At 42.1% G+C, this 288,358-nt stretch overlaps 1 protein-coding gene across 3 annotated transcripts; it reads right to left on the reverse strand.

The window, feature by feature from the left end:
* Positions 1–28,639: 28,639 nt before the first annotated feature.
* GAREM1 (GRB2 associated regulator of MAPK1 subtype 1) lies at positions 28,640–242,453 on the reverse strand. 3 transcript variants are annotated; one of them, XM_056138160.1, is made up of 6 exons: positions 242,220–242,453; positions 158,314–158,454; positions 76,420–76,550; positions 52,459–53,631; positions 34,627–34,793; positions 28,640–33,137 (listed from the first exon to the last, which is right to left on the reverse strand). In XM_056138160.1, the coding sequence occupies exons 1-6, from the start codon at positions 242,338–242,340 to the stop codon at positions 32,237–32,239; spliced, it is 2,634 nt and encodes an 877-aa protein (XP_055994135.1). In that variant the 5' UTR covers positions 242,341–242,453; the 3' UTR covers positions 28,640–32,236. The 3 variants fall into 3 exon arrangements, with proteins under 3 accessions (XP_055994135.1, XP_055994134.1, XP_055994136.1); XM_056138159.1 differs by having other exon boundaries at positions 28,640–33,140; XM_056138161.1 differs by lacking the exon at positions 242,220–242,453 and having other exon boundaries at positions 28,640–33,140; positions 158,327–158,447.
* Positions 242,454–288,358: the final 45,905 nt, after the last annotated feature.

Consider the following 288,358-nt stretch of genomic DNA (forward strand, 5'->3'; position numbering starts at 1 on the left):
TGCAGATTTACCCAGGTTGTATGTGCAAGAGTTTATTTCTTTTATATTTATTTATTTATTTGCTTTTTGGGTCGCCTGGCGATGCACAGGGGTTACTCCTGGCTCTGCACTCAGGAGTTACTCCTGGCAGTGCTCAGGGGACCATATGGGATGCTGGGAATCGAACCCAGGTTGGCCACGTGCAAGGCAAATCCTGACCCGCTGTGCTATTTCTCCAGCCCCAGTTTATTTCTTTTAAAGGGAGAGAGACAAACATAGTATAATTGCACTCATCTGTGAGATATTTTTTTTTAAAAAAGTGTAATATGAGACCAATACTCACATACAGCAAAAAGAAGGGCTGGGAGGACTGGTCCATGAATGGTCCACTACTTGCCACAAGTACATGGTGGGGGGAGGAGCAGTTAGGATAGAGAAGGGACTTCTATGACAATGATAGTTGGAAATGATCACTCTGAACAAGAACTGAGTGATGAAACTAGGTAAAGGGCTACAGACGATAACCTCTCGTTACCTATATTGCAAACCATAATGCCCAGAGGGAAGAGAATGAGAGAGAGAGAGAGAGAGAGAGAGAGAGAGAGAGAGAGAGAGAGAGAGAGAGAGAGAGAGGCTGAGGAGGGCAGTGGTGGACAAAACTGGGAATATTGGTGATGGGAAATGTACACGGGTGAAGGGATGGGTATTGAAATATTGTATGACCGAAACCCAGGCAGAGCAAACTTGTGACTGTGTATCTCACGGTGATAAAATAGTTTATCAAATAAAAAATAAAATAGTTTATTTATTTTTATTGTTGAGTAAGTCTTTATGGCACCTTGATGTGTTTAATGATTCACTGGTTGAAGGACATTGTGTTTTGTGTTATTTCCAATCTTGGGCTGTTTTCAATGAACTTGCTAGAAACATTCACATACATATTTCTCTATGGACATGAGTCTTAGTTTCTCTGAGATATATGCACGGGATAATAGCTCTTTGGTCCTATGGTAGCAGCATGTGTACATTTTTATAGACAGGTCAAAATGATTTACAAAATGGTTATACTATCTTACATTCCCATCAGCAGTCTATGAGTGATCTACTTTTTCTTTATCTTTGCCAGCTTTTGATGTTATCACTTCCTTCATTAAAATGATTTATTTAGAGTAGTTATTTCAGACATTTTAGTAGTTATTTTTTTAGATAACTACTATTTTATCTTTATTTAGAGGAGTTTCAGATGCACAACAAATTGAGCAGAAAGTGATGATTTCTTTGATATCCCCTGTTCCTGTATGCACGCCTTTGTCCCACGGTTAACATCTTGCACCAGTAATAAATTTGTTATAAATGATGAACCTACTTTGACACATTAGCATCCAAAGTCCATAATTTACCTTGGGTTTTACTCTAGGTATTGTTCATTTTATGGTTTTGGCAAGTGTTCTGCAAAATACTTTCACAGCCCTCAAAGTCCCTTTGTATCTGCATCCACACCTTCTCTCCCCTTCCTCCCCATGCTGTAACCTCTGGAACCACAAGTCCTTTTACTTTTACTTTTTCCATAGACCTTAGCTTTTTATAGAATGCTACTTAGTTGAAATCATAGTATATAACCTTTACAGATTGGCTTCTTTCACTTGTCACTATTTTTAAAAAATCTTAGACGTTCTTATATTTCTTTTTTTTTCTTTCTTTTTTTCTTTTTGGGTCACATCCAGCGATGCACAGGGGTTACTCCTGGCTCTGCCCTCAGGAGTTACTCCTGGCGGTGCTCAGGGGACCACATGGGATGCTGGGAATTGAACCCGGGTCAGCCGTGTGCAAGCTAAACGCTCTACCTGCTGTGCTATCTCTCCAGCCCCTATTCTTATATTTCAATAATTTTAATTTACATTTCCCAAATGACTATAGGTTGTTTTTTTTGGGGGGGGGGCACACCCAGTGGTGCTCATGGCTGAATCCTGGCTCTGAGCTCAGGGATCACTCCTGGTGGGCTCCAGAGGCCATATGGGATGCCGGGGATAGAAATTTGGTTGGCCACATGCAAGGCAAACATCCTACTCGCTGTACTATGACTTTGGCCCCTATTTCCCGAATGACTGGGAATTTTTCTTTTGTGAGGGGCCCTACCTAGTACTGCTCTGGGCCTGCTCCTGGGTGAGAGCTTAGTGCTCAGGGGTCCATGTGGTGCCGGGGATGGAATCCAGGTCTCTTGCTTGCCAAGCATGTGCTCCATCAATGGAGCTCTCTCTCTTGGCCCCATATTTACTATTTTTGCCTTTTCTTTCTCTTTTTATTTTGGTGGGGGGCAGGGGTTTGGGCGTTAAGGCCACACCTGACAATACCAAACAAAGGTTACTTGCATCTTGGTGCCCAGGGGACCATGTTTGACTGATCTTTTTGTCGAATGTGTGTTTTGGAAGCATGTTTTTCCTACTCTAGTAGCTGGTCTTTACATTCTGTTAAACTGTACTGATTTTTAACTTTGAAAAAGTCCAGTTTATTAATTTTCCTTCCCAGCCGGGGTAGGGGAACATGTGGCCTGTGAATCATGTGCTTTGACCCTGAAACTTGCTAGCACAGACAGGAATGTTTCTTGTTGGCTGCCCGTGGCCCTCTGCCCAGACTATATCGCCCGCAAATGATGTTATAAATATCCAATGGTCCTTGGCAGAAAGAAGTTCCCTCTTCTGTATGGATTATGATTTTAGTGTCATTTAAGGATTCAGCCTAGCCCTTGAAAAGACAAATATGTATATTATTTGGGGAGAGGTTTGGGCCACACCTGGAGTGCCCAGGACACTTGCTCTCCATGATTCTCAGGAAATTGGTGTTGGAGATCGAATCCCCTCCTCCTGCGTGAATTTTTTTCTGCAGTCCATGTGATTTTTTTTATTTGTTTTTAGGCCAAACCCAGTGGTGCTCAGGAATTATTTCAGCTTTGTGTGAGTTTTTTGGGGGGGCGTCACTCTGTTGCATTTGGGGGACCAGGAGGTAGAAATCAGGTCTCCCCTGCCCTGCCATGCTAAGCACGTACTCCAGCTTGTTGAGCTATCTCTATGGCACCTCACAATTTTTTATTTTAATTTTTTTTGTCACACTCTGCTGTGCTCTGGGTTTACTCCCATTTCTGTGCTCACTCTCTGTAGTACTTGGAGATCATATATGGTTCTGGAGGTTAAACCAGTGCCAGCTACATGCAAAGCAAGTGCCTTAATCCCTGGACTATCTCTCCTGCTTATAAAAGTCTTTAAAGTTTTTTTTTAAATTTTTAAATGAGTGGTTTGTTAAAGCAACTTCACGTTTTTGTCCCTCACAATACACATTCACGGTGGTTTACAATAAGAACAGATTCTGGCTAAGTGTCCAAAAATGTGGCTCCAAGGGTTGGTACATGCTTTGCATTCTGGAGTCCTGGACACAGTCCTTTGAACATTACTGAGATAACCTCCAAACACTGAGCTGGGAGAAGCGTCTACCCTAACACAGCTGGGAGTGAACCCCCAAACAACCAACCAAACATCAATCCAAAAGTCTTGTTAAGAAAATTTAGTTCTAAATTTGTAACTGTGTATCTCATGGTGATTTAATTAAAAAGAGACGAAGAAAGGAAGGAAAGAAAAAAAGAACGAAAGAAAAAAAGAAAGAAAAAGAAAGGAAGGAAGGAAGGAAGGAAGGGAGGGAGGGAGGGAGGGAGGGAGGGAGGAAGCAAGGAAGGAAGGAAGGAAGGAAGGAAGGAAGGAAGGAAGGAAGGAAGGAAGGAAGAAAAGGAAAAAAGAAAGCTTAGTCTCTTGTTCATTGTTGATGGGTATGTCCTTTGGTTCAACACCTATGGAAAACAGTACGATGAATTCTCAAAAAGGTAAGAAAAAGCTGAGAGAGAGAGAGAGAGAGAGAGAGAGAGAGAGAGAGAGAGAGAGAGAGAGAGAGAGAGAGAGGAGGAGGATATGGAGCTGACATTGCATTGTAGCTGACCTTTCTTTGATTCCTGGCAAGTGTGATCCCTGAGTGCAAAGTCCTGCCTGGGGTGATCCCAAGTGTGGAGCTGGAACTAAGCCTTGAGTATAGTCAGTTCTGGCCCCAAAACAAATCACAATCACAATCACAAATCATCCTGTTATTCGTCGATTGCCTCGAGCAGGCCCCAGTAATGTCTCTTTCATCCTAGCCCTGAGATTATATTCAAGGCTCTTTAGGAGAATGAGACCCATCATTGTTACTGGTATTTGGCATATTGGGTACGCCACGGGGAGTTTGCCAGACTCTGCCCTGTGGGCAGGCTACATTCGATAGTCTGCAAACTTGTCCAGAGTAGGAATAAGATAATGAGATGTCATAATAAGATGTCGCACAGCCGCGCGGTTCTGGGAGCTGGTTTTTATAGTCTCTGAGTCTTGGCTGTTGATGGGATTACACGGCGGCAGGGGGCCAGTTGGTGGGTGTGACCCCCGCCTACTGGAATTTGGAGGATCTGAGTGGAGGATGCTCGGCCCCAATCCGAGTGGGCTTGGAGATCTCGGCCCCGGAACCCGCGTGGCTTTGTCCCTCTGCCAGTACCTTCATGTGTGCGGAGAGTGGTCTCAGCATGGTGGTGGCTGGTTCTGGAGGTCTTGGGCTGCGGGAGTCCTGGTCGGGGCGGGGAGGAAAGCTCAACCCGCTCCCCTCCAAGGGGCCCCTGTGAGGACAGCCAGGCGCGGGGGCAGGAGACTGCCCATCAACGGCCAAGACTCAGAGACTATAAAAATCAGCTCCCAGAAGAGAACAGTGCAAAAAATAACAGTAATAAAAAATAAAATAACAAACAAAATAATAATAGATAATATCCACGTCTACAAAAACTCACCCATTCTGAACAAATCACTTTGTTTATTTATTTTAGTTTGGGTGGCCACATCAGGAGTTACTCCTGGCTCTGCACTCAGGAATTACTCCTGATGGCACTTGGAGAACCTTATAATGGGATGCTGGGGATCAAACCCAGCTCAGTGATGTGTAAGACAAGTGCCCTATCCACTGTACTATTATGTAACCCCTGATTTGATAAATCACGTTAGATAAAAATGTCCCCTTTCTGGAAATGACTCAGTCATCAAAACCCTTAATGACAGAAAATTTGGCACATCCAAAAACATCTAAACTTCTTTCATACTGATCTCTGAAAAATCATCACATGTAATGAACATGAGTCAGGCAGTTCTGATGATGCATTAGCTGATAAGACAGTTTGTACTATCAACTGTGAACCACAAATACCTGCTTATCTGTAACCCTTAGCCATAAAAGATATCCTTCTCAGGGTGAAGTTCTTAGGTTCTATAGTTTGGTAATATTTTTTGAATTACTTATCATAAATTTCTCTGAAAGTACTTTAGTTAATATTGGAGTCACTATAAAAAAGGTAGTTAATTTTAGAAGAGAACTGAGTACCAAGGGCTGGAGATGTAGTTCAATGGTACAGTAATTGCATATGTGAGCCTGTGTTCAATCCCAGGCACAACAAAAACAAACAAACAAAAACAGGGGCCTAGGAGATATTACAGGGATGAAGACACTTGTCTGCATGCTGCTGACCCAGGCTCAACCCCCAGCACTGCAAAGGTCACCTGAGCACTGTCAGTACTCACTCCTGAGCACAGAGCCAGAAATAGCACCTGAGCATTTTTTTTTTAATAATGCAGGAATACTGGTGGGCTGGAGCAATAGCACAGTGGGTAGGGTTTGCACCCAGCCAACCTGGATTCGATTCCTCCCAGAGAGAGAGCTGGAGAGCCCGGCAAGCTACTGAGAGTATCTCGCCCACACGGCAAGGCCTGGCAAGCTACCCATGAGATATTCAATATGCCAAAAACAGTAACAACAATTCTCACAATGGAGACATTACTGGGCCCGCTCGAGCACATCAATGAACAATGGGAGGACAGTGCTACAGTGCTACAGGAATACTGGTATCTATTCAGTCATTGATTAAGCTGATTGAATTGGGCATGAATTCCACATTACTTTTTTTTTTCAGAATGTTAATTTTATTTTTTAATTTTATTATTTTTCTCCCTTTTTTATTTTATTTTAATTTTTTTTTCTTTTTGGGTCACACCCGGCAATGCACAGGGGTTACTCCTGACTCTGCACTCAGGAATTACCCCTGGCAGTGCTCAGGGGACCATATGGGATGCTGGGAATTGAACCCGGGTTGGCCGCGTGCAAGGCAAACGCCCTACCCGCTGTGCTATTGCTCCAGCCCCTCTCCCTTTTTTATTGATTCATGTTTTTTTTTGTAATTGAGATACAATTACAAATTGTAATTGAGATACAGTTACAAAGATACAATTACAAAGCTTTCATGTTTGAACTTCAGTCATACTTCAGTTATACAATTATCAAACACCCATCCCTTCACCAATACGCATTTTCCACCACCAAAATTCCCTGTATTTCCTCCCACCTTCCAACCCTGAGTGGCAGACAATTCCCCCCATATTCTCTCTCTACTTTGGTATAACCAAATATGTCAGTATTTTGACACCAGTCCCACCACCACTCAAACCTCCCAAAAAGGCAATGCTAGATGATTTGTTTTGTATTTCTTGTTATGGATAGAATACAATGTCCAGGAAATTCTGTGTTGTTCTCTTCTGGGAGCTTTAGTTTACAGTCTCTGGGTCTTGGCTGTTGATGAGATTACATGGTGTTGGGGGCAGTTTGTGGGTGTGACTGCCAAGCTACGGAAAAACTGGGGACCTGGGGGGAGGAGGCCCAGTCCTGATCCAAGCGGACTTGGAGATCTCAGTCATGGGTTCCTGCTTACCTCTGCACTACTGGCCCTAACTGCATCTTATGATCTCTTTCGAAATTTATGGGTCTCTGAAATAAGGCCAATAAATGAGCTTATATAGCTGAGTTGGAAGTGGTTTGTGTGTGTGTCTCCCACATACCTAACTTTTGGCCATTTGATTTCTTGGTAAACTTGGCCCCAAGTTGTTGGGGTCTCGCCAAAGGCACAGCAGCAATTTGGGGGTATCTGGAAGTCGGAAGGCACCATCAGGCTGCTGATGCACTCATTCCGCAGGTACAGGTTGACCTGCTGGTGGCATCACACCCCCTACTTGAGCATTTCAGGATGGAGCTCCAAGAAGGAAAAAAAAAAACCCAAACCAAAAAACGAATTACATTTTTCTCCTTAGAAGATACAACAGTCTTCCCCAACTTAATAATTTTCTATTTAATCTCCCTCTAATCTGTGCCTTCTAGTGCTTGCTGCTGCCTCTGTGCCCACTTTCCTCTTGGTTACTTGTGGGTCATTTGTAACATAGGAAGAGGGAAGGTTGGAAAACTGAAGAAGAGTGCTTTGAGAAATAGATGACTATTTTGTTGAGGTAATGCAGTGAGAGCCACTGGCTGGTGATAGTCAGAAGGTATGTACCAGCAAAGGCATATCGCATATATACTCCTCCCCTTAGGCTTCTACGATCTCTGGGCTAGTATAATGCTTACATGGGCATAAGCAAATTAACAGGGAGAAAAAAAAAACAGTTTTGTATGTATGAACTTGACTCTGTCACTGTCCTCCCGTTGTTCATCGATTTGCTCGAGTAGGCCCAGTAACGTCTCCATTGTGAGACTTCTTGTTACTGTGCTTGGCATATTGAATATTCTCGGTAGCTTGCCAGGCTCTCCGAGAGGGGCGGAGGAATCGAACCTGGTTCGGTCAGGCTGGCTGCATGCAAGGCAAACGCCTTACCGCTGGGCTAGGAGTGATAGCACAGTGGTAGGGCATTTGCCTTGCATGCGGCTGGCCGAACAAACCCGGGTTCTATTTCTCCACCCCTTTCAGAGAGCCCAGAACTTGACTCAATCCAGTTAAAATTTCACTCCAGCTGTATTACTTCACTCAACATTTTTGAAATCCTGGAGCTTGAGGCTGAATTTGTGACCATGTGACATCTCAAAATCTATATCACTGATAAACCAGGAGTAGCACACCACATTGGATGAGATGTAAAATAGAAGGCAACCGATCTCGGTTAACAAGACATAAACACACAAGGCTTAACCTGTCACAACATGTTAGAAATCTCTTTTACAAGGGCTTAAGGGCTCCATGGTGAGATACAAGAATCTTCACACACTTTCTTCTAAGGAAACATTTTATATTTTTTAACATTTTTAGTGAATTATTTATAATAAGCAATATAAAGTAAATTATTCAGGGCTTGTTATGGGAGCAGAATTGAGGGGTGGCCGGGAAAATTGGAAATAATGGTGGTGAGAAGGTGCAATGGTGGTGGGATTGGTGTTGGAATATTTAATGTAACAAATCATCATAAATAACTTTATTAAAAAATAAAATTAAAAATGAAAGAGAGTGACAAAGAGAAAATTCAAGGGCAAGGGGATAAAACTCAGCTTGATACGTCATGTTGAACTAAAGAATGAGAGAAGCCTGGGCTTCAATAGAGAGGGAATTCAAGGAACAATAAATCTGAAAAGCATGTGTCTGGCAATTAGATGTTTGCCCTGCCATATAGATAGGTTATTTCGATAGTGTTATCTGGGTGATAACTCTCTTTCTGGGCCAGGCCCTCTTTATAAGTTCTAGTTAATTAAGAGAGTGGTAAACGTTTTCCCTTGAGTCTGCTGGTCTTGATTGCTTTCAGTTTAAAATAATCCACGTGCCAAGGTGGTATATTTGGGGGCTATTCCAAGCCCCTTCCCCAGCCTAAAATTAGTCCACAAAAAGACTCCCAATTAAAAAGAATCTACTTAATGAGGCCACTTGCTTCACATGTGATCACTGGGTGTTCAGCTCCCAGCTGGTAAATGCTGGTTCTGAGGTTTCACCAGATCCTTGCGAGCCTCATTCTTCTTAACGTGGAGCCCAGGAGAGGAAAGGAAATAAAGTTGCCTTTAAGATAGTCCCTCCACTCTCAGCTGGCTATAAACTTCCCCCTAGAACTTCAAAGAAGTGGGAAGGAAACTCCCAAAACAAATGTGACCTTTTGGTGGAATGAATTGAAGTAGTGACAAGTTAGCGTTAACAAAAATATCTTGATTGACTTGCAAATTCTATGCTGGGAAAGCGGGACTCAAGCTTGCCTTGGGGAGGAAAGATTGGAGTCCCAAACATGGTTCCCTCCAGCAGTTCCTGCTGCTCCCAGATCTCTCGGTTCCCTGGGTTGGGTGCTAGCCTTGAGCTATTATTGCCAGCTCCTGGTCAGGTGCCACAGACAAGTGCCCTCTCAGGCCCGAAAGAGCTCTGTCCAGGCAGCCTATGTGTCTCCCATATGCTGTGGGAAAGAAATTTGATGCTGTGGCACAAGGTTAGGTACCATTTTTCTTTTTTGCTCTTTGAGTCACACCCTTTGATGCACAGGGGTTACTCCTGGCTCTGCACTCAGGAATTACTCCTGACGTTGCTGGAGGAAGGAGGGGAGGAAGACCATATGGGATGCTGGGAATAGAACCTGGGTGCAAGGCAAACGCCCTATCCACCCACGTACTAATTTCTAGCGACCCTTCAGGTCCCAGGTCGTGCTTGGTCTCACCTGGCTCACGTGCGCACCCTGGCGGCCCCCGAGGGAACCGAGAGTGGCTGTCGGGGCGTTTCTGAGGGTTTGGGGAAGGCCATGACTAATCATGGAATATGGAAGAGAACACAGTTTGCTGCAACGTGCATGGAATTCGAGAGAATCATGTTAAGTGAAATAAATCAGAAGGAGAAAGACAAATAGCGAATGGTCTCAACCGGCTGTGAAATACAAAAAATCAAATAAGATAATGAATAGACAGCACTAAACACTGACAAACTCTGGGCATTGGAATACAAAGTTGGTGCCAAACAGTGGGGGAGGGGAGAGAAGGGGAAGACCAGAATAGAAGAGGCTTAGGGACAGTGGTGGTGGTCGTGAGCATTTGGTTTGACTTTTGGTTTGGGGGCCACCACCCCAGCGACTCCCTACATTCATACTCAGGGGTTATTTGTGGTTCTGTACTCAGAGGGCCCCCTGGCAGTGCTTGGTGGGGGGGGGGACTATATATGGTGCCCAGGATTCAAGCAAGGGCCTAACTCTTGCACTATCTCTCTGATCTGTCAGAAAAGAATAAATGGACATAAATATATTATTCCCAGTTAAAAATTCTAAATAAAACAATCAGTGCCAACTAAATATAACTTGTAGGTTTATGTATTATTAATGCATTATCAGTGGAAGTTTAGAATAGAAAATAGAACCTAACTTTATAGTAACATAAAGGACAAAAGGACTCAATGTGAATTTATAAATATGTATATATTTACATAAAATCATTCTATCACATTTGAAACACTTTAGCAAGTAATGAAAATCAAAACATTATAGCTCTGTGTTAAAAAAAATAATAAATTGCCCAGGGAATTCTAGTCCATTGCTCATATATTATAAAATGCATATAGGACAAAACAGAAAAAATATGACAACTGGTAATTAATTGCACCCTCAGCTTACTTCTTTGCCTCCAGGTCTGAGTTTCTTTCAAACGCTTGGCTAAGTGGACTCAGGGCTTGCTAGCTCTTTCCCCTCTGCATGCTCACCTAGACGGAGCACACTGATGTGTTTCTAGGCCTTGTATCTGGCTACAGAGAGGTACTGTCTCAGGTTTGGGGTGCAGGCTTTAGTTGGGAGGTCTAAGTTGCTCCAGCACAGAGGGAGGGCCCAGGCTGTCTGGAGGGGGAGCAACTGCTGTGCTATTGGAATAGGCAAGAAGCTTCCTGCACCTCCCTCACCTTTGAGGCTGCCCCCTGGTGGCCTGGCCTGTGCCTGCAGCCAGGCAGGCTGGGGTTGGCTGTGTGAGCCTGCGGCGTCTCAGGTGAGGGTTTCTGCTTTTGCACTTCAGTCTTTCCCTTGGGCTTGCCTTCCTGTCCCAGAGGAAACAAAAGCAAACTCACTGAAGATGTGCAGGACTCAGAGTCCACCTTACTCCCAAGAAGCCTATATCAAAGTGTTTTGCAACTTCAAAAACTGTTAAATTCAGGCTAGAGAGTTAATGCAGAGTAGGCACTTGCCTTGCACAACTCCAACCCAGTTTTAAACTCTGGCCTGGCATATGGGATCCCGAACTCTGCCACGAGTGACCCCTGAGAACAGAGCCAGGAATAAGCCCTCAACACAGCCAGGTGTGACTCATCCTCCTCTCACCAAATTTAAAGAACTCTCTGGGGTAAGGAGAGCTAAGACTGGTAGTTTGTGGGATGTAATAATCATTCTCTGTAAGAAGCAACCCCCACCCCCTCTGCCCCTTTTGCATTTTTTAAAAATTTTTTGGGTCATACCTGGCCATGCACTCAGGAATTACTCCTGGTGGTGCTTGGGGGACTATATGGGATACTGGGAATAGAGCCCGGGTCAGCTGTGTGCAAGGCAAACACCCTACCCACTGTACTATCGTTCCAGTCCAGCATTCTTTTAACTGTGATTGGCCAAAGTGGAGTTTTCAGAACACCTTTATTTACACTGATAAGGACCCCAGGTCCCCGGTCTGATGGGACCGGACAGTGTAGTCTCCCTGGACATATAGCATCCTTTCTCTTTACAACTAAGCTAAAACACACACACCCATGACTTTCCTTGGCCATTTCTGGGTGTATGACACATGTTTGTTGTCTGTTCTTGACTGTGCATGCTTGCTCTTTTCCCTCATGTTTATGGATGAGTTTTTGAAAACCTCACTAGAAAATGTGTAAGCTGTCACTTCACTATCTCTGATGAACATGAAGCATTGACAGTGGCTCATTGTACTTCACTCAGTACTGCATTTCTTTTCTTTTCTTTTTATTTTTTTGGCTTTTTGGGCCTTTACCTTTGGTCACTCCTGGTTATGAACAAGGGTTACTCCTTGCTCTGCACTCAGGAATTACTCCTGGTGGTGCTCAGGGGACCATATGGGATGCTGGGAATCGAACCCGGGTCAGCCATGTGCAAGGCAAACGCCCTACCTGCTGTACTATCACTCCCGTCCCAGTACTGCATTTCTAATCCATCATGAAGTCTGATAACTTGTCCATTGGGGTGCACTCTCAGCTAGCAACTTGAATAACAATGATTGCTATTCAATCATTGATCTTGATTGGCCAATTCCACTAATTGCTCCAGTAGGTCTTTTTTCACAGGTGGGAATTGTCTAGGTGAGGCTTCAATTCCAACTTTCATGTCAATTTTCTTATAGGTTTCCTGGGAAGTTATTTTCAATATCTGCTACTGAAGCATATAATCTGTTTCATCTACCCATTTAGTCCTTTGTTCATTCATTCAACAAATAGTTTCAATTGAAGTTTTGGCTATGTAAGGCTATGTTGATTGTCTAATTTCACTGGCCTGCTTTTTTGGGGGGGCGTTCATGAGCAGTGCTCATGGCTTACTCATGGTTCTGCACTCAGGGCTCATTCTTGGTGGTCTTTGGGAGACCTTAGGAGCCCTTGGTAGAACCATCCATTGGTGATTGAACCTGCGTCTGCTGCGGCATACAGGCAGGTGTCCTGTTCACTGTACTGTCTTTCCAGACTTTCACTGGCCTGCGTGTGGGTCTTATGAAAATTCCTATGTATTTAATACCACATGCCAGGTGATGCAATGCTTTCGAGATTCAGGGAAAACATCCAGTACTCTTCCTCCTCAGATTTGTAATCTGTGTCACTTTCCCAATGGCCTTTACCTCCCCTTTTTTGGGCTACAGGCACACACAAAAAGACTTAGAAACATTTCATAAAGAAAAGAAGTAGATCTATAGAAATATGAGTCATTGCTATTTTTTAAAGAAAAAAATACAATCTAAAAATTTCATCTTTCTCCTTCTGTTCAAATCCAATTGTCCATCTGCACTGCGTTCCTCGCTTCCCTGTGGCTTACTTTGTACCTTTTCCCTGGGTTTATTAACACTTGTTTAGTTATCTGTCCTCTCAAATCAGCAGCCTCAACAGTCTAATTTACCAGCTAAATGGCTGCCTATTTATCTAGCTCTAATATAGGTTAATTTGAACAATCTGCTGTCCCCTGCTTATTTTATTTTAATTTTCAGCCTTCTGTGGACATTATCTCCTAAAGCAGCAGAGGATGTTTTGATTTCCGAGCTCGGTGCACAGATGCTCTTGTTCCCACTGAGGAGGGAGCCAGGACGAGCAGAAGTGCAGCAATTTGGGGGCTGGTGCTTCTGGCCCTAGATCCATGTGCTGTGCAGCGGGGCTGCTTCCTCTGACCTCATTTCCATTTTGAATATTGAGAGCACAAGTGAAGAGAGTCTTGGAAAATTTCAGATGTTTGCATAAGAGTGTTCTAGAACATATGGCAAGAAGCTAGGCTTCAGAACCCATGAGGCTCCTCTTCATTCTTACAGCTTTCCCCTTGGCTTTCCATCCGGCATCCCTCTCCTCCCAATACTTGTAATGGAGTAGACAAAATATTCCACTCAGTTTGTGGAAATGAATGGAATAAATTAGCACAATCAAAGCCATGGTGACAAATAACAACACATTTCAAAGAATAATTTTTTTTTTTTAGAAAGGAGCTTTAAAGCGGAGACAATGTCTCATTTAGATCATTATTATTAGCTAGTTAGGCTTAAATACTATTCAGGCTACATTTTTTACTTGCCAATCAAATATAATTGTGCCATTTTCCCTCTTCTCAGAATGATAGTCATTCTGTTTGACATAAAATGTTAGGAAATGAATAAAACATACAATTAAATTCTTAATCCTCATTAAATTTAAACCTTACACTTCCACAAAAGACCACTCTTCCCTATAATTCAGAATTCATTTCCTTACATAATTTATATCATTAAAAATTATATTATTATGAATTGACAGTTATGCAAACTTTGCTCCAGTTTCGTAATTTGACTAGGTTCTGACAATGACTCTTGTCTGTGCCACTGGGGTAGGTTGGGAAGGTTTATTTGAGGGTGTGCTGAGCATTCTCAGCTGTAAAATTTGCTTCCTGGTGGAACAGTACAAGGTACTAATTTAAACCGAATCAGTGGTGGAAGTTGGGAGCTGAGGGAGGAGGAAGGAGTGAAATACAAAGATTCAAGAAAGAGAATTTCCTCAAAATGGCTTTAAGACCAAGCTACTTTCTATTAGTTTATCACTCACCCCTTCAAAGATACCATTGTGATGTTCTGTGTGCCAGATTCTGTTCTAGGTTCAGCAACAGAGTATGCAACAAAAGTATTCAAGGAAAAAACCCACTGTATTTGGACACAAGTGAGAGAGAATTCCAGATAAGGCTGTTCTACTGGGGGCTGTGGAGATGGCTCTACAGGACCCATGTCCGTGCTTTGCACTGGGACCAGGTCACCTTCTATCCTACACTCAATGGTACCCCAGCAACATTGGGTGTGGACCCCACATTTACAAAGACAATAAATAAAAGTCTAAAAACTAGATGGGTGTTTATTGCAGGGGGCAGAGAGAAGATTTCTTCCTATGCCTCTGTCTGGCCTGGTTGAGCTAATCAGATCAATAAGAGAGAAAACTGTGCTAAATTACAAAGAAATGGAGGAGGCACATGGATGTAAATTCTAAAGTCAAAGGGACAAAATGAGTATGATTGTGTGTGTGTGTGTGTGTGTGTGTGTGTGTGTGTGTGTGGTGAGTTATAGGGTGTAAGAGGGGTCCGAAGCCTCAAAGAGAATGAAAGGGTCTTACATGATGAGGGTGAGTGCTTGCCTCCCACGTAGAGATATGTTTTTCTAAAGGAAAGGTTATTTTTAAAAAAAAATTTATTAGTGAAACACCATGAGGTACAGTTGTAGACTTACACATTTTTGTGCTTGGATTTCAGTTGTACAATGATTGAGTACCCATCCCTCCACTGGTACCCATTCCCCACCTCCAATACTCCCAGCATCCCTCCCACCCCCAACCTTCCATCCCACCCCACCACCCCTGTGGCAGGGCATTCCCTTTTGTTCTCTCTCTCCTTTTGGGTGCTGTGGTTTGCAAAAGAGGCATTGAGTGGCTATCATGCTCGGTCTATGGTCTATTTTCAGCATGCATCTCTCATCCTGGAAGGGTCCTCCCAACACCCTTTACTTGGTGCTCCTCTCTCTATCTGAGCTTCCTTCTCCCTCAGCATGTGCGGCTGGCCTCCAAGCCATGGAGTGAACCCATGGTACTTACCTTGGCTCTCCTTGGGTGTTAGTCTCCCAGTTTGTTACTTTATAATTTCCCAAATGAATTCAATCTTTCTATGTCTGTCTCTCTCTTTCTGACTCATTTTGCTTAGCATGATACTTAAGGAAAGGTTATTTTTTGGGAATTTTTTTTTTTTGCTTTTTGGGTCACACCCAGCAATGCACAGGGGTTAGTTCTGGCTCTGCACTCAGGAATCACTCCTGGCAGTGATCAGGGCACCATATGGGATGCTGGGAATCAAACCTGGGTGGGCTACATGCAAGGCAAGTGCCCTACCCGCTGTGCTATCACTCCAGACACCCCCAAAATTTTTAATTCCAAGTTATATCTTTTTTTTAGGTAGTTCAGATAATGACGTGATGCTCTTGTGACTCTGCTGGACTCAGGTCGACTCAGATCAGTTCCACATCACCCACAAAGTGCAAAGTGCAAAGAGATCCGTCTTAGCAAACCCTGTGTTGAACATCATGGAGAGTCCTTGCCTCACATTCTATTGGGGAAGTCTGGCTGAGTCTTGTGGTGGTGACAATCAAGTGGAAATCTGAATTAGTTACAGCCCTGAAGAAGGGGGATGCAGAGGAACCCTGGAAAACAGCAGGTCTCTAGGAATAATTTCTAGGAGTTCTGAAATGACTGTCAAAGCAGTATTGAAAGCAAAAATTGTAGCATTGGAACATCTCCACCATCCCTACCTGTGGGATATCTCCGTTTTCTGAATAACTCTCTACCTCCTACTCTCTCCATGGGGACTTTCTCAGCATCCTCAGAGACTCAGAGCTGAGAGCACATGGTGCTCTAAATTCTTTTCATTTTATCCCCTTATGTTTTCTTTTGTGAGTTTCTTCGGGATGAAATTTGTGTCTTTCTTTAGAACATTTTTTTAAATTATTTAAAAAAATTTTTTTAATTTATTTATTGAATTACTTTGAGAGCAGTTACAAAGTTTTTGGTTTAAGTCTCAGTCATACAATGATGAAACACCTGTCCCTTCACCAGTGCACATTTTCCACCACCAAAAACCCCAGAATACCCCCCATTCCACACTCTCCCCCTACCTGTGGGGCAGATGATTTCCACATTATTCTCTCTTTATTTTGATTACATTCAATATTTTGACACCAGACCCACCATTATTATTTGGGATTTTATCCCAACACTCAGATCTGCCAAAAAGTCAACATTAGACAATTTGTTTTCTATTGCTGATTATGAATAGCATATGATGATTTTGGAATTCTGGAGTTTTAATAATTAAATATGGAGGGATTTCTGCCAAAAGCCGCTGGGTTTCGAGATTTGTTTCTGAGTCTCTGGGATCATGGCTCTTAAGCAGCTCGATCAGTAGCCAGAGGGCTCGTTTATGGGTGGTAACTTGGAGTCTCCCTGGGACAATAGGGGGCAGGAAAGGGCCGGCTCCACCCCCAACCCATGAGGCCCAAGTGTCTCGTCACTGTGGGCCCCTACCTGGCTGTCCCTAGGCCTCTGGAAGATGGAGGCAACTGAGCCACCAGGGGAACAGGCCAAGGCACCAAACCTATTACCCACTGGGGTGGCCCGGTGCCAGAAACCTAATACGAAGTCCAGATGCATTTCTGCCAAAAGCCGCTGGGTTCCAAGATTTTTTTCTGAGTCTCTGGGATCATGGCCGTTAAGCAGCTTGATCAAGCAGTTTAAGCCAGAGGGCTCATTCAACTTTTTTTTTTAATTCTTAAAAAAATTGTTTGTTTATTTGGAATTTTGAGCTATACCTGGCAGCGTGTAGGGATTGCTCCTGGCTCTATGCTCAAGGATTACTTCTGGTGGGGGCTTGAGGGACTATATGTGGTGCCAGGAATTGAGCCTGTGTTGGCCACCTGCAAGTTAAGTGCCTTAGCTCCTTACTATCTATCCATTTCTTCCTTACAAAAAAGAAATAAAGGAAGGAAGAAAGAAAAGGAAGGAAGGAAGGAAGCAAGGAAGGAAGGAAGGGAGGAAGGAAAGGAGGGAGGAAGAAAGAAAGGGAGGAGGGGGCGGATATGAGGGAGGAATTAAGGAGGGAAGGGAGAGAGGAAGGAAGAAAGTGAGGAAGGAAGGAAGGAAGGAAGGAAAGATTGAAGGAAAGAATGAAGGAAGGAAGGAATGAAGGAAGGAAGGAAAGATTGAAGGAAAGAATGAAGGAAGGAAGGAATGAAGGAAGGAAGGAAAGATTGAAGGAAAGAATGAAGGAAGGAAGGAAGGAAGGAAGGAAGGAAGGAAGGACTGAAGGAAGGAATGAAGGAAGGGAGGGAGGAAGGAAGGAAAGATTGAAGGAAGGAAGGAATGAATGAAGGAAGGAAATATTGAAGGAAAGAATGAAGGAAGGAAGGAAGGAAGGAAAGATTGAAGGAAAGAATGAAGGAAGGAAGGAAGGAAGGAAGGAAGGAAAGATTGAAGGAAAGAAGGAAGGAAATATTGAAGGAAGGAAGGAAGGAAGGAGGGAAGAAAAGAAGGAAAGATTGAAGGAAGGAAGGAAGGAATGAAGGAAGGAAGGAAGGAAAGATTGAAGGAAGGAAGGAAGGAAAGATTGAAGGAAGGAATGAAGGAAAGATTGAAGGAAGGAAGGAAATATTGAAGGAAGGAAGGAAGGAAGGAAGGAAGGAAGGAAGGAAGGAAGGAAGGAAAGGAGGTCCAAATTTAGTGCAAATTCAAATGATGCACTTGAGTTACCCGTTTGGGGGTACCCAAGTTTGGGTCTGCATAACTGCAGTGGAATAAATTGACGTTTTTGAGACAAAATCCCTTCCCTGATAGTGTTCTTCGTTTTTTATTTTGTTTGTGGCTGGCCAACTTCTGCATGGAGTAATTTAGTGGATGAGGTTTGTTGAGTGTGTTTGCCTCATCTCCATAACTACACAGAAAGGCAGCTCCTGAGTGTCACGCATCTTTGTATTGCCCTGACTGCCTGGCATCAAGAGGGACAAAGTGGTAGGCAGAGCTTTGCCAACGGCAAGTTCTTGAATGAAAGCACCCAAAGCTTTGCTTAAATCCCACTTGGTTTTTGAGTGTTTGAGAGTAAATGGAAAGATGCGGAAGAAGGACCACTACAGGGCTTTGTAGATAATTGTTGGGGCTTTTCGGCTGTTTGCTGGACCTGGCGGGGAGGTTTGAATCAGACCTGGTGGTGCTCAGAAACTATTTCTGGCTCTGTGGTCAGTAGTGACCTCTAACAGTTCTTGGGGGGCCATGTGAGGTGTCAGGGACCTCACTGGTCTTGTCGCCAAGAATGGCAAACACCCTCCTCTACTATTTCTCTGGTCCCTGATTGTTGAATTTTTGAGTGGTTCAAAGTTTGAATTTAGGGCTACATAAAAGAGGGAAAGGAAGACGCTAAGCGGGGAACATGGAATAGGTCGCTGATGCACTGGCCATAGGCTATTTGTGGAAAAGGTCAAACGATGCTCTCAAGAATGAAACATGTTTCATTAAGAGGGAAGTACATTTTTGTACAAGAAAATGATGACACAGTAATTGTGCCAGTTTGGCTTTTTGTTTTCTTGCTAATATTACATCACCGAGTCACACAAGCGTGGTGAGGAGGGGACTATAAAAATAAGTTATCAATGCACTATTAACTCAGCGTGCTCTTACCTATTAATAAGACATTGATGTCTCCTCTTATGCGTGTCCCATCGAGAAGCACTTTCTCATTACCTCCAAGCAGCATACACCAAATGGCTTTTTTAATATACTCGTGCCTGTGGATGCTTGGTGCTAAAGACTTGTTTAAATGGTCAAAGATATCCTATTTAAGAAACAGGAAACACTTACATAGCACATTATCAACATTAGAATAGAATCTCATTATCCATTAGCTGGTATTTGTGCGATTTATAACTCACTTTAGATTGAGTTTTGCAGAATTTCATGATCTTTGCCACATCATCAGCTGAAAACGTAGGTGCTGTGTCTTTGCTCATCAGTTTGGTATTATTAGCTTGGATTATGGCCTCGTGTTTTCTAGACTGCAGAATCCTTTTAAGAGATGCTGCTAATTAACTATTAAATAAATGCTTGGATGAAGTTATCTTCATAACGGATAAGCTACTTGGAAATTGCTTTCAATAAAATGGAATGAGTTAAATTTCTTTCTATTTTTGTTAACCTTGGCCTGTCTCTCTCAATGGCAGATGGAGGACTATACAGTGTTTGGTGGTTTTTTAATTTTTTCAAAGACTTGGTCTCTCTTGGAAGTTTTGAAAGACGGAAGTGATAGAGATCCTTTCTGAAATGGCTGGTGGGAAATAAAATGCTTTAAGTGACTACTGACATTCTCTCTGCTTCAGGACAAATCCGGCACAATGCAGCTGGTTGTTCACTTAGGGAGAGAAAAGAAATTTAATAGAGGCAAATGTTTTAAGCCATAAAAAGTAAATCACATTATAATTTAGAGAGAATTTTATGCACAGTATGTTGCAGATTTTTTTTGAAAGCCCCATATTGAATGAAAAGAAAAACCAAAAATCTGAAAACACTGGGTACGCTGAATTTTTTAAGTCTATGACAGATTATTTCACTGAACTGAAAATTAAATGTAGCCTTTGTTTAAAAGTACAAAGATTTGTTAAATAGAGGAACAGAACTATCGCTAGACATTTAATTTTTTTACTCAATGTTTATCTCCCTTTCTAAAAATTCACTGCTTGAAGAAGACATTGTTTTTAAAGAGCATATTTAAGGGCTGGAAGAATGTATAGGGTGAGGTCAGAGCAACAGCACAGTGAGTGGGTGCTTGCCTTGCATGCGGCCAACCCAGGTTTTATCCTTGGTGTCTCATCTGGTGCCCTGGGAACTGCCAGGATTAATTGCTAAGTGATAGCTAGGAGTAACCCCTGAGCATTGCAGGTATGGGCCAAATACCCACCCCCTAAAAAATAGATAGTGTGGGTGGTGAATGGTAAGGCATTTGCCTTGTATGCAGCTGACCCTGGCAACATATGTCATCTCCCAACACTGCCAGGTGTGATCCCTGAGCACAGAGCCCTGAAAAAGCCCTGAGCACAGTGCCCACTCCCTGCCCCACCAAACCACCGAAGCAACCCTCCTCCACAACCTCCCCTCCACACACTCTCACTCTCATGTTTAAAGAGTTAATCTACCTCACCACTTCAACAAGATAAATATTTACTGAAAACAATCAGGGAACAGACAGTTGGAGAGGCAGGTCAGTCACTGCAAAGGACCAGGACAAAGATATGCGAAACGTGGGAACTTCCAGCGCCCTGGGCACGAGGACCTGAGACTTGCATGAGGAGCTGATTCACCTTGTGAGAAAGTCCCTTCTGGTTCACACAAGCCAACACATAGCTGCTACAAAATGCAATGCAGGCAGAGGCACCAGAGGGCAGAGATGATGAGTGAGAGATAAAGGGGGCTGTAACAATTAAGAAAGGAATTGATGAATTTATTTTTATTTAATTAACTTATTTTTCACTGAATCTCCGTGAGATGCAGTCACAAAGCTGATCATGGTCCGGTTTCAGTCATACAGTGTTCTAACACACACCCATCAGGGGGTATTTCCCACCACCAATGTCCCCAGCTTCCCTCCCCCCACCCTCCCTCCAGCCTGCCTTTATGGTAGGCACTTTCCTTCTCTGTCTCTATCTTTGTTTCTGTCTCTGTCTCTGTCTCCTTTTGGGCGTTATGCTTTGTAATACAGGCACTGAGAGGTTATACTGTTTGTTCCTTTATCCACTTTCAGCACACAGTTCTTATACACAGTGATCATTTCCAGTATCTTTGTCATGGTGGCCCCTTCCTTATCCCTATCCCTTCCCCCAGCACTTGAGGCAGGGTCTCAACCATCGACCAATCCTCCCGCCTCTTGTTTCTACTGTCCTTGGGTCTTTAGCCTCGTTAACCTCATGCTATACTGCTGAATTTCCTTCCACCCTCCAGCTCCCCCGTCACCCAGCCATGTCCAGCACTGCTGACAAAACATCTCGGCCGTTCCTGACGGGGAGGAAAGTCAATGCCAGCTCTTTCTTCCTGGTGAAAACGTTCATCATCATGTTGCCATGTTACATGCTAAGTAACCACCCCCAAACCTCCTCCCCTCTTTCTACTTATATGTCAAGTTTGTTCCCCTTTCTCCCACCGTTGGGCTAGCTTTCTGCATTCAAAGAAATGAAACTCTGGCTCTTGATTCTTAGAGGCGATTTTATTCCTTCAGTCCTGCTCTGCAGACTCAGTTAAAGCCTTTCAGAACGAAAGAAAATTAGGCAGGGATTGTTCTAGAAAGAGAGGTACATGACTCCTAGACCAGTTTCTGTTGAAGTCATTATTTGAAAAATGTTAAATTTTAAAAAAATATTTGTTTATTTTATGCGCTGGAGCGATAGCACAGCAGGTAGGTCGTTTGCATGTAGCCAACCTGGGTTCGATTCCTGCGTCTCTCTCGGAGAACCTGGCAAGCTACAGAGAGTATCCTGCCTGCACAGCAGAGCCTGGCAAGCTCCCCGTGGTGTATTCAATCTGCCAAACACAGTAACAACAAGTCTCACAATGGAGACGTTACTGGGCCTGCTCAAGCAAATTGATGAAAATGGGAGACAGTGCTACAGTGCTACATATTTTGCAACACCACCAATCTCATTATTTTATATATCTTGATCTTTAAGGAAGATGGTGTGCAAATATTTTCTCCCATATAGTAGCATGCCCTCCACTCCTCACCCCCGTGTTTTTTTTTTCTTAATGATGGCTTCTTTGGCTATACTGAAGCTTTGGTTGTTGGGGTCTGGCCAAAGGCACAGCAGCAATTTGGGGGTATCTTGAAGTCTGAAGGCACCATCAGGCTGCTGGTGCACTCGCCCCACAGGTACAGGTTGACCTGCTGGTAGCACCATAACCTCCTATTTTAAGCATTTTTAACACACAGAAAGAAGTCAATGTGTGACATGATAACCACTGTTAGATGCTGCTAATACAGTGACAATATTCAACATATAAATGTCTTGTGCACCTCACATTCACACATTGTTGTATATTAAATAATAATATACCCTGTAGCATTGTCGCCCTGTTGTTCATCGATTTACTAAAGTTGGCACCAGTAATGTCTCCATTGTGTGACTCATTGTTACTGTTTTTGGCATATCGAATATGCCATGGGGAGCTTGCCAGGCTCTGTCGTGTAAGCGGGATATGCTCGGTAGCTTGCCAGGCTCTCCGAGAGGGATGGAGGAATCGAACCCGGGTCAACCGCATGCAAGGCAAACGCCTTACCCATTATTAAATAATTATTATCTTAAACAATAAAGCACAGCGGTAGGGCGTTCGCCTTACAAGCGGCCAACATGGCCGACCTGAGTTCGATTCCTCTGCCCCTCTCGGATTGCCGGGCAAGCTACCGAGAGTATTTGATATGCCAAACACAGTAACAACAAAGTCTCCAATGGAGACGTTACTGGGCCTGCTCGAGCAAATCTTAAACAATATTTCAGTTAATATACAAGTGTAGTAGTGGGATAATCTACAACCCAGAATGTAGGTGCTGTGCTGGTATAACCTACCAAACACCACTGACTTCTGAATAAACTTCCTACACTCAAATCACACCCTGACATTGGGTGACTGTCTGCAGGGGACAAAGTCTACGGATGACAGACAGTCTCATCAAAAGCCAGTATTTTCAACATGGTAAGCACCTCCCCCCTCCCACGTCAATCAATCCAAGAAACCAGAAAGGGTAGAACAGGAGCTACTTCCACTCTATGAGTTCTTGGGAGAACTGACTAATAGATAACAAAGAGCACGTGCTTTACTTCCAACACATATTTCGGTCTGTTCTTGTACTTTCGGTTATCTGTGGAAGGTAAGTTAAATAACTCAACTTTTCAAGTAACAAGCTATCAATGATTAACTTATCATGGTAGTAATTTATAAGCAATACATTACTGGTGTCTCTACAGGTTAACTTTCCTTTCTACCAGTACAAAGAACTTCCACATCTTTTTGTCACTCAAGATGATCAATTTAGGAAAATCCAAAATGTTCCCCACAGAGTTCTGAACCTGTGGTGAAATCTAGAGAAAGAAAATTATAGAAAATGACCAGAGTCACACATTTATCTTTATGAAGACTAGAAAAAAAAAACACAGACATGATGACCATACAATTAGGTGGGCAATTTGAGTTGCAAAATGAAGCAGAGAAGGAAAAGTTGAGAACTCTTGAATGTAAGAATGGGGACTTCCCGGGCTGGAGCGATAGTACAGCAGGTAGGAGTTTGCCTTGCACATGACTGACCCGGTCTCAACTCCCAGCATCCCATATGGTCCCCCAAGCACCGCCAGGAGTAATTCCTGAATGCAGAGTCAGGAGTAACCCCTGAGCATAGCTTGATGTGATCCCCCCCAAAAAAGAAAAAGAATGGGGACTTCCATTCTGCAGATGAAATCCAAGATGATCCCACTGGGAGTAGATCAAAACTTCTAGCCAGGAACCTGACTTTGAGACTGAGTAATCCCAACAAAGAGCCGGGAGCACTCAGATGCCCTCTCAAAGGTGCATTCGCCTCACGGGTCAAACAACACTTTACTATTTAAACATTAGGAAATCAAACATCACACACCTGCACATCTGGCATAAATGTAGCTTTACCCTGATAAGAAACCAGAGGTGAGGGTCTGTGCGTGCAGGGTGGGGCCAACCCAAGGGCAGACAGGTGACCAGAAGGGCTGAGAGCTTACTATGGAAGAAAGTGTTTTATTGACCTGTGTTCCACCCTCAGAACATTTCCCACTAAACCCTTAATCAGAAATCACTGAAGTGTGATTTCTTTTTTAAGAGGTAAGCATGGGTAGTTGAGAACTTGAACTGGCATTTATTTTGTTTCAAGGTGGCAATCTGAAGGAAAATGGACACTATTGATGGTTTACTGATTTGTCTTCTCCTTAAAAGTGAAATGAGAAAGGAGAATTGTTAAAGCTGAATTTTCTTAATTCTGCTTTAGAGTAATAATATTTGAAATATTTTCTTTTGGGTTGAGGTTTTTGCTGCTCACAACCCCCTTCCCCCCCCAAAACGAAACGAAAAGAAAAAAGACACCACGAAACCACCAAGAGCTTCTGACTGGCACTACTCACTTTGGAAATTCCACAGACTAAAAAGCATGAAGGGACAAGGCATCTGACAGGTCAATTTTGTTTTTCGAAAAAGCCTTCTGCCTCCCCGCCCAGTGGAATCCAATTTAAGAAAAGATTCCCCTTTTCCAATTTGTTTAATTTTCAGAGCCCCTTATTACTGTTTATTCGTTCTTAAAATTTCAGGATTCTAGTGTCTACAGCTCACGAGCAAAATTGGGGAAAATGGCTGGTGAGGGGAGACACACTTCTATTATGACTGGCCTCAAAATTCTGCTCTGCTAATCCTTGACTCACCTTTGCACTCCATCAGCCTTGAGAGTAATACAGGAGTTGGTTGGAAAAGCCCGACACCCAGTGGACATGTTTAGTACTACAGCCATTTCTCCGGAGCGGCGTTCCCTTTCCCCTGGGGCTTACAAACCGTCCTGATAGAAATGGTAAGAGCTGTGAACTACGTGGAAAAGTGAAAACTTTCACATTTTTTCATCTGAAACCTTCCTCACTTATCATTTCCACTGAGTCATTCATTTTCATCAAAAAGCAGAACGCGCGTCCTGAGCTTCCAATTTGCAGGAGAAGTTTCCACTTACCCTAGAGATTTGGGTTTAAGATTGCCTTCTAGTTCAAGTTTGCATTTTTCGTTTTGTTTTGCTTTGGGGCCACACCCAGCAGTGCTCAGGGGCTCCTTCTGGCTTGGGGCTCGGAGGTCCAGGCCATGTAGGGAGTTAATTTAAGCCTCCCTCATGCAGAGTACTTACTCTTGCCTGCTAGCCCTCTGAGCTATTCTCTGATACATATTACTTAGAAAAATCATTACTATTCTTACAGGGGACATCACAGTGACAGATCAGGACCAGGAACTTACCAGGGTTACTAAACTTGGGTATCAACAGGGCTATATCCAGAGGTACGGGGACAGAGGAGATGGGCAGTGAGATCCATGGAATCAAACTCAGCATCTTGCACGTGTCAGGTATGTGACACTGGTCTTCAAGTGCTATTTTTATTTCCTTTGGGTAGGGTGGTGCTTGAGGCTTGCTCCCAGTGGTGCTTGAGTGAAAATCCATGCTGGGGTTTGAATTTTGGGCCTTGGGCATGCAAAACGTGCTCAGGCCCACCCAGTTATCTTCCAATCCATTTAAATACTGCTGTTTCTCAAGGGCCAGGAAGATTGGTCCAGACTTTGAAGCCTGTCTCATGAGCTGGGGGAGAAGGCAGCTGGAATAGAGAACGGGTCACTAAGAAAATGATGGTTGGAAGGATCGGCTGGGATGGGAGATGTGTGCTGAAAGTAGATAAAGGACCAAAAGTGATGGCCTCTCGGTGTCTGTGTTGCAAACCATAATGCCCAAAAGTAGAGAGAGTATGTGGGAAATTGTCTGCCATGGAGGCAGGGGGAGGGTGGAAAAGGGGGAGGGCATACTGGGGAGATTGGTGGTGGGGAATGTGCACTGGTGGAGGGATGGGTGTTTGATCATTGTATGATCTTAACTCAAACATGAAAGCTTGTAACTATATCATAGTGATTCAATAAAATTAAAAAATATAAATTAAAAAAATACTGATGTGTTTTTAAGGTGAGGCTGTTAGGAGGCAATGTCATCATGGACGAGTTCAGCAATGGGGAGCCAGGGTACTGCGTTTCTACATCAGGTTCAGTCACGGGGCTCAGCCATTTGCCCTCCCTCAATGCCACTCCTCAGGTAGGTTGTGGGGTCCCTTCCTTTTTCACGTTCGCACTGGTGCTAAACTTCTGGGATCTGCCCTCAGTGCACTTTCTGTGGCCGAAGTGTCTCCTGGCCAACAGCGCTTCTCATCATGCAGAGACCACACCTGCCTCCCTCCACCCCGCTCCCCGCCACCCCTTCCATCCTTGGGCCTGGCGCCTCTAACCAGATCCCCTCCCCGCTTCTCAGCTCCCGAGTCAGAGCCAACATAGCACACACATCTTTCCCTTAGCTCATTTCAGATCCACTCAAAAATAGCCAACAAGACCAAAGACATTGATTTAATTAATGATGAATTTATCCCCTGCTTTTGGGGATCTCTAAATTGGCTCCCAGCTTTTTATGGTGCATACAGATTTCTACAATTTACTGTGTTTCATTGTGACTGTGTGGCTGCAGACTGCATCTTTTTATTTGAGGAGGGTCTCCCAGTCAGTGCTCAGGGACTCAGGACCCCTTAGTGATTACTGGCCAACCGGAGGTGGGGAGGTTTGGGACAAGTGTCTGTGGATGCAGTGTTGCGCCAGCCCCACAGTGCTCGAGATTACAGTTAACCGGCAGTGCTCGGGGTCTCCAGAGCCACGCCCAGAAGTACTTGTGGCGCCTCCAGGACTGTATCTGGTTGTGCTTGGGGGGCCAGGTGGTGCCAGGGATTGAACTGTGGGTCGGTTACATTCAATGCAAGTGCCTTAACTCCTGTACTAGAGCTCTTCATCTTGTTTTTGTTTTTGGACCACACCTGGCATGCTCAGGTGCTACTTACAGAGTACAACAAACACTGTGCTACTGGGAGAGTAAAATAAAAATTCTCATTAGCAATGTCCGTGGGCTGTTGGACAACTCTTATAAAATGTACCGGTGAGGGCACAGCACATTGGCAGCTCGTCACTTTTTGTGGGTACTCCCCATACTGACCCCATTCCCGTTCACTGTTCATGCTAGTCAGAACATGTATAAACTCTACATAAGCAGCAGATGATTTTGTATCCTTCTTTCTTTTTAGCTTTTAGGACATACCTGGAGCTGCTCAGGAGTTACTTCTGGCTCTACACTCAGGAATTACTCCTGGCAGTGCTTGGGGGACCATATAAGATGTTGGGAATCGAACCTGGGTCTTCTGCATACAAGGCAAATGCCCTACCCACTGTTCTACAGCTCTGGCCCTTCTTTTTTTTCCTGTGTGAAGCATACTTGCTCTCTTCAAAGCTCCCAGTTTCATTGGCATTTGTCTTTTGCTCTAATTCCAGCCCACGTAGTTTCTGGATTCTTGGAAGGCCATTGATCAGACAACCTGGTTCTCAGCTGCCTGACGGACAAAGAGGCTTTAACCTCTTTTTTTTTATTTTTGTATTTTGGGTCACACTCGGTGATGCACAGGGGTTACTCCTGGCTCAAGCACTCAGGAATTACTCCTGGCGGTACTCAGGGGACCATATGGGATGCTGGGAATTGAACTTGGGGTCGGCCACAGGCATGGCAAACGCCCTACTCGCTGTGCTATAGCTCCAGCCGTAGGCTTTAACCTCTTAATACAGAATACACTTTCAAATGAATCCCTTTGGGAGCTGTGGCTTACCAGGGTAACCCATGGATAGTATATATCTGGAGTTTGATCCGCTTTTCCAAATGTCCCCCCTTGGCTACTACCCCACCCCCCAGCACCACTGAATGTAAGCTGGTGGCTGCTGTAGTAATCAGTCTGAGCACTGAACTCAGGCTTGCTCCTTACCAAGTCTTACTGCTTGGGGTCCCTTAAGGAAGAAGGAAAAAGCAGCCTCAGCACCAAGCTCACACTCCGCTCATTGAAGATGCTCGCAGGGGGTTCCAGGCCCAACTCACTGAGCAATGACCGCAAGAGCAACTTTTCAAACCTCTTTATTTATAGACATTTCAGAACCACTGAGATCAACAATGACTTTCTTAGACATAACATACCATGTTTATATTGAGGTACACAATGGGCCCATTAGATAATGCTCTGGAAAGAAATACAACTGCTAACCAGCAGCTTAGAACCCCAGTTTTCCACACAAAGAAACTGCAAAGGTGGTCACAGAAATTCTTTGAAAAGAACATATTTTTACAAGTCAAGGGATACTCCCTCAATTTCCACTTGAGTTTAATAGTTAAACGTAGCCTAGACGATATTGAAAATGGAACTTGATATGAAAGAGCAGGGAAAGGTTCACAACTAAGAAATGATACGAGCCCTAATCCGTGACATTGTAAACAGAGGAAATTCATAATCTGATAAAACTCATCACAAAATTCATAGCCTAAAAATTAGACAGAGCAGCAAAATTACAGAAGATATTTATCTAGAGCGCAAATTAAAATGCTTACCCTTTGTTTCTGGCTTTCACAAATACTTTAAAACATCAAAATTTGAAGGCTAAATGGTGCGATTTGACAAGTGGCCACAATTCCCCAAATCTCCCTCTCACACAGGCACAGGTTCAATTTTCCCTTATTTGCACACTCTGCACATTTAATTCCTTGGGCCCTTGCTGCCTGGTGGCATGTGGTTACTAGAAAAGGTAAAGGCCCTCCCGTTGATCGTCGATTTGCTCGAGCGGGCCCAGTAACGTCTCCATTGGAGACTTTGTTGTTACTGTGTCTGGCATATCGAATACTCTCGGTAGCTTGCCGGTTACTAGAAAAATAATGGGAATTGAATAACGATCCTAATTTCTACAAGTCCTGCGTGTCCACCAGCAGACTGGACTCATCTCGCAGACTGCAGTTGAGAAAATGTCTTTGAAGAGCTTGTGAGGTTCTTTGGAGAACTGTTTGGCTTTCCCGTTGGTTATTCAGAATGTTAGTCCTTTACTGTTTCAGCATGATGAATAATGATGTTGTACCAAAGTGTTTTGTTGTACAAAGTGTTTGGAAAATGAAGGACCCTCTATCCACCCGCACCTTCTCCCTGGACTTGTGGAGAAGCTGTACGGATGATGTACAGGTGGTTCTGGAATGTGAGCGGAGTGTGTTTATAATAGCATCTGAAAACAGCTGGAAGGATGTCATAATATTTCCCACATGATTGTCTTCGTCTACATCAACAAGAATAAACACTGCTGTTTAGTTGAAAGGGCAACTTGCTGCCATGTCCTGAACCTGAACGGTGTCTGGGGGTTCAAAGAGGAGAACTGTTTATTTCACAGTTCATAAGCAGAACTTGCTGGGTCTATGAGATTCGGACATGGAACTGATCTGAGGGTTTCGTTCTCTCAACACAAGGCACATCCACATTTTACCTTTTGGCTGCCTGGTTTGGTTTATTGCTGATTTTCTTTCCTGACGGGGTATTTGCACTGTGAATTTAATTTCCCTCTCCAAAGGGTGCTTCCTGGACCTAAAGCACTACAGTTCTCTGTACCAACTACAGGGAACTTTCCAGAAGATGAATTCAGTCTTGAGTAAGTTGGCTGGAAAAGGTTGTTGGCGGGCATCTCTATAGGGAACTTTTCATCGCCCCATCTTCGTGGGGAAGGGCCTTTCCTTCCCACCCGGTTCCTGCAGGCTGGGCCTGACTCTCTGCCTGTGCCTGCCTCCAGTGGAAGGACCTCCGGGGCTTTACAGATGCCAAAGAGATTTACGACAACGACAACCGCCACAACAAAAATTCCCAATCTGGAAGAGAACACTTGCCAGGGTTACTTTCTGCCTTCAACTTACTTCAAGTTTTAATGATCTTGTGGCATCCATTTTTTACCCCTTTAATAGCGGCTGCCATTTCTCTCATTTGGGGGTCCTTTAAAGATAAGACACGCTCAAGTCTCCCAGCAGCCAACTGCCCGAGGCCCGCACAGGTCCCCTTCACACACACCCAGTCTCTCTCAGCCGCTGTGCTTAAATATAAACATCACGAGCTCCAGATGGGCAGTCGCTGAGTCTCTGTTTTAGTATTACTGAGTGCCGCCGGCCTAGGGCCTGACATATGAAAGATGCCCAGTGAGTCTGGAGTCAGTGAGTCAGAGGCCACAGCGCCTGCCCTTAAGGGGTCTCCACGCTGCCCATCACTATTAACTTGACAAAAATATCCCAAGATAAAAAAAACTCAGAAACAGTGGTGTCAAGATTTCACAAAAGAATCAAAGAGGAAAGATAAAAAGGCATTTGCTGTTTCTGTGGGGTTAACGGTTTTTGAATCAATTCAGGAAGGGTCTGCCCAAGAAAATGTGCAATGTTTTCATCTCAGCCTCTTGGATTTTCCTTTGAAGGGAAGTTCTTAGAGGTGGGTCTGGCTGTGGAAAGAGGCCTTTCATGTCGGGAGTAACTGAGGGGGCCTCATGGCAGGTGGGCAGTACCCGCAAATGTTGGTGACTTTCTTTTGTCTTTTTAGTTCTTGTGCCACACCTGGCTGTGCCCAGGATTTACCCCTGGCTCTGTGCTCAGGGATCGTTCCTGGTGGGCAAGGGGGAACATATGGGATGCCAGGGATCAAACCCAGGTCAGCTGCATGCAAGGCAAACACCTTACCAGCTGTACTATCTCTCTGGCCCTGTAGTAATAACTTTTGACAAAACTCACAGGGCAGTTCTATGGGGTTCTTTTGACTGTTACTATTTACATTTGACAGGTGTGTGTGGGTGGGCGTGGGTCTGAGAGAAATGCCGTTTCAAATGGAAGAAATGTAAGACAGAAAATGAAAGGAGATATAGTTGATCTCAACTCTAAACCAAGAGAGGAATCAAAATATCTTCCTAAAGCAAAGGAAGACATATTATTGCACAGGTTTACAAAACTAGACTGGTGGGTCTTTAAATTTATTTATTTTGGTAAGCAGGAAGTACAGTAAATATAAATGAATCCCCAAGTCACGGTCACACCTGTCTGTGTATACTTCTAGACTCTGGGGACAGATGGTATGTGTGTAGGCTGTCGGGGGAGGGAGTGTGCAGGGGTGAGGCTTTGTTTGGTGAACTAAAACTTTCCCAAGATTTCTAATTGTTCAAAAAAGTCTAGAATGATGATGCTATTATCCTCTGGAATATTTAATTTGGCAACAAGTGTTAGACTAATGTTTTGAAATTCTTGGAATAAAAGTATGTAATGATGTATTTTCTTTGGAAGAATGGAAAGGAAGAGCAGAAAGTTGATCAACTAAACAAGTATTCATTAAGACTTTGAGATTATTCAACAGATGTAGCACATATCACAACTAATTTGACTTCTGAGTTCTCCTAAAGCATAAAGCACGTTGAAAATACCTAACTTGCTCTTGGAAGTGGTCCTCAGACCTCTCATTGTCAGACATCAGTACAGGATGAGTTTACAATCAAATTTCACTCTTAAACACAAACTCTTGACTGATCTGTTCCAAGTTTTCAGGGACGAAGCCTAAGGAGACAGCATCGAGGGGGCAGGATTGAGAATCTTTGGAATCACTTCGGTCCACTCGTCCTAAGAGAGCCGCGATGGATATTTGAAAACAAACAGATGTTATCTAAAAATATCAGACTCGCATTATGTATACATACACATAAGTATATGCATATGTACATATATGTATATATTTTCTTTTCTCTGCTCAATAAAATTAGCAGCAGTTACAGATAAATTGTGGTCACGTTTGTATTACTCCCAAGGGCATCATATATCATCTGTCAATACACAACTTTTGGAAAATATCTTCTGAAGGAAAGATCCCCACCAAGCATGTAACATTAAAGTGTCATTTCATACCACTAACATTTTCAGGCACAAGAGTAAAACAATTAGCATTTAAGCAATCCATACAAACAACAGAGCACAGAACAGAGTGAATTGTCTAAAGTAGATTCCCCCCCAAAGCAGGGAATTATTGTTCAAAAGTGTTTTTATTTTTAAAGATTCTTAGTCTGTCTTTCAGCTTTGGCTACTTTGTAATAAATATCATACCTTCTCCCATACAATACTCCCAAGAATTACTTCTCTGAATATGCCTTCTGTCTTTTAGCAGCTGTTGAGTGTTGAGTGTTGAGTGACGTACAAGGCACACCTCCAAGTGTTCTGTACAGCATTTTTATTGATGTACAAAATAGCCTGTTCCCCATTCAAAAGCATAATCTGCATAGTAAGAGTTTCTCTTATCCCTATTTACAGAGAAGGTTTTTAGTGCAAAAAAAAAAAAACCCCACAAAAATCCCAGAACAAAACAAACAAACAAACAAACAAAAAAACCCTCAAAAACATGACACTGCGTCCCAGCCCACCCCTCTAGCATACAAATTGGTCAGTTTTGTCCAATGCCAGCTGGGGTTCCTTGGCTATATTTTGGGCCTCCAGCCATGAATGAATTGCATTATCTTCTTCACCTGCAGTTTGCTCAATTTGAAATCCTCCGAGAGGATCTCCTCCGTGAGCTGGACCAGCAAGTTGCCATCGATCTTTTCGGTCGCAAAGAAGGCGATGACGTCCTCCGACAGGCCAATGAACCGTAAGCACTTGGCCACCTCTTCGATGGAGAGTCCGGCCAGGTCGGCGGGGGGCTGCCAGGGCGAGCCGTCGCCGCAGGAGCGCGGGGCCAGCTGCACGTGCAGCGGCGACGAGAAGGGGTAGGGCCCGGGGAAGAGGTCCTGCATGCCCTTTGGCACGAAGTACTGGTCCTCGGAGAGGTCCGGCGAGCCCGACGGCGGGTCTTCCTCAGCACCATCGATTTGCAGAGGCAACGGGGAGGTTTCGGAGGCCGTTTTCTCTTCCGCTGGCTTCGGGGCCCTGGGCGGGAGCGCGGGGCACGAGATGCTCTGCTTGGCGGGGCCGGCGGCCAGCGCCTTGTCCTCGGTGCTCTCCAGGGAGTAGCTGGCCGACTTGGGGCAGCCCTGGCCGCCGCCGCCGCCGCTGCATCCTGCGGGCTCGGGGCTCGGGGGGCTGCCGGGGGGCGCGCGGCCGTCCAGCTCGCAGGGCGCGGGGCAGTTCCTCTTTGGTGTGGCCGGCGCCTTGGGTCGCGGGTAGCTGTAGCTGCGGCTGGGCTCCTGCAGGAAGTCACTGCGGGTCTGCGCCTCCGACGCGCCCAGGTAGTGGTTGGGCCACGACAGCCGCGAGGACAGCGCCTCCGTGGCCGGACTGCCCAGCGGGGATTTGAGGTCCCCGGCCTCCGCCTTCACCCGCGGGCACGGGTAGCAGGAGACCGGGGCGCTCTCGGAGGGGCTCGGCTCACTTTTAGGAACGCTGCTGAAAAAGCAAACACAAGAGAGGGTGATCAGGCCAGAACAATACAAAGCCAGGGCCGGAGCAACAGCCACAGCAGGCAGGGCGCTTGCCTTGCACGCAGCGGACCCCGGTTCAATCCCCCGGCATCCCATAGGGTCCCCCAGCAGTGCCAGGAGTGATCCCTGAGTGCAAGTGTGAAGCCCTAAGCATGGCCAGGTGTGACCTAAAACCAAAAAATTAAAAAACAAACAAAAAAATCCCCAGCTAAACTTACCCAAATCTTTCCTCGTCCCATACATGTCACTTTCTAGTAAAAAAAAAAAAACTGTAGTTAAGGGTTGGGGGAGGATGCTTTTTTTTTTTTTTTTTTTTTTGCATCAGAAATTCAATACAGGCCCCGCGAATCTCAACGGGGTTCATAAAGGAAAGATCTGGAGGGCAGGAGAGATGGCTCAATGAGCTAGACGGCTGCTGGAGGCTTGGGTTCCATCCCTGATCTCTGAGTCGGGGAAACCCCTGGGGAAGCCCCCCCCCACCCCCAACCTCACCCCAGTACTGCCAGGTGTGATCCAAAATACCAAATAAAAAACAAGTGACAGAAATAAAATCTTTGATGTTGACACCAGTGCTGCAATTTGTGTCCATTAAACTACATCTAAGTGAATCACCAGTGGTCTACACCGATGGCCATGTGTAAAAGCATTAAATAAAATGTGTCTAATTATGCATCCGGATATAATGATTTAAAACACTACAGATGTCCAGTACATTCTTTGCTCATGTACTACCCAGGAGCCCCTGGGAGCAGCGATGGATGATTTTGGAGGGGGGTGTGCAGCAGCCCTGGGTCAGCCACAGGTCTACCAGGGGGAGTGAGAGCTTGTGGCCCATCACTTCGGGTTGGCTTCTTTATGCTCTGTGACACTGTGACATTACCCCCCCCTCGCCCCCAATTTCCATTCAGTAATGTGAGGAAGGGAGAAATATTCCAAAAAAACCCCAGTTATCTGTCCTGGGTTCTTTATTTTGTTACTGTGCCACACCCAGAGGTGCTCAGGGCTTACTCCTGGCTCTGTGCTCAGGGATCACTCCTAGCAGAGCTCAGGGGAATCATCAGAGTGCCTGAGGAGCAAACCTGGGTCGGCATCATGCAAGGTAAGCATCCTTCCCTCGGTGCTATCGCTCTGGACCCCACAGAAGCATGAGCCACTTACAGGACAACTTAGGGGGCTTTCGTCACTGAGTCTCGCATCTACTTTGTCTGTTTTCCTTCTGGGACATTGTTCCAGAGACTCCCTTGCAACTCAAAACATACAGGGGCTCCATCATTCTCTTCAGTAATATCAAAAAAATCATCCCCCATGGGAAAAAAATAAATAAACAACCCAACTAAGAATATCTGTGTCTCCCACATCCTGCAGGTCCCCATCTCATGGAGTGTCTGTAGGAAGCCAGGCCCAGCCCAAGAGGGGACTCGTGGGCACGCAGGCCTGGCACAAAGACTTACATGTCGTGGAGCCCTGAAGAGTAGTAGGACAGGGTGGGGCTGGGCGAGCGTGTCTGTGGCCGCGCGGGCTTGGCGGTGCGCGGAGGGATGGAGGGGCTGGTGGACAGAGGCTTGGCGCTTCGGGGCGGAACAGGTGGGGCGTTCAGGAGACGGCATTCTTCCCTGACCTGGTGGGAAAGAACACTCTGGGTTAGCCGTGCTGGCCAACTGTCTGTTCTCCCACAGTTCTCAGGTGCGAGAACGAGGGTGGGACTTGCGACCATCCTGGCTAACACGAAGACTGGCCAAGCACAGAGTGACCAGTGGCCCGTGCGTCCCAGCTGGGAACGGCCCATCTGCACAAGGAAATGGCTTGGTGACAGCCAGGTGTCGCCAGGACATAAACATAGCTCAGGCTGGAGTGATGGGTAAGGATTAGGGAAACACTAAGGAGGACGTAAGCCACCCTGATCTGAACGCAAGATTAAATTCTCTGATTCACGGTTCCACGGAATCCAGTTCGACCCAAGCCTTAGGGGACGCTGAACCTTCTCCAGGGCCACATATTGCTGCCTCCCACTCGGGGTGTCTTTGCCTCAACTAGGAATGAGCAGACTGCAAATTACTGGGCACAGGGGGGCGTGAGAGCATGCCTTTCTCGCCAGCTGGGGGACACTGGACAGAAAGCAAACCCAGCCGAGTGTGCTTCGAGCCAGCAGCGCTCTGTCCTTCCTCCTTGCCCCCTGCAGAGAGGATCTGGAGCACATTCAGGAGTCAGATCAGCCCACCACCCAGCCTGTAGACCCTCGGACGGAGCAGACGCCTTGGAACGAATCTGGGCACATTTGAAAATGCACTTTTGCATGTCCGCCAGCAGGGGGCAGTTTGTCCCTGGTTCTGTGACTTTACCCTACAGAACATTGGTTAGTAAAGAAGGCAAGTCAATCTCATAAAAAACGCCAGCCCCCCCTCCCGCCACCCGCCCCCCCCCCCCCCCCCCGCTCCGAGGTCCTGCATCTTTTGCATCTGTACCTTCTATTCCCTTCTTGCCAGCAGTTCTGGGATAATAAAAACCACGAGACAGGCACTTCCTGTCTGCTTTGTTAGCAATGAAATGAGCTTTTAGCACTCACTCATAAGGGGCTTCCCAAGTCTGTCCTCTCCCCAGAGAAAACCCCAAAGTTGAGGTCCTGTTGCCCTGGGGAGGAAGCAAAGGCTTCTACCTGCAAAGGTAGCGATTTAAGCTGAGGCTCAGGTGGAGAGCATGGGGTGGCAATACTCATGCATGAAACACAGTCTCACTAATAGGACTCAAATTCACTGGGCCTCAAACAGAATGTAAAAATGAAGAGTTTTGGAGGATATCTAGCATCCACAATGTGGGATTATAATGTGGTATACCTGAAACCTATGTAATGTTACACACCACTTCTGCTTCAATAAAAAAATATATATATATATATACGGGCTGGAGCAATAGCACAGCGGTAGGGCGTTTGCCTTGCACGCAGCAAACATGGCGGACCTGAGTTCGATTCCTCCGCCCCTCTCAGAGAGCCCGGCAAGCTACTGAGAGTATCTTGCCCACACGGCAGAGCCTGGCAAGCCACCCGTGATGTATTCGATATGCCAAACACAGTAACAACAAAATCTCCAATGGAGACGTTACTGGGCCCGCTGGAGCAAATCGATGAACAACGGGAGGGCCTTTACCTTTACCTTTATATAGGGGTTAGAACAATAGCAGAGCACGTAAGGCATTTGCGTTGCATGTAGTCGACCTGGGTTCAATTCCCAGCATCCCGAGCACTGCCAGAAGTAATTCCGGAGGAGTGCATGAGCCAGGAGTAACCCCTGTGCATTGCTGAGTGTGACCCAAAAAGCAAAAAAAAAAAAAAAAAAAAAAAAGAAAAGAAAAAAAAAAAGAAAATAAAAAAAGGCCAAACATAATGTAAATTTAGAAAGTGTCATATGTGACACTCTGCTTCTTCCAGGACTGGGTCTCCACCTGGAGGGTTGATGACCCCAGGGCACAGCCCCATAGAGATCTATTGATCAGAAGAAGCCCTTCTGGGGAGTAGTTCTGCTCTTCAAAGCAACAGGCTTTCTTCCCCCTCGAGCTTTTAACAAGATGGTGGGGGTGGGGGACACAGTACAGAGCCCTGCTTGATCTGGCACTGTGGGTGCCTCATTTTGGTGGCCTTGCATGGCACCACTGGTCTGCCTATGTGGCTGAGACTTGCCAGGAGGGACCCCCAGACCTCCTGAGTACTGTCAGAGGTCGTGGCAGCAATTGAAGGCTGGGGAGAAACTTGGGAAGACTTGCGGTCAGTGTAAGGTCACCTAGCCTGCCTACAGGGGTGCCTGCGTCATTCCGGGGTCTCTTTTGGGCAGAAGGTATTGAACCACACGGGTTGACGCTCAGAGTTTGGGTATATCCTGGCAGTGCTCGGGACAAGCACCTCACCCCTGGTACTCTCTCTCCAGCTGGGACCTTAAGCTGAGAGGAAGGACACAGAGGTTCTGGCTTATCACCCCACACCCAGGTTTTTGGGTGGTGCATACCAGTTACAAAATTAAGTCACCAAGATACATCATACAGTGGGTAGGGTGCTTGCCTTGCACGTGGCCGGCCTGGGATCGATCCCTGGTACCTCATGCAGCCCCTCAAGCATCACCAGGATTGATCCCTGAGCACTGAGCCAGGAGTAAGACCTGAACAGAGTCCAATGTGGCCCCCAAACAAATAAAAACACATACTGTCATCTTCTTGCTGCGTGAGTCAAGTACCCAACTGCCTTTCCACCTTTCTTTGGGAAACTCAGAGAATCAGGATGGACCCGTGCAGCAGTACCACAGATGTGCTTGGTTCTATGTAGTTGGAGAGAATCATGGAAAGTGTGAGGCGATCATGAGCCCATCAGTTATTATAAGAGGCATGTTTGCCTGGTCTGAGGCCACACCCAGCAGTGCGAAGGGGCCCGCTCCTGGCTCTATGCTTGGTTGGGGATTGCTCCCAGGGCTGCTCAGGCGAACCCGAGCTCAGGTGAGCACAGCGCATGCTCAGTGAGTTGCCCCTTCAGGCCTGTCTGCTGACATTTAAGAATTTAAAGTAATCCCTTCTCAGTACCCAGGGAGATGGTTTGCCGCTAAGCAAATGTTGGATTTGATTTAGAAAGACAGTTGGAAATGATCAAGAACTGAGTACTGAAAATAGGTAAAGGCATATACATGATAACCTTTCAATAATACCTGTACTGCAAACATAATGCGAGAGAGAGAGAGAGAGAGAGAGAGAGAGAGAGAGAGAGAGACAGACAGACAGACAGACAGACAGACAGACTGGGGGCAGTAGTAGACAGAAACTGGGGACATTTTTGGTGGGAAACGTACATTGGTAAAGGGAAGGTTGCTGGAACACTGTATGACTGAAACCCAATTACGAACAACTTTGTAGCTATGTATCTCACAGTGATTCAATAAAAAAACTTTCAAAAGAGGTCTAACAATATTTCTCAATCCTCTTCTGACTGAGGTCCCTTCAATCTTATTTTCTTTCTGTGGCCCCATCTTAGCAGATGGTCCACTTGTCTCCTGCCATGAGCACCCCTTCTTTGCTTTATCTTCACCTGTGGCCCCCTTGGAATATCACGTGGCCCCTTCTTGAGAAACACAGGATCTACATGACGGAATTAGTCATTAAACTGGCTGTCTCATTAGCAACGCTCCCAGACATCACTGAGGCATTGTGAGATGCCAATGGCCACAGGCACGAGCATCACGGAAACTCAGGGACCCACGCTTGGAACTCAGGAAAGCAGTGACTGGCCATGGACTGTGACCTTGGGAAGGCTTTTCCCCTCCTGCTCTGCTGACCTGCCTGGCGCCAGGTCATCTGAATGTGGCTCTGCCCCACCCCCACCCCCACCCCCACCCGGACAGTCTGCCAGTCTTCACTGGGGGGGGGGGTGTGAAGATGAGGCAGAGAAAAGATGCATCTGGTGGTGGCAGTGCCCACAGCGGCTACAGCATAGTGGGCATGCTGACTGCCAACCTTCAGGTGGCCATGAAGATACTGAAAAGGTTTCGGTGTGGCCACTTGACACCAGAGAAGGGGGAAAGAATGAGAGAGAGAGAGAGAGAGAGAGAGAGAGAGAGTTAGGAGATGTAGTGTGTCAGCAGTCAGCAGTCTTTCTCTGGGCCTGGAGACAGACTCTGCTGTGTGGGAGGACAGTGAGTGTCCTCACCAGAGGTCAAAGGGAAGGAATTCTCCTTCTGCAAGGAGGCGGCGGGATGATGCTCAGGGCTCACTCCTGGCTCTCCTCTCAGGAATCTCTCCTGGCGCTGCTCAATGGACCATGCAGGGTGCCGGGGATTGAACTGAGCTCAGCAGCAAGCAGGGCAAATACCTGACCCATGAACCAGGCTCCCTGAAATCCAGGTTGGGTGAAAAAGCAATTCAAAATGAAACTAAATAAAAACAGTCTTAAAGGGGCTTCAGTCATGATAAGAATTGAGCCGCTATTTTGCTGAGACGGAAGATCAACTTCTAAATCTCTTTGTATGGCATATATGATTTTTGCCTGTGTGCCACTACACACTGAGATGACGAATGTCCTATAAATGTGCTTTATTTTGGCTAGAGGCACACCCAGAAGGGCTGTGGGGGGCCATCTGGGGTGTGAGGCACGCGCATGCCCTGCCCACTGGGCTACCTCTCTGGCTCCAGCTGCATATCCTTAACGTAGCAGTTTTTGGATACAGGAGGCTGAAATGTTTTGGTGAGCTGCTTTCAAATTTGAGTTTCACTTTTAACGTTACCTAGTTAACTTTCTCGCAAAATGAAAGTGTAACATGAAAACTTGGGGCCCCAGTACGCAGGTTCATTCGGGAAGGTCCTTAACTGCATCTCCTGAAATCAAAGTTCACTACAATCCACCGAAATGATCGCCTTTGTGGGCCCTAAGCAAGTTGAATGATAATGCTGTATTTACTGGAAACCTATGGAAGTTATAAACTACTCTCACTTCAATGGAAAATATGCACACATACATTAATTTAAAAAGTATCATATGTTTGGGATTTTTTGATTCCACTTTCATCTGTTTGGGATTCAGAGGTCACAAGCAGGAGGGCTTATGATTTCCGATCTATACACTCTGATGACCAGTATTCATTTTGGTACTGGATTTCATTCAGCATGGGACTTTAATTCCAAGTCAGGAGAGCTGCCACAGGGGGGCGGGCACACACTTGCCTTGCACAAGGCCCACCTGGGTTTGATTCCCGACCCCCATATGGCGCCCCTGAGGCTGCCTGGAGTGATCCCTAGGTGCAGAGTCAGGGGGATGCCTTGCACACAGCTGAGCAGGGGCCCAGTCCCTCCCCTCCCTCCACCTCCTGAAAAGAGCTGTACTTGAAATGAATTTTCTTTGACAACAAAAGGCATTTTACAAGACTAAGGGGCCCATCGCCTTGTTTCCATTTCCCCCTCATGATTCAATTTCACTTTTTTTTCTTTTTGGATCACACTCAGCAATGCACAGGACTTACTCCTGGCTCATGCACTCAAGAATTACTCCTGGCGGTATTCAGGGGACCATATGGGATGCTGGGAATCGAACCCGGGTCGAACCCGTGTGCAATGCAAATGCCCTTACCCGCTGTGCTATCACTCCAGCCCCCCTCAATTTCACTTTCAAGTGCTACACTTTCAGCACATTCCTCCCGGAAGTCGCGGCATGTGACTTTCCTTCTATTACTCCCCTTCCCAGTGGCACCCCCAAGTGACTGGACAAAGGACAGTCCCCCCTGCCGTCCGTCCACACAGGCTCTCTGCGGCCAGCCACTGCCTCCTGCAAGAAGGACTCATCCCACCTCACTTCATCTGGCTGGTGATTTCTCCCCCTCCTCCTGTCTATGAACACAGAGACGCATCCAACGTGGCCCAAGTGGCCACCATGGAATGCACACTCTCCATGTGCGAGGGGTGGTTTCATCCCCAGCACCACATGCTCCCCCGAGCACCAGATTAGGAGTAGCCCCTGAGCACCACTAGTGGCCTAAGGACAAAACAGTGTCCCCTGAACACAGATTTGCTTTCCTGGCTCGCTCTCTGCTTCTCCACCATCTCCACAGAAACGTCAACTCCTCTGGCATGACCCTCGGGCAGTCCCTGCCCCATCTGAGAACACTGCACGCAGCTATGAGAATGGCTCCCTGCATCCCCGGGATTTCCCATCGGCCCCAGCAAACAGCGGGCACTGCCACTGCTGCTGCAGCCCTGGGGATGGCAAGGCTTTCAGGATGTGTCACCTCTGACACAGATACGTCACACAGAATGCCAGACTAATGGGTTGCACCAAAAATACAACAAAAATTCATGCTTAAAAAAGAAAGCCAGGAATGGCTCTGATGCTTTTAAGTGTAAACTGCTGCTGGTAAGTTATTTGGCTGATGCATTTTTTTTTTCTGTCCTTCCAATAGGGACAACAAAGTGGCCGGGGGTGGGGAGGTGGGCAGCAGATGTACTGATGACCTCCAGCAACTCTTCTCCCCCACCCCATATGACACAGTGTGGCACTGTCCTCCCTGTTGTTCACTGTTTTACTCAAGCGAGCACCAGTTACGTCTCCATTGTGAGACTTGTTGTTACTGTTTTTGGCATATTGAATATGCCATGGGGAGCTTGCCAGTCTCTGCCATGTGGGCAGGATACGCTCGGTAGCTTGCACGGCTCTCCGAGACAAATGGAGGAATTGAACTTGGGTCGGCCTCATGCAAGGCAAATGCCCTACCTGCTGTGCTATTGCTCCAGTCCGTGATACAGTGTACAAGTGAAAATGACAATGGAATTTCTAAATGGCTGCAAGTATTGGGGCCACTTTACCTCCCCCGCTGTACCCATAAGTACAAGTCAAGTTTAGTGTCTCTCTCTCTCTCTCTCTCTCTCTCTCTCCCTCTCTCTCTCTCTCATGTAATCCAGGCCTCAGTGCACAGGCCTTACAACACTCTTGCATGGCCGGCCCAGTCATCTGTCTTCTACATAAGGACAGAACATACCATGCTGGTGGGCTAGAGTCTCTCTCCTCTCTCCAGAGGGGCTAAAGCCTCTGTATGTCAGGAGAGAGAGCATGAGCGTTAAGGTGCTGGCTTGTGTGTGATCAACCTCTGTTCAACCCCATAACAGAACCAAAAAAAAAAAAAAAAGACCAGAACAAAACCCAAACAACCAAATAAGAGAATGTAAAGTTCAAGCTGAAAGTTATCAGGTATAAAGTTATAGCTGACAGGATCTGAGGTCACGGCAGTCTCGAGATCTCTGATGAGGAGTTGGGGAAGGTTGAAGCTAGAGAAACACAATCAAGGCGATTTTCCCGCCCACCGCAAAGCCCGAGCGTGTTCTGGAAGCCGAAGGTGGGGTGGATGGCAGGAGAGGGGGACAGGCACAGAGGGTGTGAGGAAGGCACGAGAGATTTGGAGAGGGGTTACTGGATTTTCAGCATATGAAGTTTGAATGAGACAAGGAGAGCAGAAGCCTGGTTCAAATGCGTCGAACCTAGAACAGGAGGAGTGGGGGCAGTTAGTGAGGATACCCCCCCTTTGGAAGGCAGAATACTAGCTGCAAATCAAGAGAGGAAGTTATAGGAAAGGGACTGGAAGAAACAGGGGAGGAAGTTGCATGGTGCGCGCGCGCGCACACATACACACACACACACACACACACACACACACACACACACACACACACACACACCCCAGCTCCAGGGATCTGCCTTTCACGGGGGATAACTAGAGGACACACATATCCCTGTTGTTCCTTTTCTTTGCCAGGCCATTACTGGCCAGGACTGGCTAGAAAACAGCAAAACCGGAAGACAGCAGAGAGGATGAATGATACAGAAGCACTTGGTCCAAACCCAAGGTCAAGGGACATAGTGCAAAGGGCTGGAGCACACGCCTTCTGTGTGCGAGTTTGATCCTTTTACTACACGGTCCTGGGCACCTCAGGGTGAGAGCAGAACCACTGCATAGCCGGGGCCAGCACTTCAGGGGGAGGCTCTGAGGAGTCTAATCTTTAGTCAAAAGCATCACAGAATTCACTTTCTTTAAAAACCCTCACCAGGAAATTTAACTTGATTTCCTGCCTCTAGAAGCGGGCATTTAACTAAACTTTCCCTCTCCATTCCCTTCTATCTCTAAATCAAAAACGTGTTAAAAAAAAAGAAAAACAACAGTCTCCCCCTGAAATAGCCACAAATGAAAAATCATGGATGGGAATTGTTTTTTTTTTTTTTTGTGGATGGGGGACTCCTAACAGTGCTCAGGAGATGCTCCTGGCTTAATGCTTAGTGGGTCATTCCTGGCAGTGCTCAGAGAACCCTGCAGTGCTAAGGACTGAACTCAGAGCTCCTGCACGCAAAGCATGTACTAGTCTATCAAGTGATCTCCCCAGCCCAATAAAGACAATTAGTTATTTCTGGTTTGGGGGCTATACCTCAGAGTGCTCAGAGATTACTCCTGGCTCTGTGCTCAGGAGACCACAGTGGTGCTGGGGAACAAACCTGGGTTGGCAGAAGGCATCTGTCCTACATGCTGTGCTATCTCTCTGCCCAACTGCCACCTCCCCTCAACACACACATTTTTTTTTTTATTGTTGGGGGTCCCATCCTGCGATGCTCAAGGTTTACTCCTGGCTCTGTGCTCAGGGATCACTCTCAGTGCATGAGAATTTTTAAAAGTACAAAGTTCATTTTGGCATGGTTGAAAACAGGGTTACATGTCGATGCTTTAAGGAAAAAAAAAACTCAAGCATCATATACACTTGGAGTATTTTATACACATTTACCTGTGAGCTAATTTCTCTGGTGACATTATCTTTCTCTGACAGTTCCTGCGGTTTTAAAGAATGTTAGACACAACACACACCAAGTGTTTATACAATAGCATAGAGTGGGACTAGGAACATTCGGGTACGATAAAGCTTCTTGCATAGTCTGTGTTTTTTGGAACTGTCTTTCATTGAAGAAACGATACTTTCACAGCCTTTTAATAACTGGACCAAAGAGACAGCTTGAACAGAAGAAAATGGAAACCTCACTTTGGCATCTTATTTGCTTGATCATGGAAAAAAAAAATTTTTTTTTTTTCGTAGCAGTGGTTCCTCAATGTTTAAATACAAGCAGTGGATCTGGGAGAAACCTACTGAGATGATCCTTCACGAACTGATGTTTCTCAAATCTACCACACCACTGTGTGATATGACGTTTTTCATATCTCAACATGTATGACAATCTCCCATGTCATAGACCCTGCAGCTTAGAAGCAGGGACAGTCACCAAAGGGATTTTGTCGCTGGTAAGAGGTGGTAAGCAAAGATAATTTTTTTCATGTTGATAATAATTCAGAAAGAAAAAACCCCACAAAAACCAAAAAACAACAACCCAAAGGTCTACCTCTCTATTTCTCTATCTGACCACAATAGGGAAGTTTAGTCTAAATCAGGACTCACCTAGATTAATGTCTGTAATTTTGTCCCTAAATGGCCAAATTCAGGATATCAGCAATCCGAAGAAAAGCGTCTTGTAACTTGGCGGTGTTGAACTTTGTAGCTTTGCCTGGGCTGAGTGCCCTCTGCCCTGTATTTTACATTTCTTCCCACACTCCCTACTCTCCCAGATAACAAAATCATTACAGCCTTATGAAATCTTATTTATAAAGAGGCTTTTATACAAAGAGTTCATAACCCTGTCACATAACCATCAGGGGTATTTTCAGCCAAAGACAAATTAAAGTTTTATCATGACAAAAATGGCAATAAAACGAACCTCTCTCTGATGAATTGCACGGGAGCAGATATGATTTATACTCAAAATCCCGATTCTTAGATTTCCCCCCATTTCAGATACTGACAGTAAGAAACTAAGACAGACCTGAGTTATGGCCCCCAAGCCTCGGGTGAAGAAGGCAGGGGCCGGCAGACTCCAACTGGGAGCAAACAGGGCAATTGGCCCTGAAAAGAATACTTGTTTAAATTCCAGGGTGCTTCCACGGACTCAGAAGACTATGCCACTGGGGCAGAGAATAAAGACCTTTCTGAGCAAGGAATATAATACATGATAGATATCTTTAAACAGTATGTAACCTTCCTCTGTTCGGACAGAATGCAATTCTGTATACATGGTACCTAAGAGTAGAGATTGGAATCCAGATCTAGCAGAGAGACTATTACAATTCCTTTATTAACATTCGAAGCAGTGGGACTTTCAATGGGCACAAGAGAAAAAAAAATGTCTTGGCCTAGAAGGTTTCCTTTATAAACAAAATAACCTTCATGAAACCAAAGGCAATTAGTTTCCAAAGTTGCCAAAGCACAATAATAATTTAGTCCTTATTTCAATTAACAAATGGGCACGTAGGTAGGGCTTGCTTACAGAGTACTCCTTAAAAGTTGTAATTAAAATTAATTAAATGTCAAATGCCTTAGGAGACCTCATTAATTAGTGGAATCTGGAGTGAATCTTTTTGTAGAGCAATTATTTTGAAAAGTAAATAATCACTTCCAGATTAATCTTTTTTGTTCCTCCACTTGAATATTAATAATGCACAGGTTTATTTCAGAAAAACATTCCAGTTAATGCTTTTTCTAATACTAATTTCACACAGAAGGAACAAAGTGAGGGAGGGAAGCTCAGCGGTAGAGCATTTGGCTTATATGTGAACCCCCACGCCCCAATAAATCATTTTTATTATTTATAATAAAAGTTGGGCTGGAGCGATAGCACAGCAGGTAGTGCGTTTGCCTTGCACGCGGCTGACCCGGGTTCGATTTCTCCGTCCCTTTTGGAGAGCCCAGCAAGCTACCGAGAGTATCCCACCTACATGGCAGAGCCTGGCAAGCTCCCTGTGACGTATTTGATAAGCCAAAAACAGTAACAACAGGTCTCACAATGGAGACGTTACTGGTGCCCGCTGAAGCAAATCAATGAACAACAGGAGGACAGTGCTACAGTGCTATAATAAAGTTGCTGTGGCTAATTCTGTTGGGAGGGTGCTCCTTAATTTTTTCCCTATGGGAGAAAAGGTGATGCATGCAAGCAAATGCACATAGCTACCCCGCTGAGCTTGCCCACAAACCTGTGATACTGGGCAGTACCCAGCAGTACCCGGGGGTGATGGGGACAGAACCCGGACCTCAGGCATGCAAAGCTTGCACTCCAGCCCCAGTCATTTCTCCAGTTCTAGGTAAACTTATTTTGTTGCTTTTTCTTGACAGCTTTTTCTGAGCTGTCTTGGGAGAGCCCTAATTCTCAGGGGGCTGGGGGAAGGGGATACATCCGGGATGTGACGTTTGGTAGCAGCGGAATCTGGTGGAGTCACTCCTGAGGGCAGAGTAAGCCAAGGCAACTTTCCAACTTCGATACTTCCATGAAGTTCTGCTTAGAAGTCTCTGTTTCTTGACAGGACTCAACAGTTTGGGGGCAGAGCTAGAACATTCTTCAGGGACTCGACTGAGAGGTTTTTGGCCCTCAGACCGGTGCCAACCCACAAAAAGCTTGTGCCACTTTAACATTGGTGTCACGTAGGGGCACTATTACAAATACTGTTTTGGGAAAATTTTTATTGTAACTAATGAAACGTTTACTCTTTTTTTTTTTTTTTTGGATGGGGTGCACTTACTGCAAACCAAGTGGCGTACTGCTGAGCTACAACTCTGGACCCAGTAACGGCTTTTATTTGCTTTTGTAGCCCATGAAATAGTTCTCCTATTTTCACTGGTCTGCATGTTTAAAAAGGGTGAACTGTATGGGGCCAGAGAGATAGTACCGGAGGTAAAGCATTTGTCTTGTGTGACAGTTGAGCCCAGTTTAAATTCCCGGGGACAACAAAGGGCCGGTTCTCTGGGTACCACTAGATGTGGTAAACCTGCCTCTCCCCAAATAGAGAGGCTGAAACCCACCATTTTGACATACCCGTTCCACAACCCCTACCCTACTTGAAGGGGCTACACTGAGATGCATAAAAATATCAGTGTAGCTGTTCTTAGTTTCTGAAAATGACATACTCACTGCCAAAGCTAGATCACTTTATATCCTAGCTTGTCAATTAGGGATCTTTTACAGCCAGATGAAGATAATATTTTCTTATTTTTGAATCTAATGAGTTTTTGGAATATCCCAGAGACAGACTGAAAGAAAAGGGCCCTGCCCCCCTACCCCCCCCTTCACCGCCCCCTCCACACAAAACTCCTGAAATGTAAGGACGACTGCACCCAGGCCAGGGAAGCACATACTTCTGTACTTACCTGCCTCTCCCCAAAATCACTTTATCTCTGACCCCAATGAGACCTTGGCCTACATTGTTACTGCTGCTCTCTGTTGAATGCTGCTCATGTGCCAGGAAAGGATGCCAAGTGCTTTGCACAATACGATAATGCAGGGAAGAACCTGCTATTAGCCCCACAGGAACTGACTTAGGGAGGTTAAATTGTTTGCCCAAGGCTTGACGCCGTTAAGTAGTAGATGGTCAATTCAAACTCATGTTACGGCTCTCAGACCCCACGCTCCACCCTCTGATTATCTATCACACCTGGCAGCAGGCGACATCTTTCCTTGCATTCAGTGCATACTTGGGATTTCCTTGTCTCACCAATTGTTCAAGCTTGTGTGAGGCAGATTTAGTCAGTGCCGCTTGCTTCTGCATTTAGTTTTTTCAAGCATTCACTGGACCAGGTTCAGTCAATCTGGTTTCAATTCACTCTGTAAATCTTATATATTTTTTTTTCAACAAAAACCACACGGAGTGCCCCATTACAGGAACTTTATCTACGATGGACTTCCAGCCTTAGAACAGTTTATGCTACCAATTCATTTTATAACTCAATCCCTTATGCCCCGATTCTCCTAGGCTGTGGGGGCAGCCCTGACTATTGCAAAGGTTAACAGATTCTGCAATGCAGCAGTAAAATGTGGTTTAAGCCAGTGGTTCACAACCTTTTATGGTTTCCCTCTCATGAAGCTCAGAAATTGCTGTAATGTTAACAACCAACCAAGAGTGACTATACTTCTGCTTGTGGTTGAAGACAGATGGAGGGCATTAATCTCTAGATTCTAGGGTACCTATGTTGATTATTGCTATATGCCCGGTTTTAGGAGAATTGTAATCCTGTAATTTTGATAATGACTTTTAATGACTGGTCATTTACTACACAGACCATGGCAGCTTGGGAGTCCAAACATTCTACTTAAAGAATTTCATACAATATCAAGCATGCCATTACTGCTCTTCAAAACAGCACCTTCTAAAGAGGGGTAGGAAATAAAGCTCCCTCTTGAAGCTTTTTACATTTTTAGGATGTATCTGGAAAAATAGTTCAGATTTATCACTCAATACTCAGGAAATAAAAATAGTGGATGGACATATAAACGTGACAGAATAATGGGTACGAATTAACATACACACCAATAAGGATTTATGTTAATCATGATGCCACTTAGGAGGGCCAAGTCATTTCTGAGTTTTTGTTGAGGACTCCTGGCTCTGTGCTCAAGGATGACGTCTGGCGGTGTTTGGGAGACCAAACACAGTCCTGGGGACTGACCTTGGCATGGCCATGTGCAAGGAAAAATGCCTTGCCCACTGTACTATCTCTCTGAATATTTTTTTTTCTTTTTGGGTCACACTTAGCGATGCACAGGGGTTACTCCTGGCTCTGCACTCAGGAATTACTCCTGGTGGTGCTCAGGGGACCATATGGGATGCTGGGAATTGAACCGGTTTGGCCGAGTACAAGGCAAACGCCCTACCTGCTGTACCATCACTGCAGCCCTGAACACATATTTTTGAAAGTGAAAAATATCACCAATCCTGGGCTCCTCTGCCACAGTTTCAAAGCATCCTGTGGCTTCATCTTTGCCTGTTAGAGTCTCCTGGAACATTCCCATTAGGACGCCCATAGCTGCTATACTCTGGAGACGAAGTTTTTGTGAAAAACAAAACAACTCCCCCCCGACGCTGCCTCAAAAATTCAAAAACCAAAAGAGGCGCCAGAGAAATGCTCAAGGGCTGAGCCTATGCCTAACTATGCCTTACAGGCAGAAGGTCCAGGTTTGTCCCCCTCCTTCGGCCCCTAGCACCATATGGTCCCAAGAAACTGCCAGCAGTGGCCCTAAACAAAGAATTGGAAGTCGTTCCTGAGCACTACTGGGAGTATTTCCCCCTAAACGAACAAGAACAACAACAACAACAACAAAAAACCCCAAAAGACCGTTACAAAGATCCAAAAGGACTAGAGCACAATCCTGAACCGCCACCTTCCATACAAAGCGACAGCTTCCCCCACTGCAGATATTCTCTCTGGCCCCAGAATCCGGTTCCACCCTGGAGTAAGGAACTCCCCAAGGACAACCCAGATGATCCCAGAGCTGCAGCCCGATGCGGAAATCAGGGGCAGCAGCATCACGGACACAAGAGAAACTGATGATGGCCTTTACAGAAAGCCAAGGAGGACCATCAAGACTCGGGGACACGCAGCATGTGTGTGACAACTTAGGACAGGGAAAGTGAAGCAGGAAGCTTGGAAGAGCCAGAAGGAAACAAACAGGCCGACCCCCAGGGCAGTGGGGCTGCCAGCCTGTCAGGATCAAGGGCTGCGATGAACAGGGTTCATTTGTCAACTACCAGCTTCACTTCCTTTACTCTGCAAGACACACTCTCTTGGGCACTGTTCCACCGCCCTACCACCTTCCATTCCTAAAGACGTGAGGGGAGTTGTCACCATCCCAGATGATGCCTCCTTTGAAAGAAGCTCACTTGAAAGCTTATCGCCACTCTAATTACCAGGTGACAAAGCTATTAGACTCGACACCACCTTTTTTCTCCCAGGACTCACTCCGCTGTAACTATCCAAAGAAGCTTTATTGAATTCTGCGGGAACACTTGCATTTATGTTTTATTAAAGTTCCCTTTTGAAAATTATAAGCTGAAGCCACATCTAATGATCATGACGTTCTCTGGATCCCACGCACATCCTAAAAATGGAAAATTCATTTCATGGCCACAGACCCAATAAAAAAACATGACTTCACTTGAAATACCCATTAAATTTTTTTTCAGTAATTAAATGATTTCAGGTGTTTATAAAAAAACTTTATGATGCTAGAATTCCATAAACATTGGACATATTCTGAAAAGATTCTCTTATGTCATAAGAAAAGACAGTATAAACTGAAAGCCCACACTGATTCTTCTTCTGTAGGATTGCTTTCGTTTCCAACACAATACTGGCATTTTTCTTTTAACTCCCAGGTCAAAGACAGCGCCTTTTAATATTTATGGTCTCATTTATTTTCCATTTGGCACAGAAAAACAAGTGGTGCTAGTTTTGCCCCTTAGAGTGAGTTACATAAAAACTCGAGGTGTGACCATCTTGGATGAGTCAATTTCCCAGCACACACAAGCCCCAGCTGCTATGTCCAGAGGTAAGGGACCATTCTGCTGAAAAGGCCCCAGATGGTCAAGTTACTGTTAAAGACGAGGGCTCCAACCGGTAAGCAACAGGAAGCAGAGAACTGAAGTGAGATACTGCTAACATGACTAAGGGGTGCTCCTTTACTCTTTACCTGTCCTTTCAGGGGCTGGGAACACTCATATATATGGATTCTGACTCCTCCAACACTTCCCCTAAGTAAATCCTTTAAGGAACAGCACAAGTGCAGACCAGCACCATCATGGGCGTTTGAGTATCTTGGGGCAAAGAGCCAGAAGTGACCTTCTCTCAAGAAAGCTTTGCAGCAGGAGACAAATCTTGCTGCCTGGAGGAACGGTCCCTGACCTTTAAGAAGGCTGCTCGTAACTGCTCCTGGCTTTCTGTCCTACACCTCGGGAACAGCTTATTTTGAGGAACTTGGTTTTCCTCACTTGTCCCAGCTTCTGCCCCTCTCCCCAGGCTATTCTATCTTTCCCCCTCATTCTCTGCTCTTTAATGAGTGAAGACACATTCTCTGTGCTCCTCTAAATTGCTATGACCTTCACGAAGGGATCTTGCATTCAATGCCCAACTGGAACTGCCAGCTATCTACTCTCCCCATCCAGTGACCGTCTGCCAATCTCTAACATCAGTATCTTGCCTATTGCTTATTACATTTTAATCGACCTAATCATAATCGTATCTCTTCATCTGTCGGCTTCCTTGTAGAACAGACAGGTCCCAGAATCCAGGTCTAACTGATGACTATTTCTAGTCTGCAGACCAAAAATCTTTTGCTCATGAAATGGGATTCTGCACAGGCCTAGGGTTCCAGAGATGTGTCTTGGATCACCTGGTGGGAACAGAGACTGGCCCTCCCTCTCTCTTTTTCCCCTCCCTCCCTCCCTCCCTCTTTCCCATCTGTGTTTCAGCCAGATGGGTTCGATTTTAATTTATTTTATAAAATAAAAAAATATTTATTCTTATTTATGTAAGATTTTAAAAAATTTGGTTGGAGATAGACAAAAACAGAATATCATTGTAATAAATACTGTCAAACTAGAGAACAGAATTACATCCAGTGTTCTTTAGTGCTTTTGCCCTTTAGAATGAAATCCAATGATCAAAAATGAGTAGCAAAGGTTTGGAGTCTGCCAACCAAAGATAATGGTCAAAATGGGGGAACCTATCTGTCATACTGTACTGACCTTTTTACACTAAATTTGATGCCCTCCCCTCCATGATGTCTGAAAGAGTTGGTTAAGCAATAAAGAACCACATCAGTCATGGGTTCTGCTCATGTGTGCACCATACCCCTGTATGTATGTGTTCATTAGCTCACTGCATCACTTTGATCTCTGAGCAACCTGGGCCCAATAGGAGGGTCACAGAAGACACGAATGGCTCTCGATTCATTCCTTCCCCACATAAATGTACTCCTCTTTCAGCCTCCCTGTCACTGTAAATGACATTTAGAGTCACTCTGCTACTCTAGCTAAATGTTTAAGAGTTTTCCTAAATTTACGGTTCCCTCATTACCTATATCCCATCTAACAGGAAATACCTCCAAAACATGTTTCACTGAAAACACTTTCTCCCTACACTCTGCTGTTACCAAGTGTGGCGATTCAGGCTCTGATATTTCCTTTGGCTTTTATTTTTTGCTTTTTGGGTCACTGCTGGTGAAGCTCAGGGCATACTCCTGGCTCTGGGTTCAGGAATTACTCCTAGTGGTGCTCAGGGGACCATACAGGATGCTGAGGATTGAACCCAGGTTGGTCAGTGTGCAAGGCAAGTGCCCTATGTGCTGTATTATGGCTCTTGCTGCTAGGCACCAATATCTGTAACCTCTGTAACAGGGCTGGAGCGATAGCACAGCGGGTAGGGCGTCTGCCTTGCACGCAGCCAACATGGCTGACCCGAGTTCGATTCCTCCTCCCCTCTCGGAGAGCCCGGCAAGCTACCGAGAGTATTCGATATGCCAGACACAGTAACAACAAAGTCTCCAATGGAGATGTTACTGGGCCCGCTCGAGCAAATCAATGATCAACGGGAGGGCCTTTACGTTTTTTTACTTTACTGTAACAGATTACCCATCTCTGTGCAGGGCTCCCAATTTCTCCTCTTCTTTCTCTAGTATCTGTTCTCTGGGAAGCTGTCAAAGCCCTCTGAGGTCTTCCCCAAAAGAAGAGAACTCTAACTTCTAACTGGTACAAATAGGTTAGCAGGCATTTCTGTCGCTTCAAAGGAAGGATATTTGCACCTTCTGATGATCTTCCATGGGGGAGTTTTTCCTTTCTTTAGGGGAGAAAATAAATGAGTAGATTTATTTTCTACCAAGCAAGGATGAGGGGCTGGCCCGTGCCGCCCAAACAGAAATGACTTACGGCTTCAGATTTGGGAGGCACTGGAGGTGGAGGTAGGGCGATCTCTGAAGACTTCACTGCTGCTCCAAGACTTCCCGGGCCGGGCAGGGGAGCTGTGGCACACTGGGCCCGGATGGAGCCTCTGAACTGGTCGCATCTGCTCTTCTCGCTCAGGGAGCGTGTGAGGGGCTGATGGCTGACCTTGCCTTCCTCCAGCCACAGCTCCTCATAAGGGAGTTCCGACTTCCCGGGGATGCCCGTTGACTCTTCACTGGCTTCTGGGAACAGGTAGTCACTGCCACTGTCCCCGGGGTCCTGGTAGGGCAAGATGTCGTGAGGGAAGGGGGTCCACTCCCCACCTAGGTCCCTGCAGCCGTGGAGGTTTACCTCGCTGTTGCCATGGAGATTGTTGCCATACACACAGACAGAGAGCCGGTGAAAGGACTGGGTGAGCTCGTCCCGGGCGTAGCTCAGGGAGCTGGGCACGTGGTTGTGGCCGGAGCAGCGGCCCTTCTTGGGGCTCTTGCAGTCCTCGTTCCAGTCGGTCTTCACGTCACGCACAGCCCTGGAGTACTCGTCTATGTCGAACTGCTCCTGGCAGATGCCCAGCCAGTGATGGACCAGGCTCTCAGCCCACATCTCCCCCTTCACCAGGTGTTCAGGGAGGCTAAACTTGGGCACGGTCAGGTGCAAGGGGAAGTGCATGGGGAGGATCTTGTTGTTCCGCAGCACGCAGCACACCACCACCGTCTTGGTCTGGATGTTGACGAATTTGTAGCGGTGGCCCTCCCGGATGAAGTGGAGGTCGTACGGGTTCCGGGGCGGGGGGCTGGGCACCGTCACGTTCACCGGCAGCCTGGTTTTCTCCACGATGTTGCGGATGGTGTGCTCTCCCTCCTGCATCTGCAGTTCCAGGGGGCTGCGGGTGCTGAACCTGCCCTTGCACTGGAAGGGGAGGCTGATGCTCTCATTGGTCCGGTGATTCATGCAGATGAGGCACGGCATCTTGCCCTTCCCCAGCTTGCTGATGGAATTGAGCTTCCCAATCTTCTTGAAGATCGTGTTGAGTCGTGACTTTTCCTTGAAAGTCTTTGCGTAAAGGATCTCTGCCTGCCCCATCAGCGTGAGCTCGTCGCCCGTGCACAGGGTGATGTTGTAAACTTCAGTGTCCTCATTGCACTCACCCGAAGCGACCTACAACAGGAGGAACCAAATATGAAGTCAGTTTCCCACCGTCGAGCCACAGAAAAATGTGAAGAACTATAAACACACACATGCACACAAAGAAAAAGGCTGTTTCGTTTTGATACTAAATCTAGATGCTCTATTTCTTCTTCTTCTTTTGTATTTTCCTTTTGGGTCACACCTGGCGATGCACAGGGGTTACTCCTGGCTCTGCACTCAGGAATTACTCCCGTAGTGCTCAAGGGACCATATGGGATGCTGGGAATTGAACCCAGGTCAGCCGCGTGCAAGGCAAATGCCCTCCCCATTGTACTGTTACTCCAGCCCCTCCATTTCTTCTTATGGTTAACAATAACATGATTCTAGTTTGACTCTTAAAATATGTTTTCTACTGCACACCCCCCCCCCCCCACCTCCCAAGGAAAAAGGTACTTGTTCACTGGTGAAAGTTTGGGAAGTATAAAGGGGAAACTCATCATAAAAAGAAAACAGCCTCATGAGCACGATTCGAAGACAGGGGAGCTGGAGAGATAGTACAGCGGGTAAGGCGCTTGCCTTGCATGCAGCCAACCTGGGTTCTGCAAATGGTCTGCGCACCCCCAGGATTGAACCCTGAGCACAGAATCGTAGGAAGCCCTGGCTGTCACCAAGTACGGTCCCCAAGCCAAAACAAACAAAAAGACTGATATGGTTAAAAATTTCATAGTATTCTAATTTCTTTTACTAAGTACTCTACAATAAGATGATTACTTGGGGACATTAATATCATTATACAAGTTTTTCTGATACAACGATCAGAAATGCTTTAACAAACAAAGCATTGTTTGTTACTGTAGAAAATATTTTGATTTTTACTATTAAAATCTTACCAATTTTTTGAGGGACTACTCTGGCTCTGCCCTCAGAAAGGACCCTGCTGGTGCTCAGGAGACCTTACGTGGTGCTGGGAGATTTGAACCAGGATCTTGGCTGCAGCCACAGGCAAGGTCGGTGCCTTACTTTTGGTACTATCTCTCCAGCTCTAAAACTTTGCCAGTTTTTTAACTCTGAAAATTTTAATGATTTTGCCAAGATAATGTTCTAAAATTGGAGTTATTAAAAAAAAAACTGAAAATGTTTTATTTCTCCCATTCTTTCATTTTATTGTATAAACTACTCATGTGTCATGGAAGAAATATTATAAAACACAGATATGAAAATTAATAAACAGTATCCAATCTTACCAGTAAAGGCAATTTGTTAGTAATTTTACATAAATATGAACATTAATGCAGTATCAGTGTATCACAGAGAAGTAAAAACCCACACATATTCTATTGCTGAATTTCTTTTCATTATAACTTTCCTTTTGCAGTACAAACGTGTATATATATATATATATATATATATATATATATATATCTCATCACTTGTTATACTGATCTAAAACACTTCATTATACATGGATGAATCTTAATTTATTTGACAAATTTTTATTCTAAGACAGATGGGTTTCTCCAATATTATGCAGTTAAAAATAATACTGCAATGAACTTTCTTTTTTATGGTCCAAACGATTTCTGAGAACAAATTCCTAGAAATGGAGTTACACAGAGAAAGGGGTGTGCATGTGTTTGTGTGTGTGTGTGTGTGTAAAATTAAAAGATTTATATTGACCATTGTACTTCAATATTTATCCTAATTCATCGTTCTTGCTATTTAGGAAGTTATCTTTCCTTTCCTATGTTGAGATAATGTTTCTCAATATTAAAATAAAAAATACATCCTACATTTATTCTGTCTGCTTACACCTCTTGCTTTATATATTCTCTATTGTCCTTCATTTTGCATATTGTGTCTGTCGTTTTCTCTCATCTTATTCATTACTTTTTATGTACTGTAGAAGCCATTTATGCCATATACTTTTCAGTTTGTTGCCTGAACTCCAAATTATAGTTTCTTATTTTAAATTGGGGACCTGATGGTTTGGTGCTCAGGGACTATCCTGAGTACACCTGGTGGTGCTCAGAGAAAGGGTAGGGAGAGAGTATATGCTTCCAGAGACTGGACTCAGGGCCTCTCCTTTACTAGACACATGTTCTACCATTTCAGCTAGTTCTAGCATCAGTTTGATAACTCCTGCAAGTACTGAGCTGCACATGCCCCTTTTCCTTTGTTGTTGGGTGACCTGGGGGCTTATACAGTTGATTATGGTGCCCTTACACTTGACTGAGACGCTGGCTAGAAATCATATACTTTTTTCAGGTGATTGTATATTCTACTTGAGCTTATCAGGGCTCACTGTGGTGCCCACTCACATGTGCTCTGGGGGTACTCATGTCCGCCTGCAGCATTCACACAGATTTGCTTGTGAGGTATGCTGAGGGTCAGGTGCTTTAGTTGCAGTGCTTGCACACACCTGGCTGTGGTGGGTGAAAAATCCAGTGATCTACTGCAGTGCCAGGGGTCCCATGGCAGAGCACTGGACATCAAACTTGGTACCTCACACTTGCAAAGCGGGAGCTGAGTTATCCTTGGGTCTCTTAAAAATTCCTTCCTCCCTCACTCCTTCTCTCCTCCCTTCCTCCCTTCCTCCTTCCTTCCTGTTTACCCCCCACTCCATTCCACTCCCTCCCTCCCTCCCTTCCTCAAAACTTTTCTTTGCGATCTCATTCGTAGGCGTTATGCTTCTAGATTAAAATTACATACATGAAAGGTTCTGATCTATATATTTTGCTTCTACCCCCTGCTTGTAAGGGACAACAGACAATGACTGGAGACTTGTTGCTGTTGCTCTTTGAACCACAAAAGGGTGTAATCAGGGTTTACTCCTGTTTGTTTTTACACTCAAGGATCACTCCTGGCAGAGTTGCATGAATCATATGGGGTTTTGCACAAAACCAGGGGATCAAACCTGGTTGCACACAAGACAAGTGCCTTTCTGCTGTACTATCTCTCAGGCCTAGAGACATGTTTTACTGCCATGCAAACAGGGTACTATTTTCGTCAAGGACACTGATAAACACATTATAATGCATTGAACATGTTCCAATATTTTCTTCTAGTCTTTTCATTTTTATTCTTGTTTTTATTTTGGGGCAACACACGGAGGCCTCAGAGCTTACGGCGGGGGGGCGGGGGGGCACAAACTTGGGTCTGCTGTATGAAAGGTCAGCACCATACCCAATGGACTATCTCTCTGACCCCATTTTCTTCTAGTCTTGATGGTTTCATTTATTAATGATTTAGCTTACTCAAATGTATATATGTGTTCATGTCTATTTTTATGGCTGTTTTATTTTAACAATCTTTCTGTTCATCTCCCCTATTATAACTCTATTTTTTTCATATTTCTGTGTCAAATTTACACTTTCTAATAAAATCCATCACTTGTTATTTGAGTTGGAAAGTTTCTGGATGGCAAGAAACAAGAGAAGCAAAATGACATGAAACTGAGAAAAAATAACTTCAATCTGTACTTCAAGTTAAAAACTGCAGAAAATAAGTAGTTTTTGTAAAATGATCAAAATCCTCAAGAAAAACAATTGTAATTGAAAAAAAATTCACCAAAAAGTTAATTAATGGCTTTCAAATCTATGAAAAGATGTCCAACTTCCTTTGTCATTCAAAACATGTAAGTTGAAATTGCACTGAGATACCATTTTCACTGGAACTTTTACAATGCTGATAAAAATTTAAAGCATGGGACTGAAAGATAGCATGGAGGTTAAGATGCTTGTCTTCATACAGCTGACCTCAAGGGTGGAAGTAGCTAGGGCCCAAACCTCTCCCCACCTCCAAGAATCACAAAGCTTGACAAACACTGATTGGTAAAGCTATGGGGAAGCAGGCACTCTGTCCTTATTTTATGAAAATGAAAAATGATACAAGTTTCATGGCAGGGACTTGGCAAAATACAACACAACTATATATATATATCTTTCCACCTATCAATACCATTCTCAGAAATTTACCCTCAAGATCGTCTTCCAAAAATATAAAAATAATACATATATAAGGTTATTAATCATAGTATTAATATTTTTAACATGCTGGAACTTATCTAAATGTCCAAACACAGAATGAATACGTTAAGGAACACACATACATATATTCTCTCTCTCTTTCTCTCTTACACACACACACACACACACACACACACACACACACACACACACAGATACTATACAAGAGTGTGGAAATGAGTTCAAAGAATTGATCTGAAATTGACTTCTAGGATATACTGTTAAGAGGGTTAAAAAAGCAAAGTGTGTAGCAGCCAATCTTTCATATTATACATTTTTATTTTAAAAGGAAGAAAACAGGGGCTGGAGAGATGGTACAGCAGGTAGGGTGCCTGCCTTGCATGTGGCTGGCCTGGGTTCGATGCCCAGTGACCCCAAACGGTCCCTGAACCCGCCAGGAGTGATCCCTGAGTGCAGAGCGAAGAATGTCCTGAGCACTGCTGGGTGTAGCCCCAAAACCAGAACCAAAAAATGACAATTAGAAAAAAAAAAGGTAAGTTTTCTTTTCTGCTTATTTTTGTCGTCCCCCGCCCCCACCAACACACACACACACACACACACACACACACACACACACACACACGAAAAACAAAAGCAGAATGGAATGAAATCACCCGCAGGAGGCCGGTGGGTAGAATATTGCAGGAGGGAAACCGGAAGGAGTCGCTCGCACCTCCAGGAGTCTTTCCTGCTATAGTTTTGAGTTCTAGGAAGTATATTAATAATGGTTTACATATTAAAAATAAAATGAAATTCAAGAAGTATTTTATGAAAACAAAGTGGAAGGCAACTGGAAACAGCTGAATCCAACCGTATTTCAAAAAGAATAAAGGAAGCACAGTGGGTAGAGTCAGAGAACGAAGGGAAGTTACTTGAGAATGTCTGTCTCACTGACTATTGTCAAAAGGCAGGGTAATGGGCTGGAGTGAGGAGATGCATCTGTTTGCCTTGCCTGGCCAACCTGGCTTTGATCTCTGGCATCCCACATGATCCCTGAGTGCAGAGCCACGAATAAGCTGTAAGCATTGTACTGTATAACCCGAAAATTAAAAAAATATATACATATTTTAAAAAGAGAGACTAATATCATGTTCTTTCTTGGAGATTTGTGCTGTTCAGGCGCATGGCTATGGTGCATCTGACACAAGACTCTGTGTACCAAATACCCAACCATTCTCCACGACAACCATTCCCCCAAGGCTTCTTGAAATAAGATAATGAGTGACAGGGCCAGGGCAAGGAAGGTTAAGAGATGGGCCTGGAACATTTGGTTGTTCCAGAAAGTAAAGAAGAGCTGATAAAATGAGGGCAAGGAGACACAGAAGTCAGCCTGAATCAGCTCCCATGAACAAATCTTGGACAACGAATAAAAGACCATAATGAATTATAACCTACCGAGTAAAATAAGAATGTCTAAGTCCATCCTATTAGTAAAAATGAAGAAATAAAAGAACTACTGGGAAAGAGCTGACCAATGAAGGATAGTGGTGCAAAAATCCTAACCCTGCAATAATTAAGGAATAGACTGATATATATATATCACCAGTCATTGTACATGTACAGTGGGAGCTTGATTAAAGAGTCATTCTTTAAGGAGTCATTATTAATTGCGTGGGAGAAAAAGTATAGGGAGGGGAAAATTGCCATATTACAATCAGATGATAAAATTCAATCCAAAGAGAGGCAAACCCTCAACAAGTGTTTCTGGATATGATTCAGTCAAGAAAATTAGGTTTCAGGGTTAGTGTATAAATAAGGGGTTTTAATTAACTATGAGTCTGAGGAGGCTGCAGCATGGGTAGCAGATATGTGACAGGGGTTAGGGCATTTGTGCTCAAGCTGCAGACCCTCTTCTGAATCTCTGGTTCCACATATGGTTTCCCTACACTGCCAGAGGTCACTTGAGCACAGAGCCAGAAATAGCTCCTAAGTACTGCTGTGCATGACCCCCAAACTCACCCCCCTCAAAAAAAATAGTAGTCTCTATGAGCTGCATGTGGGGGCTGGTTTGGGGTTGGGGGACACCATCAGCTCCAGATGGTGCGGGTGGAGTTTTGACCCCTGCACTCAGCCCTGTTCCAGCGCACAAGGTCAGTAATTATTACCCAGTGTCAGGAACCTGAAGATGCTGATGAAGACTGTGAAAAGGAATCAGGCCCTTCAGCTAAGGAAGGTCTATCCTCATCTCTCCCCAGGAGCAAAGTCTATGACATGATTGGAAAGAATTCACAGCAGACAGTGAGGACTTGGAAGAATGGGAGGTGGAGATCAAGGATGATTCCCCGTCGGCAGAGGGCAGGAAAAATGAAGAGGAGGCTGAGATGCCATTCCGGCAGCGACAACGCTCCCTAAATAGAAGAAACAGGATGGGAACAGTTAACTCTAGTGGTTTAAGAAAGGGGAAAAAAAAAGGTTGAAATAAGTTCAGACCTAAGAGAAAGAAAAATCACCCAAATTGCACTGAAGGCTACAGGGTCTCAAGGTCCCCCGAAAGGCAAAAGGAAAGTGGATCACCCCCTCCCACCCCCGAAGAACAGAAACCGGCGCTCCCCCAACTAAAAACCTTAGTGAGCCCTCCACCTGAGAAATCTGGGTGTGGAAAGTCGGCAGACAAAGCCCAATCTGGGGGGATTAACATTGATAGTGCTGTGAGGACAAGAAATTTACTTAACACAGAACATGGTTTGTGCTATGACTTGACTCATGGTTTTCAATACTCCTTTGCTTTTGTTGAAAATAGCATTTCTCTCTTTCAAAGAAAACCACAGTATGTCTAATTTACCTTTTTGTCTAGTGCTCTTCTCTTTCCTACCACACCCTCTTCCTTTCCTTTTCCCATGAAAGCCATGTCAAATTAATGACTGCATGGACTGATTCATCATTTTATTTTCAAGAGATGCAGGACCCCAGCTGTAAAGCAGGAAGATTTGAAATGGATACTGGGAATTTTGTTTTGCTCAACAAGAGCTGGTTGAACAGTCATCAAAACACGTGAAAAGGTTTAAAAGGGTTGCTTCTTAACCATAATGGGGGGGAGGGGGGGGAAAGAGAGAAAGGGGGAGGGGAGAGAGAGGGAAAGAGAGAGAGGGAGAGAAAAGAGAAAGAGTGATCGAGAGAGCGCCTGCCATAGAGGCAGGCTGTGGGGGTGGGCGTGGGGCAGGAAATTGGGGACACTGATGGTGGGAAATGTACACTGGTGAAGAAACAGGTGGTAGAACAGTTTATGACCGAAATCTAATCATGAACAACTTTGTAACTGTATATCTCACAGTGATTTAATTAAAAAAAAAAAAGAGTTGCTTCTTTCTTGTGGCAGAAGTACAAGAAGTTAAGGTGCTTGCCTTGCATGTGGCTGATTCAATTCCAACCACTGCACTACTATGGTTCCCCGGAGGGTCACCTGAGCACAGAGTCAGGAATAGAGCACTACAGGGTGTGGTCCAAGAATCCCACACCTCCAACACACACACACACACACACACACACACACACACACACACACGGCTGAATCTTTTTCTGATTAAAAATATAAATCAAGTGTTCAGTAATACAAGTGCAGATGTTTAAAGATGATGACTTTGCCACTGATGGGCAAAGATGAATTTTCAATTACTGTTAAATGACTCATCTTTTTTTCCTGTGGTGGGGAGAGGGTAGAACAGGAATGGAATGTCCTGGTCTTGTTCTAGGGTTTTAAAAAAAATTCAGTATTTATCTCAGAAAGATCCTTTTCTCTTGTTATATTCCTTAAGAAACTTTAAAAAAAAAAAAGGCAAGGGCCACCAAAACAATCACTCTGATTTCCTATTTCATTGTCTAAATCACTCATTTTAAAAACTATGTATGTTTTTAAACAATACAATAAAGTAAAAGTAAAAGGCCCTCCCGTTGATCATCGATTTGCTCGAGCGGGCCCAGTAATGTCTCCATTGGAGACTTTGTTGTTACTGTGTCTGGCATATCGAATACTCTCGGTAGCTTGCCGGGCTCTCCGAGAGGGGCGGAGGAATCGAACTCGGGTCGGCCATGTTGGCTGCGTGCAAGGCAGACGCCCTACCCGCTGTGCCAACATGGCCGACCCGAGTTTGATTCCTCCGCCCCTCTCGGAGAGCCCGGCAAGCTACCGAGAGTATTCGATATGCCAGACACAGTAACAACAAAGTCTCCAATGGAGACGTTATTGGGCCCGCTCGAGCAAACAATACAATAATAGAATACAACAATACAATAATAGAATAGATACATTCTGTTCTGTTCCTTTGATTGATTTCATCAAAGACCCCCTCCCCATCCCCAATTAGAATCTATATGGCAAGATGATCTATACATCACAATGAATTTCTTCTTGAAATGTCTAATTTTCAGCAAATAAGGTAGCAGTTAATGTGAAACTGAAAGGTAAAATAGCAGTAGATAATTTTTAGGTATTTTTCTGCCTATTTTATTATTTTAATGTAAATATGATTAGTGTTTTAACTCAAACAGTAAAGAAGTTTGCTGACTTAAAACTGATACTGGGTTCTGGAGTGACAGTACAGCTGGCAGTGTGATCGTCTTGCACGTTCCTGACCTGGGTTCAATCTCTGGGACCTCCATACGGTCCCCCAAGTCAATGGGAGTGATCCCTGAGCGCAAAATCAGGAGTAAGCCCTGAGCAATGCTGGGTGTGGCCCCAAATCAACCCCTCTCAAACAAAAACAAAAAAATATTCTTTATCCTATTGGTAGAAAGTTTTTCTAACTCTAGAATTTCTACAAAGAACTGACAAGTTTTTCTTTTTCAATCAAATGCTATTTTTGGGCAGAATTTCCTGACCCTGTGCCAGGCTGTCTTCACCAGGGCACCTTGGAGGGGGGCGGGTTGAGTTTCCCTCCCTGCCCCAACCAGAACCCTGGAAGCCGAAAACCTCCTGTACCCAGCCACAGCCATGTTCAAGGCCATTTACCTCATGCTCAGACAAGCCTCAACCAAGAGAGGATGAACCTCACCCAAGAGTGGACAGGCAGGAAAACCCAGGTATGTGGGAATTCATGACTGAGACCTTCAAGCCCGCTTGGATTGGGACTGGGCCTCCTCCCCCCAGCTCCCCAGTTTTCCAGTAGCTTGGCAGTGACACCCACAAACTGCCCCAGAGCCATGTAATCCCATCAACGACCAAGATCCAGAGACTATAAGCTAAAGATCTGGGAGGGAGTGCTGCAGAATTTCCTGGAGCACGCGGCTGCATTTGTAGCCATGCAAACTCTTAAACTCTACCTCAATTACTCTTCAAAAGTAGCACACATTTGTTTGGTTTTAACATACTTGCTGGTATTATCTTATATTCAGGCTTAAATGGCTCCAGAATGAAATACAACAACCTTCACACACTTCTCTCTTATTGTGATGGGAAGGTGCTCAGTGGTGGGATTGGTGTTTGAATATTATCCGTAATAAAGTATTGTGAACTACTTTTATGAAAATAAAATGTACACAATTTTTTTTTTCAGTGCTCTTTCTATACCTAGTAAGGGACTGGGGATGCAGTCAATGCTGGCGAGCCAACAGCGAGTGTGGGGGCTGGGTTCATCCTACACCATCCCTCATCCTGGTTCCCAGCCCTGAGCCAATAAGGGAAACAATAAAAGGAAGGAAGGGAAGGTGGGGAAGGAAGAAGGGAGGGAGGGAAGAAAGGAGAGAGGGAAAGAGGAAGAGAGAAAGGAAGGGGGAAATAAAAGAATGTTTACTTTTAGCCCTGATGTACTTATTTTAAGTGCATAGATTCCTAAATATTCAAAGAAATGTGCACACCTGAAATAAACTCTTTATAATTATAGAACACTTAAAACTGGGGTGCCTGAAATTCCCCCCTCCCCTACCCCCACCTCCTGGAGATACCTGGCTGTACTCAGGGCTTACTCCTGGCTTTGTACTCAGAGATTGCTCCTTGTGGTACTCAGGAGATGATATGTGGTAACCAGGCATTGAACCTGGTTAAGCCACTTACAAGGCAACTTCCCTACCTGCTGTACTATCTCTCCGGCCTAAGCTTGATTTTCTTTGATAGTATTTGATCTATGATTTATGTATCTTACTCATAGGCAAGGTTAGTCAACAATTCTATCATGTTAATTTTATTTGGCCACACCTGTTCATAGGCTTGGCAGTAACTCCTGGCTCAGGGGTGCTTCCGGCAGTGCTCAGGGGGACCACTGGGTACCAGGGATAGAATTCAGGGCCCAACATGAGCACATCCCAAGCCCTCTATTACGCTGTTAAGTTTCAATATGATGCTTACATTAAGGCCGAGATTAATTGTTCCCTTTTCTGTTACTAAAAGAGTGAAGTAACTGACCATGTACCCACAGCTGAGCAGGAAACACCAGTATGGATGTGTTTAGGAAACGAGGAAGGGCTGAAGTGACAGTACAATGGGTAGGCCATTTGCCTTACATGCAGCTGACCTGGGTTTGATTCCCAGCATTCCATATGGCCCCCAAAGCACTGCCAGATAGTGAAAATAATCATTAAAATTTTCTTGTTCACAATTCTAGGTCAACTCTATATACTGTTAACCTTTGGAACAAGCAATGTATTAATCTGCATTAGTGCTATAAAACACAAACAACTTTGTTGTTTCTATAGTAAACTGGCTTTTTTTGGAAGGACGTGTTATCAGTGCAGAAACGTCAGCACCATTCTGTTTGAAGGTCAATTTTTCTTCCTAAGATTAAAAGTCCATTTCAGGTGACTCAGATGAGAGATTATTATTACTACTATTGTTATTATTATTATTGCTATTATTATCACTATTTTTTGCAAGAACTCATCTATGTTCACTCTGCTCATCAATGTGGATTTAGGGTATCTACATTGGTATAATTGAAGATTTTAAAAATTTTGTTATTGGGTCACACTAAGCAGTGCTCTGGGTCTTTTCCTGGTAGTTGGTCCTCTGTGTTCTCTCTCTGGCCCCAGTTTAGGAATCCAAATAAATAAATAAATAAATATTTTTTTCAAACTGTATTTTTATTTGGAACAATTTTAGACTTGCAGAAGAGTTGAGAGGACAGTACAGAGAATTTTCATATAACCAGCCCCAAGCTCATCCTTTCAACACCTTCTATAACTGTGGCATATTAATCAAAGAAATTAAACACTGGTACATTTCAATGTGGTAGGGAATTTGCCTTGCGTGTGGCCAACATGGCCGACCTGAGTTTGATTCCTCTGCCCTTCTTGGAGAGCCCAGCAAGCTACCGAGAGTATCTTGCCCACATGGAAAAGCCTGGCAAGCTACCCATGATGTATTCGATATGCCAAACACAGTAACAACAAGTCTCACAATGGAGACATTTCTGGGCCCGCTCAAGCACATCAATGACCAACGGGAGGACAGTGACAGTGACAGTGACATTTCTATAGAGTAGGTTATTAGTTTTTTGGGATTTCACATTTTTTCCTCATTAATGTCCTTTCTGGGTGGGTGTTCAGGATCAAAACCCTGGGTCCAACAATGTGTACACACACACACACACACACACACACACACATATACATACATATATATATATATCTTTGATCTGTAAGTTTCTTGGGCTTTCAAACTGTGTGTGTTGACTTCAACTGTTCTGAAAAATATAGATTAAGGATTTTTTAAGCTAATGAATCATTTACAGATGAAAGCTCCTGGCATGGATGAAGGTTGGCTTTCTTCTAGAGGACCTAGGGCTTCAGTCATTGCATTCCCTTGACTTTGGCTGCCAAGGGTTTATAAAGATTTCTTTGGTATTTGACTTTCAGTTTAGCATGAAGCCTTTTACTTTCAGCTAATACCTGATAACCTTAGAACAACATAGATCAGGGATTGGCAAATGAATTGCCCACAATCCTTTTCCTTCTCCTGGCAGTCTCATGTAGTTCTCAGGAAGTCACGTGGTATTGGGAATTGAATCTGGGGTCCTATGCAGGCCAGGACGTTGTGATTTCCCCAGCCCATGCCTACCCTTCTCCCCTGGCCTATATCCTGACTTTGTAAATAAAGTTCTATTAGAACGGAAAAATATCTGCTCATTTCAGTCTAATGTATGGTTGCTTGCACTCTACATGCTCTTAAAAAAGTACTCTTTTCCCCTTTACAGAGGGGTGTGAGTGGGAGAAAAACATGACCTTTGAAAATGAACCATTTCAATATTATTCACTAACATAAACTACAAAGTCAAGTTTGATTCCTGTCTTTATATTAGGCGACCTCAGATAAAGTGTTTTACTTTGCTGAGCCTTAGTTTCCTCACTTGTAAGAAGGAACACCACCCTTTACATTAAACGCTCAGTGTATACCTCCCAGAGAGCTAGGATCTGTTCTTAATAAAGAGGCTCATGCTACTCTCATTAACAATAAAAATATTTTATTCTTATAATTCTGCTTTACATTGTCTTTACATTAGCTTCTATTTCCAATCACTACTATTTTCAAGCCCAAACCAGTACTTCTAAACATTACCCTTCTCTCTATACTGACGAATAGCTTGAGTTTTTATTGAGTGCCTTATCCTGGAATAAAATTTAATGTCTGAAGAGGGCCTGGAATATCATTACTGTTGTATCCCTAAGGAAGTGGACATGCTGAAATGATTGAAAATAGATCATTTTCGGATAGACTAGTCTCTAAAATGTTCCAGTGTATTGCTCTCCTTCCTTTTTATTAGAACTTTGTTAAAAAAGAAAAATAAACTTGGCAGTTTATCTACTTGGATCAGGACAGAGACAGGGATGCAGAGAGGAGGACTCTCAGGAGATCTGAGAAATGCACACATGTTCAGTCATGCAACAAAATACTTCCAGTTCACATTCCGGGAGTCAACAATGCTTGCCACATGTGAAAAAACTCACAAAGCCAATGTGTCTTGGTAGCTCTTTAAAACAACTCTCCATTTTTTGGGCGTTGTGGTTTGCAAACAAGGCATTGAGTGGCAATCATGTTTGGTCTATAGTCTACTTTCAGCATGCTTCTCCCATCCTGGGAGGATCCTCCCAACACCCTTTATTTGGTGCTCCCTTCTCTATCTGAGAGAGAACAAAAGGGAATGCCCTGCCACAGAGGTAGGGTGAGATGGGGGGGGGGGATGGGGGGGGAGGGATACTGAGACCCGTGGTGGTGGAAAATGGGCACTGGTGAAGGGATGGGTATTTGATCATTGTAGAACTGAAACCCAAGCACAAAAATTTGTAAGTCTATAACTGTACCTCATGGTGTTTCACTAATAAAAACTTTTTTTAAAAAAAGCTCTCCATTTTTCCCCCTAGTCCTTTATTAACATCTACCTTCTGGAAAGAAAAGAGCATTGGCTGAGTGAGGGCCACACAGAAAACACCAAGAGTCATGCTCACACGGCTTGGAGCCATGCAGCAGACAGGACGTGGGGAGATGAAACGGACCACAAACGTCCTGACTGAATACCTCTCTCTGGGCACGTTCAACAGTTCTGCCAACAATCTGGAGTAATGCGTGCACCTTTAAAGGAAATTGCTTTGACTACCAAGCATAACCTAGGTGAGTACCATTCCGTGCTCCCAGCTCTGATGTCACTGTTGATGAGCTCTGCGTAAAATGATGACACTGACCCACTGGCCAATTTTGTGGTCACTGTCAGTGACGGATGATGAATCTCAGAAATAAATGTTCTTCCTTTGGCAGCTGAGCCAAACAGTCTCCCTTGGTTTCTACAGATGTGATTTATTTGCATAATTTCTTTCTTTCTTTTTTAACAGCGAAAGAAACAATGCATTCGATCTAAGTGCTTTGGTATGTGTGCCTGGCTAACATTTCCAGTTTCAATGTTTCCTGAGAGGAAGTAATTCAGAGCGTGTTATCTAAACAACTCTTAATAGGCCTAATCCAGGAAACGATCAGGGTTTTACAGTTCATAATGTCTCTCAGAATTAATACCTCAAGGTTCATCAACATTTTACAGTCTGATGTAAAAATTTAAACACCACCTACCCCCTTAGACTCTGGAGGTTCTATTAATGGGCAATCTGTTCTCTAAAAACATTTATTCTAAAAGAGCAAAGATATCACTGAGGCTAAAATGTCAACTACTGAAAAAAAGATCAGGATTATTTGGATTGATGCATTAAACAGATTAGTATTATCTATCTCTTAGCTCTATTCCAATTTCAGTTTCTATAACTCTTTCCTCTGGGAAAGTGGCAGAAAATGAAGAAGGAAGGGCCTTAGCAGTTAAGATAAATGTCAACTCTGATTCTGTTTTAATTCTTTTAATAAGTAGCAGGGTAAGGATGAAAAAGACAAAGATTTTTGTGCCAGCACAGTACAGGCCTGGCCAACTGGTAGTTTTTCAGAGGAGGTCTCCAAACCTCAGATTACAAAAAAAGCACTGGGAGGTCTTCAAACACTGCAACAATTAACCTCACAATGGTATTCAATTTACTTCTGAATGGATCCCCAAAATAAGTGACATGTGACTTGGAAAGAAAACACAATTTTCAAAACTGGAAAATAAAAAATGGACTGGGGCTGGAGCAATAGCACAGAGGCTATATGGCATTTGCCTTGCATGCGGCCGGCCTGGGTTCGATTCCCAGCATCCCATATGGTCCCCTAAGCACCGTCTGGAGTAATTCCTGAGTGCAGAGTCAGGAGTAACCCCTGTGCATTGCTGGGTGTGACCCAAAAAGCAAAAATAAATAAATAAATAAATAAAAATAAAAAAGGACTACCTCTAAATTCATTCGCCTGATTTTCATTTTTGCACCGGACTAAATTCAGGTGACAGAGTAATGGATCATTTTGATAATTTGGGAAAAGAGCCAACACTAAGCGGTGGAGCTCACTACAGCCTCCAAAGTTGCCAAAAGGATGGAAAGGTGCTGCATTAGTGTCAATGCTTTGAAGGTGCGCAGATTGCTCAAATCAACAATTCAAGGGGAAAATGATCTAATTTTCAGTAACTTGGAAGTCTTGGAAAAAAGCTGTAGCTCAGCACCAAGTTGATCATGTTAAATCTGAAAACTCTTGCCTATTTATTCGGCAATGCAACTTTAATCTCTTTCATGTACATTTAACACTTCTTCAAGCAACAGGTAAAATCCCAACTCTGGTTTCTCAGTTAGCAGTTTAAAATTTCTGTTCATGATACTTTTTTGAGGTGGGCAGAGGATTGATACCTCCCAAATAGGAGGAGCAAGGGCCTCTTCTGGTGACTCTTGGCCAACTGCCCAGGGTCTGAGGACTTCCTGGGGGTCCCCAGCAGTGCTAGAGGTGCCGTATGGTGTAAGGAATTGAACCAGGGTTGGCTGCATGCTCGGCCTTTACTGTTTCTCTTAACACTATACTGTTTCAGTTAACACTTCACAGCAGTAGTTTAGAAAAGCTTTATTAAAATTATTATTCATATCCATTTTTATAAACAAATTTAAGCGATTCTCCTAACTGATATACCATTTTACAAAATTCCAGGTTACAGTTTTACACCTCTATGCGTGTTAAGTCTTACTTTGTCCACCACCAAGGACCCAGGTTGTCACACTGTCAAAATAATTAACCCATTTTTCCTGAACATTTCCTTTTGTCTCTGTATTTTTCAGTGTCTCAGAGGTATTTTGGTTTGTTAGCCAATTCATTTGCTTTAGTTATTTATTCTACACAGGAGTGTAATCACCCGGTAATGTATTTCTTTTTTTTTCTTTTCTCTTTTTTTATTATTGAATCACCGTGAGAACAGTCACAAAGCCTTTCAGTTCAAGTCTCAGTCGGTCATACCATGATCAAACACCCGTCCCTTCACCTGTGCACATTTTCCACCACCAAGAACCCCAGCATACCCCACTCCCACCCACTCCCTGCCTGTGTGGCAGATTTCCACTTTACTCTCTCTTTCTCTCTACATTGATCACATTCAATATTATGACAAAAGACCCAAAACTGTTATTTGGAATTTTCCCCAACATTCAGACCTGCCACAAAGACATCATTAGATAATTTGTTCTCTATTGCTGATTATGAAGAGCATATGATGTCATGTCGCCACAATAATGGCCACACAAATTTGGGTTTCTGATATTTTAGTAATAAACCTAGAGGGATTACTGCCAGAAGCCCATGGGTTCTGAGATTGATATGTATGCCTCTGGGTTTATGGTCGGTCAGAAGCCAGAAGAGGCGTTTGAGGGTGACAATCCGGAGCATTGTCATGGCGGGAAGAAGGACCAATTCCACACCCCCCCCCATCCCATGAAGCCCCACATGCTTCGTCAATGCAGTCTCATACCTGGCTGTTCATTAGGCTCTAAAAGATGCAGGCCACCATGCCGCTGCTGCAAAAGGGTACAGGCGGAGGGAAAGACACCCTTCCCTGGTATTGTATTTCATACTCTGTCTTATTTCACTTAGCATAATCACCGCAAGCTCCATTCACAATGTCACAAAAGGCACAATTTTACCTTTATAACTGCTGAATAGTATTCTGTGAAATCTATACTTCACAATTTGTTTTTAGCTAGTCATTCATAGATGGGTATCTGAGTTGATTCCATGTTTGGGCTACTGTGATAGATGTTGCCATAAACATTGTGATATACATATTCTTTCAAATTAATGTCTTCATGTTTTTAGGATAAATGCCAGTGAATTGGCTAACACAATAATATATGGATAACACAGTACTTCATTTAAATTTTTAAAAGAGTTAACGTAATGTTCTCAGTAGAGGCTGCACAAACATATTCTTACTCAGTTCTTGCTGAGTTTCTTCTCAGAACCCTTGCCAACATTTGTTGCTTATAGGTTTTTACAGATGCAGGGTTGGGGGCCACACCTGGCAGTGCTCAGGGCTTACTTTTGGCTCTGCAGTCAGGGATCACTCAGTGTTCAGGGGAAAATATCAGATGGGATGCCAGAGGATCAAACCCAGGTCAGTCAAGTGCAAGGCCCTATCCACTGCACTCTTGCCCGGGTCCATTTCCAGGCTTTTTGATAGAGTTCATTCTCATAGGTATGAGGTGATATCTCACTGGGAGTTTTGCATTTCCCCAATGAAAAGTGGGATTGAACATTTATTTTAGGTGCTTTTAGGATACCTGTGTATCATCATCTTCTTCTTTTAAATTGTTTATCTTCTTTTCAGTCTTTTGTTATGTGCTGACTGGGCTGCACTGTGAGGGGCGTTTGAAATGCGTGAGTTCATTATGTATTTTGGATTGTCAACTTAAGGGGTCTGTTCTGATGCATGCTATCTGGTTAGAAATGCTACTGTGCTGATCCAGAGAAAACATCAAGGTAATTTGTTGGATTTTAACTGTTTAAATATTAAAATCATATTCTTATGTGAAATATCTAAAAATCTGCATGTGCAACATTCAAAAAAGCTGACAAATCCTTTGTTTCAGACCACAGCACTTCAAGATACAAAAGACAGGATTTCCTAGGTAACAATTATTCAAGATGTTTAGATTTTTGAAAAAAAAAAAAGAAAGAAGCCAGTGTGTTAACGGGAAACAACAGCCTGATAACAATCATGGACATTACCTCAAATCCACAAAGAGACTGAAAGGAAGCAGTGGGAAGAACTGGATAGGATTAGGAGACCTGGCTTGCTGCTAAGCGCTTTGGAGGCTTTGTGTGAGTCAAGGAAGCGGCTAACATCTGGTTCTTAGTTTTTGTATTTGAAAATGGGCAACACGGCCTTCTAAATCTGAAATCTGACAATCATAAAAGCTCTGAATCTGAGTCCTGAGTCCTGCTAGATTGGTGTGTGTGTGTGTATGTGTGTGTGTGTGTGTTTGTGTGTCCATACTTGGCTGTGTCAGGGCTTACTCCTGGCTCTGTGCTCAGGGGTCCTTGGGAGACCAAATGCGGTGCCCAGAATCAAACCAGGACCAGGCACGTGCATTGCAAGGGCCTTATGCCTGGTACTCTCTTTCTGGTCCGGTTCCAAACAGTCTATCCTTCCTCTCGTGGTGATGTTTCTCAGTATTGAAATGCTTAATTATCAGGTGAGTTCTCTGGTCCTCATAAAACTTTCCCCCTATTTAAACAGAACAACCCTGGCGCCTTTGGCCCCACGCTGTGGAAGCTCAGCTCCTCGACGCTGATGGCCCTCCAGAGAGCAGGTGCACACTCCAGCTATCAGGAGCTGATGTGCAGGTGACAAGACTGTCTGCTCAGTGCCAGTCGCCGCCCACAGGTCGACAGCTCCCTAGAGTGGGGCAGGCAGAAGCGGTGACTAGAGTTCACAGTCACATCTGACCGAGTGCTCACGGCTCCTGTGGGCGCTCTCCCCAGTGGGGACCATGCAAGTGTGTGACATGTTTCTGGGGAAAGGCTCTGTAGAAACTGCTGAAAGTGCAGACCTTACTGCTGCAATAAGACTAACAATGTTTCAGCATGAAGACAAAGGTCCCAGGTACCTTCAGACTGGGGACAGGACTTCCGAGTAGAAAGCTTTGGGGTGACAGTAGTGAAGATGGGAAGCCTCTTACCCACTCAAGAGCACTGCCAATGAACTCAGGCCACACGAAAGGCAGCACTTTCCCCTGTCATGACTGTTACCATAAAGAGACATCTTGGATGAAGAATTAATTGACGTGTCATTACACTGATGGAAGAAAAGATACGTGTAGAACATTCCTCATCCTCTCTGGCTGGGTCTGAAAGGGTGGGAAATTCTGGAAACCATCTGCTTGGTACTGGTATAAGTCTCCACAGAAGTATGAAAGGTGAAGAGGTCTTGTGAAACAAATAGCCACCACATACTATGGAGCTCTTAGTGTTTAACACTGAGGATATAAAATACTAAATAAAGAGAAGCAAATACATAATCTGTTGGTGGGTTTTTTTTTTTTAAACAGGAGAGTTAATTTGGTAAATTTTCCATGTTCTGAATCAGGGATGTCAAACATTTTTTTACAGGGCCAGAGTAGTGATTTTAGGCTTTGTGGAATAATGCAAGCTGGCTGTAAGGTAGGAACCATCATAGGTAACACTAAAGTCTGTAGGGTGACTGTGTTTCAGTAACATTTTATTGACAAAAACAGGTGGCTTTCCCAGAGGCTCCAATTTGTCAATCCCTTATGTAAATAAATCTATGGGGTGGGTACTAAGGGGTCTAGTGCAGGCCAGCCTGGAATGGGGCTCTGTACGCAACCACGAATCTAAGGACTGAGCAACACTACAGTTCCTTGTGCGTTTTGGATCACAATGGTTTGGTTTCTTTTTTTTTTTTAATTTTTTTATTTTTAAAATTTTTTTGTCATACCCAACAATGCTCAGGAGTTACTCCTGGCTCTGCACTCAGGAATTACTCCTGGCGGTGCTAGGGGGACCATTTGGGATGCCAGGGATCGAACTCGGGTTGGCCACATGCAAGGCAAATGCCTCACCTGCTGTACTATTGCTCTGTCCCCCCCACAGTGGTTTGTTTTAAAGAACGATGATAACTAAAATGGTGGCACAACTGTTCACTTTATTGAAAAGCAGAAGAATGAACCTTTGGTTGGGATGACCAACCTAGAGACAGGACATCTTCTGACTCTGCAAGGGAACATGGCTGATGAAAAAACTGAAAGGTGGTAGCCTTTTGATTTACAAACAAACATGTCCTGGGCCAGAGAGACAGCATGATGGGGAAGGCACTTGCCTGGCATGAGGCCAAGATGGGTTTGATCCCTGGCACCGCATCTGAGCCAGAAGTGATCCCTGAACACAGAGGCAGGAGTAAGCACTGCACATAGCCAGCCAGGGCCCCACGGCCCCCAAACCAAAGACAAAACAAACCAAAAACATGCTATAAAGAAGGTAAACCAAAAGTCAAGCTCTTACCAGGGAAATAAAAAAAAAATTGTAAGAAATAAAGGAAATAATGAGAAAAAAATGTGGGATAGGTATGAGACTCCTAAAAACAAAGAAAGCCATTACTTTCTGAAGGACTAAGGAAGCACGCACAAACCACTGGGGAGAGGCAACGGCCCATTTATTCTTACATTTTCCTACCCAACCCCCTGGTTTTTTTTTTGGTTTGTTTTTGGACCACACCCATAAATGCTCAGGAATTGGGTTGGCCTCAGGAATTACTCCTGACAGTGCTTGGGGAAAAAATGGGATGGTGAGGTTAGCCGGGTGCAGGGCAAACTCCCTAGCTGCTGTGCTATTGCTCTGCCCCACCACGACTGTCTTTTAATCTTACTGCTGTTCCTTTCAATCTCCTTTCTAGATGCCAATGCTGAGGTGTTTTAGGGCTATGCCCTCAGTCTTTTCTCTTGGCAAAATCAGAGGTTAGGTTAAATTTGCTCAGTCTCAGCACAGGTGACCTTTGGAACGAGGTAACTTTTTGTTCTATGATTTGGTTCTGGCCAGTGAATTGTTAAATCTAAAAAAGAACATGTCCTATAAGTTCACTGCAGCACTGTTCACAGTAGCCAAAATCTGGAAACAACCCAAATGCCCGAGAACAGACGATTAGCTAAAGCAACTCTGGTACGTCTACACAGTAGAATACTATGCAGCTGTTAGAAGAGATGAAGTCGTGAAATTTGCTTATAAGTGGATAGACATGGAAAGTATCATGCTAAGTAAAATGAGTCAGAAAGAGAGGGACAGATACAGAAGGACTTCACTCATTTGTGGAGTATAAAATAACATAACATGAGACTGACACCCAAGGACAGTAGATACAAGGGTTAGGAGGTTTGTTCCATAGCTGAAAGCCTGCTTCATGAGTGGGGTGGTAGTGGCGGGGGAGAAGGCAGCTGGAACAGAGAAGGGATCACTAAGAAAATGGCTGGAGGAATAGGTCGGGATGGGAGATGTGTGCTGAAAGTAGATAAAGGACCAAACATGATAACCTCTCAGTGTCTGTATTACAATCCATAATGCCCAAAAGTAGAGAGAGATTATGGGGAATCATGTCTGCCATGGAGTAGGGGGAGGGTGGGAGGGGGGGTATACTGGGGATACTGGTGGTAGGGAATGTGCACTGGTAGAGGGATGGGTGTTTGATCATTGTGTGATTGTAACTCAAACATGAAAGCTTGTATATATATATATATGTATATATATATATATCTATATCTCATGGTGATTCAAAAAAAAGAACATGTCCTCACAAATCTTGTAAATAAAAAGAAATTTTCTTGATAATAATTCATACTAAAAAACTGAAGGGGTTAAATATTACACAAATTTTTACCTGCACTACAATAATAATAAAATTTTTAAAAAATAATAAATATACTTGGAAGTACATAAAGCTTGGAACAGACATAAATAAATAAATAATAAACTTTAGCTAGCAAAGGATTTTTTCAACAAGGGATGGGAATGTGGCTCTGGTGCCAAGTAGTAGAGAATGTGTGAGGCACTGAGTTCAGTCTCTGCCACTGCATGTGCCTAGCTCCCACCCAGGACCCAGATGGCTGTGACTCCCTCAATAAATTTTTTTTTCCTTTTTGGGTCACACCCAACAATGCACAGAGGTTACTCCTGGCTCTGCACTCAGGAGTTTCTCCTGGCGGTGCTCAGAGGACAATATAGGATGCTGGTAATCGAACCTGGGTCGGCCACGTGCAAGGCAAATGCCCTGCCCCTGTGCTATCTCTCCAGACACCTTCAGTAAAATTTTTAAGTGATTGTGTCACACCTAGCAGAACCCAGGGGTCACTAATGCCCTGCTTAGGGGTGTGATGTGTTGCTGGGGGTTGAATCTGATCCTCCTGTGTGCAAAGTGTACACTCTAGTCTTTTAAATTTTCTCCCTGGTATAAATTAATTTTATAAAGCACAAATTTCACCCGCTAGGAAAAATAAAAAACCCAACACAAAACATCAGAACGGAAGACAGTGACTCTAACAGCTGTATTTTAGGACTGGAAGAAAGAATGACTAGACTTAGCCAATCTAACAGGCAGAAGCGCTTTCCTGGAGTGTGGGCGGAGTGACTCATGCACGGAGACACTCTGTCCTCTTGAACAAACTTGCACTCAGAGCCTGCAGCCTGCCTCTCGCACACCGGGGCTCTCTAAGAAAGACACATCTTGACCTCGCCCCCTACATCTCACAGTGACTGAGTGGACTTCCGGTGAAGGGAATATTTTCAACAGAAAATCTTTTTCGTGCACCCCCCTTCAGAAATGTTCTCATGCAGCTGTGAATATTATGAAGAAAACTCAGTGGGGCTGGGCCGGCCTTATTGGAGGGTTGCTTCTCTGGCTAGTCCCAGGCGTCCACTCAACATAGAGGAGGCATGGGACTTTCTCTGGAAAAATGCAAAAACAAATGCTGCAAACAATTTAGCTTTTCTCTGTTGAACAAGAATCAATAGATACCTATGGGGCAACAATCTATATGCCAATTTTCTCTCTGTAAACCGACACTGTCTTCACAGCGTGGAATAAACGTGCATGAAACACAAGACGCGTGCACTCTTCAAATACGTGATCAGTAACGACAACCAACCTAACCTCTTGCTTGCTTGCAAGGGAGCATCCAGCCCCACAAAAGATTTGGTACAAGAGTTGTGACATACGGACTTACAATAAAGTCCAGATAACCCTCTAACCTAAGCGACTTTGGATCTGCCTCCACAATTATTCTGGCAATTAACCCCAGAACCAGACCCAAGTCCAGTCAGCTACAATGTACGCTATGCTTACATAGGCCGGCTTCGCCACTCACTGTCATTAACCCATCAGGAAGACAGAACCTGCCCACGAGGCACAGAAGGTCACTTCTGTGTACATAATAATCTGAAAGTTAAATCATTTTAGTGAGAATAAATATTTGGTTCTTCCAGAGCTACCTTCACGTTGAATGTTATTTCCTCCATGACGTACACGCGTTCAGGAAATGCTTTAGCCACCTCCTCCACACTGTTGAAATATTGCACTGGCTCCTTTATATCTCGGTCTTGTTCCAGCAGCTTGAATTGCCCTAAAATACATGATTAATGGAAGAGATGTGAGATGTTTACCCTGGACAGCTGTCACCATGACGACGACATCTCCTTTCCTCACTCCCACTCCTTTTTAGCCAAAGGCTTTCTGATCATTATCATTAAAAAGAAAAAAAAAGTTATGGCAGCAAAGAGTGTTTTATGCTATTATGTCTAAAAATCAATTTTGAGATGAAAACAAACATAGATATGTTTTTGGCTTATATTTAGAATTTATTACCTAAAGTCCCAAACCAAAGTTGAATGGATATGTACCCGTAATTTGATCTCAAAGCAAAAGCTCAGACTTGTGATAGTGGTGACATATTTTATTTTTAATAATAATTCGCCTTGATATTAAATTAGAATAAAACCCACACATATTCTGAAGTCGAGGTTGAATGGTGGTGATGAGAGAATGAAACCTTTCAAACTGCTATTTAAAACACCTACAAACAGAACAGAAATACCAGACCCTTGGCTTTCATAAATTGGCATCTGAGGTTTCTAGGTTACACGGACAATGGTGAGGGCACTGAGTTGCTGCTGAACTGCACCATGTCGCTATGGTTCCATGGTGAGACTAGTTGGGGTTCAGCTTCCTTCCAAGAAACGAATTTGTGAGACTAGAATATATTACCCGAGTATTCACAATCTGGGGGAATTTGTGAAGAACTCTGAACATGTAGCAAAAAGTGTTAAGGATCAATTATGTTGTCTACACATTTTCACTATTTATGATACTACTGCTACATTCTAGAATTATTTTCAGTTTAGAACAAAGACCACATATAGCCATCATGCTAAAGGAGTCATTTCTGAAGGCTGCCTCATATAACACAATGACATATCAATGACATATAACACACCAATTTCTTAAAAAAGAAATCATGAGCCATGGGGGGGTTGAGGAGCAAGTACGAAGGACTGAAATACATATTTTGACAAACGGGAGTCCTGGGGTCCATTTCCATGTTCTCCTGAGCTGGAAATGACCCCCAAATAATGAGCTGGGAGTAACCCTGGAGTGTCATCAGGGGTAGCCCCCAAACCATACTGACATTTGTGTGGCTGGCACTGGGGAAGTAAAAGGTAAGAAAGAAGAAAAAGAAAATCAGAGACATAAGAGGTGATCGGATTGTGTGTAGCTCTGAAGAATCACAGTTCTTCACCAGTGTGGGCTGGGAATTACTGTGGGCAAGTGTGGTAACCGAGGTTATAGAAGAACAAACTGTAAAGGAGCGCAAGGCAGAGACGTCAAGTGAGGAAGCATCTACAGTAACGCAAGGATGAGACGCAGGGGCTGGAAGAGATGAGAAAGTATTAAGAATGTGGCTGGGCAGCTGAAGCCAAGCAGGAGCTGCATTAGCCAAGATGTGCAGGTTGGGAGATACTCACGCGATGGTTGAGAGGGTGGTCTGGCTGGAAATAATAAATCTGAAAGTCATTAGCACAGAGATGAATTTATTTCATTAAACATTTTATTTTGTTGTTGTTGAGCCAAAAATGATTCTTGTTGGGCAGGAGTAAAGCAATTGCCTTGCATGCAGCCAATCCTGGTTCAATTCCTGGCACTGAATATGGTCCCCTGAGCACTGACACGAATAATCCCTGGACAGAGAGCCAAGAGTAAGCGCTGTGCATGACTGAGCAGGGTCCAATCTCACCGCCCCCAAACATGAAAGTATAAAGATTTGTGTTTTGGTCATACCCAGAGGTGCTCAGAGCTTAGGGGTTGCATCCAGTGGTTCTTTGGGAGGTAGGGGTGCAAGCAGCACTGGGGACTGAACACGGGTTCATGCAAAGCAAGAGATACAGTCCGTCAAGCTATCTCTCCTGCCTACAGGTGATCCTTATTTAATTAATTTTTAAGACCTTTCCAAAATAACTTAGAAAATCAAAATTCCACAGTTTGCAATACTACACAGGAATGGTTTGTCATTCATGTGATTCTAATGCCACATCCATCACCAGGGTGCCCATTTCCCACTTTCAAAGACCCCAATTCCCCTTATCCTCCCCCCTCACTGCCCCAATCCCCCCTCCCCCCAACCAACTACCAACTCAACTGTGTGGATCATAATGGAAGAAAAGACCCACAGATGTAAAGATGATGAACAAAGATTAAACGACAGGGAGAGGAGAGGTTTTGGGTTAGTCTTTCTTAAGACTGAGAAACACTCACTAGTATTAAGAATAAGATCAAGAAAGGGCACATCCTAGAAGCTATGAAATCAGGTGACTTGAGTGTGGGGGAGGGGGGTCAGGGAGGTGTGAAGCATAGTCAACAAAGCTATGAAATGCGGCCTACGGATGTTGAAGGTAGCAACCGAAGAGTTAGGCCCAAAGTTTGTGAGAGCAGATGGAAGAGACCCGAGAGTCTCAAGAATGGTCCCTAGATATGTCTCGGGGGCTTTACTTGAATGGGGAGAAAATACGCAAAGTGCGATTAAAGGGAGGAAGTGGACACAGCGTCCAGGGAAAATTTCTTTCTTTTTTGGGGGGAAGGCCTCCAAGCAGTGTCAGGAGGCCGTGGGTCGGGGTGGGGTGGGGTGTCCCACCAATGATTCTTGTCCAACTGGGCTGGTGATTCAGTGCAAGGGCCTGGGGATACGCTGCTGCTCAGGCCCAGTGATGCCCAAGACAACGGGCCACAGGGGACTCCAGGACTGTAACTGAGAACTGCCATACTATCTCCCAGCCCCTATTTTTGTTTTCCTTAAGATGATAGGAGGTGACCTATGCTTCAATGCTAATGGGAGTAAACCCGCAGGAGAGGGTCAAGGTGATGACGAGAAGGACGACTAGCCCCTATCTATGAGTAGGCAGAGTGGACAGCAGAACAGGGAGGCTGCCTTCACAGGGGTTCAGTGAGGGCAGTGGTGAAATAGGAATCAGGAATATGGCCCCTGAGCAAATCACTCTGGGAACCGAACAGTCACAAATGGGTTATTAATCATTCGGACTAATGTTGTAAGAATTGGCTCACACCAGGTTGTAAGATCTGGAGCTGAGAAGTAAATGGGCTGTAAAACCTGCCAAGAGTGTCCCAAGCACAGGATGTGTTCACTGTAGGACCCTCCACCCAGCCACAAAAGGATGAAAACCGCTGTGACCTGTGCCTGGCTGGGGCTCAGTCCTTTTGGCAGTGGTCAGGTGGAGTTCCCACACATAAATAAAAGGGACCTCCCTCAGACCTCTCACATGCTGCCTGTTTCTTGGTCAGAATTCCCTAACAGTGGGAGCTCTTTTACTGCTTCAGTTTTCTAGCCACTGTCAGAAGGAGGCATTGGCTGAGAAGGCTGAGAGATGAGGTGTTAAAGCAAGAGTCCAGTGAGGGTGAGTTAACACATGATGCCACTCCGCAGCCTTCAGCTCTGACCTGAATTTCATGATCAAGAATTAAAAGCGAAACCAGACAGGACAGCTTTTTTTTCCCCCTCCCTCCAGCCAATGTGCAATTTTCAGAGGCTGGCAACAAAGTAGGCAGAGATCAGGATTCAGCCAGAGTTGTGAAACTGCCAAGCGAGGAGGAGATGAGAAAGTGGGCAAAGGAGTCAGGGTGCAGGCAATCCCTGCAAGACAAATGCAAGACAGACCATCGAGCCTGAGCTGGGTAAAGAGGGACCCAAGATGTTGGGGAGAGGAAGATGGTGATGTCTGAGAGTTCATCTCTGTTCCCTAGAAGGAAAGGGAATGAGCTCATAGCCGGAGCCAGTGATTAGACAGTGTCGAGCATGCAATCAAGATCTTGGAGATAGTCGTGCTGATGGGTCGATGGGAAAACTGTGGAAGATCCAAGTTCAGGTTAGAGAGAAGCTAAAGCAATCGAGAAGTCAGGGACTATCTATGTGCTGTTTAGTCTCACCCGAGTTCATCATCATCTTACTGGACAAGGCGATTTCACAATCATGTACATATGGGAGCATTTACGGGAACTCCTCTGAGATCAAGGAACATACACAGACAAAAGTATAAAAATAAAAGCGACAGCAAAGTACAATCAAGTATTACAAGCTTTCAACACGTGAACGTATCGTTAAAAAAACTGGAGCGATGGGGAGATAGTACAAAGCTTCAGACACTTGTCTTGAAAGCAGCTGCAGCCGTTGACAGTGGTTCAAATCCTTGTGGCGCACATAGTCTTTCAAGCACTGCTAAGTGTGGTCCCTGAGCAGAGTAATGTGTGCCCCATCTGCCAAACTTTGTAAGAAATATTTTACTTTTCATGACTTGGTGGCTATGAATGCTTTTTTCCTTCCTGTTTTGTTGTATTGTCCAGCAGTTGCACATATGTCACGGTGTGCTGGAGTTTCACGTGTGGCTCCCAGGATCAAAAGGGTGTTGCTGAGGACTACATGGCATTGTGTGGGACAAAGAGGCGTCAACTCTTTGTTCATGTGTGTGACCTCTAACCAGTGCATTACGCCCCGGGGTCCAGACACGTGAACATTCTCTGCATGAGCAGAAAATTTCTTTCCTGTGCCATTCATTTGTCTAATGACTAATAGCACTGCTCTCTTCTCTTCTATTCCTCATGTCAGATTTTCCAAGATTTTAATTTGTTTATATATACAAACAAAAAACAAACACTGTCCTCCCGTTGTTCATCGATTTGCTTGAGCGGGCCCAGTAACGTCTCCATTTTGAGACTTATTGTTACTGTGTTTGGCATATTGAATACATCACGGGTAGCTTGCCAGGCTTTGCCATACAGGCAAGATACTCTGGGTAGCTTGCCGGGATCTCCGAGAGGGGAAAGGAATTGAACCCAGCTTGGCTGGGCTGGCTGCGTGCAAGGCAAACGCCCTACCGCTGTGCTATCGCTCCAGTCCATGTTATTTTAAACACTTTTCAATCTTATATAGAATGATCTAAAAGCAAATAGTTATTTTTCATTTTCTACACTGCCTGACTGCCTTTAAAATAAAAATGTGCCACACATCTTCTTGTTTAAAACACTGGGGCCAGTAGACATGTGGCTTCTGACTCCAAGGAATGGTAAACTTTCTCTGTAAATATTTCAGACTTCGTGAGTGAAACGGTCCCTGTGGCACCCACTCAATTCTGATGCTGTCTCTTGAGCAGTTGTGTCCTAATCAGACTTGACCAAAAATAGGCAGCAGGTCAGAGGCCACAGTCTGCTGACCTCTGTCTGCTGGTAGGAGAGGAAAATATAGACCAGGGGTCCAAAGACAAACCATGAGAAGTGAGTGTGATCAGTCTTTGCATATCAGCACCATTAAGCAGATAGAAAACACCTGAAACTACAACCTAACCAGGCCTGTGTTGATCTCAGAAGAGCAGCTTTAAACAGAAATCTAAATTCAAGAAGTGTAGGAATGGATTCTGTTAAGAGAATAATGTACATGATCAGCGAGCACAAACATCTTCTCACCATATTCTTCCAAGACCAAATGTCTACTTTTACTTAGTTTCTATCCTTTGTGAACGAATACCCAGCTCTCAATTAATCCACTGCAAGTGCCCTGGGAGGGATGCTGAGCTATTGTGTTACTCTATTCTTGGGGACTGCTCTAGCCTGGAGTGTAAACTTTGGTTAGAGTCAAACCATGGCGACAACCTAGAGCTAGGAGCCAATTCCCTGCCAAAATATGAAATCAATTTACATGACACATATTCCCACAACTCCCACATGGAGGAACTAATTTTTTAACAGACCGTTTCATGAATAACAGAGTCTTTGTGCCACCAAATAAAAACATTTGGAGATGGTGGAAACATCTGTTCTGAGATGTTACTGTCAAACTCCATTCCTGGAGAGGGAGGAAATGGCATTGTCTTTCGACAGCTTTGATGATTTCATAAAACGTCTCCATTGTGAGAACTGTTCCGTCTGTGAGACCCTGAAGCTCCCAGGAACTAACTCAACACTGAATGTCAGGCTCACTGATGACGGTTTCACAGAACGTGAGGCAATCTGTAAAGGGCTGAGATTAGTACCAGAGGGCCCTGCTTTTCTTACGTTTCTAAAACAATTTTATATAATCAACAAGCTTGCAAGAAATGAGACACCCAGAAAATATCCATCTGGAAGTTGTGTGTTCTTTAAGATTATAGTAACTTAACTCAATAAGGATGCAATATTAAACAGCACCAAGAGGCTCAAAGTCCTACCTGAAGGGTCTAAGTTTTGGGTTTTGTGCAATGCAAAAGGACCACACTAAAACACACTTCATTTAATTAGAGGTCATGTGACAGAAATAGAAGCACAGTTTTTTAATTAGGAAAAGAACAACAGATACAGACAGGGAGGTAGCTGAGAGAGAAGCATGTGCCAGCAAAGAAGGCTTTAGCACTTGCAATGCCCAGTACTAATGGGAATGTTCCTGGGCCCCCAAGTACTGCCAGCAATGATCCCTCTATGCCCCCGAAAAAGAGAGAAAGAGAGAGAGAGAGAGAGAGAGAGAGAGAGAGAGAGAGAGAGAGAGAGAATGCTGAGATGTATAGAAATAACTGGTGTCACCAGAAGTCAGGAAGTTAGGATCAACTGTTAGTGGAAGGATGTTCTATACTTCAGGTGGAGATGGGGCTCCTGTGATTGGCCCTTGCTGGGTCCCCATTTTTTCTGGTAAAATAAAGCCATCTCCTGTATGGGTTCTGGTTTTACTATTCATATTCCTTTAACACACTAGTCAACTTTATGTGTGTAAATGAAAAGAAACAACGAGAGCTGAGTCCTCTGATGCCCATCTCAAGTGAGTTGGAGTCTTTTACTGGAGTCTCGCAGCAACAAAATGATCCCCAAACACCACTGTCTAAGAATGGTTACCTAAGAGTGGTAAAATATTTAAGAAACATTAAACCTGGAATGCGGAAAATGCCCCAAATCTGTGTTCTTTGGTGTAGGGTTCTCAGCATTATAGCATACAAGGCATAAAGCAGGTGCTTACTCAACAGCAAATGAATCAATGAGTTCTTTCTCACACCTTTTTCAAGGACAGGCCACCAACATGAAGTTAGATGGTTTCAAGTCACTTGTGCAAATAAAACATATTCCAAATAAGTGGTTCACATAACTGGGCATTAAGGCCACTGGACAATTTCCAAGCATGAGGAAACGAGCGATTCTCAAGTGTTAGAAACAGCAAACCAAGAGCCACTTTTCAAAAAGTAAATGAACCCTGGAAGAAATTCATACTTACATTCAAGATTTAACTATGAAAACACTCTTGTACTTTTATCTTTATGTATTATGTATGCAGGCTGGAATCTCTATAGGACTGAAATGTAAAATAGGATTTCCAAGTAAAAGTTATGTACCTTGTTATTTTGAAGGGCACCAAGCTATATACTGCCTTTAAAAAAAAGTTTACGTTCACCCAAGGACAGTAGAGACAAGGGCCAGGAAGATTGCTGCACGGTTGGAAGCCTGCCTCATGAGCTGGGGGAGAAGGCAGCTATGATAGAGAAGGGATCACTAAGTCAGTGATGGTTGGAGGGATCGCTTGAGATTAGAGATGTGTGCTGAAAGCAGATAAAGGACCAAACATGATGGCCTCTCAGTATCTGTACTATAAACCATAATGCCCAAATGTGGAGAGAAAGTAAGAAGAAAATTGTCTGCCACAGAGGCAGGAGGAGGAGTAGCATGTGGGGGAGTGGGGTGGGAGGAGGGATACTGGGCGTATTGGTGGTGGGAAATGTGCACTGGTGGAGGGATGGGTGTTCAATCATTGTATGACTGAAACTCAAACATGAAAGCTTGTAACTGAATCTCACGGTGATTCAATAAAACAAACAAACAAAAAAGTTTACATAAATATTTGCTTCCACAAACATATATAAAGACTCATTTTCCTAAACTCTTCACCAAACACTGCTGATGAGTGACTTAGCTTCCTTTATCTTGACCGAAGAGTTTAAGATTAGTTTCTCTCTATGATTGTCAAAACAATTCAAATGGTACCAGAGGTTAGAAGCCAAAAAAAATAAGTATTCCCAATCTTATCCTTAGCTTTTGAGACAGAACCATCATTTTCCAGTTTAGTCAGCCAGACACTGTCTCTGATATAACCTACGAGCACACATGACACCATTGTGCAAAATAATGGGCAGACTCTGTCCTCCCATTCCACATGAAAGCTCTATGTTCTTTGTACAAGTCCTACTGTATCCCAACAACCCAGGGACCATGGCTAATTTGAAGCATTTCAAGACCCCCTATTGATGGATTTAGATTTACCATAATCTTTTGCAGCAACAGTGATATTTACATTAATACCCTTGTACCAATGGCGTAGCCAACTTAAGTGCACGCACGATGGTGAGAAATACATTGTAGAATGTCAAAGGCCAAAGACATTTTAATTTTTACAGATACTGCCAAAGTAACTCACAGAGACAGTCTCCTCATACTCCCACTAGCTATGTTTCCTCATACCTTTCCTAATGCCCTATTTCCAAATTATCAGCAGCCCTTCTCTCTGTGACTTCTGCCAATCTGATAGGCAAAAAACAGCGTCTCACTGGGTTCAGAGAGATAGTATGTGGGTAGGGCATTTGCCTTGCACACGGCCAACTGTTTTTGATCCTCAGCATGTCATGTTTCCCCAAGCACCACCAAGGAGTGATCCCTGAGCACACAGCCAGGAGTAAGCTTTAAGCCCCACGGGCGTGTCCCACCCTAAAACAAACAAACAAAACAAAACAATAAAACTCTCTTGCTGGAATTTTAATTACATTTTCCCCATTAAAAAGATGCATATGGGGCTGGAGTGATAGCACAGCGGGTAGGGCGTTTGCCTTGCATGCGGCTGACCTGGGTTCGATTCCCATATGGTCCCCTGGGCACCGCCAGGGGTTAATTCCTGAGTGTATGAGCCAGGAGTAACCTCTGTGCATCGCTGGGTGTGACCCAAAGAGTGCAAAAAAAAAAAAGAGCATATGATTTTCATTTTTATATTTTATATTTCATATTTTTTCAAATATCAAACATGATATTTTACATTTCATTTTTTTGTTACTAACTTTTGAAGTATCTGCTAATATTAAACATCATTAAGATAAAAACAGGGCTACTACAGGTGTACAGCGTTAAGTTTGATCTTTGACACTGCAAAAACCCCTACCCACCCAGTACACAAGAGGTCCTGGGGAATGATTCTGGGACTGCCTGACCCCCACAGCAGCACTGGGTTTAGCAGTGGTATTTGGTGTATCCAAATACCACTGGGAATGCCCCCCCAGCCCTCCTAAGGTAGCAGCCCTTCCGTCAAATCAATCTCAGCACAAGAATTTTAAAACACATAATCACAGAAAATAGAAATTAAGGTAAAAAAAATGATAAGAAGTTTCACCATAAATCATTTGTGGGTATTTCGAATTCTTTCATTTGACACAACACACAAAAAGTTACTTATTACTCTTCATGCTGAAACTCCATTCTTTTCTTTTGGGGGAAGCATCATACCAGCAACGCTCAGAGGTCACTCCTGGCTCTGCACTCAGGAATTACTCCTTGCAGTGCTGGGGGACACTATGGGATGCCAGGGATTGAACCTGGGTTGGCCGCATGCAAGACAAATGCCCTACCCATTGTACTATTGCCCGAGCCCCCAAAAACTCCATTCTTAAGTTATTATGGGCATGGGAACACACTGGATGATATGCAGATATGAGGTGGACCATTTGAGGCTGGAACTAAGATCTAAGATTCTTGCATGCAAAGCATGTGCTCCAGTCCTTTGAGCCATCTCCCTGGTCTCCATCCTTACATTTAATTACATCTATATTTCAAAACAAATTATTTGGGGACGTGTGCTTTAGCCAGCCAAACTAGTTCAAACCATGTTAAGTCCTGGAATTTAATCCTAGAAGTGCATGGCACCCACAGCACCCATGATCGTAGCCCAGGTATGTCCAGGGATGATTTCTGTATATTTTGTAAATGAAAAGACTGCATTTTTAAAAATTTTTGTGGCTACACCTGGAGATGCTCAGGAATTACTTTTAGTGATGCACAGAGAACCATCTGGGATGCAGGAAACTGACCGTGAGTCGCTGTGTGGAAGGCAAATGCCCTACTTGCTGTATTATTTTTCCAGTTCTGAGACTGCATATTTTCCCTTGCATTTAATTGGTCAACTGTTTCTTCAGAAATAAAGACAACTTCTGAGAGACAATTATTGCAAACATGATGGAACCTATAAAGAATCTTCAATTTGAACACAGTTGTTAATATGTTGTGATAGAAATCTTAGCATTACCTTTATCTTTTTTATATTCATTTTCCCTGCTGTGGTAGTAATCTCGGCATTACCTTTATCTTTCCTATATTCATTTTCCCTAAGTTGTAACTTGTCTTTCCTTAAAATCTCTCTGCCCTTGGCACTCATTGCCACCATTCTGGCTCTGATCCTTATCACTTTATTACAGCATTACTGTTTCAGATTTCAAGGCTGCCTCCATTTCAGTGTTGCCATTATCACTTTACTCATCTTAAAACATGACCTGAGTGAATGTCACCTCACCCAGGAATCTTCATGTTTAATACGGCTTGAGAATAAATGAATAAACGTTTAATAGCTCTCAATTTCTCACCCAAGCCTTGGGTCTTTGACTTAACACATTTCCTCAGTGATATGGAATTGTTCAATACAGGTATTTATTGGTCTTCTGGGCAACATGCAGTGGTGTTCTCCAGACTCTGGTGCTAGGGATTGAACTTGGGTCTCCTGCAAGCAAAGCCTGTACTGTTTCTCTAGCTCCTAGAGATATTCAGATGAAAGTTCTGGCCCTGCGAGTTCTCCATTCTCCCTTAAATTAGAATCATGACCTTAAGAAAGAGGCCTCTGCTTACAGATTTTAGTAGAGTTATTCTGAACAATTTTATTAAGGGCTACAATTGCTTCTTCAGCTACACTCTGAGCTCCTACTTTTGGCCTGCCAAATATATTCAACTTGGAAAATGGCAAAAAAGGATGGTAGGTCCTTTATGATTCTGAAAGCTTAATTACATAAACTGCCAGCACTGACAAAGAATCAGGGGTGAGATTCACGTACCACACAATCAGCTTTGAGGGATGATGCAGTATCAGATGTGGAAAGGTAAAATACAACAGGAAGAAGAGTCTGAGTCTTGGGTCTAGAGTCTTTTCGGGAAGACTCCGTGCTGCAAACTTGATTTCACTAGATTAGCCCCATACCCCCTCACCCAGCACTCCTGGAAGTGGAATTAGCTATTTGACCTATGAGGAAACTAAAACCAGAGGAGATTAAGAAAAATGCTGTTGGTCATAGCAAGTCAGTTGTATATCTAGGACTATACTTGTGTCTTTGAAACCAAACCTACCTTCACTATGCTGCTTTCCCATATCATCAATATCTTTTTCCTTAGGAGAAGGTCAAAAGGGTGAGGAGTTAGCTGTGCTGCAAAAAATACATAAAAATCCAGTAGAAAGACATTTTTTTTTACTATTTATGTCAGAAACAAAATCTTTTGGTCAAGTTTGAGGGGCTATTCTGATTGGTTTATTCCCTTGAAAGAATCTGGCAAATGGTAAAAATGATAAAATATTCCTTCCTTTAAGTGTAACTTAGAGTTACTGAACATCTTAAATGTTACCTCATCCTGCAGAATCAGAACTCAGCTCCCCCTTTTAATCTCTGGTATTATAGTTGTAACCACCAGCTGTTTCAATGAATGCTCAAATACTTATATTTAAGAAATGACAAGCCTGAACATGTAAAAAACAATTTTATTTATTTCTTGGAGAAATAATCTACAAGCACATAAAAAAATTAAAAATAGCAGAAATAAGACTTTGGTTTTCATTTGTAGTACTTTAAATCATGCATGTTGAAATGTTAGGAGGGAAAGCATGAATGAACACAGCAATTTACGCAAGAAAAAAATGTATAGAAAAAAACCGCTAGAATTTCAAATGAGACAGAAAGGAAGATTTATCTATCGGACTAATGCAGATAGATAAAATCAGACACAATACAACGTTGAAGCTGTCGTCACTTTACAACTACAGACAGAGTAGAACACACTATACCAAATCAAAGCTGAGGTCTAGGAGTTCTCATCTACGGCTCTGGTGATATATGCTTCTCTGTGACGTCTACGGAAAAACTTAAAAAGGAAAAAAGAGCCAATCTGCAAGATCAAAATGTGGGGACACTGAGGACAACTCCAGGATTTTAACATCCCACCACTATTTCTCCATTGAAACACAACTCCGTTCTTGGCTGATTTGCTCCCTTTTCCACAGCCCAAGAGTCAACTCCCACACACCAGTGGGACCACAGAGCAGGGACAATAATATGAGCAGCTGCTCAAGCTGTGGTTTTCATTAGGAAAAAAAAGTGCCTTGATTAAAAGGAATTAGGTTTTAACCTTTGGGCCAAGATAAGTAAAACTCCACATATAGAAATAAATTGCTTTGGTAAATATGATACAATTTACAATAATTTGGTAAAATCTGATGCAGACTATGTTCAGTCTTGAAGGGGAGGGTCAGCTCAAATTTTAACACCCATCTTGGTTTACTACAGAGAGACAGACAGACAAACAAACACATACACATGCACACACAGTCCTCGGCTTACTACATGAACATGCTATGGGGAAAGCCAACAAAAACAAAGACACATACGTGTTCTAAATGGCATTGCCATAAAGGTCAGGGGGACATTTTTACCATTTTTGGTTGTTTTTTTAAAGGGAGTGTAGAAGAGAAAACTTTGCTATTTTTTAACTCCGGGTCTCACATACGCAAGTAGCTCTATCACTGAGCTCTATCTTCTAGTCCTTCACGGAAAGGCATCTAGCCTAACGAGCTATGGAAAAAACTTGAATGCACACCACTAAAAAAGAGAAACAAAGCTGCCAGGCTATATACGATGTGATTCCAACTACACAACATCCTGTGAAAGGAAAAAGCACAGAGAAACTAAAAAGATTAGTACTCTCTAAGGATTAGTAAGAAGGGAGGCAGAGCAGTCAGTGTTGGGGCCCTGGGACTGCTTTCAGCAGTGCTCAGGGGACCACGTGTGGTGCTGCGGATCAAAGCCAGGCTGGGAGTCATCAGGCAACCACCTTAAGCCCTGTACTATTTCTCTGGTCCTACTGGTACTACTCTGATGTTGAACCATGCACTGGGCTGGAGCGATAGCACAGCGGTTAGGGCGTTCGCCTTACACGCGGCCAACATTGCCGACCCGAGTTCGATTCCTCCGCCCCTCTCGGAGAGCCCGGCAAGCTACCGAGAGTATTCGATATGCCAGACACAGTAACAACAAAGTCTCCAATGGGGACGTTACTGGGCCCGCTCGAGCAAATCGACGATCAACAGGAGGGCCTTTACCTTTACCTTTACTGGTACTACTCTGGAGGGGCATGTTGAACCATGCACGAGTGTGGCCAGGGGGCTATTGAACACATATAGTTTCAATTTTGCCCTAGAACCAATAATGATCTAAAATAATAAATTATTAAGGTAACAACAAGGCAATTCTTTAAAGGTTTGAATCGAACACGGGAGAAGAGCTAAGGTACGGCACCCCCAGATAACAGACATTCTGTTTTTGTGACAGAACACATGAATGGTGACTCCCAATTTGAAATGCATTAATTGGTTATCAACTATTTTGCTTCTATATTTTTGCGTATCAATTAGGTACATAAATTTATGAGGTTTAATTCCTATCCTTCCCTCTTTCATACCTTTTGATACCTCCAATTGCCTCCTTGTTCTAGAACTAGAATAGGGATAGCAGTCACTTGCATAAGTAAAATTATACAAAGCGTTTTTCCACAAAGGACCTGTCAGATAAATTAGGTTATATATACTCAATAGCATACTATTCAACTATTGAAGAAAGAAAAAAAATCTGCCTTTCTTGGATGAAACTGGACCTGATTCTAAGCCAAATAAGTCAGAAAAATGAAAGACAAATACCAGAATATCTCACTGGGTTTGAATATAGACAAATAAACTAAATGGACTGACAAAACACAATGAAAATTAACTCAGACTCTAAGGAGAATATGGTGGCTACAGAAGGGGAGAAGTAGGGCTGTGAGATGACAAGCTACAGGGGTTAGGTAAGGTTAGACACCACTAAAACTCCACTGATGGATGTGGTACACACACTACACACAAATCAAATCTCTCAAGGATAGCACTTATTATCATTGAAAGATATAGAACCATGTTATTGATTTTCTTACTGGTTGGAAGAAAGGTGTGATCTCCTTATATTAATCCTGAAAAATTCTTCTCAAAGTACTCTAATTCTGATGCAGCCAAAGAAATGGCACAGCCGGTAGTGGGGAAGAGAGGAGAGGAATTGCAGATGTATATGTTGGTACAATAGCACTTGGTTTCAGAGTCTTGGTATGAGAAAGATAAAGATGGGGTTTAGATAAATATCAGCGAGTCCTTTGCTCAGTGAATAGGAATTTCAAAAAAATATCTTTTATTCGGGGCTACAGCAATATTATAGAGGGTAGGGCATTTGCCTTTCATGTGGTCACACTGGGTTTGATCCCTAGAGTACTACATGGTCCCCGACCCAGGGGTGATCCCTGAGAGTAGAGCCAAGAGGAAGCCCCAAACACTGCCAGGTGTGCCAACCGCAGTAGGAAAGGCCCCACACCCCAACTAAAGTGTCTCTCTTGCGCATTATGTAATTAATATATTTGGGACCACAGTCACAGTGAACGCCCGACATTTACTAAAATTTGTCAAAATTGCTGGGGCCTAAGTGATAGTACCATGATAACAAGGTGCTTGTCTTACACACGGGAAATCCATATATCCTCTGAGTCCACGAGGAATGATCCCTGAGTGAAGAGCCAGGAGTACATCTTGAGTACCGCTCAAAAACCAATCAACCAACCAACCAACCAACCAACCACCAACCAACCAACCAACCACCCACCCACCCAACCAACCAGTCAAAACTGCATAAAAAGGAAAACTCCAGTAAAGTGAAAAAGGTCACGATATGATAGACAAGCCCTTGTTCTTTTGGGGGCAGGGAAACACTGGGGCCACACCCGGCTGTGTTCTGGGCTCACTCTTGGCTCTACATTCACGAATCACTCCAGTCAGGGCTAGGGGTAGGGGTGGGGGAACATTCTCATCGCTGGGGATTGAACCTAGGCTGGTGCCTTAATCTCAGAACTAGTCGCTGGTCCCCAAGACCCCATTTTTGTCAAATTTTCCCAGTCCAATAAAATGAGAAGCAATAGCCCTGCTTTGTTTCTATGAACTTGCTGTTCCTGTTTGGTTAAAAGTATGTAGCAAATTTCTAACCAGTCTTACACTCCAGAAGCAAAGAATGGGTTTCCCTTTGTGATCCCCCTCACAAAAGAACTCTCTTCCTTTTGTTTTCTTTTGACTGCAGACAAAATGCCCCTGCTCTTCTTTTTCCCTTCTCCATTTTCCTCCACATGCTTCACTTCTGTTTCCCCTTCTCTAGCTCACTGAGCATGCTCTAGTGCCTTTTAGGTTTTGTCCCTATTCCATGTTAAACAGGCTGCGGGGCAGTGGATGGCTGTATTCAGTAAAATGTTCCATCCAACAAGGGCAGTTATGTACACAGGCTCCTTCTGGCAGGAATGCCTGATGGGGTAAACAAGACTAGAGAGAAAAAAGTCCTCTTAGGGTGACTTTGTCAGGGCACAGAGCCGCATTTCAAAGAAAAATACTCTTGTTTCTAATGTAAGATTGAGCTTTTAATAAACCAAATCACTGGGGAATTTTTTTTTTTTTTAAAGGAACAGTTAAGACTGAGTCAGCAACTCTGACTTCAGAAGTTACTGAAAGGACTGACTTTCTGTCTGCTGGTTTTCGGATTTTCTTTTATAATGAAAATCATAAGCTTTTTAAGTACCGGGGATTGAAGAAGCAGTTTTTAAGAATTTATGGAGTTTGTGAGCCTAGATAGATGTTGAATGAAAACTACTAACAATTTATCAATTAAATTAAACTAATCACAAAATTGGTAGATGGTATGTTGGTATTTACTGCTGATATTCGGGTGTGTCAAATTCTTCATTAAAATTTGGTCCGGGAATGGGGGTGTATAGAGAATACAGGGGTTAAAGTGCTTATCCTGCACATGGCTGACCCCAGCTGGATTCCCAGTCCTTCATATATATGGTCTCCGACCACCAGGATTGACCCCTGAGCAGTCAGCCCTGAGTACCGCTGGACATGGGATCCTCAAGGTACCACATCCCCCTCCCCCCCATTATTTGGCCCATACAAAGACTGACAGACCAAAATTTTGCCTTGCGAACTAAGAGTATACACAGAAAATTCACTAACTCACGTTATGAAGGTAATGCTAGGTCACAATAAAAAATAGGTAACCTTAAAACCAATAGACCCTGTTAATACCTGAAATGGGGTGCCAGCTACTATGTGTGGCAAGGAAAGAATGACCAGCAAGTTAATAGGTTTTACTTACAATTTTATTGTAAAATACATACTGTATATAAAGTGACTGAGTTTTTGGTACGAAATAACTCAACATTCTAGCCAAGTATTTGTAATCACAAATACCTCCTCATCTAGGGAGACATCACTTAGACTGTCTGCATAGTAAGTGATCAGGAGCAGACAGTCCTGGTGCTGAGTGTCAGCTTTGTGCCTTAGTAGACATGTGACGTTGGAAAAACAACCTCTCTCTGGGCATCAGTTTCCTCATCTATAAAACGAAGATGGTGAAAACAGCAACATGGATTCTTGTAAGGATTAAACAAGGTCACATGTTTACTGAATTCAACAGTAGTTTACACTCAACAGTGAGTCATTACTTAACTTTATTAATATATTTAACGTATTTTGTATTACTAGAAAGTGATAAGAGAATTGAAAAATAGGGGTCATATTAATTTTTTCTCATTTTAGCATTTTTCAAAACAATACAACAAGGTGGGAGAGAGGGCATGAAAGGCAGGAGTTCATACTGTGCAGGCAGGAATCCCCAGCACTACATGGTCACCCCCAAAGCACCTCTGTGAGTGACTACTGAGCACTGTGCCAGGAGTAGCACACTCTCCTCCTGGTGTGGGCCAACAGGGCGAGTAAAGACAAAACAAAAACAAAATATTACAACCAAAGCTCTAGCTCAAGAAACAGTGTTTTATGGGCCAAAGAGATAATTACAGGGGTTAAGGAAAGTGCTTGCCTTTTATGAGGTGATGGTGGTTCAACTCCTGGCACTGCATGGTTTCCTTTCAAGCACTGCTAGTAGGGACCCCCAACTAGGTTTTAGTGATCTTAAACCCACACACCCAATATTCTGTAATGAATTAGATAGGGCGTTTGTCTTGCATGCAGCCGACCCGGGTTCGATTCCTCTGTCCCTCTCAGAGAGCCCGGCAAGCTACCAAGAGTATCTCTCCCACACAGTAGAGCCTGGCAATCTCTCTGTGGCATATTTGATATGCCAAAAACAGTAACAGCAAGTCTCATAATGGAGACGTTACTGGTGCCCACTCAAGCAAATCGATGAACAACAGGAGGACAGTGCTACAGAATTAGATGTTAACTATATTTACTGGGTGATCATTTCTTAATATATATATAAAATATATAAAGGCCCTCCTGTTGATCGTCGATTTGCTCGAGCGGGCCCAGTAACGTCTCCATTGGAGACTTTGTTGTTACTGTGTTTGGCATATCGAATATGGGATTTTAAAATAATTACATACTTCAAATACAATATGTCAATGATAACTCAATAAAAGAAATCCAAAGATATTTTTATTTACTTAATCCTCTGTCTGGAAGTGTAGAATGTCAAAGAAATTTATGCACTCAAAGATTACTGAAAATATTTAGCAAACTCTCATTTTCATACAGTTTTGAATCTTTCTGATGTTTTCTACTTAAAGCTGTGGATATTCAAACAGTGTGTTTATTTTGTCTATTCTATAAATAACTTGTAAACCCAAAATAATCAGACATCTGATAGGGACAGTGGGATGGATCTGAATTTATGGTCTGGCTGATAAAGTCAAGACCTTTTAGGAAGAAAACACTATACAACAAATAGTAGCTTATTTCAGCAATTACACATGACTTCTGCAGAGTCCAGCTGAAATTTTGCCAAGAGATGGGTGTATTGATACCACTTACCTAAGTGTTATTCTTACTATTGAGAGACCACTTGTTCTAGCCTTCTTAACCATATCCATTTATACAAACATTGTGTGGAATGAAGTGAGAGAGGTTTAGGGATGTGGGAGAATAAAAGTATATTACATGATAAATAATTCTGGATATTTGGTTTGTAGAGCTTCAAACCCAGGCCGGAGCTCTTCCTGGCTCCCTCTACTGCTCTTTTAAAATGCAGTACCAGGGCTGCAGTGATAGTACAACGGGTAGGGCATTTGCTTTGCACATGACTGACCCAGGTTCAATTCCCAGCATCCCTCTTGGTCTCCTGAGCACCACCAGGAGGAATACCTGAGTGCAAAGCCAGGAGTGACCCCCCCCCACAAAAAGAAAAGCAAAAAATGCATTGCCAAAGCCTGTGCATGGCTTTCCCAGTTCTTCCCTGGACAGAGCCACAGAGAAGATAAAAGAGAACTAAGTCCGACCCCCCACCTCAAATAGAAGAGAATAAACCGAGAACACACCCAGACTTCAGTCAACAAAGTTCTCAACAGAACTTTTTTTTGTTCCATCCACAAAGCCCATTTGATTATTAATGCACTGTTTCTGATTCTAAGTTTGCATTTGGGATGGAGGACAGAATTATTTCTTCCCATTTCTGGGCAGAGCAGAGTTCTTCCTATTAGCTCCTTGACTGAAAGCTGGGTGGACCAAACAGAATAAGCCCAAAGAAGTTCTGTGCAGAGTTTGACAGTCTTCACACACCTAAGTGACTGTATCTAGCCCCCTCCTCTGGAAGCCGCCATGGGCTTCCCCCAGATGCACTGGCACAAAGAAAGGAGGAAGAGTGTGAGAGACGAATATGGTGTTCCAGGACACAGATGGAAATGACAATGGAAGAAACAGACATAGCATAAAGAGAATCCAGTTTAGGGGAATGGACTTTTTTTTTTTTCCTTTAGAGAAGTGAAGACTGATCTCAGTCATAATAAAGTGGCAATGTTTTCGGTAGGTAGCCAAACTTTCTAAAAGGGAGAGGACAAGATCAGAGGACTTAGGGGAAGTGACAAAGTTATGAGTGTTACATTTTCTGTGGCATCTAAAGGAAAGAGACCTGATGGGGAGAGGAGGTGCAGAGAGAAAAGACAGGCACAGCACCTCAAGATTAAAGGCATGAACCAAAGAAGACAAAGAAAGACTCAAGGAGATGGAGGGAAGTCAGAAACATAGGTATTGTGAGGGGTGGGAAGAAAAGCTTCAAGGAAACTTCCCATTAATGATGGCTGTGCCAGAAAGTCAGGCATTGCGAAAAGAGGAGACAAGTCTCTGACAATTAGATGTCACTGCAACTTTTGTTGCTGGGTTTCAAGGGGCAGAGTCCCTGAGAAGACCAAAGCCACTTCAGGCAACGTTCTGAACTGATTCTCCAAGTCAGAACTTCAGGGATTCTTAAGCAACTTCCATTATTTTTCAGACTAGGTCCACACACTCCAGTATAATGGAAACCTATCCCACTCTTCTTCATTCAGAGGAGCCCCACAGACTGCAAGAGTGGGTGATGTCCTACAGAGGGGATGCAGGCTCAGAGCAATTGCCTTTTTAACCATATCCACAACACATCGTATCACATCGGAATTCTCTCCCTGGGCTGATTTAACTGACTCTATGCCTGAAAGAAAACTTCTGGAAATTATCTCCCAGTGCTCCTCATCAGGGTAAATCATGGGGGAGAAAAGCAAACCGCTATGGCTAGTTTGCAGCAAGGATTCAGAGCTTTCCATCGGTTGGTGTGCGAGCCATAAAGAGAAGAGCTCCACATCTTTCTTTTAATTTATTTTTTAACTGAATCACCATGAGATGTAGTTATAAAGCTTTCATGTTTGAGTTTCAGTCATACAATGATCGAACACCCATCCCATTGTATATTTTCCACCACCAATGTCCACAGTATCCCCCCCCGTCGCCTCTATGGCAGACAATTTCCCTCTTATTCTCGCTCAGCATCTTTCTGTTGCTCCACCACCACTCAGCCTCTGCAGGGCTGGGCAGGGTGACTCAGGCAGGATTCATCAGGGGTGATCCAGACTACACTGCGCCCCGAGCAGTGAAGAACACTGTGAAATCACTGTCGGAAAGAAGCAGGTGTCTGGAGAGAGCGAACAAAAACACTACAAAGCTGTCACCAAGCCAGAGACTTTTGTTCCTAACTCCATTCTGCCATTTTCCCATCAGCAAACTCTATGAGGGGAGGGAGAACTTCGGAGAGGTTTAGTCAAGCGGACCCCTGGGGTGCGCGTTTCCAAGGTGGCTGGGCTGAGTGATGAGAAAGCCGGGTGGTATATTTAGACTCCGCTGGGAACAGTGGTGAGACAGATGACACCCTGAGATGTCAACTTGTTATTTTTGTGAAAACAAAATCTGCTGCCAAGTTTTTATTTACCAAAGCTTCTCACCTGAAAGGAAAAATAAATACAAAAGTACAAATACACTACACCAGTTGCATCTTGGGAGAAGGATGGGAAAGTGAAAGCAATTTCTCTCATCCCTTGACCACACACAGAGGAAAGTTTCAAAGTTATGAGGCAGCTGACAATTCCCCTGCGCCCCCCCCCCCCTCCCACCGCCTTTACTTCCTTGGGAAGAGGGAGACGAAGAAGGCAGGAGATGGTAAAACGGGGGTCTTTCCAGAGCGTAAAGCTGTCCTGACATTGTCTGACCTAGTACCCGTATTTTGGCTGTGTTTCTGCTGCTTATCAATGTTCATTTTGACAAAAACCAAGATTACTCAAAATTCCTCCTCTATGTCATATCTCGGGTTAAGCAAGTGGATAGAACCCCGTTTGCTCTTTCTCTGTTAATGCCCTATCATTCTACTCCCCACCTCTCATTAAAAGTGGGAACTGGCTTGAGTAGGAGATGTGTGGGCAGGGTCATGACAGTTGACAGAATGACAGAGTCACCTGACGAGAAGGGAGTGGCTATCAGCACCCGAGCTTTACCCGCACTCAAATGCCCACTCAGACTGGGAGCTTTGAGAAGCTGCTCTTTCCGCCCACTTCTTCCTTCCTCCTCAAATATAGCCACCTCCCCCACTGCCAATTTTCAAATTGGCACCATGATTAATGACCCAGGCGAGAACTTAATTTCCTGTCCAGTAGTACAAGGCTGATTTCCAATAAAAGAACTCACTCAAGACAACTATTTCCTTTCCACGGTTTCTAATCTTTTATTCAATTGTGGGCATTCTTCCCTCTCAGTGTGAAAGCAGAATCAATTTTTGAACTTCCATTTGGTGAATATTCCAAAGAATCACAGAATGGGAAAGCTGGAAGGGACCTGAAAGGCAATGTAATTCGAACCCCCCTTTTCTTATAATTCAAGCAGGACCAAGAGGAAGGCTTTTGACTCATTCTTCTGTGGGCACATGGTCAAGCTGCAAGTGATGAGGGAATTACTATCATTAAAGGACACAGCTTGGGTCCTCACTGGTCTCATTATCCAGTTACCTTTAATGAAACAGTCTATTTTAAATTGGGAACTAATCACCATGGGAGAATATTTCTGCAATTATGGGCTCATGCAAAATACAAACAAAACAAGTGTCAGTGAAACCCCTCAGATACAGCAACACAATTATCATGTTCAATTACCTCAGGACTCCTTAAATACCCATTGCAGATGTAATGAGTTGTCCTGATTTGAACTACATGTATCCATCGCTTGTATTTATTTCTCAGAAATGCTTGATAGATAACGCCACTGCTTTCTGTGAAATTAATTCTGAAAAGAGGTTCCTAAACAAGATGCTAATGACTGCATAATACAGTACCTTCTTTGGATGCATGATTTCCTATACACAATTCCAGTTACAATTCAGGAAACGTTTTCTGGGTTGATACTTAAGTTGTCTGAAATTTTTAAGAAAGAGATAAAAATATGAGAGACTGGGTGGGGCCACTGGTGGACTGAGAGGAGGTCGGCAGGATGAACAAGGTAGCAATGGAGATCACTGAAAGCAGGGAATACTAACAAGGCAGAAAAAGTAGGCCGTAAGTAGAATGTCCCTGGCTTTACTTATCAGTGGGAATCTTGCTCAATATTTTATTCTTTGGGTGCCCAAATCCTTTTTTTTCTTTTCTTTTTTTTTTTTGGTAACTAAGAAACAAAACCTACTGGCGTATTGTAAGGACTGCATTAAACAGTATATATATTGAAGAAGTCTGTCTCAGCACTTAGTGCATACTGGTACTCTACAAATACTGTTGAGTTAAAGAATCTCTCTCTGTTTTTTTTGGGGGGGGTCACACCTGGTGATGGATGCACAGGGGTTACTCCTGGCTTATGCACTCAGGAATTACTCCTGGTGCTCAGGGGACCATATGGGATGATGGGAATTGAATCCGGGTCAGTCACATGCAAGGCAAATTCCCACCTGCTGCACTATCACTCTAGTCCCGAGTTAAAAAATTTCTTAATCCCTTCATCTTGTTTTTAATTGAAGCATCTCAATCACCATAAAAGATACAAAAGTGATTTACAGCATTTCCTTATTAAAATTAGCATATAGTAAATTTGGTATCTAGCCAATCAAATCTGTATTGGCTCTGACTTATTCCCCAACTAAATTTTTCAATGAAGCACATATGAATCAGAACTGGCTACAGAAATGATGTCTGTACACTGAAGTGAGAAGCTCGAAGACTAGAAAAGCTTGGGGTTCAGGCATCAGGATCTCCACTATGAGTCTTCCCTGAAACTTCTCTTTCATCTATAAGGTGGCCCACTGTAACTATCACAGGTTGTTACAGGAATAAAATTTTAGCAGGTGTATATACCACAGCAAGTGAAAATCAATTCCCTGACTCAAAGTTGGGACACTTGAGACTGAAATGACAATTGTAAATATGTGTCCAAGATTCTTTATGTAAATACCATTCATTTGATTTCCATTATTTCATATAAAACAGCTAGTAGCTGTCCTAGCTACTGCACAAATTTGTTATGAAAAGCCAGCAGATAATCTAAAGAGAATTTCAAAACTAGAAATTAGATAGTTTTTCTCTTTATCCAATATCATATATTTTGGTACTGTCTCTGGGCAATAAATCACTGGAAAGCATTTGGGGGTGAGTGTGGGAGGATTGGGCCACATAAGACTGTGACCCTGGCAGTGCTTGGGGGACCATTTAGTGCCTATAAATATACTGGGATAGGCCGCATATAATACAGGGCCTCAACCGCTGTACTATCTCTTTGGCTTATTATTTTTAATTTTCAGTTTTAGCTCCAAAGAATTTAAAAGGTGTTAGTATTGGGCTAACTAAAGTCACGTGTGATTCTGAAGTGAAAGGTCAAATGGAGCTTGAGCTTAAACTTAAGCTCCATTAAACTCCCCCAGTGCAAACCAAGATGGATGACATAACAGGGGAAGTTTTTATTTGTTTCCTTGTTTTTTGTGGAAAGTTGGGGGCTACACTCAGTGATTCTCAGGACTCACTCCTGGTTCTGTGCTCAGGGATCACTCTTGGCAGTGCTCGGGGGAGCATATAGGGTGCTGGGGATCAAACCCAGGTGGCTCATATGCAAGGCAAGTGCCCTACCAGCTGTATCCAGTGCCAGTGGAAGTTTTGACAGATTCACATTCTGCACTGCAATTCAATCCCTGGTACACAAGCTTGGAAACTGGTAACTCAGGGAAATTCTGTAGGCCTGTGTGCCTCTGCTCAGTTCTGCCCACTGAAGGGTGAGAATGCTGCCTGAGGCTCACTGCTTGGCTTCTGCATGAGTCACAGGAAAGCTTTGCTTTCATGACCTTTGAGATCTAGAATGAGCTAAGGTAGAATGTTACGTTTTTCAAAAAGAAATATGTGGAGTCTTTCACCACAACTCATATTATAATGAGTGGGGCCATAAACTTTGAAAATGTCTAAGGGCTTGAGAACCAGAAGATATTTCCAAAGGCTATAAAATGTCTGAGGATGAATGACATTATTTTCTACTGAAAACTCAACTTGTGTTCCAAGTTTTCCCAGTTAAAATTAGTGGGTGGTTTGCTCAATCGTCACGCTGAGAACTCAGCTAGTCTGCCACTAGCGAGCTGGGCAGTGAGTCTACTTTGGCTCTCTCACAGACAGTATTTTGAACTTCCTTGCTTGAATGCAAAACACATTAGCTAACTAACCAAACAAACTGGAAGGGGGCAGAACGCAGCCCCAACCTGGCAGACTCAACAATTGTAAAAACACTCTTAAAGGCTACAGGACCTTGGGGAGGGTAGCTCCGAGTGAAGGAGCTGATTTCTTTCAAGTTTCAATCCTTATTCATCCTCAAACATGTCACCCCCAAAATGTAGAATTAGACAGGAATGGAACGCAAACCTAAATTCCTCTACTTTGAAATGCCCACAATGCCAGAAGGGTCAAATAAAGCATATTATATATATATATATATATATATATATATATATATATATATAGTCACACCTGGCGATGCACAGGGGTTACTCCTGGCTCTGCAATCTGCACTCAGGAATTACCCCTGGCGGTGCTCAGGGGATCATATGGGATGCTGGGAATCGAACCCGGATTGGCAGCATGCAAGGCAAACGCCGTATACTCTGTACTATTGCTCCAGCCCATCAGGTCATATTTTTCATTTCTCCTATCCTGAATTTGGGTAGGAATTCTACTGTAAATGTTAATTCTCATATTCAGTCACTTTTTCTTTCTCCCTTCCTTCTTTCGTTAAAAATAAAGGTGCCTGGGGGTGGCTGGAGGAGGGGTAAGATAAGAAAGAAAATCACACCATTAGCTCAATTGAAAGTGAAAAAACAGACTTTCAACCCTATCACTTAATGGCAATCAACTTGGAAGGAAGCCTAAAGTTGCCTGGCTTCACTTTCCACATCTGTAAAATGGACCAGGAAACCCAGACTCTGAATGAGTGTATATATTCCCTGCTTCTTTTTTGTTGTGTTTTTCAGACCAGGTGTGCCTGGCTCAGGGATCACTCCTGGAGGTGCTCGGGGACCATATTCAGTGCTAAGGAAATGAATTGTGGGTAGCAACATGCAAGCAAGTGCCTTAACCCCTGTACTATTTCTCCAGTCCCTATACTCTGCTTTCCTGAGACAAAACGAATTGTAAAACAAAACAGGATAGTTGGAATGCTAAAGCATCTATAAAGCAAGGGCAAAACTCCCGAACTAGGATTAGGGAGTTCTTCTCTGAGGCTTTTAAAATTCTGAATACACTGAGTACTTGACATTCAAATTCTAGATAAACAGGATGAAATCTGAACCCTGGACTGGAGTGATAGCTTGGGGGGGCGGGGGGGGGGGGGGGGGGGGAAGGGAGCGCCGTGTTGGAAGACATGCTTTGCATGCAGAAGAATCAGGTTCCAACCCCAGCACTAAATGATCACCTGGGCACCACCAGGAGTGACCCCTGAGCAACACCAGGTGTAGTACTACAGAAACAAATACAAATCTGAAGCTCTTACAGAGGCTGCCTTTTAGAGACATGGGCATTCCAGAACTTTCCTGGAGCAAACTGTGACAAAAGCCATGGCAATTTACTGGGTATTATGGCTAAGGTGGCTCATTCATGATTCTCAGATTTGAATCAAACACAATTCTATGTGGCATTTGACATTCTGTGAAGACCTCTTTTTTTTTTTGAGTTGAGATTGTTGGAGGGGTAGGATTAATTACCATTTAAATCAGTGATTTTTGTTAGACTAAGGAAATCTATCCCCAAACTTCCTTTGGACTCAAAACTGCAACTCGTCCCTGTATTTTCAGTTTGTTTATGTACCATGTAGACCTCTGGCCTGCCAGCTTTCACAACTGCATGTCAATTCTTTATGATCATTCAATCAACAAATCTTTCTCTCACCTCAACCTCTCCCTGTATTCATGTATACATGTGAGTGCATTTACATGCATGCATAGCTATATCTAAGTGTAAAAGAATGTGTGTTACCCACGCATATACACTGGACTATTTCTCTGGAGAAGCATGACTATACATAGGGATACGGAGTTCACCCTTCTTAATGCCTTTTAACACTAAATCATGAAAATATGATTCATGTTGCCGTTTGCACCCACTGCAATTACTGATAAGTAAGGCTGGAGGCACATGGCTGAAGAAACAGCTACAAAGATCCTGCATTCATCTACATCATGGAAACCCTGCACTAGTGCTGGGTGCCTGGGAAGGCATAAAGGACACCTGGAACAGCTAATTTGCAGAACGCTAAAACACATGTGAAATCAAGTGCTTAAGGAGCTTTCTTTTGAGGCAAAAATCAAAAATTTAAAAATAAATTGCTATATTTAAATGTATAAGCACCTCATTTCATAGTATTCCTCTCCAAATCTCTTTACCATCTATTTCTTAGCTTCTCAAATAACAGCTATAGTCTGTAACGGGACACAAACAGGAATCTGGAAGTCACCTTCATCCTCACTGCAGGACCCCACATTCTTCTCAGCAACGAGTATTTTATTAGCTCTTTTATCCAAATATCCTTCATGCTGTTCCTTTCAGCTCCATGCCCAGTGCCTAAGTTCTGGTTTTTTTTTTTTTTTTTTTTGCTTTTTGGGTCACACCTGGCGATGCACAGGGGTTACTCCTGGTTCTGCACTCAGGAATTACTCCTGGCGGTGCTCAGGGGACCATATGGGATGCTGGGAATTGAACCCATGCAACTGCATGCAAGGCGCCCTACCCACTGTGTTATCGCTCCAGCCCCCTCCCCCCGCTGCCTAGGTTCTGGACTGAGACATCTCACTTCTTTTTGCTGAGCTTACAGCCTGGCTTCAAAGCAACACGTGTTGAAATGACAGTCCTAGAATGTAATCTAATCCTGCAATTATGGTCTATCCTAAAATGTTTCACCAGCTTCCAAAAGATATCTGGATATAATTCAAAATCCTTGGCAGAGGGGTCTGGAGATAGTACAGTGGCACAGCTCAGACAGCACAGGTGTCTAGCAGGTGCCTGACTGGGTTCAATTCCTGGCACCACATGGTCTCCCTAGCATCGCATTCTGGGGGCCCTCAGTACCATCAGGTGTAACTGCATGATCTCTGAGCATCTCTGGATGACCTGGGTATTCTGGGCACTAAAGGGCATGAGTGGCAGTAGATCCTTGGGGACTTGCCTAAGTTGGATGTGGGAACCACAGGTCCTCCTGAATACTGCTTGGTGGCTTTTTGCCATCCTCAAAAAAACAAAAAAAATCCTTGGCTGGAATATTCTTCATAATGCATTCCCATCACCTCAGTGTCCCTTTTACCATGTCTTTATAGAGTCTGGGTGTCTCTTCCACCCCTTTCCCTTCTCAGTTCTGCAAAATGTTGTGCTAGGATCCAGGGATGGGTGATGAGGACAATCACAGTATGTGTGTGTATGTGATTGATGAGGACAATCTTTCAGTATGTGTTTCAGTATTCTAGTCAAGCAACATGAGTGGAAAGGTTATTTGTTGACTCTGAAAGAGTGATCAAAGAACTATATTGCTATAAGCAGTTAAATGCTATAAGGTCAGAGCCGAGTTTTGTACATGGTGTTAAAACAGGGGTTCCATTTCTGTCTTTTGCAGGTAACTATCTAGTTTTTCCAGAACCATTTGAAGAGTCTACATTTCTTCCAATGTGTAATCTGTGGCACCTTTGCTAGAGATCAGTTGACTATATGTGGCAAATTTATGTCTCAGTTCTTTGCTCTGCTCCATTAGTACATGTCTGTCTTTATGTCAATAGCATACTCTTCTACCTAATGTAGCTTTGTAATAAATTTTCAAATCAGGATGTATGAGTCCTCCAATTTCACTATTCTTCCCCAAGATTGCTTTGATCATTCAGGGTCATAGGAGTTTTAGAATTTTTTACAAGAGTACTTTAAAACCAAACCTATTCTTCAAATAATTAATCTCTTATTAATTATTTACATATAATAATTACTTAATATTATAAAGTGAATAGGGCTGGAGCGATAGCACAGCGGGTAGGGCGTTGGCCTTACAAGCGGCCAACATGGCCGACCCGAGTTCGATTCCTCCGCCCCTCTCGGAGAGCCCGGCAAGCTACCGAGAGTATTCGATATGCCAGACACAGTAACAACAAAGTCTCCAATGGAGACGTTACTGGGCCCGCTCGAGCAAATCGACGATCAACGGGAGGGCCTTTACCTTTACCTTTACCTTACCTTTTATAAAGTGAATAATGTACAATAATACATACCTTCTAGTATAACATATAACCATTTGCCTAACATGCAGTTTCAACATCCTTATAGGAAACAACAGCAATTACCTTTAGTGTTAATCTAGAGCCACCTTAGCAGTTAGAGCACATATCCACATCAACAAGCCGCCCACTCCTTTGTGGAGAGTAACAGTCCAGGGTATACACAGGCATCTCCTACTCTGCCCCAATGTTTTAAACACAGCAAGGTACTTGGGTGTTCCTGCAGGCTCTTCCTGGGCACACTGGCCATCTGCTGATCCTGTTTAGCTCTGCTTTTGCTCAGACTCACATCTCCAGGTCCTTGTAGTGCATCCTGCTCTGTCTACTTCACATGTTACCCTGGAAGACGTTTCAGAAATGCCCAGTCTGGGCTGATACTAATATCACCTCTCTATATTACACTGTGTTCCCTGGTCCCACCTCCAGACCTCATCTGTCAGACAGCTTCCTTTAGATGTGATCTTTTTTTAGACCCAGATAACCAACTGGATTTAGACTGAGCAGCTAGACTCCTGTTAAACCTGGTCTTGCACTGCTGGTTTCTTCACAGAAATTATCACTAATTATGTCTAATCACTCTAAATGGGGGATATGGAACTGCTGAATAAATAGCACTTGACTATATATAGAAATGTATAATTTCTTGAGTATTTTTCTTGGAATTAAATAATGGGGGAATAAAAATTAAGTTTACGCAATAAAAAAATCCAAAACTACTAAAAAATAGTAAATATACATGCATATACTAAAAAAATAAGTTTGTAATAATAATGTGACAGGTGAGAGAACTATTCAGTAGTACCTAACAAAATGGTCAATAGTCTTTAAGCAAGCCAGACAAGCAAAATGTATATGTAAATCAAATATACATAAAGTAAAGTTAATTCTCAATTATTCAGGTAAAAGATTAAAGTCATGAGATCTATGGAAAGATTAAAATGATTACAATGAAATGTCCATGTCTTTAAGATGATTAGGAATTTGATATTATTTCCATAGTATGAAAGGTCCTTTCCAGTAAGCACATTTCCTCTAAATTGGTGAAACAAAATCTAACTCAAAATTCTGCAAATATGTTTAATTAGAATTATTTTTAATATTAATAAAATGAGTAGAGCAAATTTAAGTTTAGTTCTTTAGGTTGACCAAAAAAATACAGAAAAACCTTTAAGACGCTGTCTTACTACAGTCTTGATAAGGCAACGTGAATATGGTTAAACAAGCAACAAACATAGGGAAAACTCAGGTTAAATCTGCTAAAACAAATGCTTTTTTGACTCTCCTGATGAAAAGCAGCTACTGAATTTCAGGTTTGGATTTATATTGCGAACTTGATGAGAATGACATTGGGGGCAATTTGATCCGGGTTTCAAAATCAGGCCTGAACTGCACCTTTGATAAAGGCGATCAGAGGAAAGGATCCAATCAACTAAAAGCAGATCACCCAGAGCGCATCTGGTTAGCCATCTGAAAACACTGAATGTGCTTTTCACTAAGATTATGTATCTTTCACTAAAATCATATGCTTTATACTACACTTTGGTTTTATTTTTCATTTCAACTTAAGTTAAAATCTGGATACTCCTGTAGATATTGCCATATTTATCAAAAGTTGACAACAAGACCGTCAATATACATTTAATTTTCATGCAAATGATAAAAGATGGTGAATGAAGAAAATACATAAAATTGGTGTGTGTGTGGGGAGGGGAATCATTCCTAGCAGTGCTCAGAGGAAGGTTCCCATGTGACTTCAGGGAACAATATACGCACAGCACATGAAGCTCCCACATGTAAAGCATGTATTCAATCTTTTGGGCCTCAACCAGCAATAAAATTTCAAATGCAATAATTAGATGTGGCCAAGGATATGGCTCAAGAGGCAAAGCCCATGCCTTGCGCATGTAAGACCTTCCATTCAACCCTGGCACCATGTGGTCCCCTGAGCACCAAAGGGAGTGTCCTCTACACTCCCTTTGTATTAGGAATACAAACATTTAGAGATATCCTCACATAAAATGATTGATCTTAACTGCTTTCAAGTTATCAATACAAACTCCCAATTAAGTCATTTTTCATGCAAAATCCTTTGTAGGCATTTCATCAATAGAAAGAAAAATATTTTTATAAAGTGACAGACATTGTTAGAAATATCTTGTCATATAAAAATGTGTACAAGCTCCAGTTGAATACAACTCAAGGATTCCGATTTTCCAATCGTTGCAGAAAACAAGTGGTTTATTTGTTCTGCTTACTTTATTGTTGGCACATTATGACTCCTGGTCATGTTTCAGATGTTTTAAAAGTGACAGACATGGAATCCCTGGACTTGGGAGAACCTCTAAGCATCTGAAGCATTGATTCAAGGACTTTAGAAAAATTTCTTTTTGTTTTTAGGCCACACCTGCCAGTGCTTAGGTGTGCTCAGGCTCTGTGCTCTGGCCTGTGCTCAAGAATTGCTCTTGGTGGTGCTTTGGGGATCATATGGGATGCTGGGGATAAAACTTGGGTCAGCAGCATGCAAGACAAATGCCCTATCAGCTGTACTACTTTTGGCTCCTGATCCAAGGACTTTTAATAAGGATCCTATAACACAATTTTAACATTACAAGAATAGGGCAGAACTGAACTGCAGGGGAGGAAAAGCCCTTGCAGAGAAAAGAGATCTGAAAAGAGCCTTCTTCAATGGGAAAAGAGATCATCACCAGGATTAAAGAGAAGAGAGGAGATGCAGTGTCAATCCCATCTTGGTTTACATTCCGTTATCTGTGTGAAAACAGAATTTAAGAGAAACCTGAATAGAAACCTACCGACAGAAGAGTGAGTGTTGAGGCCCCAAGTTTTGCAAGTACATATAAGTGTCTCTAACCTTAGACATGGAATTAAAACAAAAAGTGTTTAGATAGTCAAGAATAAAAAAGAAATAGTCAAGAGAATAAAAGATTCAAGTTTAGCAACAAGAACAAACTGCATAGTACAATTCTACTCTATGGAAAGCACTACTCTACGGCAAAGGGCATTTCCTCCTGTCTGTGTTCAGTGGGGATATTCTCAGTACTGTAGACAATGCTTTTAAACAAGGAGCAAAAAGGAAGTTCATACTGGAAATTAGAGATGATATGAATATTAAATAGAACAAAATTTGGGAACATACCTTTTCAAGGAACTAATGGTAGTAGACAACATGCTTGAGTCAATTTGGGAAGGTTTCTTGAGGGAAAAACAACTACTTTAGGAACTACCACATAGAAAGCACAAAGCAAATACATAACAATAACTTTTACTCAAAAATCACCAAAAGGTCAGTGCCAATTTAAAAATATTTAATAAAACTTAGTCACATATGGAGCATTATTTGTAACAGCCAAGAGTTGGAAACAACCCCAGTTAAGTGCCCACTAACAGTCAAGTGGATAAAAATGTGGAATATATAAACAATGAACTACTGCTTAGCTATTTAAAACATTTAAGAGATTAAATCCTGCCATTCTGCAACAACAACTTCAATGAAACGAGAGAGAACTGGGCTTGATAAAGTAAGCCAGATAATAAAAAGAGATGCTGTATGATTGTATTCATATGTAGTATATGAAAATATGAAATAGAAGTGAAAAAAAACCCCAAACTTTCAGACTATAGTTAAAAAACAGGAGTACCAGAAGAGGGAAGAAGGATAGGTTAACAGAGTTAAAGGGGTAACTGTCCGATGAGTGTGGAAATCAGAATTCAGGTAATGAACATATGCAGCACTGACAGTCATTGGTTTAAAAGGCGATACATCTGAAACCTAATCAATATTACAAGCCAGTATTACTTCAATTAAAAATTTACATTATTTTGTGCAGTGTGTAGAAGTGGACAACAGAAACATGAAAAGCTTGTAAAGATATGTCCCTCCGTCGACTGACAACAGTAGTATCAAATCAACAACTAATTTGTTGATTGGTTTAGTATATCTTTGCTTTGGGAACTTTTCATACCCAGTAACTAATTTCTTGGCAGATCTCTGTGGAATTTCATTAGATAAATACACCTATGTATTTTCCTGGTTTTGATCTATTACTGGTATGATTTCAGGGGAGGTTATATCTGGAAGTCTGACCCTGCTGGACTTTAAGTCCTTTTCAAGCTGTTGCAAATTCACTCTTGAAATCCTAAAGGGAGTTCTGAGACAGTAATATAACATTGGTGGAGGCTGCTTACTAATCTGAAAGCTACTCTGGAGTCTGCAATTATTTCTTAAAATAGCGATTAAAAAATCTCCGTATTCAAACTCAGTTTTAATTTGCCTAGTTTAAACTTGTTTTGAAACTTTTGTGAAAAGATATAATGGAATGTGCTAGAAATTTATCAAAAGGATATGTTAAGCACTCAATAAGAACAAAGAACAGAGAGTCATGGTTTTGCCTATGATTAACAATACTTGTCTTAATTTTGGCTAGTGTATCTGTCTCAAGAATTTCCATTATATTGAATGAACCAGAATTTAAAGAAAACTATTTATACCTCATATTATCATGAGAAATGAAAAGTAGGCAGTATCTAACATTAGCTTAGAAAGTCAACCAGTCAAATTTAAATATTAATTAAAGAAAAGCTCCTTTTCCTACATTGTATATAAGATCTACTTTTGTTCAGAGCTGGGGATCAAATCCAATATGCAAAGTGAGAGTTCTATCACTGAGTCATATCACAGGCATTATAATTTACCTTCTGCTATGAGAGAATTGTTTAAAAAGATATACATAATATTTATAATTATTATTATTTATAGTCTAATTATATCATTAGTATTTATTCACTACTAAAACCCACATAAGCACTTTTCTGATTAGTATTCAGAAAGAACTATAAGCATAAATATATTTGGCAGAACTTACCATACTTAGTCCAATTTTTCTAACATGTGGTTAAGCCACCCAGAATCATTCAAGTACCCAGGCCTTACTTAGGTATAAAATTTTACTTCGACATCTATTCTTCAAAGATTTCGCCAGAACCAAAATTCTAAACATAGCTTTGTATTGTAGGGGATAACTAGAATGAACATAGCAGATACAAAAGAGAATAGCTTTGATTTCAAACCTTAGTTCTCTAAAAGTCTATAAAACTAAACTTACATTTTAAATGCTGTAGCGAGTCACCTTTCATGGTTCTGATAGCTTTTCTACAGAGTCCATTTAAATTTATCAAGACTTATACATAAGGGGCTGGAGAGATAGTATAGAGGACAGGGTGTTTGCCTTGTGCACAGCCAATCTGGGTTCAATCACTGTTATCCTATATGGTCCTCTAAACACCGCCATTCCTGAGTGCAAAGCCAGGAGTAAACCCGGAGCATCACCAGGTCACCCCAACTTCCCTTACAAAAAAAAACATACATAAAAAGTTAGGACTATTATCTTTAACCACAGCCATATTTCTAAATCAGTGTTTTTTAAAATGGGCCATACTGTCCCCTGAAAAATGCTGGGCTGATTCAGGTGGGAGATACAATTAATTGTCTGGGGGTTAAGATTTCTGTTTGTTTACTTGAAAAAAGCAGATTTCAAAACAAGAAAAAAGAAAGTAAATTTCAAGGGGGTGCTGAGTGACTTTTTAACTCCTGAGAAGGGGCTATAGGCTATGTAAGTTGGGGAACCTCTGTTTTCAGTAATTTTCAAAACTGTCAGTCTTTTATAATGTTTATAACTTATAAGCCAAAGTCATGCTATTTATTAAATAACTAAAATTATTGACAACACACTCATTTCCAAACAGGTAGCTAGGAACTAAGGATCAGTGCCAGGTATCTGAGACTTCTAGACACTGAGTAATATCTTCTATATGTTTTTCTTTCCAAAAATTTAGCAGGTCCCATTGTTACATATAAAAAATTAAAAATCAATAAAATATGTAGATGTACAATTAAATACTCGCTGCATGAGGGAACATCAAATTAATAAAGTCTTCATTTATTAATTTTTAGGCTTAGAAAATCTGAGTTCACCAGTTTTGGTCAGTCTCTAAATCCTTAATCATCAAGTACAAATGTATTGCACGGGCTTGAAAACTGCCATGCTGTTAAAATTCATGATTTTGAAAAGGTAACAGAAAGCACTGAGACAAGGCATGCTTTTTAAATCCAACCCTAAAACTTCAATGAGCTCTAAAAGGACATTTGCTCCAGTGCAGGGAATGTGGAACACAGCATGAGAAATGTGAACATTCTTGGTAAACTGACATCATCATGACAACTTTGGCGGCGCTCCAAGTGTCTGAAGCAGAACTGAGTCTTGTTTATGAAGCTGGAGAAAGAGACTTGGGCTTTCTGATTTACACCTTGGCAACAAGCAGAGAGAGTTAAAAAGAAAGGGAACACTTTTTATGAGCAGTAACTGGCAGGATTTTGGTGAAAAAGTGGGAAGAGGAGGAAAGCAAGTTATTTGAACAGTTAAAAACTGCTGACCCCCTACCCCCACCCTTTTCTTCAGATGAGTCACTCAGAGTCCCGCTTCTCTCTAAATATATATACACATGGAGATACTTTTTAAGTCTATTTATGAAAGTAATATAACCACTTTAAAGCTTGGAAACTTAGAGTTTGGAAAATAGTAAAATAAAGATTCAACCTTAACAGAACTACTACTATAATACACTGATTAAAACTTTAGGCTATTATTAGTACATTCTTGCCAGGACTCCATTAAAAATAAAATCAGAATCTTTGAACATATTTTATAGACATTAAAATTAGGGTACTTTTTTTCTCTCCCCTAGACGTTTCTATTTTAAGTTGTAGATGGCAATATCTCCAACTATGTATTTGATACTGCTTTAAAGATTCCATTTCTCTCTAGAAAATTGAAAAAAAAATCTTTAAATGCAATTCAAAACAACACTTTTACCTGTCGAGTCATATCTCCTAGGTTTTGAATCACTTTTATTAGGTTTTATTTAGATAGTCATACATTAATATTGTTTTATGGCCTATCAGAAATGCCATATGGCATAATGTTTTAATAAAATTAGGTAAGTGCTAATTTTATTAAAAATGCACTGTTTTAAAAATTGAATGCCCATTTTTAATTAGAAACATGGCAAAGAACAAAATAATTGGTGAGAAAGCTGATATCAACATTTACCTGGGAACCTGTACAGAAATTAATTTCTTAGTACTTTGGTTAAACTTCTGGTACCTCTGCCTTCTCTATTTTAAATTTTTATGTTGTACTACTGTATTTCCTTACGTCATTAAAAAAGGTTTCAAGTAATCAATGATGCTATTTTGAGCTAAGTAGGAAGTAATTTTCATTCAGTGTGTTAAACTAGAAAGAAGCGGGCATGTACCATATGAAATTCATTTGAGTGCCTTAGTCACATATCCTTTTTAATCAATTATCTATTCACTCTTGGCTCTCCAATGGTTTTTAAAAGGTTATCTTTAGATTTATTACTCATTAGTCTGACTCAAATTTATCAGTAGAGAAGACTTATGTAAAACTATTGATGCAAGCATAAGAAAACAATTACATCCTTGGCCCTATCTTAACTCAGATATAAATATATTAATATAGCATCAGAAATTTCCCATGAAAAGCTGTAAAGTGTGGATTAAAAGGCCTACATGACATCAGTTTCACACAATTCAATCAAGTTCCTAAACACACATTTCATTCAATCAAGTTTAACCAAAAGAAGGCTGGAGATAATTAATTCAAGGGTGACCTTAAATATTCATTCCATTTCTGAGAACCTGGTTAGTAAGTATTTTAAGTATTTTGAATTTTTAAAGTCATTTTTAGACTTGAATAGATCTCTCTCTCTCTCTCTCTCTCTTTCTCTCTCTCTCTTTCACACACACACACACACACACACATACACAGAGCAATGCAATTTTGCTCAGCATGACTGGATATCACAGTTTAAGTTGGAACAGTTACCCTGCATTAAAATTCTCAGTACATTCTTTGAAAAGATGGATTAAAATATTAGTTTCCATGCTCTAAAGAAATGCCCGTGAAAAGGAATCTATTCTTCAGTGTAGGTACACAGCTGTTGATATGCAGATTTATGAAACGAAATGTATCTAAACTACATATTTTTCTGGGCAAATATGTAGTCTAAAATACCTCACTTCAAATGGAAAAATAAGATAAAATGACTAAAAAGAACCTTTAAAGCTAAAATCTCTCAATGTTCAAACAAACCCCCCTTTTCCCTTTTAACCCCCATCCCAAACAAAGCCCTTTTGAGCAGCTGCAGGCTACACCCTTATCAGAAAACAGGTGAGCCCCAATTTACAAACGTATGGTATTCCCAAAGTTCATTTATTAGTCAGTTCTCCAAAACTTCAACATTTTCCCAGGGAAACAGGATTATAATTGGGGATTAACTTGCCAGATTGGAGCACAAAACCTGATTTAAAACATAATAATACTAAGACAGGGCCAAGGGTTGCACGGAACACTGGGAAAATGCTTGGGAAGCCAATGTCTGTGGGGTGGCAGCAGCCCAGGTTGGGGGACCTGCCCTTCTCTCAGTGCCCAGAATCCCCTCCTTGCCAGGCACTGCTAGTGGATTATGCGCTCCACAAGGCCAGGCCAAGGAGTGGTGTCCAAGAGACCCCACAGTTTTAGGAAGTGAGGGGGAGAGCCGGATGCCGGGATGAGACATTTGAAGTCTGAGTTGTTGGGAGTTGTAGAGGGGCAAGTGATGGAAAAGTGGACTCGGAAGAGGATGGGTGGGGCTTGGGAGTGAGCTAGTGAGTGCAGATGTGAGCCAGCATTTACTGGCTATTCCTTGCCCCAGGATCTGATTAGGAGCAACCTGTGAGCATCTGTGATTATGAGTGAAGGTGGGAATCTCAATGGAGCACATTTAGAAGATTGGGGACAGAGAAGAGAGAATGCTGGGATTTTGTAGAAGAAACCTTCTTCAAAAGCTGAGGCCAAGGGATAAAGGCATTTCCATGACACTCTTCTGGGCCTCTGCGAAGCTAATAGGTGAGTGATGTAAACTAAGAACCCAAAGGGACTGAAACAAAGAAGTTCCATCCATTTTTCTATTAATGAGACCAACTGTCAACGATAACTTTTAACTTCAGCACCTCCATTAGAGCAGCTGCTAATTTTGTAGGATGCTGAGTTTTCAGTATAATCTATGTTAATATAGAAATAAGTTACAGAGAATTTTCCACTTGGAATGGAAATCTATGTGTGCATCTTTTCCTACTGACTTTTCTTCATCAATTGCAATAAATTAATATTTTAAAATGTCACCTTAAAAAAAGAAAGGGCAGCAGACCCGAGTTCAATCCTCGGCAACCCATATGGTCCCCTGAATACAGAGTCAGGAGTAAGCCCAGAACACCACCAGGTGTGGCCCCAGTCCTAACTCCAAATAGACAAAAAAGATTCTAGTCACACATCAATAAAATCAGAAGCTCCTGCACCCCTCAGTGCCTTTGTTTTTTGGAATTTGGGTCACACCAATGATGATTCCGCCAGCACTTGTTACTCCCAGGCCATTTGGGGGATTAAACCTGAGCTTCCTACAAAAGTTTTTTGAGCTATTTCCCTGGCTCACACCCTCAATAATTTTTTTGGAGGAGGGGTTTGTTTTAGGGCCACACTTGGTGATGCTCAGGGTTACTCCTACCTCTGCACTCAGGAATTAACTGCTGGCAGTGCTTGGGGTATCAGATGGGATGCTGGGAAAAGAACAAACCTGGATCAGCCACATGCAAAGCAAATGCCCTGCCCACTGTATTATCGCTCTGGCTCTCCAATATCTTTTAAAGAAATATATATATATATATATATATATATAAATATATATATATATATATTCAATTTAGAGGGGGCATGCAAGGTTGCATTACAACTCCTAGTGGTACTTTTATTGTTAACAATTCTGACACTACCAGGAGCTGTTTTTCTCTTTTAGCTGGCTCTTAAATACCACTATTTATTTACAGGATAGCCACTTCATTACCTGTATGGTCAACTTTTTAAACCTTGTTTCAAACCAAAAGGATTAAAAATACGTGTCACACTTGCTCAGTAGCTACCATAAAGGGCTGAATTTCTTGCTTCCTATCAGAATGCTGGCAAACTATGTGCTTGAAGACTTTACCTTCTGAGTTACATTACGGTACATTAAAAATATAAAGTCTACTAGCAGTTGAAGTATAAAGTGAGCAAGTTGAGTCCTGGAAGACGAATCAATTTGACAACACTGAAATCCCACCACCTTTGGCAAGTTCACTGTAAAATGCCTCTTGATAGTAAAGGATTCTCGGCTGTTCCATGAGTGTGAGAGCTCTGGCTAGTGGAACCTGTGCTTGATTTAAGACGGTTGCGGGGTTGGAGAGAACTGGGATGGGGAAGAAGGGAAAGGAGCGGAACTTGTGAATGCAAGAGAGACACAAAGGAGAGGATTTAAACCCTCAAATGGCAAAACACACACACACACACACAAAGCTTTACCCTTAGAAAGGTAACACTTTTATTAATCATTTGACTTGTCATTTACATATATGTCCTATATAGTCTACGTCAAGAACCATTAATAACATGATGAGTTGCCCAAACAATTTAAACTAACAAATTCATTAGTTTATAAGGTTGCATTAAAATTGAAAGAACTGAGTACTTGCAAACACTGTGTTTCCCTGCTCCATATTTATATTTTGGCTTTTTTTTTAAACCGAAACTAATGGTAGAATTATGATTTAATCACATTAGAAAGAAAATTATCAGGGTCGGAGTGATAGATAGTTGATAGAATATTTGCCTTGTATGTGGCTGACCAGGGTTCTATCCCCGGAATCCAATGGTCGCCTGAGCACTGCTAGGAGTTATTCCTGAGTGCAAAGCCAGGAATCACCACTAGCATTTCCAGGTGTGGCCCCCAAGCAACACCCCTTCCCCCTCAAAACCTCCACAAGAGCAAAATTTTCATCTACAAACTTAACCTCCAGGGTTTTACTCATTAGTGACTATGTTTAATGTTTTGTGCAAAATCAGAAGTTATGGGGCAAGATAAGTGAATAAGAAGTAGCTACTGTATTTGCTTGATGACAAAATTACCAGAAACCATTGTGTCAATGGACTTTGTTCCAGGAAATTCCACAAACAAAATTGCCTATACAGGCTATTAAAGAAAAGAAAATGGGAAGTCAGAGAGAGATGAGAAAGCTTCTAAGAGAAAATTGTCTCAGGATCATTACTGATATTTAAGAGCTTATGACTATTATATTCTAAGTTTCTTCCAAATCTATCTGGCAGTTACACAATTGTACAAATCTACATCTAATTTCTTTTCTTAGAAAACTCTTGAAACAAGAAATCTATAATAATTAATAAAATAATGCTACCTAGAATCATATTTTTAGATATATATTTTTATTTGGATCCTTGGAATAACATTTAGATATGTCTATTTTATCTGAATCTCCATTTATAATAATTATCCAGAAAGTCTGCCTTAACAAAGGACATGTGGGAGGCCCTGAGTTAAATCCCCAGAATTAAAACAATATTAAAAAAAGAAAAATCATGCATAGAGAGAAAAGTAGTCAAAATAACTTGGTTTTATGCTGTTTCATTCAGAACTTTACATTTTAATGTTTCAGTCACTCATAAAAGTTGTCCAGAAATTCAACACATTAAAAATTTCAAATCCATTCATCTTCTAAAAATTGATGACTGCAATTTACTGATTATACTGTGATATTAAGAATTATGAAGAAAAAATTTGTAGTATGTTTACTCTTTTGGGTTTGACTGAAATTTAAAGAAAGAACAAAAAGACTGCTAACAGATAATTTAAAAATCTACACTGAAACTCAAGCACAAAAATTTGTAAGTCTACAACTGTACCTCATGATGTTTCACTAATAAAAATTAAAAAAGAAATAAAAAGCCTCCAAATAAAATCTATTTACTTCAAAAAAAAAAGAATTGAAATTTTTTTTAAGCAAACAGAAATAATCAGAAAGGTAATAAACCTATCCGACTATGATTTTTATCCACCCAATCATTTAAAAAAAAAAAAGAACATTTGGTACAGCGAACAGGAAAATTCCACACACACTTAATATTCGGGAAGGCTTATTTTAGAAAATGAATGTATCTACAAGTACTCTTTGTTGCTATGAGCAACATTCTTACGATGACATTCTACTGCCTGAATCAGGTCATGATTACCTTCTAGAAAGACCCTGTCATTCTAAAGAAGCACATATTTTTATTCAGGATTTCTAAGGAAACAGATTTCATCTTCGGCAACTAAACATCTGGCTTTTTGGTTTGTTCTACAAAGAAAAATGGGATGAGAATGAATCATCATGAAGCAGGTCAGGTTAACAATTTTTTCCTATTTCCAAAAAAAAAAAAAAAACCAGTTCCGGTCTCCAAAAAGTTTTCCTTAAGATGAGTAATTTTAAAAGTACTGGTAATTATATACCAGAGATTTGCAAATATGTCTAAGGACCATTCACACTAATCTCTCATGTTTACTTTCTAAACACTTACATACAAGCTGTTTAACTTCTTGTTTCCACAAGGTTTTCATGCCAGGAGCATAAGTCCTATTCTCCCACTTTTTGTGTTTGCCTATCATAAAGACATACTAAGCTTTCAGTTGCTACATTTTTATTTCAGGGGAAAAAAAACTCCTCTATTAATTTTTTTCATATTTAATGACCAGACAGTTTAATTAAAGTGTTCTGTTCCTTTGTCCACTCATACCTGTTATGTTTCTTCAAATATATCATCATTAATTGCACAATTATTGCCTCTATTCCTATCACCACCAGCTACCAAAACTTACGAGATGACAGAGTATGTATCCAGTATCTTCTATATGACTTTCAATCTTCATATGATGCATGGTATTATCACGACAATTTTACAAATAAGAAAACCTCACTAAACTATTTGCACCAGGCCACACAGCAAAGAATAAATCCAGAATTGCAATCTAGATTTACCTAAGTCAACAATCTCTGAAGAGAACCACCTTAGGACACTATTTGAAGGTCCAAGGCTTCTAGACCCCTGCCCCCCCTCCCCCCGCCCACACACACATCAATGGCTTCCCAGTATGAATAATTAAACCATGAAAACTTTAACGGGGGGGGCTAGAGCAATAGCACAGTGGGTAGCGCACGCGGCCAACCCGGGTTCGATTCCCAACATCCCATATGGTCCCCCAAGCACTGCCAGGAGTGATTTCTGAGTGCAAAGCCAGGAGTAATCCTGAGCATCGCCGGGTATGACCCAAAAAGCCAAAAAAAAAAAAAAAACCCCGAAAACCAAAAGACTTTAATGGAGTTCTTAGCCCCGCCTGTGCCTTGGCTCCTCTCTGTTCAGCATTACTCTAATCCTTCTTTTCTGAGTTCCAGGTACAGGGACTCTAAGGAAATTTTTTTTTGTTTTTTGCTTTTTGGGTCACACCTGGCATGCACAGGGATTACTCCTGGCTCATGCATTCAGGAATCCCTCCTGGCGGTGCTTGGGGGGACCAAATGGGATGCTGGGAATCGAACCCATAAGGAACTCTTTTGTACTGAGTGGCCTCTTAAAGGTGCTGGCCTCCAGTACACTCTGTTCCTCGCGCTAGCCGTACTCTTTGTCCTAACTCATCACTCAGTTCTCAGCTCCCAAACCATTTCTTCAAAAAGGTCTATCCTGAACTCAACCTAAATGAACGCTTCCTTTTCAACTCTCATGACACCTCAAACTTTCCATTTCTGCCTTTATCTCAACATGTAATTGTTAGTGTCTTGCCCTCTCTGGACTGTGAACTCTCTGATGACAGGGATTGATTTTATCTTGACGGACCTTGAATCTTTGGTGTCTCCCAGAGAGTCTGGTAATTGACCTGCGAGGGTATCAAGCAGAATCACCTGCCTGAGTAAAAGGGAAGGCTCTGACAGTCTGCTCCGCTTAGCCAGCGCTCAAGGCATGCCTGGATTAATGTCAGCTCCACAGAAGCTTCACCTTCACAAAGCATTTGAATCCAAAATGTTGAAAGAGGGAAGCAAAGACGAGGGAAAGGGAAATTAGAGGGAGAGAGAAAGAGAAAGAGAGAGAGTAAAAGAGAGGAGAGGTAGAGAGAGGGATGGTGAAAAAGGAGAGAGGGGAGTGGAAAGAAATTTTCATTTAAGCAATGAGTCACACGTATTTTCTTAAACTAAAAACAACTATAAATAAGACAGCACTATAAATAACAAGAACTTCTTTTAAGAAATATAGCAGAGGGCATCGATTCTAATTCCCAGTACATCACAGACACATCACTCTGGGCAGGTGTTACAGCTGCAGTGATATTATTACTGCACTTGAGGTTTGAAGGAACAGTCTTTAAAATGAATTTACCAACCAAACTGGAAGACCCGCCTTCCCTCTCTGTGGCCAGTCACTGTCTCTACAGGGCATGGTGTGTTCCCCCCCCCCCCCCTCCTTGTATATACAACACACTCTGCTTGAATGACAGTCCATCCACCCCCCACCCTGTTATACAAGCCCGTGTCTGGCTGAAGGGACCAAGGTTTGCAGCAGAGTGGGCAGCTCCATTCCATCTACTGGATGTGGACCCTACCCTGTGAGCTTCCCCAAACTGGTTCCAGGAACACGAGTGGGATGTGGACTGGACCAGAAATAAGAAGTGCCTGTGGGGACTGGAACAATAGTACGGCAGGTAGGATGTTTGCCTTGCATGAGGCCAACCCAGGTTTGGTTCCCAGCATCCCATATGGTCCCCCGAGCACCGCCAGGAGTAATTCCTGAGTGCAGAGCCAGGGAGAACCTCTGAGCATCGCTGGGTGTGACCCAAAAGCAGAAAAAAAAAAGTGCCTATGAAGGCCAATGTTGCCACAGGAAGGGAAAGGGCTGGTGTGAGCTGCTGCTGGGGCTCCATCAACGAGATGCTCTGAGCACTGCCAGGTGCAACCCCCAGCCAGGAGTCTTCCCTGAGCACCACTGGGAGAAGCCCCCAAACAATACAAACCAACCCCAAGAGAAAAGAAGAGTCCTTTGAATTGGCTCCACAGAGCCTGACTCTAGTCCTCTGTGGAGCCTGCCGGCTTGGGTGGGTTGTGTTGGGTCTTTGACCACTCAGGGTCACCATCGACTTCCTCCTACCCCAAATGGTGCTGCACCATTAGCTTCTCAATCCTCTCCTGTGAAGTGCTAATACTCTTTCCTAAAAAAACCATTAAACTCGGTGCTTAGTTCAGGATTTAAATTTAATGTGCTGGGAGCAGAGCACAAAGGATTCTCAGGCAGTGAAGCTACTCTTGGCAGCACTACCACACACCATGTCAGACAAAGTCAGCCAAACAAACAATGTCTTGTCTTCCCTCCCCCCCTCCCCCCCAATCCAGGCTGAAGCCTAATCCACCTGATGATGCCTGGAGGTGGGGCCTTTGGGTGGTAACAAAGTCCTAATGGTTGAGTCTCATCAGTGGGGTTAGTGCTCAGGCAGGCAGGACCAGGAAGCTATGTGGCCCTTCAAACATTCTAGGATACAGGATGGTCCCTTAACTGTGGGCTCCCAATCCTTAGAACTGTGGAATATAAACTTTTGTTGTTTACAAACCATGAGCCTATGGTATTCTGTTAGGAAGCCCAGAATAGACTAAACAGACAGACAGACAGACAGACAGGTGTACTCTAATGCAGCGTTTCTCAAGCTTTTTCTGCTGCGGCCCCCTTCTGACCTTGCTTCCTTCCTGTGACGCCCCCAGCCTACCACTTGGCCCTGGTCTTGTGCCCTGGCTTTCTAGTTACATAATTTTCACTGCTGACTCTGCTGGAATATTCTGGGGTCCCACCAGGGACTGTAAGCACCTCTCCTCCTCCTATGAAGAACTGCTGCTCTAAAGTGAACTTGAACTGCACGCTCTGGGTGATAATGTTGGGTCAAGGTAGCACTGTTCCTCCCGTTGTTCATCGCTTTGCTCAAGCGGGAACCAGTAACATCTTGTTGTTACTGTTTTTGGCATATCGAATATACCACGTGGAGCTTGCCAGGCTCTGCCGTGCGGGCAGGATACGCTTGGTAGCTTGCCGGGCTCTCTGAGAGTGACGGAGGAATCGAAGCTGGGTCGGCCGCATGCAAGGCAAATGCCCTACCCACTGTGCTATCGCTCCAGCCCGGGACAGAGTCATCAATTATAGCAAATATTCCATCCACTGTGAGGGTTGTGATAACACAGGTGTTCATACACAGGAAGGGGCAGAGGCAGAGGGGAAACTGCTGCATCTTCTGTCCATTTGGCCGTGATCTTAAAATTGCTCTACAAGATAAAACCCATTTTATAAACTGTAATAGGATTCTTTTGTGTGAAATATCAACTCATTTTTAATAAAAGGGCAAAGTATTAACTGGCAGAGAAACCAGAGCTGTTTTCTGAGATGTGAGCTAATTCATGACTTCCAAATTCCCTGGTCAGGAAGGTCAGTGAGAGAACCTCTACAGCTAGAGCAATGGCTGGGTGGCAAAAACAGGCCACTGGCAGGTCAGGGTCAAAGGAAGTAGCTGCAACCTCAGCCCTGCCAGAAATGAAACAATGTATCGGCCAGAAGCCTGGCTGGCTAGCCAATTTGCAAGACCCAGAACCAAACGCAAAAGGAAGGGCCCTTGTTCCTCAATCATCAGAAATTTCATCAGCGCTACAGCAGAGCACGAAAGCGAATGTGTGGCTTTGTTTGTCACTGGACAGAACGCAAGCCCAGGCAGCCAGGCTGGTACCCAAACTGGCCCAGTGCAGGCAGCTTCTGGTTCAGTCCCCATGCCCTGTGATACTCAGAGAGCTCTGAAACCTGTGGCGGGCGCAGCATAGGCTTTGCTTTCAGCTTTCCGGTTTCAAGCCTAGTACACAACATGCCCCGAGTTTAAAACTTAATTTATCTTATGGTGGAAAAGAAATCAAGCAGCCTCTGCTCCAGCCCTCCCATATGGTCCCTGTCCCTAGAGGAACACATTTCTAACTCTTTTCTGTTTTGGGGTCACACTGAGTTGTGCTCAGGGCTTACTGCTGGCTCTGCACTCAGGGATCACTCCTTCACTGTGAGACACTTTCACCAGGGTACATTTCCCATCACCAATGTCAGGGATCACTCCTGAGGGGCTCAGGGGATCCTAGGGGTGCCAGGGATTGAACCCAGGTCAGCTGCGTGCAAGACAAACATGTCCTACCCACTGTACTATTGCGCTAGCCCCCTTGAAGTCTGAACAGCTTCTTCTGGTATTTGTCTCCAAGTCTCTAAAGATAAATGGCTTGTAAATATTTTAGTAAGTGTCCTGTTATGTAGGGCACTTATTAAAACACCTACAGTGGGACTTACTTAAACCTTACTCTATCCCTCTGGTCCTTCTCAACTGTTCTTCAGTGACTATATGTACTTGTCCCTTCACGTCATTCTCCTCAGTCTGCAGTGAATACAGTTCTAAACAAACGCCGAACTCACACAGTTAGAGTTCCCCCTTTGCTTCAGACTTAAATCAATGCAACATTTCACTTAGGAAGAAATGTATTTGCATATAGCAGTTTTTTTCCTTTTATTTTATTTTTTTTGAAACACTTTTTCAAACATAGGGCTGGAGCGATAGCACAGCGGTAGGGTGTTTGTTTTGCATGCGGTCAGACAGGCCAGCTCCAGTTTGATTCCTCTGCCCCTCTCGGAGAGCCCAGCAAGCTACCAAGAGTATCTCGCCCACACGGTAGAGCCTGGCAAGCTACCCATGACGTATTTGATATGCCAAACACAGTAACAACAAGTCTGACAATGATGGAGACATTACTGGGCCCACTTGAGCAAATCGATGAACAACGGGAAGGCAGTGCAGTGCTTTTTCAACGATACAGATCACTGACAGTCCACTAATCCTTATCCAACTAGGTTTAACCACAGGGAAATAGTATGGGGACAGGGGAGGATCGCATGGGGGGCTATACAACTCAGAGCACACGCCTAGCGTGAGCAAGGTCTGTACCATGGACCATGCAACTCCAGCCCTCTGAACTGCTGGGTATGCTATAGTGGCATCAAAACACCAAGCCTCCATGTGTCGCCTGAACTGAGCGTGGCTCTAAGTGGCCCCTGTTGGGGGCAGCGTGGGAAAGCCAGTCCTTTTCTTTCTTCTTAGGTAGGTGAGTTTTTCTTTCCTACAGTCATCACAATCACTGCCGTCTACTTCAGGAATCACTCACAGGTAATCTTGATGTTCGCTGACTCCATATCTCCTTCGTGGCCACACACATTTGGCCAACTTTCCTCCTTGATCTTTTGTTGGCATGAGCCTAAGGACTCTGGCTATTTATAATGTTAGAACCAGTCGAACATGATAAGAAAGGCAAAAGTCAATAAAAAGTAAAATATTCCAAAATTAAATTACTTTTGGATTTTTTTTCCTTCAGTGCAATTAAAAAGGAAGAATCAAAATACTATTTGGGAACAAATGGATCTTATTAACATTAACAGTATGACTTGCTGCAAATTATCTGCGTGCACGGATCAACTCTGTGAGTTTTGATCTTAGGTTGCAAATTATTTGCAAACACAATTATTAGAAAATCTCCCTTCCCAGTAAACTGATAGAAACAGCTTAAGATACTATAAAACTTGACATTACTCTTTTATACATTCTCAACATCTTGTTTAAACCAACTATCTTCGAAAAATGTGTAAATTTTAATTTTTTGTTTCTATTTCCTAATGAAGTTTATAAAATGTGCTGCATTTACTTCATTTAAAATTAACGTCATGAGTAAGGAGATAGGTGGAAACTGGAGGGAGTCTCTCTCCTCTGGATCCATTCATTCTGGTCCCTCACCCCTGACAGAAAAGATCTCCGATTGCAGAGGTAAGACCTGAGGCCAGTTGTGGCTGAAATCCCCCAAAGCGGGTAGGGCTGGAGAGACAGTATAGTGGGAACAGCACTCTGGCAGCCCTGAGCACAACTGGCCTGAATCCCCCCCCCCCCCCCAGTCTTATCCCACACAAAACAAAACAAAAAAACCATTCATTCATACTTTGAACACATTTGTCCATCTGCCATTATATGTCATTGGAAGGTATATATGCCAGACTAATTAATGATTAAAATTTCAAGAAAATTTCAAGAACAGTTCTTATCTTTACAGTCATGCATACCTCCAATTTTTTTGGGGGGGGGTCATACCCGGCGGTGCATAGGAGTTACTTCATGCACTCAGGGATCACTCCTGACGGTGCTCAGGGGACCATATGGGATGCTGGGAATCGAACCTGGGTCAGCCGCGTGCAAGACAAACGCCCTACCCGCTGTGCTACTGCTCCAGCCCCATACCTCCATTTTTAGTGTAATGGTATGCATTACTAAACAAAGATTATTTTCAAGAAATGATACAAATATAAAATTCTTATAAAGCATTTCTACCATCCTCAGTAGCTAATAGAAACTGCTGCAGGAGGTATGGTATGGCAGGGAGGAAGCAGATAATGGAAATAAAAGAATTAGACATGCAACTCCTTTCTACAGGGGCTTATTAGCCCTATATAACATCACCAGTATTGCCCATAACATGCTCTAGTTCCAAAATTCTCTCTTCCACAACACACAGTCTCTTGTTCATTCCCTTGTCTCATTCTTTACTATTCACAAGTCCTCTCAATTTATTCTTAAGGTGACCAAACTGTGTCTCTCTCTGGAACATGTCATTTTCTAAATTTAGATCTTTTTTTTTTTTTTTTTTTGGTTTTTGGGTCACACCCGGCGATGCTCAGGGGTTACTCCTGGCTCATGCACTCAGGAATTGCTCCTGGCGGTGCTCGGGGGACCATATGGGGTGCTGGGAATCGAACCTGTGTCGGTCATGTTGGCTGCGTGCAAGGCAAACGCCCTACCCGCTATGCTATCGGTCCAGCCCCTAAATTTAGATCTTTTCATATTCTTTGTAAAGACCAACTTTTAAGAATCTTACTGGGTTGTAACCTAACTCCTACTGTAGTCCTAAATTAAATGAACTATGAATATATATAGCATTTAAACTTCAATATGTCCCTTTAGTTGTGAAGTTTATGTAGCTAATAAGTAAATAATGGATAAATGGAATGTGTGATATTATTTTTTCTGTATCAGTTGAAGGCAAATTTCAGAAAAGAGCAATAACTGGCAGACATAAAAACCTCAACTATGAAACAATTGAACGAATCTAACAGTTTAGCTAAATGATTACTAGGTTAGTGTTTACTGGAATAAAATTTAACATTATGTAAGAAAACAACAAAAAGAAAACCTAACCATATATTTGTATATCGATCTGCTCTTTCAGTTTCAGTTTTTTTTTAAATCAAGATATTTTATCCACTAAAGCAAAAGAATGTATAGTACCTAAGAGGGGGAAAAGATGCTTTTAAATAAGTGTGCATTTTAAAGGCCACCAGAAAAGCACAGGAGTTAGTGCAGCTGACCTGGTTTTATCCCTGACATCTTGAATCAGTAAAGTTCCCCTCACCACCACCATCACTACCACTATCCCTGCTGCCAGAAGCAATCCACCCCAGCACAGAGAAGGGAGTAGCCCCTGAGCTCCATGGGGTGGTGTACCCCTCCATACCCCACCCCGCGCCACACACACACAAACACACACACACACACACAGTTTCTTTTTTGGCAGCAAAGACAGTACAAAAGGTAAGGCACTTAATTGCCTTGCATGTGGATGACCTGGTTCAATCCCTTATTGCATACAGTCCTGTCCCCTGTCTCCCAACACCATTCAGGGGTCACACCTGAGAATAGCTGGGTTGTAGCTCAACCCTCACCCCTGAGCTTGCAGTTTTGTTTGTCTGGGCACCACAGCTGGCAGTGCTCAAGGCTACTCCTGGCTCTGAGCTCAGGGATCATTCCTGGTGGGGCTCAGGGGACTACATGGGGTATTGGTGTTTGGTATTGGTATTACTATACCCTATCTGCCCCCACCCCACCCCACTGATTTTAAAATCAGTGAAGGACTTTTAATATCCCACTAATTACTTAATTGACACCTGTGTCCCACACTGCTACACTAGAATTCTATACGGAATCATTTCATATTGACTAGTAACTCCAAAAAATTCTATGGCAAACATGTCATATATATAATCATTCAATGTGTACACATTTGATCTGGATTCATATGTCAGATCTGATTAAACTGGGGTAAAGCAGAATTACAGTTTTGGGAGAGTCAAACTGATGGGGCAGTCATTAAAAACAGGTTGTGCTTGGAACAGCAGGAAAACCACCTTCTCCTCAGAATTAGTAGGAAGCCTACCTGCCTCCCTCCTCCCCTCCCTTCCTATCAGCCCTTCCTTTCCCATCTTCCTCTCCCCACCCCTCTCAGTTTTCATGCTAAAGAGTTTGTTCAGAAGGGAGAGACATATTCAGGCAGCTCCAGAACAGAATCTACCCATCTCAGTTTCATTTTCCTTTTTCTGAAGAAACTTATTTTTTTCTAGTTCAGGAGTCTTTTTATTTAAAAAACAAAACAATAACGAGACCACCTCTCCTGCTGTGAATCCCTAGGGCCTGAGATCCCACTGCTCAGGCTCTGCCCACCCCCGCCCCAGTTCTCCATTGAGGATTGGAATGGAGCAGGCTGGCGCTCTAGTTGAACCCAAGGCCCATTCTCCTTGGCCTCCTTCTTTTTTCTGATCAAATTTCTTCACCTGTTTCAGGAAGCTGTCTTGGCTCTTAGAGTGCTTAACACGCTCATTAATTCTTGTGGCAAGAATCTTGCCCTTGACTTGTTCGTTTACGACAATGCCAGCTGCATGCTGGGTACCACTGTAGACGCTTCCAGGTGTGCCGTGGGGACATTTATGGGGCGTTCCTTCCTGGACAGTGTCCATTCCCTTTATGTCTATGATATCACTTTACTGTAGAACCACATATATGTGACCAAAGGAACAACTCTATGTGTTCTAATAGGTCTAGAGAACAAAAAGCGGATGCCTCAACTCTTTCCCTTTTGTGTTGGAAATTTTTGCTATTTATTAGAAAATGGTGGTTCCAGCTGAAAGGCCTTCCTTCCTTCCTTCCTTCCTTCCTTCCTTTCTTCCTTCCTTTCTTCCTTCCCTCCCTCCCCTTTTGGGTCACACCCAGCAATACCCAGGGGTGGCTCTGCACTCAGGAATTAGTCCTGGCGGTGCGTGGGGGACCATATGGGATGCCAGGGATCGAACCCAGGTCGGCCGCATGCAAGGCAAACGCCCTACTTGCTGTGCCATCGCTCCAGTCCCAAACCACTTACGTTTCTTAAAGAAAAAAAATATTTTCCTGTCTCAAGCAAAAAAAGTCCTATTTGGGGCTAGATGTGGGGCTAGAGAGATAAGGAGTACAGGATTAAGGGATTAAGATGCTTGCTTTGTATGCAGTCAACTTGTTCAATCCTATAAATCCACAGATTAATTTTGTATATCTACTAGTATTTGTACATTTATAAAATTTTCTGATCTAGCTCATAGGACTCAGAAAATCATAAACTTAAGGCATATATTAACAATAAAAAACCATGTGGGAAAAATATACCAGGAGATGAAAATCATTAGTGTATCTCTGGTGGCAAAGCATTTGCCTTGCATGCAACTGATCCCCATTCTATCCTGGACATCACATGGTTCCCGTGTACCACCAGGAGGAGACCTCTGAGCACAAAGGCTGGGGTAGCCCCTGAGTACTGCTGGGTCTGGCCCAAATCCTCCCCCCTTAAATTTATTTATTTATTTTTATTTTTTTATTTTTAAATTTTTTTTGCTTTTTGGGTCACACCCAGCGATGCTCAGGGGCTATTCCTGGCTCTGCACTCAGGAATTACTCCTGGCGGTGCTTGGGGGACCATATGGGATGCCGGAGATCGAACCCAGGTCGACTGCGTGCAAGGCGAACGCCCTACCTGCTATGCTATCGCTCCGGCCCCACCCCCCTTAAATTTAAATATGGAAATGTACCATGTGTCAGGCACATCACAGAGAAGAAACCATCAAAAGATTTACATATATTATTCCTTAAGAACTCTTATTATTCCAAAACAAGCAAAAGAGGAAGTTGATTTCTGGAGTGTTAATGCATTAATGAAATCAGACTTTTAAGTGTCAAAGCAAAAAATCTCAACCTCAAGGCTTAAAACTTGTGCCCTACAGGAAAGTTTAAAATGGGCAATGGTGTCTTTAGGAGGAAGCTTGGTTCAGAACAATATTGTGCAAAAATATACATATTTTATACATATTTAATATTTTTAATACTTATCAGCAAATAATAAACATCATCCCTATTTGCCTGCACTGTGATAGTCCATCATTCCAATAATGACAGGAATTTCAGGTTTTTCATTAGAAAAACTATGCTATTGATAATCATGAAATGCTATCATTCCAAATCTGTTGCTTATACTAACCTGAAATCATCCTTTAAATAGTCTGCTTACCAAACTAACATTTTAATGGCAAGTTCCCATAATCTTAGTATTTATAGAACTAAGCATCCTGCCAGAAGTGGTACAAACATCTTTTAGGCAATGATGGTTTCAAATTTTGTGTCAAAGGACCAAAGCAATAGTATAGCAGGGAGTGCATTTGCCTTGCATGTATATCCCAGGTTCAATACCAGGCACCACCATGAGTGCCTGGTGTAGCTCAAACCCCACACCCACAAAAACTAATTCTGTTCCAAACAATATGTACAGTACAGGTAAATGTCACACTAGTAAATCCCCTTTTATCATACAATGGAGAAAAGGGAAGTAACAGTGAATGAGGTAGGACTGACCAAAATTCTAAGACTAGTAACCCCAGACTTCCAGACTCACTCCCACGCCCACCAGTCTGCCACCATCCTCCCAAGTTTCACTTTAGGATTTCTCTGCTAATTCACTACTTTATTGGTTATCTCCAAAAAGTCTTCTTCTGAGCATAAACCTGAACCTTGTCGTGGATGAAATCATCACCATTAAAATAAGACCAAATTAGCATGCTTTCTTTACTATGGGTTAAAAGGTGAAGTGAGGCATTTGTTTTGTTTTCCTTTGCTTTGTTTTTTGCTTTTAGGTCACATCCAGTAGTGCTTCCGGCTACTGGGCAACCTGAGGAGTGATGCTCAGTACTTGGCGGCCTAAGTGGTATCAAGGCTTGAATGTGTGCCCTCCTGTGCAAATCATATTCTTCAGCCCTTTAGCTTATCTCCACTGTATTTGATAAATATCATCTAAGGACTCGCACATTTAGGTAGAAGAGGACTCAGAGAGGTAGAGAAGATTTACAGAACATTTTTAATATTCTTTGGATGTTGCTTAAAGTCCTCAGTAAATAATTTCTTTAGCTCCAACTCCTTCTTTGTTATTACTTGGCTTTGGTGCCAAGGGTAGAATCCGGAGCTTAAGTATTCAAAGCATATGCTGTACCTACAACCCCAGCCTAGCTTGGATTTATGCTGATCACCCTGTTCTTTCCAACTCTCTCTTCAAATTGTTGGTTTCAGTGGTCTTAAATGATCATTTCTTTCACTGAACTCTCTCGACCTTTAAGATTTTTCTCTTAGCTTGAGTCCATATTACCTTTTCCCCTCCTCAGCAGGACACGCCCTTGTAGTTCTACCAACTCTTCCCTGGTCTAGATCTAGTTAGCTGTTTCTATATGGTCAAGTGAAGTCCCTATATATTCCCTGTACCAGTAAGTACAAACTTGCTATTCAATCAGGTCTATAACTTCTCTGTGCTCCAGAGACTAGCATAGTATCTGGCCTAGATGAATCAAAAAACATATAATTGTTGCATAACCATAAGTGAACTTAAAGAATAGTCTTAAAGCATATTACAATGTGTGTGTGTGTGTGTGAGAGAGAGAGAGAGAGAGAGAGAGAGAGAGAGAGAGAGAGAAAAGAGAGGAGAGGAGAGGAGAGAGAGAAGAAAGAGAAGACACAGAGAGAGAGAGAGGGAGAGAGAGAATAACTTGGACTCACATAACAGAACTCCACACATGTAAAAACCTAAAGGGCTGATGGACCAAAAGCTATGACAGTGCAGTTTCTAATCGTCTTCCTTCTCCATTTTCACAAGTAGTCTAACCACTAACATCATAATATGAGATAAACTTTGGTTAAAGTCATTAACTAAAACTTAAGTACCAGAGTCATCCCACAGTTATGCAATAAAGAGTGATTTAAATTATATTTTGCTCCTGGCTAGCTGGGAGGTCTACATACCAAAACTGGGTTGGCAGCTCTTAGTTGTTGAGAAAGTCCTACAAATATTCCAGAAAAACCAGTGGGTGGAATTTAGGTCCCCGGGAGTAGAACATTTATTGCCAATAGGTGAAATGTGAGGTCAAGAAATCAAGTTCTATTAAATTAGAGGCATACACTTTACAAAATACACCCTGAAAATTGGAAAAAAAAACCCTTTGAATTCTAATAATTCTTTTAATTAAAAAAAGTAGAGTTGTTGATACAATGTATAAACAAGGACAAGTTTGTGTTTAAACAACAGATCCATCTTCCCTTCAGTCCCCTCCAGCTCCCACAGCTCCACCACCACTAATGTTCTTCATCTATGAACTCTGCATTTCAGACTTCCAAAACAATTCTTACAGACCCAGCCCAGAGAGATAGAACAAAGATTAAGGCATTGACCCTGCAAGCAACTGACCTTGATTCTAGCTCTGGCATGGCAGATGGTTGGACTCTTGACCATCGCCAGGAGAACCCTGAGCACAGAGCATGGACTTGCCCCTGAACACTGCTCAATGTGGCCCCCAAAACCAAAACCAAAAATCCCACACAAAACAGAAACAGTTAAAGAATGTGCTTCCTGAGGCTGGATCAAAAGTACAGTGAGTAGGGTGGTTTGCCTTGCACACAGATGAGCTGGGTTCAGTCTTGGGCATCCCATGTGGTCCCCTGAGCACCGCTAGCAGTAATTTCTGAGTGCAGAGCCCTGAGCATTACCAGATGTGACAAACAGACCAAAACAAAAGAATACCATGCTGAAGGGATGAGTGTTTGATCATTGTGTGATTGTAACCCAAATATGAAAGCTTGTAACTTTCTCACAGTGATTCAATAAAAAAAAAAAAAGGGAAATGACATCTGCACCTGTACATTCATTATAGTAGTGTTCACAATAGCCAGAATCTGGAAACAACCCGAGTGCCTGAGAACAGATGACTGGTTAAAGAAAACTATGGTACATCTACACAATAGAGCTGTTTTCTATGCAGCTGGTAGGAAAGATGAAGTCATGAAATTTGCTTTTAAGTGGATGGACATGGAGAGTTTCAATGACTGCACTCATCTCTGGAATACAAATTTACATAATATGAAACTAACATCCAAGGACAGAAGAGACAAGGGTCAGGAAGATTGCTCTATGCTCATGTACTGGGGGAGAAGGCAGCTGGAATGGAGAAGGGATCGCTAAGTCAACGATGGTTGGAGGGATCACTCAGAACAAAAATGTGTGCTGAAAGTAGACTAACGACCAAACATAATGGCTTCCCAATAACTGAATTGCAAACCATAATGCCCAAAAGTAGAATAAGAGTAAGAAGGAAGGTGCCTGCCACAGAGGCAGGGGGAGGGGTGACGGGGGGATACTGGGGACATTGGTGGTGGAAAATGTACATTGGTGGAAGGATGGATATTTGATCATTGGATGACTGATACTCAATCATGAAAGTTTTGTAACTGTATCTCATGGAGATTCAATAAAACAATTAAAAAAAAAAAGAATACCATGCAGTGACAGAGCAAAGTACACCAGACACCAGATACTCCACACTTGTCTTCCATGTGGCCAAACAGAGTTCGATCACCAGCACCCCACACGGTTCCCCTAAGCCTTGCAGGAGTGATCCCTGAGCAATAGAGCCAGGAGTAAGACCTGAGTACAGCCAGGTGTGGCCCCCAAACAAAGCAAAACAAGCACAATATCATGCAGGAGTCAGGGAGATAGTTCAGAGGCTAAGACACTTGCTTGCCTTGTATGCAGCTGACCCAGGTTCTAACCCAGAGGACCCCTGAGCACCGCCAGGAATGATCCCTGAGCAGAGAGCCAAGAGTAAGCCCTGAGCAACTGTCAGATTCAGCCTCCAAACAAAATAATAATAATAATCATTTCACTGTCAATATCTAAAATTTATTTTTATTTGGTTTTATTTCACGCAATGAATGTTTTCACGATGGATTCTCACTGTGTTTTGGGGGACACGGCTGAACAGGGTACACTCTCAATCCTGAATAAGCCTGGGATGCATAAGCAAAACAGTAAAATGTTTCCAGTGGTTCCTTCATAGGCAATAAGGATGACGAACTGCACAGGGCGGAAGTGGAGCCTCCCCATGGGATGCCATTTATCTGGGGTGTGACACGGAGACAGGGACTCTGAGCAGGCCAGAGACGAAAGATTATGATGTGTCTGAGACATTCACTCCTAATCTACTCTGGGAAAATCCACCTCTACTGTCTTCTTTTAAAGCAGTTTTTGGTTCACAGCAAAATGGAGAGATGTTGTGACCTTCCCTATGATCCTGTCCCCACTACTCACACCTCACTGGTGACATTCCCCACCAGTGCTACGTTAGTTGAGTCAATGAACCTACATGGACACGCCAACACTGCTTTACTTTAGTCTAAGGTTTGCTTAGAGGCTTGACCAACTAGCTTAGGGGCAAGTTATGATTTGAAGACTTTACCATGACCAAGACTAGGCTAGTTAGGATTTCAAGACTTTACCAAGGACAGGAGAGATGCTCCCAAGGCGAAAGCTCCCACTTGCATGCTAGAGCCTCAGGGTCAATCCCTTCATCAGATGTTCTCCCAAACTCCATGCTGGGAGTAGATCTGGAGCCCCTGAGCACCACCTACACCCTCTAAAACACGTCACCAAACTTGGCATATCTCAACAGTTAGTTACAATTGCTTATAGGAAAGCAATTTTCATGGACAATCGGGAAAAAATGGGCAGTCTAACTGGAAGAGTGGCACACTATTTCTCCAATTGGTAAAAAACGCTCTTTTTTTTTCTACTCTGAGTCACTGTTCCCATTGCCATTCTGATAAGCTGCAAGACTCTGGATTTTTTTTTTTTTTTTTTTTTTTTTTGCTTTTTGGGTCACACCCGGCAATGCACAGGAGTTACTCCTGGCTCTACACTCAGGAATTACTCCTGGCGGTGCTCAGGGGACCATATGGGATGCTGGGAATCGAACCCAGGTCAGCTGCATGCAAAGCAAACGCTCTACCCGCTGAACTACCACTCCAGCCCCAAGACTCTATGTTTTATATGTAAAGGTCATCAAGTCTCCAGAGTCTATGGTGCTAAGTACCAAGTGATTTCGTGATTCATTTTAATGAATGGAAGTGGACCTACAGAGACCCTTCACAGCCCAGCCCTCGTTAATTTCCTAGCTCACTACTGGCCACCTTCTCCCTTTTACATACATTTCTCCCTCTCCCCACTTCGTTCCCCATACCTTCCTTCTCCCCTCTCTCACACACAGGCATTAATACTACCACGGCTTTTCAAAAATACGCTCACATTTTGAAATGTGAGAAACCCAGTTCTCTGATAACAACAACAGTGAAATTAAACAAAACACATTGCCTAGCACTTAAATTAAATATAGTTGTAGCACTGTAGCACTGTACTCCTATTGTTCATCAATTTGCTAGAGTGGGCACTAGTAATGTCTCCACTGTGAGACTTGTTGTTACTGTTTTTCGCAGATCGAATATACCACGGGGAGCTTGCCAGGTTCTGCCTTGCGGGCAGAATACTCTCAGTAGCTTGCCGGGCTCTCCGAGAGGGACAGAGGAATCAACCTGAATCGGCCGTGTGCAAGGCAAATGCCCTACCCACTGTGCTATCGCTCCTGCTATGGGAGTTCAATGTAAAATATCATCTGCATCGATATGAATTGTACTCCCACGCCACTGATGCCAGTGAAGGGAGATCAGAACAGTTATGACATCCAAAAGTTACTTTTAGGGGCTGGAGCAATAGTACAGCAAGTAGGGTGTTTGCCTTGCACTCGGCTGACCTGGGTTCAATCCCAGGCATCCCATATGGTCCCCCAAGCACTGCCAGGAGTAATTCCTGAGTGCAGAGCCAGGAGCAACCCCTGAGCATCGCTGGGTGTGACTCAAAAAGAAAAAAAAAAGTTATTTTTATTGTATTACTTTTACCACAACTAAGTTCTAAGCAAGACTCTATTTTTGCTCAGAGAGCCTAATAATGATAAGATTTGAATGCAAATTCACATTTCTGGGCCCAAATGCTTATTTAAAAATACGTTTTCATACCCTCATGTTTTCAAATTATAACTGAATGAATGCAATTGACCCAAATTCTGCATATGTTAAGCAAATTTCATTTGTGCTGAACAAAAATCATTAGAAATTTGCCTTGTAGAAAGGTTTTTCTTTTTAAGTCTACTAGTTTACCAATCTAAAACCCTTTCTTTCTACTTTCAGTGCCTAAGAGAGATTTTTTTTGATATCATTTGTTATAGGTTAAGTATCTACATATTTATTTGTCCAGCCCCCATAGTCTTTCAAATCGAAAGAATGATTCCTATAGAGTGACTATTAGTGACAAATAAGCAATACTTAGTTGAAAAAATAGCACTGTCGTCCTGTTGTTCATCGATTTGCTTGAGCAGGCACCAGTAACGTCTCCACTGTGAGACTTGTTGTTACTGTTCCCCCCCCCCCCCCCCCGGCATATCAAGTACACCATGGGTAGCTTGCTAGGCTCTGCGGTGTAGGCGGCATACTCTCGGTAGCTTGCCTGGCTCTCTGAGAGGGAAGGAGAAATCGAACCCGGGTCAGCCACATGTAAGGCAAACAACCTACCCGCTGTGCTACTGCTCCAGTCCAGTTGAAAAAATTAAAAAAAAAAACAAACAAACCATTTTTGGTGGGGGGAAAAGAGGGTTAGGTATCAAAGTGACCTCTACTTAATTTCTTCATCATCATGAGACATTTTACAAAAAGAGAAGAAGCCATCTACAATCACAGTGATCTGTTCTAATATTAGTGTCTGCCATCAACATCTTTATTCTGAGATCTTTCCTTCCCAACATGGACTTACCTATAACAGAGTAAATTAACAAGCAGGAAAATGTAGAATGACCGGGCTACAAATCCTGGTTCTGCCACTCACTGTATATGTACCTTTCATTTTCTTTGACTATGAAAGTCAAGAAGGATACAAATCTTTCCTTCAAGTTGTGCACGCAGCTTAAGTATCATCAGAAAACACCTATGACAAAATTCTATTTATATAGTTTCTAAACAAAGAAAATTATAAAAAAGTTGTCAGTCTTGGTCATGTATATACTAGTTTATGGTGATTTTACAATAAATGTAATTATTTGTTTAATATCATTAACTTATAAAGCTATTAGATCGATTTTTTACCACAGGCATTAACTCCTGACGTCTACAACTGGGTTTTGTGAAATTAATCCATGTTCTTCAATTTTGAACCCTAATCTTCTGACTCCCAAATTTCTATTTCCCTTGTATTTACAATTTCAAAATTTAAATATTGGATACCATAAAGTAGGTTTAAACACTAAATGTGATTTTCTAAAGTGTTCAATCCCAGTTCTCCTCAGTTTCAGGATTCAGGCTGGCCATTAATGATAGACACCAAGATAAAATAATACTAAAATTACGTTCCAGTTACTTGTGGTCTACATCGCCTTCATAAGTATTCTTATCAGCAATTCTAGTCACTTAAACCATCTTTAATTCAAAGATTTATTGTTTTACTACAAGCCAGATCAATAATAGTCACCAGAGATACAAAGGAAAATCTCTACCTGCCCTCGAAGAACTCAGAATTTACTGGGGGAAGATGCGAACAACAACCTCTGAAATTATAGGAAGCCCAGGGAATAATCTGTAGAAGACTGCCAGGTGATAAATAACCCAGGAAAGTAATCCTAGACGAGGAGGAGAGCCTGACCAGAGGAAGGATGCTGAGGGTAACACAAAACATAGAGGGAAATACCTTAAATGTTGCTGAAATCTAGAGAGGGACGACCCAGAGGTCAGAACACCTTGCCCCATCATGCTGGCTTTCTCTTGCTGTCCTGGAGATAAGTAAAAGGATTTAAAGCAACGTGGTATGAGGTGCACTGATTAAAAAAAAGAATGCATGGTCTAAATACCAAGGGCCTTTATATCTACTGTGGGGGCAGCAAAATTTAGAAAAATAAAACTAGAGGTAGTTAAAACACCATTACTGCATGTAAAATGTAAAACAGGGTTTTAGTCAGGGCAGCAGAAATAATGTTTGTAAAGAGGAACCCATTAGATATGCAGAGAAGATACAATCAGTGGACTTTTAATCACAGGATGTAGGGGTGATGTCATGCAAGGACTCCCAGATTTCTGGCTTGGGCGGTAAGGCCACCAAACAGGATGCAGGAAGAAGAGCAGGTTTAAGGGCGGGGCTAAATTTAGAGTGAGCTGAGCTGAATTAAGTGGGGCACGAAGACTGACAAACTGGGTGACAAGAAATATTACGGGGCCAGTAACAGAGGGTGGGAGAGCTCAGAGAGGAACTGGGAGTTCCAGTGATCTCCTGATACCTAGAGTCCCAGACACCAAGAAGAAAACATATGATCAGTTCAAATGCTGTAGAAATGAGATGTATCCGGGTTAAAAAAAAATGTCCTCTAGACATATAAGGAAGCATTAAGGACTTTATTTAAAGTTTTTTTTCAGTGATGCTACTTTGAGAACAAAAGTCAAACTACAATGAAGCAGGAGGTAAATGAGGGGTAAGGAATTGAGATACCTGGTACAAGAGCTATTTAGACATAGAAATAGGATTAAAGGTGGATTTTTGTGTTGAAATTCTCAGTTGAAATCTCCTTCCCTAGAAGTAGAATATGGGATATTCATACTCTGGTGACTAATAGGTACATTCCTATGTGTTAGTATGTACAGACATGAGAACACGTGTACATACAAATGCACAGACCAAGAGTATTTTATTACTGCTAAGATTTAGTATCTCATCACCATCCTATTAGTGATCGAACTCTCAATCATACAGGTAAAAGGCAGTATGTTCTCTCTTCTAAATCAAAGCTTAAACCTCAGAGTGAAACATGCCACCCTTTAACAAAAGAAATTTGTTTCTCCTGAGAAACTTAATGTGAAATAGTCATCCCAGGAAGAGTTGCACCCAGTCCTATTGATTTTTAGAATGCAGAGAGCAATTACACAGTTGGACTAGTTCCAGGTGTCATTTACGATCCTGTGAGCAGAGCCCGAGGAACTGTACCTCTGAGGGCAAACCCCTCTTAGCAAGGGGGTTATTGACAAAATATCCACCCATCGATGGCCCCTGTGAATCATCAGAGAGGGACAAGTTCCACCCTGTGGAGCTTCCACACCTGCCGCTGTCTCAGCGCTACAAAGAAGAACACACAGCTCTGTAGTGTAGTGTTGCAATGTCAACAAAGCTGGGAATACTGGTTAAACTGGCCTAGTTCAGTGAAATGGTCACTGGGTTTGGCGTGGGCCCACTTAACCATGAAATTGGACAGGAGGTCAGAATGGTAAGGGAAGACTTCCAGAGAAACAGAACACAAGATAACTTTTAGAGAACACAGCAGAACTGATGTTAGTGTAGGAAATGGTGTGGTGTGGTGTGGTGTTTCGTAGAGGGATGTCACTTCTAAGAAGTTCTGATCACTATTCTTAGTCCATATACAATGGGGAAAAAAAGACTAAAGCTTTAAGGCTGAAATGCTATGTGCAACAGATAAATGTCTGGGGCTGAAACAATAGGACAGTGGGTAGGGCATTTGCCTTGCACCCAGCAGACCCACGTTTGATCCTTGGCATCTCATACGGTCCCCCTAGCACTACCAGCAATAATTTACTGAGTTCAGTGCCAGGAGTAACCCGTGAGCATCACGGGGTGTGGCTCCAAAACAAAACAAAACAGATAAATGTCTGAACTTTTAATTGGAGAATGAAAAACTCAACAGTCAAGTAACCCAGTCAGAAATAACACCTAAAATTATTTCAACTTGAAAGATAATTCTCTTTGTTGCTTATGACAGCATAAACTCAACTTGACAGAAAGGTTTCTGTATTTAATTAGGCAAAAACTAGGTCCAATTTTGGAGAAGGTGGATTTTGTTTTATCTCTTTCTATCACTATAAAAAAAAAGACCCAGGTAAACAGCCAAGGAACACTGAGATACAGCAGATGGGGCTCTGTAGAACTCACAGTGTAAGTGTTCCATGGGCTTGGAATTTAAAAAAACTTTTCAGGAGGAGAAATCAAAACAACGGGTAATGCGTACTTCCTGCTCGGTATATTGCCTCCCCAACTTCTTAGATGAGTTTTCAAGAAAACAACAGGGTGAGCACGAGTGCGCGCGCGCACACACACACACACACACACACACACACACACACACACACGTCCATGGCCCTCACCTACTTAGAGAAATAAGTGGAAAATGGTGCAGCATGTTAAGACTTTTTTATTTGCCAAATTAAAGATATTTGGCATCATATTCCTGGCTTTGTAAAATTTGAAAAAGAACACCTCTATTTTCTCTTCCTTCACATGTGCTCACAAAGTTTCTGACAAAAAAAAAGAAAAAAACCAAAAAAAAAATAAAATTTTCAGTCCTTCGGGGTTTACCCTGATACTCAGAGTCACCAGGAAATAAGACATCTGAAAGAGGATGACAAATGGAACAGCTGTTACACAATATACTCCACCGATTGCAAATATATTTGTAGTATGAGCACAATGATAAGCCACTACATTCTATCTCAACTGCCTTTTGACCTTTAGATACACAAGGTGCTGATTTTCTACTACTTATTGTAAAAGAAGTAAATGGACACATTTACTGTTAGTGGCGCCCATTAATAAAAGTTTCATAATCATTTTTGTAAATAGGTCTTCAAGACCTCATAAAGCTACAGGTAAGGATTTCTGGCAGAATGAACACATTGATATCCACCCCAAGTAAATTATATAGCACAATATTTCATCATCAATGGTAATTGTGTCTAGAGATTTTATTTTGCCTATATACTGACAAAGCTGGAGCTCTGATGGTTAAAACCTAGCATGTGATTTCAACAGCTTTCCTAATAAATCCTATCGGTAAGACTGAACTGAGTTTTCAGCTGTGGGATGATTAGACACCACTGAAGAATATGAGTCCAGAATGAAGCCAGAGTTTACACTACATCATTACCGGTATCAAGCATAAGGATCATGCAAGTACATATCAGAAAGGGTGGTCATGTGTTCCTCGATTTCTTTTCAGGAAGCAGCTTGACAGTTTCATACCACTTTACTTCTTGCTTTACAGAATTACTAAAATATCCCATTTAACTTGCAGGCTGGTTTTCAAGACTCAAATTTATTATACACTTCAATCAATGACATAAATCCTTACAATACCCTCCAACTGATATTCTCCCTGTTGGCATGTGCTCAGATTATAAAGGCCTATCTCTTACTTAAACCAAACTGGTAATCATAATCAATTTAGTCACTTTAGGTTATGCCCATTAAAGCAAAACAAGACAGATTCAACTAAAGTAAAATCAAGCAGTGCCTCTTGAAAAACAGACGTATCGATGTGTATCAACTATAGGAGAAAAGACAGAAAAATATAATGAAAGGCACAACCTGTAAAATGTATACAATATAAATGAAAAAATACATGCAATAATTTGATGCTTGCTAATGTATTCAACTATTCAATCATTTAAGTATTTTATATTACATACCTGTGGGCTGGACCGATAGCACAGCAGGTAGGGCATTTGCCTTGCACATGGATGACCCGGGTTCAACTCCTCTACCACTCTCGAAGAACCCAGCTAGCTACTGAGAGTATTTCTCCCACATGGTAAATCCTGGCAAGCTCCCCATGATGTATTTGATATGCCAAAAACAGTAACAAGAAGGCTCACAATTTGTTGTGAGACGTTACTGGTGCCCGCTCAAGCAAATCAATGAACAATGGGAAGACAGTGCTACAGTGCTTCATACCTGTAATATATGCTTAAATAGCATATATTACATACCTGTAATATATGCTTAAATAGCAAATGAAGAATGCAAAAACTAGATTAAATACTGTATTTAAAAATGAGATCTAGGGGGCCAGAGTGATAGTACAGCAGGTAGGGCATTTGCCTTGCATGCATTCAGTCTGGGTTCAATCCCTGGCATCCCATATGGTCCCCCAAGCATCTCCAGGTGTAATTCCTGATTGCAGAGTCAGGAGTTAACCCCTGAGCATCGCTGGGTGTGACCCCAGAAGCAAAAAATAAATAAATAAAAATGAGATCCATGCTAAAGGCATTTTATGTAATGAAATGCAAGACATGGTTTAAATAGAGTCATGAAACTCGTAAGAAATGTCTTCTCAATAGTAGGCTTTAAGTTGAAAGCATTTAGAATGGCTTATAGCTTGAGTACCGTATATTCTAAGCACAGTCCCACCTCTAGTTCCTAGAAAAGCTGCTAAGTTTATCTATTTTATATAGATAGGTATAAAAAGTCGTAAAGAGAAGATATAAAAAGTGCTTTTTGGAATTAGAGCCAGTAATTCAAACTGCAGAGGCAAACAACAGAATCTGTGATTTCTTTTCTCTTTTTTTTCTTTTTTTTGGGGGGGGGGTCACACCCAGCAATGCTCAGGGGTTACTTCTGGCTCTGCACTCAGGAATTACTCCTAGCGGTGCTTGAAGTATCCCACCATGTGGGATACTGGAAATTGAACCCGGGTAGGCCGCATGCAAGGCAAACACCTTACCTGCTGTACTATCGCTCCAGCCCCAGAATCTGTGATTTCTAACTCCAAGACTCCACACAGCTACAGCTCAGTCTGCATCCCTTAAAACAATTCTAAGTAGCAGGATCTGCAAATCCCATGCAATGAGGGCTTTTTTTTTTTCAATTTTATCTGAAGTTAAGGGGGCCTCCATACCTCTACCTAGACCAATTAAATGGAATCAAAAATTTTCATTTCAAAAACCCAGTCCAATCAAAATATGCCAACTGATGTGCTCTTCTCTGCATATGAGAAGGCCTTATGAAGACAAAGGAGTGCCAGCTTAGACCTCCTGACCTCCTGACGCCCTACATGTGGCCAGCAGGGAGTGACCGGACTGGAGGCAATGGCTGCAGTTAGACTGGGTATCTGAAATTGATTCTGATATTGAATAGATTACTTGATCACTTGACTTCCCGTTAATCGTCGATTTGCTCGAGCGGGTGCCAGTAACATCTCCATTTGTCCCTGTTGCGTGCTAGTGTAGCCCAACGGTGTCTGTTCGTTCTAGGAACACGAAAAGCCTCAAACCGATCGCTCATGATCTTGATGAAGAAGTCTGACCATCTGGTAGGTGGACGGCCACACGGTCTTTTGACATCCTGTGGAATCCAGTCGGTAATGGCTCTAGTCCAGCCCATCTAATTGATAGGTACTTAAAAAAAAAAATAGGACAAGCTTAGTCATTTAATCTAACTTCTCTATTTTGTTTGGAAAGCTAGCAAATAGATTTTGGTAGAAATGAACTGATCTTCTATACCGACTTCATATAGTTATCTTAGTGCACCTTAGTGCACCTACAATTGCCACCAAGCGGTCATATGAAGTGGACTGTTTTTTGTGCCATGATTTCTAACAGGGAGTCTGCATAGGGAGAAACCCTGGACACTATTTTTAGAAAAACTCTCACCATATTTCACCATGTCCAGAGAGAGGGCTGAAATGATAGTATGGTAACTTCTAATCATTTGGATATCACAAAATTCTAAAAGTAGATTTTAATTTGATGAGCGGTTATCAAACTTACTTGGCATATGCTCCTTTTCAGGGGTGGAAAAAGTGATCCAACACCCTCCTGGAAATCTATCTCCTTTAAGGGAACAAACAGAAAACATCCCACGCTGTACCAGAGATATTACTTTCCTCTTCCTCCACCCTTTCCCCCATCCAAACGCTGTCCACTGCCCTCCAGGGGGCGGTATCACCCACTCAGGGAAACAATGATTTGCATCAAGCAAAAGACTTTATGAGGAAAAGAATGTGTTCTGGAAGCTGCTCTGTAGAAACAACTTTGTAAAAGGGCATTTTCCACTTGGTTATTTCTAGTAGACTAGAAACATTATTAATTTGTTTGGAGGACACACCCGGTACTGTTCAGGGCTTACTCCTGACGCTCCTCACTATCTCTCAGCCCTGAAACACTGATTTTTTAAGGTCCAATCCTGCATCTGACCACTCAGTTTTGATATGAATGCTCATCTCTTGTCCTGTTGACTTAAACTTTCTATGGAGACAATCATACAATTCCAATTTTTCTCTTTCTTTCTAATGTTTGAAATCCCACTTTAATTTTAGTCACTACATCAACTACAAAGCAACAAAGAGCAAAGAAGACTCGGGTATTCATGTCAGATGTTTGATTAAGAGAGTTGGTTGTCAGCTCATCTCCACCTCAAGACAAAGTTAAAAGAGATGCATTATTCCCTTCATTTTATAAGTGATGACACTGAAGTACAGAAAGGTTAGGCAAAGTGCATAAAAGGTCACTCCAGAGAAATGGTCCAGAGATCACAGGACAGGTCGCCGGCACGGTGCTGGTCCAGTTCAATCTCCATACTGCATATGGTCCCCCAAGCACTGCCAGGAGTAACTCAAGATGTAGGAGGAAGCCCTGAGCACCACAGGGTATGGCCCAGAGCAAACAAAGTCCCCAGGCCCCTAGAGGCTTTTCTCTACCTCACTTTTTGAAGCACACACTAAGTTGAGGTGAGATTTAAGTTGCTTGGACACTTTCATAGACTGAACACCTGTGTGTCCTTAACTGTCACAGGTTGAAAGTCTAAAGCCGGAAGTGACTGAATTAGGAGGCAGGAAACTTAGGTCCCAAGATCAGAGGCCCTGTGACTATAATGTGTGCTCTGAACAGGTAGCCTTTATAGTGGTCTATTAACCCCAGACCCTTCCAGCACTCAAGGGCTCTGAGGGAAGTTGGTCATCTGTAGCCTGAAAGAGGACCTTCACCAGAGCCTGACCATGCTGACAGACAGCCCCATGTCACACTTCAGCTTCCATGACTCTAAGAAAAAAAATTCCTGTTGTCCACAAGTGACCCAGTGGTGATATTTTGTTAGAGAAGCTCAAAAGAAATGACATCCACAGAAGAGTGGAGGGGAATTCTCATCATGTTCCTGACTCCACAAGTTAGTTTGTTGCCATCAATAAGGAGGTGGTAGGGTACTTGCCTTGCATGTGGCCAACCGGGGTTCCATCTCCCGCATTCTGTATGATCCCCTAAGTACCACCAGGGAGTGATATCTGAATGCAGAGCCAGGAGTAATCCCTGAGCATCACTAGGTATGGCCAAAAAACAACAAAAATAAAGCAAACACAAAAGGAGGTGTGAAGTTAAGTCTGTGAGGAATTCCAAAGCAGGTCCAAAGTGTCTCCTGCCACCTCAATGTCTTGGAATCTATGTCATTCGGGCCTACTGTTACTAAGGTACCAACCAGTGTTGCATCGCAGAGCTGATCAGTAATGAAGACAGTGGTCTGGGAATAATGGGACACCCTGGGACTAGTGGATGAGGTCCCTCTGTTTAGCAAAATGCATGGTGGTTGTCACACAGGATTTCAGCAGAACCACAATGTCAAAGAGCAGATCATTGTTTAATGACTCCTGCAATGGGCAAAATGGTAGAAGGAAAAGTGACTTTCTTTCTACCACTTAAAAAAAAAAACGCTCACTCACTTTAAACAACAACGTATGAAATATGTGTACATTTAGAAGGAAATCGGGGTAGAGGGGAATTAAATATAGCAGGATTTCTATAGTTCTGCTTGTTTCTATTTACATTTTTACAGTTGTCTGGGGACAGAGAGATAGTAGAACAGGTAGGGTATTTGTCTTGCACTCAGCTGTCCTGGTTTCAATCACTTCCAGAGGATTCCCCAAACCCCATCAGGATTCCTGAGCATCGAGCCCTGAAAACCAAAGGACCAAAGAAAAAAATCAAACAAACATTTGACAAGTTATCTTGTCTGCTCTGGTAATTTGGACAAGGTGGGTGGAGGAGCTCAGATATGACAAAACTGTTCTTTCTCCAGGCCACGACTACCTTGGGAACGTCAGGTCCTGGCTGGTGTTCCAACGGAAGGAAGGAGAAACAAAGAGACCTCAAAGACCTGACCTTTTCCTGCTAGATGAGTTCTTGTTAAGAACACAACCTAAACAGATTAACTGGAAAGAGGTTTAAAGGTAAGGGGAAGATGAGAAAACAGAAGGAACCTTGCCACTGCCATCAAAATGCTTTCTCATACCTGAGATTATCCTGCTCTCCGTGATTCACCCCACTGTCGAGAGACTCCTCAGCAGTCTCAAAGAACAATGGAATGTATTGTTTTGACATTTTCATCTTTCTTATGCAACCTGCTAGTCACAAAAGGTCATCCCCACCTGCTACCCAAGGGTTATCTCCAAAGCATCTCCAGGACTATCATGGGAATGAACTCCCTTACAGGAAGTGATCCACACCCATATCTGGGTCACACAACTGCGATTTGGCCCCCGTCAGGCAGAAGGCTGAGGCTGCACAGCTGGCCAGCTCAGGGCAGAATCTCGACTTTCTATTTCTTAACTACAAGGAGTTGAGCTCAGATCCCAAAGCTTTAGTATCTTCCTTGAGAAAGGGAGTTTTCTGTGAATTAGTGAGATCATGGCTCAATGAGCCACATAGCCCTAACCCCCACACAGGAGCCTTCCCTGAGCCCTCACCATGCTGGGTGTACCTGCCACCTGCCCATCCTGCCCCTCCAGTTGTTCCGGCTTCCTGGCATCCAGCAGGGATTGAATTATTCAATCAGAATCGCTTATAGCCACAGACCTGTTGCAGCACCAACTCAGTGCTCGCTCTCTCCTTTTCCTGGATTTAGAATCATTGCAGTTGCCAAAGTGTTTTTTTTTTATGTTGTTAAAATGTTGGGAAGGGAAAAGAACTGGCAAAAGAAGGAAATGTTGACATAGTTCGAATTTGTGGTGGGGGTTGGTGAAGGGAAGTCAGACCTTGACCCCATGTGGAACAGCATAAGGCATTAGTTTACCACAAGAGCATTTTCAGCAACATGTTTCCTCAATGTATACTGAAACAGGTAGGCCACCTTTTACAATGATTCTTTTAAAATCTTTTTATTCTAGATATTTACAGACAACCCCCCTTAAAAACTGTAAAAGAAGAAAAGAGGCAAGAGAGTTCTGAAAAAAAAAAAAAAAACAACAAAAGTTCTACAACGAAGCAGATTGCTCCTTTGCTGCCCCCAGAATTCTTGTGCTGTGACACACGTGGTCAATTCCAATTGCATCCTAGGCAGTGTGTGCAGAAAGTCATGTCAGTTCACAACTGCTGGACTTCCCCCTCCTCTCCGCCCCCTACCCACAACAGCTTGTGGTTTTAAGAACAACCTCTGACACTGCTTTGCTAGACAATGCCTGTCTGACTGCCTCTGTCCAAAATGTGGGAGAACTTTGGATGATGAAGCAAAAAATTAAACGAATTATAAATAATGAAAGTGACAAGAATGAGTATCTGGGTTGGTCTATGTCGGCCTCGTCAACACTTAGGATGGGGAGTTCTGTGCTGTGGCTACTGTCCTTTGGGACATTGTGGAATGTTCAGTGGCATCCCGGGGTCCTATACATCAGATGACAGGAGTCCCCTCCTCTTGTTGGGACTGTCAAAAATGTCCCAGACAATGCGAAAATCCCTGGGACGGGAGACCGCACAAGCACAACTTTCTCACCTTGGTTGAGAACCACTGGTGCATGTTAAAAAAAACAACCCACTATTCTTTTTCTTACAGAAGGAGGTAACAGTTATTAGGAACTGTGACTAACACTTCACAGATGTCCTGATCATAACAAGTCAACCTAAAACTTACATCTGCTCTCCTTGATACACAAATTTCTTTAACCTAGTACCGAAAATATACAACCAGATTATTTCATTTAATTAACTAAACTCTCCTAGACTTTGATACAAAGAACAAAGACTACTTAGAGGGATATAAGAAATAAGTAGTTGCTAAATACAGGCGAGCCTATAAAATCTTTATGGTATCAATCTGTAAAAAAAACAAATCTGGGGGCACATCTTTTCCACCAGCTCTCTGAATCCTTGCTCCAAACATACTTTCATGGAGGTCTTATCTCTGATGTACCCAGCAGGCCCCAAGAACTACAAGGGTAAGAGCATTTTTACCAATCTAGAATTCTAGAATTTCAGACTGTTAAAAACTTCCAGAAGAAGGACTGTGTTTTCCAAAGTATCACAGAAGCCCCCCCCCTTTATTTTTTGAGGAGGGGAGGGTCACACCAGTGGTGCTCAGGGGTTACTCCTGGCTCTGCACTCAGAAATTAATCTTGGCAGTGCATGGGAAACCACATGGTGTGCTGGTGACCCTGTGCAAGACAAGCAACCCTATCTGCTGTAATCTCTCAAGCTCCCAACAAAGGGGTCTTTCAGAGAAATCTGAATCTTTACTTTTACTCCATGTTAAGGAAAAATGTCAAATATTTTATTTTGCTAATATAATTTAGGGTTATAGGAAGGAAGGAAGGAAGGAAGGAAGGAAGGAAGGAAGGAAGGAAGGAAGGAAGAGAGAAAGAGGGAGGGAGGGAGGGAGAGAGGGAGGGAGGGAGGGAGGGAGACTGGCTATTAGCAAACAAGATGAATCAGCAAATGTCTATTCCTGGGAAGTTTAAAAGAAAAGTTTCCTTAAAAACTTTGGGGCCACAGTGATAGTACAGCAGGTAGGATATTTGCCCTATACACAATCAACCCAGTTTTGGTCCCTGGCACCCATATGGTCTCCTAAGCCCACCAGGAAAGATCCCTTAGTGCAGGGTAAGTCCTGAGCACAGCCGGATTCAGTCCAGAAACCAAAACAAACCAAACTGGTGAGAAAAAATCCCTCAATTTTATTCCTCTCTTTTTATCCATATTCACACTGCCTAGATACATACTTTTACTACATCATCATTAACTCCACTCTTGCTCAGATCTTCATCATCAGGTCAATTTCATTAACGTTCTCTCAGCTTCTCTCACCTGTCCACCCACCATGGCTGAGCAGGGAGGGAGGTAACAAGGGCTGAGGGTGACAACCTCATGTGATCGATAAAAGTTAAAAAAAAAATTATTTCTCCCTATGTTATTTTCGTACAATGAAAGTCATGTGACTAAGCTCCACAAGACCCAAAAGCCACAGTTCCTTCCATAGATTCTACAACACATATCCCTTCACTATTTCAAACTAGGTTTCCGATACTCTTTGGAAAGGTTAAATACTCCTTTCCTCACTTTTCCACGAACCCCTTAATTTTCTTCCCTAGGACTTATAATCCATAGCTTTGCTCAAAGTGGTGATCTATACCCTTTCCCCCCATGTTCATGAAAGGCCTTCAACTCCCAGCCCCAGGCAGAATGTACCCATCTTACTCAGCAGTTCCTTACTTAGTCAGTGGCCTGTGAATTTGTCCTCGCCCTGTGTCAGCACTCGCAGTTGCCTCTCTTACTGCTCATGCACAGCTAAAGCTGTATCTGCCTGCTTCGAGTAGAAGACCAGACTTGTTCTTCAGGTGAAGTTCTCAAGTATCTCTGTCAATCACTCTTACGCCCCCATCCCCCCCAAAAAAAATTGTCCTTCCAAAGGAAATTTACTTAGTGTTCCATTAAACATGCAAGCCTGTAGTAGGTTCTGTGAGAAACAGAAGTACTCTCCAGAGCCTTTAGTAGAAGGCTGAGATATATTAAAAAAAAAAAAAATCTTGGGCATAGCTGTGAGAGAGATTCCAAAGAGAACAGAACTTATCTTCATCTACACTGTGGTAAAAGCAGGAGCCACTTCTTGAGAGAGGTGATCTTGGCCACAGGATTTCATCATGTGTGTTGAGTCAGCTGAGTGAGACCTCCAAGGCCTAGAGACAGCACAGAGCACAGTGGGGCCAGAGGGGTTTACTGTGCTCAGTGCTCAGGGGATCGGGCACTGAACTCTCATCGTGTTTCAGAAGGTCCCTGAGCTTCACAGAAGCTGCACTCACATAGGGAATTCTCTGGAAGTCCTGTCCAGTGTTAAAGTAACAGAAACACACCGGAGAACCAAATGACCTGACCATAGCATAGCAGACTGACTGGAGAAGAAAGGTAACACCTGGGTTTCCGGAGCAGGTGAGAGACAGTGAGAGAAGACTGGAAAGGAAGCGGCACTGACAGGGATTACAGAGACAGCAACTAACCCTTGGTGCAAAGCTATTTCGAGAGGCCTCTACTACGGAAGAGCACAAAGCAACAGAAGGCCTCAAGTGACCACCCAACGTGAGTGCCTTCACAGCTAGAGGAAAGCCAAGATGATGAAATGGAGCAGAGAGCTGTAAAAAAGAAACTTAACTGCCACTGCAATAAATGCCTGCAATGCAGAAGACATGAGGGGGGAAATGGAATATTTCGAACGTCTACATGTCCACGGCATTTTGTGTATCTACAAAGACGGTGAATGTTTAGGAATGAAAAGTTCTGTTTATTCTGCTTGTCTCCTGCTCACTCATTAGTTTGACTCACTATTGAGGAACAAGCTCTAAGTTCTGTAACCAGTTCAGACAAGTTCGAGGCCTTGGTAACGTACGCCTTACTAAAATTGCACATGGTAGTGACGGAATCATCTCTCCTCTCAGGCGAAATGTCAGGGAAGTTCACGTGGTCTGTGTATGAATTACGCAGATGGGTAAGTGGTATAACAGAAGGCCGGCACACAACCTGACTGCAGAGTGAGTCATAAGGGTAAGTGATTCCAATTCTAAGAAACGTAGTGGAGTGACTTCAGGAAGTTTTAGCAGCATCGCAATCAGTTTTGGAACATATTATAAATCTGTTTTCCGCAAAGAAAAAAAAAGCTCAAAGTCATTCCTAAAAGCTAAAAGGGAACCTTTTAAAAGGTCACACTTCTTAAGAGGTACAAATCCAATATGGAAATCAAATTATGAAGTGAGACAAGCTCATCCCACCCATGCTATAAACACTCCATTAACAGCGCAGTTACAGGCGGCTTGTTCAAACTTTCCACCTGATGTTAATCACATTATCTCATAGGTTAAATTATGCTTGAACTGGACTAATCCCTTTCAAGTACCAACTTTCCACCAAGTGTTCACATCCAAGCAGAAAGGAGACAGAAAAGAGGAAAGCCTAGGAGCTTGGAACCCCAAACATCATGGACCATCATGGCAGAGTTCAACCTTTTTGATCCTAGATTTTGTTTGCAGTTTCAGTGTGATTTACAAGGATTCTGAAGGTCAACCAGCTGATGTGTGAAAATACCAATCAAGGGATTCCTGACTAAAGTTATTTTACTAGAGTGCACATAACAAGAAAAGCCAAGAAGGGTGACTTCACAAAAAACTGTCCATTACATTTGCTCCTATTTTCCCTTTCTGTGTCTCCCATCAAAGTTCTTATGGTACGAAACAAATGAAAATATTTTGTTCTTTCTTCTCAGATCTGATCCACACACGTGCACTACATACCTCGGCCCTTCTCCCCATTTTCCACTTAAGTCACTCCCACCCGCTGGGCAGGTCCCTGGACACCAGCCACAACGCTGAGAAGCCCCGTCTCCATAGGAACCCTCTAGCAGGATGGTTCCGCCACTTTGTGAAAGCAGAATTATTCCTTACTGAGTTCACTTTCACTCCAGAGAAATTACTAAAGGCAATAAAGGGCTTCAAAGACTGAGACAGCGGACTTCGGGTAAGAATACCACTTAGGGACTGAACAAAAAAAAATAACTTTTATCTCTGGTTGCTGGGTCATAATACAGCCTATTTTTTCCTTTTTATTAAAAATCAGGTCAACAGGAACTTCTTTGCCAGGACTGTGTAACTTTAACAGTTATTGTAGCTATATTTTTTTCTGTCCTTACTAAAGTGGTTTACTTTAGTGCTTGATTAAATTGTAATCATCCCCCCTGGCCCCCTTCTCAAATTATTCAGCCTATGTCTATTGAAAAAAAAGGACATTTTCCTCTGCAAATCTAATATTAAAATTACACCTAACAAAAGATTGCCCTAGGACTAGAGAGATGTTACAAGAGGTAAGGTGCTTGCCTTGTATGCAGCCAATCCTGGTTGAACCCCTAGCACTCCATATGGAAACCAAGCCCTGCTAGGAGTAAGCCTTGGGCACTGCCAGGTGTGGTCCAAAGCATGATAAATTCCCTTAGTATCCCCTCATCAAGAATAACCTCATATCCACATTTTCAGTCACTTTTAAATTGGTGGATGCTTATGTACTTTATCAGATCTTGACTTAACGTATCAGAACGTGAGTCAGAGAGATAGTACAGGAAGTAAGGTTTGATCCCCTTCACCACACATGGTACCCTGAGCACTGCTAGGGACCAATCCTGAGTACAGAGCTAGTAATAGACCCTGAGTACCACTGATATGGCCCCCAACCCACCCCCACCTTCAATAAATAAGTAAAACTAAATATCAGGATAATATCCATGTGTGACAGAATACCCACACATTACACCTAGGATCAAACAATGCAGTAGAGCACCTACAGAAATGACACCAGGAAGCAAAGAAACAGAGAAGAAGAGAGGAAGAAATGTCTGTCAGGGAAGAAATGGCAGAGACAATTCCCAGACACCAGGCTACTGAATTCATTGGTTTACCTTTTTCTGATCATTCTCCTACACCCAAAATGGTTCTCTGGTTTGCATTATTCTCGCAAATGGATATTAGAAAAAAGTCTTATAGTCCACGTTCTCCCATTTAACTTCTCTTTCATACTGTCACTGTCACTGTCCTCCTGTTGTTCATCGATTTGCTCGAGTGGGCCCAGTAACGTCTCCATTCTGAGACCTGTTGTTACTGTGTTTGGCATATTGAATATGTCATGGGGAGCTTGCCAGGCTTTGCCGTGCAGGCAAGATACTCTTGGTAGCTTGCCCGGGCTCTCCGAGAGGGGTGGAGGAATTGAACCTGGTCAATTCCTGGTCGGGTCGGCTGCGTGCAAGGCAAACGCCCTACCACTGTGATATCACTCCAGCCCCTCTTTTATACAGTTTGTGAAAAACAGTTAATCCTTGCTTGCAACTTTACCTTGCACTCATTTTAATCCTCCATTTGCTATTTTTTCTTTGCTGAGACTGCCTATAAGTTGATTAATTTCCTCAGTCACATTTAAGTGACCTTTTTCCAGGTGTATGGATTTGGTAAGATCACCTTGTACAAGCAGAATCCCAAACATAACCCTTTCCATCAGCCCAGTGCCCCAACAAACAGAGCCCCGACACCGACTCGCTCCCACACTCCAAAATCACCACCAAGTGTCCGGTCAGACTCTATCATTTCAGGACCAAATTCACTGAGAAATTAACCTATGAAAAATTCACGTATGCAGGTCTTTGTAACTGAAACCACCAGCCATCTCAAAATCGGGATGGGCTACCACCACCACCTCCCTGTACTTCCAGAAGCCCCAGCAGTCAAGCCCATGAACCAACTCCAGTTCTATTGGCTCAAGAAGGAAGTGAAACCCCTGGACAAGAACTGAGTGCTGAAAGTAAGTAAAGGAACAAACATGACAACCTTTCAGTACCTTCATTGCATACCATAATGTCTAAAAGGAAAGAGAGACAGACAGACAGACAGACAGACAGACAGACAGAGACAGAGAGACAGAAAGAAAGAAAAGAAAAGTGACTACTAAAGAAGCAGGCTGAGGGGAGGGCATGGCGGGAGGAAAACTGGGAACTTTGATGGTGGGAAAGACAGACTGATGAAGGGACAGGCGTTGGAACATTATATGACTAAAACCCATTCATGAACAAATTTTAACTGTGTTTCTCACAGTGATTCAATATTTTTTTAAATAAATAAAAAATGAAATTTAGAAAAATTATCTTCTTCATAGATGTAAAAGGTGATCTTGGGAAGCAGGTAATTTATTCAGAGAAGGAGTATCACCTGCATGATGGAGATTTCTACATCTGAAAAGGTCAAGGTGTATATCCATGTAATTGGCAAGCTTTATTCCACTTATTGGCTCACTAACTGATGTCTCTCCTCCCAAAGATGATTAGAAGGCCTTCCACATGGGAACTGTCATCTAGCACTTTCAGTGGATGTCAGAGCAGGCTCTCAATCCAGAGAGCTCATCCTGTACTCACACGTAATAGCTACACAATATTGTAAAGTACAAAATTGTTAAACGTCAGTGTTCACACAAACACAGATATTGACAGAGTCTAACATGACTTTTTGGCAAAGCTTAGCCATACAAATGACAGTAAGAGGCTGAGTCAGCACTTTAAAAAATAAACACTTCAAAGTTTTTAGTTATGGCTAACTGTGACCTATATATGCAATTACGGGGTTAGGGGAGAGTTGAGGTCGTAGAACACACACCTAGCATCTAGTACCAAGTCTGATGGCCAGTACTGCAGGGTTTGACCTCAGAGCTTTCTGAGTACTGCTGGGAGTGGCCCTTACTTTTTAGAAAGGGGGATTCCATTACATTTTGCTTTGTTTTTGGTTTGGGAGCCCCATCTGGAGGCGCTCAATGGTTATTCCGAGCTGTATGCTCAGGGGTCGCTGCTGGTGGTATACAGGGGACTGTGTGGTGCCAGGAATGAACCCGGAGTGTCCCGCATGCAAGACTTGGACAAGGCCCATTGAGACACCCCCTTCACCCCAACCATCAATTATGATAAATTGTTATTTCTTAGATGTTTATTACTGGCAAAACTCACAAGGAAATGTTTCTTGGCAAACTGTATTCATTTTTAGTACTCTTTAAAAAGAAAGTTCGGTTACTTTCCATTTTATCACATAAGCTTTATCCCATGTAATAGAGAAAATACACAACGTGTTGTTCAACACTAATAGTTACTTTTGTAAACGGATGATTCATGCTAATTAAACTTGCAACCCAGGAGAATAAAATTAGCTTGTTTCGACATTTCCTTTTTGTTCCGTAATTACAATTCAAGGTTATGTTAGATACCACGTTACTATAATTTTGCCCGAGAGACAGACACTGCACATCCCACATTTTTTTTAAAACAGGCACTGCTGATATAAATCCAGGTGCTTGCTGAATAAGGGTCTTGCAGACTTCCTAAGTGATTCTTACCAACCTTGTGCTCCAGTGTCACTTGTTTCTGTAAATTCGGTAAGTAAGAGGAGGAAGTACTGAGATCATTTTAGCTTGCTGTAGACTCACCGGATTTGCAGGAGGTGGAGAATTTAAAAATAGAACATGGCTAGCGTTTACTTCGGATGCTAATGTTCAAGTAGCAATCTGTTCATCCAATGTTGACAGCAAGCACTGCATCAATTTAAATTTTCATAAACCCAGTTGGAATTTCACTACCTCTCAAAGAGACAAACCACAGATCTGGAGAGCTCACAAAGCCCAGTCAGTATTGTGAGCATTTGGAACTGTTTTATGATAATGGGGAGGTGACATGTATTTAATACTCCTTATTCCAGGCTCAGGGGTGTAAGTGGCACAAGTTAGGTCTCCAAGTGTCTTCATGGCATTTCTCAGGTAAATCTCCATTTTTGACGTTGGAAACTTTGTGTTTAGAAGAGTAAATAAAATCCCAGAGGCGGGCCGGAGTGATAGCACAACAGGTAGGGTGTTTGCCTTGCACGCAGCCGACCGGGGTTCAATCCCTGGCATCCCATCTCCCCCAAGAGGAGAGCCAGGAGTAGCCCCTGAGCATCTCTGAGTGTGATTCAAAAAGCAATCAATAAATAAGTAAATCCCAGAGGCAATGGCCTATCCAGGATGTTGTGGAGCTTGAGTGTACAGGAAAGGGGAAAAATGTGAAATGATGAACTAAATTTAATTTAGATTTAGGATCTTAGGTGGGTCAGCACTAAAGAGGAATCCTGCCAGTGAGCTGGACTGACAGCCAAGTGACTGACCACACTACGCAGCAGAGACAAAAGGAATCTGGTTATCTAGAAACATGAACTGTGAAATAGAAATCCTTCATGTGTAAAAACTCTTAGTTTGGGGGCTTGGGGGAGATAAGTGGGGCTTGGACCACACCAGTGGTGCTCAATGGTTATTTCTTGACTGTGTGTTCAGGGTTCAGTGCTCAGGGGACCAAATGCAGTACCAGGGAACAAACTAGGGTTGGCAGAACAAAGCACAGGTACCTTCACCCCAAACCATATTTCTGGTCCCTTAGAAATTTTTTGTTATAATTAATTTTCCCTGTTGTTATTATCATTACTATTTTTTAGAAATAATATTTTTTGTTATTGTTTAATAAGTCAGGATAAATAAGGGTGGGCAGAACCTGGCCGACCCAGCCAACCCAGGTTCGATTCCTCCACCCCTTTCAGAGAGCCTGGTAAGTTACCGTTTCGATATTCCAAACAAGTGTCACAATACAGACGTTACTGCGCCTGCTCGAGCAAATCAATGAAAAACGGGAGGACAGTGACAGTGACATTATAAACTAAGTGAAAAAGGATTGTATACAGATCCCATGGACTTTTAACTATGATCTGGAAATTACATGGATTTGATGAACATAATTTTGTAATTTATATTAATCAATTTGTTGAAATACATAGATTAGCAGAACATACACAGAGAAATAGATTTAATATTTGTTAAAGTGATCCAATAATTAATAAGCAATTTGAAACCTGATATAGAGGCCATGTTGGGAGTGGCAGGAGGGAAACTGGGGACATTGGTGGTGGGAAATATATACTGGTGGAGAGATGGGGTTGAAACATTGTATGACGGAAACCAATCATGAATAATCTTGTAACTGCATTTCATTGTTTTAACTAAACTGTGATTTAGTTAAAAATAAATAATTTAAAAATTAAAAAAAAAATAATAAGGGGAGGCAGGGTGGGGAGGACAGAGAAATAATTGACCGGTGAATGGCGAGCGTCAGAGGAAGGCTGGCAATATCTTCACTGGCCTGAGTATTCTGAACGTAAAACAATCTCTGTGTTCTATACTACATGTTCTTAGGAAATCATTACCCTTTGGGGAGCAATGAAAAGTCAGGAAGTTTAGATGCAAGCTTATCTGTGATGCTTTCTAAGTAAAATGTGTGTGAAAACAGCAACCATTTTTCCTAACACTATGCCAATTTTTCTTGAGTGGTTTCCCTCTGTTCGCAAAATATGTGATGCTGACTGAATACATTCACTCACAATCTATTGTTTGTTATACCAAGAAAACTCATTTGTCCAAAATAAAAAGCTTATTTTTCCCAAGTGAGGAATGTATTATTCCCCCCAAAACACAGCCAATAATTTCAGACTTCAGGATAAGGTCTTTCTTATTATCCCCATATCATAGTGCGATTCTGATAAAAACATGAAGTGATATTTGTCTTTTTCCTAAGTTTTATGAAATTCTTTTCACATGAGAAATTCCATGTAAAGTTCTGACACAGGATATCAGAATTTTTAAAAGCACTGTTAATTGTGATTTCCTAAAAGCACTGAATTTTACCTCTGGTGAATGGGGAGCATCAGAGGAAGGCTGGCAATATCTAGAACATAGATATTGTTCTGTCAGATTAATTTTGCCTAAGAATGCATGTGACAGAGCTGCGTGTGGCCACTTAGGCTATGAACAGAACAGTTTCAAGGATGCAAAACATTGACAAAATCCCTAACACTATATAACTATATGTGGATCTTTTATAATTACATAATTTATAATCTATGTCAAATCCACATTCAAGATCAATTTTTCAGATCCTCTAGGAATGGAACCTGGGCACTATCTTTTTAGCTATTCTTCGAATGAGCCCAATGTGCAAGAAAATTTGAAATCCTTAAGTTGAACATCTGGGATAATCAATTTTATTTACTTTGGTTTTTTGTGGGCCATCCCCAGGGATGCTCAAAGGTTACTCCCAGCTCTGCACTCAGAAATCACTCCTGGCAGGGCTCAGGGGACCATTTGGGATGACAAATATTGAACCCAGGTGAGCCACATGCAAGGCAAATTTCTTACCTGCTGTACTATCATTTCGGCCCTGGTATCATCAATTTTATGCATGTATTCTGAAAGATTCATAGAGGTGCTTTAGAATTGACCTCACCAATTAAGAAGTATATAGTTCAACAAGCAAGTGAAGCTATACTTGTGTGAAGAAAAAGGTAAGCAAATGAAGACTGAGACTAGGCACCGAATGAATGTGATACATGATAAGTAACATGAGAGACACCCAGGGATAGGAGGAGATGCTTATACCTCCTGACACAACAACAAGCTCTTAGGAAACCATGGTTGAGGAGGCAACTGTGGCCAGCTGGGGAACTGTATAAATGGTGAAGAATCAAGTCAGTCCAGAAAGCGTAGTGTCAAGGCTAATCATGGGAGAATGTTTTGGACCACTATACCAAAAAACAAAAAAACAAAAAAACAAAACAAAACAAAAAAACACCAAACCAGTCCCTGGAGAACCACAAGCAACACATCAGTCTGGCGGTACACTGGAGTCTCTAAGGACATCCAAACAAGTGATGAAATAATGAAATGAAAGCATCCCTTAGGCAAAATTAATCTGACAGAACTATTCATAACAGGTTTAGGGGAAAGACTAAAACTATCTATAAAGAGAATGAAGCACAACTGTATACTTTCCACCTCAGTACTCCAGGAAAGATAGGAACCAGCTGTTTGGGCTTACCAAAGTCCTGTGGATCTCACGTGTTGGGGAACTTCCCTCGGGTCGGATGGGGAGGGGGTGGGGCTTCATTCTCAATCCCTTTGGCCTGGCTCTCATTTTCACAGTTGCAATTCTTTCTACCACTATCTGCTTTTTTTCTCACCTTCATGAAATCTACTCCTATAGCTAGGAAATATGAATTCCAGAGGTCAGAGCTTCAGGCCATAAAAAATGCTTTTGTATAAAAAGGAACCATGAGAAACCTGGTGATACCCAGGCCATATAGACAACTGAAAGCTACTAAAACAATGTTGGGGGGTGGGGGGTGGGGGGATCACGGACACCAAGCCATTCATTCAATAAGAATTGAACACATACCATTTGCTGCTCTGTGGGCATTGTAAAGTATCACTCAGCAACATAAAGGCAGTCTAGAGCTACTCACTTTATAGCTAACTGATTAATGTGTCCTGCTACAAACTTCTAAAAAATCAATAATAGAGAAAAAATCAAGATCCTTTATATAATGAACCATTACTACTAGAAGTAGAGGAAATCTCTCTTTTTTTTTTTTTTTAAAGATGGCACTTGAAAGTCACCACTACTGAATATCAGTCAAGCCAAAAGATGCATCCTAACTCCCCCTTACATGGCTGGCACATAGAGTGATTCATAAAACTTAAGTCAGATGGTATGGCTGGAATGAATGGAGTCAGAGTGAAGTGAGAAAGCCACTATAATCCTGATTTAACTCAAGTGTAAGGTCACCTGATTTCTAAATGTCTTGCTGCAGTGAGTGACTTGTCCAGGTATCTCAACTTCTAGTTCACTGCATTTAAAACCAGGCCACAGTGCTCACTTATGAAAGGGCATCTTGTGAAATCCTGACATCAATTCATTCACAAAGCAATACTCAAGTTGCATCCAGACTACTCAGAGACAGTGAGGTTGGCTACAATTACTGACTGTCATTCCAAGTCCAGATACATTCTTGGTGCTTGCAAAGTTATCATCTTATATCTAACAAGAATTTTTTAAAGAACATTGACCAAGGGTGTTGGACACTTTGGTAGTATAACAGTAAAATAAATGTGTAGATGAAGACTATAAGCATGTGACCCAAACTATCATTTTCTTTTAATAAAAGAGTTTGGGGACCAAAGACCATAGTTCAATCCCCGTGGTACCACATATGGTCGGTCCCAAGTGTCACTAGGAACAACCCTTGAAACACAGAACAACCAACCTCTCCCACAAAAACATTCTCCTAGAAGATGAGAAGGGGAGAGCTGGAAAATCTTGGGACATTCATGGAGGGATGCTGACATGGGTGGTGGGTTTGGTGCTGAAATCCTGCATGCCTGAAACTGTTAGTGACAGCATTGCATCTTATATGTATTATAAATAAAAATTGAAGAAATTTTTAAAAATCTGTTTTAGTTGTAAACATTCATCAGAAATTCCCACAAAAAAAATGAAATGAACTTTCAATGATAAAATGACTATACAAACACATCTGATTTCTCATGATTCCGACTTTGCCAGTGTGGAGGAAAAAGTTAGCACAGACAAGTGCCCTTTCTGTCTTCTCGTGCCTTGAGTAGTATTACCTGCATAATGTACTGGAATCTCTATCTTTGGCCCAATGACATAGTGTCCCTCCTCCAAGCTGTGGGCAGTAATCGTGGTCCACTGCCGGCAGGAGTGAATCAGAAGGTAGTCATTCTCTCGAAGCCCCTCTATGCATTCTCCTAGAAAACAGCAAATCATTTAAAAATAAATTAGAATTAGCATCTACTTACTCCATAAGTAAAAGTAAAGTAAAGGCCCTCCCGTTGATCATCGATTTGCTCAAGCGGGCCCAGTAACATCTCCATTGGAGACTTTGTTGTTACTGTGTTTGGCATATCGAATACGTCACGGGGAGCTTGCCAGGCCCTGCCGTGCAGGCGAGATACTCTCGGTAGCTTGCCGGGCTCTCCGAGAGGGGCGGAGGAATCGAACTCGGGTCAGCCATGTTGGCTGCGTGCAAGGCAAACGCCCTACCTCTGTGCTATCGCTCCAGCCCATACTCTGCAACAAAACTTCACAAGTAAACACGAATTCACATTTTCATTAATGCAGAAGTCACCTATTCACACCAAGGTAAGTTCACTTTTGAACTAGCAAAACAAGGTATTGCAATACCAAGTTAACAATTCTATATAGAATCCCAAGAAAATATTTCCTCTGATTCAAACATTTTCCAGTACCTCATTTTTATTAAAATCATGATGTTCCAAAGTTAATAAAACAAATGAGTGTTAACAACATACCAGACACTACTTACAAGCATGGCCTATATTATTTCATATTATAAAGTAACATGAAGTAGCAAATAACATTGCTTCTCTTTTCTAGATGGGAATATTCAAGGTTTTGTCAGAATTGTTAAGAAACATGTTGAAGTATACAAATTAAAGCAGGGAATTCAGGTTTAGGTCAAATTGATTCCAAAGCTTATGCTTTTAATCACTGCCAGATAGCTATCAAAAATAAAGCTTTAGGTCATCCTCTCTGGAAAAGGTAATTAAAATTAAATATATCTGTCACTGTTACTGTCCTCCCATTGTTCATCGATTTGCTCGAGCGGGTCCAGTAATGTCTCCATTTTGAGACTTGTTGTTACTGTGTTTGGCATACTGAATACATCACGGGTAACTTGCCAGGCTTTGTCGTGCGGGCGAGATACTCTCAGTAGCTTGCCGGGCTCCCCGAGAGGGGCGGAGGAATCAAACCCGGCTCGGTCCGGCTGGCTGTGTGCAAGGCAAACGACCTACCGCTGTGCTATTGCTATTTCTCTTTATATTTTATAGGGCTTTCTAAGTTTTCTCTAGTCTCCTATCAAAACTTCCAACCAAATAAAAATGAAGCTTTACAGTATACATGAGAAAAATGTTTTTACTTGACTATTTTCTGAACTGCTTTTATAGTATCTGAACCAACCCTACTTCAAAGAGAAATCTGCTTGATAAAATTTAAAGGAAACTTCTTAATAAACCATCGCATTAATTTTGGTTTAATAATTTTAAATGTTCAAAGGATAACCCTTGAAAAGGACGATTCTTGTATAAAGAATACATACATCCTTGTATGTATGAAGCTTCCTGTACAGAAACCAAATGTACCCTAGGCTAATTGATAAATACTAAGTTCAGGTTTCTAGCCTTTTTAAAGGCAGAACAATTACCTCTCTTATTTTTGACGGTTTCTACAACATGAAAAAGCTATCTATTACATCTATTACATCTATTCCAACATGAAAAAGCTATCGATAATTTAACTGTAGTTTTAATTGGCATTTGTAAATCCCTCAAAAATGCTTAAAAATTTTAGTACTTTCAATTTTAAGAAAAAAATAGATGGCTGCAATAATCAGCTTGGTTATCTAAATCACAAACCCTCCACGAATCCTTTACACCTCTGTGGCGAGGAAAAAAGCAAAACCTTTAATTGGAGGAACAGGTGGAGGCTGTAGGATGAGAGAAGCAGAAACAGACCTGGTGCCCTGCTTAGCAAGGGACGGAGGGGAGCGGAGACTTTGATTCACTGTGGGAAGGGAGGAGAGGAGAGTGAGTGGTGTGGGGGCCAGGTGCAGCTCCCCCATTCCTCATGCTTTGTAAGGATCAGTCATGCAGACATTCAGGGAGCCACTGTAAGTCAGGACCCCTCTGCATTTGTGAAGTATGTTAGTTAGGGCAGAGAAGATAGCACAGGTGTAAGGTACCCAGCTTGCAACAGCAGCTGGGGAGGAAAGGAGGGATGGATGGAGGGAGAGAAAGAGTTTGGAAAGCGAGGGAGAGAGACAGAGGAGGAGAGAGGAATCTAGAACCGCTGTCTCAAAATACACACACACACACACACACACACACACCCCAAAACACTCAACCAATACTGCCAAATACTGCCAACCCCCACCTGCCCAGATCTGGTCTCGTCAAATCTCTGCTCTCCGCACCCCCCGCCCCCCCCCCCCCACCCCCCAGTCATTCTGGGCAAGAACCTTCTCTTCACCCATGAGCAGAAGCAACAACAATCAGCGATTCATACAGTGGTTGTGCAGATGGTGACAATGAAGGAAGATGTGTAAGGCCAAGTCCCGTACCACAATGATCATCAACAAAAATATCAGCTACAAAGTTTATCATTATAAGCTTTCCTTCCCTAAAATTTAATTCTTCTATAAACTATGTGATTTGGGTCATATTATCCTTTTACAAATGAGGAAAACTATGATGCGGAGCAATCAAGAAACATCCTGCAGTGGCACAGCTTGTTGGTGGCGGAAACCGACTTCAGGATCACTCCCCTGTCTCTTCCAGGCTCCCTCAATGCCAGACTGCGATGGGCTTCAAAACTGCTGAACTGTCAGTGAATTCTATGAAGCAAGAAGCTGACTCTCAACTTCTAATCTCACTTGTTCACTCAACCAGTAAGACCAGCACAGTTCCCAGCACTGGGGACACACATCAGTAAACACAACAAAATCCCTGCCTGGGACTGCAAACCGCACAACAGAAAGCAGACACAGTGTTCTCTGAACAAAAAGAACGATGGAAATATGAATTCATTAGAAAGTCAAAGGGGCTATTGGGGGAAAGAAGAAAAAAGCATAGAAAATTCTCACTTAGCATTGCCAATAATTTCTTGAAAACTGACTTTCAATGCAACAACATGTAAAGAAAGCAATTTTACCAAAATAGGCAAAAAGATAAGAGGAAACTTGCTGCAGCATTCTTCCGGTCACAAAACAAATCACCAAACATCAAAAGACCTCAAATCAGTCATTTGTATTCATCTGCTCATTCATTCCTCAAAGCACTTATTCTCGCCCAGGGTCGTAGGTGGCTGGTCTATCCTGGGAGCTCAGGGGGAAGCAGGAAGCAACCCTGGACAGGACACCCTTCCCTGCAGGGTGCACTCACACCCACATTCACTCTGACAGAGACAAGTGAGATACAACAATGCACCCAGTGAGTCCATCTCTGGGATGTGAGAGGAAGCCAGAGATCCGGAGCCAAGTGCAGGCAGTCACAGAGAAGGCGAACTTACAAACACCATGCAACGCAGCGGTGACCCCAACTGTCTCCCCATCAACATTCGAACAAGTTGAATGGAACCATGTTATCCAATGACCTGCTTGTGCAGGAACAGAGATAAGAAAGGAGAGCACTGTGCAAGTTTGTTGTTTTGTTCTGCCCTGTAAAACAATAGACTTAGTCTCTCTGTTCAAGAGGTCAACTCTCATCCGTGGGATATGTTCGTGATATGTCCATATATAACACGGCATAAGGTAGGACAGATGAGCACAAAGAATGAGAAAGGGGATTTTAGAGTGGAGATGGGAAGTTCCAAATAGAAGATCAATACTACAGGATGATACTCTATGGGGGTGGGGGAGGAAGGTGGCTTCACTCTCCATGGATGAGATCGATGAGAAGGCAACACAGGAAGCCAATGGAAGCTTCTGGACAAGGGAACGGCCAACAATCTGCTTAAGGAAAATTAATCTGGCAGTACTCTAAACGATGTCTTGAAAAAGAGAAAAACCAGAGCCATGGGGAATAAGCAGGGAACTCAGTGAAAAACACGGCTGTACAGGGAAAAAAGGGAAAATGTCATTTTCTGCAACTAAATTGTTATATCATGAAACTGGTTTTAATTTTATTCCACAGTGGGCTCTAAAGAAGCAGCCAAGAAACAATTGCAGTCAAGTTAATCAAAATGAAAATTTAATGTTAAACCCTACTGCTAGCTGATGTAGTAAACCCTCTATCAAGAGGATTCAGAATGATTTCTGAAGTCATAAAATAGTAAGAAAGTGAAGCCTACTTTTGAGCTTGTTTTTTTGCTGTTGCCTTTTTTAAAATAAATGAACCACGTGCTTGCTTCAGGCAAATTAAGTTTTATAAAATTGTCTAGAAATAAAACTTACTACAATCTTAAAATATGCTAGGGAAGACTGCTAATAGAAACACTACATTAAATGAATTCTTAAAGTCAACAGTCTTGTGAATATTATGCTGTTGCTTAACTGTGTATAACATACTAAAACTTAATATAGTTGGCTCAAAGTGTAGCAACAAAAGGGCTTAAAGAACGGCACACTATATTCCAAAGTATGGCAACGCTCTCCTGAAATTTCTTTTCATCTAGCACACCTGATATACTCTCCTTGCCTGATTTGGTCTTCGACACTGTCTTACATACCTATTAAAAATCATTTTTAATATTTAGAACTACAATTCACGAATCCCTCCAAAATCAATCTAATAATCTAAAATAAACACATTTTTTCACAAACATCACACACTGCTATTGCTTTGGCAATGCAAGCTTTGTTTTTTCTTTCATTCTTTCACAGGGCTGTGTGTGCGTGCACATACGGGCATGCGTGCAACACCAAGGAATGGACTTCAAACTTCACACATGACAATAGCCTTAGTCCTCATAAACTCAATTTCTTAATTCAAGAAAATTGCAAATCTAGTTTCAAAGGGTGTATGACCTTTCTATTTATCACACCTTGTGTTAAAGCCCAAAGAACCGCTTATCTACTCCACACGCCGCACTCATATAACCTGGAGCCTTTCCTTCCTTGCTTTCTTGGACCCTGACCTCTCAATTCCTACTCATACACTGCTTTCCCACACATTTTTTTTTCTTTTTGAGTCACAGCCGACAATGCACAGGAGTTACTCCTGGTTTATGCACTCAGGAATTACTCTTGGCAGTGCTCGGGGGACCATGTGGGATGATGGGAATCGAACCTAGGTGGGCTGTGTGCAACGCAAACACCCTACCCACTGTGCTATTGCTCCAGCCCCTTTCCCACACATTCTTGAAAGGCCAGTTCAAATGCCACCTTCATTAGTGTCTTTCTGATAGAAGGAATCCTTGTACTTAATCACTGAAATGGTGCTTATTTGGGGGGGCTGGAGTGATAGTACAGCAGGTAGGGTTCTTGTTTTGCATTCGGCCCACCCAGCTTCAATCCCAGGCATCCTATAAAGTCCTCCAAGCACTGCTGGGAGTAATTCCTGAGTGCACAGTCAGGCATAACTCCTGAGCACAGTCGGATATGGCCCCAAAACCAAAATAAATAAGTAGTACTGATTTTGTAGCTTTGCTTATATTCTAGGCTGAATTAGAATTTTCATATAAAATTATAATGAGCATATTTGACATTATGCTTTTATATTTAACATTTCAATAAAATAATTTAACACTTTGAAAATTACCACTTTTTATTTCGTCCTTTTAAGGTTGGTCTTTACATTCTTCATGTTCGAGAAATAGTAACATAGGAGCTAAGAACCAGAGATCACTCAGGCCCATTCTATCGTAACTGACCCTCGCTTAACCTGCCCTTCTTACCAGTGTTCACATAAAAGAAGGAAGTGGCTCAGGCTCATGGATTAGTACTGTCTTTTAGTATTTTAATAATGTGCTCATTTACTCAAAATACTTTACCCAAATACTGGTTTTTATTTTTTTTTAAATGCTGGCTTGTAACTATTTTAGTTTTACTGAAACTATAATTTAAAATAAAAAAGAAAGAAAAAAGAATGAACCTGAAGCAATCACACAGTGGGCAGGGCGTTTGCCTTGCATGTGGTTGACCCAGGTTCAAACCCCAGCATTCCACATGGTCCCCTGAGCACCGCCAGGAGTAATTCCTGAGTGCAGAGCCAGGAGTAATCTCTGAACATCACTGGGTTTCTCTGTTAAGACTAAAGACCGAGAACAAAACGGACACATATCCTAGTCGGCTGGTATTCTGCCATCCTCATAGCACACAGAACAAATGTGTGATTTTATACAGTCCTCTAAGTTTGTCATGATTATGGCAGCTGGCATGTCAAACTGTTTCTTGTTTTCTCCATGTGTGTCTTTCTGGGAGCTGCATTTCACATCATAGTAATAGGCTCTGTGGATAATATGGGGATCCGTCACTATAATACATGTGTTGGCTTTTTATCTTTCAAGTTGTAGAATATAGCCACTCTAATTTGCACATCAAATATAAAATCATCTTTTTCTGTCTTACTTTTCTTTGTAATGAATTTTATCTCTGATTAACTTGGCTGCTTTTCCTTTATTGGTAGAACCTCACCTATGATGGACACATATATTTGCTGACTGACTTAGATAAAGCCCAACTGAGATAATTTAAAATATTATATTGCTAACATACAAATAATGACAATCAGATTTACTACTTGACTCGTTTTTATCAGTTATGGATATAAACTATTGCTTAAACCATAGGCAAGCCTTATTAATAATGAATAAATCCATTGATTTTATTATATCTCTTACTTCTTATTACAAATCTAACAGTTGTGTGATGCTTCATTTTACCAATGTTAAAAGGTTGGTTAAGTGGTAACACTTTTCTGATACTTTCTTCTTATCAAGAAATAGTGCTGCCTGATTATAATTATGATTTGACTGATCTTACAAGTTTTGTGTGTGGTGTGTACAGGAAACCTACAGAATGAGTTAAACACTCTAACCATTGCTTTTTCTCTTGTAAACGTATATTTTTAAGTGCCTTGAATGGTTTTCTCCTTTTTCTCAGTGCCCTCGTGCTGAGGTTCTTCCATGCTATGGAGTTCTAGCCAGCGGTGTGTGAAGAGCAATGACACTTCCCATTTCTTGTCCTTGCCTTACAAGAAAACTGCCCGCAGCTGTCCTCTATGCTCTCTCCTCGGCCAAAGGCTGACACTGATTCCCAGAAACCTTGGGACAGCCTGAAGAGAGAAGAGCTACCAGCAGTTTGATTCCTTAATCAATACAGAGTTAATACACCACCCTCAGAGTCCTGACCACAGTGAGTCACAGAGACATATTCCCTGGGCAATATTATGCCAATGGAAAATCTGTGAGTTCTATAGTTTACTTTGTTCAGTAATTAGACTGCCTTAATGAAAACATGACCATGTAGAACTGTAGGCACCACTCTGTAATCAGAGGTTCCTGATTACAATGAGCACATAGGTTTCATGACAGAGGTTCTTCTATTCCAGTGCTCCTCATAAATAAAAGCTTACCTTGAATTTGTGATGGCAACCTAGATTAAAAACTCCTTCTGTCATTCTCTTAATTACATTCCAACCTGTAAGCTCAGCAATATAATTAAATGCTATTGAATTGTAACACTTAAATGTTAACAAAAAGTCTTTGGGGCTGGAGTGATAGTACAGCCGGTAGGGAGCTTGCATTGCTTGAGGCTGACCCAGGTTCAATCCCTGGTACTGTGTAAGGCCCACCAGGAATGATCCCTGAGTGCAGAGCCAGGAGTAAACCCTGAGTACAGAGCACGGAGAAAGTGCTGAGGACCACTAGGTGCGGCCACAAAGCAAATGTTCCAAGCATTTCCATACAAATTTTTGGATCATTAGTCAATTTTAAAAAATTGTGATATTTCAAATAATTGTGTATAATCTGCATATAAATTTGGGTGAAGACTATCATCTTAGATTCATGATGATATTTTTCTACTCATTTAGATCTTTATTTCAATGATTTTTTTTTTTTAAAGTTTTCAATATCCTGGGGCTGGAGCAATAGCACAGCGGGTAGGGCGTCTGCCTTGCACGCAGCCGACCCTGGTTCGATTCCCAGTATCCCATATGGTCCCCTGAGCACTGCCAGGGATAATTCCTGAGTACAGAGCCAGGAGTAACCCCTGTGCATCGCCAGGTGTGACCCAAAAAGCAAAAAATAAATAAATAAATAAATAAAGTTTTCAATATCCAAGTTGCAAATCTTTTGGGGGTAGTGTGGAGAGGGGAGTTGGGTCACACCTGGTTGTGCTCAGGGTCTACTCATCTTGAATCTGTGCCCAAAAATGATTCCTAGCAGTGCTTGAGGGACCATATGAGGTACTAGAGATGGAATCAGGATCAGATGCATGCAAGGCTTTAATTCCCGTGCCTTAAAATCGTGGGGAGCAGTTCAAATAGATATTTTGGATAAATTCCTTAGGATTTTCAGTACACATGTTCAAGTTATCTGTGAATAGAAATCATTTCACTTCTTCCTTTTTTAATTCAAATGTCATATATAATTTTTCTTCTGCAGTACTGGCACAAGTCACTGTACTGGCTTCAGCACAGTGCTGAACATAAGCGGCAACCCAGGTGTTCTCTCCCTCATTTTTCTTCTTAATAGATAAAATAGATATAGTTATTAGAGCAATTGGTAATAGGCTTCTCAGACAACTTACCACTGTCACCTTGTCTCTGGGTCTCTGAGTTGTAGTCAAATTCAAGCCTAAACTAATAGAGAAATACTGACATGAACTAAAACAGTAGTGCCTGGCTTGTCCAATCGAAATATATGAACTAGTTTATAATAGGAGGGTCACAAATCACAAATCACAAATCATCCTGTTAATCGTCGATTGCCTCGAGCAGGCCCCAGTAACGTCTCCTTCATCCGAGCCCTGAGATTATATTCAAGGCTCTTTAGGAGAATGAGACCCATCATTGTTACTGGTATTTGGCATATTTGGTATGCCACGGGGAGTTTGCCAGACTCTGCCCTGTGGGCAGGCTACATTCGATAGCTGCAAGTTTGTCCAAAGTAGGAATGAGATAATAAGATGTCATAATAGGATGTCGCGCAGCCGTGAATGCGGGAGCTGATTTTTATAGTCTCTGAGTCTTGGCCATTGATGGGATTACACGGCGCCAGGGGGCCTGTCCAGGCTGGTCCTGGAGGTCTTTGGCTACTGGAGCCCTGGTCGGGGCGGGGAGGAAAGCTCAACCCGCTCCCCTCCAAGGGGTCCCGGCGAGCGAGGACAGTCAGGCGCAGGGGCAGGAGACTGCCAAAGACCTCCAGGACCAGCCATCACCATGCTGAGACCACTCTCCGCACACACGAAGGTACTGGCAGAGGGACAAAGTCACACGGGTTCCGGGGCCGAGATCTCCAAGCCTACTCGGATTTGGGCTGAGCATCCTCCACCCAGATCCTCCAAATTCCAGTAGGCGGGGGTCACACCCACCAACTGGCCCCCTGGCGCCGTGTAATCCCATCAATGGCCAAGACTCAGAGACTATAAAAACCAGCTCCCGGAAGAAGAATAGGAGGGTATTTGTTTTTTATTGGTTTTAACCAATTTTATGATAGATAACCATCTGTGAAAGACTACCGTGGTGACTGTGGTACACAAACATGTACTTTGTAAAGATGTGAAAATACTACCCTAAAATACATACATTTGTATAAACTGATGTAAACTCAAAAAAAATTTTAATGAAAAAAAATTTACTTCTAAATAATTACACAGGGTTTGGAGGAAACTTATTCACTGGTATTATGCTTCGATACATTCTTTCAATAGTCCTAATTAGTTTGTTAGAGACCATATTAATTTCTTTCTAAAAGGCCTGGCTATTACTCTAAAATCACTAAAAATATTCTGATGCACATGTAATATAATTCTTTACTTGTACCAAAATAGAGGTCAAATTTACCACTATGATGGGAGTGGTTAAATTAATATGCATTATAAACTTTAGTTCTAAGTTATTTGTGAACCAAGTCAGTGCATATGGATTTTAGAGGATAGTATTCTCCTTAGGAAAGGGGGAAAAAACATCATGAGGATTAGAGAAGAAACCACTCCTTCAAACTCACCATGAACAGGGGAGCTTATGTTAGGGTATCTCAGTGATATCACACCGTGTAGTATCTCCAATTACACCTATAGCTACTACCACCCACTGGATCATTTCAGCAAATCCCCTAAGAATCCTGCCTCAAAAAACACAGGACAGGTCATATATTCAATTGACCATTTATAAGAATTAAAGTTCTAGTAACTAACCCTCAACTTCTCCTCTTGTACAGCATTTTGACCATGAACACAAAATTCAGTGTAATTCATAAATTAGGAAGAGCTCCCCACATTCTGAAAATGTTTAAGAACATGAAAGAATTTCTGGTGTATTATTATTATATTAATCCAATTGGGATTTTTTTTCGCTTATTAGGTCCCCTAATAACTTTATTCCAGGAAAATATTCTGATTAAGTTAAATATCTGTTGCCACAGCATGTTGACTGATCTGAAAATAATTCCACTTTCTTTATTGAGTAAGCATCAAAAGTTTAGAAAAATAAACAAATGCTCTAGAATTATTTAAATCCCTGTTGCAGGTATCTTTGAGTGAATACACATTAAACAACCAGGAATCCCCCAACCAGATTATAAATCCTTTCCACCAGCAACATCCTCTTTCTTTCTGCTTTGTTTGCATTCCATGAGAGGGCTGGGCATGGGAGGTGTAGAATGAATGAACAGTCTGGGTGAGTATCTGAGAAGTCTAAATATAAATTAAGTGCTCAGGTTTTGATTCAACGGTTAAGCCTCTCAAAAAAGCAGGCATTTAGAAAAAGCTTTTTCTTTCAACTATCTTTCACTGATCTCTTTCAACAAACATCCACAGATCTACATTGACTAAGATCGCTTTTTTTTAGATGAATATTTAAAAGCACCAAGTCTATAAACTTGGGTTCTAAGTAATAGGAGAATGGTATTTTTTTACATTGTATGGTTTAACACTGAAATCCTAGCAAGAAGAGAAGAAAATGGAGATTAATTTAGACAAAGCACTAAGTGGTAACAAAGTCCAAGAATTTCAAGATGAAATCTCAGCAAAAAGGAATGTAGGACACATGAGAGAGACATTTAAAAAGTGAGCAAGATTAGGGATATATTATTACCTCTTTTCAAATGAAGCCCAGAACAAAGGACTGCTTATTCAATTGTAGATTTACCAAGAATAATAGATTTTTTGCAGTATGAAACAGAAGTATGCCTAGTTAGGTCTAATCTGGTATCTTAGGCTCTGAAATACAGAGCTGTACCTAATATTTGATAAGATAAGAATTCTATGCCGGGCAGCTTTTAGAAAAACAGGGGAGCAATTATAGTATCAGTATTTCTACAAACATTCAAAATATACGAAACCCCCTAGCAGTCTCTGGCACATATAGTGGAATCACATTTCTGACAGGTAAGGGAGGAAGGGAGGGTCCTAGATTACTGGGGTGGAGGTGTGGGAGGGCTGGGGGGGGGGGTACAGGAGGTGCATGCATATTCATTCCTGCTCCAGCAGCTACTTAGAGCTCTGTGCTCTGGAGCAATTCCTGGGGTTGCAGGAGAGATTACAGAGAACCTGGGCGAGCTCTCCAGCGTAAGGAGCTCAGAGCTACAGAGGAAAAAAATACTCCTTGGCACCCTTTAGGGGAGCTATTGATGTTTCAGTATTAACACATATAAAACACATAATTTTAATATTCTCTGTTCACATAAAAGGGTGTATAGAGGGAAAATGCAGATGCCAAATAACTACTGAAGTTTTTATTATTCCATGTGGGTTGCCAAATAACTCCTGAAGTTTTTATTATTTCAGGTGTGTTGCCCTAAAGGCAGAAGCTAGGCAGATGCTTTCTTTCTAAGGAGTAAGAACACCACATGAAAGAACACCACAGCAAAATACTAGAAATGAAGTCAAGGAACTTTTTTTTAAGAAACTGAGATCATTACATATAATACAGAGGTTTATAAAGATATAGTAAGCCTAACAAAAATTATACAGTGTCCCTGAAGGAAGTAGGATGCAACTTCTTAAAACAACTGGGAATACACATGGAATATATATATATATATATATATACATACATACATACATACACACATATATACACATGCATATGCATATGTAATATATGATAATATATGATTTTTCTAAGAAAATCCCCCAAACAAAAAGCAGTTTACAGATATTGACTGAAAGACATCATCAATTAAACTGGTAGTGAGGGACCCTGTGGATGTAGCCCAAAGGGACAAAGCACATGCTTTGCATACACTAAGCCCTGATACTGTTTGGTCCCCAGAGTCCCACCAGGGTGGTCTGGCAGCTCCCAGCACCTCTCTTGAGCTAACCATTGAGCTGCTCGACCCAGGCAGTCTGGATGAGTCTAAGTGGACACCTCCAGGATCTCTCAGCACTGCTGGGGATCTCGCCTCTCCTCACACTCGAAGGTCAGTACCAACTAGACTGATTATAGATAAAATCTTAGTACAGTTTCTTGAGATAAAATATAATTTTAAAAAGTTACCTTGATCTTGAGTCCTCTTCCTAAATGTGCCATCTGAGGCAAGGAATATTTAACTCGCTTGAGATGTGGCAAAAATAATTGTGTGAGCTGTCATATCCATTTTGCACACACACATTTTATAAAATAATAAGCCTATTTGACTGGGACAAATTACAGTGGGAATTTAGATAAAAGGTCACTATTTGCAAAGTTTAAATTGTGTTAAATTTAAATAACATTATATAAGAGTTTTCCACCAACTGACAAGGGATCGCAGAGTCTGACTCCATAAACACGGAGAGCTCGTTCCTCCGAGATCCATCACTAAGTCACGACTGAAAGTGACCGAATAACTGGAGTATTCTAAGCATGTCCATACAGATGGACAGGCAGGCAGATAGCTTGAATCTATTTATCATATAAATATATTAGCTATTTTTCAGACAGGGTAAATCTAATTAGCTCAAATGAATACTAGGAATGCATTAGAACTGAATGTTGAAAACTTACCTCCCCATCCTGTTTGCCTTTCAGTTTAAAGAAAAAAGAATCATTTAAAATATTATATAATTTATCAGTGCCCAGAAAACTTTTTCTACTAATTTATAAAATATTTTCTGCTATTTCTTTTTTTTGCCCTGGATACAAGAAAAATGCTAACTAGAAGGTCCAAATAAAACAATGGAGACTGTAACAGAACAAATCCACCCAGGAAACTATCAACCAGGGACCAGAGGGATAGTATGTGCCCTGAATGCAGCCAACTCTGGTTCAATCCCAGCCTCTGAGTACTGTCTGGAGGGACCCTTGAGCACACAACTTGGAATGGCAGTCCTTCTGGATGTGGCCAAGAAACAACAAAGGAACAACCTGCATTGCCTTCCCTCCAAACCAACAGTCCAAGTGAGATACTTTCTTCTTGTCTTTTAAATGCTTTCAAATCTCATTGGTTAACTCCAATGAGATGTCCATAACAGGTCAACTACTCCTTGCTATAGTGTCCTCTACACACCCCTCTGGAGACTAGAAGCCAAAGCCAGTAATCTAGGACCAAACCAATTAAGATTAGGCCCAGAGTTTAAAAGGAGAAAAAGCAGTATTCTCCTTAGTTCAAAGTACTAACAGCTACTAGAAGGGATGGAAAACATACTCTGAGTTTGGGAGACTCTGTCACTGCAACTGAAGACCAATACTTAGAACTAGCAGAGGAGAAGGACACCAGGGACATCCATTTGCTATCTAGTGTTGCATTCACAAATTACCATCAATTTAGCAAGCTAAATATAGGTCAAAATCCTGGCACAGAATGTGGGTTCTGTGCTCAGGCTGATAGCACACGGCTGGCTGCCTGATTCTAATTTGGAGGTTAGGATCCCCTACAAAACTTTTTGCTGGCAGAATTCTGTTGTGTTTGTAAAACTCAAGCCCTGATTTTCTTGCTGGCCATCAACAGGGGACTTACTTGATTCTCAAAGGTCACTCTTAGGGGCCGGAGCAATAGCACAGTGGGTAGGGCATTTGCCATGCACGTGGCTGACCTGGCTTCAATCCCCGGCATCCCATATGGTCCCCTGAGCACTAGCAGGGGTAATTCCTGAGTGTAAAGCCAGGAGTAACCCCTGAGCATTGCCAGGTGTGACCCAAAAAGGAAAATAAATAAACAAACTGGATGTGACTCAGAAACAAAAATAAATATATAAAATTAAAAAAAAAGTCACTCTTAGTTCCATGCCCCAATGCCTCCCACTATCTCTGCAACAGAGTCTTCTCACTTCAATTTCCCTCATGCTTTGAATATCTTTGACCTCTAGGTCTCAGTAAGTGTGATTACACACAAAACAGGATGGAATTCCCCATCACCCCCAATGAGCACCGCTATAAAGCAGTCCCACTACCAAGAAGTACAACCCATGGTGACAACATGTATGAGCACTTCAGAGAGAGTCCTGCGGAGCACAGTCATCACCTGTCTGCCTCAACCAAGAGTGTGGCGGCCCTCAGTGATTACATGTGTAGACACCACAGAGAAAAGTGTGTGGTGTGTGGTTCTTCAGCTCTTAGAAGCAATACTATGGAAGAGTGCTTCTATCCAAATGCTGGTACCCTCTCATTTACTTTCTGTTTTGCTATTAGAATCTTCCAAATGCAAATCTGCTCTCAGAACCTTGCTTGGAAACATTCGATGGCTAACCATTGCTCAGAGATAAATGTCCAAACTCTACAGGGTGTGGACACTCTACAGAGAAAAGTGTAACCCTTGTGAGCACTGCTGGCAAGGTGTTTAAGCACCACAAGCTCAGGGACAAACAACAGGGAGCCCCACAGCTAGGCGTCAGTGTGGGCCTCAGGTGTAGCAACAAAGGGAAAGTGAGAGGGAACAAAACAAAATAAGAAAGAGAGAGACAGAAAGAGAGAGAGAGAAAGAAAGACAGAGAGACAGAGACAGAGAGAAATTAGGAAGGGAGGAAAAGAAAGGGGAGGGGAGGGAAGGCAAGGATTATTAAAACATATCCAATTCCACCAATTTATTAGTTTTGTCCCAATACATTGTATTTAGAGCTCGTTGTGTAATTGCTAAGCGCAGACCCATTGGAACTATATACCCAACTGTCTTCTGGAGAGCATCAGCTATAAGCTGGCTAGCTTTCCTCCAATGCTCCTGGTCCCTCCTGGCTCCGTTAGTGGATGCACCATCCTCCCAGTCAACCAAGCAAGCAGTTACTAGCAATGACTCTTACTGCCCCACCACTGAGTCTGACAGATGCCTACAGAGGCAACTGTAAGCAGTAATGAGGAGTGCACTTCACATCCCCAAACCTTCACTTAGTTCCTGCGAGACACAGTAATTTTATAAGTTTCTGTGTCTCCCTTCTGTCATGAAGTATAAAAATATCAATAATAACAATAACATCTGCTTCAGAGTATTACATGAGGATTAAATGAGTTAGTCAACATTCAGCACTTATACCAGGCACCTAGTACAGAGCAAACATTCAATAAAGCTTAGCCAACATTACTGCTGTCATTATTATAACTCAATTGTCTCTCAGCTCTCCCTACCTCCTTTATAGCCCCTCTGCTCTTGGCTTCACGCAAGCTCCCATCAGCTCTTAGAAGCAATACTATGGAACAGTGCTTCTATCCAAATGCTGGTACCCTCTCATCTTCTTTCTGTTTTGCTGCTATTAGAATCTTCCAAATGCAAATCTGCTCTCAGAACCTTGCTTGGAAACATTCGATGGCTAACCATTGCTCAGAGATAAATGTCCAAACACTACAGGGTGTGGCATGAAACCCTTTCTAACCTGAGCATAAGCAATTATGCTGGGACCCATGGCTATTATGGCTGTGGTGCTGACCAGGGCCATTGTGGGTCTCTCACCCCTGATGGTCACAGGCTGTGGCTCTCCCCTATCTTAGACAGGGTGCTCCTCGGGGCTGCACTCCTCTTTGTGATGCTTACACATACCCGGCTGTGGTACACCTGGGAATTGCTTATGAAGCCCCGAATCACTGACAGAATAAGAGCAAAGCAGTCAGGACTGTGTTTAGCACATGCTGGACACCAAAGGTCGGAACATGTGATCTACATTTACAAGTCAGGCACTGTAGCACCTGCTTTATTCCTAAGGGGCAAAAGTCCCATGGGCGGAGAACAGCATGGCCCAATGGGCTAGCTATCTCCAGCACTCCCGGTTTCTTCTTCATGCTTATGCTGCTAAACTTGTCACCTCTGCAAAGTATCTGGCCTGCATGCCCTCTTTCCCTTCCTCTTTCCCTCTCTTCCGCCTTCCCTCCCTCCCTCCTTCCTTTCTTCTTTTAGTCACTGTAATTTATAATTTTACAATACTATCAATGATAAGGTTTCACGAATACAACATTCCAACATGATACTCCCCCCCCCCACACACACACACACAACAGAGTGTCCACTTCCTCCACTGCTGTCCCCGGGGTCCCTCTCACCCTTTCTTAAACGTTCTTAACACCTTGGATAGCCTCCGGTCTAGGAGACTGTCCCAAAGCAGATGCAAGAAACCTTTCCAGCATGTCATCCTCCAGCGTGTGGCACCAAAGAACTACCTGACATTCTCCCATGCATTGTCTCCAGGTTTGGTCCTCTGAACACGCTTCCTATTTCCTCGAACAGTCAAGCATCCTTTCTCCGTCTGGTAAAACTCCATTCATGGCAAAGTCTTTGCTGTACCATCCCTACATCTTCCACTCCATAGGTGGAATAGTTTTCTTCTCCTAATCTCTTGGCACCTCCTTCCCAGGGCCCTAGTAAATTATAGAGGTGGTTTATGTGTGTGGGCTGGCCTTTCATTTTAGGGTAGGAGTTCAGGGTCTTGGAACCCAAAGTATCTGACACAGATGTTTAACTTACAGTTGTTGAAAAAAAGTGCCTGTGTTAACTGACATTTGGTGATCATTTTCAATGGTCAAATTCAGGATGAGGGTCTTTCTACATGACACCAACTGGCATAAAGGATCTTCTCACCATACTATCCCAAACTCAGAGCTCGTTCATCTCTGACATAGACTGGAAAGAAAAAATTCAATGTAAAACTGTGGATCAATCATCTGACACACAAGACTTAAACAAAAACAACAATAATTATGAGTGGGACAGTAACAAATTTGAAGTCATAATATTTTAGAGGGGAAGCTTGAAGAACCGAAAGGTCAACTGCCTTCACCTTATAAATGAGGACATGTGTACAGGGTTCTCCATCAGCCAGTGGAATATACACCCTTAATGAAACTTTTTGCTTCTTAGGTTTTTGTTCAGCTAGTTTTGGTGTTGGGGCCAAATACCAGACAGCAAATATCTGGCTCCTCCTGGCTTTGGACTCCATAGTCACTTCATTGAGACTCAGGAACCATGAGCCCGTTGAACTTTCCTCCTTCTCCCTCTCCCACTCCTCCTCTTTCTCCTTCCTCCTTCTGTTTTTGGACCATAACTGGTTCTGTGCTCAGAGGTCACTCCTAGCAGCACTGGGGGACTTTATGTGATGCTGGGAATTTTATCAGATGCATACAAGGCAAGCTCACAACCTACTGGCCCCAGTTCTCTTAAGTTTTAAACCACTCTATCATTTTATCATTTTATTATGCCAAGTGAAAAGGAAATTAAATCACTTATTCTACATTTGAGATGCTCAAATTTCAGAAAAGCACCTATGTATTTGACTTAAGGGTCAAAGGAAATCCAGTCCAGGTGAATACTGTGAAGTACAGGAAAACAGAAGGCTGTTTCTGAAGGCAGAATGCACTGTGAAGCCCAGTTCACTACTAGCTGGAAGATCCAAATTAATTCAAAACCCAATCTAAATCATAAATACCAACAAGGGAGCTAAACAGTAACTTAAGGGAGTTTTCTACTGAAATGTAGAGAGTAGTGTGTCTTTGATAAATTGTGAAGATTAAATAGAAAAGTTTTCTTTCTTTTTGGTGGGGAGTTGTTTTTGGACCACATCTGGTGATGTTCCTGGCTCTGTGCTCAGAAATTAGTCCTGGCGGTGCACAGGGCACCATAAGGAATGCTGGGAATCGAACCCAGGAGAGGCGTGTGCAAGGCAAATAACCCACCCACTATCCTATCACTCCAGCCTCATTAATACATGTATTCAGTATGTATTCTATAAATCACAATGTCATACACCATGACTTTTAACAGAAGAAACAATTTTGAAAATCTTTAAGTTAAATAATAGGTTGAAAACAATTTTGGGGGTCATCAGTTATTCAATCTCTCTCTCTCTCTCTCTCTCTCTCTCCATTCCTCCCTTCCCACAACTTTCTCTCCTGTCCCTTTCCCTCTGACAGTGGCACATGCCCTGCTCATTAGGATTACACTAGCTCTTAGGAGCTAGTGTAATCATTATTTGTATTTTTATTTGTTATTAATTATTATCTGCATTATTTGTATTATTAATTATTATTTGTATTATTTGAATATGGAAAAATTCCAGTCTTCCTCAGACTCTATTTCCAATGACAAAGTCTTTTTAAAAAAGGTTTAACGGTCTTTCTCATATCACAAATGTGACTTCCTCTCTCTTTCCTCTGCACTACGATGAGATGGGGGACTTGGAATTCTCAATGGTCAATGGTCTCTTGGAATTCTCTCTCTACTATTTCTAGTCCACTGAAACAGCACATTCTGTTTTCTATTTAATTACAAAATAAGCAGATCTAATAGAGACTTTCTACATTGTTCTTTTAAGACTTTTCTTAAAAAGTCTTCTGAAATGGATCAGAGAGAAAGTATGGCTAGCTCACAAGGTGCTTGCCTTGCATGTGGTCAACCCAGGTTCAATCTCTAGCACCCCACATGGTTCCTGACCAGGAGTAAGTCAGAGCAGTCAAGTGTGGCTTCCCCTCCCTGCCCCACCCCTGTAAAATACACACAACTAAATCTCTCTAAGGCACAAGCATACTATCTACAGTTTACAATGGTACTCACACACAGATTTACCATACGTTCAGACTCACTATAGCTCACTAACAAGTTCAGTGTCACGATGAAAACGTGCCACATAACAAGAATTAATGATGACTTAAATCCTACCTTTTCATGAAAGCATATGAGAAATCTACTATAAAAACAATTGTAATCATTTACATTCAATTATTATTTGGCAATAGCTTATCATGGGTCATAGATGACTATAATAAGTAGAACTATATTTGAGTATTTCATGAGTAAATTTTCATGTGCTAAAAAAAATCTATGATAAATTAAACATGAGATTAAGTACTTAGCCTGTGACACTGAAGTAGAAAGTCTTATGAAATCTTGAGTTATTGCCCTCTTTAGTGATTAAATCTCACCGACCTTTATTATACTTATATCTAAGAGGGACAATTAAAATAGGAAATAGTTTTATTTCTACTTGGAATCCCATATTTAGAAAGAAAATCATAGTTATTTATGATGAGGCGACTAAAATAAAATACTAAGATAAGATCAAAGCTGAGAGGGAGAAAGGGAATAATGGAAATCATTGTCCCAAGTTTCAAATGAGTATTGCATGAATCTGTGCAGTATAAAACAATATATATAGGGTCTCGCACATTTCAAACCTCCTAAGGAGGAAAAAGAATACTTGTTTCTAAAATAGTATAAACTACAGAGAAGTGGTATTATTTAAACCCATTTTCGTCTCAGCATATGCACATGTAGTGAATAAAAATTTTAAAAATCAAGCTTTAAGTGTGTGGCTTTATATTAGTACCAAATCACATACAAACAGAACTTGTAAACATCAGCTGTTTTACCCACTTTTCTTTGTGAAACATCCTTATAACATTCTCTTAATTCAGCATGTTGTCAAATAGTACTTATTAAGCACTATTCTCAGTAAATGAAACAGAACAGTCCCTTGTTCTGTGTTGTAATTTGGCACAGACAACATCCACACAGGCCAGCCATCTGAAGGGTATATCAGAACTGTTCTAAAGAAAGATCACAACAGTAAGGCCCAAGAAAAAGGCACTTAAAATTCTGTACCAGTCCCAATTTAGTGTTTGTGATTGAGAAAAGTGTCAACCAAATGATCACTCAGCTCCTCCTCTCTACTATTTTTACCACAATGGGTTGCCTTACATTAACTAGCTCCCACTCCCTTATATATTCCACTATAAATGTGCTTTGGATTTCCTCCTGTACTTGCTCTTCTAATATCATTATCCTGACAGTTCCTTTTTGAAAATAAAATTTCCCATACAGTTACTTAACCAATTTATTAAACCATCATTATGGCCTCAAATATCTTTTGGAAACTTTTCTCATTAATATCTGTGAAATTTCCCCAAGAAAATCAGTTTCTATCTTTTCAAGTATAAGGTACTATTATTTGAGGTAAGCAGTGACTCCAAGAATATTGATAAATGAACGGGATGGGGGGCGGCCTGAATTTAAAAAGCTTCAAGGACCAGACTAAGAGATCAGTGGGTAAGGCACTTGCCTTGCAAGCAGCTGACGCAGGTTCAATTCCCGACATCCCATTTGGTCCCCTGAGCATCACCAGTAGTAATTTCTGAGTGCAAAGCCAGGAGTAACCCCTGAGCATAACCAGGTATGGCTCAAAAACAAACAAACAAAAATTTCAGTACTCTATTAATTGATTAGGTCCAACAAAATCTGTTTCAGTGGCTGCAAGAATTAATTGGAGCTCTCCTATCTTATAAATTGAAACAGTGAAAAGAAGAGAGTTAGAGAAGCCTAAGACTAACATGCAGAAAGAATCAAGAAGCACAAGATCTAAGACTTTTGCAACTGATGCGTCAAGAGTTGATCAGCAAAGGCATGGAGCTGGACCATGATGCCGGGGAAACAATCAAGAGCCATGCCTACTTCCAGTCCAAGATACACAGAACAAGTCTATTTCTTTTGCAAGAAGTCTTTCTCTTCTTATTTAACTTAATCTGTCTGCCCTTCTTTTCTCCCTCCCTCTCTTTCTTTCCTTTTTTCTTTTTGGTTTGTTTTGTTTTGGTGAAACACCATGCTGTGCTCAGGGCTTAGTCCTCACTGTGCTCAGGGCTGACTCCTGGCAGACTAGGAGGCAATATGACATGCTAGGGATCGAAACCAGATCAGCTTCATCCATGCAGGCACCCTACCCACTGTACTATCTCACTGGCCCCTAACCTAAGTTTTCCTTGATCCATTTTTTTGTTGTTGTTCAATTCCTACAACAGGGATGGAGTACCTATTTTGCATGTGAGAGACTCAAGTTTAATCCTCAGCAAGTCCCTTAGTTCTGAGCTGGGAGAAGTTATGATCATGGGCAGGTATGCCCCCAAACCCAAACAAGGAAAATCGTATTCTTTTATTGATAACAATATATTCTTTTTGGGCTGGAGTGATAGATAGCACTGCGGGTAGGGTATTTTGTCTTGTATGCAGCTGACCTCGGTTTGATTCCTCCGCCCCTCTAGGAGAGTCCGGCAAGCTACTGAGAGTATCTCGCCCTCACAGCATAGCCTGGTAAGCTCCCTGTGACGTATTCGATATGCCAAAAACAGTAACAACAAGTCTCATTTTGTTGTGAGAAGTTACTGGTGCCCGCTTGAGCAAATCGATGAACAACGGGAGGACAGTGCAATATATTCTTTTTATTTTTTAACTATGAGTTCCGGGTCTTAAAGTCCAATTTATCACAACAATTAACTGGCTTCAATCTATATTTTACCTTATTGTACATTCTTTCAATTTATTCTTCCAGCTTCCACTTCCTACATGTAAATCTGGGTCCTCAAATGTATCACGCTATTTTTCTTATTCTATATAAATTCTTCTTTCAATCCCACTGAGAGTTTTCACTTTTTAATCAAATCAATAACCTTATGAATTCACTCCCAAGTTGGTACTAACCTCATTGCCTCAACTCTCCCTGGCAGCTTCTGGTAATTCAAAGTTTTGGAAATTCTCTCTGAAATTCAAGCAGCTAAGCTAATACCAACTTAATGATATGGGGCCTTCAATTGGTAAAGTTGTGGTAAAATAAGAAACACATTCTTTACTAAAGTTTAATAGCAGCTAAGTGAGCAGCAATTGTCTTTCAAGAAATATGTTAATTACTATTTCCATCAGTAACTTCCCCAAAATTTATAGATAGATAAACTGAAGCTTAGGGCCCTGAGCAGTATAGTGAGTCAGTCATTTCTTTTACACATAACTGACCCAGGTGTGATTTCCAGCATCCTGGTCCCACCAGCACTCCCACGAAACGTTCCTGAGTGCAGAGCCAGGAGTCACCTCTGATCATTTCCAGGTGTGGCACAAATCACTGTCACGATATATAAAAAGTATCATCTTGTTCTTCGTGAATTTACTCGAGTAGGTGCCAAATGTCTCTATTCCTCCCAGCCCTGAGATTTTTAGCAGTCTCTTCCTACTCGTCTTTTCCCAATGATTGGAGGCTCTTTCAGGGTCAGTGGAATGAGACCAGTTGTTGTTATAATGACAATAATGACAACAGGCGGCACAAATACAAAAACAAAAACAAAAGGATAAACTGAAGCTCAGCAAAGTGAAACCATTAGTCCAAAGTTACCCAATCCAGTAAGCAAGAGTTGGGGACAAAACCAAGATTTTTTGGCTTATGATGTAGTTGATGCAGTTGCCTAATGTAGCTGACTGTGGAATCAAAGTGCTCAATTCTCAAACAGTGACAACTGGTGATATTGTGAGGTGACTGGGTATGACAACAATGTCAAGAGAGGCAGGAACAGAGGCAAGATCAGGAAAGCTGGAAGGATCAACATGCTCACCAGCTACAACAGCACAGAACATTTTCTACTATAAAAGATTGAATTAGTATGTTCTGTCTTGTCACAAAAATTATCATCAGGCACATGGAGGTAAGTGATACTCTGCATTTAAATAGAACAGCAAACCTTGGAGAGAAAAACTAGCGTTCAACCCAGACAACTAAAATGACTCACAAATACTTCCAATTTTTCCCTTCCAACCATAAAATATGTGACCTTTCAAATATGCCACATCATTAACTGATATATTGAAGCTATATTTTCTAAATTTGAAAACTAAATGTCTGAGGTCTCAGAAAGTCCCAGCATATGACAGCATGAGGAAAGAAAAGAGCCTGGTACAATTTAAGTAAAACTGCATGAAAGAATCTAACTATATATGGAGCAAAAGTGTATCGGAGTGAATTCTAAAAATGGTTATAGATTATGTAAGAGAAAAGGGAAGTCACCCCTTTAAAAAAATATATATATATAATACCATTAGAAATGCAATGATCTTTGAGATATAAAGCAGCCACCTGGAGGAAAATTGTTAGAACAGTACAACAGCATATGAAAGAAAACGGTTGGGAAAATGTGTTCTATTTGCAAGTTTGATAAATTTGGTAATCTTCCTGAAGGCCACACATCACTAGAGGACTTAACTGTAGCAAGTTGGAAATTTTAAAAAGGGTATGGTAACATGACTTTGGGGGTTCTAAAGGGGAAAATAATTGGAAAGTCTGTCTACTTTACCCCTTAAGTTACTCTTGCCCCATAAGACTCTGAGGGAGAACAATCAAATAAAATGCCCAGGTTTCCAAACACAACAAATTGTGTCAATGGTGCACATGAGGTCCAAGAAGAGTCAACTAGACCATCCTTTCAATTCCTTTATTTCAGGTCCTTGGCTCAGTTCTTTCCCTTAGTGTCCAAGACACTCTATGATTCTTTTCTGAGCAAGTAGAAGGGACTTTTGTTTTTATCAAAAGCAAAGCCGTATCAATTGTACATGTTCAAAAGTACTTAGAGTATGACTATTTTTGTATACTGTCCCTTTCTCTCAGAAGCTAGACCTCTAAAGGTCAAGACTGCAATGTCCACACCATGAGTGGGGAGCACCAGGTCTCCCGAGTGACATATGCTAATCAGTTCAGTGACTTTGGTGCCAATGATCTGCCACTTAGGACCAATCCCCCCCATGAGGATTAGATATAACAGCTTATACAACAACTTCATCATTCACAAGATTGTCAATCTCCTAGAATCACTTTTGTGGACACTCAATAGCCAAGCCTAAAGTAATCCTCCCAACAAAACAAATCTTTTCAGAGTTACCCCAAAAGGCAAAGCTGAGTTCCACTGCCATTTGGAACCTGGGGGGTGCCGTGATAAGATTTTTGTTCTTGCTGTTTCTCCCACGGTAAGGAGATTAAAAGTAGGGTCTCACATGCAAGTGCTCAACTGCTAAGCAGCACCCCTGAAGACAGGAACTTTTTATTTTTATTTATTTATTTATTTCTATTTATATTTTTTGCTGTTGGATCACACCCAGCAATGTTCAGGGGTTCCTCCTAGCTCTACACTCAGGAATTAGTCTTGGCGGTGCTCGGGGTACCATCTGGGATGCTGGGGATAGAACCCTGGTCAGTCACGTGCAAGAAAAATGCCCTACCTGCCCAACAGTATATTAAAGCTCACAACAGAAGCTGCGAACTTCTAAAAGTGAATTAAAGCAGTGAAGCTAAAAGATGGTAGATGCCAGAAAGCAATTCGGTCTACTGGCTGTGCTTTTGGGTTGGGTTCTTGATAACATTTTAATCTATGCTGATAAAAGGCATTTCACCTCCTTAATGAGAAGTCTTGCTCCAACCAACTAGAAGGTGAGTTTTAACTATAAATAAACAGTCTTTTCTGCCTCACCCCTTCCTGGTGTGGGAGAGGAATGACATTCTTTCATTTTAACTGAAGGTGAGAGTATACATTTCAAAAAGCAAAAACCACAAAATAACAAAAATAGGTGGCCATTTTCTATCACTGTATCACTGTCATCCTGTTGATCATTGATTTCCTTGAGCAGGCACCAGTAATGTCCCCTTCGTCCTAGCCCTGAGATTTTAGAAAGTGCCATATTCGAGGCTCTTTCAGGGTCAGGAGAATGAGACCAATCATTGTTACTGGTTTTTGGCATACTGAATATGCCACGGGGAGTTTGCCAGACTCTGCAGTGTGGGCAGGATACTTTTGGTAGCCTGTCAGGTTCTCCAGAGTAAGAACTAGAGAATAAGATGTCGTGCAGCTGCGAATGTAGCCATGAGCTTCTGGGAGTTGGATTTTATAATCTCTGGGTCTTGGCCATTGATGGGATTACACGGCGTGGGGCGGGGGGGGGGGGGGGGGAGTTGGTGGGTGTGATGCCTACATACTGGAAGATGGGGGATCTGGGTGGAGGAGGCCCAGTCCCGATCCATGCAGGCTTAGAGATCTATGCCCCGGGTCCCCCACACTTGGGTACCTCTGCCAGTTCCTTCATGTGTGCGGCTCATCCGAACATGTGGAGAGTGGTCTTAAGCATGGCTGTGGCTGGAATCGGAGGTCTTCAGCTGCTGGGACTCTGCTCAGGGTGGGGAGAGAAACTCAACCCACCCTCCTCCAAAGGGCCCCGGTGAGGACAGCCAGGCACAGAGGCAGTTTAGGAAATGTTAAGACTTGATACTGTAATTGCTCTGTGTAGGAATAAAGCTGTACATAACTATACTCCAGTTACTAAATTTATTTCTCACAAGGCTCTGAGCTCAGACACTATACACAGACATCACACATATACATAGAGTACAGATGAACACAGAAGCAAATATACTGAAAACAGTGGGTCCTCAGCCTGGCTGGGTCTCTTAGTAGAGCTGGTCTTTGCATTATTCTTTTGAGATTTCAAGTAAGAAGTGCCACTCTTTTTTTCTCTCTATGAAACGTAATTATAAACAGCATGTGTAGAGAAACATTCTAAAGACTTAAAAGGAAAAAAAAATTTTTTTTGGTAGTGCGGGTGATGAAATCCAGGTCTCATGCATGCAAGGCATGCATTTGTAAAAATAAGTGCTAGCAGAGGGGCAAGATGGCATAACAAAGCACCTGTCTCCAACCTCCAGTGGCAGTGAAGGCACCCCTTGGATAGATTCTTAAGACTGTGAGAGAGGGAATTCTCTCTGAGCAGAGAAGGGGTGGCCCCAAGGATGCAGAGCCAAGTATAATGCTTTTCTCTTCCACAGCACTGGGTGCTGATCCCTGATGCTTTGCGTGCAAAGCAGGTCCTCTCCCATCAAACTCCAGCCCAAGTCCTTCTATGCTGCTTTTTTTTTTTTTGTCTTCCTGCCCTCTACATATGGCTTTAGACACAGGCAAATAAGCCTGAAAGACTAGGGCAGAGAGAGGAAAACTGATCTTTGACTTTTGGGTCAGAGGACTGAGCAAGTGGCCCCAAGGAATCAGATAATGCCAAAGGGGGTTGAAGGAGGGAAATCATGGGAGAAATTCCATTAGGTTGTGTCTAACTTGGGCTCCCCTCCGAGTGTGCACGGATCTGCTCGCTGCAAAGGCTGTGAAAACCAGCTGACCCTGCCAACACACAAGCTGGCTTGAACTTGTGGTCTGAAATGTCTGAAACCAGTAAAAGCCTGTTAATGCAACATGAAAACAAATCCTCAAAAACCCTGTGCTTAAGATTCAAACAAGACCCTGAGTTTCAAAATAAAATATTCAACCCATCCAGATGCAAAAGCAAAATCAGGGACCAGACAAACCAGGGAAACCTTAACAACAAAGAAAAAGAGTCACCAAACCCAACTGCTGGGATTAAGGAAAAGACTTCAAAGCCCTCCCTTGTTACCACCATAGCGAGGGCTAAAGAGAGTATATAGGATTTAAGTCAAGAAAGATTCATAATATATATATATATATATATATATATATATATATGCTGAAGCAATAGCACAACAGTAGGGTGTTTGCCTTGCACATGGGTGACCAGGGTCATTTCTTCCGCGCCTCTCAGAGAGCCCAGCAAGCTACCGAGAGTATCCTGCCTGCATGGCAAAGCTACCTGTGGTGTATTCGATATGCCAAAAACAGTAACAACAAGTCTTACAATGGAGACGTTATTGGTGCCCACTCGAGCAAATCGATGAGTAACAGGAGGGCAGTGCTACAGTTATATATACATATATATGTATATATACATATAATACATATATATACATATATATACATATATATGTATATATACATATATACATATATATACATATATATATATATGAGATATATATATATCTCAAAGAGCTTGGCAAGCCACCAAGAGAATCCCGCCTGCATGGGAGAACCTGGCAAGCTACCCGTGGCATGTTCGATATGCCAAAAACAGGTCTCATTGCCCTGACCCTGAAAGAGCCTCCAATCGATGGGAAAGACAAGTAAGGAAAGACTGCTAAAATCTCAGGGCTAGGACAAATAGAGACGCTACTGATGCCTGCTCGGGTAAATCGATGAACAATGGGATGACAGTGATACAGTGACAGTGCTTTGTATATGGTTGATCCTGGTCTAGTCCCTAGCACCACACATGGTCCCCTTAGTACTGCCAGAAGTGATCCCTGAGAACAGCCAGGGTGAGTCCAAAACAAAACCATGGGACCAAAGACATAGGACAGTAGGTAGGACACTTGCCTTGCACATGGATGACCTGGAGTTAATCCTCAGCATCACATACCATCCCAGAGCCCCCCAGGAGTGATTCCAGAGTGCAGAGCCAAGACTAATCTCTGAGCACAGCTGGGAGTAGCGCAGAAAAAAACAAACAAACAAAAGAAAAAATGGAACAGTAAACACTCATGAAAGATACAGAAAAAAAGCTTCAACCAAAAATCAAAGTATACAGAAGAGCAGAGGCTTCAGAATTAAAAACTATAGTGGCCGAAATAAAACATTAAGAAGTTTTAAAAAATTGATAAGTTATACAGCGGAATGGAGGGGACTGAGGAGAAAAGCCAGTCAATTAAAAATGAGTCAAAAGAAATTAGCCAAGTCAAAGTACCCAACTCAAAGACAAGCATTGGGGGCACTGGCTGTGGGAATTGCACATTGGTGAAAAGATGGCTGTTGGAACATTGCATGACTGAAACCCAATTATGGCCAACTTTGTAACTGCATATCTCACTGTGATTTAATTTAAAATTAAAAAAATAAAACAGATTGAAAGAAAAATGGAATTTAAAACAGGTCCTGTAGATGCTGTCAAGCAATAAAAGATCTCATATCCGTGTCATTAAGGGTCCCAGAAGGAGGAGAGTATGGTGTTGAAAAATATTTGCAAAGCCTACGTTTGAAAATGCATGAAATCTGGTAGATATAAATTTACAGCTTTCAAAAGTCTCAGCAAATACCAAAAAAAATCTATGCCCTGACACACAAGCAAACAGCTAAACATGGAAGACAAAGGCAGAAAATTCTGAAAAGAAGCCTGATTACAATGACACACTACCTAGGAGCGTGCTGATTGAAATGACCCAAGGCCAGAAGGAAGAACATTTTGGCAAGTCTGACAAGAAAAGAAATGCTCACCATCTAGTGAAATTCTATTTCCGGTGAAAATACCCTTGGAAAATGAGGAGAAATAAAGACAAACTCAGATGAAGAGAAAGAAAAAGATTACTGCCAGCAGATCTACTCTTAAACACATATACACACACACACACAAACACACACACACACACACACACACACACACACACACACACAAAGCAGCAGCAGCAGCTAAAGAAAGCTCTTCCAGGAGAAAGAAAAAGATGCTAGAGGCAATAAACTGGCCTTCTGTAGTAAGTTTATGACTGAAGGGGGCTTAGGGGACACACATGACAGAGAGAAGCAGGGATGTTGTGGTGTGGGAACGCTTTGTGCATGAAACTCTACCATTAACAGTACTGTAAATCATGGCGGCCAAAAGAAATTTTTTGAAAAAATCATAAAATGCCATTTTTTCTTTTCATTTCTATAAATGTGAATGATAGTCATGATTTTACATCTTGTGAGTTCCTTCTATAAGAAACTAGAAACAGCAGAGGGACCAAAGATATGGCTCTATGGTTATTTATGGTAGAGGACTAACCTTATGTGTGTAAAGCCAAAGGTAAAAATCCTCAGCAGTGCAAAGTAATTAATAATAAATAAAAAAAAAACCTACCATTCAGAGATTTCTGCACTCTATTAGCGCCATGATCTCAATTATTACAAAAAAAAAAAAACAACTAGGAAAAAAAGTAAAACCAAAAGAAATCAAAGAGATTAAGAACAGAATGCAAAAAAAACACAAGAACTGTTGATAAAATAAAATTGAAAACAGTCAATAAAATTAAAGAGGGGAACAAAATCAATCAAATGTAAAGCTAGTTTCTTGAAAAGATCAACAGAGTTGACCAATCACTCACTAGACTGTCAAAGAACAGTAAGACAAAAATTATCAATAATTACAAGAAGGGCTACTAATATAAATCCAGCAGGCATAAAAATGGTTTTAAAATCACCCTAAAAAGCAACTCTATACATGTAAATTCAACAATTCTAATGAAGTGGTAAGATTTCTTATGAATTAATTGCAAGCTACCAAAAGTCACTGGAGAAAAACTAAGAGCCAGAGTTGACTTCAATTAAAGAAACTTGTAGTTTGAAAATCTTCCCCTAAAAGATTATCCCAAAGCTCATATTGTTTTATTAGTCAATTCTATTTAAAACTGTAAAGAACAATACTATGTCTATACTATTTTTAAATCCCTGCTACAAAGAAGAATGGAAGGGAAGACTTCTATGGGCTAGAATTACCATGATACTAGAACAGAAATAGTAGCACTATGGCACTGTCCTCCTGTTGTTCATTGATTTGCTCGAGTGAGCACCAGTAATGTCTCCATTGTGAGACTTGTTACTGTTTTTGGCATATCAAATATGGCACAGGGAGCTTGCCAGGCTCTGCTGGGCAGGAGGGATACTCTCAGTAGCTTGCCAGGCTCTCCGTGAGGGGCGGAGGAATCGAACCCGGGTCGGCCTTGCGCAAAGCAAACACCCTACAGGCTGTGCTACTGCTCCAGCCCAGAACAGAGGTAGTAATAGAAAAAAAAAATTACACCACTATCTCTCATAAGCCTACAGGTACAAATTCTGGTATTTACAATAAATTAAACAAAACTATAACCTCTGTGGTATCCTCTGTGACATTCTGTTGTATTTCGGTTCTAAGCATTTTAAGAAATAACATTGGTTTGTCCTTTCTCCTCTGCAGGGAGCTTAGGTTTACTGAGTTACTCCCACCCCAGTGCTCCTGAGGCACACCCAATTCCATCAGGCACTCTCAATCCTGTGTTTATCTTTAACCTCTCCTTTGTGCTGTTAATTACTCATATCCCCAAATCAGACCCTGTAACTTGTAAAGTCAAATTCTTCTGAGGGCTCTCTCTGGATTTTGTATATGTAAGAGCTATCTTGCTTTTTCCTTTCCTTTATATCTTCTGCATAGTTTATTTCAAAGCAATGTCCTTTTTGGTATAGACACAGGAAGACAATTAATGCTTAGTTTTTGGTAACTCGGGAGTTAACTGACTCTGAATAATATTTACTCCTGGGCATCCATCATATTTACTTGACTTAAGCCTCAGTTGCCCTTCCTTCCTAACACCGCCAAAAAGAGGGACCCAGCCAGGGACTAGATGGACCAAGGGCAAGCTGTAAGCTACCCTGGCATTGAGAAGGGACAGGATAAGCGCCAAGAATTAAACTAAGTCAAGAGCATAGTCATGGAACAAACTCTGTCCTGACCGAAAAAGAAGTAACTGATCAAGGACCCTGCTGGGGTTAGAAAAGACTAACCTGGCCTGAGGACTGGGATATATAGCGAGATGTCCCCATGAAGAGCCAACCATTTAAGCTAAATATCTCTTACTGTGTCCATACAAAATGACTAGAAATATTATTTATTATGAAGAAGTAAATTTAAGATGACTTTAAATGGATACTGGCTAAGTAAAGGAGAAAGCAATACAATAGATGGAATTCTGCCCTTTGGCAGATCTCCTAAGCAGGAATCTAGAGTGCTGAGCACTTATCTGAGATTTTATCCTTGAATATATCTCCTAGAAGAAATTCCCCTGAAGCAAAGGCTTAACCTCTGTTCATTGTTTATCATTTTCAATCACACCTATGGGTAATTGCTACCCCCAACCCTTCATGATTTCTCTTTAACTAATGCTGTGAGACTTGCTAAACAGCCACTGATTACCAACCAGACTGGTGGCCCCCATTCCTTCATTCAGCCATTGGCTGGCCAGAGGAGCTGTGTTTGGCCCTGAACGCACCAGGGGACCCTCGATCACCAGGGGCAGGCCAGTGACCACGCAAGCACACCTATAGTATTCTTTCAACTAACTAATGCACAACCTCAACCTAATCAAGAGAAGGCATCAAACAAACCCAAACTGGTTCTACAAAGTAAACACTCAGTGTTCCTCTAAACTGCCAAGATCATAAAAGATGAGGAGAAATTAAGCAACTGTCATAAATTAGAGGACCCTAAGGAGATGAGACAACTAAATACAACTAGCATAGGATTATGGACTAATTCTTAGAAAAGTAAAATAGAGAAAAATCTGGTGGGATTCAAATAATAGTACTGAAAAACAATCTTGCAGATTTTATCGTTGTACTACACCTACGGGGAGGGGGGGGTGGAGGTATATAGGAAATATCTGTACTGTTGTGCAATTCTTATTATTCTAAAATTATTTCCAAATAGTTAAAAATTTCATTTCTAGCATGTTTTGTTATTGCAAAACTGATCTCAATACTGATGATTTTATCTGTAGAAATATTGTACTGTGGTTAGATTTACAAGATATCCCACAAAAGCCTATATGAACAAGCAATAATGGCATTTGAAAATTTCCCCCTCTTCCTTTCCTTTGTCATTGCGGCAGTGATGAGGGTCTCACACATTCGGCTGTGTTGCTTGCATGCCAGGCTGCAGAGCTCATGCGTCCTCTTGGGGGCCCACTCCTGGGGCAGTGATGCTTGTACATCCCTGGGGCTCAGAGATCTTTCTTTTTTAAAATAATGAGGGGGGAAAAAAGTAGCAATGGTGGTCATAATGAACAAATACAATGACTCAGAATAAAAAGTTAAGGCTGTCAAAAAATGTTGACCACGAGGAAAAGTAGTGTCTTTATGGAGGGGAAATGTTACTACTAACGTAAAATTTCATGAAATAACTGGAGAGTTACTTTGCCTCATTTCACACAGAGACCCGAGAGTGAAGAAATAGGGACGAAGGATCCATGCTTACATTTCTAGAGTATGCCAAGCACATGGTTTCTCACTTTATATGTGGATTTTAACCTTTATAATGATCTGAAATCACTAAAACGATAAACATGGCAACTGGGCAACATACAGGTTTATCAATCAAAGCAATGTGTTAAGAGTTAAATAGCTGAGACATGGTCCTGGGTCTGTTTTGACTATTACTCCAGGATGACCTAAGCAGTGTCCCTGTCCCTTCCGCCCCCGAGTTGACATGGCCCCTTCTACCCTTTCTATAATATAAAGGTAATGAGGGGACTATCTTAGGTTTCCTCACTCCAAAGTTTTGACAGCCTAGTATGCTATCACTCTATAAGGGGGTTTGAAAAGATGCCAAATGTGAAAAGTTAAAGGTTAAAACTCCATGTCATTAGTTTAATACAGAATGGAAAGAGGAGAAAGCAACATGCCGGTCTCCAAGTACTTGACGGATTATGCCAACCTCTTCTGAATCTGAACATCCATACCCAGAGATGTGGCAGGAAACTGTCTTTGGAGAGTAGTGAGAGGTAGAGAGCGGGAATGGGGCAGTGAATGGCAATGGTAATGCTTGCTGTTTGAGACAGGACGCCACGCTTAGGACCCTGAAGAGTTCAGGCCAAGGTACCTACAGACAGATGGCAAGCTAGGGGACCTAGAACATGAAGCAACGGGGGAAAGAATACTAGAGGCTCTGAACGAACCTGTTCCCTTATTCAAAATTCAATATAAATAATTTGAGCAGAGGTTTGGAAGAAGTTCTCAGATTTAAGTTACTTGGAAGAAAGCTATGAAGAGTTGCTGTGCCCTTTAAACACACACAGTCGCGGCTCTGATTATGCTCAGAGCTGCCTCTTGAGCTGTCTTTTCTGAACCCATAACTTCACAGCCTTTGGGGAGACAAACTGAGCTTGCCATTAGAAGGGAGTCCTTTCCATCATCAAGTTTCATAGAAAAACAACTACATAAGTCTCTAAAATGGTAAACCAGGACCTGTGAGAGAGCTCAACAATTTCAATGCACAGGGAATTCTAGGTTCCAATCCTTGCCCTGCTAAGTCCCAATATCTGCCAGATGTGGTCCCCAAACCAAAACAGACAAAGAAAATGGTAAATCAATGTCCAGTAAATCAAGAGAATCCAAATTTGATGCTTGGCTACTTTTTTGAAGGGAGTTCTAGGGAACACATCCAAGGACTCAGGGATGGGGCAAACATTTTAACATGAGCCACACGCCTGCATCCGGATTTATCAGTCTTCATGCTTAATATAAAAATGAGTTTAATGAGGGCCAAAGCAATAGTGCTTTGAGTATGGCACTCGCCTTGCATGCAGCTGACCCAGGTTCAATTCCCAGCACCACATGCGGTCCAACAAAGCCTTCCAGGCATGATCCCTGGGCATTGCTGGATGTGGACCCCTCTCAAAAAAGTCTTGAAGAAACTTCTCCTAACAAAAATGGGGCTGGAGCGATAGCACAGCGGGTAGGGCGTTTGCCTTGCACACGGCCGACCCGGGTTCGATCCCCAGCATCCCATATGGTCCCCTGAGCACCGCCAGGAGTAATTCCTGAGTGCAGAGTCAGGAGTAACCCCTGTGCATTGCCGGGTGTGACCCAAAAAGCAAAAAAAAAAAAGTATGATGAACTAAATAAGCATATACAGACACAGACACAAACACACACACACAGACACACAGCCACACACACACACACAGTCTCTGTCTCTCTGTCTCTTTCACACACACACACACTGTCTCTCTGTCTCTGTCTCTCTTCTCTCTCTCATCTCTCTCTCTTTCTCTCTCTCTCTCTCTCTCTCTCTCTCACACACACACACACACACACACACACACACACACACTTTTCTATATTCTTTCTTACTTGACCAGGAATGAACTATAGCAGTTATTTCTATTCTCAGCAAAAAATAAGGGAGAAAATTTTTAATATCCAACCAAGTAAGAGACAAAAATAACTATGCTTTATCGGGCAGAGAAAGTGTTTGCTCTGATCGAGGGCTGTGCTCACACACAAACTAGCAGCCTCAACAAGGACACCAAGTAGCCCGAGCCATGGCCACAGTCCATGGACTTCCTTCCACAAGTCCCCGCTAAGCCCTCACACTTTCCTTCCCCTGGCCCTGGGCCCCGTTTCCTTGATGACAGCTAGTGTTCCTGTGCCCAAAGAGACGAGCCCCTTATCAAACTGACTCTTCCCCTCCGGGAGCTGTGAATCTCAGGCTAACTGGGGCAGAAACAATGACAGCCCGCCATTCTTCCCTGAGCCTGCCACAAAAGACTGCCAAGAACAAATGGCTGACAAATCAAATGACACTGAAATGCGAAAGCAAGGTGCTGGCCTTGACTGATTTTTAAGTTTCTAGTAGAACTCATCTTTCATTTTTTTCCTCTGAGCAAGTATTTGACTGAAGCTCGGATTTCTTATCCATAACATTAAAACTACAGTACTACTTCCCAAAGTTGCTTTCCAGATCCGTAACACTGGTGTCCAATTTAAGAGCTTGACTGTCTCACTTTTAGGGGAGAAAAAGTTACTCAGTGACCCCCTGGAAATTTACTTTCTTTAATGGAATAAATGGAAGGCCTCCCCACACACACTGTGCCCGAGGCTAACACCCCCCTGAATCATTCCAGCAACCCACAGGTGAGCTCCCCATTTTGAGAAAGATTAAACAATATGGTTGTCATTATTTGTGGGGTTTTTTAAACCACTTTTATTTACGTACCAGAATTTACAATACTGTTAATTATACTTTGCTTACACACATCATTAAAACACCACATCCGTCACAAGAGTGCCCTCACCTATATTTCAAGGGCCTAACTTTGTTCTATATAGACTAATTCTTCAGTTCAATGACTCTGACAAATTGTTGTTCTCTTACTATGTTTCTTTATATCTGGCACGAGAGGTCTTTAATTTTTTTTCTTGTAGAAGTGGTGACACCTGCAAGATGAATAATGCTAAACTTCCGAAACCACAGAAATGTAAATCAATGATAAGCAATGTATTTTTTTTTTAAAAAAATCAACCTCTTCTTTGACAAGCAGATAAAAAATTTACAATGATAGTCTGAATAAATCTATGCAAATGCATTTTAAAATTCACATGAAATAGGTAAGTACTACAAAACAAACAATTTAGCAATGGTGATGAGAATTAAGAAAAACATAAGAAGAGACAATCTGAATAAACTTACACAAACTGGGTCAGAGCAATAGTACAGTAGGCAGGGCACTTGCCTTGCATGCTGCTGACCCAGGTTTGATATCTGGCACTTCATATGATCCACTGAGCCCCTCAAGAAGTGAACCCTGAGTGCAGAGCCTGTGCATCACCAGGTGTGGCCCAAAAGCAAAAAACAAAACAAAAAAGTTGGTTTATAAAACTGTATTTAATCGTAAAAATGGAGCACCAGCTTTATGTGAGAAAATATATTACAGATAATAATTAAGTATCTCCATTAAGGGGTTGGAGAGACAGTACCACAGGTAGGGCACCTCCCTTACATGAGGCTGACTGAAATTCAATCCCTAGCACCCCAGATGGTACCCAAGACCTGCTAGGAGTGATCTCTGAGCACAGAGCATGGAGTAAGCCATTTCTAGATCTAGCCCAAAATACAAAACAAAACAAAAATCTGCATTACTAATTGTTATAAAAATCTCTCTAGATATAAAATTGCTACCTGAACAGACATAGAATATTCAAAATAAACATGACACTAATTAATTATTGAAAAGGTATAAGATCCCATTGCATCTAGGAATAAATAGACCTCTCTGAATCTAATAGAGAGCAACCAGAAGCACCATGAGTGAGTCCATACTCAACCGGACAATGCTGAGAAGCTTGTTCTGTCTTTTAATGAAGTTCCTTTAACACTTCTTGCAAAACTGGTTTCAAGGCTATGAATTCTCTGAGCTGTTGACTGTCAGTGAAGCTCTTTATTGTTCCTGTTGAATGATAATCTAGGTGGAGAGAGCATTGTTAGTTTCACTGAGTTGTTTTTTTCACTATACCCCACTATTCAATTCTTCTGGCTCAGAGAGTCTCATTTGATAGATTGTGCTGTGAATCTTATGGGCTTTCCTGTGTACAAAGGTCCTTTTTAAAAAAAAAATATATATATATATATATACTTTGCTGCTTTCAATATTTCAGTATCTTTGTAATTCTGATTATAATGTGTCTGGGGATTTTTCTACTTGAGTTTCATGACTGGACCTTTTGGATCTGGGTGCCTGCACTCCGCAACGATGGGAAATTCTTACCTCTGATTTCTTTCTTTCACTAGTGTTTCTTTCTTCCCCCCTATTTGGGTCACACCTAATGATGCTCAGGGGTTACTCCTGGCAGTGCTTGTGGTACCATAAGGGATGCCGGGGATTGAACCTAGGTCAGCGGCATGCAAAGTATACTGATGCATAAAATGGTTGAACAAATCAAACATTTCCTTTGTGGGTTTTTGCAGGGTTAGGGATGGGCAGCGGGGGACATACCTGGCTGTGCTCAGGGATTACTCCTGGCTCTGTGCTCAGGGATCACTCCTTGCAGTGCTTGGGGACTATATGGAATGCCAGGGATTAAACTGGATCTACGTACAAGGCAAGCACCTTCCCACTGTACTATCACTCCAGCCCTAACATTTTCTGACAATCACAGTTCAAGAAGCTAGGCATTAGCAACAAGCTATGTATAATACTGCAAATAGTGCACTGTCTATATTCTTGTAATTACTATTAATAATAAGCACAAACACATTAAAGAAGATGATGAGATCATCGGTGAGATTTACTTAGACATAAATTTTCCTTTTACTCTTCGACCCAAATAAACAACAAAATATCCATGATATAAATAAGTGTACTTCTAACTCTGAATTGAGTAATATTTGCATATATTATTTTTCCACTGAGCCACAACATTCATGTTTTCCCACACAATATGGTATCCTATGTCTTAAAGAGCATTTTTGATGCAGCATTTTCTTTTCTTTTTTTTTGGATTGTTTTGGAGCCACACTCAGTAGTGCTCACAACTTACTCCTGGCTATGTGCTCTGTGATCACTCTGGTAGTGCTCAGAGAATCATCTGCAGTGCTGGGGATCAAACCAGGGTGGAATGCATGCAAGACGAAAGCTTGAGTTACCATACTATCTGTACAGCCCAACGGAGCATTTCTAAGTTCTATCAGTATCTCCAGAATTTTCTTCCACACTACCACTTCCAGCATCTGCAAACTGGAAATAAAGCTGCAATATACTCATCACCGTAAAAGTTATAAAACGCAGCCCAATTCTGGAGATTCATCAAAGAATCAAAACACATTATTATAATATTAGAGGAACAAACAAAACCAAATTTCCCCCCCAAAAATGAAGGCAACTGATGAGGAAAGCAGCTACCTTTTGTACAAGTGCTCTAGACAGCCTTCTTCCACGGTCCTGTTTTCAGTCCTGTTTTCTCTATTCAGTGGCTGCTTACCCAGACACAGAAATATTTTTTAACCACACAAAAGTATTCTCTCATATCCAGAAACAAAAGTAGCCCCCACTGCAATTTTATTTCTCCATTTCTGTAATCAGATCACCATCTGAAAGGGTTCCTTCTTTGGACACAAGTCAGCCCACATGGCAAATCTCTCCACACACAGCCCACCCTCCCAATCCCATAGAGAAAAGAAAAGTGCTCTTAAAGTCATCTGGAAAGACAATGTGCCAATATTTTTTCTTGCATTCCAAAATACAGCAAACTTCCTGTCCCTGCTGCAGCCTACCAATTCCCTGAAAAGGTCACTGTAACAACACTCAAGGAATTCACAACCAGCCAGAGAATGCCAGCCTCAGCTTAGCTCTGCTTCCATCCATATTCAAGGCAGGTGCAAAGTTCAATGTCTTTTTTGTCCTTTCCCACTTTTATTGAGGTACGTGACTTCCAATACTTTTAATAATAATCTCACACATGCATCATTCCATCACCACACCCACCACCATCAGAACCCCTTCTCTCGACCACTGTCACCTCCCATCTACTCCCTAATATCTTTTGGCAGGAGAAATCCTTCTGAAGTGGCTAGAAACAGAACTGCCAAGTAGTAAATTACTAAACTGTTACTTGAAAATCATTACTGAGCTAACATTTAAAACGAAAATTCAACTCCTATATAATTAAATAAAAAAATTAAAAAACACAAAAATAAAAATAAAATTCAGTATTAAAAATCTGTTGTTCTCTTCAGTAGTAGTAAGAAAACTACTTAGACTTTGTATAGTGCAAATATGACATTATATCAGATAAATACCAATTTTTATATTTATTAACATAACGTGTGAAGCTAAATTGTCTATAATAAAAATTTTAGCAATCTTAAATTCTAACTAGACCAAACTAAATAAAGAATAGAAACTAATTCGCGTGAAGTCAGTGTAAAAATTCCTTTTCAGCTCTTTGTTTAATGTGTGAATCTCTGTGCAACTGAAGTTCTTTGGAATATAAACTACGTTTAAGATATACTAAAAGTTAGATTTTAAAACATGCTATTTTCAAAAAGAACAATGCTGAACTAGGCATATTTTAGAACTTAAAAAAAAGATGACTTTGTAATTACTCTATAGCATATCATTTCAGCACATTATGGAGAACAGACTGAAGTTTTCCAAATTCAACTTTCCTATGTATATAAATTTCCAGCACTTAGACCATATAAGGGGGGACATGCAGTTTCCAAGTCACCTGCATGTCTTAAGTTTTTGCCCTCTACTCAGTAGCTTTGTTCATTGTGTAGATAAGAAGCTGATGGGAAGAGAGATGCTTTCATTGAAAGATCCCAAACAAATATTCTTGGAAAATGAGGATATTGTTTTAGAACAGAGCCCAACTGTTCAGGTTAACAGAGCAAGAGTCTTCAGTACTTTACTGACTTGTATTTGCTACTGTAAGAGAGAACATGTGTATTCTTCAGCGCACAATAGCATTAGGTTTAAAAAAATTGAAATTAATCACTGCATGTCAGTAAATAGAATGCCCCAAATGACTAAACATAAGACAGAGAAAAGTGAAAAATGAGCTTTTTCTTAAAACGTTTCATGTAATTTTATGGAGTGAAACATTAAAAATATTTTAAAGATAAAAAAACACATAAAAACACAGATAACTCACTGTCAGAAATAAATCTATACAGAATTAAACTTAAAATGAAGCAAAGAACAAATATTAAGTGTTAAAATTCTTGAAAGAAAACACAGGGAGTTAATCTTTAAGAATTAATTAAGCAATGTTATTTTACATATGGCATCAAAAACATAAGAAAAAGACCAGAAGAAAATTCTGGACACTGAAATTTAAAACTTGTATGTTTCAAAGGGCAGCATCAAGAAAATGAAGATAACCCATAGACTAGGAGAAAATATCTGCGAAACATATCAGATATAGGTTATGACTAAGAATACACAAGACCTTTTATATTTCAGTAAATAAAACGATAAATAAACCAATTTAAAATTATGGGCAAGGAGTATGAACAAAAATTACTCCAAAAGGCAAATGGCCAACAAGCACAAAGATACTTAACCATTACTCACTAGGGAAATGCAATGAAATGCAACACTGCAATGAAAAATAAAACAACCTTAAAAACAAAGGCCACAATAAGATACCACCTCATACTTTCTAAATAATCAAGAAAGGCAGACAATAAGGGTGGCAAATGGATATGGGTAGGCAAATCCAGACAGTCAGGGAAACAGGTTGGTAATTGCCAGGGGCTAGGAAGAAGGAAGAAGCAGAAAAGTTCATATTTGCTGGGAAAATGGTACACAGATTTCTGAAAAGTACTTTGCCATTCCTCAAACAGTATGGCCCAACAATTTTATTTCTAAGTGGGTGTCCAAGAGATTGGAGACTTACGTTTACAAAAATGTTTTCACATAGAAACAAGAGCTGTACACAAATGTTCATAGAACACGCAAAAGTTCCTATCATCAGCCTTCCTAAACCCAAAGGTGGAAATAATCAAATGTACATCAACTGATGAACAGGTAAATAAAATGTGACAGGATAGATCCATACAGTAGAATATTACTCAGCCACCGGAAGAAAGAACTTACTAATTCATGCTACAACATCAATGAACATGAAAACATGCTATGTGAAAGAAGCCAGACATAAAAGGAAGCACATTGTATGAGTCTATTTATAAAAGCAATCTAGGATAGGCAAATCCATACAGTAAGGGAAACAGATTGGTAATTGCCAGGGGCTAGGAAGAAAGAAGAAAGAGAAATGACTGCTAATGTGGATGATGTTTCTTTAGCTGGTGACAGAAATATTGTGGAATCACATAGTGGTGATGGCTGTACAGCTCCAACAATATTCCAGAATACACCAACTTGTACACTTTAAAGGAGAAAATGACATGGTTTGTGAATTACTCAATGAAGATGTTAGCAAATTCTAAGACATTTACTCTGTGCAAATAGCAAGAGATTCAGAGGTGGGGTCTTCATTCTGGTCTGTTCCTGCCCCGAGTCTTGTTGAATGCCTGCAGCTTCCTGAGCCTGAAGTTTCTATGTATGCCAAATGTATGCCTGGGCTCTAGAAAAGAAAAAGTCCTCTCTGGTTCCCAAGAGATGATTCAATAATCATGCCACATAGCAAAACACAGCAACAAACTCATGGCAAAATTGGGAGTGATGAAAAGTTCACATTCTACTCTTGCTAGGGTACTGTCATCATGTGAAGAATCCGAAACAGCAGATTCTTTTTTTTTTTTTGGCTTTTTGGGTCACACTCAGCGATGCAGAGGAGTCACTCCTGACTCTGCACTCAGGAATTACCCCTGGCGGTGCTCAGGAGACCATATGGGATGCTGGGAATCGAACCCGGTTCGGCGGCGTGCAAGGCAAGCTCCCTACCTGCTGTGCTATGGCTCCAACCCAGCACACTTTATTCTTACAAAAACAAAAACTAACTTTTGTTTTTGTATCACAGTAAAATCAACTGAACTGAACCATCCCTGTGAATCCCTGGTACTCAACAGAGCCAAATTCTACCCCAATCCCTGACGGGACCTCACCCCCACCCCCACACCACCACCACCACCATCTCCTCTGCCGGCTTCTCCTAATAAACCTAGCCTAGTGCAAGGGCATAATTCTCTCTAGCTCCTTTCCTATGTGGACTACCTTGAATGTCTACATTCTGACAGTATATGTAACAGGTATAACTTTTAAAGATTAATACAAAGCTACTGCTATGTAGAGATGTGCGGGGTTGGGAGAGGTGGAGAATGTGAAGAGAAGGGCTTCTTCAACTGGCCAATCAATTCCTCTGTCCTTCAAAGTTCAGCACAGGTTACCTTTCCTCTTGAACGCATACCCTCTTCCCTTCTACCTGGTTTTATGTTCACATCTGATTCCAGACTTCTGTATGCATGGAGTGGTACATGCAACTGCTCCAGGGACATGCCCACCTCCCTCACTTCTAGTCTCTCTACTACCCACCCTCAACCCACTCAATTCCACATTTTTGAGAATGGTATCAACACCTTAATAGATAAGATTCAGGTGGAGAAATGTGCACACTACAGTAGAGAGCAAACTATAGAGGTTTGTTGCTTTGTGTTTTTTTTTCCCCCCTTGGGAGGGAGGCACATCAAGCAGTGCTCAGAGCTTACTCCTGACTCTGTGCTCAGGGATCACTCTGGTGGTGCTCTGAAAACCATACATGGTCCTAGGGATTGAACCAGGATCTGACCAAGGTCAGCCATGTGCAATCAAGTGTCTTACCTGTACTACCTCTTTAGCCCAGAAGTTTCGGGGGAATTTCTTTAATGATACCACTTTCACTCAGGATCATACATATGAAGGCCAAATAACTGAAATTTTTCTCAAACAGAAAATAATTAGTAAAACCCAACATACCTACTGGTATGATCTATGTGTAAAGTAGCTATATTACATATAACAGACATATTAAGAAAAAAAAGAGCAAAAATGCTTAATAGCAATTTGTCCTCAAATGCAGGTCATTTCTCTAGACCACCATTCATGGTGCTATTTGAAGAGAGAGAGAGAGAGAGAGACAGACAGACAGACAGACAGAGAGAGAAGGAATGGATGGTATCAACAGTCTTGTCAAAATCATTGCACACAGTAACATTTAGAATATATAAAACAATTTTTGTCTTTGAATATGCCAGAAATCTTCTACTAAAATTAGAGAATCCTCTACTAAATCCTCTAATTAAATCATACTAAATGGTTGAAGTCCAACATTACTAGTTTAAATAACTGAAGTTTAATGTGCAAATATGGGTTAGCTAGTTTTGTAGGATTCTTGTATATTTCAACAGTAAAATAAATTATTTCTAGACCCTGAAAATACTTTAAAATTCCTATTGTAAAGATTAAACATTTAACTGGATATATATATATACACACATATATATAAAATCTCAGAATCAAACCATATGGTATTTAACTAGATTCCTTTTTCTAGCAAAAAATGTAAGATTATAGTAACATGATATAAATTACTGACAAATTATCATTTCTGTAGCAGAATGCCATATTACATCCGGAAATGTAAAAATTTAATGTTGAGGTAAAATGCATGTTATTCATAAAACGAACTGCTGTAAATTTTAAATGATGCGCTGCCACAAAAGCACCACAACCTTCTAATTAATTTAAATAACAGATGGAGACATTGAAAGAATCATACACGGGCTATGCAATAGAACTCTCTAATGACATAAATACAGGAGTGATTATCCCTTTTAAAATTTAGAATGCTGATTACCAACACACAGTCAGCAGTTATAAATGGCTACCAAAATATTCTCATCATTTCTGACAGCAACTTCCCCAAAGTAGGTACATATACGTAACATAGGCGCATATGCTTCAGATACATAGACATTATATCTAACATGCATTACTTAGAAACAATATAATTGCTCACTGTTATAGAGCTCCAAGTTATCTTTAACAAGAATCTTTATTTTTGTAAACCGAAGATACTATAATGTTCATTTTAGCCGCATTTGGCAATAGACTATGAATGAGATACGATCTCCACTTCATGGATCAAACAGGATGATCATATAACATATTGCACAAACCTGGATGCTTCTGACAGAGACATGAGAGTACGCTATTAATAATTATGTTGGGAAAAGTGGTATAAAGTGGCTAACTGAGATCTACCTTATAAGGAAACAAATTCAGAAAAATTCCTTATTCTCCCAAATTCATACCAGGGGTCAAGAAAATCTCTGACTGGGGTTCAAATGAATAATAATTTCCAAGAGAGAACGATCAAGGGCAGAAATAGTACAGCATGTAGAGCATTTGCTTCGCATGCAGCTGACCTGGGTTGATTTCCAGCACCCTGTATGGCCCAAGCCTCCCCAGGAGTGATCCCTGGAATGATTCCCTCAGTGCAGAATCAGGAGGAAGCCTGAGTACTGCCAAGTGTGGCTGGAAAACACACACAGAGAGAGAGAGAGAGAGAGAGAGAGAGAGAGAGAGAGAGAGAGAGAGAGAGAGATGCAGAGACAGATAAAGACACACAGAGAGAAATCAGTGAATGTTTTGGTGTTTCTGGATATTCACACTGAGCTCATCGATGACTTGTGCACAGTTTCTTGAACTGACTACTATTATTTCCACCAACACTGTCCCAAGTCCTATAGCATTTTCCATAATAATTCTAGGTAAGTACAGGTGCAGTTTTCAGGAGACGTAGACAATAAAACTGGATGAGCGCAGAGCCATAACAAAAACCTAGCACTACTGGGCATTGTCAAGAGTCTCCCAATAATAACTGAGCAACAGTGCCTAATTAGGAGATGGTGTTTAGGGTATACATCATCCTAGTAGGCTCAACTGACATAAGTCATAAATGCTCCTGATTGTACTATATACTTAGAGAACATTAAGCGCAGGCAACTTTGCTTCTTTTCAAATTGTAGATGCTGTTCTTATTATAAGCACGCAGAAACAGCAGTCAGAACTACTTCACCAGATTAACAGCATCTGTCACCATATAATTCACATGCAGAAAGAAGCCGTGTGTTGACTTCTGATTATTCACTTACAACACAAATTATTCTTCCATCTTTTAAGTGAAAGAATTTGAATATGTATTACAAAATTTAAAACAGACTTCTCCTCTGGTTAGAATTTAATATGTATAACACTATAAGAAATCAGATAACTCAGTTATGTATCAATATATCCAAGTGTCTCTAAATTACATTTCAGATTTTACTTTTGTATATTTTATTAAAGAAATAGATTTATAATTTGGGGCTGGAGCTACAGTACAGCTGGCAGGGCATTTGCTTTGCACGTGGCTGACCTGGTTGATTCCCAGAATCCCATATGGTTCCCTGAGCACCGCCAAGAGTAATTCCTGAGTGCAGAGCCAGGAGTAACCCCTGTGCATCACCAGGTATAACTCAAAAATACTGTCTGTACTGTCCTCCCGTTGTTCATCGATTTGCTCGAGTGGGCCCAGTAACGTCTCCACTGCGAGACTTGTTTACTGTGTTTGGCGTATCGAACATGTCACAGGTAGCTTGCCAGGCTTTGCCGTGCGGGCAAGATACACCTGGTAGCTTGCCGGGCTCTCCCAGAGGGGTGGAGGAATCGAACAGGGGTCAGCTGGTTTGGCCTCATGCAAGGCAAATGCCCTACCCGCTGTGCTATTGCTCCAGCCATTTATCAAATTCCTACTTGGATAACTGTGGTAACTAGAAAAAGCAAAAAAAAAAAAAAAAGGCTTATACATTAATAAAGAGATAAACTTGTAAGTCACAGTCCTACTACTATGCTATTCAATAACCAAATTCTATTTTAAAATCCTTTAACCTGACAGAAACATAAACCTTTGTGTGCATGCAGAACCCCAGGTTCACTCCCCAGCACCACATGGTTCCTGGGCACCATTGGCAGCCAAAACAGAGCAACAAACTAGAAGTTGCTCCCAGAACTACTGGGCGTGGCTCAAAATTCAACCCCTCTCCCTTTCCCAAGTAAATGTCTTTGAAAAAGGAATAAAGATACATTTTTTTAAAGGAATAAAGTGCATTTTTTAAAATTACATTAATGCCGTGGTGGTATCAAAAACTTATTTATTTTATCTTATTTTTGCTTTCTGAGTCACACTCAGCGATGCTCAGGGGTTACTCCAGGCTCTGCACTCAGGAATTACTCCTGGTGGTACTCAGGGGACTATATAGGATGCTGGGGATCGAATCTGGGTCAGCCACGTGCAAGGCAAACCCCCTACCCACTGTACTATCACTCCAGTCTCATCAAAAACTTCTTTTTAAGAAAGCCGTAAGTGATGAGTAAATGCTCTTACATTGAGATAAACTGTTTTCTTAAGGCTTCCCAAATTAGTAGAAAACTGTGATATGGTTGTATGAAAACATAAACCACTAGAATTTATATATCTTGAAGGCATATTTGCTAGCCCTTCCTATCTGCTTTATACATCTCAGGCATGATCCCCAAACTACTTTTATTTCTATAAATAGTTCTTAGTCACATTAATGAAAGAAGGTACTTCAAATACTCCACGGGAGTCTGCACAACTCAGATGCTGTTGAATTTCATTATATGATACTGAGGTGGTTTTGCTTTCCTGATTTTATGCAAAGGACCTTTACATTATATTAAATAAGTTAGGTAAGTATACTCTGAAAGGTTACCAGAGAGCCATCAGGTAGAATGAAAATTATGCCATTTTATAAGCTAATAAGGTTACAAAAGTTATTTCTAATATCATATTTCTTTAGGGGGTTAGTTGGGGATCTCACTACCATTTATTAAGTCATTTATTTATTCTTGTATATACAAGCTATATAACATAAATATAATCCACATTAATTTTGCACAATCTATATTATACAGTATAGCCCTCTTCTCAACCCAAAGGAGAGTTTTTGTCTGTTGGGAAAAAAAAGAATTACCAAGGACCAGTGATGACCAAAGCAACGGACTTCTTTGGGGCAAAGAGTATTGCAGTGGAGAACAGCTGGCCAAAAGGCAGACATAAACCAATACTCTGCACATAAGCTGTTCTCTCAGGGGTCTTAAGGGAGAGTCTTCCGAGTTGACTCAGGTTCAGTCTTAGCTTGCCCAGTCTGTGGTCTTCACTGATCAATTTGCATCTCCCTGGCAGGCTCACCAGATACAGAGTCTCCCAAGCCAGTGTGCGGCTCCCCCAACGCCAGTTCCCTTCGAGGGCAGTGGGTCAGGATCCACTGTGGATAGTTTGTTTCAGTTTCATGTCAGGCTACCTCCCCTTGTGGCTGGCCTCAAGTTCCAGGTACCCTGGCACATGCCCCAACATGCTCCCAGCATTTCAGTCCTCAACAATGTGGCTGTGGCTGCACGATATCCTGGAGCCTGGGACAGCAGAGGGGCATGAGTATCCCCAAACATCTGGACATCTGTATTTTCATCTTTGTGAGTAAACACCACTCTCTTAGAAAACCAGGTAAGAATAGACGGCACTGGGCAACGATCGGCAAACTTCTGTCAGCGGCTAGAGAGTAGAAATGTTAGCCTGTGTGAGCTCTACTAACAGCTGCAGAAGTGAAGAAGCCGCCACAGACAATACTGGAACACGATTGGGTGTGTCTTGTAGTAAAACTGCATTGACTTTAACAGATAGCAAGCCAGACCTAACCCAGGGTCAGAATGTGAATATAGTTTAAGTCAATTTATGCCATCTGATGAGGGGAAGCGCAGATGTTTTATTGTTTTATTTATTTATTTTTGGTTTGGGGGCCACACCTGGAGCTACTCAGGGATTACTCCTGGCTCTGCACTCAGGAAACACCTCGATGGTGCTCCAGGGGCAATATATTATGCTTGGGATAAAACTCAGGTCAGATGTATGCCAGGCCTTGTATGTATGTATGTATGTATGTATGCCTTAACCACTGAACTATCTCTACAGCCCCCAACAAACTCAGATTTTTGAGAAACCTTCTCTACTACTTTTTTTTTTACTCCCCATACTGCCATCTCCTACACTCCCACTGAAATGCCAAACACAGTAACAATAAGTCTCACGATGGAGAGACTTACTGGGCCCGCTCGAGCAAATTAATGAACAATGGGAGGACCGTGACCGTGACCGTGACTGAAAATCCGGTAGTGAACTGAAGATTTCATGATCAAATAATACTGCATGGGAGTGCGTCTTTTTATTCCTAATGGAAATCCATAGCAAATGCTCTGGTGAAAGGCTCTTGTCCCCACAGTAGGGTCCCCTTGCTAAGGCACCGACAGCACCAACAAGATGGAAGTCCTGGGTCTCAGGTGGAAGGTGGGCATACTGCCTTTCTGCACATCTATTTGAAGTTTAGAGATCTGCAATGCTGCTAAGGTTGTTCTAATCAATACACTCTAAAAATACTGCCCCAAACAAATGTGTATGGGACAGCATTTGAGCAGCAGTGAAAATCTGTGCAGACCTCTTTTGTCATTGATAAAAAGGGGAAGGAAAAAGCCTTTAGACAATAAAAAGCCCTGGAAAGCCCACCACCCACCTGCATTCCTGACATCACCCAATGCAGTAAGGCTGAGTCCCAAGAGTCTATGCTACAAGGAATTTAATCTCTCACTTTGCATTTCCTCACACCTACCACGTCTAGTGTTGTGGGTAAAAAAAAAAAAAAAAAAGTTTTAAACACTTTTTTTAAAAAAAAACTCTATTCGATCAGGATATTAGAAATTACCTTCTACCCATCCAAAAAAAAAAATGCTGCCTTTCTAACATTAACATTTCCTGTATTAAGAATGTCCCACTGGGGCTGGAGCGATAGCACAGCAGGTAGGGAGTGTGCCTTGCACGTGGCCAACCCGGGTTTGATTCCCAGCATCTATATGGTCCCCCAAGCACAGCCAGGAGTAATTACTGAGTGCGGAACCAGGAGTAACCCCTATGCATCAGCAGGTGTGACCCAAAAAGAAAAAAAAAAGCATGTCCAACTTGCTAAAATCGTATAAAATCATTCTGTACCAGGAGAGGTAGGGAGGGGACTAGATGGAACTGTTTCTTCTTCTTCTTCCAAGGTACCGCTGAACTTTGAACTTGGAAAAATAAAGTTCTGGGGCTGGAATGATAGTACAGTGGATAGGGTGAGTACCTTGCACATGGCAACCCAAGTTTGATTCCTGGCACATACGGTCCCCCAAGCCCCACCAGGAATGATCCCTGAACACAGAGCCAAGAGTTAAGCCCAGAGTACAGCTGGATGTGTCTCCCTTTTCCAAAAAAAATAAATCAAGTTCTCTTTTCAGCCATGCATCAGTGATATTTTAGCTAATGTGCTAAGAGGTGGATTATCTGTTGGTGTTGGAATCTAAGTGTGTTGTGACCACACAGCCTGTCTGTGTCTCTGGCAGCACCAGATGGCACCAGCCCATCAGTTTCCCTGTGGTTTCACTGTTTGCTATTTCACTTTCTATTCATAAAACACACTACTTACTCCTTGATAGATGGAAAGGGTTTGACTACTGCGTGGGGCTTTGTGACTGATGTACGTCAGAAGCAGAGCCTCTGTGGAAAAAAAAGCTGAAGTATTACCAAGTCTTCTTCTAAGGTTCAGTGAAGAGTATTATGGTACATATGGACTTACAGGAGTCTCTGTGTTGCTGTATAAAAACTAGGAAATAAGTATTTTAAACACATTGCAGGAAAAGGGAAGACTTAGTGTTTGCTGTTAATTCCACCTAACATCTTTCTTCTCTGGGGGAATGTGGTAGGAAAAACAGCAAACATAAAATAGAAGACAGGCAAAAGATGCTCTAAGGTCTAGAACACATGCTTTGTATGTGTGAGTCAGGGTTCAGTCCGAAAAAGCACGTGGTCTCCTGGACACTCTGAGAGCAACCCCACATCAATAGACCAGAAGTGGTCCCTGAGCATGCCACGGGTGAACCAAAAAATTTAAATACAAGTTTTTAAGTAAAAATAAAATAGAATTTGATCATTGTACTACTGAAACTCAAAGATGAAAGCTTTGTAATTATATCTCATGGTGACTTAATTAATAATAATAATTAATTGGGGTGGGTTGGAGCGGGTAAGGCGTTTGCCTTGCATGCGGCCGACATGGCCGACCTGAGTTCGATTCCTCCGCCCCTCTAGGAGAGCCTGGCAAGCTACCGAGAGTATCTTGCCCACACAGCAAAGTCTGGCAAGCTTCCCGTGAGAAATTTAATATGCTAAAAATAGTAACAACAAGTCTCACAATTTGTTGTGAGACGTTACTGGTGCCTGCTTGAGCAAATCGATGAACAGCAGGAGGACAGTGCTACAGTGCTAATTGGGGTGGAGCAATAGCACAGTGGGTAGAGCGTTTGCCTTGCATGTGGCAAACCCTGCGGATCCGGGGTTCGATTCCTCCACCTCTCTCAGAGAGCCTGGCAAGCTACCAAGAGTATCTCGCCTGCATGGCAAAGCCTGGCAAGCTCCCCGTGACGTATTCGATGTGCCAAACACAGTAACAACAAGTCTCACAATGGAGACGTTACTGGGCCCGCTTGAGCAAACTGATGAAAAGTGGAAGAACAGTGCTACAGTGCAATTAATTAATTAAAATAGAAAGTCAACTTAAAGTCAACTTCACTCCCTTGACCACCACTGGGAGAAACCTCCCAGCAATGGACCAGAAGTCGTTCCTTAGCGTGCCAGATGTGACCCCAAAAGTTTAAAAATAAAAATATAAGTTTTTGAGAAAAATAAAACAGAAAACCAACCTCAGGAGTCCCATCCTCTCTTACAGTTCTTGGGGTCCTGTGGCTCTTAGTGTGACCAGGTTCAAATGTGTTTCATGCCTATTAGTGGTTCCATTTTTATTCATTTGGGGAGGAGCACGTACCTGCCAGTGCTCAGGGGCTTTTCTTGGAAGGACCCCTGATGGTGCTCAGGGGCGCCAGAGATTTGTGGCACCAGAGATTTGAACTAGGATCAGCCTTAAGTCCTGTATTATCTCCTCAGACAGGCTGCATTTGTTTGCTTAGATTTTAGGCCACACTCCTCAGGGCTTACTCCTACACTGCACTCAGGGATCACTCCTGGCAGGCTTACGGGGTGCCAGGGATTGAACCTGGGTCAGCCGTGTACAAGGCAAGAACCCTACCCACCTATTACTCTGGCTCCAGGGGCTTCCTTTTAATAAGAAAATTCACTCACTGTAGAAGCATTATGAACAGGAGGTGAGGCGAGGTGGGAGGGGCTGCCTACTGTCATAAGGCAACCCTTTCTGGCCTGAAAAGGGAGAGAGACCAACCAGACAGCTAGCTAAAGGAAATCCACAATGGCTTGGTGGCTTCTCCATTCCTCGACCGTGTGACCTTTTTTCTCAGCTTCTGTTCATCCCTGTTCCAAGAACAGTTGCTTTTGAAAGTTTTACTTATTTAAGAAGATAGAAGCCATAGCTTCTATTTTTTTAGTCAATCATATTACAACGCTATAAAAGTAAAATTGTTGGAAATCACACAGGGGATTAGACACTTGCCTTGCAAGCAGTCAACCATCTCCAAAACTCTGAGTGCTGCAAGGCTTGATCCCTGAACATAGAGCTAGGAATAAGCCCTAGCACCTCCAGGTGTGGCCTAAATCCCACCCCAACCCTTCATTAAAAATGTGAAATTTCAATAAGTACTTTTTTAAAAAAGTTTCATTTCATCACCATGAATTACAGAGTTACAAAGTTACTCATGATTTTCAGCCATACAACGTGCCAACACAAATCCCTTCTACCAGTGTTCAATAAATACTTTTCCACCTCATCTATTAAGACCAGAATCATATTTGTTTATTTGTTTGTTTGTTTTTGGTCATTATTTCCACTGTAATTCTGCTGAATTTCCTTCAAAGACGTAAATGATGACATACATTAATGCATGTTTCCCATTTTCCTGATAAATCCATAACCCTGAAAGGAGAACATTTTATTTTGGATAATCACGTAAGTCTATAAGACAAGTTTTAAAAAAAAAGTAAGTAATGTAGCTATAGTAGATCTCCTTGGAGGTCAGGCAAGCAAAAGCACAAAAACCTTTTAAGAGTATGAAAAAATAAAAAGCACGTCTTCTTATGTATGCACACAGGCCAATGGGGAAAAGTGCTATTAACTACTTCCCTTTGCCAGTAATTGGAGCTATAAAAAGAATATCATTTCAGCAAGGTTAAAGCCCATCTTTCTGTCTGAGGACCAACCATCAGAAAATTTTATAAGGTATTCTAATTTTCTGAATACTCAGCAATCTTAGTATCAATCAACTCAAAACTGATCTCCAGTTCAGATGACAACGGCTATCCTTTGCTGTACTATTTCTTCTCTGCTGTTTCACAAAACTGGCTGAAATCCTATTGCAAAATCTAAAGGCATCTTTTAAATTACTAAAAGCAAGTCAGCGAATTTAGAGACTCGAAAAGCTAAATCCCGTTTAAATGATTAACTCCACCCCATGCCAAGTTACTTAAAATTATTTATAAGTTATAGCAAACTGCCCCATACTCAGAAAAACAGCAGTTCAGGGGTTGCAATATTTGTAATCACTATATAACCATGATCTTTTAGTGTCATTAGCATAGGCCTTGGCCTTCCTGATCAAGGTATTAAGTTCTAGGATCTGCTTTACAGTCATTATATTGAAATATCCCAAGATTATGAACTCTTATGATGCAAGCCCAAATTCCCAATTCTTTCAGAAGTGAATTCCATTCATTAAATACTGCTGGGAGTGATGGGGATTTGGGGGATAGTACAGTGGAGATGGTGCTTGGTCTTGCACACACGGCTGACTTGGATTCGATCCTTGGCACCTTATATAGTCCCTCAAACTGACTAGAAATAATTTCTGAGTACTACCAGGTATGTCTACTCACTAATAATAATAATAATTAATAATAAAACATACTCCAGCCTGGAGTGACCCTTGAGCATAGAGACCAGAAAAATAGCGGTAAAATAGCAGAAAAATAGTAGCAAGCCTTTAACCCCACTGGCTATGTCACAAAATCAAAATAAGCAAAAAAATTAGTATGTCTAGTTCAAGAGGTCCACCAATTAGCATGCTGCCTCCCCACACCTCCTGCCATAGCAGGCACCGGAGTCAGATTCCCACACTTTAGGACTGCACATCCTTAGCCTCTTCAGAGTTAGATGCACTGAGCCCACTAACAATGAGAGGGAAGAGGAACTGGAGGTGCACCACGTGGGCCTGAAACATTGGGACCCATGCTGATCTGTCATTATCTGCTCTCCTGCCTCAACAAGCATGGGAACTGTGGTCGATGTGGGCGAGGACTCCTGGAGCCTGCAGAGAGGATGAAACAAAGCAGAGGTCCCAGAGCTCTCTAGAGATAAACAGATACACACAGGAGAGACAAACCTCCGCAGCTGAACAGTCTAGTCTAGAACACCCTGACTAATAATCTGCATCTCCATCTGCATCTCCATCTGCATGTCTAAGGGATAAGCAGCTGAGACAGGAACCTCAGGACTAACTACAGAAGGAGTGTTTTCCTCTTCTCATGGCCCACATCCAAAGACTGGTAAAATTCTTTCAACCATATTTCCAGTTCACCTTTTCTCTATTCCCACATGCCAGTTTTGCTAGCGGGCCTTCTTCCTCCATGGACATAACCCTACTTCTTTCAAATATTATATTATTTAAAACTTTTCCTCTTCTAAATGATCTTCTAGAATGACTCTGAAACAATCCTAAAAACTAAATCAGACTGGACCTTCCCATATTTAAGTCTGCCAACATCTCCAGCCTCCCCCCCCCCACTCCACCCCCTGTTCATATTCACCAACATGTGGAGAAACACTTTGCAAACGGCCACTTTGTGAAGCCCAGGAACAAAGATGAGTCATATGTCAACACACCGCTCTCCAACCGTGATGCAGGGACATAGCTAGTTTTAGAATGTACTATACAATACTAATGTATTTTATAAAATTAATGTATTTTATAAAATACCAAAGTTTGTGAGATGATTTGTTCATAAAATAAAAATTGGACTTGATTCAAAAATCTCTGAAAACTTAATTGACACTCAGGTCTCTTGAAAGAGAAAGGGCTGGGATTTAACACTGACTGGCCCAAGGCACTGAGCCTCTTCAGAGGCTACTGAAATTAACTTGCATTGATAAGAGTTCTTCGGTATTTTTATGCTGGAATATATCAAAATTTAGACACGAGGGAATTGCCATGATCGATTCTTTGAACAATCTGTGACCTGTGATGGGAAGGGGAACAGCTAGAAGGCCAAAAGATGTATAAGTTAGTCTTGCCTTTCCCATGCCAACCCACATTTTATTTCTTACACTGCACCATTCCCCCAAGCTGCCAGGAATCCTTGAGCACCTGTGGGTGTGGTCCAAAAACAAACAAACAAAAAGAGTGACCAGGTAAGTCACAAGCTAAAGGTCAAATTCCAGTACATTAAAGGTTTGAAAAATCAGCATTGTAAAAGAAGCTATCAAGACATCCCTTTTTTTTTAACTTTATCAATTTATCATTGATTTATAAATTTGTGTAATTTCAGGAGTTTAGCTCTGTCCATCAATATGCGTGTCAGTGTCACGACATTCACAATTTAAAAAAATAATCTACAATTTGTTTTTGTATATGGGCCTCATCTCCCACCACCCCTCTGAATAATCATATAGTCTCCATGATCATCAGGAACATTCTGGAGATCTCTTTCTTACTTTCTTTCTTTTTTTTTTTTTTTTGCTTTTTGGGTCACACCAGGCGATGCACAGAAGTTACTCCTAGCTCTTCACTCAGAAATTACTCCTGGTGGTGCTCGGGGGGACCATATGGGATGCTGGGAATCTGGGAATCGAACTTGGGTTGGCCGCGTGCAAGGCAAATGCCCTACCCACTGTGCTATTCCTCCAGCCCCAGATTCTGGAGATTTCTAACCTTCATTGAGAAGAGCATTCTTTTTTCTTTTCTTTTATTTTGGGGCCATACCCAGTTGTGCTCAAGGATCACCCCTGGCTGGGCTTGGAGTACATTGTGGAATTTCAGGAATCGAACCCAGGTTGGCCGTGTTGCAAGGAAAATGCCCTACCAGCTGTATCATCATTTCAGGCTCCCATTCTTCTTTTAAACTGTCTCCAACCCAGCCACCACCCCCCCCAAAAAAAAACCTAATTCATTTTTCAAGGGCTAAATCAGTAGTTCCTGTTTTCTACTAAACCTGCCTCAAGAGCTCTTTTTATTTGCATAATTGTTACAAGAAAGAGTCAAATGTCTACAAATTTACCTCCCCAGTAGTCTTCTGAACATGTTGATCATGGAGGCTACATTTATTCACCAATGTGTGGCTAGTTCTTGAAAGATAACAGACAAGGAATCCATAACTGATAAATACAATGTGAAAAATATATTCCACAACTATTGATACATTCTTATTTCTTTGTTTGTTTGTAAGGGGGATAAGTTTGGGCCACACCCAGCAATACTCAGGGGATACTCCTGGCTCTGCATTCAGGAATAACTTTTGAGCTTGGGGGACCATATGGGATGACAGGGATTGAACCCAGGTCAGCCACATGCAAGGCAAATGCTTTACCCTCTGCACTATCGTTCCAGACCATGTTGATGGATATTAAGGCAAACTATCATATTGAAAATCCCAAAAATGTTATATAACGTCTACTTTTAAAAAATATTATCATTTTATGTGGGTGTAGATATGATATCATTTCCTACAACTGCCACTGTACATTTCCACAAACTGAGTGATTTATAAAAGAATTAAATTTTCAAGTTCTAGGGGTCAAAAGTCCAAATCAAGACATTGGCAAGGCTCCTCATTCTTGGAGGATCCTGAGGAAAATTCTATTCCCAGTCTCTTCCAACTTCTGGTAGATTCGGGTAAAACCTGGTCTGTGGTTCTATCTCCCAACCCCTGCCTCTGCCTTTTCTCTCTGAAACCTCCCTCTGTCTTCCTTTTGGAACATTATTTGTCACAGATTCAGAGCCCACTCGAGTAATTAAAATGATGTCATCTCAAAACTGTTATTACATCTGCAAAATCCCTTTCCTAATTAAGGTAGCAAACATAGTTCTAAGATTTGGACAACCATTCAACTCACTGTTGCGTGTCTGTGTATGTTATGTATTATCTGTCTCTGTGTATATGTTAAATATTGTCTATGTTGTCATGTGCAAGGCAAAGAAGACTCTTTATTGCTTGTTTGGTTTTGGGTTTTTTTGGCCACACCCGGCTGTGCTCAGGGTTTATTCCTGGCTCTGTGTTCAGAGATCATTCCTGGAAGTATCTGGGGTGCCAGGGATCGAACCTGAGTTGACCACCATCAAGGCAAATACCCTACACATTATACTATCTCTCCATGCTAGCAAATAAGAGTGTCTAAACAAGACTATCAGAAACCTACATGATGCCAAGATAACAAAGCTTAGAAGCTGTGCTGAGTGTTAGGAATATAATAGTGAGTATCCCTGAAATTATGGAGGTCAGAGACTAGTGGGGATTAGAGAAATAAAGTCTTTCTCTCTTTATTATTTTGGTTGCATCTGAGTTCAGGGATCACTCCTGGAGGTACATGGGGGACCACGTTGAACCCAGGTTGGCCGTGTGCAAGGCAAACACTCCACCTGTTGTATTACTGCTCCAGTCCCATTGAGTCATTCTTTAGAGCTAAAAATGCGGCAGGAGGGAAATGTGTGCCATACTTGGTTTTCACAAGGGACAACATTTCTTCCCTGATATCAAATGCAACCCTGATCCTTTTTCAGTCAGAGATCAATGGTTCACAGAATATTCCCTGTAGCACAGTCGTCCCATTGTTCATCGATTTGCTCAAGTGGGCACCACTAACATCTCCACCGTCAGACTTGTTACTGTTTTTGGCATATTGAATATGCCACGGGGAGCGTGCCAGGGTCTGCCGTGCGGGCCGGATACTCTCGGTAGCTTGCCGGGCTCTCCGAGAGGGACGGAGGAATAGAACTTGGGTCGGTGGCATGCTAGGCAAACACCCTACCCACTGTGCTATGGTTCCAGCCCCAGTTAGTGATCAAGGTTCTTTGATATTTGAATATTCTTAAAATATTCCCTAATTTTCAGTTTAGATTATCTCCCTTCTAGAGTTGGAACACTCACTCAAAATCCATGAGTACTTTATATTTTCAACTGACTCAGTGTTGTTCCATGGTTTGTGTGATTTCAGATACCATCTTCTAAAACAACCATTATTTTTAAAAACAGCCATGAATAAACACTGCTGATTAAACTATGACACACAATGAATTATAATATATCTTGATTTGAGATACTGAGATGTATACCTTAAAGTCACTGAAGTATGTTCATTTCCATTTTGAAATATGTTCTCTCAACACATCAAGACAAATTAAACAGCACTTGATTAAAGAGCATAGCCAAATCTCAATGCTCTACCAGAAAAATTACTGCTGAGTTGGCTTCATCCAGCCTCAGAATATTTTCCACCCTTTTATGAGGTTAATATATAAATATAACTCAGTCCTAAAATAAAACACATATATTGGGACTCTTCTCAGTTGAGAGAATTTGAGAAGTCAGGAATTGGGAAAAAACTTTAAAACGCTTGGGCTGCGGCAAGAAAGTGGCTGCTGGGATTATCACTCCTTTCTAGGCCCAGAATTTTCTAAAAGGTCAGAAAGTGAAGAATAGAGCATGTGTGCATTTGTGTATACCCAGAAGAGCTTGTAAATACTTGAGAGATAAGTAGGAATAACCTAAGAAATCTGCGGGGGGAAAAAAACAAAACATTTTGATAAGATTTCTGATCACCAATGAACATGGAGAGGTTTTACTTGATCTTCTGAAATGTACAAGAGGAAAAGAAAACAGGATCCCTCATCCGGGGTACCCTAGACAGCAGCCAAAATAAACGATAAAACTCTTAAACATACATAGCTTCAGCCTAATAAAGATCCTCCCGGGGTGCAACATTGCTCCCTTCAAAAGAAACAGTGACCAGAATACAGAAAGAGCCTACAGAATAGGAAAGAATATTTATCCAATACCCATCTGATAAGGGATTAATATCCAGGATATATGACACTAGTAGAATTGTACAAGAAAAAAACCTCCAACCCCATCAAAAAATGGGGAGGGAGAAGAAATGAACAGAAGTTTCCTCAAAAAAAGAAATACAAATGGACAAAAGGCACATGACAAAATGACATTGCTAGCCATCAGGGAGATGCAAATCAAAACAACAATGAGATGATATCTCATACCACAGAGACTGGCACACATTCAAAAGAACAAAAGCAACCAGTGCTGGAGTGGATGTGAGGTGAAAAGGGACACTCTTTCACTGTTGCTGGAAATGCCCACTAGTACAGCCTTTCTGGAAAACAATATGGACAGTCCTTCAAAAACTAGAAATTGAGCTTCCATATGACCCTGCAATACCACTTTTGGGAATATATCCCGAAGATGCAAAAAAGCACAGTAGAAATGACATCTGTACCTATATGTTCATTACAGCACTGTTCACAATAGCCGAAATCTAGAAACAACCCAAGTGCTCTAGAACAGATGACTGGTTAAAGAGACTTTGGTACATCTACACAATGGAATACTATGCAGCTGTCAGGAGGGATAAAGTCATGAACTTTGTTTATAAATGGATAGACATGGAGAGTATCATGCTAAGTGAAATGAGTCAGAAAGAGAGGGACAGACATAGAAGGACTACACTCATTTGTGGACGATAAAACAATATAACATGAGGCTGATTCCTAAGAACAGTAGATACATGGGACAAATAGATTGCTCCATAGCTGGGAGCCTGCCTCATGAGCAAAGGGGAGAAGGCAGCTGGAATAGAGAAGGGATCACTAAGAAAAAGATGGCTGGAGGAATCAGTCAGGATGGAAGATGTGTGCAGAAAGTAGATAAAGGACCAAACATGATAACCTCTCAAGGTCTGTATTGCAAACCATAATGCCCAAAAGTAGAGAAAGATTATGGGGAATCATGTCTGCCATTGAGGCAGAGGGAGGGTGGGAAAGGGGGGTTATACCGGGGATACTGGTGGTGGGGAATGAGCACTGGTGGAGGGATGGGTGTTTGATCATTGTGTGATTGTAACCCAAATATGAAAGCTTATAACTATCTCACAGTGATTCAACAAAATAAAAAAAAAAATTGTTGCTCTGTCTGCCTGTGAAAAAATCTTCCCCTTGTCCCATCCATGAATCACTCATCTAGTTACCAAAGGTGATTTATATTTTGGAGTCCAAAAGTTGGCTATAATCAGGTGTGAAGAAACGTCAATAGTCCAACTCAGTGTATTACTTTTCCTATCTTCTAAACAAGGTAACTCCACAGTATTCATCACTAAAGTATAATATATATATATTATATAATATATAGTGGGCTGGAGCGATAGCACAGCAGTAGGGCATTTGCCTTACAAGCGGCCAACATGGCCGACCTGAGTTCGATTCCTCCGCTCCTCTCGGAGAGCCCGGCAAGCTACCGAGAGTATTTCACCCGCACGGCAGAGCCTGGCAAGCTCCCCGTGACAAATTCGATATGCCAAACACAGTAACAACAAGTCTCATGATGAAGACGTTACTGGGCCCGCTCGAGCAAATCGATGAACAACGGGAGGACCGTGATAATATATAGTGTAATATAATATAATAAAGGAATTTATTAATATGGGATTTGGGGTTGTACAACCAAATAAGGCTGAATGTGTAAGAACAATTCTTGGGCTAAGGTGAAAACTACCCTGCCTCCTTCCACCATAAAGATGACTTAACAGAAAAAACTTCCATTTTCAGTAACAACCGTACATATGGTAAAATAATACAGTGGGCCCGCTCGAGCAAATCGACGATCAACGGGAGGGCCTTTACCTTTACCTTTACCTTACCAGAAACAATGTGTAAGCAACTTCTTCCAGAGATGGTCTATATAGCAACGTGTCATAATTACTTCATACAGATTACTTTAAAGCAGGCATTTAAATCTTATTAAAAAGGTCAAAGACATAACATAGTGAGGAGGGCACTTGCCTTGCAGCTGAAATGGGTTTGATCCCTGGCACCACATAGTGACCACCAAGCCCTGCCAGCAGTGATCCCTTAGCAAAGAACTAAGAGTAAGACCTGAGCACTAGGTGTGTACCACCCCCTCAAAAGACCAAAAAAAAAAATTAAAAAAGAGTTTGTTCTTTTACACGAAGGCCAAAAAAATGCTCAAGGTCATCTATTCTGAGCTTTCATAATTTTTTCTTCTGTATTTACATACATAGAATAGGATTTGACATTGAGATTTAAGGTTCATATTGCTGTGCTGTTTGGTTTGTGTGGTTGAAAAGCTTTTATTTGCGTCCTAGCTTATGAAATGAAGAGGGACTCGGAAGATGGGCAGGGTCAGAGAGAGCTCACCATCTGAGCACTGGTGTGTGCAGGCCGGGTTAGATCCCTAAACTGCCAAAGAAGCAACCTCTGTACATAGTCCACAGACCCTGAGAATTACCAGGCATGTCCCCAGAACAGAACAAAAAGACAGTGTCACTGGAGATTTATGTTACACAATGTCAGTGACCAAGGGACATGTGAGAGAAATTTACATTAAGCCTGAAAATGGGGCCACTGTGGTACACTGCGGAAGTGTTATGCAATAACACGGGGACACTAAGAAGAGTGTGTGAGGGACCAGGGATTCCTGGAGAGCATGTGTCTCATTCAGGAGGCATGCATTCCATCCCCGGCACAGCATGGTCCCCGCAGCTGGGAACTGGCCCCCTATCAAATAAACAAATAAAAAGAATGGTGTGAGGAATCTGGAGATAACTCTCTAGCCAAAGTACTTGCTAGTGCAAAGCCACAAGCATGGACCCTGGCACTGCTAGTGCAAACTGAGGGCAAGCCTCATGGCCTCGAGTGCCGCAACAAAGGGAGTACTGGTACACACTGCAACCAAAAAAAAATTTTTGGTTGGGCTGGAGCAATAGCACAGCAGGTAGGGCATTTGCCTTGCATGCGGATGACCAGGGTTTGACTCCTCCGCCCTTCTCGGAGAGCCCGGCAAGCTCTCAAGAGTATCCCGCCCACATGGCAGAGCCTGGCAAGCTCCCCATGATGTATTGGATATGCCAAAAACAGTAACAACAAGTCTCACAATGGAGACGTTACTGGTGCCTGCTCGAGCAAATTGATGAACAACGGGAGGGTGGTGCTACAGTGCTACTGCAACCAATGTTACTGAAGCAGCGAAAAGAAGTGGATGTAAGCACTGCAACCAAAACAAGTGTGAACATGACCACAAAGGATGTGTGCATGCACACAACCAAGAGTACAGGACCTGCAATAACAAAAGAGGAAGGGAAAGGGAATGGAGAAAAGAGTGTGTGTAATTGTGCCCCTCAGTCCCCAGAATAATGGGGTACTGGAAAATACTTTCAACTAATTAAAGTTCAGTGTAACTTCAAAAGGCTTCTTACAGTCTAAAAGGTAAATGCTCTCACGCTCACACAGACACACACACACACACACACACACACACACACACACACACACACACACACATCGCAGCAGCAGCAGATGCAGCAACAGCAACAGCAGCTTAGTCAAGTATTGCTTTAAAACAGATTCTTCCCTAGAGAAAAAGTATTGCCAAAGCATCTGGACTCTGCTTCCAGAAGGCATTTAATAAGTTACTATCATTTCCCAGACCCACCGGCGCAGCACTGGCTTTTAAATGAATTAAACTGTTCTTCTGAAAAACAAATCTCAAGCCTCCCACCGTGCCTGGAAAAGAAGAGTAAGTCGAGGCTGGGGACAGCTCTGGCCACAGCATCTCTTCTTCGGGGGAATAAAGGGTCGTTTCCCTATTTTATTAATAGTAAGTGTCTCCTAGATTACAGCCCAAGGCAGTCCCTGATGGACAGGTGCGACTAAAGCACATATTTTCTACTGCTAAAGAGCAAATTAAGTTTGACAAAGATAGCTCAATTCGGTAAGCATATTCCTGCATAAATGTGCTGGCACAACAACAGTCTGGAGGAAAATAAAAATCTTACATCATATGCAAAAATTAATACCAGACAGATTAAATACTTAAAAAAAAAATCTCAGTCTTCCAAGACTATCTAAGAGACTACATGTATGATCCAGGGAGAATTTTCTTGACCAAGAAGGAAGAGAGAATTTCCTTTACCCATGGAATGAAAACATACTGAAGAGATACTAAAGAGATGGTACACTGGGCAGGGTGTTTACCTGGAATGGAGTCAGCTTGGGTTTGGTCCTCAGCACCCCATATGGGTACCCCAAGTACCTCAAAGAGTGATAACCAAGCACAGAAACAGGAGAAAACCCTGAGCACACTGGGTGTCCCAAAACCCAAGACCAAACCAAAAGTAAGTGAAAAATACAAGAAAGAGACTTATCTGTCCATGTGAAAATATTTCCATATATATCAAGTGGTTATATGGAGCATAAAGTCAATAAACTAGATGTAACATAAAATCAACAAATATGGAAAAATTTTCTTTATAGTAATAATTGAATGCTCGAGCGGGCCCAGTAACGTCTCCATTGGAGACTTTGAATAACACTTAGAAATTGGCAAGAATCAACCAACAACAGAAGAACTTTGGGCCAGAGAGATGGCCCAAGGGGATCTACACATGTGTTTTGCATGCAGGAGGTCTGAGATAGATCCACAGCACCACATGTCCCCCAAGCACTGCCAGGGTAGACCCTGTGCATCATGGGATATGCACCCCCCCCCCCCCCGCCAAAAAAGAAAAAAAGAAGCTACTAATTCAATTTGTGTAAGATCACATATGTGATTGACAGAAATAAAAACAGGGGCACAAAATTATTGTTAAAGGAATGCAAAGTAACATAGGAATAGGTCTCGTGATCCACTAGACTGGCAAATATGTGTATCTCGGGAGGAGAAGTGGGACCACAACTGGGAGTGCTCAGGGCTCACTCTTGGCTCTGCCCTCAGGGATCATTCTTGTTAACCCCAGGGGATCCTATGCAGAGCCAGACATCAACCCTAGGATAAGCCACGTGCGAGGCAAGCGCCTGAATTCCTGTACCATCAAATGGGCCCTGTGGTAAACATATTTGTTTTTAACGTTATAATATATGATAATGACATGAATGTGGATAAACAGTATTCTTGCACATCAATGATGGAAATGAGAAAATACAGATATTTAAATAGTATTCTGACAATAGCTACTCAATAACTCTTCATCTCCACCAACCAAACTGTGTTTTGGTCGTGGGATCATTCTAAAGTGAATTCATTTTGGTCTCTGCATGTGAGATTAAGAGAATAAGGAAGATGGGTATGGTGCCGCCAGTAGGTCAATCTGTACCTGTGAGGCAAGTGGATCAGCAGCCTGATGGTGCCTTCAGACTTCCAGATACCCCAAAATTGCTGCTGTGCCTTTGGCCAGACCCCAAAATCTTGGAGCCAAGTTTACCAAGAAAGTAAACAGCTGAAAGTTCGGTATGTGGGAGACACACCCACAAACCACCTCTGGCTCTACTGTATAATTGGAGGCAAGACCTTTCTGGTTCCTGATCAAACTGCTTAATGGCCAGGATCCCAGAGACTCAGAGACAAATCTTGAACCCAGCAGCTTTTGGCAGAGATGTGTCTGGTCCCCGCAATGGGTTACCAGCCCCAGACCACCCCAGGGGGAAAACGGTGCTGTACCTCTGCCTGCTCCCCCTTGGCGGTTGGGTGGCTGCTATCTTCCAGAGGCCATTGGTCAGTCAGGTTTGGGCTCTCAGTGACAGGGGCCTCATGGGATGGGGGTGGAGGCAGCCCTTTCCTCCCTGCCCCAACAAGACTCCGAGTCACCTCCCACAAACAGCCTCTCTGGCTCCTGATCAAGCTGCTTGATGGCCATGATCCCAGAGACTCAGAAACAAATCTCAGAACCCAATGGCTTTTGGCAGAAATGCGTCCGGACCCCGCAGTTGGTTACCGGTGCTGGGCCACTCCAGGTGGGGAAAAGGTGCTGTCCCTCTGCCTGCTCCCCCTCGGAGGCTGGGTGGCCGCCATCCTCCAGAGGCCATTGGACCGTCAGGTTTGGGCCCACAGTGACAAGACACCGAGCCTCACAGGATGGGGGTGGAACCAGCCCTTTCCTCCCCGCCTCAATGAGACCATGAGTCACCACCCACAAATGGCCTTTCTGGCTCCTAATCAAGCTGCTTAACGGCCATGATTCCAGAGACTCAGGAACAAATCTTAGAACCCAGCAGGTTTTGGCAGAAATCCCTCCAGATTTCATTGTTAAAATTTCAGAATTCCAAAATTGTACGCCCACTACTGCAGCTGCATGACATCATATGTTATTCATAATCAGTAATAGAAAACAAATTGTCTATTTTTGCATTTTAGGCAGATCTGAGTGTTAAGGTAAAATTCCAAATAATAATGGTGGGTCTGGTGTCGAAATATTAAATGTAATCAAAGTAGAGAGAGAGTAATATGGAAATCATCTGTACCACAGGTAAGGGGAGGGTGTAGGATGGAAGGTATACATCACCATGGAAAATGGGCACTGGTGAAGGGACAGGTGTTTCATCATTGTATGACCGAGACTTAAACCTGAAAGTTTTGTAACTGTTCTCATGGTGATTCAATAAATAAATAAATATATATATATATATATATATATATATGTAAGGTGGAGTTCATGACCAATTCAATCAGCCTAATCAATGGCTGATAAATAGCAATACTCCTACATAAAAAAGTGTGTAAACTCAAAAAAGAGCACACACAGCAGCAGCGGTCTATCTGTCTCTCCCACCACCCGCGTTCAGTAGTCTCACCCTGCTTCCCCCACCCCAGGGAGGTCGATGGCGATGGGCAGGCGAAGGAAGGAAACAAGGGCCAGGCTGGTTGGTCCTAGTTGCAGTTTATTCCAATCCCATCTCCATTCTCCTCTGATTCTCCTCCTGCTTCTACCGCCCCCATGCTACTTCATTCTCCTTCTCAATCCCCCTTCATCCTCCTTGAGTATTGATTCTGATCCTCCTCTCCCAGTCCTCTCTTACAGTCTATTAAATCCCAAAGCATGAGGGGTTGGGGTAACAATTACACATGGATGCGATCACAATCAATAGGGGTAGAATTCTTTCCCTCAGGGACATCCGCTCCTAGGACAGATCCTCATTATCAGATCAATCCACCCTAGAGCAGATTCCCCTGGGTGTGTTTCTAACAAACATATAAGCATATATAATATAAACCATTTTGTATGGATACAGTAAGAAATACCTTAAACTTATAGAATTGCCCTCCTAGGGCCATCTCGATCTCAGACTACAGTGCTCAGGCCAGACAGTCTTTCCTACCCCTAGCAGGATCCTAGTCTCGTCGTTACTTTTGAATCATGACAGCATTTGTCTGTTATCAAACTCTTAACTTAAAGTTAAGAGTTGTGGCACTTTGGCCTGGCCCATTTCGATGCCAGGGTAGCTCATCTCTTGGCCTGGGTCCATTCAGTCCCTCGTCAGGACCCTGCTTTTGGAGTGTTAGGAACTAAAGGCAACTGAGAGTTAAGTCAAGAAAGCAGATGCCTGGGAGTGAATAATATTCAAAGCCAATTAAATCCCAAGTTACAAAGCATAACGGTCTTCCTGTATCTATACAAAAAGGACATTGCATTAAACTATTTATAAGGAGAGGAGAAAGGCAATATTTCACTCATACATAAAAAATCATAGATTTCTGAGGAATCTGACCTTCTCAAGTTAACAGAGTCTGATTAAGGGGAAAGCTGATTAACTGGTTGGGGAGGAGAGCATAGGGAAGAATTTACAGATAAACACAACGGAATGGAAGTGCCTCTGGAGCACTGTAATGGGTGTAACCTGATAAACCTAAGCTCCTTGTGGAGAAAGGGAGAAAGGACAAAGCAATGTCATCCTACAAAAAAAGTATAAGAAAAGAGAGAGAATAAGGAAGTCAATAACATCAAAAATATTTTGGGAGAAATTTAAGAAATAGAAACCATGGATTTTTACTAAAAAAAAAAACAATAGATGAATCATGTCAGTTACATGAAGGTTGTTATGAAATTTAAGTTCATAGAAACCAATAATTAGAAACAAATTGAACACAAAACAGAATTAAGTATTTCTACTTACAATATGCAACTTTAGAGAAATGGATTTTTATTATACCAGATGATTTAGAAATACACCAGGGATAAGCCAAAGCAAGAGGTCAAAAAGTATGGATCATACAATTCCATCTTCATTAAACAATGATAGTTCTATGTTCTCGTATGTATATGGAAGGTTACACAGAAACAGAATATGAAGGATACACACTAAATTAGACTGTGTGGTAGGCAAGGTTGGAGGAATGGAGGAGAACATAAAGGGAAAATGCCACAAAGTGGTCAGAAATGTTTCCTTTATATAAAAATGTAGAGATTGTGTTAAATCGAGGAGAAAGGAAAGGACAGTGAGCAGATGTTGGCAGTGGTTTTCTCCAATGGTAGGTCTTCAGATTATCTTTAAGTTTTCAAATACTTTTGTGTGTTTTGTTCTTGCACCACACCCAGTAGTGCTCCGGGATACTGCTGGCTCTGCACTCAGGATTCTTTCCCAAAGGTGATAGAATACTATATAGGGCCAAGATAGAACATGGGCCAGATATGGATGAGGTAAGTGCCTTAACCTCTGTAGTATCTCTCCAGCCTTAGTTTTTAAATACTTTGACCAGAAACTTTAAAATACTTTTATGTATTCAAATTCCTCATAATACATACCATATAAATATTATATTACATTTATATAGTGGGCTGGAGCGATAGCACAGCAGGTAGGGCGTTTGCCTTGCACGCAGCCAACATGGTCAACCCGAGTTCGATTCCTCCACCCCTCTCGGAGAGCCCGGCAAGATAGTGAGAGTATCTCGCCTGCAGGGCAGAGCCTGGCAAGCTACCTGTGATGTATTCAATATGCCAAACACAGTAACAACAAGCCTCACAATTTGTTGTGAGATGTTACTGGTGCCAGCTCGAGCAAATTGATGAACAATGGGAGGACAGTGACAGTGACATTTATATAGTATGATAAATATCGATTTGCTTGAGCTGGCACCAGTAACATCTCACAACAAATTGTGACGCTTGTTGTTACTGTGTTTAGCATATTGAATATGTGATGGGTAGCTTGTCAGTCTTTGCTGTGCGGGCGAGATACTCTCGGTAGCTTGCCGGGCTCCCCGAGAGGGGCGAGCAATCAAACTCGGGTCGGCCATGTTGGCTGTGTGCAAGGCAAACGCCCTACCCACTGTGCTATCGCTCCAGCCCATGATAAATTTATGGTGTGTATTATATATATAAAAGTATAGCATGTGGGTTAGAGAGATAATACAGTGGGTAGGGAACTTGCCATGCACGCAGCCAACCTGAGTTTGATCCCTGGCACCCATGTAGTCCCGAGTTCATGAGTGATCCCTGAACAAAAAGCCAGGAGAAAGCCCTGAACATTGCTTTATGTGGTTCCCAAACCAAATAAATAAATATATAAAATGCTTTATGAAGAATTTCAATAGTTCGTGTGTGTATAGTTTATAACTGAGGAAATTTATTTCATAGTGTCAATTTTTGGGGGGTTCTGGGAAGCACCCCCAGTGGTGCACAGAGATTACTACTGGCTCTGCACTTAGGGATCACTCCTGGTGGGGCCCAGGGGACCATATGGGGTGCCAGGGATTGAATCAGGATCTGCCATGTGCCAGGAAAGTGCCCTACTTGCTGAACTCCAGCCCCCCAGTTACAATTTACATAACTACACTATAAATATCCATAATTATTTCATATATCTCCCTCTTTCCTTTGCCTTTAGTTTCTCCTGTGTGCATGAAACTTCTCTACTATTCACCATTCTATTGGATTGTGTACAACCTACTAAGACTGATATCTCCTCGACCAAGTCAAAGGAAAAAAGAAATGAGTCAGCATCTACCTTACCTATTATACAGTTAATCTGAGCTTTCTGTTACTAAAAGATGCTCTTAAAATCAGGATGTGCTTCACTTTTAGTAAATGTCACTCCACCTCTCTGATAAACAGCACTATTTATAGATTCCTTAGTGACAAGCTGGCAAAGGAATATGTATTTTATTCCCATCAATCACTGCCTATATATACACAGTGACAATGACACTGGACTAATCTTTGGTTCTATCCTTTTAGTCATTATATTAAAGTTGTTTGCAGAAATATTCAGAAGAAACTAAATGACATTCAAACTTTCAAGTTCACTTCGCTCCCTGTTTTGAAGTTATCTGTGAAATCTTTGTTCCTTATTCTCCTCCCAAACCATCACTCCAACACTGACCTCAGCACTTGCGAAGAAAATGGTCCAAAATGTAACACCTTAGGGTTTTTTAAGAATTACATATAAAAAGAATGAAGTATTTCTATAAATGTGTTCTTTCATTCTTAGTTTTAAAAACCAATAGTGACCTAAAGCTAGGCTCAGTTTTCATGAAATACAAGGAATTTATCCACAAGAATGTGCCAGTGAGTAATTCTCCATCACTTAAATTTAAACCTTTAGCTGAAAATACAAAAATGTCTGGACCAAGATTTTAATGAGATTATTTTATTCATACAATGTAAGGGAATTATTTTACATGAATGATTACAGTGCACCAGTGAACGTAACAGTTTTATCGCCAGTGATAAAAGTAAACTAATCAATATTATTCAACTTCAGAGAAAGTACTAAGTTATGAACATTAGCTGAAGGAAAATATAAAGTTTAAAAAGCAATTAAAGAACAATGGCATCAATAAGAACAACCAGTTTTGGAGTGGATGTGGGGAGAAAAGGACTCTCCATTCACTGCAGGTCAGAATGGTTATTAGGCCAGCCTTTCTGGAAAACAATATGGACATTCCCCAAAATTCTAGGAATTGAGTTTCCATTAGACCCAGCAACTCCACTTCTTGGAATATACCCCAAGGGCCCTAAATCAAAATGGTGAGAAGATATTTGCACCCTATATTCCTTGCAGCACTATCTGTAACAGCCAAAATCTGGAAACAACCCAAGTGTCCAAGAATAGATGACTGGATAAGCAAACTATGGCACATGTACACAATGGAATATTACTCAACCATAAGAAAAGATAAAGTCATAAAAATTTGCTGCTACATGGGGAGACCTGGGGAGTATCATGTTGAGTGAAGTTAGAGGGAGACAAAGTGACACAGAATGATCTCTCTCATATGCAGAACATGAGAACTGGTGCTCAGTAGGAAAAGTGCCACTTGAGGGGGCTAAGGATAAGACAGGGAGGGGACAACAACTATAGTGGAAAGTTATGTATGATACACTATCAGTAACAGTACTGTGAACCACAGTGCAAAACCATATGTGTGTATAAGACACACACACACACACACACACACACACATATATTTTAAAGAGCCTCTCGGTTAAGCAGCCTGGTGGGTGGGAGGCAAGTGGGGGTGGGCAGCATGAGGGATTGGTGTTGAAACATTGTAGGCCTGGAACCCAATCATGAATAACTTTGTAATTTCATGGTGACTAAAATATTTAATTAAAAAATATAAAGCAATTAAGGGTGAGAGGGAGTGCTCAATGGGATCCATGTACACTTTGCATGTGGGAGACCCAGGTTTGATCGTGGTACCACATAGTCTGCCCTAAGCACAACTGTGAGTGACCCCCAAGAATAGAGCCAGAAGTAGCAGAACACAGTGTAAAAGTTGACACAAAAAACAACAACAAAAAAAAATAAACCCACACAAAACCTGGAGATGATTTATAAAATCCTGGAGAAAAACAAGAAGAAAATACACTACACTTTATATATTTTATAGAAACTTTGAAAAACAACTTTCAAGAAACCTCACAAAATATGACAAAACTACTGAAGCTATTCTACTAGTAAAACAAGAAATAGAAATTTGGGGGAAAATGCCCATTTTAATCTCAGTTGGAAAAAACAATAAACCTGGAATATACAATGATGTACAAATCAATGGGATTACTCAACTTATGACTTGGGTACAACACAGCAATAAATATCAAACATCTAAAAATAATAAAATTTGAATGATAATTGTTTCCTGGACCAAAAGTCTATATGCTTTAAAGCTGACTACTTTAAGTAGAAAAACAGCTAAAACCTCAAAGCAACTGAGTAACAGTAACAACTGGAAAAATAGTTGAATAATGGCTTATTGGTAATAATAAAATCTCAATTAAGCATGACATTTTTATTTTCAAAGAACATTAATAATGAAAGAAAATATTCATGATCTATCTACAATTTAAGAAATAGTTTTATATGCAGTTTGGTCCCATTTTAAGATATATTCTTCATTCACCCATCATGCCAGCAAGATAAAAAAAATATTAATAATGATTATATAACAGATTACATAACCACTGGAATTTCCACATTTGCTTTTTGGTCTATATTTTCCAAATTCTCTGTGATTGTGATATCAAAAACAAACAAACAAACAAAAACCCTACAACCACCAAGTAATATCATGCAATAAAGTAGTTGTCCATTTTATTAAAGTTACCTTTTCTTTCACAAAGGCAACAGAAGAAAAAAGAAAAGGTAACTTTAATAAAATGGATAACTACTTTATTGCATGATCAAAGAGAAAACCGGAAAGTTAAGCAAGCCAATAGCGAAAGGCAGCTAACCCAAAGGAGTGCATGTTTTGCATGAAGGAGCCCTGGGTTCGAGCCCTAGCACCATATGATTCCCCAAACATGACTGCGAGCATGCACTGCCCTTCACTACCAGCTAGAAGCTGGAAGTAGCGACCCACACTGCTGGGTTACACCCCTACCCGCCAAGAGGTATGCAAGCCAGAAGAGAATGTGAGAAATACCTTACAACAACTATTTTCCGTACAAGTAAACAACTGTTTATGGCTTACTTATAAAGCACTTCCATCTCTAATAAGGGAATTACAAAACAGCACAAGCTCATGCTCAAGGGTGAAAGGAGAAAAAGCGAGGGGCAAGAAATTCCCACTGTCTCCGTTTTGGAAGAAGCCTGCACTAAGGTCCAGATGAGGATCCAATGCATGGCTACTGCAGTAAGTTAAATAGAGGGAAAGAAATGAAAAAGGCAGCAAAAACTTAAGTGACTGAAACTGCTGGGAAATTCCCAGTATCTAGTGACTGCCTACCCGATGGTAAAAACCTTGAGGTCAGTTTGTTAACAGCCAGTTAACAGATTTCAGTTCCATCCCTTCCTACCCAGATAGTGCCATGCAGTCTTGGTCAATGAGATGTACTCCAGTGTCAAATCTGACACTGAAATGTACCTTATGATGCCTAGCATGCTATATATCGGAGTTAGAGCTCTACCAGCTGTTAATGACAATGAGGTGGGGACCAGAGAGTTGACTCAAGGGTTGGAATTCATGCCTTGCATGTAGAGGGCCTAGGTTTCACCCTGACCCCTTGTGGTCCCTTGAACACTGTCAGGTCAGGTACCACTCTCTAGCCCCTACTTGCCACCCCACCCCCTCAACCCCAGGGGGGAAAAATGACCATGAAGTCCCTGCTGAAGACAGGACAGAAAGACATGAGTCTGAATCTGCCACATCATATCTACCTTCTGATTTTTTTATATGAAAAAAACATAGTCCGTGTTATTGAAGCCTATTATGAAGAGCTGAATTTACCTGTAACTGATACACCTGGTCACGATGAGTTCGCAAAAAAAAAAAAAATTCTGATTTTTATCTAATCTCTGTTGCTCCCATCTTCTCAAGTGACCAAACAGGCATAACCAAAATAAACAGGAGATAACACCAGAATTTTGTCCTCCAAAAAACACAGGACTGAAAAGAGGGGCTTTATAGGCTTGAAAGCAAGTAAAGTTGAGAAGGATGTCCACCAAACAGGCTGGAGAACAGCTTGAAAGACAGGAAGTAGGAGGTCTGGTTTTATGCTCAGCACTGAGAAGTAACAAGTCTATACATACTCTAATAGTTCTTCAGGAAATTCATACATATGCATGAGGGAGAATGGCGAGAATGCACAATTGGGGAATATATAATTCCTGTCCATTTCTGTCGCATTCTTAAATTCTTAAAAGTTGTTTTGGCCCCATCAGAATCCACAGAAAGCAATGGGGCAATGGGGCAGCTCCCAGAGAGGGGATGTCATATCCTCCAAATTACAAGCCGTGGACAAGTTTGTCTTAGACTGGTTAGAAAACCAGCCTAAATTTTCAGAGCTGGAGGTTGGGGAGCAGATGTGAGGGGAATAAGAAGAGCTACAACAAGCTCTGACAGAACCTTAGCAGGCTTTATGTTACTTATTTTAAGTAGGTGGTATGTACCTTCTAGACATACCTAAACTTTTTTACTTGAGTCTGGTACTTCTTTATTTATTTTATGAATCAAGGGTCCAAGGCAAAAGAGAATCATGCATTGTTTTAAGTATTAGCCTGAGACGGATTAGAACAGAAGATCTTGGAGCACTAAGCTACTAAGGGTCAGGAATGATACTGAACTATATATTAGTTCCTCAGTTTCAACCATCCTTTACCTGTCCACTGACACTGAAGGGAGAAGCCATTGAAAGTTTCGGGGGCTGGAGCGATAGTTCGGTGGGATGGGCATTTGCCTTGCATGTTACATTCCATAGGTTCCCTTGAGCCCTGCCAGGAGTGATCCCTGAGCAAGAGCCAGGAGTAAGCCCTGAGCACTGCTGAGTATGGCTCGAAGAAACAAGAAAAAGTGAGGATCCCAGGTCCATGGGGATGGAGGCCCTGCAGATAACTGAGTAGGCTTCCTCAAGGCATTTATTAATCTACTGTTTATTAATAAGTGAAGGAATGTTAGAACCTGGCTCCCTAATTGCCTACAAAATAACCATATATTTTAAAACAGAAAACCAAACATGTCGCCTTTTCCAGTTACCTTCAGAGGTTTGACTCTCCTTCCCAGATGGGAGGGAAGAACTGTCCAAGTGAGCCAGTTATCAAAAGGAAAAGAAAATACAAAGTTCCGAGCAAGGAAATCTCTCTCTACTGAGTGAAAAAACAAAACGAAACAATATAACATAATTTATTTTAAATACTCACAGGGATACAAACATAAGCACTGCTCAAAGACAATTACATTCTCCTCTAAGCTATAATGAGGCCTAATCATAATAACTTACTGTACGTGTTAAATATTAACCTGAATAACAAGTATCTTCCTCACTGTAAGACTTAATATTGCATTTTAAATTCAGTAACGCCATAATTAGTAAACAACCATTAAGCCATCAAAGCCCAAGTGGTATTTAAATACTTCAAACTAGGTTTTAAAAATTAGCAGAATCAATTAGAATGACATGACCTATAATTATAAAGTAATTCATCCACAGAATTGGAGGGGGGGGGGGCTTGAAAACATTGTTCTTCCCTTCTTTTACCACTATGTAATACTCCTGCAATGGCATAAAAGGAAACTCATTGTCTGGGATTAAGTACGGTTTCATGTCAATCTTAGAGCTATTCTAGGAAGATGACAACTGTACTAAATTAGTAGTCGTAGTTTTGCAACACTATTTAAACCCATGTGGCTTGCTTTGCTAAAAAATAAAATCCCCAGTGCCCTAAGATGATGAGACAATGGGTTAATAGCTGTCTATTCAATCAGGCCTTTCCTTTATTATAGAAGAGCTGGCTAGTTTTTGAAGATTTAAGGCATTCCAGACCATATAACATTGAAGATATAGTGGCACTGCTACAAATAATATGTACGAGAAGCATCTGAAAACCAGTATAAAAGAACTAACAAGAAAGTGACATGTAAAAATGAGCTGCAATTACCAGAAGTAAATTTAAAAGGGCATTTGCCTTGCACACGGCCAATGCAGCCTACCTGAGTTCGATTCCTCTGCCCCTCTTGGAGAGCCCGACAAGCTACCAAGAGTATCTTGCCCACACAGCAGAACCTGACAAGCTACCTGTGAAGTATTCAATATGCCAACCACAGTAACAAGTCTCACAATGGAGATGTTACTGGGCCCACTCGAGCAAATCGATGAACAACGGGAGGACAGTGCAGTGCAGATAATCTATTTATAGATAAACTCTATGTAATTAAGAGTATAGGACCATAGAGATAGTACAGGGATTGGCCAATGCTTCCCACTGATCCTGGATCTTAGCCCCAGCACCACATAAGGTCCTCCACACTGTCAGGGGTCACTCCTGAGCACAGAGCCATGAATAGTCACTGATAAGCAATGGGTGTGGCCCAACCACCTTCCAGCCCCCCTACTCAAGAATATAACTACTTTTACTGAAACAAAGATAAAAGTCCAACTCAGACTTATAGAAGGCATAGACAGCTGTTATAATACAGATATTTTGGCCTTGAAAAAAATTTTTTTTGAAGTAACAACACTGAAAGGGGAGAGACAAATGGGGATGTAACTAGAGGTAGAGCATTTGCCTTGCATGTGTGAGGTTCAATCCTGAGCACCACAATTTTTTAAGAGGAGTCTAACAGGGGAAAGAGAAAAGGTAATGTTGGCAAGAGATATTGCAGCCTTCTCTAGAGGGAGGAGAGAACCCCCATGCAAGAAAAGAAACAGTAAAAGAAAATAATTTCTCACCCCACTGGCCTTGGAATTAGTCAATTAATTTATGGCGGGGGATTTCCCAAGCAGTGCTCAGAAGGCCCAGATATGGCTTAAGGCCTCCGCCTGGCTCTGTGCTCAGAGAAGACTCCTGGCAGAGTAAAGGGAACATGCACAGTGATGGGGACTGAACTGGGGTTGGCTGCAGACAAGGCAAGAGCCTTAACCTCTGGATTATCTCTCCCGTGCTCATGGTGACTCCTGGTCTTCACTGCAAGCACCCATGACTGCAGGGCTGCCCAGCAGTGCCAAAGACATTAGGAAGGCCTCCAGGGCTACACCCAGCAGTACCTGTGGTGGCAGTAGAGGACTTCAGGCCTATACCTAGCAATGCTTAAGGGAACCAAGTGATGCTGGGGATTAATGAAGGCAGGGGGTATGCCTTAATGCTTGTACATCTATCTCGCTGGTGTTGGCCTTTGAATTTTTTATTTTAGCCCTTGAAATTTGGGGGTATTGGGGGGAGATGTTCACCCAGCACTTCTTGGTGTTTACTCCTGAGGTCTGCACTCAGGGATCATACTGTTGGCACACAGGAGATAATATGGGTATCGAACCCAGGTTGACTGCATGCAAGGCAAATACCTTTCCCACTGGAATATCACTGTGGTCCCCAAGCCCTTAAAATTTTTAATACCGAGATATTTTCATTCATTTATTAAACGTTTACCAACTGCCTCACATATGTCACATTTGTATTTCAAATTGTGGAATAATGAAAAAAAAATTAGATACTGTGACCTGAAATTCAAGGAAATATTTTTCATAAAATTGGGAGTAGAGATAGGGGTTGAGATATGGGGGAACATCTTAATGTGGAAATGGCTACTCTGACAACAATCCCAGAAGATTTGAAATATTTTAGCAAGCAGTTTCTATTTTAAAAAATACGACAAAAATAATATAAAACTAGCAATCAGAGTTACTTTTCAGGTTGCTTGTAATACTGGTGTTCTTAAGACTGATGGTCTTGCTGAAGACAGGAAGGAGTTTCTGAGTCGTCTAGAACTACAGCTGGGTAAGTGAAAAGACAGACACCTCAGGAATCTCAAACAAAAATAAACGAGTTTACAAGCTGGTCTACAAGAACGTGCTATCTCAAAAAGGCAGCCAAGTGAGCAAAAGAGACTAACAAACTCCCACTTTAAACTATAATGGAGTCCATCAAAATGGTCAAACCAGTTTTCCTTTTACAGATAAACCAAGTGTCCATCTTTTTTCTGACCACATGGAGATTAATTTACAACTTTTAATACAACCATGTTAGGTTGGAGATCTGGTCCAGGGATTTAGGTGCTTACCTTGCATGCGGATGCCCCCAGTCCAATTCCCAGCAACACATGGTCACAAAGTATGTCTGAGAGTGACCAGGAATGTAGAGCTCCTGAGTTCTGGTGGGTATGGTCTAACTCCCACTTTCCCACCAAAAAACTGCCATCTTGGGCTAGAGAGATAATACAACAGGTAGGGTGCTTGCCTTGCACATGGCCAATCAGGGTTTGATCCCTAGCATCCCATATGGTTTCCTGAGCACTGCTCAGAGAAATTCCTGAGTGCAGAGCCAGGAGTAAACCCTGAGCATAGCTAGACATGGCCTAAGAAACCCACAAACCACAAAAACAAACAAACAAACAAACAAACAAACAAACAAGTCATCTTAATTAAGAAGTGAGAACTAATGGAAGTCTGTCCGATCTAGCCTTGTTAGACACGCTAGATCTAACACTAGAGCTATTCACTGCCTTCTTCAATGTGCTCTCCTGCTCCATTCTGATAAGTTTCAGGGAGAGCCAATTAGGAATGGGCAAATAACTCAAGTCCAAGGTATATGCAAGAATACTCATGAGCTTTTTCATACCCACCTGTGCATAGCAACTCTAGGTGTTCAGAAAGTCACCATGGATGCAATGAAAGTAGAAGTGAATGTATTAAAACAAACAGAAACAAAAATGCCAAGGAAGGAGAGAAATGGAGGAGAGAAACAAGAGGTCTGGAAGTAACACAGGAGCAAGGGACAGGCGTATTGGGCTTATATACATCTAAACCACTAGATCCAACACTACTCAAACCCCAGGACCCAAACTATGATAATTAAATTTTAAAGTGTACCTGTCAGGTATTCAAGTTGAGGCATGGGACGAAACCCTGGGGTCAGTAGTGGAGGGGTAGGGTCATGGGGCAGTAAGATGGGAGGTGGGAACATTGTATGCCTGAAGCCCTATTATAATGCTTGAAACTAAATTATAAACAACATTGTAAATCATGCCTAAGTAAAAATTAAATTAAAGATAAAATAAACATTCAAGTAACTCAGAAACATTTCCTCCAACTCCAGTTGCTCTGAATTAAGTTCCAAGTGTCTTTCTTAGCTTCTGGCGTTGGTCACTCCAGACCTAACCTTGAGTTAATTTATAATCCTTTTTCTCCGATATAGACCTCACACCATTAAAAAAAAAAAATGAAAACATGTAAATTACTAAATCAATAATCCAGAATACTCCAAAGGAGAGAGACTGAAATCTGAGAGCACTTCCCTCCTTTATCTCAATAACTGTAATAAAACGAACAGTAATTAGGTCAACTTCTGTTATGTAAATTATACATTATGATGTTCCCCCTCAGTCAATCAATGCCTCCACTGTACCAACCTGACACAGGTAGACATCACTGTGATCTCCATGTATTTCACGTGTATTATTGCACCCAATGATCACAGTAAGTAGATACAGAAGACTGTAACCTCCATGAGGACAGAGGTTTTTCATGGACTTGTTTGGAGTTGTTGTCCAAAAAACTCTTAAGAGGACTTAATATATAAATAGAGGCTAAATAAATATTAGCTAATTGAATAAACAAGAGAATAACCATGAGATAAAGGGACAAGCATATTCTTTTTTTTCTTCTTTTTCTTCATGAGAGGACTACAAATCAAGGAACTTAGGAGACCTGACCAAGAAGATCACATGGCCACAAAACGAAACAGAGGCCCCAAGGCCCCAAATACGGATACGGGTATCCTTTCAACTGTCATCCGCTTCTTACCCAGGACAAATGTACCCTCTTGACATAACTCAAGAGGCCAGTTGAGCTGATCTTCGTAGACTGAGACTTGGTCGAACTTACTGTACAAAAACACTTTCTTTTAACATGTGTATTATATCTATCTACTTGGAAGTACAAATCAATCACAGAGATTTTGAGAACCGGGATTCATTTCCGAGGTAAAACATGGAAAGAGAAACAAAACGGACATATACGAACAGCTACTTGGGGCCTCGATGCCTTCTGGGCACCCCTGTTTCTGCTTATTCCAAGTCTCAGGGCCACCAGGTGGTACAGCCTGAAGAGCATGGCCACTAATCCAGAATTCCCACAATGCTAACAACCCTGGGGAAACAGAGGCTGTGACCGGACCGGGCATTCTACTCAGCCGCCTCCAACTCCACCCACTGGGAAGAATGCAAACTGCTCTCACCACCTCCCCTCAGTTCTCCTTTACCCACTTCACAAAGCAGAGTAAATGCTCAAGGTTGGAGTCACATGGCACGGGGAGGGTGGTCACCTACATTCACTCTGGTGACCATTTCACAACATATAAAATACTGAGTCATGGTGTTGTACACCTGAAGCCAATATGTCACTGCATGCCAATTTAAAAAAAAAAACTATGGGACCGCAGTGATAACACAGCGGGTCGGGCATTTGCCTTGCATGAGGTCTACCCAGTTCAATGGCAGGCACACCATTTGATCTCTGGCGGCACCAGGAGTGATCCCTAAGCACAGTCAGGAGTAAGTCCTGAGCACAGCTATGTGTGGCCCCAAAAACAAACAAACAAACAAACAAACAAAATTGTTTCTTGTTTTTGCCAAGATCAAATCCAGGACTCATATACATAGGGCATAAGCCTTCCCACTGAGCCAAATCCCTGGAGGAATTTTTCTTTCTTTCTTTCTTTCTTTCTTTTTTTTTTTTGCCTTTTTGGGTCACACCCAGCAATGCTCAGGGGTCACTCCTGGCTCTGCACTCAGGAATTACTTCTGGCGGTGCTTGGAGGACCATATGGGATGCCGGGGATTGAACCCGGGTCGAACTCCGGTTGGCCGCGTGCAAGGCAAAAGCAAGGCAGAAGCCCTACCCACTGTGCTATTGCTCTGACCCCTGGAGGAATTTTTCTTAAAAAAAAAAAAAAAAAGGGCGGGGGTGTTGTTTAAAGCAAAATATTTATTTGCTTTATCTTGCCCAGAACTTTTGAAATTACACCACCCTAGGCTTCAAGGCAACCAACAAAGGAATAAATAAAAATGCCAATATATGTTGAGAAGTGACTTCAGCAAAGGGTAAAGACTCCTTTTCTAAGTAGGGTAAATCCTAATTCTTCGTTATATACAACCAGAAGTCTTTAAATACGAAGAAACCTGTGGTTAAAGGAAATATAAAAGACTAGGTTACAAAGTGTATGCCTTTGGTAGGGATAATAAATGGAGGGGGGAATTATAAAGGGGCTATAAAATGAAAAGTCTCTGCCTTTAATTTGTTAAAGAAAGTGTTTAGGTGACCTATAAGAGAATTTTAAGGATAAACCTGCATTATGCTGTGGGCAAAAAAGAAAGTAAGACCCCTGATAGTACACTTGGGGGGGGTAGCATAAAAATCACAGCTATTGAAGCACTTTTTTGGTAAACAAATGATGTGAGAATCAAATAAAGAGCCTACAAGACTTTAATATGACTATTTAAAAAAATGAATATGCTGAAAAATACATCTTTGCAACTAAATTTAGGATGAAGTTTTATCAATGAGCTAAAAAAAATTTACTTTGAGCAGTGTTTTATGGACTCTCTGAGAAGGTACAGGAGCCAAAGTGTTTGAAGAACACTGCTCTGTACCAGTGCTTCTTAACCTTTCTCACCTTTCTCGAATCTTCCTGACCTTGTTTCCTTCCTACCCCCACCCCCCACCCCACCCCCTCCTACTAGTTGGCTCTGAGGCTCATTCCACAGCCTCCATTTATGCTATTTTTACCTGTGGCCTCTCTGGAATATCCTGGGGGCCTATGTGGCCCCGGGTTGAAAAAAAGAAAAACCCAACTCTGCTATAGACCAAGTCTTCAGTGCTAATCCAGGACAAAACAGTAAAGAGGCAAAAGGAACAATTTATTTTCCGAAGGGGGGGAGGGGGGATGACGGGGTAAGAGGGGCTGGGCCATACCCAGTGGTGCTCAGGAATCACTCCTGGCAGGTGAAGGAAGTATACGGAGGGCCAGGGATCTAACCCAGGTCAATCACATGCAAGGCAATTAGTGCCCTACCACTATCCTATCTCTCCAGCCCCCAAAGGAACAATTTCTTACCTATCCCGTTTTGAATAAGGATGGACTAGAGAAGGGTGAGGATTAGCATTCTCTCCTTCCTCTTATTGTCATGAAACTGGTTCTAGAGCCAACATTTTGGAAGACTGGCAACCAGTTTAACTATCTGATCTGATCTGATCTGCATGTTATATACCTCAGTGGCTGGGGTGAGACTCAGGTCTGAGCAGTACCTCATTGGGAAGAATCCCTAGAGTACGTTCTGAATCTCAAGAAAGATACACGAGGCAATGCAGAAGGGCGCACCAGTTTTGTACTTAATTCCACGGTTTAACGAAAGATTTTACCATTGGGGTAAATCTGAAGACACTGAATGCATCTTCTACCTAGCATTTCAAGAGTGATGCACATAGCAGAGAATGGGTGAGTTCTTTGCCTGTTGTGCAGTAGTCAATATTTTAAGTATGGCAAACATCAGGGAGTCCACTTCCTTCTTTCTCAGATTTCATGCAACCTCTCCATAGTTTTCAGTAGTCTTTCGAGAAGTTAAAACAGTTACCTAAATTGATGGGTGTGACTTGCACTTAATACGAAGTCTACACCATTTTATGTTGACTTTCCTCTGGTTCTCAGAAAGCCTGACAGCAGAGGGTAGGCTTCGTCTCACCCTACTCCGGTTTAGTTCAACGTAGTGCAGTTTGCGATAACAGGCCTGCAGTTCACGGAAGTCGGAGAGAGGACTCAAAGAACAGAGCACATGCTATGCATTTGGGAGCAAGGAGGTTTGTTCTCCTGCACCTCAAGGTGCCTCAAGTGATCCATTGGGAGTGTCTCCTGGCACTGCCAGCTGTGGCCCCCACATAAACTCCTTTGGCAGGGGGTACGCCGGCTTTACTCAGAGCCCACTCCAGACTCAAGGATCATTCCTAGCGGTGCTCAGGAAACCCGATCACGGTGCTAGGAATTGAACCAGTCCCAAAGTCAGCATTAAGAAAAAAGCCCAGGGCCAGAGAGATGGTAAGGGGTTAAGGCACATGCCCTAAATGTGGCTGAGCCAGGTATGGCCCCCAAACTAAAACCAAAAATAAAACAAAAAGTCACTGAAAATTCCACTCTGCCGTATATTAGATATGTCACTCAATTTCTCACTAAATCTCAATTTCTCGAAATCCTTAAAATGAGGTTGCTGTCCATTTGAGAGAACATGTGCCTAGAAGCACAGCAGCACATAGTAGGCATTAAATGATCAATATCCATGAAATTATATCCTTAACACCACATAGTAGTCATTCAATGATCAACAGGTATGAAATTATATGCTTAAGAACCTTAAATGATTACCTAACAGTCACCAATAGTTTTCTCTTGGCATGTCAACCAGTGGTATGTTTTTCAATTCTTCCAGTCTCTTAAAACAAATGATTTGGAAAATGACTACCTTTCATGTCTAAGTATAGGGTGTGAGTATATAAAATGTACCTGCACTACTAAAACCAGCCAAAGAACAGATACAACCTAAAGACTGTATAAAATGTAAGACTTCACATATGCCATTTATAAGTATGGCGGCAAGTTCTAAACATTGCTATGAGACATAATTAAAAGTAAGTGCAAACTCCACAGCTGACTTTTTTGGGGGGTTGTGGTGGGGAAGAGGAGGCTGGGAGCGTCAGAAGCAACACTTAGGAGGTCCAGAATCCTTTGCAGAAATTCTCAGCCAATCAGGCCAGATCAATCTGAGGATGATCTGGACCTGAGGATGTGTTGCTGCTCAGTGTCAAGACTACTAGGTCATAATGACAGTGCCTGGGGGCCTCCAAGATATACCCAGGGATGCTCAAAGGATCATGTGTTACCAGGGATCATACTGGGTCAGTGACATGCAAGGCCTGTACCTTAACCACTGGTCCCTATGACTGATTTTTAAAGTCTACCCAAAACTCAACTGATAAACACTTCCTTATCAAATTAGCAAAATTTTTGGTTTTGTTTGGGAGGGGGGTCGAGAGCTGGGGCGGGGGCTCCCAGAAGTGTTCAGACTTTACTCCTTGCTCTGCACTTAGGAATAACTTCTGGCAGTGTTCAGGGAACTGTATGGGGTGCCGGGAACCAAACCTGGGTCCAATGCATGCAAGGCAAACCCACTACTCAACTGTACTATCGTTCCAGTGTAACACTGTAGCACTGCAGCACTGTCCTCCCTTTGTTCATCTATTTACTTGAGCGTTTGTCTTGCATGCGGCCAACTGGGGTTCGATTCCTCCATCTCCCTCGTAGAGCCCGGCAAGCTACCAACAGTGTCCCGCCTGCACAGCAGAACCTTGCAAGTTCCCTATGGCATATTCGATATGCCAAAAACAGTAACAACAAGTCTCACAATGTAGGCATTACTGGTGCCTGCTCGAGCAAATCCGGCCTAGCAAAAAAAATTTTTTTCTTCAGTTACTTAATAATATTCTGGGGGACAGAAAAAATAATAATAATATTCTAAGAATGTGGTTAGAGTGAGGCTCCCACAATTCCCGTTAGCTTATCACCTTCAGTCTCTAAGACAGTGTATTAAGGACTTAACAAAAAGATTCACAAACAGCAAGGCACAAATATAACAAAACAGATTCATGTACGTACAAAAGTGACTATTACATCAAAACTTAGGCAAAGTCTGAAACAGCATCAGGTCTACTCTAGGGGACTAGAGATTTAAATATATCCAACCATCCCACGGAACAATGTGCGGTTACTACAATTTAAAAATATTTAAACAAGATGGGACTGTTGAAAAGGAAATAAGGTGTAAAGCAGTATTCTGCTGTGATTCTAAATATGAGTGTAGCATTTTAAATTCTCAGCAGTAATAGAAAGAGGAATCTACAATAAAGAGCTAAAAGGAATTACACATAGTGAACAAAATCATTCCACAAAAGGACAGTGTTAAGACTTGCTACCCACGTACTAATTTTAAAAAGAAGTGTGGGATGCGTACACTGCTGATTCAGATCCTTTTTATGAATGGTGGGGATACGACAGTGGATAATAAAACGAAAAGTTATGTCTGCATCTCCAGCTCAATCTCTTCAAACTTTCCATTGAATGAAGCTTTTGGAGGGGGTGCCACCAAGCCCCAGCGCTCCCTGGAAAGTCCAGACATTCTGATGGAGAGCGCAGAGATGACCAAAGGTCAAAAGGGGCTCCCAGAACTATGCACAGTGGAAGAGGAAATAAAACCATAAAAACACATGCATATAGACAACACAGTAAGATCTACAGGTAATGGGTATGTAAAGTATGAAACACTGTTCACAATCCCACTCAGAGCAGGACTATTTGGAGCATCACCTGCCCCCCACACCTCGGAATTCATCTCAATGGCCAACACTACCATAGCTCATCAAGCAACAGTAACAAGGAAGGTAAGATTTGTTATCCAGATTCTCTGAACTTCCCTGCTTGTATTTCGTCACCTCAGTGCTTCAACTGTCTGATCTACGCCCAGGAATAAGAAAGGAGTGGGTTCTTAGTTCTTAGGAGGTTTACACATCTCAAGTTACACACTCCAACAGTAACCCAAATCCTTGGGCTAGGGACTGCCACCTTCCTGGTTCAATGACCCCTTCAACTTGGCGTGTTGTGGTCACAGCTCTGCCTTTCCCCGGCCAGCCTGGGCTCAGGTACCTCCCAAAGACGACAGCCTTGTTCCTGCACACTCTGAAATCCTGAAAAGTTGACATCAACTGAAGTTCCTGGGAGAACGCAAGAGAAAGAAACCAACTGAACTGCCACCTTAGGTGTACGTGTCCCAACTTTCAAACTGATGGGTGCCGACGCGCTGGACACGATCTACGGCGCTACGTGCTCGCGGGTTATCAAGCTGCAGAAAATAGCTGAGGGGTATTTGGGTTAGTTTCCGGTCAGTTTCAGGAACTCAAAGCATTTCATAGCTCAGAGCTCAGGTTCCCTGTCAATATAGGTTTGGGTGACTTAAGTTTATTCCAAGCTGGGAAACGCGCTAGGCTAATCATTAACCTTAAGCATACCATCACTTGGGCTCCAAACATTTTCGACACACAGTCCTAAATTACTTTCAGTTCGGTTCAACAAAACAGACAAGCTGTAATAAAAAGGTCGCTGCGAAATGCGATCCCTTCCAATGGTCACCCAGGAGCTTTTTTTTCCCCCCTCTTAAACCCGCGGCTTTTTGTAGGGGGCAGAGGAGGGGGGTGGGGGAGACGGGGAGCATCCAGTAAAGGGGATGGGGTGGGGAGGGGGTGCCACCCAAAGTCCGATTATTTTCCTAAGAAAGTTGCTTAAGAGAACTCTTCAGGGTTTCCCAGGTTGAGTAATTCTTGCAGGCGGGTGGGGAGGGCCTTCTTCGCCTCTCGAGATTACTATCTGCAGAGGTTCCCCCCACCCCCCTCAATGTGGATTTTGGTTCTTCGCGTCCTTAGAGAATGGCACTGCGAGGCTCTGATTTCCAAGCGCCCCGGCCGCGGCTGGAACGGGGGTGGTGGAGTGGAGAGCAATGCGGCAGGGGCCCCCGGCCAAGCCGAGCGCCCACGGGCCGGCGAGCCCCCCTGGCCCACCCGGTCCCACCCCGCCGGGCACACGCGCGCACGCCCGCGCCCGGACTGCGGGACTCACCGCTGTCCAGCCGCGCGATCTGGGGCAGCCGGTAAGTGCTGACCAGCAGGTCGAGGGGCACGGCCACGGGGCTCCACTTCACATCCTTGAGGCTGCAGCCCAGCGCGGGCGCCGGGTCCATCTTCCCCGCCTCCTTCTGCCCCTGCGCTCCCGCCGCCGCCGCCGCCGCCGCCGGCACCACCCGCGCCGGGGCTGCTGGCGCTCACGGGTCTGGGGCGCGCGGGGGGCGGCCGGGCCGGGGGGTTGTGGGGGGCGGGGGTGCCGGGGTCGGGGAGGAGGAGGAGGAGGAGGAGCAGGGCGGGGGGGAGTGCCCGCGCCCGGCTCAGCTCAGCGGCGGCTGCGGGGCATCGCCGGGGCGCCCCGCGCGCCCTCACGCCCGGCCGCGGCTGCCGGCTGCGGCGGCTCGGGCTGTGCAGCTGCGGCGGCCGCCCGCTCGCCTCCTCCTCCTCCTCTCCGCCCTCCTGCCCTCGGCCGCGCGCGCGTGAGGAGGAGCCGCGGGGCTGAGAAGCGCCATAGCAGCGCACCCGGCACTGACTAATCAACAAGGTGCGAGCAACGCCTGCGCGGCGCGGGGAGACGCCGCCCCCGCCGGCCGGCCGGCGCCGCCCCCCGGCCCCGCGCACCGCCCCCCGCCGCCCGGGCCCGGCCGCCGCCCGCCGGCCTCTCGCTCCCCCGTCCGACCGCTCGGGCGCCCTGCAGCCTCGCCAGCGCCCGCCGCCGCGCCCGCGCGCGCCTCCCGGCCCCCGGCCCCGCGCCCAGCGCGCCCGCCGCGGAGCCGGCCTGCGAGCCGGGCGGGGATCGCGCCTCCTCCGGGCCCCGGGCTCCCCGGGACCGACCCAGCTGCCTTCTCGCTCCGCGTCCGGAGAGGGCGAGGCGGGGGAGGTGGTCTTGGGGGAGTAGGGGTGGGGGCGCTCCTTGGCTCCCCCCTCCCCTCGCGCCCCCTCTCCCGGCTGTCCCAGGGCAGCTGGCCCCGAGTCCCCTGCAGGCCAAACTTGGGCTACTCGGTAGGTTGAGAAGGGCCAGAAGTTGAAAGCGCAGGTGATGAACGATCGGAGAGGAAGGTGAACCTTCTTCCGCGTGGCACCTTCGGGGGATGAACTAGCGGCCGGGCTCCACGGATGAGGCCACCAAGAGCCACAGAAGCACCGAGCTCAAGGTGTCGGTCACCTAGCGCTTTTCCGTGCTTTCCACGTGTTCGCCCCCACGTTCAAAGTTGGGGCCACGCACGTTTTCTAGACACAAGTACCAAGCCGTTAGGTAGGTAGTTTGGCAAGATCTCCCAGTGTGGGGATATGCCGGGCTGCAAACCTACACTAAAGAACATGCTGTTCCTCCCTCTATTCCACTATTGGCGAGGCCTGCTCAGAAGTCACAGTGAGGCTTCTCTTTCTTTCGGAAAACTCCGACTTTGGGGCCGACGACATGGGGCAGAGGGTAAAAACGCGGGAGTCTCGCGTGCGCTCTTGGGACATCCCCACCCGCTTTCCTCCCCTCAAAAGAAAACTCCTCACTTTGGGGGGCTAATCTCAGGAGGGCAATCGTATTTTACTTTAACAAAGGTGAGTAGTTACCAGGTGACATATCAACCTGTAATTTTTCAACACATAATGAGTGTTGGGTAATGCAAAATAAACTTCCCCAACCCAAGTTGGTTTGCAAACATCCGGCTGCCTCGCAGGGGGCAGACTTAGGTCTGTGCCAGTGAACAAACCACTCCATGCACACTGAAGGGGAACCACGGAGGTTCCTGTGGGCCCACCTACTGCCTGCCTCCTCTCACTTCCAGGGAGTGGCTATCCTTTTCTCTAAAACCTTCTCTTGCCGGAAGTAAAATATATACAAAACTGCGTTACATTCACGCTAACATTTTCTAAAGTCTTGGTGTGTTTAGTCTATATTCTTGGCAGATATGGAAGTCCATAAAGTTAGAAGAGTCTCACCTAAGAACTTTTTTCTTTCATGTTTCGGGGTCACACCTGGAGCGCCAGGACTATTCCCTCGGAAGGGGCCAGGGACACACTCCTGGCAGTGCCTGGTACCACATGCAGCGCTGGATTCTTACCTGGGTCTCATGCATGTGAGCTCCAGTCTGTCTGTTGAGCCATCTCTCTGGCCAAAAGAAGAGGTGCTCCTTCCTCACCCCCAACCTCCGCAGTTAAAAACTCATTAGGAATCAAGCGCCAGGTAATTTGTTTTTTCTCTCTAAATAAGTAATCGCTCCTGAAAATAAAACTCATGCTCCAAAATGCCACAGGGAACGTTTATTACTGTTGTAATTGTTTTGGGGGCCACAAAAGCGATGCTCAGGAGTTACTCCTGGCTTTGCACTCAGGAATTACTCCTGACAGTGCTCTGTGCTGGGGTTATAGGGGCGCCATGATCAGCCACGTGCAAGGTCAAAAGCCCTATCTGCTGTACCCCTTTGGACCTGAAACTTTTTAAGAAAACCCAGGCTCAGGGTCTTACAACCAGTAAGTAGATCCTAAAATCTTCAGTGATAGTTTGGTCTTTTTAAAAATATCTTTCTGCTACTATCATATCCTTATTTAAGAGCCTCAGTGTATGGAAGTAGTTTCTACTCTCAATAGAAATCTGTGCCTTACAGCCTAACGATGAAAAGTAAAAAGATGAATTCAATCAAAAAAAATTTTTTTTCTTGCTTTTTGGGTCACACCCGGCGATGCTCAGGGGTTACTCCTGGCTCATGCACTCAGGAATTGCTCCTGGCGGTGCTCGGGGGACCATATGGGATGCTGGGAATCGAACCTGTGTTGGCCATGTTGGCTGCATGCAAGGCAAACGCCCTACCCGCTGTGCTATTATTGCTCCAGCCCTCAATCAAAAATTTTACTGGTAAGAAGCTAACATTAGTTTGATGCCCATTGCTGCAAGATAAGGTCAGGAATTAAAAAGAAGAAATTTTAATGTGCCATAATTCTAACTTCCCTGCCCTAGCTGAATTTCTAGAGGACAAAGAAAATGTGGTTACATTGTAAACAACATGGGGAGAGAGAGGGGTGATCTCTCTGCCTGAGGTGAATTGCCAAACTCAGACTGAGAGTAGGTGGCTTCTTGAGAAGGCTGAACCCCTGAACACCATATATAAAAAAGTATAACAGGTTGGGGGAGCTTACAGAATTGTTTGCAGTTGATAAAAATAGAAACTTGATTTCTCTCTAAAGCAAAATTAATTCAATGTACTGAGCCCATGTTCTTGTACTGAGTGCATTTTAAAAGTAGAATTTGAAAAAAAAATAAAAGTAGAATTTGGTGTTGGTGGGGGACAGAGAGATAGTACAGCAGGTTGGGTGCTTGTCTTGCACTTGACCATTTGGATTTGATCCCCAGCACCCCAGAGAGTCCCCCATAACCCCCTAGAATTCACCCCTGAATGCAGAGGCAGGAGTAAGTCCTCAGCACTGCCTGGTGTTGTCCCCCCAAATAAAACCTAAAAAGAAAAGAAAAATGTAAGATTGGGAGGGGGCAGAAAGATTACTATCTTTCTGAAAGATTACTATCTTTCTGAAAGATCACTAGATACAGCACAGCAGGGCTCTGGCCTTACACACACTAGACCTGAGTTGGATCCCCTGCATTCCATATATAGTCACCATGTTCCCCAGGAGTGATCCCTGAGTGCAGAACCAAGGGTAAGCCCTCAGCATTGCCTGGTATGGCCAAAAAACAAACCAAAAGGTGATATTTGGGCCAGAGAGATAGTATAGGAACAAAGGTGCTTGCTTTGCATGCAGCCAACCCCCATTTGATTCCCAACCAATGACCTCTAGTATAGTGCGAGGCGTTGCCCAGGAGAGCTCTTGGTGCTTTCTTTACCATCCCAATAATATTTATCATTATATTTGTTATATTGTTATATTTATATCATGGTATTGATTATCCAAATAATAGCTATTTATCATTATATTTATTACCCAAATAAAATAAAATTGAGATTCAAGATGAATATTACGTTGATACAAAAAAAAAACCCAGCAACTCTAGAGCAAGATTCCGTGAATGAATCATGACAACTTGTTGTTCGCTCCTCTGAAAAATGAGAATATATATTACAAACTGAATTTGTGCCCTCAAAATTTATTATGATGAAACCAAATCTCCAGTGTGGTAGTATGGGGAAGCCCGGAATTGACAAGTCGATTAGATCTGTGAACTTGGAAACAGGTACCCACTGGATATGCAATGGCTAGCACCCCATGTTAGACTCTCCTTCCCCCAGTATGGGGAGAGAAATTCATTTCTGCTGTTTTTAAATTACCGCATAAGTGGCCATGCAGTTCGGAAAAAATGTCCTGGTACCCACATGCCAGAGCCATGCTTGTAGAAGCTCATGGTCACCAGGATTCCATCTGAAGAAAGTGGGGTGACAGCACCTACCCCATCTGGGACCTCCTGGTGATATCGGCTCTGTTTGGGGCCCGGAGCATTCTCCGGGAGCTGTGGGGTCCTCCAGCCAGTTTTCTTCTTTGTTCTAAGGTTATTTGTTTTTGAAGTGGCAAATGGAAAGTGGAAAGTGCACCAGTGGAGGAATGGATGTTCGATCATCGTATGACTGAAACTTAATCATGAAAGCTTTGTAACTGTATCTCACAGTGATTCAATAAAGAATAAATAAATAAAATTAACTTTAAGGGGCTGGAGCAATATCACAGTGGGTAGAGCATTTGCCTTGCTCACGACCGACCCAGGTTTGATTCCCAGCATCCCATATGGTCCCCTGAGCACCACCAGGAGTGATTCCTGAGTGCATGAACCAGGAGTAACTCCTGTGCATCACCAGGTGTGACCCAAAAAAGAAAAAAAAACTTTTAACACTATTGTGATCATATTATATGAACTAATAAAAAATATTTAAGAAAAAATAAGTTACCGTTGCTGAGTATTCTGTTCTAGCCGCCCAAATGAACTAAGACAAGAACAGCAATCCTCTCTGAAGGTTGACATGAAAAGTTTATCATTTAATATATGTTGAGCTTTAAGAATAGGACCTGACCACAGGAAAGACTGTGGGAGTATTTGCTATTATCATTAAGGTTATTTTTTTATATTTTTTTAATTTATTTGTTGAATCACCGTGAGAACAGTAACAAAGCCTTTCAGTTCAAGTCTCAGTTGGTCATACAATGATCAAACACCCTTCCCTTCACCAATACACATTTTCCACCACCAAGAATCCCAGTATACCCCCCCTCCCACCCACCTCCCACCTGTGTGGCAGATTTCCACTTAACTCTCTCTCTCTCTCTCTCTCTCTCTCTCTGTTGATCACATTCAATATTACGACAAAAGACACACCACTGTTATTTGGAATTTTCCCCAACATTCAGACCTGCCACAAAAACATCATTAGAAAATTTGTTTTCTAATGTTGATTATGAAGAGCATATCATGTTGTGTGGCCACAATAGCGGCCACGCGAATTTGTAATTCTAATATTTTAATAAAAAACCTAGAGGGATTACTGCCAGAAGGCCCTGGGTTCCGAGATTACTATGTGTGCCTCTGGATTCATGGTCGGTCGGATGCCGGAGGAGGCATTTGAGGGTGGCAACCCAGAGCATTGTCATGGCGAGAAGCAGGGCCGATTCCACCCCCCATCCCATGAAGCCCCACATGTCTCATCAATGCAGTCACATACCGGGCTGTTCATTAGGCTCTAAAAAATGCAGGACACCATGTCGCCAACACAGAAGGAGACAAGCGGAGGGACAGACACCCTTCCCCTCCCAGGGTGGCATAGCACCATAGTTAAATACACAGTCCAGATGCATTTAGGTTGGGCATTATCTTTTGCTCAGATTTTCCCACCAGAATTCAAACCTGATTTTCAGGCAGAAATGTTGGATGATTTACTTTCCATTGATCACTTTGCATATAAGGAAATGCCGCATGGCCGCTTAAGTGGCCGTGCGGTTCGGAAAAAATGTCCTGGTACCCGCATGCCAGAACCATGCTTGTAGAAACTCATGGTCACTGGGATTCCATCTGGAGAAGGTGGGGCGACAGCACCTACTCCATCTGGGACCTCCCGGTGATATTGGCTCTGTTTGGGGCCCGGAGCATTCTCTGGGAGCTGTGGGGCCCTCCAGCTGGTTTTCTTTTTTGTTCTAAGGTTATCTGTTTTGAAGTGGCAAATTTTACAGGAAATATAAAGAAATGAAACTGCAAGATGATGGTTAGACTTTGGAAAAGTAGTTATAATGGGCAAGGAATAAAGGCACAACCCTTAAATGGGAAACTTGGATACCCTCTCCCAGCTGTGGGATTTGAATTCCATGTCTGATCTCTGGGGTTAATTTATTCCACAGGAAGCCAGACCTGCTGCCTGGCAGGTCCTAGCAGCTTCCATTGGGCCTTCTTCTTGCTGATCAGATGATGGTGCTAATCAGGCTATGCTCCCTCAGGACATGTATGAAAGACAGTCTACAGTTTCCTAAAGGTGAAACTACAATTTACATGTGTAACTTGTTAATTCTCTGCTTATCTGCCTTGCAAGATAAAAGTATTACATGTTGGTTTTCCTGATATCAGTGTCCTGGGTCACATCATATGCCAGTGGTCAACTCTGATATCAAAGTTCACAGCCTCAGCGGTTTTCTCATCTCTAAACTCTTTTTCCTTTCAATTAATTTCCATTTTGTTGCCAGAGCTGACTCATTGGCTGTCTGCTCCTAAGCTGTGGGATAAAGTGTAGCCTTTTGCATGGTATCAAAGGTTCTTTCATTGTTGTTGGTCTTCTTGTTGATAGGAACAAACAATTTCAGCTACACCCCCGCAGTGCTCAGGGGCTCCTCCTGGTGTACTGTTCAGATGTTGTTGCTGGTGGAAACTTGTGGTACCAGGAATTAAACCTAAGCCTCCTGTTGGCGAAATATGAACTCTCTCCCGGGCCCCAAATTTGGCTCGAATCGCTCTACAGTCTCAATTTAAAGGGTAACTTTCTGACACCTTAGCCTCTGAGATTCTATCAATACATTCAAATAGGAACCCCCAAAGTGCATGATAATGCTCGCCCTTGAGGTAATTTTCTAAACTTCCGGTACCTTTGTCCCTGTCTCTTCCACAAAGGTCCCAATCCTACTCCCATGATCTGCATTCCATCTCTGAGGAACTGACCACTCCTTTTCCTGTGTTACCCTTGTACCTGGCAGTCCCCCCCTTTCACTGTGTTGATTACACTTTGTTATCAGTTTTATATTAGCTTTCTCAACTCAAGAGCTACTAACTATGGCCATGGAAAGTATATTTTATTTGCCTTTGTTTTTCTGGCTACTATTTCTGTGCCTAGCACACAAAAAGTGTTCAAATTATGTGGAATTGAATAATTAATGGAATGATACCTTCTCTTGCTCTATATTATTTCATAGGTCAACACATCTCTTAACTATAAACAATTTATAGTCATCAAGTCTAGAAATGGTCATGGATCTAACATGAACATTTGTGTTTCATTGAAATCTAGTCAGCACTTTTGTCACCGAACTGGAGATATACCTCTAGATTAATAGCTGCAACACTTGTGAAAACTGTTCATGTATTTAATTATTTTATTTCTATTTTATTATCAATTATTATGATTTGCATTTGGAGTCACACCCAGTGGTCCCTGTCCCTATCCCTGTCCTCCCGTTGTTTATCGATTTGCTCGAGTGGGCCCAGTAACGTCTCCATTGTGACACTTGTTACTGTGTTTGGCATATTGAATAAGTTACAGGTAGTTTGCCAGGCTTTGCTGTTCGGGCTAGATACTCTTGGTAGCTTGCCGGGCTCTCCAAGAGGGGCAGAGGAATCGAACCTGGGTGGGCGAGGTCAGCCTCGTGCAAGGCAAATGCCCTACCCACTGTGCTATCGCTCCAACCCACTCTAGCAGTGTTGTGAGTACCTGAGCAAGGATTGAACCTGGGGTTCCCACATGCAAAACATAAACTTCTGTGCTTTGAGCCATGCCTTTTGCCCTGTTGGTCTATTTTTGTGATTGTTTTGGGACCACACCCAGCTGTACTCAGGCATTACTCCTGGATCAGTGCTTTAGGGAAGTACCTGATAATGCTCAGGGAACCAAGAGGTGCTTGGAGATCAAACCCAGTGCAAAGCATGCACTCAAACCATTGATCTCTCTCTGTTAGTTTCTTTTTTCCTTACTTTTTGTCAATTATTTGTGTTCGCCCTTATTTTATCCACAGAGGCTTCTTTTTTTTAACCCAGTCTAGCCACACAGTATACTCAATCAACCATCTTACCAGTAAAGGTAAAGGTAAAGGCCCTCCCGTTGATCGTCGATTTGCTCGAGCGGGCCCAGTAACGTCTCCATTGGAGACTTTGTTGTTACTGTGTCTGGCATATCAAATACTCTCGGTAGCTTGCCGGGCTCTCCGAGAGGGGCGGAGGAATCGAACTCGGGTCGGCCATGTTGGCCGCTTGTAAGGCGAACTCCCTACCCGCTGTGCTATTGCTCCTATCTAATTCTTTATCCATCTGTCAAGAGAATAAATAACTAAAGTACCATTAAAAAGCACATCCTGTTCAGTTACTTTCACAAAGGTTTGAAAACATAGTGCATCTTTCCCTTTCTTACCTTTGGTACAGGATGTGCCATTCCTGAACAGATAATTAAATTAGTACAGTTATTATCATGCCAACATAGAAATATTGAGGGAAAGATTCTTAGTTGCAAATGGAGTTTATGGGCACATTTCCCACTCCCCTGTCACCCACAAAATAGCATTCAGCACAACCCCATTTATAAAAATTGTAACACTTCAGTCCAACACATACATGAAGAAACCAAACAAAAATTTTACAAGATAATTGCTTGCATATATCTAATACATGCTAAATCTTAACCTCTCTGTCTTTCTCTCTTTTTTTTGTTGGGGGGGGGCATACTTGGAGGTGTTTAGGGTTGCTCTTAGTAGAGCTTGGAAAACCATATGATACTGGGGATTGAACTCGGCCTTCCCACATGAGAAGCCTGTGCTCAATCCACTGAACTCTCTTAGGTCACTGAATCCTGATCTCTTAATCTAGACTTCAGTGTTTAATGTTTTTAGGATTAGTCACTGTCCACTAATTTTATTTCATAGTCGATAATACAAGCTAGAGTATTAAAATCACCATCTTAAATAATAGTATCTTTTGTGTGTTTGCAATTCATCAGAGCAGGGAACATCACATTGAAGCTGTAAGAACTTGTAAAATTTAAGAAAAAATCATAGATAAAAGTTGGAGGAGCTTCTAAAATTTTAGAATAATCGGAGATCGGAGAGATGGCACAGAAGGTAGGTAAGGCACGTGCTAAACCCCAGTTTGATCCCCAAGCACCACCAGAAGTGATCCTTGATCACAGGACCAGGTGTGAGCCTTGAGCATAACCAGGTGTGTCCCAACCCCTCAACTGCTGTAACAAAAATTAGGAATAAACTGAAATAATATAATTATTGACTTTACCAGAATCATGTAATATTATCAGTTATAGGTTTATCAGAGGCTAGTTATTTCTTTTTTATTTGTTTGTTCTATGTGGGGGTACAGGGGATGGCTGTACCCAGTGGTGCTCTTGGCCTAATCCTGGCTCAGTGCTCTGAGGACCATGTGATGGTGGGTGAAACCACGGGCTTCCACATGCCAAGCGAGGCTTTATGAGCTATCTCCATGACCTCTGAAACTGGTTGTTTATAAACAGGTTTTTGATTTGGGGGTTTATATGGTGACATCTGGCAGAGCCACTACTCATGGCTCATTCTGTGCTCAGGAGTGACCCCTTGTGGTGTTTGGGGATCATATACGGTCGTGGGCATGAACTAGACAGGCTGCAAGACACCTCCCATACTAGCTTTATCTTCCCCACAAAGCAAAAGACCTCATTTTGAGAATTTGCTGGTAATGCGTAGTGGATCTGTAGTTGATGGGATTTTGTAAATTATGTGCAAGTTTTTTTTCAGATGAGTACTTTAGAGAGTTGTTGGTTAGCTGTTTGACAATATCAGAAAATCCTTTACTAAAGTAAATCACAATTACTAACCAGTGGTTTTGTACATTGGTTAAAAAAAATCAATGGTTTTGTACATATTGATAAATTAGTTACAATTTTATAAGGTATTGGTTAAAGAAATAGATAACTCCATTGGCTATATCTTTTATGAGGTAAGATTCATTTCACCTAGAAAAACCTATGGTTTGAAACATAGTTTCTGTTTTTCTTAATAATTTTATCTATTTAATGTGACAAAGCTCAGGCAAAAGACCTTTCATTTTCTTTTTATTAGTGCCAAAAATCTTCAAAGGATTTACACAAGTTTATTGCTGGCATTCTGATGATTTGAAGCTTCAAAGGAGTTCGGTGTCAGAGGCGCTTATAGATAGCTTCCATTTTTAAGCCTCTCCCTAGAAAGATAATGAGATTTTAGCTCCCTGCTGACAAATCCTCTAAAGAAAGGCCATCGTCTATACTTTTGACCCTCTTTGGCATTAAGTGATGAAAACAGAAAGACAAGAAGACTGGTTATGCCAGGCACCTTCACAGACACCTACCTTTGTCCAAAGTGAATATAATTTCCCTCCCTGATCACTCTCATTCAGGTTCCTAGGCCCCGAAGTCTACACTGTGTTTAATAATTGATGTAGAATTCCTTAAAATCATACATAAACTTCTCTAGTAAATTTTCTATTTGCTTTCAAATTCACTGTTTTTTTTTTTGGTGAGGGGAAGCAGGGTCAGAAAATCAAACCAAGGGGCCCACTCAAGCGAGATATGTCTCTACCACTGAACCACTTTCTTGGCCTTCCAACCCACTTTTTTGGGTGGATAGGCGTTGAGTGACCTGGGGGCCATCTAGGTGGTTCTTGTGGCTACTCCAGACTTGGTGCTTAGGGGACCAAGAGATACCAGAATCAATCCCAGAGCTCCAACAGGCCTAGCAGGCCCTCCAATACTGTGAGTCCTCTCCTGGGCCCCCAAAACTACTTCTGTTGTTATTGTTTTCTGAGAAAGAATTTTATTGACAATAAGCAACTAATTGGATTATGGCAAACTCAAAGCAAGCATCTCGTCTGCATTTGCTCACAAAAGAAGGAGGGATCTTATAAGGAAAAAGAGTAGTAAAGCACATTATATATGTGTGTGTGCTTTATATATTCATATACATATGCACATGAATCACTGTGAGATATAGTTAGATACATTTGCACACTTACAAACTTTCGTGATTACATTTCAATCATACAATGATCGAGTACCCATTCCTCCACCAGTGCCCATTCTCTACCACCAATATTCCCAGTATCCCTCCTGCATCCCCCCCCCCCCACCGAACCCTGCCCTCCGTCCCCGCCCCCAGCCTCTGTGGCAGGCACATTCCCTTTTAGTCTCTCCTTTTGGGTGTTATGTTTTGCAATATAGGTAGTAAATGGCCGTCATGTTTGGTTTATAGTCTATTCAGCACACATCTCCCATCCCAAGCGAGCCCTTCAAGCATCATTCACTTAGTGGTTTCTTCTCTGTCCCAGCTGCCTTTACTCCCAGGATGTGAAGCTGGCTACCAAGTCATGGAGCAATCCTCCTGGCCCTTAGCTCTATTATCCTTGGGTGTTAGTCTCTTTTTTTTTTTTTTTTTTTGTTTTTTTTTGGGTGTTAGTCTCTTATTCTGTTACTTTATATTCCACACATAAGGAAAAACACTTTTTAAAAAAAATTTTGCTTTTTGGGTCACACCCAGTGATGAACAGGGGTTACTCCTGGCTCTGCACTCAGGAGTTACTCCTGGCGGTGCTCAGGGGACCATATGGGATACTGGGAATTGAACCCGGGTCGGCTGAGCGCAAGGCAAATGCCCTACCCACCGTGCTATCTCTCCAGCCCCAAGCTCTTATCTTTAGGCTCTAAGGCAAAGGCAGTTTTTCTTGTCTAATATTGATCTTCAACCACCATTATCAGTTCTTCTTTTCAAAAGCACTTTTTAATTTTTGGTTGGAGAGCCACACTTGGAAGTGCCCATGAGCCACACCTATGTCTGTGCTCAGGAGTCACATTTGATAGTACTAACCAAATGCAGTGCTGGGATCCAAAACATTGTCCAGGCCTCAGCTACATGCTAGGCAAGTGCATAGTCTTTCTATTATTTCTCTGGTCTCTCAAAACCACTTTTAAAAAAGAGTTTATGCCTTCTTTCCAGCTCAGACACATTTTTAAAATGGACCCTAATGGTGTTTAAAATATCCATTTTATAAAATTAAAAATATGGAAAAATTCATCGAAAAGGTAATATGACCTATAATCCTATTAACTTAAATCAACTGATTATTACTCTTATTTGGCTATTTCCTTTGTAGAAGTATATGTGTATCCATTTCACTTGGATCAACTTATAATATAATATAATGATTTGGTAATCTATATTTCTCATTTGACAAAACATTGTGAATATTTTTCCCACATCAATATATATTTCTAAGTGTGATTTTGAACTGCATAATATTCAATCAATAAAGTTAAGGTTTATTGAGAATGTGTATATATAGTTATTCAGTTGACCCAAATACGTTTCTTTCTTTTAGGATTTTGGATTACACCCAGAAGTTCTCAGGGCTCACTCCTGGCTCTTTGTTCAAGGATTACTCCTGGGGGGGCTCAGGGGATTTTATACAGTGGTGGGAATCAAATCAAGGTTGATCATGTACAAGGCAAGCGACTTACACACTGTACTCCTTCTCCAGCCCCCAAATATGATTTTTTTCTATTTACATATTTGGTCTTCACATGTCCTGACTTGCAACTTTCAAAAGCCTTGGAATTTCTAAATTACTGATATTGGTAAGGGTTATCTCTTATTATGTTAATGAGGTGACTAAGCAAAGACAGCTCTTGCCTGGAGAACCAGCAGCCAATGTTTAGATATTTAAGGATCATAGCAATTTCCCTTCGCAGAGTTGTGAGGAATAGGGGATTGCCAATGAGTGCTCTCCAGGGTACTTATCCCAGGTGTGTCTCACTGGGGCATTCCTAAGAGATGAATATCAAATAGGCCTTTTCTGTGCCCTACATTAGTCACTCCAATGGCAGTATTGTACAGAAGCATGAGAAATGCCTAATGTTGCAACCAACTAGTGAGTAAACATGGTTCCTGAGTTCTATGGGCTTTTTGGTAAATCAATCTGACGTGAGACTATTATTCTGGGATCCTCTGAACTGGGAGCCACCTGGCTGGAATCCCAGTAACTACCTGAGCTGGATCTCAAGTGAAGGTGTTCTTGGGGCTTGAGCTTCACCTTTGCCATGAAGGTCTCTATGAATTGTGTCAGAATGGAGCTGAATTGAATTGAATTACTTGTTGTTATGGGTATATCACCTTGCTCTTTGTTAGAATTGGATCTGGTACCTTAAGAATGAACATGTGAACCAACCATACTTTAGCCAACTCTTTAAGATTGAACATGCTTATTGTTTATACATTTTTCAATTATTAATAATGCCCTTGAGCACAGATAACTCTTTGAACAAAACTGTGATTTTCTACTTCGGTAAAATGTTTATATTGGAAAATACTATCATAAAGTAAAAACTTTTTGGGGGCAGAAACAACAGTATGGATAGTATGGTGCTTGCCTTGTACACAGCTGACCCAGGTTAGATCCCTGGCATCCCAGATGGTCTCCTGAGCACTGCCAGTAGTAATTCCTGAGTGCAGAGGCAAGAGTAAATGCTGAGCACTGCTGAGTGTGACTCTCAAGCCAAATAATAGCAATAATGATAATATAAAGTAAAATTTTTTGTTTTGTTCTGGAGGGGAGCTGATTTAGTGCTTAGAGACCTCCAAGACCCTGCTCAGCAATGCAGTGCCGGCCTGATGTTGAGAGCCTGTTCATGATGTTCAGAGCTTGTGCCTGGTACACAGAGTTTATTCCTGGTGCCATGGTGCCATGATGCTTAGGAGCCTTGAGTAGTGTCCCCCAGAGCTACAACTGATTTTTCTCAGGACAGGAGGGCCCTGTTTGCACCAGTGTTAAAAGTCAGGACCTTGCACATGGTAAACATGTGTTCAACCGTATTGAGCTATATTTCTGACTCATTATTAGCTCAGATCATTATACTTTTCTTTGCTTTCAAGCTAATTTAGGGGGAAATGGTACCATTAAAATAACTAAGCAAGCCCACTGCAGATCTCATCAGAAGTCTGTATATTTGTAAAAAAAAAAATCTCTGCTTTTACTCCCAAATTCCCACCAAAATTCTAGAAAATTCTTCCCAAAATACCAGACTGAAATACATTTATATTTTATTATTCTTTTCAGATGATTAAAGTATTCTTTCTTGTCTCCCTATTTTATTTGTAACTTCAAGTCCTTCATACTTTCTAGTTTCTTTTTTCTTCCTTATCACTCTCCAAGTACATTAAATTAGGTACCAGCAGTCTTTTCCAGTATTTCAGTCTCTTCTAATCTTTCCAAAGTTATTTGTCACTTTTCAAAAAAATTTTTGTAAAGAAATGGGGAAGGGCACAGAGACAGTACAGGAATTAAGACATTTATCATGCACATCACAGACCACACGGTTCAATCCCTCATACTACTTATGGTTCCCTAAGCCCTGTCAGGAGAATCTCTGAGCACAGAGCCAGGAGTAAGCTCTGAGCATTGCCAGGTGTGGCCCTCCCAAAAGACAAAAGTTATATAAATTGGAGAGAATCCACTAGGAAAAAGGAGAAAGGAAAAAATGTAAAAGGATATGTCATATTAATATAAATCTTGTTCTTTATCAACTTCAGTATTAAAATGATTTTATTTCCCTTTAAAAAAGAGAAGGAAAGCATATAAATTTGGAAATGTTGACTATGTTTCAGTTTATTTTATCTTTAACTTATTAGGAATTTATGCAGAGGAAAAAATACAATAGTTATTGAAATAGCAGTCAATTCATATTGATGATATGTTAATCATAATAACCAATAGCATTTAACAAGAGCACTATACCATTGTTTCTTTTTTCCCCTCATTAAAATTTTAAATATACTTTGATTAAATTGCTGTGTAAATGTTCATAGCTCATCTTTCACTCTTCATATATTGCTCCATTATCTATCCACTCATTTAATAAATATTTATTGAATACTTGTGTGCCAGACACTATTTAGGTCAGGAGGAACAGAAAGATGAGTTCTTGCTTTCAAGAGTTTTAATCTAGTGGAAGAGCCAGCCACACAGTAAATAAATGTAATTACAATCCCTTGTGCTAAGTGTTAGAGATACGTAACTGGAGACAACAAATAGAGCTTCTTATTGGGAAGAAGCTGAAGAGGACATAGTTCTTTGAGGAGGTGATCAATAAAAAATAGGCCAGTGAACAGGTTAGCTAACCAAGACAGTGTGGATACAATAAAATAAAAAAGTAATGTGGAGTTCATGCCCAATTCAATCAGCTTAATCAATGGCTGAACAAATAGCAGTACTCCTACATTATTAAAAAGAAAGAAAGAAAGGAAAAGAAAAGAATAAATAGAACCAAGAACTTGAAAATAGCTTAAATTTTATCTGAAAGAATTTGTGGTATTAATGAAGAGAGATACTGGGTAAGGGGAAAATCTTAAAGCAAGGAATTTATTAGTAGTTTGGTTTTGGAAAGAGTCAAAGATAGATATGAAATGGTTTAGATGGCCAATAGACATAAGGAAAAGTGTTGAACACTATTCAGAGATATGCAAATCACACCCACAGTGAGATATCACCCCACACCAGTGAAATTGATCTATATCAAAAAGTCCAGAATCAATTGTTATTTGTGAGAATGTGGTTAAAAAGGAGACCTCTTTTATTGTTAGTAGGGATTTTGTCTGATTTAGCCTTTATGGAAAATAAAGGCTATAAAGACTTGTCAAGAAAATTAAAAATGGAACTTCCATATGAACTTCCAGAGATTCCAATCCTGGGCATCTCTCCCAAGAAAACAAAAACATTCATTCACAAGGATATTTTCCATCCTATGTTCATTACAGCACTATTTACAAGAGCCAATATCTAGAAATGACCCATATGTTCAAAAGTAGATGAGTGGATAAAGAAATTCTGTATATAAGTGGACTGATATGGAATACTATACTGACCAATGGAATATGACTTGGCTATAATTAAAACAAAATCTTGCATTTGCTTCAACTTGGATGGAACTGAAGGATAACATGCTAAGAGAAGTGAGTCAGACAGAAAAACAAACACCAGATGATCTTGCTAGGGTGTAGGGTGGAGAATATAAGGAAAGAAAACAAGAGATTGGAGAATCCCCAATGGAAAGAAACCCTGATACTGCCACTAGATCTGGTAACTGAGGCTGTGAAGGGGTTCAGTGGATAGAGAGTATCTTGGACAATAATAAGAGATACTGGCACTCTTATGGTGGATGTGGTGTTGTAAGTATAAAATCCTGTGGATGTAAGCCACAAGACCCTCAGTATGAGATAAATTAATAAAATGGCATTTCCCTCCCCAATTATATGTGATAAAAAGAGCGAATCAGATAAAACAGTGATAGGTCATCAAAGGCTGAAACAGGTCAGTGTATCCTTAGGGTGGAAATAAAGGAACAGTTATAATGAGGTGAAATCCTCAAACTTGTTTATGAATTCTCTTTATATTTTGAAGCAACACTTCAAAAGTAATTATTAATCCACTGAACACCAAACAGATCTATTAGTGTTGAACTCAGTTTGGATAGGTATAGAGTTAGTGCACAGGGCCCATTATTTGGCACCACCATGAACTTTGTGGGACTTATTGTTGTTTGTTTTTGAGTCATATCCAGCAGTGCTCAGGACTTACTTTTGACTCTGTGCTCAGGGATCACTTCTGGCAGTGCTCAGGGAACCATATGGGATGCTGGGGATCAAACTGGGTCCCCTGAGTGCAAGGCAAGTGCCCTACCTACTGTATTATCCTTCTACCTGCCCTACATGAACTTTGAAATCAGAATAATAATAGTGAACCACCAAGGTGCCAGAACAGTAGTGCATTGGGGAAGGTGCTTGCCTTGCATGTGGCTGACCCAAATATTTGATTCCCAGCATCCCATATGGTCCCCCAAGCACCACCAGCAGTAATCCCAGAGTGCAGAGCCAGGAGTAACTACTGAGCACTGCTGATTGTGGATTACCCCCTCCCCCAACAAACACGCACACCACCAAAAAAAACCTTCCCAATAATAGTGAATTACCAAGTCAGTCTATTATAGATCACTGTGTCAACACAACACTCTCGATGAAGCAACTGGACAACTTTGGGGTATCCTGTCTTTATTGACACTTAACAGTGAACAAACTGGTGGCACAGTTCATCTAAGACTGATTCTATTGGACTTTCTTTTTTCTGATGGCATGTATGTTAGTAAGAGTTCCCTACAGGTTTCTTGCTTGAGGTCTGGAGAATGATTATTTCTTTAACAGCTAGATGAGAGAAGAGACTATTATTTGAATCAGAGGTGAAGAAAAGAGCTCAACTTTGGACATGTTAAATTTGAATCACTTAAAAATTATCCAGCTGTGAAGCAAGGGATTGGAAACAAGGAATTGAAGCTTGGGAAGAAATTAGGGCAAACATACATATTTGATAGCTGAAGTAAAGCATGTGGATAAAGTTTCCCAAGAAAGGATATAGATTACAAAGAGATATGGAAAAATATCTGAATCCTGAGTGATTCCAATAATAGAACTCAGTGGAAGATACTGAGACAGAAGAGTCTTAGAAATAGGAATGGATTTACAAGCTTTAATTCTTTTCTTGTCCCATACCAGTTCCTTTCCTTTCCTTCCTTCTTGAAATGATCTCTTGCTCACAGTCTTTTTTAAAAAATATTTATTAGTGAAACACCCTGAGGTAGTTGTAGACTTACAAATTCGGGGGCTTGGGTTTCAGTTATACAATGATCGACCACCCATTCCTCCACCAGTGCCCATTCTCCAGCACCAATGATCTCAGTATGCCTCCCACCCCACCTCTGTGGCAGGGCATTCCCTTTTGTTCTTTCTCTCCTATTGCTTACTATGATTTGCAAAAGAGGCATTGAGTGGCAATCATGTTCGGTCTATATTCTTCTCTCAGCACTCATCTCCCATCCTGGGAGGATCCTCCCAACACCCTTTATTTGGTGCTCCCTTCTCTATCTGAGCTCCCTTTTCCCCTAGCATGTGCGGCTGACCTCCTAGCCATGGAGTGAATCTCCTGGTACTTATCTTGGCTATTCTTGGGTGTTAGTCTCCTATTTTGTTACTTTATGTTCCACAGATGAATGCTATCTTTCTATGTCTGTCCCTCTCTTTCTGACTCTTTTCACTTAGCTTGATACTTTCCTTGTAATACAACTTGTATGTAAATTTCATGACTTCATCTTTTCTAATAGCTACACAGTACTCCATTGCGTAGATGTACCAAAGTTTCTTTAACCAGTCATCTGTTCTCGAGCACTCAGGTTTTTTCCAGATTCTGGCTATTGTAAAGAGTGCTGCAATGAACAAATAAGTGTAGATGTCACTTCAACTATACTTTTTTGCCTCTCTGGGATATATTTCCCAGGAGTGGTATTGCAGGGTCAAATGGGAGCTCAATTTCTAATTTTTTGAGAATCGTCCATACAGTTTTCCAAAAGGGCTGAACCAGTCGGCATTCCCAACAACAGTGAAGAAGGGTCCCTTTCTTGCTACATCCACACCAACACTGGGCGATGAAATGAACAGAAATTTTCTCAAAGAAGAAATCGAATGGCAAAAAAGGCACATGAGAAAATGTTCTACATCATTAATCATCATGGAGATGCAGATCAAAACAACAATGAGATATCATCTCACACCACAGAGACGGGCCCACATACAAAAGAACAAAATCTCACAATCAGTTTTGTCCTTATCAATAACAATTTGCATACCTGTTGTCACAAATAGAATATATTATAATTATCTGTGTGCCTTCCTTACATCCTTATCAACTACTGAGTTTCTGGAAGACAATGTCAAGTGCTGCAAAGATCTACCACTTTACCACTCACAGCCAACAAGTAAACCTGGTTCAGTTTCATAAACGCTGATTCTGAGACTGGAGTGATGCAGGTAGGGTGCTTGTCTTGTATGCAGCTGACCCAGATTGCGTTCCCAGAGTCCCCAAGCACTGCCACAAGTGGTTCCTGAGTGTAGAGCCAGGAGTGATCCCTGAGCAGTGGTGGGTGTGACACAAAAACCAAAAACAAAAATGCTGGTGACAGATAAGAAATTTCTGCATCGGAGACCAAGAGTGATTTATACTGGGCCACAGATATGACTCAAAGGGCTGGGTGGCACAAACAGAGTGTGTGCAGGAGCCCTGACATGGTCCCCCAAACACCACCAGTAGGGCCCTGGAACTTTGGGCCAAGAATAGCCTCTAAGCACAACCAGCTGTGCCCCCCAATGAAAAACACATTTCTCTTAGTATATCAGGGAGTATGATATTTCTGTACACTTCAATTCTTTGTTCCCCAAATGAACAAAGTGACTCACATGGATGCTACAGACACAGCTAAGACACTGTGAGGCTGGGCTGGAGAGAGTACAATGCGCAAGACCTTTTCGCTTGCCCCGGTGGCTGACCTTTGTTCAATCCCAGGCACCTCATATGGCCCCCTAACCCATCCAGAAGTAAGCCCTATGCACTGCCGAATGTGCCTTTCCCTGAACCCCAGTCACCACACACACTCACCCACCCACACACACACACACACACAAACAAAAACAAAACAACAACAACAAAAAAACCCAAAGAGAAGCCTGAGACTGAGATTAGGGAACCAAATCTCTAACAGGCAAACCTGACCTATCTTGTTCCCTGAGGTAGATGTTATTTTTATTACACTGGACATTACAGAAACAGACTCTGCTCCAATGGGAGAAATTATCTCTGCTTTCTAATGCCATTCACTATATAAGTGTCTTTAAAGAGATGATCTATAACAACAGCTGCCAATGTCTCTGTTCACAAGACACCCTTAGAGATTTGTCTCCTTGTCTCCCTGTAGGTATACTTAATGTCTTAAAAATTTTTTTATGTACTTCTGAATATCCCAGACTAGTGCCTCTGAAAATAATAAAATTGAGGCCAGAGAAATTGCTCAAGTGAGTAGAGCGCTTGCTTTGCAAGCTGGAGCCCTGACTTCTATCCTCTGCTCCACACAGTCCCCAAGAGTGATTCCACCCCCCACCCTCTTCATCCCCAACAACTGAGGCGGGAGCAACCACTGAGTGTGGCCAACACCCCCCAAAAAAAACAAAAGAGAAAAGAATAAAAGTTCTAGCTTCATTTGATCATATGACAGAATAAAATATTTATTTAAAAATTATAATTATTTTGTTTCAACAACAGAGAGTTTTGAAGATGTTTCCCTAGAACACTAGAATAATTTACAATAGACCAGTATAACATGACCTCAGCTATAGTACAGTGGATAGGGCATTTGTGTTGACAAAGCTTGGGTTCAATCTCTAGCATCCCATAGGGTCCCCTGAGCCTTACCAGGAGTGATCCTTGAGAGCAGAGCCAGGAGTAAGACCTGAGCACCACTAGGTGTGGTCCTGAAAAAAAAAACAAATAATTGCTTTAAACTTTGTTATTTTCTCTTTATAAAATGGTTCCGTTAAGATAGTAAACTCCTTAGAATTTAGTCGGATTGCTTCCTAGAGTCTAATACAGAATCTAAAACATAATTATAAATATTAAGGTTTGTTAAATGAGCAAATATTTGGAGGTTCTTGTAGCCCAGGGGATGCAGAATTATGAGACAGACTGTTTGCCCTTTCCCAGCCCTTCTCCTTGGTAGCATTTTTAATACTTTCCAAACATCTGAAAAAAAATGTAAACTCCAACTTCTGCTAATTTATAATAACAATTAGAAGCAAACAAAAATAAGAGTAATTTAATGACAAAATGGGGTAAGTCTTGGTAAAAATGTAAATTGATATATTTTATTTATGCATTTCACTCTTTTCAATGAAAATTAAATGCCTAATTATAATTCACTTGGGGGAGACTGTTCTAAATAAATTACAGAAAAGAAGTTCTATACATATAAAAGCATTAAATTCAGAAATATACTTGTCATAATACAAAATTTAAAGGTTCCTATTATGATTAAGAAGGAATTCTGCTCTGAGGTGGTGAATCTCTGTAAAGGTCATGGAAAAACATTGCCAAGTTTTCCTCCTTGGAGATCTTTCAGAAGAATAAATCATCACCATTCTTCCATGCATGATCTATTGGCACCGTGTGTCTTTCTAATGTCTTTTTCATTTTCACTTAGCCTGGGTAGCTGGGTAGCCTGGGTTATAAGAGCTATATTTCTTTATAAGGAAAGGTGATAAAGTTTCCTGTTTCTAATATTTATTTGGAATTAGATCTTTTAACACAATGATACTTAGCTGGAAGGAATGAATCAAGTTCTCTGGAGGCTGCATTTTGAATATTAAGACATTTGTATTTTTTTCTTTTCTTTTCTTTTTCTTTTTTGTTTTGGGGCCATGCTCGGTAGTACTCAGGAGTTATTCCTGGATCTACACTCAGGATTCATTCCTGGCAGGCTTGGGAGACCACATGGGATGCCAGAGATGAAATCTAGGTTGTGGCTGTGTGAAAGCCAAGCGCCTTACCTGCTATATTAATGCTCCTGCTCAAGGCATTTACATTTCTTGGGCTTGAGAAATCACTCAAAGAGTGAGTGCAGACTTTGCATGTGGGAGACCCCAGTTCAGTCTCTGCATCAGAGTGATATCTGAGCATCACAATATCCTGAGTTCAGAGCACAGAGCCTAGAGTAAACTTTGAGCACCACCGAGTGAGGTTCAGAAACCATTTCCCCCATTTACATTTCTGTAGTCATGTAAATTATTTCAGTGTTCAAAAAAATTGCTTAAAAATTTTATCTTGCATTCATATTGATCCAATGTTATTTGTATTTACTTGAAGATGTGGTGGAGGAAATCAAACAAAATCTTGTCAACTTATGTCATATTATTCTGCCCAAAAACCTCCTTAAGAAATAGAGTGCATAGGAGCTGGAGAGATAGCACAGCAGGTAGGGCATTTGCCTTGTACGCGGCTGACCCGGGTTTGATTTCAGCATCTCATTATGGTCATCTGAGCACCGGCAGGAGTAACTCCTGAGTGCAGAGCCAGGAGTAACCCCTGTGCATCGCCAGGTGTGACCCAAAAAGCAAAAAAAAAAAAAAAAAAAAAAAAGAAAAAAGAAAAAGAAAGAAAGAAAGAAAGAAAGAAAGAAATAGGGTGTATCATCTGTGGAATATAAAGTAACAGAATGGGAGACTAACATCCAAGAGTAGTAGAGATAAGGACCAGGAGGTCAGCTTCATGGCTTGGAAACCGGCCTCACATGCTGGGGGGAAAGGCAGCTCAGATAGAGAAGGGAACATCAAGTAAAGGATGTTGGGAGGACCCATTCAGGTTGAAAGATGCGTGCCTAAAGTAGACTATAGACTGAGCACAGTGGCCGCTCAATACCTCTATTGCAAACCACAACCCCCAAAAGGAGAGAGAATAAAAGAGAATGACCTGTCGCTGAGGTAGGGTGGGGTTGTGGGGGATAGGGTGGGGGTAGTGGAGGGATGCTGGGAACATTGATGGGGGAGAATGGGCACTGGTGGAGGGATGGGTAAAAGACCATTGTATGACTGTAATGCAAACACGAAAGTTTGTAAGTTTGTAACTGTACCCCACTGTGATTCACTCATTAAAAAAAATGAAGAAATAGGGTACAGAGGACAGGAGCACTTAGGCTTATTTCATGAAAAATATATAAAGTTCTAATCAAAGCAACTCAGTGCTTCCAGAATTTTGTTAAATGATTATGGACACTGGGTTTGTATTTCAGAAAACCTCATATCTGGAGAGAAGATATATTAATTTAGTAAATAATTCAATCTTTTGATATTAGCCATAATTCCATTGAGAAAAAAAGTCAATATAATTCTTTTTATTAATAAACCTCAGTGAAACCAACATATATCTTGGTGAATTTAATTTTCTTTGATTTGATGTACTCATTCATTGATAGACATGAAAATTGGTGCTTTTGGGGCTGGAGTGATAGCACAGCAGGTAGGGCATTTGCTTTGCACGTGGCCACCCAGGTTTGATTCCCAGCATCCCATATGGTCCCTTGAGCACCTCCAGGAGTAATTCCTGAATGCAGAGCCAGGAGTAACCCCTGTGCATCACCGGGTGTGACCCAAAAAGAAAAAAAAAGAAAAAGAAAAAAAGAAAATTGGTGCCTTTGACTTCAGGGAAGCCCCCACTCTCACTCCCCATTGGCAGTTTATCCCACCTTTGTCATGATTAGAGATTCGCAGAAAAATGAAGTTGGTCAACATGATTTTTTGACTTCTTTTCCATTTGAAAAGCAAATGTCTAAAATATAAGTTGATAAAAGAAGTAGGATCTTCTGGGGTGAATCTATCTCAGACTCCCAGGGACGTAAAGACACCAATATCCTTTTTATTACTTACAAAAGGTATAAGATAGAGGATGGTATAAGATAGAGATACTTATATAAGGTAGAGGATGGGGTAAGAGAGAGAGGAAACTTGAAAATGAGAAAATGGAAAAAAGGAAGTGGAGCTGGGACAGAGATGTTGGAAAACTGTGAGGTCCCCGTGGGAAAAGTTCATTGGGATGATTGGGCTGTGGAAATGGAAAGAGCTATTACCTGGGGTTATGGGATAGTAAAGGTTGAGCAGAAAACCTCAAGAGAAAATGATGAGGCATGGGGGATAGTGGGAGAAAAGAGGAGGGGAAGATCAGGAGAAGGGAAATACAGTGAAATCAAATTTATATAAATAAGTTATATTTTCTATTCCTGGCATAAAAGTGGGTATAAGAAATCAAAGTTTTCCTATACCCTGGAAATTCTACTATTGGTTTCTGAGACCTCCTCCCAAATTTATTCCAATCATTTATGTGTCATGGAAACACTGGATTCAATATATATATATAAACTAATTCAAGCCAAAAATACTTCATTTTAATTACTTGGGTACAGATACTTCACATTTTCTTTGGTATCTAGTGGAAACTTTTATAAATCCAGTAACAGGAATATATATATATATATATATATATATACACATATATATATATATATATATAGAGAGAGAGAGAGGGCTAATGTTCTGTTACAAAAATATTATTTCTTGGATTACCATAAGATTATCTTAAAACAGTTGTTCTTTAAATTTAAATTTTTAACATCTGAAATATCAGAAATAGTTTATTAAGAGTCTGATAAATTTCTTGACCAATCACCATTTCTTTTGGGGGTGGCCACATCTGGTGGTGCTCAGGGGTTGTTTTTTTCACTCTTTTTTTTTTCTCCTCAGGGCCTGTTTCTTACCCTGTGTTCAGGTATGACCCTGGTGGTGATCAGGGGACCATATATGGATTTTGGCCACAGCAGCCTCATGCAAGACAAAACTTACTTTCCATATATCACTCCAGCCCTACAAAACCACCAATTTAAGACTATTCAGCTTAAACGAGTCCTTTATACCCAGGAGCTATTCCACCCATCAAGCTCATGTGACTTTGTATCTCCACTGATGCTCTAAAGAGATGAAAGCATTGTCTTAAAATTGTCATTATGAGTCAGGTAAGTTGACTCAAAGGATTGTGGTGCATGTTTTGCATGTGGAAGTCTAGGTTTAATCTCACTGCCTCCTCTGGAAAAAACTAAGTAAAAACAATTTTTTTAAAAAAATTTTATTAGTGAAACACCATGGGGTACAGTTGTAGACTTACAAATTTTTATGCTTGGGTTTCAGTTATACAATGATCGAGTACCCATCCCTCCACCAGTGCCCAGTCTCCACCACCAATGATCCCAGAATCCCTCCCCCCTTCTCCCCCCCCATCCCACCCTGCCTCTGTGGCAGGGCATTCTCTTTTGTTCTTTCTCTCCTTTTGGGTTCTGTGGTTTGAAACAGAGGCATTGAGTGGCAATCATGTTCGGTCCACAGTCCACTCTCAGCACGGGTCTCCCATCCTGGGAGGATCCTCCCAACACCCTTTATTTTGTGCTCCCTTCTCTATCTGAGCTGCCTTTTCCCCTAGCATGTGCGGTTGGCCTCCAAGCCATGGAGTAAACCTCCTGGTACTTATCTCGGCTATTCTTGGATGTTAGTCTCCTATTTTGTTACTTATGTTCCCCAGATGAATGAAATCTGTCTATGTCCCTCTCTTCCTGACTCATTTTACTTAGAATGATACTTTCCATGTGGTACCACTTGTATATAAATTTCATGACTTTATCTTTTCTAACAGCTACATAGTAATCCATTGTGTAATTTCCAGGTGCTTGACTTGGTTCTCCGTGTCTGTGTGTGATTCACTTCTATTCTCAGTGCATCGTGATCTGAAAAGATTGTTGATACTATTTCTATCTTCCTGATTCTATTGAGGTATGTTTTGTGTCTTAGCACATGGTCTATTTTGGAAAATGTTCCATGTGCACTGGAGAAGAATGTGTACTCTTTCTTTTGGAGGTGTAAAGCCCTGTATAGGTCTATAAACCCTCTCTCTTCTATTTCTTCTTTCAAAGCCAATGTTTCCTTGTTGAGTTTTGTTCTTGTTGATCTATCCAGAGGTGATAAGATGATGTTGAAGTCTCCAGCTATTATTGTGTTGCTAACAATGTCCTCCTTAAAATCCGTTAGCAGTTGTTTTAAATATTTAGCTGTTCCCTCATTAGGTGCATATACATTTAAGAGTGTGATTTCTTCCTGTTGTACACATCCCTTGATCAATAGAAAATAGCCTTTGCTGTCCCTTCTAATCTTTTTCAACTTGAAATTGATGTTGTTGGATACCAGTATGGCCACCCCAGAATTTTTGAGGGAGCTGTTTGCTTGCAGTATTGTTTTCCACCCTTTAACTTTGAGTCTGTGTTTGCTCTGACTGTTGAGATGAGTTGCCTGTAGGCAGCAGAATGTTGGGTTCTGTCTCTGAATCCATTTTGCCACTCTGTGTCTCTTAATTGGTGAATTTAGACCATTGACATTGAGAGAGATTATTGTTATGGGAAAAACAATTTTTTTTCCAAATCTGGTGGTGCTCAGGGCTTGCTCCAGACTCTGGAATCAGGAGTCATACGTAGTGCTGGGGATTGAACCCGATAAGCTGCATGCAAAGCAAATACTTTACCTGCTTTGCTATGTCTCTAGTAAAGATAAAACAATTAAAAAATTAAAAAATATATATATATATTAGGACCTGGGATGGAGCGACAGCACAGCAGGTAGGGCACTTGCCTTGCATGCAGCCAACATGGCCGATCCAAGTTCGATTCCTCTGCCCCTCTAGGAGAGCCTGGCAAGCTATCGAGAGTATATAGCCCGCATGGCAAAGCCTGGCAAGCTACCCATGACGTATTCGATTTGCCAAACACAGTAACAAGGTCTCACAATGGAGACATTACTGGGCCCGCATGAGAAAATCGATGAACAATGGGACGACAGTGATATTAGGACCTACAATGTGGCTCAGGGATGGAGCACCTGCCTTCAGGCATGAGACCAAGAGTTTAATCCCTGTCACCACCTGACATGACCTACTGTGTTCCCAGTTCCAGCAGCACAAAGTTGAGAGCCCCCAGCGCCACAACTAATTGTGATCTCCAGGGCTCCACATCCATGTTTGTGTGAGCACTGTAAACCCTGGATGTCTAATACATCAGCCACAGAAAGGAGGGGGTGCTATTCAAAGCTAGTTTCTATAGTAGCTTAAGGATAGAGCTCTCAGTTTTTACTTTTTTGTGTATTATAGCCTACATTTAAGAAAGGAAGGGAAGGTAGCTTGCAATTTATTGTCACTAAGTAAGTTAATACAGCCAACTGCCATACTCTAAAAAGCCTGTGCAAAAAAACAATTCTCAGGACAAAAATTTCTGACCATTTTAAAGTGGAGAAGTTTTAGTTGAATTGTTGGCAAATAATTGTTTAGTAGTCGATTTTAAAATTTATTTTAATTATTATTTTGTTTTTAGAGGATCAAGATAGTTTCTGTTGAATGAAACTTAACTTAGAAAGATGTTAGGTGAGAGAGGAAGTATGTTCAAGGGAGAACGTAGGCTTTTCCAGAGTGGAAAAAAAACAAGCAAAGAGGTAAGCGAACGAGATACATGTTCAGTGGGAACACAGGCTTGAAGAGCAGATTAAGTAGTAGATTTTAAAAAATATTTTATTCCTCACTTAATCACTTAATCACTTAACTTCCCGTTAGTCGTCGATTTGCTCGAGCGGGCGCCAGTAACGTCTCCATTTGTCCCTGTCGCGTGCTAGTGTAGCCCAATGGCATCTCTTCGCTCCGGGAACATGGAGGGCCTCAAACCGATCGTTCATGACCTTGACAAAGAAGTCTGACCATCTGGTAGGTGGGCGGCCACGCGGTCTCTTGACATCCCGTGGAATCCAATCAGTAACAGCTCTAGTCCAACGGTCGTCTTTAAATCTCATTACGTGACCAGCCCATCTGATTTTCGACACCTTGGCAAATGAGACAGCGTCCCTGATCCTTGATCGTCGACGGATGTCAGAACTCCGGATTCGTTCTCTCATTTGAGTGAAACGTGATATTCCAAGCATAGCTCTTTCTATTCTTCTTTGGGAGACCTGAATGGCGTTCTCATCTTGTTTGCGTAGGGCCCAGGTCTCGGCTCTTCACTCGCTACCTGTCTGAATGCAAGATTCCATCTCAATGGAAAACCAGCAGGACCGTACTACTGTTCAAGAAGGGAGACATCCATGACATTGGCAACTATCGCCCGATCTGCCTATTGTCTGTCATCTACAAGTTGTTCACTCGAGTCATCCTGAATAGGATTGGCAGAACACTAGATGAAGGACAACCATGTGAGCAAGCAGGGTTCCGCAAAGGATTCAGCACCATCGACCATATCCACACGATAACCAAACTCATTGAGGTTTCTCGGGAGTTCAAGATGCCGCTCTGCTTAACGTTCATTGATTTAAAGAAGGCCTTTGATTCTGTTGAGACGGAAGCGGTCATTGAAGCCCTAGCCAATCAGGGCATACAAGCCCAATACATCAGGATCCTCCGTGAGCTGTATTGCGGATTCACTACCAGGATCTCACCATTCTACAAAGAAGTGATCGTTGATGTCAAGAGAGGGGTGCGGCAGGGTGATACCATTTCACCAAAACTCTTCAGTGCCACCCTCGAGAACATCATGCGACGACTGGAATGGGAAGGAATGGGAGTGAAGATAGATGGTCGGCAACTACACCACCTCCGCTTTGCTGATGACATTGTTTTAATAACACCAAACATCAGCCAAGCGGCACAAATGCTGGCCGACTTTGACCGTGAGTGTGGAAAGGTAGGACTACAGCTGAATCTTACGAAGACAATGTTTATGAGAAATAGCCTTGTTCCTGACGCCCCATTCGCTCTCAATGGAACGACCATCTCCGAATGCAACAGCTATGTGTACCTAGGTCGAGAGGTCAACATGACAAATGACCTGGCACCCGAGCTGTGCAGGAGGAAGAGAGCGGCTTGGAACGCCTTCAAGAACGTCGAAGAAATAGCTAAGAGGACGAAGAACCTCCGGCTCCGGGCACATCTCTTTGATTCCACTGTTCTTCCTGCATTAACATATGCCTCAGAGACCTGGGCCCTACGCAAACAAGATGAGAACGCCATTCAGGTCTCTTTATTCCTCAGATAGTGATTTTAGGGTTTTTTTTAAAATGTTGTTTGGTTTTTTGTGTTGTTGTTTTCTTTTGAATTTTTGGGTCATACCCAGAGATGCTCAGGACTTACACCTGGCTCTGCATTCAGGAATCATTCTCTGGTAGTCCTCAGAGAATCGTGTGAAATTCTGGGGGAGTGAACCCAGGTTGGCCATGTTCAGGGCAAGCACCCTACCCACTTCTGAGGCCCCAATAGTTTTTTTTTCTTCCTTTAATTTCTGAGTCATACATGGTGCTCAGGAGCATTTCCAGTGGCGTGAAGGGATGCAGGTGGGCCTCCCACATGCAATGAGAGCTCCAGCCATTAGGGCCTCCTCCCTAGCTCTTGCTTTTGTTGTTGTTGTTGTTGTTGTTGTCTTTAGAGTGATCAATAGTTTTTGATGAATTTTACATCCAATTGCTTGAAACTTCACATTTGTTTCCACAGAAAAACCTGTTCCACAGAGACGTGGGGAAAGAGTATCTCCTACCCTTTTCACTTATTTATAAGGGTATTGGGTTGTGGATTGGGCTGGGAAAATGTAGGCTACCTGTCAGGGGATGGACACAGAGCAGACTGTTTGGAAGTAGAGTCAATCACAAAGATCTCGGAATTGTGTCCATGTATTCGGCCTTGAGGAAGGGATGGTTAAGAGAAAATCAGGAATTTATCTGTTGGGTATTGCTTCATAAGTGAAGTGAAAGAAGCAGTGTGTGTTTTTTTTTAATTCCTCCTAATCTGAATTCCTTTTTTCTGAAGGTGGCTTTGGGGCCACTTTGTGTGTGGGAGGGTGTGTGTGTGGGGGGGAGGGCACAGCCAGTGGTGCTCAGGGCTTACTCCTGGCTCTGTGCTCAGAGGTCACTCCTGGGGTATTGGGGATCAAAGTCAGGTCAGCCTCGTGCAAGGCAAACTCTGTAAATGCTGTTCTATCTCTCCAGCCCCATTAACCACTTTCTGTACCCAGGAAACTGGGTGCTCTGACTGAATCTCCCTCAAACAGCTGTGGCAGTGACTCGAATAAGGCAGTAAAATATTCTGAAAGAATTTTCTCAGAAGCTTAGAGAAGACAGTTTTTAGATTTTCAGATGAGTGTGAAGTAAATTAGTGTTTGCTGACCTTCATGTACATAAAAGTTGAACTCAGGATTTTGCATTACTATTGTGAAGAAGTCAAGGAGAAAGATAGAAGGGAGAATTTAAAAGGAGTAAAAGGAGCTCGGATGAAGCTCCATGGTAAAGCACATGTCTTACATATGTGAGGTCTTGGGTTTGATTCCCACCAGGGCAATCAATCAATAAAACAAAATGAATAAAAAATGGACTAATTGAACTGTCTTTTATTTATTTAATTGTATTACAAGTGTTTCAAATACATACAGAAATATGAATGATGTGATTCCTGCCTGTGTCCCTTTTCTCTTGTTCCCTTGTCACCTTGATCCTGATTTTGATTTTTGCTATCCCCATGGATATATTACCTTAAGTATATCACAGTCACGGTCCTCCCATTGTTCATCGATTTGCTCGAGCGGGCCCAGTAACGTCTCCATCGTGAGACTTGTTGTTACTGTGTTTGGCATATCGAATACGTCACGGGTAGCTTGCCAATATGATAATGTTCCTTTGCATCTTGGTATTTACACTTGCATGTTCGTAGTTACATTAGTGACATATCTATACATACACTGTAACTTGCCTTTTTTGGGCAAAATGTGTTCTTCTCTTTATTTTTTAAACATTTCCTCATTGTCTATTATTGATTGTGGGGCGGTGCTCAGGGGCTTCGCTTGACTCTGTGCTCAGCTGTCACACTCCCCATGGTTCCCTTTGTGGCTGCAGTTTCTGTGACGACTGGAGGCCCCACGTATTGTTTTCTGTGTGCGGGACGCTGAATGCCCCAGAGATAGAACACTTTACTGTGATGCAGGATCCCAGGCAACAGAATCGCTGGGGATTGAACTTTTGGCTTTACTGACTTCACCCTTGTGAAGCAGACAATCTTTGGCTGAGCTCTTCCTGAGCCCTAAAACCTGTTTATAAGATTTCCTCCTGTCTCATCTTTCTACCCAGGACACTGGAGCAATAGTACAGAGGGTAGGGCGTTTGCCTTGCAAGTGGCTGGCCCTGCCGACCTGAGTTGCATTCCTCCCCCCACCCTCGGAGAGCCTAACAAGCTGCCGAGATTATCTCGCCCACGAGGCAGAGCCTGGCAAGCTACCAGTGGTATATTCGGTATGCCAAACACAGTAACAATAAGTCTCACAATGAAGACGTTACTGGGCCCACTGGAGCAAATCGATGAACAACGGGAGGACACTGCTTGTTACAGTGCTACTATCTTTCTATCCAGGACATTTTCATAGCATGAGTAGTCCATGACTCTCCACGCATAGACATTGTTTCCAGCTTCGTGATCATCATTAGTTTTTTTTTCCTTTGTCCCTGTACATGTCTAGAGTTTTTTCCATTTTTTAACTCACTATTATAGATTCATCTGTAGCACTGTCTGTTCTCCTGTTGTTCATCGATTTGCTCGAGTGAATCGATGAACAACGGGAAGACAGACAGTGCTACAGATGAATCCATAATAGTGAGCTATAGATTCATCATCTTTTTTATTTTGATATCTCTTTCTAGAGATTTGTAAATGGGTTAGTTGCTATCATTGAAGGAATCAGGTTTTTGGTTTGGTTCATCTATTTTTCATTTCCTATTTTTACTAATACCTGATATTTGCTTTGCTTTCTTTATCTTCAGATTTACTCTATTTTCTTTCTCTTATTTTTCCTCCTCTCTACCCCATTCCCTACCTCCCCTCCTCTTCTCTTCTTCCCTGTTCCTTTTTCTAATTTCTTGAGTTGATTTTTTTTTGTTTGGGCCACACCCAGCAGTCTACAGGGGTTACTTCTGGCTCTGCTTTCAGGAATCATTCCTGGTGGGCTCAGGGTACCATATTGGGTGTGGGGGATCAACCAGGTTAACCACAGGCCAGACAAGCACCCTACTCACTGTATATCTCTCTGAACCTTCTTTTTGAAACATTTATCCTTTGGCTACTCCTAGCTCTGTGTTTGGGGCTATTCCTGTGGTGCTAGGGATACCACCCAGTGCTGGGGATCAAACCCGGAACTCCTGCATGCAAAACTCAATTCATACCTACAGTCCACTGAGCTATCTTCATGGTCCTTGAGTTGATTTCTTAACTTATTATTGTTTTTTAAAAATTAATATAGAGCCAGAGTGGTCGTACAGTGGGTAGGGCATTTGCCTTGCATATGGCAAAACTGGGTTCAATCCCTGGCATTCCATATGGTGCCTCAAACACCAACAGGAGTTAATTCCTGAGTGCAGAGTCAGGAGTATCCTCTGAGCATCGTTGGGTGTGTCCCAAGAAGAAAAAGATTATATCTTCAGACTTGAAGTTCCTCACTAAGATCTGTTTTGGCACATGTCTGATAGAGAGTGCTTAATTACCATTTGGTTCTAAATATTTTGTAAATTTTATTGTCTTCTTCTAACTGATAACTTAATAGGAGCAAATTTAAAACTTCCTATATGCCAGTAGTTCTTTTTTTAATTCCTGCTGTTTTCAAAACTTGCTGGACTGTTTTTTTGGTGACTTATTTGTTTATGTAAATGTTTTGAGTATACGTGGAAACATACTTCAAAGTGTATTTTCTATGTGTTTAGTGCTAGGTGTTAGATCAACCAATTTCTGTATCTTTATCTTATTGTTTAAATACTTATCATTATAATCACATTTTTAAAATTAATCAATACATTAAAAATTTAGTTATGGGGAGCTGGAGTGTTAGCACAGAGGGGAGGGCATTTGCCTTGCATGTGACTGACCCGTGTTAGATTCCCAGCATCCCATATGGTCCGCCGAGCACTGCCAGGAGTTATTCCTGAGTGCAGAGCCAGGAGGAACCCCTGAGCATTGCTGGGTGTGACCCCAAAAAGCAAAAAAAAAATTGTTTATGGAACTGGAAAGATAGTACAGTAGGAAGGGCTTTTCCCTTCATGGCAGCCAACCCAGGTTCAATCCCTGGCATAATCCTGAACCCTGAACCCTGAACCCTGCCAGGGGTAATCTCTGAGCACAGATCTCAGCCACTCCTGGTGAGGCTGGGACTAATGGTATAGGCCTGATGGTTCAGTGTCAGGGGCTGACTGTGCATGTTCATCCAGCTCAGTGGTGTGGGGGTGACTTAGACTAAGTTCACAGTGCTTGAGGAAAAGCAGGCAGTTTAAAATGCCTACTATGTGGATGTCAACTTCTTGCAACTGCTCTTCTTTTTTTGTTTGGCTTTTCTGTTAAACTCAGAAGAGATAAAGATTGTCTTATGTTTCTGGTGACTTGTTCCTTTCACAAACAGGCTGCCCATTTGTGTCTCTGTTTTATTTGGTATTTATCACCTACACCAGCTTTCTTTGGGTGGCATTCAGCATATCTATCTTTTTATTACTTTTCTCTACATAGTTATATCTGTGTTGTTCTGTTTTAGGGATGCCTCTTAAAAATAAAGCATCAAAAACTACAATTTGGCCTGCTGTCTCATTGTGGAAGAGAGCCAGGCCCACTTAAGCCATGCCAATTTGTTTATTGTCTTCATCTCCTCTGTCTCTTTGGTAAAAAAAATATATCTGGGTGAGAAACCCAAGATGCCTCTGTGCAACAATTTTAAGGAAATAGAGACTTAAGTTTACACAGCAGCATGTCAAGATGCCCAAAGCAAGCAATAAATCCCATACTTAATTTGGTTTTCTCGTGTGCCTGCGGAAATTAGGATAGAAATGATTCTGCAGGTACACTACAGAATAGTTTAATAAATCTACTTTGCTTTCTATTATTTTGCCCTTAAGTTTTCATACAAGATAAATCTTGGGAGGGGATTTTTACCATAATCTGTTCAGACAGATGATTTCTTAGCCTCACTAAATTGTTAAATCTACAAAGACATTTATTTTGCATATCTTTTTAATGAATATGATAGAAACTCAAAAGCTGACCTGCACATAAATCTTAATTTTATAGAGGGAAGAGATTAAAAAAATGAAAATTAACGAGCTAACTTTTTCCCTGTATGATATAAATTATTGTGAAAGAATGGCAACAATGCTAGAATTCCTATTGTAATCTATTACTAATCTGAGTTATGAGCTCAATCACTGTTTTTTCAAATGTGCCTAAATATACTATTATTTTTGAAAAATTAATTTTGGGCCACACCTTGCTCTGCTTAGGGCTTCCTTCTGGTTCTGTGCCCAGGGACCACTCCTGGTGATGCTCAGGGAACCATATCCGGGGGCTCCAACCCTGGTTAGCTGTATGCAAGGCAAGTGCCTTATCCACCGTACTATCACTACAGCCCTTGCTCAAATATATTGCTAATATTTTTCAAACAATAAATAATAGGAAATTTCAGAAAAAAAGAGTGAACTATTCTCAAATCAATCACGATACTAGAAGCTATTTAAATGCAGTACTATGGTAATATGTTTTTTAATTTCTGCAATCCTAGTATGTTTTAACAGGGCCTGGCATCTTAAATATTTCAATTAAAATTTGAATGAATAGATGGATGTCATGCAAATTGATGTTTTATAATCTTACTTGTACTGAAATCTTTTAAAATTCATATTTCTTCTTTCCTTTATGTTCATATGCAGGTTGAAAATCTATCATTTCTGAAAAATGCTGCTGATACCCTCCTCAGAGCAATAGCACAGCGGGTAGGGCTTTTGCCTTGCTCGCAGCCGACCTAGGTTCAATTCCCAGCATCCCATATGGTTCCCCGAGCACCGCCAAGAGTAATTCCTGAGTGCATGAACCAGGAGTAACTCCTGTGCATCGCCGGGTGTGACCCCAAAAAGCAAAAAAAAAACAAAAACAAAAACAAAAAAAATTTTTGTATTATTATTCTAAGACAGCACATTTTCTGGGTCGGGGAGGGGTGTGTGGGCCATTCCTGACAGTGATCAGGGCCTAATTTTGGCTCTGCACTCAGGAAGGACCTTGGTGGGGCTCAGGGACTGTATATGGTGCTGGGAATTTGTACCAGGTTCTCAGACACCTCTATTGCTTGCAAGACAATAGCCTTACCTCCTGTACTATCACTCAAGACTTTTTTTTTTTTACCTCATATTGGAAGAGCTATTCATATACCTACCTTCCCTTCTTCTAGTTTATGGAGGTTTGTTTCTTTTGAGGGGTGGTGGTGGCCAAGGGCCTTGCGTTGGGACCTTGGGTTCACTCCTTGTAATTCTTTTCTTTTGGTTGTTGTTGTTTTTGGTCACACCTGGCGATGCTCAGTGGTTACTCCTGGCTTTGCACTCAGGAATTACTCCTGGCGGTTCTTGGGGGACATATGGGATGCTGGGAGTCAAACCCGGATAGGCAGCTTGCAAGGCAAACACCCTACTAGCTGTGCTATCGCTCCAGCCCCCCCCCCTTTTTGATCATCTCCTTTACCTCAGAATATTCCTTATTGAAATGAGTAATTCTCCAAGGATTAAACTTAGAACACAGGGATAATGCCCATTTATACTAGATGACCCTCATACCCATCAGTTGTCCAGGGCATTCCTTGATATTATACTTAGACTATAAATCTGATCTTAGATACTTATGATCTATGAAAGAATTAAAGACAAATTCTAACCTGGTAATAAACATTGGTGTATATAATGATTGTGATAAGAACATCTTCAGTTTTGCGGCCAGGTTCACCTGCACATGAACTTTTGTTCTAATTCCTTGCTAGTTTAATGTCCTTGAGCAGGTTACTTACTCTCCCCAGGTTACAGTTTTCTCAACTGTAAAATATGAAGAGAGTTGTGCTATTGGTTTAATGAGCTAATGCTCATCCTATAAATAGTAACCATTATTGTCACTGCCCCCTGAAATACACATTATCCCAAAGCAATAAGTTAGATTTGTCTATCTGGGTCAAATGTCTTTAGCTAATACCTATTTATTTAATATCACCTATTGGTCTTGGGCTACTCCTAAACCAATATAGAGACAATTGTGTAGCAAAGTTCCCCAGGCAGCTGTTAATGCCAAGACAGAGATGGAAAAGAACACAAATGTTGTTTCCTCCTATTCCTGTGCAGCAGTTTATATGGGGCATTAAAGTAGAATGTGACATAAATTTTGTAAAGATATTGTACATTAAATATACATAATCTTACACCCCATCTAGAATTATAGATGATAAAAACATCAATTAGGAACACTACCTGTCAGTCCCTATTACTGGTGTTCTCTCCATAAACAAGCTGAAAAATCCTGTGGTGATCTATTTGAGGTTTTTCTGTATCCTTCCCCATCCTCTTCTGATCCTTTTAGGCTCTTATGAGCAAATCGTTGATCATGACTAAAAGCAGCTAAGTGCTTTCTTTCTTGGTGCTTAGCAGTTTCTCTGGAAGTCAGCAGACAATAATGTAACCCTTAATACAGACTCAGACCAAATTTAGTGAGTAGGGGAAGGAGCATGCTATAAAGCTAAGACAACATGGCCTTTCAAAAAAGACGAATATAGACAAATATTTTCAAGGTAACCTTTAAGTCACTGGGCTGGTAATGTTTTCCCTAACAAATTTACTTTAAAAATTACTTGTGAAAGATTAGTCCTGCAGGAATAAGTACTAAAAGAAATGAAATCTAGTGGTTGCTTAGATGAAAGGAATAGAAAGTTATAAATTACATATACAAGGTAAGATGAGGGGTAAACACAGAAGCTTCTAAGATGATGGGTGAAAAATCCTCCAGATCCAAGGATTGATATCAGGTGAAGACCAGGGAACAGCTCAAAGGCCCTTTTTCCTGATGATTATCTGCTTTGACCTTACAGTCACTCTTGAAGTTTGGCGAATGGTCTAAAGAGATTCATTTAGTTCTTTCTTTGGATCAGAGTCAAGAGTTGCTCACCCGTCACCTGGTAAAATAGCATTGCTCATTCTACCAATAACTGAGCTGGTGTGTGTGTGAGGGGAGGGGGGTTATGTAAGTAGAAGCACAGAGAATAAATCATGCCAGTATTAAGATTTTTGAGATATACATTGAATTGATTTGTTTTATCAATAATTTGTATCAGGAAAAGAAAAACTAGATAGTCTTCACTTGAAGGATTTTTTTTAAACTTTTTTTTGAGAGAGTGTGTGTGTGGGGGGGGGGTACACCGGACAGTGCTCAGGGCTTACCCCTAGCTCTGCACTCAAGGATCACTTATGGTGATGCTCAGAGGACCATGTGTAGTGCCAGAATCCAGGTCAGTTGCGTGCACAACAAATGCCCTACCAGCTGTCCTATCACTAAAGTTTCTGGATTTGCTTAACTCTTAATATTTTTTATAACTCTTTTTTTTTTGCTTTTTGGGTCACACCTGGCGATGCACAGGGGGTACTCCTGGCTCTGCACTCAGGAGTTACTCCTGGCGGTGCTCAAGGGACCATTTGGGATGTTGGGAATCGAACCCGGGTCGGTCGCATGCAAGGCAAACGCCCTACCCGCTGTGCTATCTCTCCAGCCCCCCATAACTCTTAAGTAATATTTTTAAGCTCCTTATTTATGGTAGCAAGATTTTATCAAGGTCCTTTGGTCTATATATATCTAATAGATAAACAAACTGCTTATCCTAGGGCCCACTATGTCTGAAATACAAATCAGACATATATAAGCTGATAAATCCTATTTCACATACTTACTTTACATTTTCAAACAGGATAACCAATTTCTTAAAGACAGTTCCCAAAAACTATTTCTGACACATTCAAAAGAACAAAAGCAACCGATGCTGGCGCAGATGTGGCGAGAAAGGGACACTCCTTCACTGTTGGTGGGAATGTCGACTAGTTCAGCCCTTTTGGAAAACAGTATGGACGTTTCTCAAAAAATTAGAAATTGAGCTCCCATTTGACCCAGCGATACCACTCCTGGGAATATACCCCAGAGAGGCAAAAATGTGTAGTCGAAGTGACATCTGCACTTGTTTGTTCATTGCAGCACTGTTTACAATAGCCAGAAACTGGAAGAAACCTGAGTGCCCAAGAACAGATGACTGGTTAAAGAAACTCTGGTACATCTACACAATGGAGTACTACGTAGCTCTTAGAAAAGATGAAGTCATGAAATTTACATACAAGCGGTACAATATGGAAAGTATCATGCTAAGCGAAATGAGTCAGAAAGAGAGGGATAGACATAGAAAAATTGCATTCATCTGGGGGATATAAAGCAACAAAATATGAGATCAATACCTAAGAATAGCTGAGATCAACACCAGGAGGATTACTCCATAACTTAGAGGCCAGCCGGATATTCTAGGGGAAAGGGCAGTTCAGATAGAGAAGGGAACACCAAATGAAAGGTGTTTGGAGGATCCTCCCAGGAGGGGAAATGCATGTTGAAATTAGACTATGGACTGAACATGATTGCCACTCAATGCCTCTTTTGCAGACCACAACACCCAAAAGGAGAGAGAGAACAAAGGGGAATGCCCTATCACAGAGGCAGGGTGGGAGGGGGGGTGGGGGGAAATGGGCACTGGTGGAGGGATGGGTATTTGATCATTGTATGACCGAAACTCAGGCACAAAGATTTGTAAATCTACAACTGTACCTCATGGTGCTTCACTAATAAAAAAAAAAAACTATTTCTGAAATTTCTCAAGGTGTGTGTGTATGTGTGTGTGTGTGTGTGTGTTGCCTTGGATTGAAACCAAACCATTGTTGCATTGGATTGAAGCCAAACCATTACAAGGCATGTCCTCTCTAACCACTGAGCTATTTCCCTGGCCCTCAAGATATCTTTTAAATTTTCTCATGAAATGTTAATATTCTTATTAAAATTTTTTTGTATTTTTTTGGCATTGTTTAGGGTCTTTTCACATTATGGTGCTTGGGAGTGACTCCTAAAATTACTCAGGGGATCAAACCCAGTCCTCTTGCATGTAAAGCATGGACTTCACTAATTATGATTTCAAAATGTGATTTCCTAAGATAAGAAAACATACATTATTCAAGAAAGAAGTGTTTGGATGTCCCTGATAGGAGTTTTACAACATGAATCTGGAATGTTTTGCCTCATAAGAAAGCAAGACAGCATCTCAAACTAATAGTAGTTAAACCAATAGATTCTCACTGATCAATCACATAATGATATGATATCAATGGTCATCAATATCTGAACTAATATGCACATTAATTAAATAAATTTTTGTTATAATAAATCCAAGTCCATTAATTTTTTAAATTGATAAAGAAAAAGTATATTAATTATTTTTAATATAAACTATAAAAAATTAACTAAATAATTGAAGTAAACTCTTCTTAGAAACATCCCAGTCAGTCAATGATCAAGTCAGCCAATGATCCTAGTCAATGATCAAGACCTAATGACATCATTATCCCTCAAGGTAGTCCTATCCATGAAAACTTCTCTACCTTTTTTTGTGATGCCAAAGACACAACCTCATTCAGGAAAAGTATGTGCCATATCACTGAGCTACATCACTGAGCCCTGCATGGTTATGGATCTCAGTCATTACTCTCTTTTCTCTTCCCCTTTGGCCCAGTGACTGTATGAGTTCTGAGGGATAGTTCTACTACCCCTTGTAGTTCTCCTCTATCTTACCTATAACTTTAAGACTAGTTTATCTATAAAACCATCCAAGAATTATCCTCACTTCCTCTATTTAACTTTTGGACTTAGATTGATAATATAATTATTCCTTAACTGACCCAAAAGGCACATCCTCAGAATAGGGTTCTTGGGTTGGCTTCAGATACACTTGAGTAAAGTAATAAATACTTTCCAAAGGAGAAGTGGGGTATGGTTAAACAATAGTATGTGCTGAGTTCTTGTTATTAAAATCATTACAAAAATTCCACAAAAATGTGGAGAGGAATATGAGTATTGGACTGCATGGATGTGTCTGACAGCAAAAAGTTGTGGTCCACCATTATTATAGCAACAAAAGTGATTATAAAAATCAAAGGGTTCACTTGACTTCTTGTAGTCTTAGAGAGCATACATAGGGGGAAAAGAAGTTAAAAGCTTAGAAAAGTTAGTAAAGAATATAGAAGGAAATCCATAATGGCACTTTATTTTATTGATTGATTGGCTCTTGGGCAATACCCAGTTGTGCTCAAGTGCTATGCCTATCCCAGTGTAGGGGAGTTGCTCAGGTGGTGCTCAGGGGATCATATATTTCCAGAGATCCATCCTGCATGTAAAGCATGCGCTCATCCCAGTGAACTATTGCTCTGGCCCTGTTATGGTATTTAATGAATTAATTTATTTATTGGTTTTAGAGCCACACCCAGTGGTGGTCAGGGTTTACTCTCTCTTGGCTCTGTACTCTGGGATTATTCTTGGTGGTGCTCCGAGGACCATATAGCGTGCTAAGGCTCGAACCCAGGTTGGCCACACGCAAAGCAAGAGCTCTACCCACTGTACAATCACTCTGGCCCCTATGGCATTAAAAAAAATTTAGGTTTTTGTTTCAGGGGCCACACACAATGGTGCTCAGGGATTATTACTGACTCTGCACTCGGGAATCATTCGTGGTGGTGCTCAGGGGACCATATGCCAGGAATGGAAGCTGGATCAGCCACATGCAAGGCAAGCACCCTACCTACTGTACTATCACTCTGGTCCCTGTTATGAAATTTCAAAAGCAGTATTCTTTATTATAGTCACATGGCAGGTATTGTTGAGGATAAGCCATGGGTAATTATAGTAACAGAACTGTTGGGTAAGAAATGAAACCTTAAAACAAAGAATAAGTACATAATAACATGTCTGGGTCTGGGATCTTTGGTGCTTAAGATTTCCCTAAAATTCAGACATGGATGCCAGCTCTTCTCAGCATTTTCTCATTCTCTCCCATGATGAGAGTTGGATTCCAGTATGATGTGGTGGGTGGGGAGTAGGAGGTAGGAGAAGTAAAATGCCTATTCAGAAGGGACATACTAAGAGGTCACAAGGACTCTGGTCACCAGAGTTTGAACATATAAATAACATACACAGTCATACTATATCATGAGATAGGAATTGATTTATCCAGGATTTTAAAGCCTGATGTGTCTTGAATACCTGGAAGTAGCACAATCATTGACAAGGCATCATCATTAAAACCTGAATTTAGAAATTCAGGTTTTAATTCAGGTCCTAAAGAAGAGAGGTCAAAATTTCAAAACTTCTTTGGCACGCTGTCAAAGAAGAAGGGCATCTACAGACTCATGCAACTGGGAATGCTGACAGAGCAAACAAGACGTCCCCTAAGCACATCTCTGGGGTGACCCAGGAGAATAACCTTTATCAAAACATTGTGAAATAAATGCACTGTCACTGTCCCTGTCCTTCCGTTGTTCATCGATTTGCTCGAGCAGGCCCAGTAACGTCTCCATTGTGACACTTGTTACTGTGTTTGGCATATCAAATATGTCACGGGTAGCTTGCCAGGCTTTGCCGTGCGGGCGAGATACTCTTGATATCTTGCCAGGTTCTCTGAGAGGGGTGGAGGAATCGAACCTGGGTGGGCCAGGTAAGTTGCATGCAAGGCAAAACGCCCTAGCCACTGTGCTATCGCTCCAACCCATGAAATAAATGCACTGACAGAAATTCACCATCTTTAAAAAGTTCTGTGGATATTTTTGTCTTAGGCCAGAGAAGACAGTGGTTGTAGTGATGGGTTGACACAAATTGAATTCCTTGCTATCACTGGAAATGGGGGTCCTAGATTAGCAGAGGCCAGATGTCAGGCTTAACACTCAGAGCTAAGACAGGTGCACTTATCACAATGAAATAAAGAGACAGAATAGTATTTAGTATTTTGAACTACAGGGAATTCTTACAAGGGTGAACTGATTAGAGGTATCTCCAGAAATCAAGTAAAGAGGCAAATACTGCGTTATACAGAGAGAAAAGTCTATGAGTACTAGCTACTAGAAATCCACCTGAGTCACTGTTGCAGATTATTGCTGCCATTTGCCAATTTCCTCTACTTAGGATAGTTTGTGTACCCAGAACTAATTGTCTGAGAGGAACCCCGTTTCCTTCAAAGAACAGAACTCTGTTATGTGGGCCCAAATAACTGAATCTTCTCCCAAGACTTACTCAGGAAATCTTACCTATAGCCAGTGATGACAGAACTTTTTCTCAAATTAATTTTTTTATGTAGGGCTTGAAGCCACTTCCAGCAGTGCTCAGGAAGCTTATTCCTGGGTCTGTGCTCAGAGATCACTCCTAGTAGTTCTTGGAATATCAGATGAAGTACTGAGGATTGAATCTGCATTGATTGTGTGCAAGGAAACACCTTAATCTTTGTACTGTATTTTGGGCCCTGCTCTCAAATCTTATGGTACCATGGAGAAATGAGGGATTCAGATCAAAATATGGAACATTTAGGAATATTAGGATATTAGGAATATTAGGACAGACATAGATAAACTGGAGAAAGTGGAATATAATTACTAATACCTATTACCTGAAATGCAGGAATTACATACAGTAGTATGAAAACTAATGGGATTTAACGGTATATGGAGCTTGGGGTTTAAATTTGTTTAATAGTGTGTCCAGTAGAACTGTAGAACCAACTTGTAGCCAAACACAATTCTCCCCATTCTCCCTTAGAATATAGAAGCAGTCATAAGTATTCTTAGTAAATGACACCACCATTTTTCTTTTACAGAGGGAGCAAATACTTCCATGTTAGGAATCATGGAACTCCCAGGTACTGACCTCTCAAAGATTCCAAACCTCAAGCAAAACTGAATTCTAAGAAAATTAATGAATTAATGCTGTATTGAACAATGCATGGTTTGTGATTTCTACTATATACTGTTTATCTCAACTGTTAGCTGGGGCAATAGCAAGACAGGCCAGGGTGAGCTAAAGAAAATTGTTGTAGATTCAATCACATGGCTATACCTAGTACAGCTGTCTTCCAGATGTGGTATCTTTAGTGGAACAAATCAACAGAACTTCTGGCACCTGGCGTGAAAATTCCTTCTGCTCTATTTTCTTCGGTAAGTGAAATCTGAAACAGCTTGTGTTTGCATAGCAGGGATAACAGTATGCCGTTACAATCTTTCTCCAGGGGGTTGCAAGTTGAGTTCTCTGGGAAGCACACTTGAAGAGGAAGTTTAGTGTTCAGAATGTTGATTAGGGATCAACACTTGCAGAAGGCGTAAGCTATCAGTTGGCATGGAGTGAGAAAGAAACTTCTCTGTAAGTTCAAGGTCTACAATATCAGTGAAGCTTATAGAGAATCACTGACCTAAACAGTGAGGTATGGACCTTTTATCATTCACTATGTTTTGTGTTCTTCTTTGGGTTTTTGAGGTCACAAATACCACAATCAGGCATGTTGTACCGACTCGTATACTAGGTAGCCCCAGAAGGTGATCATTTTTAGTGGGACCTTAAGGGAAGTGGTTTCAGAGTTGTTCAGGTCGAATCACCTTATGAACTCAGATTCCAGCAAAACCACTAGTCTGTTCTATCTGTTGGTGACAGATAGAAATACTGTACAGCTTCTGGCAAGTTCCAATAGGACACTCATAGTGGACACCCTGGGGTTTTGGAATAATGCTATTCCTATTCTGCCAACAACTATTCATTAGAAAAGAAGATCCTCACTGGCTTCTGATCTTGGAACAGATTGAATTCTTGACCATAGGATATCCAAATTGCCAAACGTGGGCTTTCTGATTCACTGGTCCATAAAATTGGATGTGCACAGTGCATTACATTATAAAATGGAAGTAGTATATATGAGGGGTCAACACATTTTATCTGTGACGGGCCAGATAGTAAATATTTTAGGCTTTGCAGGCCATATGGCTTCTGTTGTAACTATTGAACTCTGCTGCTGTAGTTCAATAATGACCATGAATAATATGTAAATGAGTCTCAATAAAGCATTATTTATTGATGCTGAAATTTGAATTTGGTATCATTTCATGTCATGATACATTATTCCTAGTTCTCCTAACCACTGAAAAATGTTAAATTTATTATTAGATTGCAGAGAGAAAGCAAGTTATATAGCAGGCAGTGGTCAGAAGTTGTCTCTGGGGTGTGGTTCCCCAAGCTGTGTAAGTCTGGTATGTAAGACAACCTCTGGTATATATTCAGCAGGCCCAAGAACATTAAGTCCATGTTGTATTTTTTTCCTTTCTGAGCAATGTACAACATCATGTCGTTTTCTTTATTTTTAAAGTATTTTGATGGGGGCCACAACCGAGGAGCCTGGGACTCCTGCTCACAGTGCGGGGATGAGGGTGTAGGGTATAGGAATCAAACTCAGGGCCTTCCCATGTCAGCTATCTCCTTAGTTCAGGAGAATCTATAAGGCACTAATACTGCTTGACAATACTCAGCAGAGATGACAGCTCGGGTTCCAGTGAGTTTTTTATTCTGTCCTTTAATCTTTGTATGATATGTTAACAGAAGCAAAGGTGGTCTTAGGTTTGGGATGAATCTGCATGGTGTGTTGACAACAAGAAGAATGAATCCCTGCTACACCGAGCTGCAGCCACTGAGCTCAATTTGGGGGGTTGGGTGGTGCATGCCTGGGAGTACTCAGGGCCTACTTCTGGCTCTGTGTTCAGAGATCACTCCTGGCAGTGCTCCAGGGGCTGTATGCAGTGTCAGGGATCAGAAACAAGTGCCTTACCCACTGTACTATTCCGCCAGTACCCCTGGAGTTCAACTTTAAGCAACACACATGGCTGCCTGATTTGATTGGGAAGAGAAAAGGCTTGATAAGTAGTTCTGTTCTCTTTAATGTTATTCATAGATATTCAAGGTGATTTACAAAGTTATTCATGAGTGAGTTTCAGGCATACAATATTCAATCACCTGTTTGGTCACCTGCTTATACAATTATACACAGAGCACTTGATAATAGGCCTTGCACTCAGTAACTTGGAAGGAATTCTATTGAAATATTGATCTTTATGAAACTGGGGAGAGATATGGACATCAATGCCTTGGAATGAAAGGTGTCTAAGAGATTTGTGTCCTAGGTAAATGCCCAAAAGAGGTTATAACTGTTAAAGGTGACTCTTGATAATCAGGTGGACAAGATGGTTCTTTCCATTAGTGTTGGTTTGTGTCCTTCTTCAGACATTGTAGTTTGTGTTTTAATAGACTGGGATGGCAGGGATTCTCTCTGTGCACTGACTCGCCTCCAGTGCATAACCCTTATCAAAGCTGATCTGATTATTACCATTTGCAGAGAGGTGCTTACTTTATCAGACTGTGGTTACCACACGTGACCATTCATAGTTAAAACTAGTCATGGAATAACAAGAAATACCTTTGTGGATCATTTGAGTGCCAAACATTCCTTTATGCCAAAATTACATAGTAGCAATTCTTTATCTTTATAAAGATTAAGGTCAACAGTTCCTCCCAGTATGTTAATTCCTTTTATACCTACTGATCTATTGGCACAAAGAGGTCAAAGTTGCTAGATGCCAACAATAACTTTAAATGTAATGCTACTGTTTTTGTATCCTATTTCAGTGATTCTTGATCCATCAGGTAAGGGTCCAAGGATGCTGTGCTTCTCTGGTGCTGCAGTGCCAGGGATTATTTAGGTCCCCTTGGCGGTGCTCGCTCACGGGCCTCCAGAGCTGCATCTGGCAATGCTTGGAGACCGAGTGATGCTGGGGATGGAACAAGGGTTGACTGCATGCAAAACATGTCTTGTACCCCTCTCCAGCTTCTGTATCTTCTCTTTGTTTTTTTCAAATCTTTACTTCACTTTTGAGATTCAGTTCAGATGCCCTGTTATAAAATAAATCATGAGGGTGTAATAGAGCATGACAACTATAGTCAATAATATTGGAGAGCATCCTTGAAGATTGTCAAGAGAGTAAATCCCAAAAGTTTGTGTGGTGATGGATTGTGATGGCTGGTAGTTAGACTTCAATATGTATACCTGTATTCAATCATGTGATTGAGTTTTGATTTTCACTTATTATATTGTACAACTAAAGCTAGTATAATGTGATGTATCAATTGCACCTCAATAAAAAATAAATAGAACCCTTCAAGTGCCTTTACTTCTCTGTCATCTCCCTTTCAGCACTCCCGGCACAACTCTGTGTACCCACAGTATTAGGCCCAAGTTACATTAAAAAAATTAGCACATTGTTTTAAGAACTATTCAACTTCTTCCATAAATTTAATAATCTTTGATGAATAAAAATGTCCTTTTTGTCTAAAACATAATAAACATGGAGCATCTGTTGGCCTGAATATTGTAATATTTGAAAAATGAGCTCACTAGTGTCTATAGTCTAGTTTTTCCTTGGGCTTCAAGGTCACTGGACTTCTCCTAA

Source organism: Sorex fumeus, unplaced genomic scaffold, assembly GCF_029834395.1.
Source record: "Sorex fumeus unplaced genomic scaffold, SorFum_2.1 ptg000128l, whole genome shotgun sequence".
In the NCBI taxonomy this organism is placed as follows: Eukaryota; Metazoa; Chordata; class Mammalia; order Eulipotyphla; family Soricidae; genus Sorex; species Sorex fumeus.

Excerpts from the sequence above, each read along its gene's own strand:
- GAREM1 (XM_056138159.1), bottom strand. The coding sequence starts at position 242,340 with ATGGACCCGGCGCCCGCGCTGGGCTGCAGCCTCAAGGATGTGAAGTGG. Across the intron at positions 158,455-242,219 it reads GATCGCGCGGCTGGACAGCG|GAGAATGCATAGAGGGGCTT; the intron begins GTGAGTCCCGCA and ends GCTGTTTTCTAG. Across the intron at positions 34,794-52,458 it reads TGCCTCCCAAATCTGAAGCC|GTCAGGGAAGAATGCCGTCT; the intron begins GTAAGTCATTTC and ends CTTTCCCACCAG.